At 39.9% G+C, this 288,358-nt stretch overlaps 6 protein-coding genes across 17 annotated transcripts in view; 4 read left to right on the top strand and 2 right to left on the bottom strand.

Annotated features, from left to right (window-relative positions):
• Positions 1-55,877, top strand: part of Sidt1 (SID1 transmembrane family member 1) — a 92,011-nt gene extending 36,134 nt beyond the window's left edge. For 2 of the 4 annotated variants that reach the window (XM_048346630.1, XM_048346627.1), the window contains exons 2-25: positions 3,277-3,398; positions 4,598-4,768; positions 10,534-10,579; positions 16,649-16,750; positions 18,439-18,522; positions 19,004-19,091; positions 20,092-20,163; positions 20,813-20,906; positions 26,650-26,693; positions 30,599-30,667; positions 32,239-32,384; positions 33,102-33,175; positions 34,213-34,279; positions 35,795-35,868; positions 36,791-36,914; positions 37,123-37,240; positions 40,502-40,638; positions 41,534-41,642; positions 43,956-44,032; positions 46,640-46,686; positions 52,270-52,375; positions 52,461-52,571; positions 53,707-53,820; positions 55,610-55,877. In XM_048346630.1, coding sequence (XP_048202587.1) covers positions 4,707-4,768; positions 10,534-10,579; positions 16,649-16,750; positions 18,439-18,522; positions 19,004-19,091; positions 20,092-20,163; positions 20,813-20,906; positions 26,650-26,693; positions 30,599-30,667; positions 32,239-32,384; positions 33,102-33,175; positions 34,213-34,279; positions 35,795-35,868; positions 36,791-36,914; positions 37,123-37,240; positions 40,502-40,638; positions 41,534-41,642; positions 43,956-44,032; positions 46,640-46,686; positions 52,270-52,375; positions 52,461-52,571; positions 53,707-53,820; positions 55,610-55,672 — 2,028 coding nt within the window. In that variant the 5' untranslated portion in view covers positions 3,277-3,398; positions 4,598-4,706 and the 3' untranslated portion in view covers positions 55,673-55,877. The remainder of the gene's footprint in view (positions 1-3,276; positions 3,399-4,597; positions 4,769-10,533; positions 10,580-16,648; positions 16,751-18,438; positions 18,523-19,003; positions 19,092-20,091; positions 20,164-20,812; positions 20,907-26,649; positions 26,694-30,598; positions 30,668-32,238; positions 32,385-33,101; positions 33,176-34,212; positions 34,280-35,794; positions 35,869-36,790; positions 36,915-37,122; positions 37,241-40,501; positions 40,639-41,533; positions 41,643-43,955; positions 44,033-46,639; positions 46,687-52,269; positions 52,376-52,460; positions 52,572-53,706; positions 53,821-55,609) is intronic. The other 2 variants (XM_048346629.1, XR_007210999.1) reach the window with 2 other exon arrangements.
• A 16,927-nt stretch (positions 55,878-72,804) lies between these two features.
• Usf3 (upstream transcription factor family member 3) lies at positions 72,805-108,062 on the bottom strand. 3 transcript variants are annotated; one of them, XM_048346632.1, is made up of 7 exons: positions 107,775-108,062; positions 96,738-96,853; positions 94,104-94,168; positions 90,924-90,952; positions 88,012-88,094; positions 82,726-82,822; positions 72,805-80,880 (listed from the first exon to the last, which is right to left on the bottom strand). In XM_048346632.1, exons 3-7 carry the CDS (start codon positions 94,148-94,150, stop codon positions 74,417-74,419), a joined length of 6,720 nt encoding a protein of 2,239 aa, XP_048202589.1. In that variant the 5' UTR covers positions 94,151-94,168; positions 96,738-96,853; positions 107,775-108,062; the 3' UTR covers positions 72,805-74,416. The 3 variants fall into 3 exon arrangements, with proteins under 3 accessions (XP_048202589.1, XP_048202588.1, XP_048202590.1); XM_048346631.1 differs by having other exon boundaries at positions 72,805-80,895; XM_048346633.1 differs by lacking the exons at positions 82,726-82,822; positions 96,738-96,853; positions 107,775-108,062.
• A 10,334-nt stretch (positions 108,063-118,396) lies between these two features.
• Positions 118,397-138,661, bottom strand: Naa50 (N-alpha-acetyltransferase 50, NatE catalytic subunit). Of its 2 annotated transcripts, none has more exons than XM_048346638.1 (5): positions 138,540-138,661; positions 125,495-125,628; positions 124,794-124,913; positions 123,153-123,219; positions 118,397-121,279 (listed from the first exon to the last, which is right to left on the bottom strand). In XM_048346638.1, exons 1-5 carry the CDS (start codon positions 138,545-138,547, stop codon positions 121,102-121,104), a joined length of 507 nt encoding a protein of 168 aa, XP_048202595.1. In that variant the 5' UTR covers positions 138,548-138,661; the 3' UTR covers positions 118,397-121,101. The 2 variants fall into 2 exon arrangements, with proteins under 2 accessions (XP_048202595.1, XP_048202593.1); XM_048346636.1 differs by having other exon boundaries at positions 125,495-125,631.
• Positions 138,662-139,620: 959 nt separating this feature from the next.
• Positions 139,621-191,320, top strand: Atp6v1a (ATPase H+ transporting V1 subunit A). Of its 2 annotated transcripts, none has more exons than XM_048346634.1 (15): positions 139,621-139,736; positions 158,764-158,858; positions 160,215-160,343; positions 163,443-163,657; positions 163,888-164,025; positions 165,124-165,275; positions 172,806-172,968; positions 173,446-173,554; positions 180,190-180,312; positions 180,404-180,518; positions 181,665-181,728; positions 183,518-183,721; positions 185,056-185,150; positions 186,701-186,872; positions 189,547-191,320. In XM_048346634.1, exons 2-15 carry the CDS (start codon positions 158,774-158,776, stop codon positions 189,637-189,639), a joined length of 1,857 nt encoding a protein of 618 aa, XP_048202591.1. In that variant the 5' UTR covers positions 139,621-139,736; positions 158,764-158,773; the 3' UTR covers positions 189,640-191,320. The 2 variants fall into 2 exon arrangements, with proteins under 2 accessions (XP_048202591.1, XP_048202592.1); XM_048346635.1 differs by having other exon boundaries at positions 139,729-139,750.
• Positions 191,321-199,042: 7,722 nt separating this feature from the next.
• On the top strand, positions 199,043-272,189 carry Gramd1c (GRAM domain containing 1C). 4 transcript variants are annotated; one of them, XM_048346639.1, is made up of 17 exons: positions 199,043-199,090; positions 213,306-213,390; positions 223,797-223,900; positions 224,467-224,562; positions 227,952-228,032; positions 240,075-240,193; positions 243,399-243,531; positions 247,997-248,159; positions 255,385-255,522; positions 257,242-257,360; positions 260,455-260,597; positions 262,765-262,868; positions 264,283-264,459; positions 265,619-265,676; positions 268,710-268,820; positions 269,057-269,162; positions 270,798-272,189. In XM_048346639.1, the coding sequence occupies exons 1-17, from the start codon at positions 199,064-199,066 to the stop codon at positions 270,876-270,878; spliced, it is 1,845 nt and encodes a 614-aa protein (XP_048202596.1). In that variant the 5' UTR covers positions 199,043-199,063; the 3' UTR covers positions 270,879-272,189. The 4 variants fall into 4 exon arrangements, with proteins under 4 accessions (XP_048202596.1, XP_048202599.1, XP_048202598.1 ...); XM_048346642.1 differs by lacking the exon at positions 199,043-199,090 and adding an exon at positions 205,175-205,360; XM_048346641.1 differs by lacking the exons at positions 199,043-199,090; positions 213,306-213,390; positions 223,797-223,900; positions 224,467-224,562; positions 227,952-228,032 and adding an exon at positions 235,617-235,651 and having other exon boundaries at positions 270,798-271,558.
• Positions 272,190-274,079: 1,890 nt separating this feature from the next.
• Positions 274,080-288,358, top strand: part of Zdhhc23 (zinc finger DHHC-type palmitoyltransferase 23) — a 14,905-nt gene continuing 626 nt past the window's right edge. Inside the window, exons 1-5 of one of the 2 annotated variants that reach the window (XM_048346644.1) lie at positions 274,080-274,186; positions 274,717-274,990; positions 279,819-280,529; positions 282,531-282,689; positions 285,313-288,358. The exon at positions 285,313-288,358 is cut by the window's right edge and continues 626 nt beyond it. In XM_048346644.1, the coding sequence (XP_048202601.1) occupies positions 274,848-274,990; positions 279,819-280,529; positions 282,531-282,689; positions 285,313-285,580 (1,281 nt within the window). In that variant the 5' untranslated portion in view covers positions 274,080-274,186; positions 274,717-274,847 and the 3' untranslated portion in view covers positions 285,581-288,358. Of the gene's footprint in view, positions 274,187-274,716; positions 274,991-279,818; positions 280,530-282,521; positions 282,690-285,312 lie in introns of both variants that reach the window. The other variant, XM_048346643.1, reaches the window with a different exon arrangement.

Consider the following 288,358-nt stretch of genomic DNA (forward strand, 5'->3'; position numbering starts at 1 on the left):
GCTGGTGGCTCATACGAGTAGTCATAGCTGCTCAAGAAGCTAAGATCTCAGGATCGCCATTCAAAGCTAGCATGGGCTAGTCCATGAGACTCTTATCTCTAATTAACCATCAGAAAACCAGAAGTGGCACTGTGGCTACAAGTGGCAGAACACTAGCCTTGAGCAAAAAGAGCTCAGGGACAGTGTCCAAGCCCTGAGTTCACGCCCATGACCTACTTTTTTAAAAATTGGACATTATCTTTACCATGTCTCCTGGCAATTCTACTTATGAAAGGAACTGAAGATACATATTTATACAAATTATAACAAATGTTCATAGAAGCATTCTTGTAAAAGCCAAAAAAATGGAAATAGTACAAATGTCATCATCAACTGCAGAATAGATAAGTAAAATGGAAATAAGTAAAAAGAAAATAAACCAAGTAACAAAGTAAACAAAGTAACAAAGACTAGTGAAACTTCTTGATTGTAACTCAAGAATTCATTGAGAAGAGTGAGAAATCGGAATTCTTGAATCTAATCAAGCTTCTAGACCTAATTACCAACTGGCAAGAAACAGGAGATAAAGGGACCTGGTCCCTGTGATCCACGGTGCAGTAAGTAAAATCCAGAATGAGAGTGCTTCACAAAAAGCACTGTTTTGTGAGCTGCTTTCCCTAACAAACCAGTGCCCCACCCACCTTTAAAGTGGGAGAGGAACCTGTTAGATTGGGTTTCAAAAGATAAGTGAGCCGGAACTATTGGCTTACCACTGTAATCCTAGCTGCTTAAGGAGGCTGAGATCTGAGGAGAATAGTTGGAAGCCAGGTGGCCAAGAAAGACTCTCAGAGACTCTTATCTCCAATTAACCACCAAAAGGCCAAAAGTGGAGCTGTGCTTTAGTGGTAGTTGAGTGTTAGCCTTGAGTGAAAAAGCTAAGGGACAGTGCCCAGGCCCTGAGTTCAAGCCCTAGTACCAGCAAAAGAAGGAAGGGAGAGTAAGTGATGCTCTCTCTCTCTTTCAGAGACATAAACTATTTACAGATTAAATGACAGGCTCTTTTATGTGTATGTCGAAATACTTCATGGGAATCACAGGGTGAACCAAGGCAACAGTGGTACTCACTCGACACTGTGTTGGAAACAAACTGTACAACTTGGGAATAGGGGAGCCATGAAGGAGTGGGAGAAAATGAGGGAAGGGGTAACACTGTTCAAAATGAAATGTACTCATTACCTTACTTATGTAACTGTAACCTCTTGGTGCATCACCTTTACGATAAAACTCTAAAAAGCGTACTTCAGGGAAGGGACATTGGGAATAGGAGATGAATGAAATAATGTATTTGCTAATAGTAATGATGGGGAAACCCACACGACTATTCACTATAGTTTTCTTGTTAGTTTGCAGTAAATAGAACATGCAGCCATGGTGCTAGGAAGAAAGCACAGGGCACTGTCAAGGGGAAACATGAATATGAAGGACTGAGCTCTGAGTGGCATTGGGAGATGGAAGGAGGCCCTGGGCAGACAGACAGATAATAGAGTTAGAAGCTGTAGAACTATTGCTTGAGAAAGTTAAAAGTTGTAGGAAATAGAATGACAGTCAGGTTTCAGATTTAGAGGAATGAATGCATGGTGAAAACATTCATCTAGCAAAGGAATTTGAAAGAAATGAAGCTGAGAGTGAAAAGAATCAATAGTAAGTTCCATTTACACACACTGTCTTTGTGACTCTTGTGAAACTCCCAGATCTTAGGAAAGAGATCAGCAGTAAAGATATGGCTTTAGCAACTATCAGCTATAGCATAATATCCCTAGAAACATGTAGAACCGGTCCCTTCATGAGCAAGATCTGCTTATCAAATTAATAAATCACTTTTGAACTGTGCCAACCTTAAGGAAGTGAAGTCATAACTTTATAATACTTTTATAATAACCCAATATTTTAAAAAAGAATTTAGTTACAGAATTTTGTTTTATTTTCTTTCCCCTAATAAAGGAAGCTTTTTAAATCTTATCTTTCTTTTCTTTTTAAAATATTTTCTTTAAGTAGTTGTGCAAAGGAGTTTCAATTAAACATATCAATTTATGAGTACAATGTATCTTAATTAATGTCACTCTTTCCATCATTATCTTCCACCCCACCCATCTTCTCAATTTATCTAGCTCTATTTTCACCTAATTAAGAAGTTTTTAATAAAACACTAAGGTAGAAGCAAAAATAATCTCATGTAGAAGATCAAAATTTACCTTGCTTTTTCTTTTATTCTCTTCCCCATTACCTATGGTATTATAAAAATTGAAGGAAAACACCAAAGCCATCCAGCCCTATGACCAAAGTCCAGTTTTTTAGCTTTTTTTTTTTTTTTTTTTTTTTTGGCAGTCCTGGGCCTTGGACTCAGGGCCTGAGCACTGTCCCTGGCTTCTTTTTGCTCAAGGCTAGCACTCTGCCACTTGAGCCACAGCGCCACTTCTAGCTGTTTTCTGTATATGTGGTGCTGGGGAATGGAACCCAGGGCCTCATGTATACAAGGCAAGCACTCTTGCCACTAGGCCATATCCCCAGCCCCAATTTCTTAGCTTTGAAACAGCTATGACAAGGTTAAATCTTTGGTTGACAAGGGCTCAGAAGGAGCCATGGAGCTGCTGATAGAAAAGATTCTTTCCTGTCAGAGCAAAAGAAAAAAGCTTTACTCCTGACCACCTGATGCTGGAAAGCATCTTGGTTGTCAATAGGAAGAATAAACTACCAATTATGCTATAATAAAACAAGCCATAACATTTTGATTTGAAATACAGAATGGTTTACCAAACCAAAATTACATCTTTTTTGGAGGCTCAGGGTTGTTTAGGGTAATTTGAGGAAAGTAGATTTAGATATTTGTATTTATATTCAAACTATAAGGAAGGCATATCAATATTGTTCTTTTTCTGTTCTGGGCTTCTCAAAACCTTCTATTGACTATTCTCCACCCAAGTTCTTCAACCTGCTATTTGAAAATTCCTTTATTTGGCTTCCCTCAAAAGCAATTGAATCAGAATTTTTGGCAGGTTGGAACCTGGTATCAATTTTTTTCTTTTAGTTTCCTGGGGGACAGTTCCAAAGTGTGGTTGAAAGTGAGGTCCGTGTTTGTTACAATACTAATGAGAAGAAACAACTGGAACATTTGGATTCTCGTTGCAATGTCAGGAATCAGTTTTCCTGAGTGAAGGGTGTGTGTGTGTGTGTGTGTGTGTGTGTGTGTGTGTGTGTGTGTACACTGTGCATTACTTCTCTCTGTCCTCTCACACACAGGTGACCGCCGTACGGGTGCACGTGAACAGTTCCTCGGAGAACCTTGACTACCCAGTCCTAGTTGTGGTTCGCCAGCAGAAAGAGGTGCTTTCCTGGCAGGTTCCTCTGCTCTTCCAAGGACTGTAAGTGGTCTTTCCCAGATACCATCTCTTCATTTGGTTTTCTTCAAATGACATATACTGACCTCCAGTGATTTTTATGAAGTGGAAGGAGAAATCAGACATGCGCATGCTGAGATGTGATGATGCATGCAAAGTGAAGCCACTCAATTCCCATCCCCTCCAACTTTCAGATTACCATTATACTTATACATTATACTGGAAAAGCTTAACCCATTTTACAACCTACCATAACACTCTATTAAAAGAAAAAAAATGGGTCTTGGGAATGTGGCTTAGTGGTAGAGTACTTGCCTAGCATTCATGAAGCCCCTGGATTCGATTCTTCAGCACCACAGAAACAGAAAAAGTGGGAAGTGGTGCCGTGGCTTAAGTGAGTGGTAGAATGCTAGCCTTGAGCAAAAGAATCTCAGGGGCCGTGCCCAGGCCCTGAGGCCAAGCCCCAGGACTGGCAAAAAAAAGAAAAGGGAGGAGAAGAAAAGAACAGAAAAGAAAGAAGTGGGTCATCTTGTAGCCTTTCAGTGGATGAGGCCAACAGTCAACAAGCAACATCAACCTCATTCTTCAGCATACCCACCAAGTATACCTCTTTGCTATTGTTTAGAGAGCACTACTAAGTGGTAGATGATGGGATATTACAATGGAAAAACAAAGTTTCTGACCTCATATTTTTTGCAGACTAGCACTTTCTGAGACATTGTAGCATTAATAAGCAAGTGAAAACTAAAAAGCATATGGAAGTGTGCAGCTTATGTGGTATTACGTCACTCTTAAAGGTTCAGTTGGGGATATAGCTCAGTGGTATTGCACCAGCCTAGCAAGCATGAGCCTTGAGTTCAAACCTCTGGTACACACACACACACACACACACACACGCACAGAGTTCAGGAATCTGAAGACTAAAATACTAATTCTGATAAATTTAACTTGGATCCAGGGTTTTCTTTACCTCTAACAAAAAATTCAAAGGGTAGAAAATAGAATAAACTGGTTGTTTTATCAGGGCAACTTCCCTCTCAAAAGTTCATGGTTTTCCTCATTGAATTAGGAAGGTGGCTGACTGTAATGTGGATCTTGTTAAGTGACCTGATCAAAACATAAGTAACTAGAAAGCAAATTTGGACAGAAGTAAAACGAGCCAGGCTTTCCCCTGTGCTCACTGAGTCTCTCATTCTTGCTGACATGACTCACTGTTGCTTTAGATACCAGAGGAGCTACAACTACCAGGAAGTCAGCCGCACCTTATGTCCCTCCACAGCAACCAATGAAACAGGACCTTTGCATCAACTGATCTTTGTAGATGTTGCATCCATGGCCCCACTTGGTGCCCATTACAAACTGCTGGTCACCAAACTCAAGCACTTCCAGCTCCGGTAAGTAGGAACTGTGGCTTTTCCCTGTATTCTGCCTTCCTTTGTCTGCAGATGCTCACTTGTGCTTCTATCCCTGTAGATTAGCAATCTGCAAGGAAATTAGCCACTTAGCATATTGTTTCAACATATTCTAAAGTTTCCTGCCCAGCAAGGCCTTAATCTATGAAAGAGGGAAGGGGGCAGAAGTCTGGTACAAAAGAAAAGACAAATGACATCATAGGTGTATCTGTTTGGGGGTTTGAGAGAGGACTCATTTTCTATGTACTTGAGATAAGAGTTCCTGCTGAGGAGCTGGGGATATGGCCTAGTGGAAAGAGTGCTTGCCTCGTATACATGAGGCCCTGGGTTCGATTCCCCAGCACCACATATACAGAAAATGGCCGGAAGTGGCGCTGTGGCTCAAGTGGCAGAGTGCTAGCCTTGAGCAAGAAGAAGCCAGGGACAGTGCTCAGGCCCTGAGTCCAAGGCCCAGGACTGGCAAAAAAAAAAAAAAAAAAAAAAAAAGAGTTCCTACTGACTTGATACTTTGTGAAGTGATTATGACTAACCATGACCAGAATCCTGAGGAACTTTTGTTTCAGCTTTAAGGAAAACCGTAAACTAGTTTGATTGTCCTTATCAGTTTGGTCCTTCCAGTTTAGGAATGTAGATAAGAATGTGGTTGGTTTGGTTTTTTTTTTCTTTCTCAGGAACGTTCCTGGTTTTTTGTTTTTTGTTTTTTGTTTTAAACATAAGACGAACTAGCAACCCAACTGAAAGAAAGTAGGCATAATACTTGGACACTTCCCCAAAGAAGCTCTCCCAATGGACAAAGAACACATCTTCCTTAGCTAGCAGGATAATTAAGTTAAATCTAAAATGAGATTCCACTACAACATCAAAGTGTGAGAATGTGAGGGTCCCAATGATACAGTGCCACTTTTAGTTATCCACAAATGATTGTGCATAATGGTGGTATTTAGTAAAAATGAAAAACCTATTGAAATACCTCACTACAAGAATAAATCTTACAAGGCTGAGCAAAAGCAGCTAGACAAAAGAAATGCATGTTATTTGATTCCATATATATAGTGTGTGTATATATATACACACATATATACATACTATATATACACACATGGTCTATTGGAATCAGTATAGTATATATTATATATTTATGGAATCAATACATTATATATGATGTGTGTTATAAACCAGGCAAACTATTCTGTGATATTAGAATTCAATCTTTGGATAAGAAATATTAAGTATATGGCTGTGTTTAGCTGATGATAACTTATTCAGATATATGCTCTAACTTACATACTTACTATATGTTTATTATATTTCAATTAAAAATCAATTCTTTAAAAAATAAGAATATTTTAAAACAGTACATGCTATCTTCTTTTGTAGTTTATTTTCTGATCAGGATATTCTATTCTATTATAAAGACCTAAATTTTTCTAGGGAAGTTTATAAAACAGTCTGTAGCTAGTGGAGTTGTTAATAAGAACTAAATATTTATCTTGCTCTTTTCTATGCCCTTGACATGGAGAAATACTCACCAAGATGGATGAATGACTGCTCAGAAAGCTAAAGCATTCACAGCATTCTGTTCCAAGGTCCTCCATTAATTCTTATGTTGTAATTATCTTAGTAGCAAAGAATACTCTCTTCTCCCCCACTTCCTCAGGAAACCAATTGGAAGCATATTCTCTAGTGGACAAGACCCACCCAGATCAATGAAATCAGAATCTCTAGCAGGAAAGCCTAGACTGTATGTGGGGGGGGGGGGCGGGGGGGTGTAATGTGTGTATATTTTTTTAAGTTCCCCAAGTGATTCTAACATACAGCCAGTGTTGAGAAGCACTATTCAAAAGCAGCTTCTAAGTATGATGATTAAGTTTAACTTAATAATTTAAAAATCATGTAGTAATTCTGTTACATATTGGATGCTGGTAAAAAGTGTACTTCTCTGAACTTTCAGAGATGTGTGGCCCTTACTCATTGGTATCTTTGACCTGTCACTGTCACCCAGTGACAATGTAGAGGCATCTAGGGGTGATTTTTGATGAGATAATTAGACCCTTCGGAGAACCAAATTCTGTGAAACTGAAGTCATAGGGTCACAGTTCTGTGCAAGTGCTAACGAATGACTTGCATTTTGGTGAAACTGCAAATCTATTCTGTCACATTTTTTCCTATTACCACCTTTGATAACATGACTGAGTCTTAGCAGCAGACTCTGAGAGCATTACACAGTGTACATAGTTACTAGGACTTTGAGACTAAGATAAGTCTGAGAAAAGATGATAACTGTGACTTGTGTTTCTTCCTCTGTGGTTCTGGTGACCCCCAAATCCAGAGGAATATGGGAACAACTGGGTTTTATGAAGAAGAGGATGGTACAGAATGTCCTTAGTGGAGGGGGAAACAAGAATAAGGGAGGAATTTTGTTGGAGTGGTTTGTCATTTTTTTTTAATATAGTTGAGACTAGAGTATATTTCTTAGTGAAAGTGTAGCACAGCAGATTAAATGAGTAGAGGAGCTGGATATTTGTGGAAGCAAAGTCTCAGAGAAGAGTGGAAAGGATAGGATTTAATGGTGAGTGCAGAGGTTCACAGACCAGAGATTGAGAGGCCCAAAGGGGGAGTTTGTGTGTGTGTAACAAGTGAATTGGTGAGAAGGTTGAGGTGATGAAGAGAACTTGAGACAGATGGCCCCCAGGAATGAGAGAGAATGATTTCTGGAGTCCTTAGTCCAGAAGTAATAGGATATCATTTCCTTCAACAAACCAAGTGGAGTTTGGAAGATCCATGCCTTGTGCTAGGAGCTTGCTAAGATGTTGTGACTCAATGGCCCTCTGTGGAACTCCCCTCTAAACCACTGAACTTTTATCCTGCCTCTCTTTCCACTCACTCTTTCCAACTCTCCTTTCTTTTTCTTCTATTTTATTACTCTTTTGTTCTTACTTTTTAAGAAGCAAATGAATTGAGAGCTTAATTCTTCTTTCTCCAAAGCTAAAGGTACCTACAAGTTTTAGCTTTGTGATTGTTGGCTAGTGACACTTGATAAAAATAAACCGTCCCCACCCTGACTAGAGGCTATTCAGGAAGAAGCAGAATGCCTTATCCCCAACAGACATAATATTTATTTTTGCACATACTGTTGGCTTCATGAGAAAGAAAACGCTTAGATGCAATAGTTTTAAAGATAATTAATGCACTTTCAAAGTTGTATGCATTGCACTAACAAATAGAACAAGAAAGGAAAAACAGAAAATATATACTAATGTCTGCAGATTCAGTATTACCACTGAAACTCAAATGATAGGGAAGGGCATAAAAAGGATCCAATTTCAAGCCAAAGAACACAGATTGCTTCAGGAAATGTTATGCTGTCTGTGGCCAGCCAAGATATCTGTGTGTGTCTCTCTCCATGTTCCTTGGACCTAGCAGCAAGAGGGTGGGTTGAATGAAGGTCTTGGGTTGCCCTGGTAATAGAAGGTCACATTCCCCAGACTGCTGAAAGAGCTCCCCCCAGATCACACACAGCACTGCAGGTCCCAGGCTGGCTGTGGACTCTCTGAAGCTGACATACAACTGGGTTTGACATTAATGTTGGCTTCTTTAGAAAGCTTAAGATGTAAAGTTTTCAGCTGAGTTTCAGCATAACCAATCCTCCACATGAATGAGGATTTTTGTACAAAGTGAATAGATAAAAAGTGCAACAATTGCTATGAACTCAACTCCGAGCCCAGCTCAAGGACAAACTATATCAGAGCCCTAACTTTGATAAATTGTGTTCAAATTGCACAGTTCCTAAATAACACCTCTAATTTCTACTCATCTTGTTTCTATGCCTCGATTGCCATAAGAGAATGTTTAAGACTGTGTTTATTTCTTTACTTTTGTATGTACGTATGGATGTGTATGGATGTATATATTTTGTCATATGCGGGGCTTGAACTCAGGGCCTGAGAGCTGTCCCTAAGCTCTTTAGTTCAAGACGAGCACTCTACTACTTTGAGCCACAGCACCACTTCCAGTTGTGTGATTGTACATTGGAGATAGGAGTCTCACAGGCTTCCTTCCCTGGGGCTTGCTTTGAACCTCAATCCTCAGATCTCAGCCTCCTGAGTAGCTGGGATTACAGACACCAGACACCTGCACCCTGTGACCACCCTCTGCGACCGGGGACCAGACAGTAAGGTTTGGGGCACCAGGAGCCTAAAGCCTTCTGCTAGCTTCAGGTGCTCTAGGTCCATTTTACAAGGTCTTTTTTGAGTAGGAAAAGGGGCATCTGTGCAGAAAGTGAGGTCACAATATTCTTGAAGTCACAAACACCAATTATACAATACAATCTTAACCAACATCTTTGAAGTCACAAGCACCAGTCATGTGATATAATCTTACTCAAGTGATAACTTCTTTATCTTAAGAAGTAGAGGAAGCAGTAAATGACTTACCATTTGCATAGGCTTATGTCTATCCCCATGCTCCCAGAAAGTGTGGGGTGGAATTTAGCCCCCACCTGGGATAGAAACCTGAGTTCCTATCAAGCCAGGGCTGATTGACCTTTCCAGAAAACTCTCCCCATTGTGAGAGCTCAAGTTGGGAGGAGGCATTCCATCCTCCCAATCCTTTCAGGGGTCACAGCTTGGCTTTGGGGGGATCTCACAGCACCCGGCTGAAAGACTAATTTGTATATAAAGGAAATGTAGGACAGAAGCTCCAGGGAACAAAGATGGTGAGTTATCTCAGAAGTTTGGGCTCCAACTCCCAACAATGCAGGGACAAGTGCCCACTGCTGAGTGATACAGTGTCTCAATTTCCTTGGGAACTGAGGTGCAGTTGACCCTTGTGCATGATCTACAAGGCCAACAAGTGATGTGGCAAAAGTCAGAAAGAGAAAAGCCCAACAGTAGCCCTTACAAAGCTGTAGAGAACTACTCACCCATCTCTTCCAGCCTCTTGGACTATTTCCCAGATATTCCTTCCACTCAGGACTCTGTGCTATAGATTTATGCTTCTTCTGTACTCTTCCCCTTTCCTCAATGACTGGAGCACTGCTGTCTCTAATAATAATATTTCACTATGTGTTTCTATTTGGAGAGCAAGTAACTTCATTCTGCTCTTTTACTAGTGTGCACATTTTTTTTTTAATTGCCAGTCCGGGGCCTTGAACCCAGGGCCTGGACACTGTCCCTGGCTTCTTTTTGCTCAAGGCCAGCACTCTACCTCTTGAGTCACAGCACCACTTCCGGCTTTTTCTGTTTATGTGGTACTGAGGAATCAAACCAGGGCTTCCTGTGTGCTAGGCAAGCCCTCTACCACGAAGCCAAATTCTCAGCCCCATGTACATTTTTAAAAATAGGCTTTACAAGGCCTAAGCCAAGCCAGGCATTAGTGGCTCACACCTGTAATCCTAGATACTCAGGAGGCTGAGATCTGAGGATAATGGTTCAAAGCTCACCTGGACAAGAAAGTCTGTTAGACACTTGTCTCCAATTAACGACCAAAAAATCAGAAGTGCTCTGTGGCTCAAGCTCAGGGACAATTCCCAGGCCCAGAGTTCAAGACCAACTGACCAAAAAAAAAAAAAAAAAGCCTAAGGCTAAGGAGGACAAAATCTTTAAGAAATAAGTGTGATAGGCAATTTGGAAAATCCTTTAGGACAAAAAGACACATTTCTCCCTATGGACAGACAGGTTTATAGAGATCATCTCGTCACCTTATGTGTGCTAACTTATACTTTTATTTTTCCCACTTTCATTTCTCAGGACAAACAATGCCTTTCACTTCACTGCCAGCCCCTCTCAACCTCAGGTAAGTTGTCAAGAGCCCACCTGTTGGTATTACTCACAGAAATTATGCTAATGGGGAGAGTCAGTGTGTGATACAGCCTTTGATCTTACATAATTTGACATATATTTGGATTCTAGATTGTTGCTCATGTTACAGGGATTTTGAACAGGAAATTTAATCTTCATCACCTTAGTTGATGTAAAATGAGAGGCATGATATTTGCTATTTAGTACAACCTTTTATTAAGCAACCATGTTATGCCTACCATGTTCCTGGCAAAGTGTTAAGACTGTCCCAGGAGCTGGGGACACAGAATAAAGAATTAAAGATGCAAATGATGTTCTTTTGGACCTACTAGGGCTGGCAGGTGGAAGAATGAAGAGATGATGGCAAATAGATGTACAAATAATACTTAGGAAAATGCAAGAGAAATAATAAAATAATTTGAAATTTTTACAATATTATTGGTGCAATACATTTAGTTTTCCCTGTGACGAAGAACAGGAACAGTTGGAGAGTGTGGCTCAAAATGGTAGAGTGGTTCTTTAGTAAATACAAGGTCTTAAGTTCATGCCCAGTACTACCAAAGAAAGAAAAAGAAAAGAAAAGAAAAATAGAAAGCAGGAACACTGACACACACAAAAAAAATACCATTAGGAGAATAAGCTATTTTGGATGTGCTCCACATTAAACCATAATCATAAACATAATAAAGACATGAAAATATTGATTACTTCAGGCTGTTTCTCTGGTAAGATTTTTACCTACTTTTCCCTTTTTTGTCTTTTGTGGCTTCTGAAAGAAAAGAATAAACATAATAACAAGTTCAAAACATGTTTATGCATTTCTTGATATTTATTGTAAATTTTCTGTAGGCTCTTTCATGTATCTTTGGTCATAAATGGCTACTTTCATTTTTGGTCTGGCTTGTTGTAAACTTATTACAACTGCTGGAATGTTGCATATTTTAACAACTAGTTCTCAAGGAGAAAGCCCTGATTTATAGTTTCTGCCCATTTCTGGGATGTTCATATATTCTCCACCATGGCTGACTTCACGTTACTAAAATGATGCTATTGAACATAGAATTGGGAAGAAATATTCATGCAAATCAACTCTTCCAGACCTTTATGGACATATTCCTATTTTTGTTTTGCAGTGATAAGCCTTATATGTATTAGGCAAGTGATCTATGAACTGAGCCACATCTCCATCTTCAACACAGCCTTTTTTTTTTGCAAAGGTGATGTACAGAGTGGTTACAGTAACATAAGTAGGGTAATGAATACATTTCTTGTCAAACACTTCCTCCTCCCTTGTTTTTTCTCCCATTTCCCTTCTCCCTAACCCCACCAAGTTATAAAGGTCTTTCCAACGTAGTGTCTTCTCAGTATCACTATTGCATTGGTTCACCCTTTGTCCTTTGTCTCACATTTTGTTATCCCCCTTCTCATCCCCAAATCAGATAAACATAAATATATATATATATATATATATATATGACATAGGGTACTAAAATCAAAATCCGTGACAACAGGAGATAACCCAAAGAAAAAAGAAAACGGAAAGAAAAAGAAATAACTTCACATAATACATTAAAAAACAAAACAGGGGCTGGGGATATGGCCTAGTGGCAAGGGTGCTCACCTCATATACATTAGGTCCTAGGTTCAATTCCCCAGCACCACATATACAGAAAATGGCCAGAAGTGGCGCTGTGGCTCAAGTGGCAGAGTGCTAGCCTTGAGCAAAAAGAAGCCAGGGACAGTGCTCAGGCCCTGTGTCCAAGGCCCAGGACTGGCCAAAAAAACACAAAAAAACAAAAACCTCTTGTTTCCATATCTTGGAGTTCATTTGGATTAGCATCGTTTTATATGGTCATACGTACATAACTACTGAGTTATTACCCAACACAGCTTTTTTTTTTACATAATTACTTATTTATTGTCAAAGTGATGTACAGAAGGGTTACAGTTTCATAGGTTAGGTCATGGGTACATTTCTTGTACTATTTGTTACCTCCTCTCTCATTCCCCCTTCTCCCCTTCCCTTTTCCCTCTCCCCCACCCCCCCATGAGTTGTTTAGTTGGTTTACACCAAATGGTTTTGCAAGTATTGCTTTTGGAGTCATTTGTCTTTTTATCCTTTCTCTCTCGATTTTAATATTCCCTTTCACTTCCCTAGTTCTAATACCAGTATATACAGTATCCAGGGTACTCAGATCAGATACAGTGATAGCGCAGGGACTACCACAGGGAGGGGATACAAGAGGATCATCAACAAAAGAAGCTATGCCAACACAGCTTTTTAAAAAAATATATATATATTATTATCAAACTGAATTACAGAGAGGTTACAGTTTCATACATTAGGCATTGGATACATTTCTTGTACTGTTTGTTACCTCATCCCTCATTCCCCCCTCCCCCCTCCCCCTTTCCCTTCCCTCCCCCCCATGAGTTGTTCAGTTCATTTACACCAAACAGTTTTGCAAGTATTGCTTTTGTAGTTGTTTGTCTTTTTTTACCCTGTGTCTCTTGATTTTGGTATTCCCTTCCAATTTCCTAGTTCTAATACCAGTATACCCGGTTTCCAATATACTCAGATAAGATATAGAGAAAGTGTAGGTACAACCACAGGAAGGTGATACAAGAAGATCATCAATAATAGAGGCTACAGTTACATATGGTATGTTGAAAGTAGTTACAACAATCGTTTCCATAACATGGAGTTCATTTCACTTAGCATCATCTTTTGTGTTCATAAGGGTATAGCTATTGGGCTCTTGTGATCCTCTGCTGTGACTAGCCTAAACCTGTGCTAATTATTCCCTATAAAGGAGAACATAGAGTCCATGTTTCTTTGGGTCTGGCTCACTTAACTTAGTATTACTTTTTCCAGGTCCTTCCATTCCTTACAAATGGGGCAATGTCATTATTTCTAATAGAGGCATAAAATTCCATTGTGCATATGTACCACATTTTCCTGATCCATTCTTCTATTGAAGGGCATCTGGGCCAACAAAGCTTTTTAAGAGTGAACTTTACCCCTTTCAATTAAAGTCTCTTCAGCATATACACTGCCACCCAGTGGCAGAAGAGGGCCACAGGCCATGATCTGTTTTCCTTGACATGCGTAGAGCATTGAAATTCAAGTAATATTTAGAAAGCACTGGTTGTTGCTAGGTGCCATGGAGGTACCTAAAGAAAAAGAGGGGGATGGGGTAAACTTTCACTCTAAATAGAGAAAGAATAAATCATGGGGCTGGGAATATGGCCTAGTGGCAAGAGTGTTTGCCTCGTATACATGAGGCCCTGGGTTCGATTCCTCAGCACCACATATACAGAAAATGGCCAGAAGTGGCGCTGTGGCTCAAGTGGCAGAGTGCTAGCCTTGAGCAAAAAGAAGCCAGGGACAGTGCTCAGGCCCTGAGTTCATGGCCCAGGACTGGCCAAAAAAAAAAAAAGAATAAATCATTGTGCAAAGCTAGAATAAATATGATGTCACTGAAAATCAGCAAGAAAATATATTATGGCCTCTTTTTATTTTAAATAGTCTATAACTATTGAGGTATAAATAATTTGTATACAAACTCCAAACTAGAGTTGAAATAGACTTAGAACAAATTAATAAAACATAATGTTTTTATATGTATGAAAGTCTTTACTCATTTTTATGTTTTAAATTTTATTTAAGTTATTTGAGAACTGCAGTTAGATCACAAACAAAGATGGAACACAATCTTACTTTGTGTTAATTTTCTTCCTATCTTGTATTTCTTTTTTGTTTATTCAATTTAATTTTATTGTCAAAGTGATGTACAGAATGGTTACCGTTGCATACATAAGGTAGTGAGTACATTTCTTGTCAAACTTGTTACCTCTTCCTTCATTTTTCCCTCACATTCCCTCCTTCCCAACCTCCCCTCCCCCTTACTTTACTCTTAACAGTTTACCTCTTGGCCTATATTTTGAAATCTCTGATTGCAGAAATGATTTTCTGTATCTACACACTCACCAAAGCAAGTGAGTTCTCAGGCAACTTACATCAATCTTTGTCTTCCCCTATTTCTCTCTCTCTCTCTCTCTCTCTCTCTCTCTCTCTCTCTCTCTCTCTCTCTCTCTCTCTCTCTCTCTCTCTCTCTTTGATTGGTTGTGGGCGCTGTCCCTGAGCTCTTCAGCTCAAGGCTAGCTCTCTAGCACTTGAGTCACAGTGTCACTTCCAGTTTTCTGGTAGTTAGTTGAAGATAAGAGTCTCACAGACTTTCTTACCAGGGCTGTCTTTGAACCATGATCCTCCGATCTCAGCCTCCAGAGTAGCCAAGAATATAGGTGTGAGCCACCAGTGTCCAGCATTTCTTCCCCTACTTCTATACATAGAAACGGGCAGCAGAACAGACTGGTCACAGAAATTGGGTAGATATTCAGGGCACACATGGTGATTTTTCACCTAAATTCTAGTCATTTCTTTGAATGATTAGCATTTGCTTCTTTGCAATGAAAGTACATTGTCAGGGCAGGGATCAAAAACATTTATTTGGGGCTGGGAATGTGGCTCAATGGTAGAGTGCTTGCCCCACATGCATGAAGCTCTGGGTTCTATTCCTCAGTACCACATACACAGAAAAATCCAGAAGTAGTGCTGTGGCTCAAGTGGTAAAGTGCTAGCCTTGAGCACAGAGAGGCTCAAGGACAGAGCCCAGGCCCTGAGTTCAAGTCCCAGGGCTGGCAAAAAAAATTATTTGGAGTTTTGGTAACTTAGAGATAAATAAGACTGGCAATACCTTGGCATATTGATAAGACTTCAGTAGCTGACAACTGTTTATGCAAAATCAGTGTGTGTGTGTGTGTGTGTGTGTGTGTGTGTGTGTGTGTGTGTAGGAATATACTTGATACTTTTAATTGCAAAAAGTAATCATAGTAATGCCCTTGAATGGCAAAGTAGGGTTTCCTGATGCCTACAGCACCCCTAGGGATTTGGACTCCTCACCTTTTGAAGAGCCCTAAATTATATGTATCAAACTCCCTATTAGTGGTGTTACCATCTTCATTAAGGGACTTCCAGACAGCAGGATAAAAAAATCTTTCCCCACCAGAAACCTTCAGATTATTAAAATACATTCTATTTTTTTATTGCACTGGTTCTTAAGGCAGAATTACTCAAAGGAATGGTGGAATACCAAATTAAATTTTAACATGTTTTACCTCTCTTTGAGTGAGAGATTGATTAAAATCTTCGGATATCAGTCTTGTTTGTGTCAGTTTACTCAAATTTTTAATATAAACCTGACATTGCTCCCCATCCAACTGGCACATTTATAGTGCTTAATCAAAATTCCCCTTTCCTCCTTATTAGCAACATGCTTAAAACTTAAGCATTAATATCCTTTTTCCTGGTGGAGTTAGAATATAGTATAACCTTTCTCTATTAGAAAGTCCTTTCTTGTGATGATATTTGAGAAATCATTTTGGAGGTACCTCCGCTTACTAAAATTTGTGAATGTGTCCCAGAAGCTAGATGTCAGGCTGAGCCTTTGAATCTAATATCTTGTTAGTATATTCTAACTGGGAAATAGTTTAGCCCAAGGCTTAGGGAAAGATTGGTGTAAGGATAATTCTTGCCAATAAGAAGGTAGCCAAAATTCTTGAACAACAGACTGTCTGTTTATCAGAGAGACCTTCATTTTTCACAGTGACCACAGGGAAGTAAATCTCTTGTTACATTCTGGGCATATTCCTAAATCAAAGGCTGTGGAGTGGGAATCGGGGGCACCAGTGGTGCTAGACAACTTCTGGAATGAAGTGTAGTGAAGCTTAATTGGAAAAGAAATGGCCATGCCATGAAATACATGCAATGAAATCGTAACACTGGGTAAAGGGCTGTTGCCTTATGTTTTCCTGAAGTCTGGCATAGAGCCCTATGGAGAGCAGTTAGTTGTTCAATGTGTATGAGAAGAGTGAAGATTTATTGAGATATGAATGTAAATTTCATGCTTAATGATAGAAAAAAATCTGAGGCATGTTAAAACAGTTTGAGTTCATAACTGTACATGATCTTTAACATTAATAAATTGTGTCTCTTTTATTTCAGTATTTTCTGTACAAATTTCCCAAAGAAGTGGACTCAGTTATCATTAAAGTAGTATCTGAAATGGCTTATCCATGTTCTGTGGTCTCAGTCCAGAACATCGTGGTAAGTACTGATGCTTGTCCACCTTTTAATAGATAAGACTATATTATCCCAGAATAAAAGAGAGAGAGAGCATGAAGACTCAGACATCTTCTTATCATGTATCTCCCTGAAAGCTACAAAACAAAAAAGAACAGTGTCTTACGCACATGGGAGGACGGTCTGTGTTTACATAAATTGACTTCAAGAAATAAAGAATAGGGGCTGGGAATATGGCCTAGTGGCAAGAGTGCTTGCCTCGTATACATGAGGCCCTGGGTTCGATTCCTCAGCACCACATATACAGAAAATGGCCAGAAGTGGCGCTGTGGCTCAAGTGGCAAAGTGCTAGCCTTGAGCAAAAAAGGAGCCAGGGACAGTGTTCAGACCCTGAGTTCACGGCCTAGGACTGGCAAAAAAAAAAAAAAAAAGAAAGAAAGAATAATTGCCAGGTATCATGACTCATGTCTATAATCATAGCTAGTTGGGAGATTGAGCTCTGGAAGATCTCAGTTTGAGGCCAGCCTTGGGCAGAGTAGTTAGTAAGACTCTATATCCAAAATAATCAGCCCAAAACAGGACTTGGGTGTTGTTCATATAGTAAAGCACCAGTCTAACAAGAACCATAACATCCCACCCCCATAACAACAAAAATAAAACAAAAAAAGGAGAAATTGATGGAGGCATGACTCAAGCAGAACAAATGACAGAGAGGAGCAAGAAAGCCAAGCAGGGCTGGGGATATAGCCTAGTGGCAAGAGTGCCTGCCTCGGATACACGAGGCCCTAGGTTCGATTCCCCAGCACCACATATACAGAAAACGGCCAGAAGTGGCGCTGTGGCTCAAGTGGCGGAGTGCTAGCCTTGAGCGGGAAGAAGCCAGGGACAGTGCTCAGGCCCGGAGTCCAAGGCCCAGGACTGGCCAAAAAAAAAAAACAAAAAACAAAAAAAAGAAAGCCAAGCAAACTTAAGATGATGAGTTTAAGCCAGAGAGACAGAAGAAAGACAGGGAGAAGACCAGTTAACTTCTCACCAAAATCAAGGAAAGAAGAAAAAAAGGAGAGGTGATGTAACACACATGACAAAGAAGACCAAGTTGTAGATTCCATGAGGAAACGAGAACAGAAACATGTTTGTTCTGTTTTTTAAATCTTTACTGTAATTAAAGGTTCTTTCTGTAATTAAAGGTTCTTTCTATCTTAGAAGGTATTAACAAACAATGGGGGAAATATTGTATATTTTAAGACAATCTTTTCATAGTTTTCTTCACTATAAAAATGGCCTTGACTGGGGCTGGGGATATGGCCTAGTGGCAAGAGTGCTTGCCTCATATACATGAGGCCCTGGGTTCAATTTCCCAGCACCACATATACAGAAAACGGCCAGAAGTGGCGCTGTGGCTCAAGTGGCAGAGTGCTAGCCTTGAGCAAAAAGAAGCCAGGGACAGTGCTCAGGCCCTGAGTCCAAGCCCCAGGACTGGCCAAAAAAAAAAAAAAAAAAAAAAAAATGGCCTTCACTTTAGAGGACAAGACACCAAGTTTTCTTAACCATTTTGCAGGAAACATTCTGGATCCTGATTTAATGAGATTCTCTTGCTCTGTGATCCAGGTGGAAGAGCCCTCATATAATTTAGATCATTGATTTAATTTAATTAACTCATGGATTAAAAACATTAATCATTGTTTACTTTTTATTCCTCGTGCATGCTATAGTGCCCTGTGTATGATCTTGACCACAACGTGGAATTTAATGGTGTCTATCAGTCTATGACCAAGAAAGCTGCCATCACACTACAGGTGAGATCATCGCTTTGTCATTGCTATTGGCAATGGCAACATTGAATTGACAGTGTACACCACGGGACCAGCATCCAAAAGAAATTTCCACTCAGTGTCTACTTTGCACCTCTTTCCTTCCTTACTGGTTTAAAAACCAAGATTACTATGCTTGGTCAAAGCCCAGGTAATTGTGGACAACATTGTTCTACCAGTTGCTCTTCTCCCCAGGGACTTTGGGAGCCCATAAGGAATAGACATATACCTGAGGCATTTCTTATAGTGAAAGGCCCGAAGGTTCCAATCTATTCATTGGAAGGTGGCAATTTAGGGTGAAGGTTAACAGACCCATTCAAAGCAATAAAACACAATGTAATGATTTGTACCAGTTGCAAGCGCGAGAAACATGGTCTCAACTAGGGGCACTGCCTCCTTTGCCCCCATGGGCTTTCTCCCTTCTCACAGTCTTTCCTACCTCACTTATGTTTGCTATTTCTTACAGAAGAAGGATTTTCCAGGGGAGCAGTTCTTTGTGGTATTTGTGATCAAACCCGAAGATTATGCCTGTGGAGGATCATTCTTCATCCAGGGTAAGACATTATGAGGAAAGGAGAGAAAGGGAAGCCAAAGGTTCATCATGTTCCTCTCTAATGGTCCATCAGCAGTTTAAAGGAGATCCTGAGAGACACACTTGAAGGAAAATAAAAGCACTATGAAAAACAATGAACTTAAAGTTGTTATTGGTACTACAAACTCCATCTGGAGCATTTCAATTGTATAGGAAAGTCTTATATTCCCTCAGACTACATACAGTCAATTCACTATACAGCTGAGCATTTACTCAGCAAGTATTTGCCACTATGCAGTAACATCTTACACTATTTCTTAAGACATCATCATTTCCACAAAGATATACAAGTGAAGTTTAAAGATCACCATTCCAGTTGCCAGAATGGTACTTCACAAGACAGTAAAAACATAGCTTTCTCCCAGTGATGAGGGCTACGTAAATTCTTAGGCATCTATAAATAGGTAATTTTATGAATGTCCTGGGCTACTGAAAACATAGATGAGCCACATGTCACCAACTCAGAGGGCATTTAACAGTGAGTGTCACATGGCTTGCTTAGTATTTAGTTGAGATTTCTGTTAGTATACTATATAACTCTAGAATTTGACCAGTGTCTAATATTCCTTGATTAACTACAAGTCCTTTGGTGACTAGATAACTAAAACACAAATTTTCACTGTCTAGAAAAGAATGTAAACTAAAGGAAGAAATAGCTTTCTATTTTTGCACCTTGTCTCTTCATATGCCTATAGATGCCAGAAGGGTCAAACCCCGCTTCAATGGAGAAGGAAAGCACTCCCATTTCCCTCAGTCAAAATGCATCCAAGTGAAGGCCAAATTGCAGGTTGTAACCACTGATGTTATACTGTTTGAAAGTTTGGAACAGGGATTTTCCTCCAGTTCTTGTTCAACAAGCACAGTTGATCATGGACATTCTTGTAGAGTTGTTCAGAAGAGAAGACAAGAACCTAATATCTAACTTACTGTGCCTGTACCTTATTTCTTGTTTTGTTTTCCAGAAAATGAGAATCAGACATGGAATCTACAACGAACAAAGGACTTAAAGGTGACCATCATTCCTTCTGTTAAAGGTAGGTGCTGACTCTACAGTGTGGTAGAGAAAAATCATGTCAGGAAATACCTAAGAACATTCAATACTAATGCCATTCTTTCAGAGGGAATCATCCTAAGAAATACAAAGAAAGTAGCATGCAAAGGGTGTGTCTTAGTGGTAAAATGCTTGTCTAATGAGACCATGGGATCTGTCCTTCTTTGAGGATGTATATAGATTCTACTCTATACATCCATTCTACTGTATATAAGTTCCTTTACAACTCCCAGTAGAAATCATCACTAAGAAGGCCGCTGTTAGTGAATAACGTCTGGGTGACCTCACAGAGCTTTGCTGTTTAAATGAAAGTTTATTGGGCTTTAAGAATGGATTAAGGGAAGGGGTGGAATATATCTATAATCCCAATACTCTGGAGGAAGAAGACAGATGAATTATAAACTGAAGGCTCTGTAGCCTATGCTGTATTGTTGTTTTCTTTCTCAAAAAAAAAGAAAAAGAAAAGAAAAGAAATAAAGAGACCAAGGAGACAGAGACAAGCAGAGAGGGAAACACACTCAGAGAAAGGGTGTATGAGGATGATGGAGGTGTCCTCTTTAAGCTGTCCTGTCCCAAACATAGTCCACCTATTCCTGAGGACCACCTGACCAAGATTGCTTCTCTTTCCTCAGGATCTGTGTATGTGAAATCCAGCCTTTTCAGTGTCTTCATCTTCTTGTCCTTCTACCTAGGATGCCTGCTTGTTGTGTTCATTCATTATGTGAGGTAGGTCAAAAGTTTCAAGAACTATTTACCCTCTTTGCCAGTCTCTGTACGATGCTTAAGACATAAGCATTAGACTCAGTTTGAACTACCTCGGCCACTAACTCCAGGAATTTGGATGAACAATTTATCCTCCTGTTCAGGTTTCACATCTGGAAAAAAATGAGATACTATTAGTATAACATGCAGTGTACATGTACAAAACCAGTGCTAGTAGAATGTCAGCTGTTTCTATTATATGGAAACCTTAACAAAAAGGCAACTCGTCTATTTTTTTAGACTCACTGTAAATGTATTGACTGTAGGAAAAGATTAATTCTTTCTAACATGGAGAATTAGCGCAACCTTTGGCAGTCTATCAAAAAAAATTTATTATGCCAACTAAATCTTGTGATACAATCAAAACCAAGAGTGAAATGCTACTATACCACATTACCAGGTGTTTTTATTCTAGTGTAGCATCTGCTTTCCAGTAAAATCTTCCTTGGGACAAGAAAAGAAGGCACCATGCTGGGATTTGGCCAAGGATATTGCTCTTCAGAAGAACCTGGGGCTCCTCAAAAACAGTCAGGCTTTCTTTGCCTGTCTCAGCAGGGCTGAGCTTTGAGAACTCATTCTTCTTGAGCTCTCTGTGAAGCAACTACAAAAGAATGGCAGGAGGTTTACAATAAACAAATGTCCTTTCTTCTCTTGAACTCTTAAAGAAAACAAGGCAACCCAGAACTTTGAGACCATTAGGCAAGATGAACCAGGTCTGTGGAACAACCTTCCTGCTGCTTCATGATACAACAATCTGAGGGATATGGCCGATCTCCAACTCAAAACTCAGTTTCCTTCTGTGACCTAAAGCTTTCTATGTGAAATTCTACCTTCAAAAGCATAAAGCCGGGCACTGGTGGCTCATGCCTGTCATTATAGCTACTCAAGAGGCTGAGATCTGAGGATGTTGGTTTGAAGCCAGCCCAGCCAGGAAAGCCCATGAGGCTCTTATCTCTAATGAATCACATAAAAGGCCAGAAATGGTGCTGTGATTCAAGTGGTAGACTGCTAGCCTTGAGCAAAAAGTAGCTCAGGGACACTGCTCAAACCCAGAGTTTGAGCCCCAGAACCACAAAAGGAAAGGAAGCTATAAACCCAATGAGTTTAACGAATTTATCAGAACAGTTATTCATTAAGGAAAACTTACCATTTGCAAATACTGATAGTAAAAGGAAGGACGATGGCCTACAGCAGACCAAGAGCTGGCTGGTCAATATGGAGTGAGAGCTAACACTGGAAAAATCACCAATGTGCAAACTTCATAGTGAAGAAGAAGTCAGGTTAATCATTAATAGATACTATACCTGCTCTGTACCAGGCACTGTAAATAAAGTATTTCATCTGAAGAGTGGGATAATTATTATGATCATATGATGGCCAAGGAAATTGAGACACAGAAGTATAAAGGAATTTGACCAAGAATTCACAGTCAGTAAATGCAGGAGCTAGGATTTGAACTCAGGCAACCTGGCTCCTGATCATTAGGTCTTAGGTGGGCTGATCCAGATGGGTCTAGAATGGTAAGGGCATGTGAGGGAAGACAGTTCTGACGAAGGAAGCCTAATCAAAGGCCTCAGCAAGGATACAATTAAAAATGAGCCCCCAACTTTACCTGGGATAAGCTCCAATACCATGGCAAAGAAGTTTTTGTTGCCTTTCTTAAGAACACTATCTCTGCTCCTCTGAGTCAGATTTTAGAAAATAGATTTACTTCTCTTTATTTAACTAACATATACAATCAACACACAAATAGACAAAAAAAATTTGTTAACAGCTAGCTAATTATCAACCTCTCAAAAGTTGCTTTTTAACTGAAGGGAGGGACTGGGAGAGAGTGAGGGAACAGAAGACACTGTACAAAAGGAAATGTACTCATTACCTGACTCATGTCATTGTAATCTCTCTGTACATCACCTCTATAATAACAACAACAAATTAACTTTTTTTTTTAAAGTTACTATGCAGCCAACTGAAGTGAGCACAGTTTTTGAAAGTTGTGCTTTCAGGCTCTGTTGAAACCTCTAACTGCAGATTATTTTGCTACTGTCAAATGTACAAGCAAAGATGCTTTCCAAATATAGACAAACTGAAAATAGAGATCTGGAAACATAAGAATGAGTTGGCATCCTAAACAGGAGAACAGACTGAGAGAAAATGCTAATAGGAGAACTCTTCTTCCATTGAACTTAGTGAACGAAAGTTTCCGACAAAACCATATGAAACCACTCTTTGCAACAGAATGTTTTGTGGTTGGTGAATCTCCTATAGCTTGTTACAAACACATATAGAATATGTAGGGCAAATTGAGGAAATCAAGGTAGAAATGTTTATGAGACATGACCTCTTCTTTCACAGAGCAGAACTTAAAGTGGCTTTATGTTGTATTGACACTTAAACACCATTGCCTTCCCATCTCCCACCCCATTCATTGTATATTTATTGAATCCCTGTAGACCTTGGTTCAAGCACTGAATACAGGTTGTTCTCAATCACCCTGTCACACATCATGTTCAAACTGGTCCATCCTGACTACTCACCCTGAATTTGATTCTTTTATTAACATTCCATCAGGTTGCTTTAGAAAAACAATCAGGAAAACTTAAGTGGCATACAATAATGAATATTTAAGTTTATCGCCAATCGGTGGGTCAACAAGATGGTCCTGCTAGAAATGGTCTGCTGGCAGGTTCTCTAGAAGCTGGTTCACTTAGACTGGTATCAGGGACGTTGGTCTGTCATCCTCCTATAAGCCAGGCTGAGGTGATTGTATCTTAAAGAGAGATAGTAGGAAACTTCCAAGACCTCCTTAAGTTTAAAAGGATTTTCCTTCATACCTCTGAGAGTGGAGTTAAGTTATGAGGCCATCCCCATTTCCACAGACGAAGATGTTCAACAACCTTTTGATTGATGAGATACAGTCATGTTGCAATCAATCTAGAATGGCTCCCATTTTATATTTGTACATTTGTTCACTGTATATTTCTTGTCTCGCTCTAGCTTTATAAATCATTCAACTCCTCTAATGAAGAATTGTCCCATTTCCAAAAGTTAACATACATGTAGGTAAAGCCCATTAATCCAAACCCATCATCTTCTATGAATCCGTATAATTGCTTGCCAGTCAATATCATTAAAATTGCTAACAAGGAAGTTCACCACAACTGAAACAGTTAGAAAAGCTAAAGGACAGCAACTAGTTCCTGAGTTCGGGCCCCAGTATGGGCAAGCACACATTCGTGCAAACACACACACACACACACACACACACACACACACAATTACAAAGCTTGGATAACCAAGACTCCATGACTGATAGAAAGCCATATAGCATGTAGACCAATGGGATAGAATTGACAGTTCAGAAACCAATTGTTAAAATCTTGGTCAATTTTCAGTGCAATACCAAGACAATTAAATGGAGAAAGGGTATATTTTTTTCAACAAATGATGCTAAGACAACTAGATACTCACACTCAAAAAGAATGGGGCTGGGGCTGGGAATATGGCCTAGTGGCAAGAGTGCTTGCCTCCTACACATGAAGCTCTGGGTTCCATTCCCCAGCACCACATATATGGAAAACGGCCAGAAGGGGCGCTGTGGCTCAGGTGGCAGAGTGCTAGCCTTGAGCGGGAAGAAGCCAGGGAAGGTGCTCAGGCCCTGAGTCCAAGGCACAGGACTGGCCAAAAAAAAAAAAAAAAAAAAAAAAAATGGGGCTGGGGCTGGTAATATGGCCTAGTGGTAGAGTGCTTGCCTCGTGTACATGAAGCCCTGGGTTCGATTCCTCAGCACCACATATATAGAAAAGCCAGAAGTGGCACCGGGGCTCAAGAGGTAGAGTGCTAGTCTTGAGCCAAAAGAAGCCAGTGACCGTGATCAGGCCCTGAGTTCAAGCCCCAGGACTGGCAAAAAACAAGCAAAAAAAAATCGTGCTGTGGTCTATCTTCTATCATGGACAAAATTTAACTCCAAATGGATCAAAGATGTAAATGTAAGAATTAAAACTACAAAAACTCCTAGAAGACATAGCTTTCTAATCCTTGTGACTTTGGATTAGGAAACAATTTCTTAGATACCAGAAACACAAGTAATAGGAGAAAATAATAGAGAGACTGTATTTTGCGGAAAGTTTTGAGCTTTAAAAAATATTATCAATGAAAATTTAAGACAACACACAAAATGGGATTAAAAAACTGAAAATCGTATAACTGGTAAGAGTCTAGCATCTAGACTATATTCAAACTCTTAAAACTAGCTGGGCATTGGTATTTCATGCCTGTGATCCCAGCTACTCAGGAGACTGAGATCTGAGGATCAGGGTCTGAAGCCAGTGTAGGCTCCAAAGTCTGTGAGACTCTTATCTCCAATGAAATCACAAAAAAAGCTAGAAGTGGCACTGTGGCTCAAGTGGTAAAGTACTATTCTTGAACAAAAGGAGTTCAGGGCCAGTGTCTAGGCTCAGAGTTACAGCTTCAGGAGCAGAAAAAAAATTCTTACAACTGACAAAAGAACAATTCCATTTAAAAATGGGCAAATGATTTAAATAGTCATGTATGATTCATACATGTGCTATTTGACTATCTTCTCAATATACATATTGTCAGTACATATATGAAACATTATTTAGGAGCTATGGCTCACACCAATACTCAGGAGGTAGAGACTGGGGAGATTGCTATTCAAGACTACTTGGGCAAAAGTTCACAAAATATCTATTTCAACCAATAAAAAAAACTGAGAGCATGGGCTGGGAATATGGCTTAAGTGGTAGAGTGTTTGCCTTACATATATGAAGCTCTGGGTTCGATTCCTCAGTACCACAAAAACAGGAAAAGCTGGAAGTGGCACTGTGTCTCAAGTGGTAGAGTGCTAGCCTTGCGCAAAGGAAGCTCAGGGACAGTGCCCAGGCCCTGAGTTCAAGGCCCAGGACTGGCAAAAGAAAAACAAACAAACTGAACCCAGTGGTACATACCTGTTATCCAGCAACCAGGAAAAATAAATAAGAAGATTTCTGTCCAGACCAGCCCTAGCATAAATGAGAGACTATTCAAAAATTAAGGAAAGGAAAAAGGGCTAGGGATATGATCTGAGTGATAGAGCACCTCAAGGTCCTGAGTTCAAACCCCAGTGCTGTCAAAAGAAGAAAAATATAGAAGAAAAAGAGGAGGAGGAGGAGGACATGGAAGAAATAAAGAAAAGAGAAGAAAAAAAGAGGAGAAGGAGTGGGGGGAAGAGGTGGAGATGTATATTATGACACAGATGAGCCTACTAGGGATGGCTGCTAACAGATAAAGGATTTCCTCTGAGGTGATGAAGTATTTTGAAATTAGATAGTGGCGATACAACTTTGTGAAGGTACTAAAATTAATTGAATTGTATAATTTAAAGAGTAAATGTTATGGCATGTAAGTTATCTGAAATTAATAGGCAATCAGTTAATGATCTGGAATAGTATATGTGCCTGGACTAAAGTTGCTGGGTCACATGATAACTCTATGTTTAACTTTTTGAGGAACTGCCAAGTTGTTTTCCAAAGTGACTCACCATTTTATATTCCTACCCATAATGGGTCAGGGTTCCAATTTCTCCACCTCCAAAACCCATTTCAGACACCTAACAGACAAATTCACAATCAAGTGTATTGAAAACAAATGTAAAATGCTGACATTTTCAGAGTCTTTAGGACCAAATATATATGCTTTTTTGCAGGTTTCAGAGAAAATCCATTGATGGAAGCTTTGGTTCCAATGATGGTAAGAAAAATCCTTTGTCTGAATTCAGAATGATATTGAACAATGAAAGGCAACATCCCCTTTGGTACATCTTTTGCCTCTCTGTCTTGTGCAGTTTAAACTCTGCATTGATCCCTATCCCACAGAGTAGGCTAATTTGCAGTCTTTCTATGAAAGGCAAAGGTAGCAACAACCAGTTTGATAATTGATAATTATGCGAATGGAGCTCATATTTAAAACCTTAAGGTGGAGTGACCCTGGTAGTCATTCACGCCCTACTCTTCAACTTTTCTTGTTTAAGCCTTTCATCTTTTCTAGGATATAACTATTCATGCTTACATTATCCCCAAGCTCATTCCAGAATAATGGTGAGAATTAGTGAGAATTTTCATAAAAGCTTTACTTTTCCTGAATTGAAATAGAAGGTTTTTTTGTTTGCTTTTGGCCAGCCTTGGACTCAGGGCCTGAGCACTGTCCCTGGCTTCTTTTTGCTCAAGGCTAGCACTCTGCCAGTTGAGCCATAGCACCACTTCTGGCCATTTTCTATATATGTGATGCTGGAGCATTGAACCCAGGGCTTTATGTATAGAAGGCAAGCACTCTTGCCACTAGGCCATATTCCTAGCTACAACTAAAAATTTTAACTGTGCTTATTTTTGCAAAGCCTATTTCAGCACAAGTTGCTCAGTCTTCATGAGCTATTTTGCATAGAGTGAGAATTAGGAAAAGGGACTTGATTTGGAAAAGGACTTGATTTTCAAGACCTATGTAGCAGATGTGAACTTCTGTTTTCCACACTTAACTAAATCCACAGAATCTTAGAAAGACACATGAACTCATCCCTGCCCCCACCCAGCAGGACATTTCTCCCTTTGCTGGAAGGTTGCTTTTTTTGTTTTATTTTGGTTTTCATTTGTCTTCCTTAATGTCAGCATGTCTGTTTTCCCAGCCACCCAGGCACTTGGTTTGGATAAACATTCAATTTCAAATATAAGACTGTCAAAGAACACCTGCTCTTGTGACTTGAAAATGCTAGTGTTAATTTCCCTTTTATGTGCAATGTCTCAGGAACTTTATCTACTGGCTAGAACTCATTGTTTGTTCCTACAACACTCCCCAAATTTGCTATTACTTTAGGCCTTGTTGAACGTGAGCATTGGATTCCATTTAGGTGTCCTCTGAATGGATATTTTTCATTGTATAGATGATGACATTCTCGTATTACAATAATAAGTAAAGGAAGTCTATGTTCAGAAGGTCTCCAGAACATCAAAACATACATCCACTGAGCTGAAACACTATGAAAATTAGCTAACAGTTAGAAGTACCCTTTGGATAACATGCAGAAACAAATGAGTGGCTGAAAAATGTAGCCATACCACTGGTATTTATGTAGTTGTAAACAACAATAGCAACCACAAGAAAATATACCTGAAACCTGCTTTCAATAAAGAAGGTCCTATGCCTGGTGAACAGAGGGTAGACCTCAGGATTGAAGGAGTCTGGTCCATGAGGCTCTGGACCCTATTCCTGCCATTCCCTTAGTTCTTTTTCACTGATGGGAAGATAGATTAAGGTCTGTAGCTCACCTGACAATGTTGGAGGGAAATAACTACTCAGACATGTCCAGCATTTCCACTGGTCTAGAGTGGATCGTATACTTTAAGCTAGTTACTGACAGAGTAAGTTTGCCAACACATCATACATTAACCTACTCTGAGAATTAGCATAAGGCCCTACTTCTCTAAGAGCAAGATTTCTCAAACTCGGAATTAGTGACACTACAGGCCAGATTATTCTTTGTTGTTAGGGTTTGTCCTATACACTGTAGGGTGTCATTTACCCCACCTACCAGATTCTAGTACTACACTTCCTCACTGGCACAACTGAAAATGTCTCCCCAAACACTGACAAATGTTCTTTTAGGGCAAAACTGCTTCCATCCTGTCTCCACTTGAAAAAAATCAGTTTATCAGCTGCCAGAGCAGATGATAATTGAACCAAGTACCAGCTCAGTCAGTGAGCAGGAAACCTGTATGTTCACCTTTGTGGTGTTGAAATGAGAAGCCTTTGTAATGCAGAGACTACAGAAAGCTACCCCAGCCTCCCAAGTCTCACAAGCACTAGTGAGATAAGACCTAGCTATTTAGAATAAAAACAGGAGCTGAGGAGCTCTGCTAAAGGAGAAAGGGAAGTAGGGGGGAGAGAGAATCAAATGGGTAGAGAGACAGAGAGACATACACAGAGAGAACCAAATGGCCAATACTGTCCAATGTCAGTGATTCACACATGTAATCCTAGCTACTATCCCTTTGAGGGAAGAGTTCAAACCCAATCTAAACCAGAGCACCAATCAAATCCTTCCCTAGAAAGAGACACCACCAAATCAGTTTCTTAGCAAAGAGTAAGGCCCATGTGAGGAAAAAAAAAAAAAAAGAGAGAAGTACATTGAATTTGGAGGACTCAAGGAACAAAATACTTCATGGGCCTCTCTAATGACTTATAGTCTCAAATTTTCTCAAATTATAATCTTGGCTCTCCACTCTTCTTTTTCTAAATTCCTGCTGACTTTTCTTGTGCCATTTTTTTTCTTGTAGAGGAATTTTATTTTTACATTCTTCTGCAAAGATGAATGATTTTCTTCACTTCCTCCTCAACTTTTGAAAGAAGAAAAATGAGATTCAGTTGGGTTAGGTAACCAGATGGCATGAAAATTAAATTGAATTTCATAGCAGCTAGTTCCCATCATTTCTGACTCCCTCTTCAGCCTCCATCTCCTGTAGCTTCACAGACGGAAGGGGGCAGGACAACCACAAGTATGAAGTTCCTGAAAGGCCCTAACATGCTCAACAGGAAATAAATTTGTTCTCCTTATATGGAGCATTCAGTATAAAAACCAGACATGTAAGTCTATTCTGTTCTGTGAGGGAAGTAGACAGATGGCAAGTGACACTTCCACAGAGAAAACCATAGCAAAACAAGTTTCCTCATTAAGATGAGCTCATTCACAATCCTATGTCTGCTATTCTCAGCCAGAACATCTCGATCTGTCCTATAAACTGTTATTTTGTGTTTAATTCTGCTTTCTAAATATCCTACAGCTAAAACTGTAAACATGATCATACTGGAAGTTTGGAAAGAAATGCTTTGGTTTGGCTTTGTTCATTAAGCCCTTGTGTTAGGGATCAAACTTAGGACTTCACAAATACTAGGCAAACACTTTAACAGAAGTTACATTCTCAGTCTGCTTTTCTTGGGGGGTAGGGGAGTTGTAGGGCTTGAATTGAGGGCCTAGATACTGTCTCTGAGCTTTTTTACTCAAGACTAGCACTCTACCACTTTGAGCCACAGCTCTACTTCTGGTTTTCTGGTAGTTAATTAAAGGTAAGACTCTCATGGAGTTCCCTGCCCAGGCTGGCCTTGAACTTCAGTCCTCATATCTCAGCCTCCTGAGCAGCTAGGATTACAGGCATGAACCACCAGCTCCTGGCTAATTTTTTAAAAATTATTTTTAAAGTGTCAGATAGCAAGTATGTTAGCCATTTTTAGACAATACAGTCTGCGTTTTAATTACTCAACTGTGCCACAGTCATCCAAAAGCAGCCATACCTAAGTGAATGTGGCCACGTTTCAATAGAACTTTAGATATGACTACAGAAATTTGAATTTCATAAAAAAGTTACCTGCCATGAAATAACCCTCTTTTGGTGTTTTTTTAAACTTAAAAACAATTCTTCATTTTAAGACCATACAAAAAATCAGCAGGCTGCCTGTGGATCACAATTTGTTGGCTTCTAGCTTCTACACTACAGTAAAAAGAAAGTCAAATTTTAAATACTATAGTCGAATGTTTTGAGCAAGAGTTGTGGGATTTGATTTTCGCAGCTGAACATAAAGCTTTTGCCTCTGGATTTTTCCCCCCACAGGCTCTGGAAATATGGTGTCACATCCCATCTCTGCCAGCACACCTGAAGGAAGCAATTATGGGGCCATAGGTATTTCCTACATTGAGTCTAATGTTGGAACTGTTTCCTAACTCTCCAGAAATTAGCATACAAAGGGCCCTTGCCCTCTAACCACTCCAAGCATCAGCCAGCCAGTCAGCCTATGAAATTGTCTTTTGTGTATACGATGATTTGATTGGAAATATTGGAAAGTTTCTGCAAGGCTGACTTTCTGCAGTTCTCTTGTCCTTCTTTGGCGACCTGCTAACTGCAATTCTTGACATCAACTACCAAGGCCCGTGGGGACATGTTCATACCCAGCCTGATTTTAGGGCATGAGGAATGCATCACAGCAAGCCTGACAACAATTGACCAGTTGTTTCATTCTCAGGTGTCAGAGGAGTAAGGGCCATCAGAAGACTAAGACAGTGCTGCAGGTGAACCTGGCTGTGGTTAACCGTCCTACATTTGGCTAACTTCACACCTGAGCCTGCTCACTGCCACCCAGTCATTCCCTTGCCAAACCCAGAGTTCATTAAATAGTTGATGGGAACAGAATCCTCATACCTGTCTTGTTAGAGCAAACATACTCTGAGCTGCTTGACCTTCCATGATGCTTCTAGGCCTGCGAATGGTGCTCCTTAAAATATCCATGTGAGCTCAGCACCAGGGGCTCACATCTGTAATCCTAACTACTCAGGAGGCTGAGATCTGAGGATCACAGCTCAAAAAAAAAAAAAAAAAGCCAAACTGAGCAGCAAAGTCCATGAGACCCTTATCTCCAAATAACCATCAAAAGGCCAGAAACAGAGCTGTGGCTCAAATGGTAGAGCACCAGCCTTGATCACAAAAGCTAAGGGACAGTGCCCCAAGCTCTGAATTCAAGCCCCAGGACTATATATATCTCAATGTGAAGAGACTGAGAGTCCTGTATTTCTTCACTGTCATTCTGTAACTGAGCATGTGGGCTCAGTGTAGGCTACTTATTTTTAGTTCTGTAAAAGCAGGCTTTTTTTTAACATCTGAAAAAGAAGAAATAAAGCAGAAGGTAGGCTCTGCTCATGTGCTCAAGCTGCACAAATTCCATCTGCTCTAAGAAACATTCATGGGAACAGAAGATTCCTGCTTCCTGGGAATGTTCTTTCCATTATATAACCATAGACATAGCATGTGGGGGACATCTGTAGATAAATACAATATGTGTGAGAAATGTATAGCTGCTAGATATGTGTATGCATACACATATATGTGATAGATGCTATACATAACACATAACAATGTGCATGTGGATGTTGGTATCTTTGTGTTCATATTTTTTAAATATGAAACATGAAATCTAAGCACAATGTTATTTTGCATCCAAAAAGCTAACAGAGCAGATGCCTTTATACTCTAATATGCATTTGGGTATAGAAATAGACATGTTAATTATGAAGATAGGAGAAAAGAGGATAAACCTGAAAATCATTGCGAAGACAGGAAAGAAAGAGTATATCTCCTGGTTAAGGAATCTTGTGGACCAACACAGAATTTTCTAGTCTTTTGTCAGTCTGCTTTATGCAGAAGAATGGGCTCCATGGGCTGTTCCTGGCTTTTCATGGCAGATGAGTTTTCTGTTTCAGACGAGTCAAGCTCTAGTCCTGGAAGGCAGGTGTCCTCCTCTGAGGGTGGGCAGCCATGCCAGTCAGACACGGACAGTTCTGTGGAAGAGAGTGACTTCGACACCATGCCAGATATTGAGAATGACAAAAACATCATCCGTACCAAGGTACCCCTGCTTGGCTGTACCTTTTGAGAGAGCAGAAAGTTTGGCAATAGAATAAACTTCACCACTGTCTCAATTTCTGTTATTTCCCTTTAGGAGAAGTCACATTTCCCAGGAGGTATAGACAAAACATAGCTATGGACTAAAGGCAGTCCTCTGTTAATTAGCACCTTTTTTTCTTGGGTGTATGTGTAGTGGAGGAGCGAGATGGAATGAACAGAGCATTACATATTGTTAGTATCTGCAGTGTCTGACTATGGACAAGAAAGGATGAAGGAATCCAACTAGATGGAAGAAAAGATTCATCTGAGAGCTGTACCTTGAAAAGCTCCTTGCTTCTGTAAATATCAGAAGTTATGTTCATTTCCTTCTGGCATATATTTATTATACTTTATGGTACCCAGTAAAAGAAATGCACACTTTCAACCACATGTAATTTTTTAAAAATCAAACAATGTCTAGCTCTGAAGGCAGGAAAATCAATACTTAAGATATTGCATTCAGTATTCCCAGTCATTTTCCACATCAGCCGATCCTTAACATTACAAGAAAAGTATTAGGATTTTATTAAAATGTCCCAGGAAAAACAAAATTCAAAGAAAAAGTCCTATTGAGTAATCTTAACATCCAGTAAATGATTAAATCAAAATTTGTAAACTTTATATTGTATACATGCAAAGTCAAGTATAATTTTGCGTTCTCTTTTTATTGGCATCCTAGATGTTTCTTTACCTGTCAGATCTGTCCAGAAAAGACAGAAGAATCGTCAGCAAAAAATATAAGATTTATTTTTGGTAAGTAGATGGCTATGGTTCCCATTTTTAAAAAAAGATGGATTGATTGATTGATTCATTCATTCATTCATTGTAGTGCTAGGGAATCAAAGCCAGGGCCTCACACCTGCTAAGCAAGTACTCTATCACTAAACTATATGCTCAGTCCCTAAATTATTCAAAGTTGAAAGTTTTCTATATAAAAGTCACAAGCAGTTATTCCACAGGGTGTTAACATTTAATGGAAGACCATAATAAGTAATGGTATCACCAGTTAATGATAGAGAGACCACTTGTGATGGTCACATTCATGGATCCAACCTCCCACCCAGCCAAGAGCCTAACCTACCAGATGAGGCCCCTCCTCTAGGCAGACTGTTGTTCTTCTATGACTACATTTCCCACTTTTTCCTGAGGAATGCCCTTTCACCTCAGAAACAGATACTAAAGAAGAAACAGGGACACAGGAATCCTATGAAATTTTAAAACACAGACGACCACTTTGGAACTGAATTATCTGAGAGAGCCACACCCTATTCATATGATCCCTCGCCTATTACTTGTAACTCTGAGCACTTTAATGACATGCTAAAGAGGTAATTTGTCATTAATCACATGGTTTCACCAGAAGCAAAGGTTTTATGAGTGGTTGTACAAACAGGAAGGAAAAAAACACTATTATCTGCTGAATGCGTACCATCAGCCATCAGCTATATCATTTCAGTTAATATTTTCAGTATTTTTCTCTGTTACCAAACTCTATAGTAACCAAGGGGTGTATGTGTTTACTCCCCTCCCCTTTCCTTCCTTTCCCTTCCTTTCTTTTCCCTTTCCTCCCCTTCCCTTCCTTTCCCTCCCCTTCCCTCCAAAATGCTGTGTACCAAATACCCAAATGCAAAGAAAGGGAGAAGACTGGGAAAGAAGAATTGCATCACCTGCTTCTAATTGCTCTTGGAAGCTAACTATGGAGTTATGGGCTAGAGCCATTCCTTGGAAAACACTGAGTGAAGATTCCATTGTTAATTCAGAAGTAACTCCATTTCTTTCTGTCTACCTAGGAACATCATCACCATCGCTGTGTTTTATGCACTGCCTGTGATCCAGCTGGTCATCACCTACCAGACAGTAAGTGCTGTCCTCAATCTGAATCCCAGCCTCCGTCTTGCAGGTAAAATCTCCAGCATGACCTATGGAGAAAGACTTAACTTGGGACCAGTTCAAGAATTAGTTTCCCATTTGGGTTCTAATAGGACTTCTTCATTGCTTCATGTCAAACTGACCTGTCACCTTTTTCCTGATAAAGTTTGAGGCAAGATTTGGCCATGTAGCCCAAGCTAGAATCAAACTCACAATCTTCCTGCATCTACCTCCCAAGTACAGATATGTGCCACTATGTCTGGCTTTTACTGACTTTTCAATCTGGTCTCCAAATTGTTTGGTTATCAGGGACTTGGGACAACTCATATTGTCTACTGACCTGAAATGATTACCTTGCACTCATTTAGTCCTATCTGTCATTTACATCCATTATTTACCAGCCTGAGCTGGTAAACATGATTTTTGATCATCATGGAATAGTGGAAAGGATAAAGTTCCACAAAATCTCTAGAAATGATGATACATTGGTAACCCATTTAGAACAACAGACTAAAGTTGCTTTATGCAATGGTTCTTAACTTGTAGTGTGTATTGAAATCACATGGGACATTTCTAAGGCTTTAAATGTGCAGTCTGTTCCTCACACCAAGTAGACAGGGTTTCTGAGAGTAGATCAAGTATTAGTATTGTTTAAGTCAAAACACACTTCCAGGAAGTGGAAATGTGGTTCAAGTAGTGCCATCCTTGAGCAATAAAGCTAAGCAAGAGCATGAAGCTCTGAGATCAAGCTCCAGTTCTGGCACCAAAAACAGAGAAAGAGAGAGGAGAATAGAGAAAGAGAGAAAGAGGAAGGAAGGAAGGAAGGAAGGAAGGAAGGAAGGAAGGAAGGAAGGAAGATGGAAGGGAGAGAGGGAGGGAGGGAGGAAGGAAGCTGATTCCTATGTACAGCCAGCTTTGAGAGATAATGGTCTGAAAATATTTAGTCCATTCCCTACTTGTTACATAACTAGGATGAGGGCTTCATGGGGTTTGAACACCACTGTTTATAATCTAAATATTCTCTGCATAGTTTGGAGCATGTAAGAACCTACAGCTGTGCTGTGGCTTGAGTACATTCTTGATGGAAAAGGAAATTATTGTGGAAAACTGAGTATAGTTTTTCTAATATACCTGCTCAGTGGTTTTCTTTTCCAACTGAAAAATGGGTCAACTTCCTGTCCCCCAGCTTTAATCTAGAAAATAGGACATATCAAGACAGACTTCAAAGGCAAGTATCCATGCTTCCATCAGTTCTTAGTCCTTTTATTATGATAACAAAGGACCTACACTTAGCTGACTTCCATCTGAGGTCAACTAACAGGGTGCACAGACTTATGCCAACAGGCAGCAATGACCCATCCCAGCCCTGCTGAGAAGGAATACTGGCTACACTGTATATCACTAACAGGACACCCACCAACCTTGTCTACTCTTTGTGACTTTGTGTGAGACTCAGAGGATGGAGAAAAACCACATTTTCTCTTCTCATACTTGATTTTTCAGGTGGTAAATGTCACAGGCAACCAGGACATCTGTTACTACAACTTCCTCTGTGCTCACCCCTTGGGCGTCCTGAGGTAAGCCCAGTCCTCTGGATGGTCGTGAGGCTAATTTAGTTCTATCTAATGTGATGTCAGTTTCTCTTAAAAACACTACAAACAATTGTGGATAACTACTACAATTAGGATAAAGAAGAATTAAGCCCAGAAGTTGAGACCAGGCATGCTTTGTTCATTTCTGGGTGAGTGCCACAGGCAATATTCCTAAAAATAACCTGTTCAGGAATAAGTTTTTAGAACCTGTGAGTCAAGTGTAATACTAGCTGAGATGGCATGTGTTCATGGGCAGCATGTCTTATTTAATCAGTTAGATAGTCTCATGAAACAGATATATATTTCCCTATGATTCCTTGCTTAGGCTTACACAGATAAGGACTGGCTGAAGGCCCTTCTGCTATTAGTAACCTACATCAGGTCTTGTTCCCAAGGCTGTTCTCAAGCCATCTGAATTTGGTGAAATAAAAAGAGCATTTGCCTGGAAGGTGGGAACTTTCTTTCTTGCCCCAGAATTGAACCAACCTTGACTTCCTGCAAAAAGCTGTTGCCTATGATCTGCTAGCATTTATTCTGTATTTAACTACTAGAGACCAGAATACTGATACTCAACAAGGGTTTACCTGGGAGAATTCATTCTCACAGCGCAGTGCCTAAGCAGCTCTGGAGCAACACTCCTCAGAATCATACTTTGCCAGTGCCATTAGGGTCAAAGGAGACTGGGCAGTTGTGAGAGATGCTGACCAAGCATTCCTAAGTGGAGATAGACAGGTTACCAAAAGCTAAGTAAGTATCCTGAAATGAAGGCATTAAAGAGCATTTTTGATAATTTTCCAATCCTGAAATAGTAGGGAAAGGTTAGTGGTAGAAAAAAAAAAGAACTCTGAGTTCTCTCATTTATTCATCAATGCATTGGTTACTCTCCTCATTTTTCACTCCCCTACAGTGCCTTCAACAATATTCTCAGCAACCTGGGCCATGTGCTTCTAGGCTTCCTCTTCCTGCTGATAGTCTTGCGCCGGGACATTCTCCATCGAAGAGCCCTAGAAGCTAAGGACATCTTTGCTATGGTGAGGAGAGAATGGGAAAAATCAAAGGTAGGAGCTGGATGGACCATGATCTCAAATAAGACCTGAAAGGAGGAGGGGCATCTGACTTGACAATGTGGTACCCTATTATGTCTAATGAGCTACATGATACCAGAGCACGGGCTTTCAGATTCTGTGGATATGTTGCTAACTAATGTCTTTCTATTGACCACCCTTTCTCCCATTTCAGGAATATGGGATTCCCAAACACTTTGGTCTCTTCTATGCTATGGGCATCGCCCTGATGATGGAAGGAGTGCTCAGTGCTTGTTACCATGTTTGCCCTAATTACTCCAATTTCCAATTCGGTAATCAAACTTTACATCAACTACACAGATTTGTGTTATAGAAGACTTATCCAGGTTCCTTCCAAAAATGCCAAGTTCAAGTTCACCAGAACTAAAAAGCATTTTGTGTGAGCTGCAGCCATCTGAGAACACCTCACCACACAGCATAGCTACCTGTTGTACGTTTTTTTTTTTTCCTTTTTGATCACCTTTTAGACTAGAAAACATTCAACACTGATGATGACCCTGAGGTGGGTTCCCAAAGGCAGAAAATGAGTCAAGAATCAGGTGGCAAGTCAAGTCAATTAAAATCCACCAACAGACTTCTGGAAAGGCCCTTTGATGTAACCTAGCATAGTTGAGAGATTAGACTGCTCTGGGGTGAAGGTCATAGAAAGACTAATTCTTACTAAGTGGCATAGATAGAGGAATAAAAAGATGCATCAGCTTATAGTCTGAAAGACTCAAATTCTTTGTGTGACCCCTTTGGTTGTCCCCATCTGTATGTTAGTCTCATCCTGAAGCTGACTTCTCTTATGGTGGTCAAAATTAAACATAGGAGATCTTGGCTTCATATCCCCATTCTCTAATTCCGGAGGAGGTTTTGAGCTGGCTTCCGGGAGCTTTCACTTATGTGCAAGGGATTTTTTTTTTCTTAAAACCCCAAGATAATGACTTTTCACCTCAAAAATTTACAGTCATATCTCAATGCCTGAGTCAGTCACTAAATACTACCTAGTTCGGGCTAGGTTGCCAAACCAATCAGAAAAGGGGTAAGATTACCTTTTAGCCAATCAGACCTATCCCTGAGCCAAGGGTGGGACTAGCTTTTCTGAAGCTGAGAAGCTGGGAGGTTACTCATTTCTGAGTTGAAAAGAGGATAGAACCAGGTTTGTATTGAAATGCTGTTAAGGAGGAAGGGTGAGCCTGGGTGGAAGAACGCATTCCTGTAATCCCAGAAGTTAGGAGGCTGAAGCAGGAGATTCAGAGTTTGAGGTCAGTCTGGGCTATATAGTGAGATTCTGACTGCAAAATGAAGAAAACTAAAGAGAAAAAAAGGAAAGAGAAGAGAAGAAGAAGGAGTTGAACTAGTAGTCAATCAATAAAATCATCCTTACTTATAGATAACCTTTTTCTTTTTTTATTTTTGTTTGCCAGTCTTGGCACTTGGGACAGGGCCTGAGCACTGTCCCTTGCTTCATTTTGCTCAAGGATAGCACTGTAGCTCTTAAGCACCACTTCTGGCTTTTTCTATATATGTGGTGCTGGGGAATTGAACCCAGGGCTTCATGTATGCGATGCAAACACTTTACCACTAGGCCACATTCCCAGCCCAAAGATAACCTTTTTTTTTTGGTGCCAATTTGGGGCTTGAACTCAAGGCCTGGGCACTGCCCCTGAGGGTTTTTTGCTCAAAACTAGAGCCCTACCACTTGAACCACAACTCCACTTCCAGCTTGTTAGTAGTTAGTTTGAGAAAGGCATCTCATGTACTTTCCTGCCCAAGTTGCTTCAAACTGTGATTGTCAGATCTCATCCTTCTGAATAGCTAGGATTACAGGTGTGAGCCACTGGTGTCCAGCTAAAATATCATATTTTTGAGTATCTGTTTTAAACCTACTTTTTGAGAAAACAAAAAATAGTGGAAGAAAACAAAGGGGCATGATCTCCCTGATATATGACTGTTAAGAAAGGGAGATGGAGAGACAGTAGAGACCAAGTCTGTGAAACCAAAAACTGCTTGTCAAATAGTATTTCCCACAGGATTGGGGCAGCGACCCAACAGTATGTAACTAAAACCAAACAATTACTCAACACATAAAAGTCAAAAATTGACCTCTCAGTGGAATACAATAGCTCAAAATCTATGTATGTACGTTCATAATGACTACTGTCGACATATTGTCTAATCTCGACATTGCATTTAAAGCCCTAGGTGAATTTTCTTAGGAGCGGCCACGTGGCTACTGTATATGTTCTTGATACATTGTGTATTGTATATATGTCTACCTGACCTAGAGAAGGGAAAGAAAAACAGGGTGTAAGATATCACAAGAAATGTACACACTCCCCTACTATGTAACTGTACCCTTTTTGCACAACACCCTGTCCAAAAAATTTGTGTTCAATTAATAAATAAATTAAATTTAAAAAAAATAGTGGAATAAAGTTGGACCATTTTGATCCTATTTACCAAACTCTCCCTCTCCTTCCCCAAAGGCAACAAATATGATTAATTTGGTATTTATCCTTGGAGTTTGTTTTTTGTGTTTACACTACATTAATATTAATTTGCCACATTGTGTTCTGAAATCTTCATTTTTCATTTAACCATCAGTTTTCATTCAACAATGAGAGACTTGATTAAAACTGAATCAAGAAGGTGGAATTTGTTTATTTTTAAAGGCTGTCATATTTCATTATAAAACATGTCACATTTATCAACTCTGTTGAACAACAGTTAGATGTTGGAAATATTTTTCTTTTATATAGACGAAAATGAACCATTCTCCTATATTTCCTTGTGCACATGTGAGAGAGATTTCTGAGATACCTAGAAGTATAAATTCTGTGCATCAAATCACCTGATTTGTACATCTTGTGTTTTGTCAGAGACTTAACAAATTTCTCTCCAGAGTGTTCATTCCTATTCCACTGTGAGAGTTTCTATTTCTCAGCATTATCATTATCATTTGTTATTTTCAGATGTTTAAGGATTTTTTTGAGTAATATGGAGCAGTGAATTGCTGTTTTACTTTGCATCTCTATAATGCAAATGCAGCTAAGCTACATTTAGTGTCTAGTTATTGCCTATCATTTGACTGTCAAGATATATAACACACAATACACACACACACACACACACACACACGCACACGAACAGTAGTCAATGTGGTTATATTTCAAGGTATTGAGAACAATTTTATACACCCACCTGTGCTCTTATTGTCTCACAGTTTAAATCATTACTGTTCAGGATTCTTTCATTATCATTTTTGAACATCAGCCTTTAAAATACAAATACTCCTGCAAGTGGAAGTAATTGGTTATTTATCCTATCATATAATGGATAAAAACAGCCTTAGAGATGGGTTAAAAATGGAGTATGTGGGATTTTTTTTTTTCAGAGAATACACTAGGGGAAGGGGGCTGACATGTTTGGAGGTGTCAGGAAATGTCCACAGGACTGAAATGAAGGGGGACCCAGAAACTGAAGACAAATGTAGAAAGTGTCATCTGTCACCTCCTGAATCTCCTATCTTGACTTATGTGTGTCCTCAGACACCTCCTTCATGTACATGATCGCAGGCCTTTGCATGCTGAAGCTGTATCAGACTCGCCACCCGGACATCAATGCCAGTGCCTACTCTGCCTATGCCTCCTTTGCCGTGGTCATCACGCTCACCGTCCTTGGAGTGGTATGTCCCTCTCCTCCTGCCTTCTGTGCTCTTGAAAAGTACCCTCTTGAGAGGATTTTTGTTGTTTGTTTGACCTTGGGTGCCTTGGGGTGTTTTCTGTTTTGTTTTGCCAGTCCTGGGGCTCAAACTCTGGGTTTGGGCACTGTCCCTGAGCTCCTTTTTCCTCAAGGATAGCACTCTACCACTCAAGCCATAGTGCTACTTCTAGCTTTTTCTGTGATCAATTGGAGATAAGTGTCTCATGGACTTTCCTGCTTGGTCCAGCTTTGAACTGTGGTCCTCAGATCTCAGTCTCCTAAGAAGCTAGGGTTACAGGCACAAGCCAGTAGCACTCCACTAAGGATGCCGGAGTTCAGCACACACTGTCATCATGGGTCCATTTAGGGTACGCTTACTTGATTAATTACGCTTAAATGATTCTTGCTATAAGAAAATGTAGCAGGTGCTTGTAAACCTAGCTCTGAATAATTTTAATATTAAGCTAGAACTGACTTATATCAGATTGGAAAAGATATATCCAAGCTGATTCGAGAGAACCAAGCTGAATAAACAGGAATTACTTTCTAAATGTTCATGGGCAGCACTGTAGACTGTCTTTGGTTATTTAAAGAGCCTTGTCCCCACCCCCCACCCCCCACTGTAGACTTATGGCTCCTTCATCTGTGTTGTTCAGCTGACTCTCCTATTTTTCTCCTATTTTCCTATTTTCTGTTTTTATCTGGCCAGGTAGCTGTTATTTTTCCCATCTACTGTGCAGTAATATCCTTGTGATTTCTAGGAAGTGAGAGAACATAAAATATACACATATACAGTTAGTTTTTGTCTCCTTAAGATTGCATAAGAGACAATTCTAGTAGAAAATTCAGATCAAAGCAATCTACATTTTTACTCCTAGGTGTTTGGAAAAAATGATGTGTGGTTCTGGGTCATTTTCTCTGCAATCCATATTCTGGCCTCCCTGGCCCTCAGCTCCCAGATCTACTACATGGGTCGTTTCAAGATAGGTAAGTTGCCTTTCTCTGTGGTCAGTACATGGTCTACTTACCCTGATGCCTTCTGTTATCCTAAATCAGAGTGTTACTGATCATCATGAATATGTGTTCTGAAGTCTGTGCTGTGTTTAATTATCTCCAAGAATATATTCCTTACAGGATTTCAATAAGTTGTGACCACTGCTTGTGTTTTCAACTGCGAAACTAAGTGTGCCACTCCTCAGAACTGAGGCACACCTACAGCTCCTACTTGTAAACACATGTCACCAGGATCTCAATGTGTATTAGGAGAAAAGGTTAACTTATTTGAAACCACAGATGTAGGCAAAGGGAATTTCCATTACCATGTTCCTGAATATCAAGGGTGTTGATGATGTTATCCATAATACAACACTAAGTCAGTTTGTCTTTCAAATGAAATAAAGATAACATACTATATGATGGCTATGTAGTAACTTCTGAGAATCCAAACAGGTGAAAGACGTCATCCACAAAGACTGGTGAAAGTTTATTCCATAAACCCAAAAGGACAAAAGAGAAGGAGTTACCAAAATGTATCCTGGAGAGGAATGAGAGGAATTTTCTCCTGGGCAGTTAATCACTCTGAAAGAAGCAGTGACCTTTAGATGACAGACATTGCCAGCCTGAGGCAACCTCATAGGGAAATAACTACTCTAACCTCAGTCTCCTCCCTTGACCATGTAGTGTCCTGATGGGGATCCTCACCGCCTACCCCCAGGGTTCAAACATGTCAACTTCCTTTGTCTGGTACAAAGAGAGAGACATGTTGCAAGTGGGAAGGGCTACTTGGAGTTTAACTGACTGTTCAAATTCTGTGCCCAGGGAGTCTTCCTTAGGTGATGACAGGGGAGCCTGAATCAAAAGGAAAACATGTTGTTTCTTTGTGATAATGAAGGTATTTCAAGTTAGTCCCAAGTCAGGAAGTTGGGTTTATGAACCTTGGAGTTAATGTTCTGCCGACTCCAACCTCTCTATTGATATCATCTGCTGCCTTTGCTTTCTGACTGTATGCTTTCCCAAGGGCCCTCAGACTACAATAGAAAATAAATATAGATCAGGAGAGGCAGCAGTGGTAAGACAGAACGTATCGTATGTAGGACGGCACACAGAGAGCACCTTCACAGATCACTCTGTGAGCCCAGGACAGAGGCCTCACAGATTGCTCAGGAAAGGATAGATTAGAAAAGTGGCAAGATGATGCACCACAATAGATAGAGAGGGAGAGAGAAATCCCACCTGAATATGGAGTCGCAGACTGAAAGACTATGTTCTTTGTGATAACCAAATATTGCTTCTATCATAGGAAATGAAACCATGCACATTGTTTTGAGAAAGCAAAATAAAATGACCTGTAGTTTATCTGTTTGGTTTCTGTCTTACAAATCATTTCTTTCTCTCATTTCTTCTCTGCTTCCCACTGATTCAGATGTGTCTGACACAGGTAATGTCCTGCTATCCTTCCTAGGCTCTAGGTTGTTTCCTGTCTAGGTGCTCTGGGTGAATGTATGCCAGCTCTGTGCCCTGAATACTCCCTTCCAGGTCAGGCAAGCTGTGTTGGAGGGAGGGGATCCAAAGAGAGGGAGAAAGGCCAGGCTGCCCTGGGGCCTGCTGTCTACCTCTTCTGATGTTACAAGGCCAAGGCCTTCCTTCCTGATTCATTCACTAGCTGAGTAGCCTTGAAGAGAAATAGCACCCATAACAGAGTGGGAACCCACACTGTCAGAAATGCTGGCTCTCTGCAGATTGAGTCTGCATCTGATACCAACCATGTGGACAGTTGACATAGAGCCCCATGTTTGACCTTGATTCATTCTTCTTATAATGTGCACACTGATGGCATTTCATGCTTTCCTTTTACATTGCATCATTTAAAGCTTTGCTATCTTTTTCTCTCCATCTTAACTTGCAGCCTTTTGATTTTTCTGACTGGTTGCAATACAGATACGCATACTGAACCTGCTGGGGACAGGCCCAGGACCCTTTGGCTCAATTCTTACTAATTCATAACCACATTGAGAAATAGAGATTGTAAGGGTCACCAGCCACCCATGTTATTTGCGGGATTTGTTATTCATGTCTTTCTTGTTTGTCTTTCTTCTCTGTAATGCATGGACCTCATGCCCTTTGTGACAATGGCATCTTTAGAGAATATATTGATTGTTCACCCATTATATACCGAACATCTTAAAGCAATTTAATGAAGCAAAGATGGCATTATCCTAGCCACAAAAGCTTGGACCCTATCCCCATGTTTGTATTTTCCCTGTCTTAAGCCTTTTCATCATTCAGTTGTGTCATCGGCAGATTTGGGGATTTTCCGGCGGGCCGCTATGGTGTTCTACACAGACTGTGTCCAGCAGTGTAGCCGGCCTCTGTACATGGTACGTGCATGCTCCTCTGTTCTTGGCCTCTTTCCAGAAAGTAGAACAGCAGGAAGGCTAGGCTGGGGGCTGTCACTCAAAGCTACAGAAATCAAAAGGACCAGATGGCCCAGAGTGGCTGGGGTCCAGTTAGTGGGAGAAGAATGTTACTTCCTCTTTTTGAAAAAAGAAAAAAAGACAAGAGACTATTGCCCCATTTTTGTAAACAAAATATTTGTTAGTTTATAGAGATTGAATTGAAAGAACATATATACCAAACATTTGAAGAGTGATCATTGTTGTGGAGAAATATCAAGAGAGAATGTCCCACCGCGAAAGGAAATATCCTGCCCAAGAGCAACATAAAGCTCAAGAAATCACTTGGAATAGCTCACACTTAAAATCTTAGCTCCTCAGGAGGCTGAAATCTGAGGAGGGCAGTTCAAAGCCAGCTCAGGCAAAAAAGCCCCTGTGAGACTCTTATTCCCAATTACCCATTCAAAAATGGGAAGTGGGGGCTGGGAATATGGCCTAGTGGTAGAGTGCTTGCCTCGAATACATGAAGCCCTGGGTTCGATTCCTCAGCACTACATATACAGAAAAAGCCAGAAGTGGCGCTGTGGCTTAAGTGGTAAGAGTGCTAGCCTTAAGCAAAAGAAGCCAGGGACAGTGCTTGGGCCCTGAGTTCAAGCCCCAGGACTGGCAAAAAATAAACAACAAACAAAAACAGGAAGTGGAGCTATGGCTCAAAGCGGTACCCTTTGAGCAAAAGAAGCTACCCTTGGGCAAAAGAAGAACTCAGGAATAGCTCCCCAGCCCTGAGTTCAAGCCTCACAATGGACAACAGCAGCAGCAAAAAAATCATTTGGTACAAGACAGGATAGAGACAGATGTGCCTCATATGCTTGAGCTGTCTATGATTGTGTCACAGGATTGATCATTTTATATGGCCAGCAAAAAAATGCAAATATCCAAATGACCTTGACAGGAAGAAGTGTTCCCTCCTCTGCAGGGGACCTTGTAGGAGTGAAAGGCACACTGCAGGACATCGGGAATAAACCCAGACTGTCCCACAGCAAACTGGCATGTATGGCCTCTTGAATCATTTTCATTACTTACTATTTCCCACAGTATGCATTTTCCTATGGTTTGAGGTTTTACAAAATGAGCTCAATTTTTTTTCAAACTATAGTTACTGCTTGATGATTGAAATCTATTTCTAAAAGTAATCCCTTAACATTTTTTTTTTTTTTTGGCCAGTCCTGGGCCTTGGACTCAGGGCCTGAGCACTGTCCCTGGCTTCCTTTTGTTCAAGGCTAGCACTCTGCCACTTGAGCCACAGCGCCACTTCTGGCCATTTTCTGTATATGTGGTGCTGGGGAATCGAACCCAGGGCCTCATGTATACGAGGCAAGCACTCTTGCCACTAGGCCATATCCCCAGCCCTCCCTTAACATTTTTAACATACTATCTGAATAATGTTTACCCTGAGCTTAGAGCCCTGGGCCAGCCCTGCTGAGTCTTGACTCAGAATGACTTTGGCAAGTGACTGACAGGGAGGCTACTTGCCTCCTCTAAGTGCACCAACCCAGTTTACTCAATTCTGTGGCCTGAGCCACAGAACCTAACACATAGGAATTCAATACAATAAACATCTATTGATCTCTCTCTCTCTCTCTCTCTCTCTCTCTCTCTCTGTGTATTCATGAGTACATATGTATGTCTGTCTGTATCTATATCTGTATCTGTATTGGGGCTTGAATTCAAGGCTTTGGTGCTGTCCCTTAGCTTTTTCATTCAAGGTTAGCTCTCTACCATTGAGCCACAGCTCCACTTTGAGACTGCAGCCACCTTGCTAACTGCTAATCTTTCATGATCAGAAGGGATTTGACATAGAGGAATGTGAAAATTATTTAGCTTCTGGAGCTTAGGCAGAAGCTACTGGCACTTTTTTTTAAAACGAGAGAATGGAGGCTAGAAGGGTTGATTCGGGTGAGAATTAAAAAGCATCCATGACAGAACTATATCTACTAAGAAATCAGCACACCAGCTCTGCGCAGGTGGCTCGTGCCCATAATCCTGGCTACTCAGAAGGCCGAGATCTGAGGATCATGGCTGAAAGCCAGTCCAGGCAAGAAAGTCCGTGAGACTCTTTTCTCCAATTAACCACCAGAAAACTGGAAGCGGTGCTGTGGCTCCAATGATAGAGTGCAAGCCTTGAGCTGAAGAGCTCAGGGACAGCGCCGAGGCCCTGAGTTCAAGCTGCACAACCGACAGCAACAAGAAAAACAAAAAAGAAAGACATCAGCACACCACTAGCCTCCACACTGAGACATGGGCCCAACTGCTCAAATCTAGTGAATTGGGGAGGAAGGTGGGGATATCCAGGTTCTACTTTGCTGATAGTTTCTTTTATGGAGATGAGGTCAGGTTTGTTTGCAGTCTAAGGCCTTACTCTGTGGCCTTGGTAGAGGTTCAGTATTGGATCCCAGGCAAAGCTGTTCTTAGAACCACAGAAACTAATTCTCAGCAAAGCACTGTATTCCCAGAGTTGATGCTTTCAGTATTAGGTTACAAGAAAATATTCTGTGCAGCCTCTTATTTGGTGTTTTCTTTTCTCTTTTGCAGGATAGAATGGTGTTGCTTGTTGTGGGGAATCTGGTTAATTGGTCCTTGTAAGTAGTCTGAGGGAAGTATGCCTTTATTTTTATTAATGTTTGTAACACTGTTGGTTAGCTTTCCTTGACTGTTTTTTCTGCTCTGTTCTTTTCCTCTTTCTTTCCTTCCTTCCTTGTTTGTTTGTTTCTCTTTGTCTGTCTTTTTTTCTTTCTCTCTTTTTTTATTGCTGGTTTCTTAATCCTGTGCTTCGTGACAAGATCTCTACCCCTTTAGCCCCTCCCCCAGCCCAGAGCTTCAGTTATTTTTTCATGTAGCATCTCTCACTTTTGCCAGAGCTGGCCTCTGACACAGATTGTCTTACCTATGCCTCTCATGTAACTGGGACCACAAGTGAGTCTTCACATCCCACTTATTTATCAAGATGAGGTCGTACTTTTCCTCCCAGTCTGCCTTCAAACCGCAACTTTCCCACTTCTACTTCCCAGCAGCCTAGATTACAGGCTGAGTCACCTACGTAGCACTGCTATTTTGCAAGGAAATCTGATACTAAGGAGAGAGAAAGACTCTGCTTTCCTAGAGATTTAGTGAAAAGTTGTTTTTCCTCCTGCAAAGAAAGCACTGGGAAGTTCTGGTCACTTCTTTTAAAGCCTTGATGAGTTGATTGAGTTCATTTGCTCAACATAACAAACATTTGTAGACAAGACAGACAGACAGACAGATGTGATGGATAAATATTATGGCAGTAAGCACAAATCTGCAACACCATTTCAAATTACTTTATAGAACGTTCAATAAAGGCTTCCCAGTAGACATTCTCTACTGAAGAATTTTGCTTTTTTTCCTTCCTTCTTTCTTTTTTCTCTTTTTCCTTGCCTCCCTCCCTTTCTTCCTTCCTGCATTCTTTTTCACTTCCCTTCCTCCCTTCTTCCTTCCATGTCTTTGCTTCTTTTTTTCATTTCACTATTTTATTGGCATTTATTTTATAGTACAAGAGGTTCATCATAATAGAATTTCTCTTCTTGTTGTGTGTATGCATGTGTGTACATGTGTGCAACTCTTTCTTATTTCTTTCTTCCCCTGTAGGTCTCTTCCAGAATAGTCTATATGCTTCCTCTTCACATCCCTCTTCCTTCCTTTGGCCTTATTTCTTTAAATGAACTCCAAATAGAACAGTACAGTGCATTTTTATCTAACTGAAAATTATACAGCCTAGTCTCATTTTGATGATGTGAATTATATTATTGATAACTCAAAAATAACCAACCTTAAGTTGATTTATTTATGGCCCTTAGCTGATATGCTTTTCCGAGTGAATACCCTTGGAGAGAAAATTTCTGGCATATGTTAGGACATACAAGGGAATGAAGGAGGCACACATTCAGGATCAAGTCATGGGAATTGCAATCTTATTTAGGGGAGAGAGCTGATGGAAGAAACTTTTCTTAGTGTCATCCTGGGGAGTCCACCTAGCAGAGGAGCAAATTCCATGCCTTTGAATCCCTCCTGTGCTTGCAGCAAGTCAAGATGAGGCAGGTAGTGGTCCCTTCTAGAGCCACCCCCTTTTAAAAGCTAACTCCACTGTCTTAGTTATACAAAACATGGCACTCATAAGAGGAAAGTGACCTGCTGCTTCATAATAAACAGCTATGACTGTGGTCCCAGGAGCTCAGAATCACCTGGCTTGTCTCTGCTTCTCTACACTCTGCTCACAAGACAAGACAAAGGGCCTCTCTTCTTACACCATTCTGTAGATAGCAAGTCCTCCAAGCATGAGCTGTGATGATACAGAGCAGTGTGATTGCTCAGGAGGTGACCTCCTACTCATTGGCTCCATACAGACATCATGTGATTTAATGTCCAAGGAAAAAAAAGAAAGAAGAAATGTGAGGTGTGTGTGTGTGTGTGTGGTGTCAGAGAAAGAAAGTATTAACATACATATATGTATATGAATGCATGTATACATATCTACATTTTTTGGTCAGTCATGGGGCTTGAACTCAGGGCTTAGGGACAGTCCCTGAGCTTTTCTGCTCAAAGACAGCACTCTACCACTCTGAGCCACAGCTCTACTTCTTATTTTCTGGTGGTTAATTGGAGATAAGAGTCCCAGTGGCTTTCCTTTCCCTGGCTGGCTTTGAACTACAATCCTCAGATCTCAGCCTCCTGAGTAGCTAGGATGACAGGCATAAGCCACCAATGCCTGGCTAATATTTACACAGTTAATTCAAGAGAAAGCAAGTACAACAATAATAATACAAATGTGGCAAGATAAAGTGTGTTTTAGTATACCAACAATTTCAAAATCTGAAAGCGGGGGGGTCAGGGGGAAAAAAACTGAGAGAAAAGAAATGTCCTCATACCTGACTTATGTGACTGTAACCCTTCTGTACATCACTTTTATGATAAAATTAAAGCAAAACAAAAAAAATCTGAAAGAAGAAAGTTTCTTCTATTACATAAAACAAAGTCAGTTGGAATATAAAATGAAAGTCCATTAATAACACCTTTACAAGTGAAGTACTTAGGAATAAATTTGGAAATGTGCTGAATCTTTCAAAAGAAAATGTAATTGCCTTCTTAGGAAACATAAAGGAAAAGTTAACTAAATGAAGAAAGATGTCAAGGCCTGGGTAGGAAGATTAACTATTAGAACGTTATCTCTTCCCAAGTTAGCACATAAATTTAGAAATGGAATTACATTAATATGATTTTATTCTAAAGTTTATTTGCTTGCTTAAGCAAAAATTTCAAAAGTCTCTAAATAACAGAAGAAAAGAGGACCAGAGGGTAATAGAGATTGGCCAGCACTATCCAATAGGATTTTGTATATAAATAAATAGAACGTTTGAGCTCAATGTTATGCACTCTACAACTCCTAATATTATTAAAATGTGAACACAGAACTTGAAATACTGCTAATGTGACTGAAGAACTGGATTTTTAATTAATTACAATTAATTAATTTAAATAGCTATGGGTGGCTAACAAATGTGATAAGATAGCCCAACCAAATAGTTGCATATATTCTAAAATAATAATAAAACAGGAAGATGCTGACCCTAAATTAGTCAATAGATTCTAATAGAGAGGTCAGAAACCCACCAAAATACTGTATAGATGCAGAATTTTATATATTAAAAATATATAATCATGTTAATTGTACACATCAATGGAGATTTGGGGGCTGCTTTAATACATGTATATAGCACGTCCTGATCAACCAGCCTCTATCCATCCACCTTTCCTCCACTTCTCAACTTCTACTTATCTTTAACATCCAGGTCCCCTTTTCTCCGTCCTCTCTTCCTATCTGTCCCTGTCTCTCTCTTTCGCCTCTATTTCTTCTTTTTCTTCTCTACTTTTTCTTTATACATATGAAAGAGCATGCTGCAACACTCGTCTTTCTTTATGTCCATCTGTCTTTCTTGCCAGTTACCAGGGCTTGAACTCAGGCTTCTTGGTCTTACTTAATTTTTTCACTCACAGCTGGTACGCTATCACTTGAGCCAAGCCTCTGGTCCGGCATTTTGCTGATTAATTACAGATAAAGTCTCTTGGATTTTTGTGTCCTGACTGGTCTTAGCCACCTGAGTAGCTAGAACTATTGGCACTTAGCAATATAAATCACATTTTCTGTATTTATTTATTCACTGATAGACCTCGGTTGAATCCGTGTCTTTCTTATTACTAATGCTGCAATAAACATGGGTGTGTGGATATTTCTTTGGTACACTGATTTCATTTCCTTTGGCTATATACCAGTGGTACCAGCAGTAGATCTGGATCATATGGTGAGCCTGATTTTAGTTTTTTGAGAGTTCCCAATACTGTTTTCATTATAGCTGTCCTAATTTGCAGTAAACGTGAAAGACTTCCTTTTTTCCCCACATTCTTTCCAGCATGTTATTTTACTATTTGTTATTGGGGTGAGGGGTGTGAAAGAGAGAGAGAGAGAGAGAGAGAGAGAGAGAGAGAGAGTTGGTAATAGCCATTCTAAACTAGGTAAGATAGAATGCTATTGTGGTTTTAATCTGCATATCCTTGATACATATTTATTGGTCATTTGTAGTCCTTTTGAGAACTGCCTATTCAGGTCATTTGCACATTTTTTACATTGGATTACTTGTCTTTTGAAATCTTCCTGAGTTTGTTCTATGTTCTAGACACCAATCCTTTGTCAGCTAAGTAATCGACAAATCTTTTATCCTATTCTGTAGGCTCTTTTCACTCTATTGACTATTTTTTTTTTTTTTTTGGCCAGTCCTGGGCCTTGAACTCAGGGCCTGAGCGCTGTCCCTGGCTTCCTTTTGCTCAAGGCTAGCACTCTGCCACTAGAGCCACAGCACCACTTCTGGCCGTTTTCTGTACATGTGGTGCTGGGGAATCGAACCCAGTGCCTCATGTATACGAGGCAAGCTCTCTTGCCACTAGGCCATATCCCCAGCCTCTCTATTGACTATTTCTTGTGCTGTGAAGGTTTTTAGTTTGATGCAATCCATTTATCTATGTTTTGCTTTTGTTTTCTGTGTTTTTAGGGCCAAGATAAAGAGCTTCTAAAGTATGTGTGTCAATCTGTATTTATTAAAAACAATTTCAGATAGGAGATGAAGAGTAATGTCACATTTTATTATAACACCAAATAGAAACTTGAAACAAAATTGAAGTCAAATCTCAACCATAGAAAACCAGTATCCATTTACCAAGGGACAGTTAACATGCTTTTGTAATGTTTTTAGCCAATTCTTGAGATCACTCTACTTGTGGTAATCAACCCTATGGGATTTGTCTTATATTTTAAAAATAAACATGATATGTCTGAAGGTATCCATTTATTCACAAGAGTTCAGGAGCCTGGAAAGCTGGATTTCAACCAGAGAAGGACTGCACTCAATGTATTCACTTATGGAGACTTGCCATTACCATAAAAAATAGATGTTCTGAAAATTATTTAAAAAATTGAATGCTAAATTATACAATCATGTACTGATTAGTGATACTTCCATGAACAGAGGACCATATTCACAACAATGATCCCATAAGACAAAATCACCTAGTCCCTCAATAAGCACCCAGGTTGGTGTTAAGTATTCTCTGTGATGTTTGGGTAATGCCACAATCACTCAGTGATGCATCTCTCAGGACATACCCTTGTCATTAACCTACAGGAAGGTAAGTTAAAGTGGGGCTTTTGAGCAGTACTAGGATTTGAACTCAGGGTCTTATGCTTGTTAGGCAAATGCTCAACTACCTGAGCTACACACACCCAGTCCTTTTCATTTATGTTATTTTCTAATAAAGTCTTACATGTATGCCCAGACTGGACTAGGCCATACCCTCCTATTTGTACTTCCTGCATAGGTAAAGTGACAGGCACACACCTCCCCATCCAGTTTTTTATTAGTTGAAATGGAACTTTTTTGCTTAGACTGACCTAGAACCACCATCCTCCTGAGTATCTAGGGTTACAGGCATGAACCACCACACCTGACTTGTAAGTGGGTACTTTAAATAAATTCTTCCCCCTTCCCAACCGCCCCCCGCAAATAGGAATGAGGCAGTGAAAAATCCAACCTTGTTACAAATCCACCTTCTCTCTCCCACAATCTCCTCCCTCTCCTCCCCCGCCCCTATGTCCTTAGTGCCCTCTTTGGACTGATCTACCGGCCCAGGGACTTTGCATCCTACATGCTGGGCATCTTCATCTGCAACCTGCTGCTGTACCTGGCTTTCTATATCATCATGAAGGTAAGGATGCTGGGAAGCCGGGAGTGCCCTGGTCTAGTGGTGGTAATGACTCCATCTTCCCTACCCCTGTGTCTCCTCCCCACAGCTTCGCAGCTCTGAGAAGGTCCTTCCTATGCCTCTTTTCTGCATTGTGGCCACTGCGGTGGTGTGGGCAGCCGCCCTGTATTTCTTCTTCCAGAATCTCAGCAGCTGGGAGGTAAGCGCATGGCCTTTTTGACCTTTCTGCCTCCCTCTCTTAATGGATTTGCTGTTTTCTCCCTACTACTTTCACCAAATAGATTCTGAAGGGATGGGTTTAGTATCCACATGTAAATCTTCAGCAGGTGGCACGTGGTCACCATTTTCAGGCTAACTCATTATAAATGCACCAGTCTCAATAGACACATGCAAATTCTCTCAAGACTCCCATTCCCAATAGATAGTTATCATGTGCAGAAACTGGATTCATGCATCTTCTCCATCTTTCCTATGGCTACATCCATCAACAAATACCATGTGGGGGTTTACTATATCCATTTTACAGATGGGAAAGCTGAGCCCTCCAAAGTCAGTGCTCAAAGACAGGAAGTCTCAGCTTTCCATCCCAACCATTACCAGAGTTAATTATAGGACATTTTCATCACCCCAGAAAGAAAACTGATAACTATGAGAAGCTACTCCCTATTTCTCCCTAACCTGATGGCAATTGTCAACTACTAATCTACCTTTTGTCTGTGTATATTGTTTATTCTGGACATTTTTTTATATAATGGGGTCACATAATCTGTGTACTTTGGGTCAGACTTCTTCATGTTGCCCAGTGGGTCAGTCCCTCATGCTCTGTTATCACGGATTCATATTCCACTGTGACTAGGTGCTAGTGGTTCACAACTGTAATTCTAGTCACTCAGGAGGCTGATGTCTGAGGATTGTGGTTCAAACCCAGCTTGAGCAGGAAAGTCATGAGACTCTTATCTCCAATTAACTATCAAACAGCCAGAAGTGGAAGTGTGGTTCAAGTGGTAGAGCACCAGTGTTGAGTGGGAAAAGCTAAGGGACAGCACTCAGATCCTGAATTCAAGCCCCAGTGCTGGTACATACACAAAACTCCTGGAGGGATCTAGCCCGTGTTGTCTGTGCATTCTTCAGCTGGTAGACATATGGGTTGTTTCTGCATTGGACTATGATCCGTTATGCTGCTGTGAATAACTGTGTACAAATTTGCTTGCTGGTACATTTGCTTGGAATCTAGTTTTCTGAGCCATCTAGAAGCATTTGTAGCTTCCTACATATCAAAGCATGAACCCCTGGGTGGTGGGAATCTTGCCCACATCCTGCCTCCCCTTCCTCAGGGAACGCCAGCTGAGTCCCGGGAGAAGAATCGTGAGTGCATCCTGCTGAACTTCTTCGATGACCATGACATCTGGCATTTCCTCTCTGCCACTGCCCTGTTTTTCTCATTTTTGGTGAGATATGATTATCGTATCTTTTTGTTGCTTTCTTCTCTCTTTACCTTTTTGTTTTCTGCTCTTCCTTATACCTTCCTTTATAGTCTTAATTTACTTTTCCAGTTCTTCATTGTAAGTAAACATAAAGACCTTTTTGCTAGCGTTGTAGCCTTTGGTGAGATGTTAACTTTCATTTTCCTTTTCTTTCGTGTGTGTGTGTGTGTGTGTGTGTGTGTGTGTCTGTATCTGTGTCTGTGTGTCTGTGTTGGTACTGGTGCTTGAACTCAAGGCCTCATGCATTGATTAGCTCAAGTTTTGCTCAAGACTGGCTCTCTACCCCTTGAGCTGCATCTTCTTTTCTGGACTTTTGGTGGTTAATTAGATATAAGAATCCTGTAAAGTTGTGTGCCTGGTCTGGCTTCAAACCTCTTTTTGCAGATCTCAGCCTCCTGAGTAGCTGGGAATACAGATGTGAGCACTTGTACCTGATCTATTTGTCAATATTTTTTGACAGAAAATTATTTTCCCTTAGTTGCATACCACATTGGGACTGAATTGCTTATTAGCCTCATCTGCCCAGAATTCCCATTAAAATTTCCATGATGTTGGGTGGTTTCTTCTTATAGTAGACTTACTTCCCTTTCCCTCCTATAGGCTCACTGAATATAAATTTTACAGATTAAGCCCCTGCTACCTCTTAACCAGTCTGCTCCAAAACTCTCCTGTAGTCTCCTTGGTATTTTGTTGTACCCTTTTCCTAGAACCCAATATGTTTATGTCAGTCTAAGATAATAGCTCTCAAAACCCTCTGATCCTACTTGACATTTCCAAATTTAAAGTCCATGGTGTTGGTACATGAGTTTGATTGACACCACCACCAGGCTCCTGGGCTCCCATTATTGTCCTTTCCAAGCACTCTTGCAACTCAAAAGTGGAGCTGGGCTGTCCCCTTGTGGCCAGTGTGGAAAGTTTAACCAACCCGTACAGACATTTTGTTTGACTTTTCTCTGTGATGACCCCTTTCATGAGACCAGAGTGGAGCTAAGAGTTCCTCATAATAATGGAATGAGAAACAGTCCATATCTTAAATTCCAATATTTTATGCAACAAGATTTTATTTCCTTCAGGTCTTAAATATCACTTTCCAGTGTATGACTCCCAAGGCAAGCCTATCCAAAACCCTACAACCCTACCCCAAACCCCTCCCCAGTTTAAGTCTAATCCTCAGAATACATTACAGCCTACAAAACTACTTTTTTACTGGAGTTTCTTTTTTTGTCTAAATCCTCTCTTGAATGTAAGCCCCCTAGGGGTGTTTGCCTTTTCTACCCTAAGTTGTAACTCCAGCATTTCCAACAGCAAACTGCCAGGTGATAATGGTTCACGCCTATAGTCCTAGCTTACTCAGGAGGCTGAGCTCTAAGGATCACTGTTTGAAACCAGCCTGGGCAGAAAACTCCACAAATGACTCTTATCTCCGGTTAAATAGCAAAAACAAACAAACAACAACAAAAGAAAAGGCCAGAAGTAGAGATGTGGCTCAAGGGGTAGAGTGCCAGCTTTGAGTAAAAAAGCTAAATGATAACACAAAGACCTTAGTTCAATTTATACAGAGAGAGAGAGAGAGAGAGAGAGAGGCACGTAATAAACTCCCCTGAGTGTTTAAGTGATAAATGAGCTGTCTAACTATAATCAGTGCCAATGAAGAGCAAGGCACTGCAGATTACTGCTGAAGCTGTAAAGCAGAAAATCAGGGACTTGGCATGGCCTTGCACATTCCTTCAGGTCTCTCTTCCTCTCCCTTCAGGTTTTGTTGACTCTGGACGACGACCTGGATGTGGTTCGCAGAGACCAGATCCCTGTGTTCTGAGCATTCAGCATTATGAGGGGAGAGGGAGTCGTCCATCTTGGTGCTGTTTCCTGAAAAATGTATGAGCTGCAAGTATGGCTGAAGTGGTAAAGCACTTGCTAGCAAGCAAGAGGCCCCAGTACAAATCCCAGTACTGAATGAAAAAAAGAAAAAACCAATACAGTGACTGCAGGTAACGTGGCCACTGCCCGTGCTCTACTCCCATCTGTGGAGTCAACTCCACCTATGTGTGCACGGGAAGGAGAGCTGCTCCAGTCCATGCAAACCCCAGAAGAGCGGAATGGAAAACAGGTGGACAGACAAGCACTCAACTTCTCTTTGCAACTTAGACATGGGGCGCCTCCACCCTCACCTGAGATGAGGCAGCGTTTTGCCAGCCACTCTTGCCTCCAGCTGCCATCCTGCCCAACAAGGCCAGCCACTTGGATGCCCACTTCCCCAGAAACCTGGATGTGGCCACCTTTGCACCTCTGAGCCACCAAGGCATTGCCTCATTTCTCCACTGTCCCAGAAGTAGTGATTCCTCAGAGTTTGGCACAGGGTGCAGAGAAGACCCCAAATCTTCCCTAGCTGGAACAGATGCTCTAGTAGCACCCACCTGGTAGCCTCCCTAGAAGGATGATGGAATGGTTTCCCCAGGGGGAACCATTTAGACTCCTGATTGGGCTTTGTCAAACACTCCTCTGAACAAATAATCCAAAGTAAGACCAAGGTCACAGGGATCCCCTATTTCTTCGTGTCTCCATCTCACTGCCATGTGCTGACCCTAAATTCTTGGAAAGGTCCTGTTACTCTGTAGACAACTGCTCAGCTCCAGAATGAGAGAGGAAATGGGGGAGGGGAAAGAAGATATACCAAGAGGAGTAACAAGAAAAATAAATGACAGTGCTAAGGGACTGGAAATGCCAGCATCCAGTACACTGGCCTTTGCTGAAGGACTCAGTCCCTCCAGGGCAAATCCCACAAAGGAGCAGTGCCTACTCAGCTTTAACCACACAGTTCCTTGCTATTCACATACTACCTTTGGAGGAGAAATAAATGTTCTTACCATGGTTACTTGAAATTCTCCATGACTGAGCATTGTCTATCATGTAGGTAGCTAAGGGCCCAGGCCTTTCTCTCTGGACTGCTCATAACTCAGGATGGATGCATGTTCCCTTGCCCCTCTGGTTACAAAGAGCAATCAGAGCTAACCTAGTATTACCTCTTGTTGCCCCTGACTCTCATTCTCTCCCCTGTAAGGTGTGGCAAAGCTCAGTGTCCCAGACCCTTCTCATGCTATCTGGCAACCCTGCTCTGAGGAGCAGAACCCTGTTCTGACCCAGATGCCTGGTTGCCTAAGCTATGACATCAGAGAATGGCCAAGGTGTCATTAAAAGATCATCGTGCACATATGTGCACACTTGTGTGTTTGCTAGTGAAACTGAAGTCACTTCTCTTCTTTCCTAATCACTCATTAAAGAAATGGATCGGACCTTCCCTTAAAAAAATAAATTATTATTCTTTCTCCAATATTTGCATAATGTTCAAACATATACTTTGGGAATTTGAACAGTAACATTTTCTTGATTTTAAAAACACAAAAATAGGAAAAAATTGGAAAATTGTGTGTGTGTGTTACTTTAAAACACCTCTAAGTTTATATCTGGCCTTCTGTTATTCTTTATTACTTATATCTATTGGCTCCTATAGGCCTTTTAAAGGCCACCAATTAAATGCTGTGTTAATGTAACCATTAAAAAAAAAAAACAAAAACATTGCCAAATCTTCATAAGAATGGGCTTGACCTACCACCTTCAACACAAAGGATCCACTAAGGATGTATGGACCAATAAGTCCCTAGCCATCTGAACTGGATAAATCAAATGATGCAGTAACAGTGTGTGTGTGTGTGTGTGTGTGTGTGTGTGTGTGTGTGTAGAAATGTGGAGAGCTCAGTGTGTGTGTGTGTGTGTGTGTGTGTGTGTGTGTGTGTAGAAATGTGGAGAGCTCTGTGGAACCACTGTGAGTTGTCCGAAGGTGGCCAGCCACACATTCTGCAGGTTATTTCATTTACTCTGCCTCATCCACATTGCTGTGTTCTCCCTGCTATTGTTATCAGTAGGAGATCAAAGAGCTGAAGAGCCTAAATTCTTGGTGTCTCCAACAATGGAATAAACACACACAGGTTAAAAAAAAAAAGTGGTAAAGCATTGAGTTTAACAGAAAGTACACCTTTAGCAGAAATGGCCCTTGAGCTAGGTGATTCAAGAGTAAGGTTTATTTAAGTAGAGAAAGTGGAGACATTTCCGGTTCCCCATGAAGGAAATGGGGGTTGAAGGCAAAAACAGCAGCTGTTGTCTGCTGCCATTACTCTTTGTGAACTAGTGGAGAACGCACAGTCCTAGCACCTCCAACCTTTAGGCAAAGGTTCTGGGTAGCCAAGACAGCTGTTACTTATTCTAAGATATAGATGTCTCAGGGCCTAACACAAACACAAGGTCAGCTTGAGGGCTTCCTTTCTGAAGTTTCTCATCTTCAGGTCTCTAATTTTTACCATTACAAAGGAGAGATTCTTATCTCCCTAAGGTCTCTGGGGCACCGGCCTTGTACCTTAGCAATTAAATAGAGGGAAGCTTAACTGCTTTGTTTGTTTCAACTTCTGAGTCTGTACCCTTTGTATTTATTAAAAAGAATATACTTTCTCTGTCTCTTCACTGGCCACATTTCCTTGTAAATGACTCTGAATCTTAAAAGGAGGTACAGAGGGAGGAGAGGGAGAATTCCTGGGTGTCTACACCAGGACTAGGGGTTGGTTTCAGCATTCTTTTCCTAAAGCTAGTCTGCTCATTACATAGTCACTGTTGGTGGTCTTTTCTTTTTCTTTTTGTGGTGCTGAAGACTCAGGGTCTGTATTTACTAGGCAAGTGCTCTTCCACTGAGCTAAATCCCCAACTCCTCATGGTTATTTTTGTTGCATCTAACAGGGCTAAAACTCTAGGCTAGGCCAGGCCTGCTTTTATAAAGATCTATTCTAAATGGAGTTCTTGAGGAGTATTTGTACTGCACCAATCTTCTGGTTGGGGGACTTGAATCACTGTAGGAATGAATACTAGTATTCCATAGAGAGGAAAGAGCAACCAGAGCCTTGAGTACCTCCACAGAATATCATGCATCTGAAATGCATATGCTAACTTTTTTTTTGTCTACACTTACACACATTGCTTTGTAAAAGGAAAAGCCTGATTGACTCTGAAGGCCAAGTTCAGTGGGAGGATCACTAAGAAAAGCAATGGCCTTGGAGAAGCTGTCTCAGACCAAGTACAGGGTAATAAGATCAGTCCAGTTGGAGCAGGCCTGAGCAAAAGCAGCCAGGAGGGAAAACTGAGCACATTAAAAAAAAAAAAAAAAAAGACCTCTTCACACCTCTGACCAATGCCTGAGGGCAGCCCCACCTGTTCACACTGGCTGCTGGAGGGGATTAACCCAGTTTTATTTTAGCAGCAAGAGAAACTAATGGAACACCAGAGTGCCTCTTGGGAGGGGACTTTCCATCACTGAAGGAAGGTGATCTCTAAGCCAGCTCCTTAGGGCAAAAGGCAGCGTCAGCTGCTTCCTCAGTATCTAAGCACTGAGCTCAATGTTCTCTGGGGCTGAAAGAATGCACACTTCAGTAAAGCAAGCAATTCTGGGTGATCACCTCTCTATTTAAAACTTTGAGGAAAAAGAGGAACAAAGAGAAACCTTCAGCTGGATGCGGGTGGCTCACACCTGTAATCCTTATTCACTGAGAGGCTGAGATCTGAAGACCACGGTTCAAAGCCAGCCAGTCAAGAAAGTCTGTGAGACTCATCTCCAATTAACCACCAGAAAACCAGTGGTACTGTCGCTCAAAGTGGTAGAGAACTGACCTTGAGCTAAGGAGCTCAGGAACAGCATCCAGGCCCAGAATTCAAGCCCCAGAATGAACAACAACAAAAACACCAAAACACAGAGAGGGAGAAAAACCTTCTTCATAGAAGGAGTAGTAGAGACAAGAAGATTGTGAAGTCAAACTTGAGTATGAATATGTCCACCTACTAGCTGTGTGGCCAAACCAGGAGCAGTGTTAGTATTCCCAGTTTCCCCAGGAAAGCGGAGCAGGAGTGTATTCATCAGCAGGGAAGGGAGTGGGGAGGGAAGACCTGGATCTCTCTTTTAGGAAAGTCTGTTCACTCACTCTGTTCCAGGAGGCCTTGGAGGATTTAAGAGCCCTCTTCAGGGCTGGGGATATGGCCTAGTGGCAAGAGTGCTTGCCTTGTATACATGAAGCCCTGGGTTCAATTCCCCAGCACCACATATATAGAAAACGGCCAGAAGTGGCGCTGTGGCTCAGTGGCAGAGTGCTAGCCTTGAGCAAAAAGAAGCCAGGGACAGTGCTTAGGCCCTGAGTCCAAGGCCCAGGACTGGCCAAACAAACAAACAAACAAACAAAAAAAACTCATTTGGGCTGGGAATATGGCCTAGTGGCAACAGTGCTTGCCTCGTATACATAAAGCCCTGGGTTCGATTCCCCAGCACCACATATATAGAAAACAGCCAGAAGTGGCGCTGTGGCTCAAGTGGCAGAGTGCTAGCCTTGAGCAAAAAGAAGCCAGGGACAGTGCTCAGGCCCTGAGTCCAAGCCCAGGACTGGCAAAAAAAAAAAAGAGGCCTCTTCACCCTCCAATACTCAGCCCAGGTTGCCTCATCTCCAGTCTCCAGCCTCCTCCAGGCAGTTTATCTCAGCATTTCTCTGATTTCAACACAAAGAAAAGAATGTTCCTGAAGCTCAAGTGGGTGGAAAGTGTGGATGTGACTTCATTTCTGTCGTCAAGAAAAGAAAACCTCTATTTTCTCCTCTTGAATAGCTCTGGCCTTCTTGTGAATGCTCTGTGCCCTGTTCCTGACCTGCTCCTGGAGGCTCAGCTTCTGTATGGAGGGGCTCCATGTGAAGATGTTCCAAAAGAAGTAGTTCCCCAAAAAAGCCTGGGGAGTGTCATGCAGGTTTCCAAATAACACCCCCCCTCCACACCTCCTGGGAAAACAAAAAAGAAAGACAAGATACTTATTCTTTCTCTCTCTCTCTCTTTTTCTTTCTTTCCCTCTCTTTCTCTTCCTTTCTCCCCACCCCTACCCCTAATACTAGGGCTTGAACTCATGGCCTGGACACTGTCCCTTAGCTTTTCCCTTTAAGGATGGTGCTCTACCACATCAGCCACAAATCTACTTCCAGTCTTTGGGTGGTTAACTGGAGAGGAGAGTTTCATTGCCTTTTCTACCTGGGATGGCTTTGACGGGTGCCCCTCAGATCTCAGCCTCCGGAGTAATTAGAATTACAAGCATCAGCCACTGGTGCCCAGCTTACAAACCAAACTCTTGATTACTATGCTTCTGTTTGGGGAAATAGACTGGAGGGGGCAGGATACATAGCTGTGGCTACGTTTTAATGTCTCCATTGTGAACAAGGTCAAGTGCCTACTAAGTCTTAGGTCTTCCTCCAACTGAATTCAAAAGACCTTGGAAAGAGCCACAAGTCAGCCTTCCACAGGAGTCTCAAGAACCCCATAACAATTGAGTTTTAGCTTGGACAAGTCACTTCTGCCACCAGAGAGCCTTTCTTGCTGGACTTCACTGGGACCTTTTATACCTTACACTTTTCCTGAAGACCACTGAAAGACAATGAAAATGAGGTGGCTACCATAGCGACTAGAGAGTCGAGTGGAATTCTGCCCTCTTCCTTTCCTACATCAGGAGTGTTTAAATTAAAATAAATTATTAGAACAGCCTCAATGTCATCTTAGCTTCCAAGTGTTAAATACATTTGGGTGTCCTGTTTCTCATTTCAACATTACGTATAGTTGGTTGTTGTTGTTTTTTTAATCAGTGGAAGAGATATTAGTATACAATCCTACCATTGCTAGCTGCTGGGCCCCTTTGTACTTCAAATCTTGACATTCTTTATGAATCAAAACATGATATCTTTTAAAGAAACTATTACCCGGAAGGATTTAAAAGATAAATGTTAAGGGTGCTATTATCACAGAAAGAAGCTAATTTACATTTTTAATTTGTGTTGTATTATTTATCAGAATAATTCTCAAAGCATGAGCTCCTCCCCCACCCCCCACCCCCAGGGAAAATGACAAATTCAGGCCTGAAGTCTACTCTGCTTCTGTCTCAGAGTGGAACAACTCCCAAAGCAATCTGCTTTTTCAGGAAGTTGCTTCCCTTTATTTCCTCCTTCTCACTACTCCTCTACTTTCACAGATCTGAAATGCAGCTTCAGCTGGGCACCAGTAGCTCACACCTGTAATCCTAGGTACTCAGGAGGCTGAGATCTAGGGAGCACAGTTCAAAGCTAGTCTAGATAGAAAAGTTCATGAGGGGGCTGGGGATATGGCCTAGTGGCAAGAGTGCTTGCCTTGTATACATGAGGCCCTGGGTTCGATTCCCCAGCACCACATATATAGAAAACGGCCAGAAGTGGCGCTGTGGCTCAAGTGGCAGAGTGCTAGCCTTGAGCAAAAAGAAGCCAGGGATGGTGCTCAGGCCCTAAGTCCAAGGCCCAGGACTGGCCAAAAAAAAAAAAAAGAAAAGAAAAGAAAAGTTCACGAGACTCCTCCAAAATAATCAGCACAAAACCAAGCTGGAGTTGGAGTTCAAGTTGTAGAACACAAGCTGTAAATAAGTAATCTGAGAGAGTAAGGTCCTGAGCTCAAGCTCAGAACAATTTAAAAATAATAAATGCTGTTTCAGTCAATAGGAAACATTTGGATCTAGCACCGTGAGAAATTAGGGTACCACGGTGTGCAAAATGTACTTCATCTCTCCCAGCACACAATCTCTGGCCCAAGAGGGAAGAGAGACATGAAACAAATCATTATAATTCATTCATGGAAAGCAAGCAAAGAGCCAGAAGAGAATGGTCCTACGTGAATTATTAGGTGCAGAACAGAAAATAATTCAAATAATGATAAGCCATCATTATCATCATAGCAATACTGATAATGATGAGTCATCTTCAATCCCAAGTGTGTATTCCTAATTGCTGGTAAAACATAGTATAAGTGGCAACTGAACCGATGATTTTGCTGTGTCTTGAATCCTTTGATATTTCCTATTCTCTGCAGTAGTCAAGTCTGCAATCACCAAGAAAGACCAGATTCGGTGATAACCACCTCATTTGAAAAGCAAGCTGCTGCCCCAAATAAGAATGTTTTCTTATTATCTTAAATAGCCCCAAAACTCTGGAGAACACCTTGTTCCTGTTCTGTTTCAGCAATAGAGCCAAAAACACCTCTCTGTAATTCCTCCTGGGACAAAGCCCACTGAGCTAATGGCCAACCAGGCTTTAACTCAAAGGGGGAACTGTTGTAATTCTGCAGATCTTTCTCATCCTCTCTCCCTATTGAACTTCAAACCAACTTCTGCACCTCAGAAGATGGCTAAAGATGTACTGAAGTGCAATACTGAAATGCTCCCTTCTCTGCACTTTACCATGTCTTTGTTTGACATATGGGAATGGGTGGCCAGACCTAACTTGAGACTCCTGGATTTGGGGCCTGGGATCTAAGAATCGAGTTTCAGTAGCATCTCTCTACAACCAAATTCCTAGAGAGAATATTTGGCTTTACAGTTCTCCATAGGAGGCCTCTCCAGGGAGGGGCAGGGCTGCTGCTTTCCTGATTCCTAGTCCTATTGCAAAATGAAACAAAGAAATAGAGTCATTGAAATAGTCATCTTGCTAGAACCTAGCATCAGGAAGAAAGGTGCTTAGTCTCCAGAATGAGTAACTTTGAAGCCAGGCACCCGTGGTTCACGCCTGTAATCCTAGCTACTCAGGAGACTGAGATCTAAGGATGTGGTTCAAAACCAGCCTGGGCAAAAAAGACCATGAGACTCATGTTTCCAATTAACCAGCAAAATGCCTGAGCTATGGCTCAAGTGGTTGAGCAAACAAGCTTGAACAAAAAAGCTGAGGGAAAGTATTCCAGCTCTGAGTTCAAGTCCCAGTATGATCACCAAAAAATAGTATATTAAGAAGCTCCAGTTGACTTTCAAGTGCTCGAATAATTTGATAGACCGTTAAATAGAAAGAAAAACTGATACAAAGCAAAAAATAAATAAATGTCAAATCAGAAGATAGATGGAAACTCAGATGAAGGTCAGGTTAACGTTGGATAGTCTTAGGGGCAAGGAAAGATGTAAAATTTCACCCTAATCTATCCTTTAAATCTATAAATGCAGGTGCTTTTCACAAAAGGATAAATGAGATTGGATTGGAAAATGGAGGGGAAAAAAATAGCCACATTCAGTACTAGAGCTTGATCTCAGGGCTTGGGCTCTGTCTCTGAGCAGTTTTCCTCAAGAATACCACTCTACCACTTGGGCCATCACTCCACTTCTGGCTTTTTTGGTGTTTAACTGGAGATAAGAATCTCACAGACTTTTCTTCCCAGTCTGGCTTTTTAAATCATGATCCTTAGTTCTCAGCCTGTGGGTGGCTAGCATTACAGGTTTGAGCCAACAGCACCTGAGCAATTTTCAACACTTATCTGAGCATGTATATTGAATTATCTAATTATTAAATTACTTACAAAAGGAGAATGCTTTCCAAAGTTCAGAAGCTATATGACTGTTATGCAAACCCAAGGAACAATGTAAGCTACAGAAAGCTCAACCAGTAAAACCACAGCTTTGGACAGTGTTGGCTCTCTAAGGCGGAGTAGCTGGGTTCAAGCAGATTGTTGTGTCTGTTTCTAAGCTTGTAAAGAAACAAACTCTTTCTTATAAATTCAATGCTTGCATTTGTCAAAGGGCCATAGTACCCCAAATTCTCTTAAAATTAAATACACTTTCCATAAATTGTTAGGTTACTACTAGAACCACATGGGTTCCAAAACAAAAACTGAAAGGGAAAGGACGCAAAGGAATGCAGTGGTTTTGTTCTTCGTTTCTAACAAATGTTGAGAGACTCAAATGTTGTCAAGAGCCAAAAGGCCCCCAGAGCTGCCTCTGAACCTGATTTGTGCTGGCCCAACCAGTGAGGCAGAACCTGCAACTGCCGGCAATGGTTGAACTGTTGGTGTTCTGCGTGGCTGGGCCCCACCCTCTCCTCTGGAACAGACTGCATAGACTTGGGAAATGACCAGGCATCATTGGCTCACACCTGAAATCCTAGCTACTAAGGAGGCTGAGAGCTAAGGATGGAGGCTTGAAGGCACAAGGATAGAAATGAGATTCTTATCTCCAACTAACCATCAAAAAGCTAGACTGCAAGTATGGCTCAAGTAGTACAGTACCAGTCTTGAGAAGAAAATAGTTAAGTCACAAAGAGCACAAGGTCTTGAATTCAAGTCCTTGTATCCGCATTATATATACATACATATATATATATATATATAGAGAGAGAGAGAGAGAGAGAGAGAGAGAGAGACTTGGGACATACTGTTTCTTCACTTGAGGTATGATAAGAATGGCAATAAAAGCTGGGTGCTGGTGAGTCATGCCTGTAATCCTAGTTACACAGGAGGCTGAGATCTAAGGATCGTAGTTCAAAGCCATCCCATGCAGTAAAATCAATGAGACTCCAATTAACCACCAGAAAACTGGAAGGGGTGCTGTGTCTCAAGTGGTAGAGCGCTGGCCTTGAGCTGAAGAGCTCAGGGACAGTGCCTAGGCCCAGAGGTCAAGCCCCACTACCAACAAAAAAGGGGGGGAAAGTGGCACTGTGGCTCCAAGTGGCAGAGCACTAGCCTTGAGCCAAAGAGCTCACACATAAACAAACACATAAACAGCACCACATAAACAGAAAAAGCTGGAAGTGACTTTGTAGTTCAAGTGGTAGAGTACTAGCCTTGAGAAAAAAAAAAAAAACAGGGACAATGTTCAGGCCCTGAGTTCAAGCTCCTGGACAGGAATACTAAATGTTTTGATTAGGATAATCAGTGCTCCCCTCCCCAGTGGTATAAAGTATAAACTAAGAGGCAGGACCTTGCTAAAGGAAGTGGGCATTGGACTATGCTTCTGAAGATTATCTCTGGTCCTTGTCACTCCCTTCCCTTTTCCCCCATGCTGTTTCCTTGATGCCATGTGGCGAACAGCTCTGCTCCAGTATATCATTCCACCATGATGTGCTGCTTCCCACAGGCACAGAAATCACAGTACTAGCTCACTATGGACTGAAACCTCTGAAACTGTGAGCCAAAATAAAATCCTTCCTTCTTTTTTTTTTTTTTTTGTCATCTCAGGGCCTGGGCACTGTTCCTGAGTTCTTTTGCTCAAGGTTAGTGCTCTACCACTTTGACGCATAGCTCTACTTTTGAGTGGTTAATTGGAAATTCCTGCCTGGGCTGGCTCCAAACCAGTCCTCAGATCTCAGACTTCTGAGTAGTTAGGATTACAGGTATTAGACACTATTGTCTGGCATCATTTCTTTTTATATAGCTCAAAGCAATGTTATAAAATATAGACAACTTTAGAATTTTTAAGAAGTCTTCCTATACAATTGGCTATTATAAAATGTCCCTCTTTACTTGAATTACTTGCCTTAATGTCGGTTTTCTTGTGATGAGAAAATAGTTCCTGAAGTCTTTAGTAGCAAAATTATATTTGGATAAACCATTACATGTGCCAGGATGCACAGAGATGTTTAACTGAGACTTACTCAATTTCAAAAAGCTCAATAGTTCCACCAATCCTTCAGTTCCACCTCAACTAGGATGAGCCAACCAGAAGCAGTCCTTCCCTAGTATCATCAAAATATCCCACCAGCAAATTCCTGTCATACCCAGATCCTGAATATTTTTTGTCCCCTTTATTATACTTAGGTCCTCCTTCCTACTTCTTCTCCCTCTCCAAATGCTAGCGCCTTCTTATAAGGAGCCAGCTCACTGATTCTCCTCACTTGACAAATTTGCATATTCCCTGAATGTGTAATTAACTTTTAAAAATGACTGTGGTCACTGGCTCTCTTGTGCTGTGGCACCCAATGGTTCTGATTCAGATTTGGGGCAGCCGAGCAGCAGGAAACAAAATGTTTGGTTCTAATATTCTGGTTTTGATATAGTGTATCAGTTTTCTTTTGAAAAGTGGTCACATCATTTAAGTGTGATGTTTTAATATGTCTGTGTCTCATAAACATCACATAGCTTGTTCAGCCTTTAGATTTAGTTTGCTTTTTAAATTGTAAGTGAACATTTTAATCTATAATCACTCTAACTTACTGATTTTAAATCTAACCTTTTGCTATTAGCCTATTTACTTTAGAAGTGCGAGGGCAAAGAGACATGGCTCAAATGTTAAGTGTCTGCCAAGTTAAGTTCAAACCCCAGTACCACTAAGATAAAATAATAGGGAAATTGTGAGGCTCAAACTGGATTCTATGCATTAATCAAATATTTCTGTTATTCTTGTTTATCTTCTGTACTAACATTTGGTTTTACCTTACTATATTATTCTTTTTCTAGTTATCCTTAAAATTATGACAACTTTTTTTTTTTTTTGCCAGTCCTGGGGCTTAGACGCAGGGCCTGAGCACTGTCCCTGGCTTCTTTTTGCTCAAGGCTAGCACTCTGCCACCTGAGCCACAGTGCCGCTTCTGGCCGTTTTCCATATATGTGGTGCTGGGGAATCAAACCAAGAGCTTGATGTGTAGGAGGCAAGCACTCTTGCCACTAGGCCATATTCCCAGCCCCCAACAAACAACTTTTGACTATACAATCTACTTCTTAACTATATTCCCAACTTTTCAGGAATGAAATATTGGAGGCAAAATTTATTTACACTTTCACTTTGTGCTATTTACTTGTACCACTTCTACATATTTTCAAACCTTATTAGACATCATTTTTATTTACTTATTTACTTATGATTGTTCTGGGTTTGAGCTCAAGGCCTTAAGCTTGCTAGGTAGATAGATGCTCTACTACTTGAATAGGACCATACTTCTGGTCCTATTCTGGCAAAATTTGAAGGCTGCTTAAAAATAATACTTTAGTAACTAAAGACAAGCAGGATTAAATTAGCACATGCAATGATCAGAAGAAGCAGAATTCACAATGCAAAAATGCAAAGTTTATTTTCTTAAATAAAATACTATATTTATATCTATACAAATAATTATTACAACCATTAAAATGTTACATTTAACAATAAAAATTTCAAAACTTTAAACAAGAGCATGGTTTGGAATATTCACACCCTAATACAATGCATTTGTAAAAAGATGTCAAAATAAACAGGACCTATTCTTATTTACAACTGTAGTACAATCTGATCATAGTATACACATCTGCTCTGTATTTTATTACAAAACAGATTTTTTTTCCATTAGAATTATAAACCAGGTGATTTACAGTAATAGGACAGAGAGACAGCAGACACTGCTGGCTTGGTAATAGATACAAATATTACACTATTGAAGCATTAAAATTATTTTTTTGTTTTCCCGGTGACTGCTCTACAGAAAGCTTCTCACCCAGTTTATCCATAAATAATTTCTGAAGGTAATTATGTTCAGATTTTTCCTTTTTTTTACCAAAATGAAAATAGATATATACATATATAACCTGCTGAAAGTGGAAGAATCTTTCTTCACAGTAACAACTGCAGCATCTTAAGCAACACTGTCTGGTCCCTTTCTTCTGGAAGATCAACAGTTCAACTCCCCATAAAGTTTACCACTATTGTCAAGTCCAGCCTCAGCGACCTCACAGGTGAAGCTGACTTTAAGACCTGAAGGGTGGGAGGGCACAGAGGTCTCACAAAGTGAAGAAAGGATCTCAATAGATCAAATTATGTGTGTAGCTGTGCGACAAAAACAAAATTAAAGAACATCTTTGTAAAAATGTTACATTACAAATGAAGTTTTCTACTTCTCATACAAGCTCTAGTGATAGATTACTCAGTCTCCAAAATAACACCAATTTGCATGTTACACCCAACATTCTCAACCTGTTGACCTTGGTTTATGAAGCATCTGACCACAGTCACATGCCTGGAAGATGACATCAGGATGTAGAATTGACCACCACGCACATGTTGTGTATAAAAGCAATTTGGCTACTAACTAGCAAGTTGTTTTTTGTTTTTTTTGTGTTTGTTTTTTGTTTTTTTTTTTTGCCAATCCTGGGCTTGGACTCAGGGCCTGAGCACTGTCCTGGCTTCTTTTTGCTCAAGGCTAGCACTCTGCCACTTGAGTCACAGCGCCACTTCTGGCTGTTTTCTATATATGTGGTGCTGAGGAATTGAACCCAGGGCTTCACGTATACGAGGCAAGCACTCTTGCCACTAGGCCATATTCCCAGCCCATTTTTTGAAAGATGGCTCCGAGCATGATAAGGCAACAGTGAGAAACACCGGCTATCCTACTTGTCTTCTACAAGGTGTCTGCTGACCCAGCAGGTACCGTCCCAGATGGCCTTTTGCTTTCACAGGGGGGAATGGGTGAGTGATATGTTCCAGTATCTGGCCTAAGGACCAGAGGCACAGTTCCAGGTTAAAGTGCAGTACCAGGGCAGAGGCATAGGGACAGAACTAGAAGCTGGGTGTCCCACAAGGACCTCAATACCTTCTTCCTGTGTATCTAGACTGCCTAAGTATAAATGTGATTCCACACTCTAGTAGAAACTAACACAGAGAGAGTAGAATACAGACAGAGGAAAGTAAAAAAGAGACCATTTTCTATAGAACTTTGGAGAAGGAAAAAAAAACAGTAAAAAAATAAAAAGGCATCTGGAGAAGTTAATTTCTGTCTTGAATTTGCAGACAGGCTATCTGAAAATCATTGCTCAGAAATGGACTCCACACCAGTTCTTCTGGCTGATGCCCTGTGGGTGTACACTGCTATAGGCAAAGCCTGCAATTATCTGGGTAACAGAATCACAATGACTCTCAAGTTCCCAAGGACAATGGCCCTAGGCCATTTCATGTTGTTGACACTTTCTTGTGCCCTTTCTTCAGTGTTCCCTGGGAAAAAATTCAGTTCACCAAACCAAGGAACACAGCCATATGGCACACTAAAATATTAAACCAAGTTTGCTCTAATGTTGTTTGGAAAAACGATTATCACCCCTTAAGAGCCTAGGAGACACATCAGTCCCCAAAACCAAATCACCCTCACACACTGACCTAACAGATGCTTGTCCCAATAAATGCTTGCAGGCCAAGGAGCAATTATCTTGTCCCAATAAATGCTTCCAGGCAAAGGAGCAATTATCTTGCTAAGCACATGCACAGGCTCCCAGTCACCAGTGTGACAAGGAGCAGGTAGGAGCAAATCAGAGCTTAGGTTCTGGTGCATCGAAGGAAAGAGAAAGCTGAGAAGCATGTTAGTAAGTCTTGATCCTTTCTTAAAACTCCCAATTACTTCCATTAAGAGGGATCCACGTTTTTGTTTTTGTTTTAGTATTAGTTTTGACCTCTCCATGAAATGGCTGTTAGAAGCCAAGAGCAAGGCAAATGTAGTAGCTAGTAACTGCTTGAATAATTGTGTGCTTTAAGAAGTCTGATTCTTAGGCCTGGCGCCAGTGTATTAAACCTGTAATTCTAATCACGAGGCTGAGATCTGAGGATTGCAGTTCAAAGCCAGCCCAGTCAGAAAAGTCCATAAGACTCTTATCTCCAATAAACTACTCAGAAAAAGCGTAAGTGGCTCTTAGCCTTGAGCACATAGAGGGTCAAGGACATCGCCCAGGCTCTGAGTTCAAGCCCCATGACTGGCAAAAAAGAAAAAAAAGTCTGCTCCTTAAAAGTTGATCTTCATTGCAGTTCTGCATACCCCTTGTCTGTGACTGGAGACTGCTGCTCCCTTTCCTTTGCACAGTTCAGACATGTCAGATCTCAGCGTGATCACAGTGAGAGTCTGCATGTACTTAGAACAATGATGCTACCCTTGGTATCCCAAGAGATCTTACAATAATAAGACAAAACAAAAGCTCCTAAAGTGATATCAAACACTTCCAAAGCTATCTATATTTTAAAGAAAAAGTTGTATCAAATTTCTTCTATGATCGACTTGTTTAACCAACGCATTGGAAGTTTACACATGAAGACATTTGAAATTATTAAAACTTATTGTTCAATGTTGAATCACCTTTTTCTGTGAGTCTACATGACCAATAATGCTAAAAAAAAAAGAGCAATGATGTAATCAATGACCACTTATGACTCAGATATAACTTTGTGTTATTAAATTAGTCTTAATGATTTTTTAAAAAATAGAATCAAATGTTAGCAATCTTAGAATAACATTACATTTTTTTATAACCAAAATTGACTGCTTTCTTTTTTTTCCTTATTACATCAGCAAAAAATTGAATCTGGATATCGCCAGTTATTATATAACAATGTCCTCTCCCAAATCATGTTGCTTTAATTATTAAATACTTAAAAACAATACTGCTGATAAATACTCATGCTTTTAAATTAAGAGCACTAATGGTGTGAACAATTTCAGACTTGGGCCCATACATGAAATAATCTCTAACTTATATATGAATTATATCTATAAGACATTTAGAACCATAAAAGCCTGATTATTAGCAAATGATCACATCTTTCTTCAACTGGTAAAGTAAGCCTGAGACTCAGTCAACATCAAAGTATAGTATGCTTGTGGACGCACTGAGAAATGCAAACGCTGTCTCCTGAAAGTTACAGACTTTTGAGAACTTTCAGCCTCTCAAATGGAATGGTGCTGAGCACCTGTAGTCAAGTCCCCAGCTCACCAGGATTGAAGGAGGCTGAGGCAAGATGGATGAGTTGGACCCAGGAGTTCAAAATTAGTCTGGCCACCTAGCAAGATTCTAATCACACACACAAAAAGAAAGAGCCAGGTGCCAATGGCTCATACTTGTAATCCTAACTACTCAGGAGGCTGAGATCTGAGGACCTTGGTTTGAAGTCAGCCCAGGCAGAGTAGTCTGTGAGACTCTAAGCAAGCACAAAAAAATCCAGAAGTGGAGCTGTGACTCAAGTGGCAGTGCATTAGCTAGCCTTTGAGCAAACGAAGCTAGAAACAGCTGCTCAGGCACTGTAGTTCAAGTCCCAGGACCAGTGCTCATGCATACGTGCACACACATACATACACACACACACACACACACACACACACACACACACAAAGTGAGTTTCTCCCTAGCCTGTCACTTTAGTTCCAATTATACTTAGCAATCCCTAGTCCTTCAGAACTCTCTGACAAGGGGATGTATGTGTGAGAGACAGAAAAAGAGCAGAGGGAGAATGAATAGTCAAATACTAACTTGCCCATCCAGGAACTGGCACACTAGACCTTTCAACCACAAAGAAAAATCTGGATGTAAAAGCTTAAAGTTCACTTAAGAGATTTAACACACAAGTACTAAATCTCATTTTTTTCTCCAGTCAAAAACTTTAAAATGGGGCTGGGAATATGGCCTAGTGGTAAAGTGCTTGCCCCATATACATGAAGCCCTGGGTTCAATTCCTCAGCACCACATATATAGAAAAAGCCAGAAGGGGCTGGGGATATGGCCTAGCGGCAATAGTGCCTGCCTCGTATACATGAGGCCCTGGTTCAATTCCCCAGCACCACATATACAGAAAACGGCCAGAAGTGGCACTGTGGCTCAAGTGGCAGAGTGGCCTTGAGCAAAAAGAAGCCAGGGACAGTGCTCAAGCCCTGAGTCCAAGCCCCAGGACTGGCCAAAAAAAAAAAAAAAAAATAGTGCCTGCCTCGAAAAAGCCAGAAGTGGTGCTGTGGCTCAAGCGGTAGAGTGCTAGTCTTGAGCAAAAAAAAAAAAAAAAGCCAGGGACAGTGCTCAGGCCCTGAGTTCAAGCCCTAGGACTGGCAAAAAACAAAACCAACAAACAAAAACTTTAAATGCTATGTCTACCTATTGTCTTAGTAATCTATTTATGAAGCTTTCTTCTTCCCCAAGATCATTTTCAAGGGAGAAAAAACAGCTTTCTCCTGTTGATACCACCTTCCCCACCCCCCACCCCCCTCCTGCTTTGTTGGCAGGAAAATGATCCGATGTCACAGCTGAAGAAGCCCAAGTCCCTTTTGTTGAGTTTTCACTGATAACTGCTCTGACCAGTACTTGGGAGGCTTTCTGAGCATGAAGGGGGGTGAGGGGGGGTACGGGGGGGCACGGGGTAGCTGGTCCCTGTGATCACTGCTTTAACAGAGAAACAAACAATATTTATGCATTTCTCCTTCCCATTCCATTTTTACCAGAATATAACAATGAAACCATCATTTTACAGATTTAAAATAAAAACATAGGTTTTTACATGGTTTTTAAAATTGAAAATATGCTTTACATTTTATTATTAGTTTCAGTGGGCCGGAGGATAAAAGAAACCCATCTATCTACCTCAAGGTTGCTGGGTTTTGTTTTTTTTTATGATTCTATAGGTCTCAATTTCCCATTTTCAGATGGCAAGCCTATTATGTTTCAAATTCATTTATTAATTTTAACTGACAGATAAGATTCTATGTATTGTGTACACATTACTTTGAAGTATATACACATTAGGGAATACTAAGGACTAGTTTTACTTTTAAAATGTCTGTTTTCACAAACTCTCACATACACACACATACAAGGATGTATATAAAATTTTTTTCTAAAGCACCATTTCACACCTATCATGAAAAATAATTCATTTTCTTGTACAACTTTTATGAAGATAATAATGCAATATACAATATCATATTTAAAATATAAATATCAGCAAATGAAAACACTGAGAACTTAAAATTCTGTTCAGAAATATTTTTAAAAGCTTACATAAATTTGTAAATTATGAACTCATGATTTATTGAGCAGTCCTAATATTTCAATGAATGGGAAAGAATTTATTTCAGCATAAAATAAATAAAATAAAAAGAGAACACTAAATCAAAATTCAGTTGAAACTCTAATGGTCAAGTGAACCCATGAGACTCTACAATGTGACTTACTCTTATCTCAGAGCCCAATACATAATGCAAAAACAAAATGGAGAATATTTACGTACTTTACCCTTTAGCTTTCTATTTTGAAGACTAATTATATGAGGAAGACTTTGCTTCAGACCATCTTGGCACAATAAAGGATAATGTAGCTCCCTACTTTGAAAAAAAAGTCAAGGAGCTTAGATAATTGATGAATAATTACAATAAAAAAAAAAGACTACTTAAACCAAACCTTAGAAAGCTGATAAATAATTCATTTATTACTGAGTTTTAATATGGGCATTTGATTCAGTATCAATTCAATACCTGCCATGAAAAAGTAACTGTGTTTTAGATTTGGCTATCAGCCAACCTTGAGTAATAAGCCATCATGTTTTATCAACTACTTCAACTGTCTAGTTTACAATTATCAATAACCCAGGTTTAAAACCTTAGTCCCTTCCTACCACGCAGCATATGCCAAGATGATGACCATCAACTTATATTTGGTTAGTATTTAGGGAACGTAAGCCTATATGTCAAACATGTATGTGTAAATATGCCTGAAAGATTAAAAAAATAAAAACACACCATACATTTAAAAATAAATGACTTCTTTTTGGCAACCCAGTATTTGCATTATCTGTGGCTTGGCTTCCCTACAATCCAAAGCTAAGTGAAACAAGATTATACAAACAGATGTACACACACACACACACACACACACACACACACACAACCTCTCTCTCAATGCACATGTGTGTATGCACCCACAAGCACGCTTGTGATCCCATCCAATACCTTTACATCTAGTTTACATGTATTTAAACAGCAGAACTGCAATCATGACCTAAAATATGGCTTATGTTGTGGGCAGGTCTATTTGAGGACTGCTTGGAAGAGTCAGAGGCAGAAGAGTTTGCTATTGTAAGCAAAGGTGACATTGCTGAGCCATCAGGAAGAGCTGTTGCTATTTCTGGAAACAAAGATGTCATATTAAAATTGGATAAGTGTGAGTTGGTCATGTGCATTGGGGGCATATCCGGGAGAAGAGGAAAACTTGGTTGGGCAAAGCCAACAGGTCTAGGAGGAGATAAAATTGATCCGAACCGATTATTTAAACTTCCACTGTTTACTTTCTCTGTGCTAGGATTGGAGAACATTTGATTAGGAAAATAGGGGATTGAAATATCATTGGACAGCGGCGGATGAGCAGGAGAATAGGGAGGATAAAAGGAGGATAAAGTATTTTGGGGATCTACTGGAATGAGGGCTGGAGTTCGAGTGGCACTGGGCTGAGTGACCTGTGGAATGAAAGAAGAGTTAGCATTTATTGGTGGATTCATGCTGCCCTCCGGAATAAAGGGAAAGCCAAAATTTTGTGATAGCGTATGTTGATCAGGACCTGAATTATCATTAGGTACTTGGGGACTGTCAGGCATGAAACGAACAATACTTCCTCTCTTCTCTGTAGAAGGCTGTTGTCGTCCAAGAATCATACTGCCACTAGTAGAGAGAGGAAGATGGGGAAGACTTGGATCAAAGACATTACTGTGCCTTTGGTTTCCAGAACGATTCCTTTCAGGCGGACGGATTTTGGATCCACTACTGTCTTGCAGGGGATGTCTTGATCTCTGGGGAACTGAAGAATTAGCCTGGCGCACAGGAGGCCCTGGCTCAGCACTTCCATGAGACACAGCTGGGTGTGGCAAAGCCGGCCTTGCAACCCCGTGCATGTTGGTGGTGACAGGTGGGTTCATGTGGCCCTTGGTTCCATGACTGTCAGTAATCCTCATGGGATTGGACTTCTGTACAGAGACGTTGGGACTTGTGTTTCGACCTTGAATCTCTCCCGAGGAAGAAGAACTTGAAAAAGGAATACTCAAGGTGCCATTCCTGGTGTTCATAGCACCTAAAGACATGTCACAACTTTCCCTATTCTGACTCTCACTCTCTCTTCTAATATGGACACTTTCATGAGTCGGAGGACAGCTATATTCAATTGCGGAGGATGGTCCACATTGTGTATTTCTTGGATGTTCTGAGAGTGATCTCTGGCTTCCAATGATCTGATCGCCCAGGTGAGGGGCAAGCAAACTCTGCATGAAACTCTGGTGGCATGGGTTTTCACTGTCCCTTGGTGGAAGAGCATTTCCTGGGGGGATGCTCTGCACTGGTGGATAAGGTAATCTCTTTTGCCGGTCAATTGGTGGCGGGCCAGTGTTCTGACTAATTCGAAAAGCTTGGGACTGCATACTCCTCAGTGATGATACAGGGTTACCAATTTCATTGTTTCTTGAAGACTGTACTTCGAAATTACTCTGGGGCTGTTGACTGGCTCCACTTGGTTTAAATGTCTGACATTCAGAAAGGCGGATATCTGAGGCGACAGGGTGGTCCATGCGACCCTGCATATTATGAATAGCTATGCTCTTATTTCTGGGAACATCAAGATAGCTTCTCATTTCAAGCTGATCTGAAACTCTGGAGCCTTGAATTGATATACCCATCCTCTGCTCAGAATTAGAAGATGTCTTTCCAATAAGTGCCTCGGCAGAATAACTTGAAACTCGATTTCTCTCTGGCCTGTGTGGAGTACAGGTCATATCGGAAGGTCTGGTCACAATACTTGGTTGGGACACCATCTGCTGTTCCAAACCCCTTGATGGCAAAAGTCTCTGCATTGGATTGTGTCCAGATACATGGTCAGAAGAGACCCCAGAACCTTGCTGTCTGCTTCCGACATCCTGTTGCTGATGCATAATGTCTTGATTGAGATGGTTCTGGGGATGGCTATGGTGGTTCCGGCTAGTTGAAGGGTTTTCACAGCTCTTCTCTGGCTGGGAATTTCCAAAGTGTTGCTGCATCTGTTGCTGTATCTGCTGGTGGTGGGGATGTGGCTGACCACTCTTGGGTCTGGATTGCTCTGTTCCATGGTGCTTTGGTTGTAAGGAGAGCTGAGAGGCCTGAGTGCCCTGGACAAGATTCCTCTTTTTCTGCATTTGAACTTCCTGCTGCAGAGTTCTCTGTTGGTGCACACTGTGGGGCTGAGAATGGACAGCACTCTCAGCATGAGGTACATGATGCTGTAGTTGATACAAATGATGCCGCTCTCTTAACTGCCCTGCTTGCTGCTGCTGTTTTATGTACAGGTGGTTACTGTGAAGGTGGGAGACCCCTTGAGCAGGAACATGCTGCTGGAGGGCCTGGAGATGCGGATTTGTCTGAGTTTGCTGCTGCTGCTGCTGCTGCTCAGCAACTGAAGGCTGAGAACTACACTGAACTTCACTTTGCCTCAGAGTAGGAGCCACAAAGTTGTTACCAGGTGGAAATAATCTTTTAAGGCCATCTCCATGTGCTGCTGGGTTGCTAACAGGCACGACTGAGTTTGAAGAGTTGGGAGGGATCTGACTAACCATCATTTGCGTCTGATCAGAAATGCTGTCTGGAGTTCGGCTCATCAGGGGCATACTTTCAAGCCTGAGGGGCACTGGCTGGCAATGTTTTTGGCGTTTGGCTGAAGACAGCAAAAGGTCCTCTTGGACAGTGCGCTTTGCAGAATCTTTACGGCTTTCATGACTTGGTTTCAGAAGAGACTCTTGAGTCTGTGAATTTGGGATGGCAGTAGTCATAGTACTCAGCTGTTCCTGGGAATATTCTGTTATCAGAGATGGTCCAGGAGGCTGGCTGCCATAGGAGCTGGATGAAACAGTCGGATTAACTGTCACCGGAACAGGTGCTTGTTCCGAAGTTTGGGCTAAACCTGAACAGCTAACCATAGGATGGCTGATGTTGTTCTGATGGATGAGATTATTCACACTTAAGCTGGTAAGACTTGGTGGCTGGGAAGCTGAAACTTGTAAGGATGCATTTGATGTTTTAATTCCTACAGAACAACTTGGTTTTTCCAGGGGTCTATCCACTGTTACCTCAATTGAATCTTGAGAGTTAAATTCACTTGGTGTTGCTTCTGTCTGGCCTGTGTCATTCTCTCTGGGCATTTGTGATTTGAAAGGCTGGTCTCCCTCCAAAGATGACGTTTCAGAAGGCTTGGAAGTAACTTCCCTTATATCAGCCTGGATACCAACTCTTCCCTTCTCAATGTTCTCCTGGTCAAAAATAGCTCTTGCTGCAAGAGCTACTATATCAGTTTGCTCTGCGAAGGTACAGCTTTCACATGTATTTGTTGTTGCGCTGGTCACATCTTCTCTAGCTGTTTCAGGAAGCATGGATGCGACTGAGAAACTACGACTGCTGCCAGAGCTGGTTGACATGGGAGAGTCAGCCTGCCTGCTGGTGAGCAGAGAACCATTAATAACCTCTTGATCAGGGAGGCAGGGATGATGCTGTGGTGGGTCTCGATCATCACTGTTTATCAGTAGTAGTTCCTGTTTGGACTGTGAATCAACACTGGGATCAACTACCTTAGAATTTTCTGATGAAAAGTCAGAATGATCCATTTGGACTGAAAGAGAGGATTTCTGAGGGTTCTTTTCTTTAGCAAGATCAGACAGCAACGTAGTTAGACCCTGCCCCTTGAAGAGACTTGCCGTTTGCACTGTATCCGGTGACTCCTGTTGGGCTCGGCAAGGTTCTGTGAGGATTTCTACCTCAGAAACACACTCAGTACTTGTAGAGCTTGAGGTGGATGACAAACCGGAAACCTGAGAAACTAAACTCTGGGCATTATTTGGAGATGGGATCGGCACACTGCCTGAAGCGGAGGACTTGGTGGCATCCGACAGTGCAACACTAATTGGTGCTTTATCCTGAGATGTCTCTTGTGGCAAAGCGAGGGTAGAGTCTTTGGATTTTGCTGGGGCCACTGCAAAATGTTCACTAGCTTCAGATTCTTGGGAGGGTAAGCTAGACTCCTCGGCTGACTTCGATTTGGAGACAGACTCAGGAATGACTGATTCAGAATTGAGAATGTTCAAGGAATGTGAAGCAGAAACACTTCCAGTATTTGCCTGGGACATGGTGAGAGATGGCAGGACAACAGGGAGGCTTTCCAGCAGCCCATCACTAGATGATGATTCTCTGGGACCTTCGGTGCTGGGGCAATCTAACTTGCCCACATCTCTGCCTGGATTCGAGGGACATGCCAGCTTGTTAGCTGCTATGTGTTTCTTGGCCCCTGGCTTCTTACTCAATCTCTTTGACTTTGTGGCAGGTGGCGAACACGTGACAGTGTTGTTCATGGAGGAAGCAGTCACAAGACTATAAGTACTAGATAGTGGGGCTGAATTCTCTGTGGTCAAGGGAGGTGCTATAGTTGTTGTTAAAGAAACACAGTTAGCTGGGGTGCTTTGACTATTTGCAGCAGTTTGAAGATTGGCAGGCTGACTAATAGACAGTTGCACACAGCTCTGCCCAGCCATCTGTGATATGCTTTGATTGAGGCTGGCCAAAGCACCAAATGTATTCAGGGCAACATTGGTATTTGGATCTTCGCTGGTGGTGGGCTGAATAATTTGCATAGGGGTTTGGTTTGTGGTTCCTGATGAAGACATCACAGGCTGCAAAGCAAAGAGCTGTCCATTTAAAGAAATGGTTTGAGGCTGTTGCTGGTTTGACACTGTAACAGAAAAAGTCTGTGTTGAATTACATGTGGATAGAGATGAAGGTCTTGGTAGTATGTGAACAAGGTGCTTTCCTCCAAAAGTCTGAGGGGTTGAAACATTTTGCACTGAATTATGAGACCCTATTAGAGTACTGGCTCCATTGACAGGGAGTCGAACAGAAGCAGTAGGGGGAGCAGAGAGCAGTGGCAGTGGATTCTGATTGGCTGCCTGTATGATGACAATCTGTTGACCTACAGTTTGGTTGGGAACTTCTGCTCTCATAACTGTTGGGCATGGCGTTGTGCTGGGTGGCTGAAGAATGATGACGTTTTGGTTTGCTGGAGCTGCATTGACAGCTGACCCAACTGGCTGAGCCATCTGAATCACTTGCATTGCTGAATTCAGTGGAAGGATATTTTTGGGAGGCTGAGATTTCATTTGTGGCTGGGCAACTAGTGGCTGCATAGGTAAAGATGAACAGGAAGGAGAGGTTACTACTACGTGCTCAGCTGGCTGCCCATCTTCTGGAAGGGAATTATTTAAGTTGATGCCTGTAGTCACATGTCTACTGTGGTTGCTTGTGGTAGGGCTGGTACCAAGCTCATTTAATACTGGAGACACAGTAGATGCTGGTGTCTGGCTTAAGGGCTGAATTGTGTTTCCTGCCAATTGTAAAGTAGTCCATGTTGTTTGTGTGTTTCCAGCTGAAGAAATTCGGGTAAGGCTATTACTAATGTTTTTCAAATCAGAAGTGCTAACACTTGAAGAAGGCAAAGAACAAGAAAGAGTCCAACCATTGTCCAAGGAGTTTGCAGAAAGAGTGCTTGCTGGAGTGGCGGTCTTCCCGACTCCAGGGGCAGATGGTGCTACCACGGTGGTGGTATTTGCCGAGTCTGTGCTCTTGCTCATGCTCGCTGAAGAAGCATGGCCTGCAGAACTGGGAGGCTGCGAGCTGACTGTGGAAGTCACTGCAACAACAAAGGTGTTCTGAAAATTGCCTCGGAAGTCCTGGCAGGACTTGGGGCCCTGGTATGCTTGGGCTTTTGTGGCAGCTGCTGAGGAGCTCTGGGGAATGCCTGTAACACAAGGGGCTGTTTTCTTTAGCAATTTGGGGCTCTCTTGCCCATTGTTATTTTCTGCAGTGTTTTTCTCATTGACACATGTTTGCAAGGAACGAAGTTGGTGAGGTTCAGGCCCCACAGACACAGCAATCAGTGAGCCAGTAGTGGCACCAAGCATACTCGATTCACTTTCAGAGGTGGAAAGCTCCAAAATATTTTGAGTGGAAATGGTAGCAGGAAGACAAAGAGGAACAGACTGGTTGGCAGCCAATGAAGAAACCGTCGTCTGATGCCATGGCTTGTTTTCCGAAGGGTAAGCTCCAGAAATAGACACGGGAGTCACAAGATTGCAAGTCCTCTGTACTGGCACCACATTGGCAGTCTGCTTTTGTAAATTATGACCAACATTAAAGGCTATCCCTTGAACAGCTGTTCCCTGGCTGTTTGAACCAGGCTGACTCCCGTTGGAATAAACAATGATATTTTTTTGAAGCTGGTCGGATGGAATAACAACAGACACCTTTGAGTTTTTAAGATTTCCTTTCCAGTGGATTGTGGGGTCATCATATAAGCATATGTCATTTGCTTTCAGCAACTCGATATATCGGCCATTTTCTTTTTGGATTTCTTCCAGTTGTTTTCGTAGCTTTTTTATTTCTTCAGCTATAATATTAGAAACAAAATTTAAAAACACAAGTGAATACCCAACCAAGAAGGAATTATATACTAAGCTACTGAATTTGATTCCTAGTATTTGAAATATCTCAACTGAGATTCTTGAACTTTGTTAATGTAAGTCTTTCTCTTTTTTTTTTTAATCTTTAAAGGCCAATCAACAATAACGAAAAAAATCACTCATAATGGTATAGATTTCAGAATTCTCCATTCCAAGCTTTCTAGTAGTGCAAGTACACAGGGGAAAGAAGGGATGACATACTGATTTCAGAAAATCACACTGAGTAGCTATGTAATATATTCAAATGCTACAACCGCTTGCATGACTTGGGGCTCTTTTTGCAATTGTCTTAGTTTCTATTCTACCCTCTGAAACAATGGAGGCCAACAGGAGTGAGAACCTATCAGAAGTCAGTTATGAACACTGAAGAAAGACAGCATCAACACCGGGACCTATGTTTCCAGTGGTAAGGCCAAGGTACTGTTGAGCAGTGAGGGTGTCTGACATATCCTTCCCCTTTCTAAGGGAGACAGCTTCACCATGGGCAAGTTTGGCTGTTGGCATTTATGTTCGGGAACCCTATAAACATCCCCAACTGCCTTGCCATAGTGATAGGCATTCTTTTCTCTGCCTCACCTAACCCAGCCAATCCTCTTAAGCATATCCCATGAGGTAGCCTGAACTGAAAGCTCCATTTCAATAAGGATGAGTGGAGACTAACAGATCATTTTCTCAATTACTGAAGCTAGGAAATACAGATGCTAGTGTGCCATGGATATTAGAAATTATAAGCCAAATACAAGGCACCAAATAATAAGCATCAATGCTCTCACTTACTGGACTGTAAAGCCTGGCAGTTTTTGCACTAATTTAGTAATAGTAACAACAATGGTAACACCTAACTGTACCAAGCATTTACAGGAAAAGTTTATGTCTCTTTCTGGCATTCCCACACCTTTGTGGAGGACCTCTCAGTGTTTCCCAAACACTACTATATCTAACTGTCTGATAGCATGACAGACAAGGGCCTAGACCATAAAAGGCTGACCCAGTAAAGGGTCAGCTATTATTTAATTAAAAGTGGGGGGAAAAAAGCATTCTGAATGTTGATCTCCTGGACAGGTTTCTCAACATGCTTCCTACACATTACAATAAACTGTCCCTACCTCTGCAAATTCTGCCTTGCTTTTCTCATTCGAATGTGGCCTATTGAGCTGTCATAGGAAACTTTTTTGGTTGTCAGAGCCAGAAATAAAGGCTTATTCAAACTGGCCTATCACTCTGAGTTTTACAGTTGTCTGGGCCATTTTTCTTTTTAGCCTCTCTCCAATGCTTGTAAGAAAATAACTCATTTGACAGCATAAAAAATACAACTAAAAATCAACAATATCCAGTTGTTTTGGTATACACACTGTATCAATCAATGTGAAAACCACTATGAACTGAGCTTTCTGGTCTTTTGAGTTAAGACAGCACAGGTCTATCCTACCTTGTTTTTACATTACACTGAGAAGAACACTCCACATTCTATGCTGGATTTCTCTACCTATAAGATCCAATTGGAATAAAGGAGTTTTAGTACTAGTATCATGGACTAGGCAAAATGAGTCCAAAACCAAATTGATGTGTGTATGCAAGATTACAGTTAATCTAAATGAGGGAGAGACAAGTTAAACTAAAATGATTTTACTTGCAATGAAGGCCTTACTATTTTTTTTGAGGGGAAGGGATGAAGATTTCTATACTCTAAAGTAAGTTTCACTGTGCACAAACACCTAAGAATCTAACAAATAACAACAAAAAAAAAAATCCTGAGAATCTCCAGTCATTACCTTGTTCATTATTTCCTCCATTAAGCAGGAGTTCATCGTTTTGCCTTTTCAATTCTGTTATATATTTAAAGGCTTGGTCCAGGATCATATTCTTGCTCTGCCAAAGAAAATTAACCACTTAAAAGTTTCACTGACAGTTAATGATTTTCTGGGTGAACCTTAAAAGCTTTGACTTTATTACATATATGTGCTACTTAACTTTTCAAAATTTACAGCAGGTACCATGTTCTAAAGCTTTTACTGTTTACCTTTATTAAATATTTATTGAGCATATATTATGTGTTAGGCTCTGCTTCAGGCACCAGAATAGAATAGTGGTACTTGGAGAAGAAAAATAAAACTAAGAAACTGTATGGTCTGGGCACTGATGGCTCATGCCTGTTATCCTAGCTACTTGGGAAATTGTGATCTGAGGGTCATGGTTTGAAGCCAGCCTGAGCAGGAAAGTCTGTGAGACTCTTATTTCCAATTAACTACCAGGCTCCGAGTTCAAGCCTCACGACTGGCGAAATGCGCGTGCGCGCGCACACACACACACACACACAAAGAAAAAAAAAGGTAGTATGGATATATAAGAGAAAGAGGTCCAGGCCATGAGGTCATAAAGCAAAGTCTCTTTGGTGGGGCTGGGCTTGGCAAGCTGAAGGACAGCAAGTAGGTGAGCAGGGTCAGGTTGATCTACGTGAGGAATAGTAGGACAAAAAGGATCTACATGAGGAGTGGTGGGAAAAAAAGTCAGAGAGGATCTTCAAAGTCATGTAAACATAGACTATAATATTATTCTCTATTCTTTTAACCACCAGAACAAATTATACTAAATAATATGTTGAAAAACCACTTTACTTGGCTGGATTTTGCTGTGATATTCCTAGTTTGTTTAGCTTTTCCATAAACTGAATTTTACATCAAAATATTCCTTTGTTCTTTATAATTTTTTTTGGCAGTATCAGGATTTGAACTCAATGTCTTATGCTTGCTGGGCTTCCTTACTCAGCTGGCATTCCCTCCCTGTTCCTTGCTGGTTATTCTGAAGATGGAGGTTCACAGACTTTTTCCCTGGGCAAGCTATGACCGGTAACCTGCCAATCTCAAACTTTGTTGTTGTTGGTGGTGGTGGTAGTCAGGACCTGGGCACTGTCCCTGAGCTTTTCTGCTCAAGGCTAGCACTGGACCACTTTGAGTCACAGCTCCATTTCCAGTTTTCTGGTGATTAACTGGCGATAAGAGCCTCATGGACTTTCCTCCTGAGTAGCCAGGATTACAGGCATGCACCACAAGTGCCTGGCTGGCATCAATGTCAACATTCTGAACAGCTAGGTTACAGTTGTGAATCCTTGGTCTGAAGACACAGGGTAGGGCATGTACAGTTGGGAAGAACAACTGATAAGATTTTATAGTTTTTTTCCCTTGAAAAAAATTAGTAACTACTTCTCCAGTGGAAAAAATATAAACACCAATATACTGATATTATTGAGTTCTACACACCCAAGCAGACAAAAAGCAAAACAAGGGGCTGGGGATATAGCCTAGTGGCAAGAGTGCCTGCCTCGGATACACGAGGCCCTAGGTTCGATTCCCCAGCACCACATATACAGAAAAAACGGGCAGAAGCGGCGCTGTGGCTCAAGTGGCAGAGCGCTAGCCTTGAGCGGGAAGAAGCCAGGGACAGTGCTCAGGCCCTGAGTCCAAGGCCCAGGACTGGCCAAAAAAAAAAAAAAAGCAAAACAAGCCAGGTGCTGGTGGCTCACATCTGTAATCCTAGCTACTCGGGGGCTGAGATGTGAGGATCACAGTTTGAAGCCAGCCCAGGCAGGAAAGTCCATGAGACTCCTATCTCCAATAAACTACTCAGAAAAAGACGTGGCGCTGTGGCTCAAGTGGATGATTGCTAGCCTTGAGCACAAAAAGGTTCAGGGACAGTGCCCAGGCCCCAAGTTCAAGTCCCAGGACCAGAAAAAAAAAAAAAAGAAAAGCAATACAAAACAAAAATCTAGCAAGCTACCTAATCATACAATATCTAGACCTCCAAAAGACAAACTTATTTGATCACATGTTTAATGCCTGATTCTCAAACACTAAACATCTAAGGAAAAACTGCAAAAACAAAGACAAAACATCCAAACAAAAGAGAAAAAAGGGAATCAGAAAGTAAATACAGAAAATTAAAGAAAAAACTATATAACATTCAACTAGGTGCCAGTGGCTCATACCTGTAAGCCTAACTACTCAGGACAGAGATCTAAGGATCACAGTTGGAAGCCAGCCCAGGCGTGAAAGTCAGTGAGATTCTTATCTCCAATTAACCACCAAAAAGCTGGAAGTGGAGTTGTTGCTCAAGTGGTAGAGTGCTAGCTTTAAGCATAAAGCTCAGGAACAGAGGCTAGGTCCTAAGATTAAGCCTCAGAACCAGTACAAAACAACAACAAAACTATATAACACTTAGAGGTGAAATGATATTGAATGCACAGAATAAGCATATGGAATGAAAAGAAACAGAATAAGAAATAAACTCTTGGAAATTAAAAATATGAAAGCAGAAATTAAAAATAGAGCATGAATAGGGAAAAAATGGTTGGTATTGAAAACAGAAGACAGAGTGTTCCAGAAGTAAAGTCTCAAAAGAAAAACAAGGAAAATGGAAAGTATGTAGTACATCTGACTACCTAGAAAACTGTATTAAGGGGGCTGGGAATGTGGCTTAGTGGTAGAGTGCTTGCCTAGCGTGCATGAAGCCCTGTGTTTGATTTCTCAGCACCACATGAACAGAAAAAGCCGAAGTGGTGCTGTTGCTCAAGAGGTAGAGCGCTAGTCTTAAGGGAAAAAAAGAAGAAGAAAAAGAAGGCAGGAACAGTGCTAGGCCCAGGATTGGGGCAGGCAGTGGCGGGGCGGGGGGGCGAGGGGACTCAAACTGTATAAAGCTTGTCAGAAGTGTGGAAAGAATTAAAGATAAGTACACAAGAAATTAAGCAAATGAAAACTTGTAAGGCAATTATTAACTCAAGAATTTCAAAAATTTCATATGAAATAAAACACACAAGTATTCTCCTTTTAATAATCTACTATACTACATAGTCTTTATAACATAAAATTTGAATATTGTCTTAAGGAAAAGTTGTGACAGAATTGTGTCAGGAGGATCAAGAAAGTGAAATCCAGGAACAAAACATAACAGGATTTTGATAAATTACAGCTAACATGGAAAAACTAAGACATAATGTATTTTATTTAAAAATATAACTATCAGAAGAAATAGTTGAGAACGGCTGCCTCTGAAATCTGTGCTACGGTTGGGAAGCAGGTAAATTAATGTCTTTTAAGTTCCTTACTATGTTAAATATTACAAATATTATTGAACATTAATTAACAAAAAAAGTGACTAAGCTAGGTACCAGGGGCTCAGGTAATCCTAGCTACACAAGAGGCTGAGATTTGAGGATCTCGGCTCAAAGCCAGCATGGGCAGAAAAGTGACTATGAAACTCTAATCTCCACCACCAACAACAAAAAGTGACTAGACATGATCATTTCCCATGATAGCTGAACACCACAGAACCATTAAAAAGAAGTGAGATATGTAAGGAACAGTGGAATGTGTGCCACTGAGTCAAAGTGACAAAGCAGATTAGGAATGACACAGGATATATGACAGAAATACTTATGAAGATATGAGTAACAACATTTTATTAGTGGTTATAACTTGGGAGTGGCATGTCATTTTTAAACTAAAAATGTCCAATATATATTCCATATTGTTCCAATAATCTGTTTTATTTCCAATGAATTGGTTTTAATCTCATTGTGCACTAAGCTGAGATTTTTAAGTACTATCAGGAGTTAAGAGGGCTTGGAGATGCTGGATGTAATGGCACACACCTGTAATGCCTGTAACCCATCACTCTGGAGACTAGGATAGGAACAGAGCGGGTTCATAACCCAGACAGGGTTATTTAGTGACAGCTAGGTTCAAAAAACAGGGAGGGCATGAAGAGAATATGAAACAGGAGATCCCTGCAAGATTCTGGTAAAGAATTTTGAAAGAGGGCTGGGAATGTAGCTTAGTGGTAGAGTGCTTGCCTAGCATGCATGAAGCCCTGGGTTTGATCACTTAATACCACATAAACAGAAAAGGCTAGAAGTGGCGCTGTGGCTCAAGTGGTAGAGTACTAGCCTTGAGCAAAAGAAGCTCAGGGCCAGCGTCCAGGCCCTGAGTTCAAGTCCCAAGACTGGCAAACAAAAAACAATTAGAAAGTAAAAAAGCATGAATGGACAACATTAAAAAAATTGCCTAATAAACACACTGGGATATATCTAAAGATAATCATGAGACTAACTTAGTAACTTTTAGGACTTTAGTGACTTTTAGGAACATAACTTAAAAGGGTCTAGAGGGCTGGGGATATAGCCTAGTGGCAAGAGTGCCTGCCTCGGATACACGAGGCCCTAGGTTCGATTCCCCAGCACCACATATACAGAAAACGGCCAGAAGGGGCGCTGTGGCTCAAGTGGCAGAGTGCTAGCCTTGAGCGGGAAGAAGCCAGGGACAGTGCTCAGGCCCTGAGTCCAAGGCCCAGGACTGGCCAAAAAAAAAAAACAAACAAACAAATAAAAGGGTCTAGATTTGATTTGGCTCTGTAGAACACTGTTATAAGAAACTGTTGGAAATATAGGTACATGTAAATGAATTGTGCGTACACATGCAGATTGGGGGTGCTCTGAGGACAAAGCAAGTTCCAATGTGTGGGAAAAGGGTTGGATATTTCTGTTTTCTGAAAGAGTTGTTTTGAATTTTGCTTTCCATTAAAATGTATCTAGTTTCCAAAAAAATTTAAAAAATTAGAAGTAGATAGAAAATTAAACTAATAAAGAATAATTCCATGGGGCTGGGGCTATGGCCTAGTGGCAAGAGTGCTTGCCTCCTCCTACACATGAGGCCCTGGGTTCAATTCCTCAGCACCACATATACAGAAAGCGGCCAGAAGTGGCGCTGTGGCTCAAGTGGCAAAAAGAAGCCAGGGACAGTGCTCAGGCCCTGAGTCTAAGGCCCAGTACTGGCAAAAAAAAAAAAAAGAATAATGCCATTAGTAGCTCCTCAAAACCTTCCATATATGGCAGGAAAAAACAGTAAGATAATCATTCTATACAATGTAAACATGTGTAGAGATGAAACAATGAAATCCTTACCTATCCAACTAATGTAAACTAATAAAAAGCAATCATTCCAAGCACTGAAACAATTTAGAAAGTAGTCTGTACCCAAAACAGGAATGAAAATAAAGTGTATTCTTACCTGCTTCAGAGCAGGGGAACATGGGATGAGCTCTCCTATTCTGTTTATCCCAGCATTGATTTTCTTCTTTCTATGCCTCTCCACTAGATAGGGGGAAAAATCCATTTATCAAACCTTATGCTATTCTGCCAAAATGCTCCATTTTCTCTGGACAAATAAATTTTATGTAAAGACATCTCTATGAAATGTTTTTAATTTACTGTTATCTTTAAACAATTATACAAAGAGGATTCAATTCAACATGCCAACTTATGACTACAATGCATCTTGATCCAAGTCAGAACACATGTCTAGAATACGCAAGGCTCTGAATTTGACTCCCAGCACCATCAAAGCAAACAACAAAACATTACCCACTGAAGACAAATAACTATAATATAAACATTGTAACATTATAAATGTTGTAACATTATAATGTAACACTGTAAATATTATAAAACAGATATACTTTTAGTAGTATTTTTAAGAACATCATCTATAAAATTACATTAAAATTATTAATAAAAAAAAGAGCTGGGCACTAGTGGCTCATGCCTAGAATCCTAGCTACTCTGGAGGCTGAGCTCTGAGGATTGTGTTTCAAAGTCAGACTGGGCAGAAAAGTCCCTATGAGACTCTTATCTCCAATTAAGCACTCAAAGATCAGAAGTAGTGTTGCAGCTCAAGTGGTAGAGCACACACACACACACATTTTTTTTTTATTCAGCACTATTTTGCCATCATTCTCATTCAAATAACTACCAGAGATTTAATGTTCAAAATTTTAAAAGAGGGGGCTGGGAATATGGCCTACTGGCAAGAGCGCTTGCTTCCTACACATGAAGCTCTCAGTTTGATTCCCCAGCACCACATACATATGGAAAACGGCCAGAAGGGGTGCTGTGGCACAGGTGGCAGAGTGCTAGCCTTGAGCAAAAAGAAGCCAGGGACAGTGCTCAGGCCCTGAGTCCAAGGCCCAGGACTGGCCAAAAAAAAAAAAAAAAAAAATTTTTTTTTTAAAGAGGGATGGGAATATGGCCTAGTGGTAGAGTGCTTGCCTAGCATGCATGAAGCCCTGGGCTTGATTCCTCAGCACCACATAAGCAGAAAAGGCTGGAAGTAGCACTGTGGTTCCAGCGGTAGAGTGCTAGCCACTAGCAAAAGGAAGCCAGGGGCAGTGCTCAGGTCCTGAGTTCAAGCCCTAGGACTGGTAAAAAAGATACAGACCCCACTAATAAATTATCAGATAACTGCTTTTTTTTTTTTTTCCAAAATAAGATCTTTCTGTACTTATTAAAGAGCCTTAAAACAGGATGTCGAGAGCTTTTCTGGAATATACACAACTATTAGTTATGTCTTAAAATAGGCAAGAAAAAATGATTTGTATAGTTTTCTTTATGGTTCCTAGTGTATTCACTTTGGCCATGTAGAACCTTTCTTACTAAGAATTGCACAACTGACAACTTTTCAGTTGACAGTGAAATAGTCCAGACTTTCATGCTACTGCTCTAAAAGGAAAAAGGGGACACAAAAATGTATCTAAATGATTTCTGTAAGACACTCAGAGTGAAAACATTACTCTTGGCTACTTTCTGTTAGAAAGTTGTCTAAAATCTTTTTTCTAACAAAGGATTCTATGGATTCTAAGATAATGTTTCAGATGGGAACCTGGGTAGAACTTACATAAAATAGAGACCTTTTTTTTCTTTGAGCTAGCACGAAGGGTATCTTTTCCAATGACATCCAATTATTCTTTCTTAGTAAGTTATGGTAAGGGAATATTTATGGCACCATGAGAAAGTCAATTCTATCAAAAAGATTTAGCTCATACAAATGAAAGATTAAGCTTAATTCATATATCCAAAAGCCACAGGCAATAATGCAGTATAATGTATAATAGCATCATTTGTTGTTATCTAAGCAGAATTTCATGTTTAATGTGTAGAGTTAAAAAAACAAACAAAACCAAGTCAGGTGCAGTGGTACATACCTACAATCCCAGTGCTTGGGAGTCTTAGGCAAGAGGAACATGAATCCAAGGCCAGCCTAGGCTATGCATTGAGACCCTGTACCAAAATACTAATACCCCCTCACCTCAAAGGCAGTAAATTTTTCATTCAGGGAAGAAATACCCCATCAGTATTCAAGACATCTTTCATTTTCCTGTAAATAAAAATTTCCCAAGGTTCTTTCCTTAAAGACTCCATAACTTCTAATTTTTTTTTAGTCTAAATGTAATTTCTGATAAAAAGTATACATACTTCTCTACATAATGCTTACCTGGATTTGGTCTGTAGTTTTGATGGTAGAGGCAAAAATCAGCATTTATTTCCTACATTTCTTTTTATAATCAAAGACTGTACTACTTGGCTTAAGACAGGTCACACACAAGTCAGTCCACAGCTCATTTCTCCTTACATTTCTAGGTTCCCTCTGGAATTTATAGTTAGATGATTTTCATTCTTCTGAGAAGAACTGCATCAGGATTTCTTCAGTTGTTGAAATCCCTTCCAACACTAGCTCCAAGAGAATACTAATCTCTTACCCAACAAAAAATGTAACAAATAATTATTCTAGGCTTATGACATAAAACATAATTGCCAAGTGCTGGTGGCTCGCTCACACCTGTAAACCTAGCTACTTAGGAGGGTGAGATCTGAGGACAGCCTGGGCAGAAAAGTCTGTGAGACTCTTTTCTCCAATAAACCACTCAGAAAAAGCCAGAAGTGGCGCCGTGGCTCAAGTTGTAGAGAGCTAAGCCTGGAGTACAAGAGGCTCACGGACAGCACCCAGGGCCTGAGTTCAAGCCCCAGGACCAGCAAGGAAAAAAAAAAAGGGGGGGGGGGGAAAGAATAATTTTATAATCAATTGTGGTATAATATCATTTTGAAAGCCAAAGTGGTATCAAGGAAATTTTTAGTTATTTTATCTACCTGCATTGTGTGTCTCCCGGTTCTTCTTCCTGAAACAAAAAGAAGAGATATGGTAACATAAAAATAATGGAAAAGGGCTGGGAATGTGGCTTAGTGGTAGAGTGCTTGCCTAGCACTCATTAAGCCCTGGGTTCAATTCTTCAGTACCACATAAACAGAAAAAGCCAGGAGTGGTACTGTGGCTCAAGTGGTAGAGTGCTAGCCTTGAGCAAAAGAAGCTCAGAGATAGTGCCCAGTCCCTGAGTTCAAGCCCCAGGACTGGCAAAAAAAAAAAAGGAAAAGCATTTGCCAGTTTATATTTAAGTACCATGAAAATAACTTTTATAAAATTATGTTTTAATTATGTTTTTGCATTAGAAGAAATCCTCTTAAGAATTTTGGGGGATTTTGGTGCCAGCACTGAAACTTGAACTCAAAATCTCATGGTCTCATTTGTCTTTTCTGCTCAAGGGCAGTGCTTTACCATCTAAGGCACGCCCCCAGTATCAAGTATTTTTTTTTTCTTTTGTTGGTCATGGGGCGTGAAGTCAAGGGCTTGGGCACTGTACCTGAGCTGTTGCACTCAGGGTTAGGTCTCTACCGCTTTAAGCCACAGTGTCACTTCCAGTTTTCTGGCCATTAATTGGAGATAAGAGTCTCATGGACTTTCCTGCCGTACTGGCTTTGAACCTTGATCCTCAGATCTCAGCCTTCTCGGTAGCTGGGATTATAGGAGCCAAGAATTTTTTTTTTTTTTTTTTTTTTTTTTTGGCCAGTCCTGGGCCTTGGACTCAGGGCCTGAGCACTGCCCCTGGCTTCTTTTTGCTCAAGGCTAGCACTCTGCCACTTGAGTCACAGCGCCACTTCTGGCCATTTTCTGTATATGTGGTGCTGGGGAATCGAACCCAAGGCTTCATGTATACGAGGCAAGCGCTCTTGCCACTAGGCTATATCCCCAGCCCCAAGAATTTTTTTCTTAATACATACTATAGTAATAAAGTCTAACCGAAAATACCTTTATATCATTTGAGAAAACATTTTTTTTTCTAACAATAACAGAAATTCTCAATTCTTTGATACCCAGAAATGAAGAGTTGAAAACAGGATCAGTCATTGAAAGACCTTAAGTATTGGAAAACTAATTCTCAGAGTGATAAGCCAGAAAGGTGATTTCGGATGCTTGCCCTAGCACCCAGACAGGAAGGAATGTGGGACAGAAAGCAACAGTATACAGTAATTTAGTCATTTCAGCGAAGTTGGAGATACATGGTAGCAAGAGCACTCTTACGCCCTAACAATTAGCATTTGAGCCATCTTCTGCATTCATATTCTCAGCTTATTCAAATTCTTACATTTTCTTAAAATCTCATCCATTAAAAACTCATTTTCTCTTTCTCCATAAATGTCTAATACATTAGCATTCTCTAAGGACAATAGGTAAGGAAAAAGAGTAGTGATTTTGGTAACAGTAGAAGCATTGTCCAAATTGGGCACCCATGGCTCATGCCTGTAGTTACTCAGAAGGCTGAGATCTGAGGGTCCCAGTTCAAAGCAGTCTGGGAAGGAAAGACTGTGAGACTCTTACCTCCAGTTAACTACCAGAAAACCAGAAGTGGAACTGTGACTCAAAATAGTAGAGTTCTAGCCTTGAGCAAAAGAGCTCAGGGACAGCACCCAGGTCCCAAGTTCAAACCCCACAACAGACAAAAAAGAAAATAAATATAATACACCACAGAGAGAGACATAATGGCATTAATAAAACTGCAAAGTAGGGCTGGGAATATGGCCTAGTGGTAAGAGTGCTTGCCTCGTATACATGAAGCCCTGGGTTCGATTCCTCAGCACCACATATATAGAAAAAAAAAGGCCAGAAGTGGCGCTGTGGCTCAAGTGGCAGAGTGCTAGCCTTGAGCAAAAAGAAGCCAGGGAGGAAAATGTGGTACATTTACACAATGGAATTTTATGCCTCTATCAGAAAGAATGACATTGTTCCATTTGTAAGGAAATGGAAGGACTTGGAAAAAGTTATACTAAGTGAAGTGAGCCAGACCCAAAGAAACATGGACTCTATGGCCTCCCTTATTGGGAATAATTAGTACAGGTTTAGGCAAGCCATAGCAGAGCATCACAAGGCCCAATAGCTATACCCTTAGAAACACATAAGATGATGCTAATTGAAATGAACTCCATGTTATGGAAACAAGTGATATATCACAGTTGTAACTACTTTCAACGTCCTATGTGTATGTGTAGTTTCTATTATTGATAATGTTTTGTATCACCTTCCTATGTTTGTACCTACACTATCTCTGTAATCTTATCTGAGTATATTGGAAACCGTGTTTACTGGTATTGGAAGTAGGAAATTCAAAGGGAATACCAAATTCGAGAGACACAGGGTAAAAAAAGAGAAATAACTACAAAAGAAATACTTGCAAAACTCTTTGGTATACGTGAACTGAACAACTGGGGGGGGGGGAAAGGGGGGGAGGGAGGGGGGCATGAGGGACAAGGCAACAAACAGTACAAGAAATGTATCCAATGCCCAACGTATGATACTGTAACCTCTCTGTACGTCAGTTTGATAATAAAAATTTGAGAAAAATAAATAAATAAATAAAGCTAAAAGTGGGTAGGGGTAGATTTCAAGTGGTAGAGCCCCTTCCCAGAAAGTGCTGAGTTCAAACCCTGGTAATAATGATGGAAGAAAAATACAATAAAAAGATCAGTATTCGAAACTCAAAAAAAAAAAAAAAAAAAAAAAAAAAAGAAGCCAGGGACAGTGCTCAGGCCCTTAGTCCAAGGCCCAGGACTGGCAAAACAACAACAACAACAAAAAAAAAACCACTGCAAAGTAGTTATGCAAATTGACCATGGCCTAAATGCTTCACCTATAAAAACAAGCATTGCATGCTAATAAGACACAGTCATCAGAAACTAAGCATTTAGTATAGATTTAGTAGACTTTTTTAACTACTAATGATTATTATTATTTACACTGCCGGTATATTAAGGACAGGTAAAATTTAACCATATACCATTTTCAGTAAATTATTTATATCACCCACAATATGTTTGGATATTAACTGTTTTCTCGGTATACAGATACAAATTCACTAAGGACTATCTACTAGAAAAACAAGAACAAATTCTGCTTCTTACCCACCCAACTATAATATCTTCTGGGCTGCGCATACACACCTGTGCTGCTTTTTTGTTGGTGTCTCATGCTCTGTCATCTCTGGCATGGTGATAGTGATAGGAACCTAAAGAGTGATGGAAAGATACAATAAAAAGCTCAGTTAAGGACCAGGAGTTTGGCCTAGTGGTAGAGTACTTGCCTAGCATGCACGAAGCCCTGGGTTCGATTCCTCAGTACCCCATACACAGAAAAAACTGGAAGTGGCACAGTGGCACAAGTGGTAGCCTTGAGCAAAAAGAGCTCAAGGACAGTGCCCAGGTCCCAGCAAAAACAAACAAACAAAAACACCACCAACAACAAAAAACCCACTAGATCACAAATTGTAGTTAGAAAAATGGTATATGAAAATAGGGCAGCTGGGCACAGTGGGTCATGCCTATCATCCAGTCTACTCGGGGTAGAGATTGGGGGATTATAGTTTGAGTACAGCCTGGACCAAAAAACCCAAAAAGTTCTGAGAATAAGTCTCAACCAATAGCTGGAGCAGTGGTGTAGGTTTATCATCTCCTGAGACACAAGGAATCCTAAGTATAAGAATGGAAGACCAGGCAAGCCAAGTAAAGAAAAGGACAGGGAGGGAGGAAAAAAGAGAAGGAGAGAAAGGAAGAAGGAAAGCTGATAGAAATGAGAGGGAGGGAAGGAGGCAGGCAGGCAGGGAAAGAGAAACAGCATGAGAAAGAGAAAAAAACAAAAATAAAGAAAAAGCAAGAGAATGAAAGAAAAGCAAGGAGAGAGAAAGAGGAAGGAAGGAAGGAAGGAAGGAAGGAAGGGAGGGAGGGAGGGAGGGAGGGAGGGAGGGAGGGAGGGAGGGAGGGAGGGAGGGAGGGAGGAAGGGAGGGAGGGAGGGAGGAAGGGAGGGAGGGAGGGAGGGAGGAAGGGAGGGAGGGAGAGAAGGAGGGGGAGCAAAAAAAAAACAAACAAGAAAAGATAGAACATAAACATGTATTTGAAGCAAAGACTTGAAGCATAAAGGTCAGCTTGGATTACATAGCAAGTCCCATGGCAGCATGGTTTATATAATGAAATCTTGTCTCAAAGAAAGAAAGAGGGGGCTGGGGATATGGCCTAGTGGCAAGAGCGCTTGCCTCGTATACATGAAGCCCTGGGTTCGATTCCCCAGCACCACATATACAGAAAATGGCCAGAAGTGGCGCTGCAGCTCAAGTGGCAGAGTGCTAGCCTTGAGCAAAAAGAAGCCAGGGACAGTGCTCAGGCCCTGAGTCCAAGGCCCAGACTGGCAAAAAAAAAAAAGAAAGGAGGGAGCAGGCAGGCAAGCAAGTTAGAGGTCCTGAACTGAAAGCTCAAAATAGATAAGTAGGAAGGTAGGTAGATGGCTGAATACATGGATAAGACACACAGAGAGACCAAGAGATGGATAGAAAAAGAACAAAATGCATCTTGAGTAGTGGATATAAAACAGATGGATGTCAAATGTGAGATATAGTCAGAAACTGCTTGAGCAGACTAGAAGGTCAGGATGAGCTTGAAAATCAAGACAAGTTTGAAAAAGAGATGATTTTAAATGAAACCTGGCTAGATAAGTAGAACATACTTGAACTGGCAGCATACAGTGTTTATAATACTGAAATATTGTAAAACAATGGTGTTCTTCAATAAAAACACAGAAAAGAGGAACGAGTGACCAGTACACAAATAAAATATTCCATACACAAGCATTCATTCATTCACCCATTTGCTGCTAGAAGTCTCATGTTGTCATTTAAAAGTCATTAAAATGGGGGCTGGGAATGTGTAGCTTAGTGGTACAGGGATTGCCTAGCATCCATGAAGCCCTGGGTTAGGTTCCTCAGCACCACATAAACAGAAAAGGCCAGGTGGTTCAAGTGATAGAGTGGAAGCCAGGGTCAGTGCTCAGGCCCTGAAAAACACAGTCATTAAAATGTAGGATGAAAATTCTATTAATATTGGAAAATGAGAACATACATATCCGGAGGCAAAAGCCTTAATGCATTAATTGTAGTTATGAAAGGTCAGTAATAGTATGATTGCTTTCTTCTCTGATTAAAAAAATCAAAATGAAAACTTTTATTACTTTCAAATTCCAGGAGCTGACAACCTTCCAGAAGGTGCCTGCCACCCTGGGATGGCTGTTCTGTCACACTGGAGCAGGTACAAGCAAGACTTCCCCTTTTCCCTCTGAGAGAGAAAAGAAGGTAGCAAGCATAGAGGCTGAAGTCAGAAAGCAGGAATTTAAAATCTGTCAGCTTCTAGGTGAGTTATCTAACTTCTCAGGACTTCACATGCTCCATCTACATCAATGCACTGTGTGAAAGGCCAGAAAGAATATGGGGAAAGCATAACACTGTAAGGCCTGTCAGTTACCAATGAGTATTAAGGAGGTTTCTCAGGCTCCGGCTCTAGAACGGAGCAAGAGGGTCCTGAGAAGTCCAAAAAAGGCAAGGGGATGACAGAGAGTACTGACTGAAGCAGCCTACAAAGACATGTGTGGTCAAAAGTAACTTCCAGCAGCTTATTCCTATTCCATGCTCTTCTTACAACTTGTGAAGAGGGTACTGATAGGTACCTATGGGCTATAAGCAATGGACACAAATTAGATAATCACCTAACGATAATGTGGGACAAGTAAATGAATACATAAACACATTTCTCACCCAAGGGCTTGTAGAGTTTCTTCACTTTTGATTCCTGGCTTCCAACACCTCCCGTTTCTTATTCAAAACTATCATCTTCTACTAGAAGATGGTCTATAGGTTATGTTTTCTTCTTACTACAAAATAAGAAAGAAAGAAAGAAAGAAAGAGAGAGAGAGAGAGAGAAAGAGGGAGGAGTGGGAAGAAGGGAGAGAAGGAAGGAGGGACGGAGGGCAGAAGGAAAGGAGGAAGGAAGGAAAGAAGGAAGGAAGGAAAGTCATTGAGTGTTTATGGTCACTAGGTGTCCATAAGCAGTGTATGGATCAGGGGCTGGCAACCCATGGCACACAGAAGGATTTTTGGAGGGTTGAAGGATGATCCTAAATTCTCCCCAATACGCAAAAGCAAAGGAGTGCAGCTGCTCTCCAAAGTCTCTTTCCAATGGGTTTCTCAGGCTCCCCCCATAAAGATAGATCCTACAGGCAGTGGATGGTCCCCAGGGAGAGATTCTCTCATTGTCCATGGGTTACCTAAAGTCCTCCATATATTCCTTACAATAAGATCTGCCCTAAATTCCAAAAGTCTCCTTCCCTTCAACTTCCAATCTTCTCTCTTGTAGGAGCCTAAGAACTTACTCATGGACATGCCATGAAGACAATGACATTAGGAAGATAGCCTAAAACGTGTGCATGGTCTATGCTAAAAAAAAAAAAAAAAGAGAGAGACTATTTTTAGGGCATTCATCTCAGACTTGACAAATAAGGCTTGAGAGGGCCCACAAGAGGTTTTTGTTTGTTTTTGTATTAGCATACTATACCAAGGGATTTTACTGTGATGTGTATATAAAAGTATTTCCTGGTGGGCACTGGTGGCTCATGCCTGTAATCCTAGCTACTCAGGAGATTGAGATCTGAGGATGGTGGTTCAAAGCCAACCCAGGCAGGAAAGTCCAAGAGATTATTATCTCTAATTAACCACCAAAAAAACAAAAAACAAAAACCTGGAAGTAGAACTGTGGTTCAAATCTTGCCTTGTTTTGTTTTGCTGTCCTGACAATAGAATCCAAGGCCTTAAAGCTACAAGGCAAGTACTCTACTACTAAGCTACATTCCTAAGTGTATATTTGTCTGTCTGTTCTGTCTCCCTCTCTCTCCCTCTACCTCTCCCTCCCTCTCCCTCTCTCTCCCTCTCCCTCCTTCTCCCTCCCTCTCTCTCTCTCCTTCTCTCTCCCTCTTCTTCTCCCTCCCTCTCTCTTTGCCTGCCCTGGGGAATGCCTGGGTACTGTCCATGACTTTTTGTGCTCAAGGCTAGCTCTCTACCATTGGAACTTGAATCATAGCTCCACTTCCAGTTTTGGGGTGGTTAATTGTAGATAAAAGTCTCACAGACTTTCCTGCCAGGACTGGGTTAGAACCAAAATCCTCATATCTCAGCCTCCTGAGTAGCTAGAATTATAGGTGTGAGCCATTGGCTCCTGGCTCTAAATCCCTTTTATGTCTCTTCAATCTTGTATTTCCATCATACAATGTGATGATAGTATATATTTTATCTATGAGAGAGCCAGATTGTGTGTTCACCCCCCCACACACCCATTCATATACTGAAGTCCTAACCTTAATTTAGACACAAGGCTAAGCATTGGTGGCTCATGCCTATAATCCTAGCTACTCAGGAAGCTGAGATCTGAGGACTGCAATTCAAAGTCAGCCCAGGCAAGAAAGTCTCTGAGACTCTTATCTCCAATTAACTACCAAGAACCAGAAGGACAGCTGTGGTTCAAGTATACAGTGCTATCTTTAAGCAGAAAAGCTAAGGTACAGTGCTCAGGCTCTGAGTTCAAGCTTCAGTTCTAGCGCAGACACACAAAAAAAGATGTAGCATTTGCATATAACCTAAGTATGTCTTTCTGCATACTTGAAATAATGTCTACAGTGCTTATAGTATCTAGAATAATCTGTTACATAAATACGTGCTGCAATTTGCTTTTCTAAATATTTGCAACAAGTTGTCAAATCTGTGGATACAGAACCTGAAGATACAGAGGGCCAATATATTAAAATTTTAATATGTTTCCCTCCTATGAAAAACTGGGGCTTGAACTTAGGGCTTGAGCATTGTCCCTGAGTGTCTTTTGCTCAAAGATAACATTCTACCATTTGAGCCATTGCTCCCTATCTTTTTCGTGTGTGTGTGTGTGTGTGTGTGTGTATTGTCCCTGAGTGTCTTTTGCTCAAAGATAACATTCTACCATTTGAGCCATTGCTCCCTATCTTTCTTTTTCGTGTGTGTGTGTGTGTGTGTGTGTGTGTGTGTGTGTGTATTGTCCCTGAGTGTCTTTTGCTCAAAGATAACATTCTACCATTTGAGCCATTGCTCCATATCTTTCTTTTTCGTGTGTGTGTGTGTGTGTGTGTGTGTGTGTGTGTGTGTGTGTGTGTGTAACTTTCCTCCCTGGGCAGCTTTGAGCCATGCTCCTCAGATCTCTGAGGATCTGGGATTATAGGTATGAGCCACTGGCACCCACTTTGTTTTGAGACAGGATCTCACTATGTAGCAATCAAGGCCCAGCTTTGAACTCATGATCCTCCTACCTCAGCTTCCTGAGTGTTGGTTTACAAGGGTGTACCACTACCACGTTTGGGTAGAAACTTTTTACAGCTCCTAAAATGGAGCTGCACACATCTGTATTCCAGATATTTGGGAGGCTGAGACAAAAGGGTCTCTTGAATCCAGTATTTCAAAGCCAGTCTGAGTAATACAGAAACTCCACTTCAAAAATAAACAAAATAGAAAGCTTATAAACATGATTCTAAGGCACAAGCATTGCAATAGTTAATAAAACTATTGTCCAGCACAATGTACCCTTCACCCCACACCAACAAGTCAACAGTGTGCAGTTCTATGAGGACAGTCTTTACTGTCAACTCAAGGCTGACATCTACTATTGGGTTATGAAAATTTTATTCTTTAAATTTCAGCATCCTCACATTCAAAACTGGGTAAGTACCACCAGTTTCAGAGAGGACTGCTATGAGTTTATGATAATGCATTTAACGTCTCTAGCAAAGTACTAATTAATACATGGCAGGACTGACTGAGAAGATGAAGATCATCTGGTACGCGTTTCTTAACTGGGACTTATATTTACCCTCAGACACCGCTATCTATGTTTACACACTTGTTCTTTCACCCCTACATAAACCCCTAAAGCTAACTCTTCTGTAAAGAGGTACTTTTATTTCGTCCTTAATTGTCTATCTTTAGCTTCCAAGCTATAAAGATTTCCCTCACATGAAACAAGAATTTACTGCCCTTTTCTGCCTCCCATTCCTTTCTATTTTGCTCTCACTGTGAAATTTCTTCTAATCCCAATCCTTTCTAAACCCAGGCAACCAAAAATGCTTTCTTGGAGGGCAGACACTGTTTTGACCAAATCAAATACCTTTTCTCTGTTATCAATCTACTTCCAGAAGCAGTTTAAGTTGCTGTACTGTCCCTTTCTTCAAATGCTGTATCCCAAATTGTCTTTTTTTTTCTGTCTGCATCCTCTTTCTCTAGTATAAAACCTTCTCTTTTCTTTCTCATTTGAATTCCTAGTTTCAGTACTCTCTCTCATTTGCTGTTTACTTTCTCTGTTAAAAGTTTCCACTTTTTTCTGTGTAGAAGCCATTACATATATTTTCATTTTGATAAGTATTATTTCATATGATCAGAGGCACAGAGGCATTACGCCTTTGTGTTCCTCCCCTAAACCATTATCTTTTTATAAAGGTATGTTCAGCTTTGACTTTGATCTTGCTCCACGTCTTTGGCTAGGCAAAGCTCTCTTCAGAACATGTCAGTTCAAAATAAGTAAACAGGTTGGTGTAGAAAATGATAAATTCCCTCACTTTCAAGAGACTTAAATTCAAAGTCCTTCCTTTTATCAGTGACATCAAACCCATAACCTCACTATAAACCCAAAAATAACCTATAAGGCTTTTCACTAAATTTTATCAACATTCTTCACAACGTTAGTTTCTGTCAGTTCATTACTACTTCCTTAGTTTAGGCCCTGTTACAAGTTGGCAAATCATAGTCTTTTTTGCTCTCTCTTTCCTGTTCTTCAATGATTTCTATGTCCTACTTCCTCATCAATCTTCTCTTCCAATTAATAAAATTCCAACATCCTCCTCTGATTCTCCAGAATCTATGGAATAGCCCTATGTATATAAGGGTTTCACACCCATAACTTGTACTAACCTTGGATTTCAAGTATTTGGGGAAAATTGTACTGAATATGTCTAGACATTTCCTTTGTTGCTAATCTCCAAACAATGCAGTATTAGCTAAGTGTGGCAGTGCACACCGATAATCTTAGCACTTGGGCACTGAGACAGGAAGGCTGCCAAATTTGAGGACAGCCTTGGCTACACAAAATATAGGGTGTGTGTGTGTGTGTGTGTGTGTGTGTGTGTGTGTGTGTGTACATATGTATAGTATTAACAGATACTGCCAGATATTGTTTAACAATGGGTTTTTTGGTTAATGACAGTCCACAAATATGTTTGTGGTCCCCTGAGATTGTAATTGAAATCTATTGCCTAGTGTTTTTTTCTTCTGTATCTCTTCTGTTTAGATATGTTCAGACATAAAAATGCCACTGGGTTACAACAGCCTACAGTATTCATACCAGTAGTAAGTGTACTAGTTTGTAGCTTATAATAGAACAGGCTACACCTTGTCAAAAAAATTGTGTTCAATTAATAAATAAATTAAATTAAAAAAAGAGAACAGGCTATAGCAGATAGCCTGGTCAAGGCTAGCACATTACCACTTAAGCCACAGCTCCACTTCTGGCTTTTTGGTTATAAATTGGAGATAAGAGTCTCGCAGACTTTCCTGTCCCAGTTGTCTCTGGACTGTGTGTGATTTTCAGATCTCAGCCTCCTGAGTAGCTAGGATTACAGGAGTGAGCTACACAGCACCCGACTCCTATTGGTCTTTTTTTCATTAAAATGTATCATTCTTCATTTCTGCACTTAAAAGACTAAAACCATTTTTTCCTGACCCTGATTCCCTCTAGGTGTTTGTTCCCCTTCCTCCTCTCAACCATGACGCTTCCTGAATGACTAGTTTCCATATAACCTATCCCCTCTTCTTCAATGCTATTTTCTCTTCAACCATTGACTTTCATTCAAAAAAACAAATGCTCACAGCACTATAAGATTACACACTGCCAAATCCAATGAATGTGTAGGAAATACTGTGATTTGGGCTGCCTGGAAATAATGTCTTGCTTTTTCTTTGGAGAGCTTCTCTGCTCTATTCCTGAGTTCCAATGGGGCTGCAAATATGGGGCATCTCTGGGGTCAAGGGTTATCTAGTATGACTCTTTCATAACAAGGAAAGCTGGCAGGGCTGAGTTAGCCTCACACTCCCAATTCTTCCCAAGGCTTCAATGGTCTACCTTTTTTTTCCCCCTGTGAGCTTATCCAGTATCTGGCCATAAACATCATTGTCTGTGTAAGGTAGCTAGAGTCCATTGTTATTTTTGGTTTGTTTTGAGATACAGTTTTGTGAAATTGCTCAGACTTGTCTCAAGTAGTTACTGATTCACTTTCTCCTCTTTCCATCTCTAGACTGATGAGACTGCAGGCATGCACCACCGTGCCTGGCAACTTCTGTTGCTTGTAACTGAAAAGAATTGTACCCTACAAGTGGTTTACAGGTCTGGCCTCTCATGATTTCACCATGAATTTCTCTGTTCCTTCTCTGAGGCTTCTGCTGTTTCAGGAAATAGTAGCTAATATGATCATTCTTTCCCCAGCAGACCCAATAATGACTTCATGAATTGGGAAATAATACTGTCTGAGCCGAGTCAGACAAGAAATTATACTGAGTGCTGGTGGCTCCGGTCTATAATCCCATCTACCAGGTAGGCTGAGAATGAGAGGGTTGCAGTTTGAGGCAAGCACAGGCCAAAAAAGAAAAAAGAAAGAAAAATCGAGACCCCCCCTTTCACAACTAATAGCTGGATAAAGTGGTGAGTAGCTATCACCTATGCCATGTAGGAAGCTGAGATTGGGAAGATCCAGGACAGCCAAGACAAAAAAGTCTATAATATTCCATCTCAATGAAAAAATATTGGGCCTGGTTATATGGGCCTGTCATCCTAGCTAGGAAAAGGAGCCTCAAACAGGTAGATCACGGTTCAGGCACAAGGTTTAGGAAGGAATTAAGACCCTATTTCAAAAATAACCAGTGTCCCCCAACCCGAAAAAGGGGGGACTGTAGACATAGCTCAGTGTTGTAAAGTACCTGCCTAGTAAAGGCCGTGAATTCAAACCTGAATACTACAAAGAAAGAGGGAGGGAGGGAGAAAGAAACAGAGAAAGAGAAGAAAGGAAAAAGAGAGAGAAAACAGAAGAGCAAGAAAGAGATTGCAAGGAACATAAAGAGTAAGTGGGGGAATCCTAGAGCAACTCTTTGTATCAAGACTAGCAGAAAAGTTACCAAGAGACTGGTGATATCCTACAGAGACAAGATCGGCAAAGGCTTACACCACTCAGGAATAAAAGTTCGCAAACCACATCTGTATGACTTGAAAGTCGAGGCTCCTTCACACCCACCCTCACATTCTACTCATATCAATCTACTTGCTTTCTCACTTCCACATTTCTGTTGCTGCTATTCAAGATGGAATAGTCACATGGACTTTGCAACTGGGAACTCCTATCATATTCTTTGAAACTCTTCAATTACATAACACATTTAACTAAGTGTCTATTAATGACAAGTCTATAGACTAGACATCGTCACAGTTCCAAACATCATAAAAAATGTTTTAGTATGAAATATACTTTATGAACTTACTAGCTTTTCCATAGACTATAAGCTTCTAAGTAGTAGAAATCAGATCTTTCATACTCTGCTCTCAACAATTAGTACTCAATAAGGAGATAAAAAATATCTTCTGAAAGAGTATCTGGTCTTTCCTAGTTTTTCCTTACTAATCATCATATCATAGATCTTGGGCACTTTTATTTAATTTAGCATCTAATGAATAGTGCATTGAATCCCTTAATTAACCGATATGAGTGATCTCCAATCTTCCCTAAAAGTTCTTATGAGCTGAGTTCACCACTTACTATTTCTGTATTCTCTTTAGCACCTAATGGTTGTACATATGTTAAATACTCAATAAATACTTGATGAACTGAATTAAAAACACAGTATTAGCACATTAATAAGAGTAACATATCATGCCCTACTGATCTAATTAAAAGGTCTGGTCTTCTGAAGTAGTTCAATTGTACCCATATGGAAAGTTTAATAAGAAAAAGAAAAATTACCCAATCGGACAGTTAGCAGTTTTCTCTTGACAAGAGATTCACAAATATTTTATGGATAAAAAGCTCAGAGAAAGGAAGAGATTCAAGGTATATATGACTGTGTATATTAGATAGAAATAACATATTTAAGGGACTAGTCACAACTACAAATCACTTAGGTTCTACTAATCTTCTAAAAGTTCATAAAAAAAACAGGCACCAGTGGCTCATACTTGTAATCCTAGCTAGTCAGGAGGCTGAGATCTGAGGATCACGGTTTGAAGCTAGCCGAGGCAGGAAAGTCCAAGAGACTCTTATCCCCAATTATCTACTAGAAAACCAGAAGTAGCCCTATGGCTCAAGGTGGTGGGGCACTAGCCTCCAGCAAAAAAGCTCAGGGACAGCACCCAGACCCTGATCCTGAGTTCTAGCCAAATGACTGATGACAAAAAAAAAAGTCTGTAATAGAAGTACAAAGCGTGGTATTAAGTAGCAAAGCTAATAAATGCCAAATTTACCTATGTTAGAGATGTTTACAGTTATCTTTGTATAATATTTAGCATAGCAGCCAATTACTCATATAACAATTTATTAAGTGTCTATTAATGACAAATTCAATGTTAGGTCTTAGGACTACAATGATCAAGAGACTACAGTTTCTTTGGTGATGAACTTTCAGCTCTGCCATGTTGCAAGGATACTGAGGAATATATGTAAATAATACCCTTTAACATAGAGGCCCTAGGGGCTGGCAGTCTGGTATGGAAGGAGGATAAACCACATGTCCACATGTGAAGAGTGCTAATATATAAGTAAATGTAAGCTGTTGTGCTAGAGGCAAGGCCTAGCAGTAGAGCACCTGCCTCACAAGCATAAGGCATGAGTTCAAAGAACTGCACCTCCTTCCAAAATAAACAAGCTAGTATAGGCCACACCACAAGAAATAAACAACCTAACAAGAATTAGGCAAAGATATGGGAAAGCTGACATCTATATATGAATTCAGTGCTAGCTGAGGTATGAAAAGCTACTAAGACAGAGACATCAGGACAGAATCAAGCCCACAACTATGGTTGCACGTAGTCAAGAAGGCCCCAAACCAAGGCATTCAATTTAAAGCAAACCATTATAGAAAAAACAACCATTAAAGCCAGAAAATAAAATACATCTTGCCATTATGTTTGGGCATAATGAAACACATATACAAAACATTAAAAAAAATTTTAGGGCTGGGGATATAGCCTAGTGGCAAGAGTGCCTGCCTCGGATACACGAGGCCCTAGGTTCGATTCCCCAGCACCACATATACAGAAAACGGCCAGAAGCGGCGCTGTGGCTCAAGTGGCGGAGTGCTAGCCTTGAGCGGGAAGAAGCCAGGGACAGTGCTCAGGCCCTGAGTCCAAGGCCCAGGACTGGCCAAAAAAAAAAAAAAAAAAATTTTAAACTATCGCATGCTATAACATGAAGGGAATCTTCTAAACAATATGTGGCCATGCACTGGTGACCTCACATCTGTAATCTTAGCTACTCAGGTTGAGATCTGAGAACTGAGGTTCGAAGTCAGCCCAGGCAAGGAAAGTCTGTGAAACTCTTCTCTCCAACTAACCACCATAAAGCCAGAAATGGAGCTGTGGCTCAACTGGTAGTGTTTAACCTTGAGCAAAAAAGTTCAGGGATAGCATTCAGGTCCTGAGTTCAAACTCCAGTACTGGAACAAAATTAAATTATATTAGGAATACATAGTATAAAAGTTGGAGAAACCTTAATAAAAAGGATAATTAAAACTTGTTGGTACTGAGGGGAATTGCAAGAAAAGTCCGTATCCTGAGAGATGCTAATGTTAACAAAAGCAGGGATCTACCAAGCATCTTTGGGATGGGAGGGGGCTCAAAGACTCCCCCGGAGAAGCAGTGGGGTAGGGGAGGGAGTTGGATGTAAGTGAAGACCTGACTTGAAACAGCATGTAACAGTGTGAGACAATCCTAGCAATGTGGACACTGGTCTAGAGGTATGGTAGTTCTTAGTCCTGGCTGCTGAATAGAATACTTGGAGAATATTAAAAGGTATGCCTGGTCACTCTTCCTTCTAGATTAAAATTAATGGGGGGAGGGAAGATGGCCTGGGCATTAAAATTTAGAGGCACAAAAGGTAATCCTAATGAACAGTCACTCTAAGATCCACTGGGCTAGACAACAGACGGTAAAACATATGAGATATGGTTAAGATCTAAGCTTGATTTAAGTCCTAGTTTATGAGCAACAATTCTGAGCTGATTACCTATAGAAGCTTATCTTCTGACCTGAGTTAAACATTCTCAATTTTCTTAATGTTTCTTTTACTTTGCTGATAGGCTAAACTCTGAAAACAATGGAATAATGCATAAACTTCTTGTACATGACTGTCTTACTCTCCGCTGAGTCTACAAGTTCAGAAATTTTACTTCTGTGACATTCCATAGACAACCTGGAAAATAACTATGCCAAAATCTAAGCTGTCTAGCCCTGCAATGCTGTGCTGTGTGTGTGTGTCCTTGGGCTTGAACTCAAGACCTGGGCACTGTCCCCTATGCCTTTTTTGTTCAAGACTTGCACCCTATCACGAGAGCCACAAGTGGTAGTTACTACTTGTAACTGCAGATTAACCAATTATGGTTAAGTAGAGATATGCGTGTCACAGACTTCTTTCTCTGCCTAGGCTGCTTCTGAACCAAAATCATCAGATCTCAGCCTCCTGAGTAGCTAGGATTAATATAGGTATGATCGAGAACGGCGCCAGCTTTGAGCAAGAAAACTAAAGGACAGAGTCCGGGCCCTGAGTTAAAGGACTAGTACTGGCACACACATACAAACACACAAGGAAATAAATAATAAAAATAAATCGGTACATTGTTTATAAGCAAACAACTATCTTCTTTACCTGCAACGTTGAACCCAACTTTCTGGTTTTGTATGTGGTGTTAGGCCACCAAATCTACCTAATGGTAAAACGTGTCATCCGAATTATTATTTACGATTGTGCAGTTAGGTTTGTAGTCTCATGCCCACATGAAGATTATAAGTAAAGTCAGAGATGAAGAAATAAACAAAGGCAAAGGACCCTGTTGCAACGTGAAGGGGGTGAAGTGCGGTGAAGGACCGAGTAGGGCAGGGTTCACCAAGTCGTGAACCCTGCACGAGGGCGGGAGAACTCTTGGGTCACTTGAGGAAATGTGGAAGTAGACTTCACGAGTTGTACCACTCCCATCTCAGGACGCAAAACACGGGCTTGGAGACCAAACCCGCCGGCCTCGGCCACGGGGAGGAAGAGTTACCGTAAAGCCGCCTGACTTCCAAAGAGTGGGTCCGAAGGAAAGTCGGAGGGGCCGGGAGGTGAGCGGGATGGCAAAGGCCATCCGTTGTGGACCTAGGCTGACCCGGCTCTTTATGCACCCAGGACTTCCCGGGGCCACCCCCCATCCCGCGCGCGACCCTCCCCGCCCCCCCCAGCCCCACGGGCCTGGCACCCCAGGATCGCGGGGAGGTCGGGGAGGAGAGGGGTGCGCGCACCGCCGGCACCCACACAGAACCACTACCGTGGGGTCCCGGAAAGGATGCACGCAGGGCTGAGCCCGGGCCGCCCCGAGCACGAAGGGGGTGGGTGGAGCCGAGCCCGGGGCCGCCCCCCGGAGCCGCCCCCGCCGCCCCGGCTGTCAGCGCCCTCACCCCCCCCGACTCCCCCCCCCCTCCCCGCGCCGCACCGCACTCACCCGCTGGCAGTGCGGTCTGGGCCGCCGTGTTGGCGGTGGTGACGGCGGCGGCGGTGGCGGTGGCGGCGGCTCCCGCCTGGGTCATGATCCCAGGCGGGAAAGGCAGGGGTGTTTGATCACCCCGGTGAACCTCTCGGTCCCCAGCCGCCGCCGGCTCCTCCGGGGCTGGGGGAGCGCGGGCCCAAGCCCTCCTCTCCCCCCGCCCCCGCCGCCTCTTCCAGCGGCCACCGCCGCCCCTGCGAGTCCTCAAGGCCGAAGACCCGGCGGCAGCGCGGCCTCAACTTTCCCAGCCCCCCTCCCCCCCCGCCCCTCCCCGCCCCTCCCGCGGCCGCCGCTCGGCAAGCCGACAGCCTACCCTCGGTGCGCCGCCCTCCCGCCCCTACCACTCAGATCACCAGTCCGGTGCTAGGGAAGCTGCGGCGGTAGCCAATCAGAAACCAGAATGCAGTTGGGCTAGGCTAGAGAGGCGGGAGCAGGTGGAGGGGAAAAAAAACCTAGGAGGGAACGGGCCTCAGGCGGCCCAATGAGGAGGGCCGGGGGGCGGAGGTGTGCAAGTTGGGTTGAAGAAACAGGAAATATTCTTAAAGGTAGAGTGACGGGCAGGAAGGAAAGCCAGTCGGTGAATGGGAAAGAGGTTGGCCCGGCTCCTTAAAGGGGACGCCTACGGAACCGAGTCCAGGAGGTGTTCGGGGAAACTTCTTTGTATCCTGCTCGCTCACTCTCCTGCCTTTCCACCTCTTCCGTTGGGAGTTTGGAAGTGGAAGAAGTTAGGAGAAAGAGAGCACGGGAGTCTGGGGGAGTTAAAGAACTTATCCTTGCCCGGAAGGCAGGCGGGTGGATATCTGGGTTTGAAGAGTGATGTGGGAAGGAGTGAAGCCTGTCCTCAGCCACGCACGTCCCTTCCACTGGTTGCCTACACGGTGCCGCTCCGGTTCGTGGGCTGTGATTGCAGCCAAGCCACCCAGCCTGTAGTATCTGCAGTCAGAAGATGGCTGTGCCCAGAAATGGCCTGTAGGGCTCCTAGCTGAGTGAAGGGAATGTGCAGAGGTTGCCAAGTTTGGGTCATGGAATGGAGAACTAAGGGGCGTCCGTGTCCTCGAGCCTTGGCCACGGCTTCTGTTTTTCCTGGTTTGGGTCTGTTTCATAAGCCTTCTACCTAGTGGTGGTGCAAGATGGCCAAGCCCTTCCACAACCCAAATTGGAAAAGTCCCAGATCGTAAATGTCCCTGGGTTATGACGAGAAAGTAGATCTTGCGTTGGTGGGGGGAGGGGGGGAAGTAAAGTTAAACAGTAACTAATCTTCCGTTTGTGCAGCTTTTTGAGAAGCTATGGTGAAATAGAACTTCAATGTTGCTTTAAAACGATGTCACTAATACAGTCTGAAATCTTGCTTTAATTCTTTGCATCTAAGCCAATGAAGTTTTAATTAGCTTTTGGATGAATTTGACACTCCTCAATCCAAGCTTCGGAGAAGACTCTAGAATTTAGAACCTTAATAGTAATGACAATAACACGATCAGGAAATAATATAGCAACAAATAAATGGAAGTACAATATCTCTATGGCCAACTGTAAGTAACTGCGGTAAGAATATAAGGTATTTTGGTTCATATCAATTCTAGGATATACATGACTTCTTAAACAAGGCACAATTAATTATAAATCCAACCAAGTTTTGATGACTTAGAAAACAGGACTTTTAGTACAAGAAATGTATCCAATGCCTAATGTATGAAACTGTAACCTCTCTGCAATTCAGTTTGATAATAAAAATATATATAAAAGAAAACAGACTTTTGTGAACCAGTTAAAAATATCCATGAACCAAGAGCCAGTGGCTCACACCTGTAATCTAATCTAGCTACTTAGCAGTTACAAGCCAGCTGGAGTGGGAAAGTCCAGTGGCACTCTTAATGGCCAATTAACACCCCGCCCTCCAAAAAGCCAGAAGTTCTACAAGTGGTACAAAGTGGGCCTTGAGAAAAACAAAAAAAGCTCATGATCTGAGTTCAAGCCCAGGAAGCCCCTCCATAAACATATTTACACATGTATGTATATGTGTTTATATAAATGTATATATATATATACATTAATACATTGTCATTTAGAAGTGAAAGAACAGTTTATTTTTATAAAGATCAGAATAAAAGTTTTAAAATTTAGTTTTCATATCCCATCTGGACATATGATTAACCTACACTAAACCTACATACGTAAAATGCCGATGATAAATTGGACATATGCCTACCCCTGTGAGACCATTTCTACAATAAGAAAAAGAACATTTACATCTGTCACCTTCACATTTCCCCCATGTTCCTAGTTCATTTTTTCCCTGCTCCCATCCTATCCCCCCATTAACCACTAATCTGCTTTCTATCACAATTAGTTTTCACTTTCTAGAGTGTTACCTAAATGAAATCATTCAATGCATACTCATCTATTTGAACTTCCTAAATATAGTTGTTTGGATTAATAATTAGCTTTAGTTGCTGAGTAGTATTCCATTGCATGACTATTTCATATATATTCATACTTGTTGGACACTGGCGTTTCCAGTTTTTAACTATAACCAATGAATATGTTATGAATATTCATATTCATGTCACATCTTAGTACAGATATTTGCTTTTATTTTCTTTGGGTTACACTTCAATGAATATCTAATACAATGGCTGACTTATAGGGTAGGATATATTTGTCTTTTAAGTGCCAGACTGCTTTTGGAACTTGTGTCCTTCTGTATTCCCTTACAAGTATATGTAAGTTTCAATTGCTCCATTTCCTTTTCAGCCTTGATATGGTGGTTCTTTATAAAGTTCCATCTAAAAGGTACATAGGTATTGTGTTTCTTTATGTATATGCCAGTCCTAGAGCTTGAACTCAGAGCCTGGGTGCTGTCCCAAGCTCTTTTGCTCAAGGCTTGTGTTCTACCGCTTGAGCCACAGCTCCACTTCATGCTTATTTGATACATTTAGCTGATAAATTGGACATATTTAGAGATAGTCTCACTCAGGCTTTGTATTATGATCCACCAATGTCTTCCTCCTGCATAGACACCCAGCTGTTTTAATTGAAATATTATCTTTTGGCAGTACTCGGGTTTAAACTCAGGGTCTTGTGCTTGCTAGGCTGACACACAGAACCATGCTTCCAACCCTGTTTTTTGTGGGTTATTTTTAGGATAGGACATTATTTCCTGTTCAGGAGTATTATACATGAGCCATGATTCACCTGTTTGGGCTTCAGGTTGGGAGATCACAAGTGTGTATCACATCCTGCATGCCTTCCCTGAAGATGGAATCTTGTTGACTTTTTCCAAAGGCTGGCCTGGAACCTGGATCCTACCAGGTCACTTGGGATAAAAGGCGCATACAACTACTGATGCTCTGTATCATTTCATGTACTTATTACCTATTTGATAAGCAGATCTACCATAGTTATGTAGGAATTAGGTAGTTTCTTTAGGAAGTGAAGGTCTCTTTAATCTTTCAATTTTTTTTTTTTTTTTGGCAGTCCTGGGGGTTGAATTCATCAAGATCTTTACTTGCTAGACAGAAGTTCTTTCACTTAAGCATAGCACCAGTCACATATTAACCATTTGAATACTTTCAGTGAAGTGTTATTCAACTTTTTGCCTGTTTTTATTGAATGTAAAGTTCTTTTCTTTTTTTTTTGTCAGTTGTGGGACTTGAACTCAGGGCCTGGGCTGAGCTCTGTCCCTAAGCTCTTTTGCCCACGCTCTTTTGCTCTACCACTTTTAGCCACAGTGCCACTTCTGGGTTTTGAGTGGTTAATTGGAGATAAGATTCGCATGGAAACTTTTCTGCCTGGGCTGGCTTTGAACCATGATACTCAGATCTCTGCCTCTTGAGTAGCTAGGATTACAGGGAGTAAGCCATTGGCTCTCAGCTGCAGGAGTTTTTTTTCTTCTGATTATAAGCCCTTTATCAGATAAGGGCTATACAAATCCTCTGCTCAGCCTCATTAGTGCTAGATTACAAACATACACTATCACATATGTATTCTTTTCATTAAGTGTTCAAATAGTATCACTAAAGTATAACATTTCTTTTTTTTTTTTGGCCAGTCCTGGGCCTTGGATTCAGGGCCTGTGCACTGTCCCTGGCTTCTTCCCGCTCAAGGCTAGCACTCTGCCACCTGAGCCACAGCGCCCCTTCTGGCCGTTTTCCATATATGTGGTGCTGGGGAATCAAACCCAGAGCTTCATGTGTAAGAGGCAAGCACTCTTGCCACTAGGCCATATTCCCAGCCCAACATTTCTTTTCTTTCTTTCTTCTTTTTTTTTTTTTAATGGAGGATCCCCTGTGGTGTCACACCTAAGACCATACAGTCTTCTGCATGTTCTTCAAGGTGTACTTTATTTTTGTTGAGATTAATTCTGTGTTGCTTAAACTAGTCTTGATCTCATGGGTTCAAGCATTCATCCCAGTCCAATGCTCTAGTACTACTACACAGGCCTCTGCCATCATGTCTGGCTATGGTGGATTACAAGTTAATTTTTGTTTATTGTGGAAGTATGGATCAAAATTCATACTTTTCCATTGGGAAAATCGATTTTACCACATTAATTTTTTTTTTTTTTTTTGGCCAGTCCTGAGCCTTGGACTCAGGGCCTGAGCACCATCCCTGGCTTCTTCCCGCTCAAGGCTAGCACTCTGCCACCTGAGCCACAGTGCCCCTTCTGGCCGGTTTCCATATATGTGGTGCTGGGGAATTGAACCGAGAGCTTCATGTGTAGGAGGCAAGTACTCTTGCCAGTAGGCCATATTCCCAGTCCTCCCACATTAATTTTTTTAAGGACATTTTTTTCTCTAGTGAAATGTTTGTACCTTATGTAAAGATCAAGTGGTCATTTAAGTGCAGACATATTTCTATTTAGTGGCCATTATCTGTTTCTGCCAACCACGTTGTCTGTATGCAGCTTCGTGTCTGGAAGCCGTATGAGTCCTTAATTGCATTTCTATATAGAATAAAGTATGATAAATTAAAAAAAATGCTAGTCAATAAAATTTGACAGGGCTGGGAATATGGCCTAGTGGCAAGAGTGCTTGCCTCCTACACATGAAGCTCTCGGTTCGATTCCCCAGCACCACATATATATATATATGGAAAAAGGCCAGAAGGGGCGCTGTGGCTCAGGTGGCAGAGTGCTAGCCTTGAGCAGGAAGAAGCCAGGGACTGTGCTCAGGCCCTGAGTCCAAGGCCCAGGACTGGCCAAAAAATAAAATAAAATTTGACTAGACTCTAATGTGTGTGTGTGTGTGTGTGTGTGTGTGTGTGTGTCAGTACTGGGGCTTGAACTTAGTGCCTGGAACTCTTTTTTTCCATTGAAGGATGAGCAACCTCACTTTCTTGCTGGTTTGTTGGAGACAAGAATCTTATGAACATTCCTGCCCAGGTTGGCTTTAAACCTCAATCCTCCAATCTCAGCCTCATGAGTAGCTAGAATTACTAGGATCTATTTGATGTAGAAGGAAATGAACGTATGTTCATAAGTATTTCATGTTTTTACTTACATTTTGCTGGAGAATCAAACCCAGCCTCCTAATCCTACATGTTATTTGTTTCAATTATTTTTACTAGTAGAAATGCAACTCTTTGTAGCTTATGAGCTTGCTACACTAATTAACTAGAATAGCAAAAGTATCTTAGCATCTTTTGTATCATCTGCAAATAGACTTTTCTTCCCAACCTACATGCCTTCTTTTCCTATTGGACACAATAGGATACACCCTTTTAATATATTACTGGATTTTTGACAAAACTTTTCTTGAGTATATAAAAATTGATATTCTTCTCTGTTCGACAAAATCCACAAAAGCCATCTGGTCTTGCACTTTTCTTTGTGGGAAAGATCTTAACTACAAATTGCTTCACTCACACACATTTATCCCATTTTTCTTTAGGAAACAGCTTTAATGAAATGATTAACTTATAGCTCACCTATTGTAAGGAAATTATATTCTGTTGTATGGACATCATGTATGTTTATCCACTCACTAGTTGATGGGAATTTGGGATGGTCCTACTCTGGTTACTATGGAAACTGCTCCAACAACTTTTATGTACACTTTTGTTTTGCTATTCCTCGGGCTTGAACTGATCCCTGGCTTCTTTTTTGCTTAAGGCTAGCACTCTACCCCTTGAGCCACAGTACCACTTCTGGCTTTTTTCTGGGTATGTGGTGCTGAGGAATCGAACCCAGGGCTTCATGCATGTTAGCCAAGTACTCTACTGCTAAACCACAAGCCTGGCCACAAGTTTTTGTTGCTTTTTTTTGTGTGTGGATGCTTTAATTTTCCTGGCATATGTTCCTCAGTTTAATTGTATTACGAATGATTCAATGATATGTTTTACAATCTACCACTTTTTGAGTCAACTTGGTTCACTTCATCTAAACTTATTAAATGAGTTTATACTGTGTTATAATCATCTTATTGTCATTGCTCTGTGGCAGTGCTTCCTCTTTTTTTTTTTTTTTTACTGATTTTGTCTTCTCTGGTTCTTTGACCAGACTAGGGACTTAGCCTCAGGACCTTAAACTCAACTTTGTTCATTGCTGGAATTACCACTGAAGACACACCACCCCTTTCTAACGTTTTGTTGGCTAACTTGGAAATAAATCTCACAGATTTGTCTGGATGGGCTGGCTTTAATTTGTTGGTTTATTTTAGCTTTTTTTCAGCCTCCATGTTTATTTTTAAGATGTAAACTTGGGAGTCAGGCGCCAGTGGCTCACATCAGTAATTTGAGCTACTCAGGAGGCTGACATCTGAGGATCACAGCTTAAAGTCAGCCAATGCAAGAAAGCTCCTATCTTCAAATAACTACCAAATAAGCTGGAAGTGGAGTTGTGGCTCCTGTTAGAGCATTAGCCTTGAGCAAAAAAGCTCCAGGACTGCTCCAAGGCCTGGAGTTCAAGCCCCAGGACCAGCACCTGAAGCACCCCCCCCCCCCAGAGTAAAATTGGATTTTTTTGTTGTTGTTGTTGGTTGTGGGGCTTGAATTCTGGTCCTGAGCTCTTCAGCTCGACAGCACTCTCCCACTTGAGCCACAGTGCCACTTCCTAAAATTGGATTCTTTATTTCCTTTTTCTTGTAATTCATTATTACAAATTATTATTTAAGCATTTTCTGTATACCATACCATTTTCAGTGTTCGGCTATTTCTACTTTCCTGAGCTCCTAAGAAGTATGTTTAATTTTTAAATATGGACTTTCCAGATATGGTAGCAAGCTTTAAATTTTATTGTGGCTTACTAGGATTTGTTCTATTTTGGTCTTTCTTTACACTGACACTAGAGCCAGGTGCAGGTGGTTCACGCCTATAATCCTAGCTACTCAGAGGCTGAGAGCTGAGGATTGCCATTATCTCCAATTAACCACCAGAAAATCAGAAGTAGCGCTGTGGCTCAACTGGTAAGGAAGTAGCTTTGAGCTTAAGAGCTCAGGGACCAGCGTCCAGGCCCAGAGTTCAAACCCTATGACCAGTTAAAAAAGACAATATGATTAAGGTAATAATTAGCGGTACACACTAATACCTCTTAGGCTCAGAAAAAAGTACATTAACTGTGACTCCATTACCACATCATCATAAAACTTAGATCACTTCCCCCCCCCCCCCCATTGACATTGTCTCTTTTTAACTGTCAGGTTAGCTTAAACTTCCAATTCTCCTGGACTCAGCCTCCAGATACTCAGAATCTTGATTCAAAAGATCAAATAGGAACTTAGAATGTGGCTAGGTGGTAGAGTGCTTGCCTAGCATGCATGAAGTTCTGGGTTCCTCAGCACCACAAAAACAAAAAGCTGGAAATGGCGCTGTGGCTCAAGAGGTAGAGTGCTAGCCTTAGCAAAAAGAAAAAGAAGCCAGGGACAGTGCTCAGGACTTGAGTCCCAAGCCCCAGGACTGGGGTGGTGGTGGTGGAATCAAATAGGGAGGTTATTCCAAATTTGCCTGACAAGCTCCCACTGTCACCAGATTTGAGGTAGCTTAAGCTATCCTTACAAATATTAGAACAGGCTAGCTATACAAACCCAGGAAAACAATTTACATACAATAAATGAGAACCCCTGTAATAGATGCCTTTGACACGTGAATCATGAACGTGTTATGCATTTCCACTTCACCTTCTTCAATGGGAATTGAGACTTATGAATCAGCCAAGGTTAGGGCAAAATCCATCTGTGTGCTCTTATTTTTCTGTCCCTTCCAAGATTGAAGTATAACCTACGTTCTCAGTGGAATTGGCCTTAATATGAAAGCTGACATATCTTTAAGGAGACTAGAGACCATGGTTACTTATATATGCCTAGAACTTAGCTTCTCATTTTGTAGAAACAATTTATGTGTTCCCATTTTATGCTTCAGGGTCAGAGACTGCTAATAACAAGTACAACTCTAGACTGTTTGTTTTTCCCCCCTTGGACCTGTGCTGCGGCTTGAATTCCAGGCCCAGGAGCTATCCCTTACCTTTTTTCTCTCAAGGAAGGTACTCTACCAGTTGAGCCAAGCTCCACTCTTCACTTATTGGTTGTTATCTGAAGAGTCTCACAGATGGCTTTGAACCGCTACAGTCAGATCTCAGCCTTCTGAGTAACTAGGATTGCAGGCACAAGCCATTGGCACCAGGCCATATTGTTCATATCCTTATAGAGGACTTTTGATCTTGCTAACTAGGCTAACTCGGTAAGTGGGGACAAAGAAACAAAGACCTTTTAAAGCTACATTCATTTAACACAAACTTTAATGTACTTACCTCCTTCATTGAACTCAGATGTTTCTGAGGACAGTAAATATCTAAGTCAAAGATTAGAAACTTCATGCCCAGTAGAGAATTCTCCCATGTTGGACTTAAGCTCTCATTATGAATTTAAAGAGGCAGTTATTTTTCAAGATTCAGAAGATAGTTGAAAAAGGGACTGCTAGGGCTGGGGATATAGCCTAGTGGCAAGAGTGCCTGCCTCGGATACACGAGGCCCTAGGTTCGATTCCCCAGCACCACATATACAGAAAACGGCCAGAAGCGGCGCTGTGGCTCAACTGGCAGAGTGCTAGCCTTGAGCGGGAAGAAGCCAGGGACAGTGCTCAGGCCCTGAGTCCAAGGCCCAGGACTGGCCAAAAAAAAAGAAAAAGAAAAAGGGACTGCTAAGGGGCAGTGAGTTCAAGTCCCCCCATCCCAAAAAAGGTTAGGCTATTTGGCAACCACTTCATATTTACTCACTTCCAACTACTAAAACTTTGATCCAAAGGTTGTTATAATGAACTTGGCTCCTGTTTGTTCTCATGGATAACCCATACAGGAAGATGCCAGATAAGAGCTTTTAGGCAGTCCTACAGAGACCCACATAGTAAGAAACTAAAGTTACAAGAATGAGCCCCAGTGGTAGGTCCAGGTCTTGTCAAGCCTTCAAGATCATGCAACATGTAGTGTTTGACTACAAAATTATCTTAATTTAGAAGCACCAGTAAAGCTGCACATAGATCAACCTGTTTCAAACTGTCAAGTTTTGAGTGATGTTATAGATACCAGGCAGATTATTTTTTGAATGAAATAAACCCCTTAAGAGCTTTTTGACTATTAAGCATTAATTTATGCATAATAATGATCAGTAAGGCCTGATAGCTTGTCTTCTACAAATGATTTTTCCTTCCGGCCAGTCCTGGGCTTGAACTCAACTCCTGAGCACTGTACCTGGCTTCCTTTAGCTTACCACTTGAGCCACAGCACCACTTCCGGTGCTGAGGAATCAAACTTAGGGGTTCATGCATGCTAGGCAAGCATTCTACCACTAAGCTACATCCCCAGCCCTACAAATGAATTTTTTGTTTGGTTTTGTTTTTGCCAGACCTGGGGCTTGAACTCAGGGCCTGAGCACTGTCCCTGGATTCTTTCTGCTCAAGGTTAACATTCTGCCACTTGAGCCACAGTGCCACTTCCAGCTTTTTCTATATATATGTGGTGCTGGGGAATCGAACTCAGGGCTTCATGTATACGAGACAAGCACTTTACCATTAGGCCATATTCCCAGCCCACAAATGAATTTTTTGAAAAAAATTTTTCTTCTTTTCTCTTCTTGTTCTGTGGTACTGTGGATCAAACCCAGAAAATTGTACATGATAGGCAAGAATCTATGACTTAGCTACCTTCTATACAGATAAAAAAATTTCAATTCATGTTAGTTATGGGGGAAGGATGGGGAAGAAATGAAATCAGATTCGCCCAGCCTCTGAACCTTCACTACAAAAAACAAAACAAAATGTGAATACATTGCCAATACACACTACTAAAAAGCTTGCAGCCTAATGTGAATGTAACTTTTTAACAATTACACTCATAATACAACAGTATATTTCCTAGGACTTTTCTTTCACTGGGATCATGTGACAATTTGTGCAATTCGTTATTAAGTTCCAATAGATCTGCATTACCATGCCTGTTTTACACAAAGACTGCTTTTCACGAGCTTGTAATTTAGATCTTAGATAACTGAGAATTAGCAAAATGGTAGACAATGACTATATACAGTTGTACACTGCAGGATTCAGCATAATTCAGGGATTTTTTTCCTGACACATTTATATACATCACAGATCACTACCAGAACATCACATAAGTTTATTTCAGATGTAACAGCAATGTTAAAATTGACAAGTTTAATTCGTAACTGCACCAAGTAAACTTAGCCATTTAAGTATTTTTAAAGTTATTCCCTCCAAAAACTGAGGGAGCTTTTCTTTTCCACCACCACACACCATAGTTTCCCAATAGTTCTGTTTGGAGGACTTTCAATTGATGAGTAAAAACTGCTTTAGAGATACTTCAGAACTCCTTTCCTCAAATGAAAATGAATCTGGACAAATTATATATTGCATAGATTTCTCTACAGATTCTTTTCCTTAGAATCTAAATGCAAATACTATACAGTTAAATTTTAACCTATTTGCCCCAGTATAAACTATGTCCTAAAAAATGATATAATCAGTGATCCTCCAGTTAATAGAACTGTTTTACCTCAAAGATTATTATTTACCAAAATAACCAATTCAACAAGGAGCATTACTTTTAGTCTTTACTGATTCACAGGCATATGTAGTGCCCAACTTCTACCTCTTCCACATCTTTGTCTTCTGTAAGTGGATGGAATTATTCAATACAAGTTTGATGTAAGACAACCCATTAGACACACTTAAAATTTAGGTTATGTCATTCACTAGTGTGGAAAAAGAAACTATGTTAGGGAGCCTACACAATCAATTCAAACTTTAATATTTTCCCCTCTTTACATAACATGTATCTAATTTCATGAGGCAGCTATTCGGTTTTCAATAACCACACTTAGGAATACATTCATAGGACTGCTTAGATAGTCCAGGTGAAAGGGTTATAGAAATAGAGGCAGTGTCATCTCAGAAAACTCATTTATATATCAAAATCTATTTTGATATCTGAAGTTTACATACAAAAAGGCTGATTTCTTCAAACTAATTATGTTTTCGGTAACTCACGCACTCTTCTCTTGGCAAGAGCAAGCTGAAGCTTATCCATAAAGGTAAAGGTGCTTAATGCTAAATTGTCTTCTAAGCTCAGATTTAGACTTTTCAAGAAACTAATACCCAAGAAACCAGCATAGTCTTTCTACTTTTTTACTATCTTAAGATTACAACCCTATAAACTCAGCAACTATATTCCTTCCTCTTTTTTTCTTGGCACTCAAGACTGTTGAAGTCTATTTTACTTTGCACTTACACCTTCTCAAATAAAAACAAGGTTAAAAGTGTGCACAAACACTTTGTAAAATAATTTTTTAATCTACTCATAAATGAGTCTTTTATCCCAGAATTTTACATAAGAGGATAAATATGAATCAAACTGCCTTTTAAAGTCAAGTGACAAGCCCTGTGTATTGTTTCAAAGTCTGAGACACTTCTTGAACCATCACTACTTACAATCTAAACTCTTCTAAATATTAGCAATGGAACAATGGGCTGAAAATATGAGTAATTCGGACATCTCTCGTCCTACAAAAAGTTACCAACTTGTCAAAGATACCCTTCACACCAGAAATGATCTGGCACAAACCAGAACTGTCAATACAGGAGATCACAGTGATATTTGCATTACTAACACTTTATACTTCTAACCTCTCCAAGAATAGAAACAATGAGTTTAACCATACCTCTTATTCCAAATTCTTAAATTCAATATTATAGGCACAAGAAAATAAGCAAATCTGGGATGTGCTCCAACAGAAATGCAACAGCATAGCTATGTTATTCTTAAAAATACTGTCTATTCTTTCCTATATAACCAAGCACTCAGTGGCTACACTTTTACAGCCCACCTTAGTTGACAATAAATGGATTTTATTGTGCAACAAACCTATCTAAGCTTTCTTTAGGTATTTTTCACTATGTCCAAGAAAAAACAGGTGCTTATTTAGAGGTACTGACCTACAATGACATCAACTCCATTTTTAAGGTTAGCCTATCATCTGGCCAATTGAAACAAAAATACAAGAAAAATTCAATCACACTGAAATTTCTTCAGGTCAGTTAAAGGCCTAACTCTGGCTGGCATATTAAAAAAATTAATCTCACCAGCCTACACTCCAAATGTTAATGCCTCTAGGAACAATCAAAAGCAAGAAAAATAAACCTAACAACTGGCCTACTATTGAAAAAGCAATTTAACCAAATTCTTAGATAAAAATATAACACTACCTACCGTAAACTGTCCCACCCATTAGAGAGGAAAAAATTGCTTTAAAAACCTAAGTAAGCTTGTAATTTCTCACAAGGATTACACATGGTCCAACTCCTGAGAGAGTGCTCAGAAGGACTAAAGACGGAGTGAAGGCAAATGTCTAGGGATTGGTATCCCCCCAAAGTAAGTCTTTATAAGCCCAAAAGTACCACAAACACACTAAACTTGTCTATGAACTAGAAAATAAGATATTGCTACTGCTTCTTTTTATCTACTGAGATCAACAGTTTTTGTAGGCTCTGACCTTCAATATGAAAGCAGGACATAAAATGAGCTAAAAATTTCCAAGTCATCTGATACTAGGAGTAACTGAAACAAAAGAGATATACCGTCTTCCTTCAATCCAACCACCTCACAAAAATAAGAGAACTCAAACAATTGAAACATGATTTTAAAAAGTCTGTGAAAGTATTAAACTTTTAGAGGAAAGAAAAGCAAGAAAAACGAATGAGGGAGAAAGCTTAAGGAGGGGGGAAAATCAATGGGCCTCTTTTATTTGGCGACAAGCAAGTGCAAGAAAGTTCATATGAAATTTGTTTAGTTGTCTGTCTTGTGCATATCTGCATTCTGAAGAGAGGGAACTTTGAGGTTTTTCTGAAGGACGTGAGCATCTGCAGGCTCTATCCTCTTATAGTAGTTCTTCTTTGTCTCAATAATCTCAAAGCCAAACTTCCTGTAGAAGTCAATTGCTGACTCATTACTGATCTGGACATGCCTGAAATATAAGATGGTAACAAACAATAAATTTTACATTCCATCAGCTTAAAAAAAATAATTTACCTTATTGTTATTAGAAAGGTGATGTATATAGATTCCAATTACATAAGTTGGATAAGTACATTTCCTTTCCTATAGTGTCTTCTGTTTCCACCAGCATTTAAGTCTTCTCCAAAGACAGATTAAAGGAGCCTGGATTATTGCAGACACTCTCTTTACATTACCAGTAGTCAACAAAGATTAGTTAATTCATAAGAGAGATAACCTCTTAATCTATCTTTGTCATTTGCAAAACAGATGATTGTGATTAGGTGGCTCAATAATAGTTGTTCATTTTACAGTTAACAAACAAGTTAACTTTTTACCTGAGAGAAAAGAATTGAAAATAGGCAAAATAACTGTAGAAATGAAGAAATAAAAATATGCTATTAAGGAATTTGAACTTTCTGGGGCTGGGAATATGGATGGCCTAGTGGCAAGAGTACTTGCCTCCTACACATGAAGCCCTGGGTTCCATTCCCCAGCACCACATATATAGAAAATGGCCAGAAGTGGTGCTGTGGCTCAAGTGGTAAAGTGCTAGCCTTGAGCAAAAAGAAGCCAGGGACAGTGCTATAAGGCCCTGAGTCCAAGGCCCAAGACTGGCAAAAAAAAATAAAAATAAAAAATAAATTGAACTTTCTAAGCCAGGAGCTAATGACTTACACCTGGTAATACAAGATGCTAAGAGGCGGAGATCCGAAGACCACAGTTTGAAGCCAGCCCAAGCAGGAAAGTCTGAGAGACTGTCACCAGTTAACCACCAAAAGCTTTAGTCCCACTGTGGCTCAACTGGTAGCACTCCAGACTTGAGCAAAAAGTTAAGGGACATAGCCCAGGCCCTGAGTTCAAGCCCTAAGACTCCCCTAGTCGCACCAGAAAGAAAGAAAAGAAAGAAAGGAAGAAAGAAAGAAAAGCAGGAAGGGAGGGAAAGATGATGGTTGTAGTCTTAAGTTTTTACTCTTAATCCAAATATAATCTTAGGGGTTGAGAATATTGCTAGGCGGTAGAGTGCTTGCCTAGCATACATGAAGGCCTGGGTTCGATTCCTCAGCATCACATAAACAGAAAAAGCCAGAAGTGGTGCTGTGGTTCAAGAGGTAGAGTGCTAGCCTTGAGCAAAAAGAAGCCAGGGACAGCGCTCAGGCCCTGAGTTCCAAGCCCTTAGGACTGGCCAAAAACAAAAAACTAATATAATCCCAGATAGGCCATCTCTGATTTGGGTTATTAATCTCTAATTTCAAATGAAGATGGCAACTGATAGCCTTGAACAAAGACAGAGAATGCAAACATGAGAAAAATGTTATTTGTGACCTTGAATTCTGAACTTGTAAATTGTAATCCTAATTTTATCTCCATGATTTTAAAACTCTTTTCCCAATATAATAAAGTGATGTGTTTTATCTCAGGTTCTTAATCTATTATTAAAACCAAGCAAACCTTTGTAACAACTATAATACACCTTCCATATTGATGAATTTTGACAAAATTCAGCCAAACCCAAATTTCAAATATTCAGAGAAAAATTGTTTATTGAACATGTACATTAACAGCACTTACACCGTATTTAGTACTAAAAGTAACCTAAGTGTCTTTAAAAACATATTGGGAAGATATGCATAGGTCATCTGTAAATAGTATGACATTTTATATATGAATTAGAACATTCTCAGAATTTGGTAACTAGGGGTTAGGATGGGATCTTGGAAGCAACCCCTTACAGATTATCAAAGGACAACTAAACATACTATCATGGTGTTTTCAAATATACAATTAGCAAGGACCAGGACTGGCAAAAAGAAAAAAAAAAGTATCAGTATTCTTGTACTTACAGATAGATGTTGTCAAAAGTGCCATCTTTTTCACAGATGTTTAAGACGTGATTTAACATTTTTGTTCCTGTAAGACAAATAACCTTATAAATCAACGTTTAAATTAGACATTTATTTCTCATCTTAACTACTTAATGTAACCTACCTAGTGTAGAACTTATGAGGTATTTAGACATACTTATTTCCTTAAATTTTGTTCTTTGTAATAGGTTACCTCTTGGGGCTGGGACTCAGGGCCTGAGCACTGTCCCTGACTTCTTCTTGCTCAAGGCTAGCACTCTGCCACTTGAGCCACAGTGCCACTTCTGGCCATTTTCTATATATGTGGTGCTGAGGAATTGAACCCAGGGCATCATTTATGTAAGGCTAGCACTCTTGCCACTAGGTCATATTCCCAGCCCTACCCCCCCCCCCTTTTTTTGGCTCAAGGCTAGTACTCTACCACTTGAGCCACAGCGCCACTTCTGGCCTTTTCTGTTTATGTGGTACTGAGGAATCAAACCCAAGGCTTCATACATGCAGGGCAAGCACTCTACTGCTAAGCCACATTCCCAGCCCCTAGTTTACCTATGTTTAAAACTGTTAGAACAAGGGCTGGGGATATAGCCTAGTGGCAAGAGTGCCTGCCTCGGATACACGAGGCCCTAGGTTCGATTCCCCAGCACCACATATACAGAAAACGGCCAGAAGCGGCGCTGTGGCTCAAGTGGCAGAGTGCTAGCCTTGAGCGGGAAGAAGCCAGGGATAGTGCTCAGGCCCTGAGTCCAAGGCCCAGGACTGGCCAAAAAAAAAAAACAAACAAAAAAACACTGTTAGAACAAATATAATTGCTTTAAAGAAGCTTTCTAAAAACATGTTGGGCTGGAGGTTGGCTTAAGTTATACAAGGCTTAAGTTATACAAGGCTCTCATTTCAAATCCCTGTATTGCTGAGGCCTTAAGCTTTCAAGCCTTAAGCAAGACCATCTCTCAAAAATATAACAACAGGGCTGGAAATGGGGCTTAGTGGTAGAGTGCTTGCCTAGCATGCATGAAGCCCTGGATTCAATTCCTCAGTACCACATAAACAAAAAAGGCAGGAAGTGATGTTGTGGCTCAAGTGGTAGAGCACTAGCCTTGAGCAAAAGAAGCTCAAGGACAGTGCCCAGGCCCTGAGTTCAAGACCAGGACTAGTAAAAAAAAAAAAAAACCCACACAAATATATGTATGTATATATACATATGCGTGTATGTATACACACACACACACACACACACCTCTAGGGCTTCCAATTGAATTACATTTTTTTTTTTTTTTGGCCAGTCCTGGGTCTTGGACTCAGGGCCTGAGCACTGTCCCTGGCTTCTTCCCGCTCAAGGCTAGCACTCTGCCACTTGAGCCACAGCGCCGCTTCTGGCCGTTTTCTGTATATGTGGTGCTGGGGAATCGAACCTAGGGCCTCGTGTATCCGAGGCAGGCACTCTTGCCACTAGGCTATATCCCCAGCCCTGAATTACATTTTAATAAACACAAGTTTTCACATTATATAATAATCCAGTAATGCTTTCCCAGTATTCCTGAAAGAAGTTGATTAATAGATCAAACAGACTAACAAACCATGTACTTATGTATCTCTAAAGAAGTAAAACACAAATAGTTTTACCTATTCCTAGTCTTCGGTAAGGTGCAAGACATCCTAGTGTCATGATGTAAAGTCTCTTCTGATTCTGTGAATGATCCACCCTGCAGCACACTGCACCGACAGCTATATCATTGAAATAGGCTGCCATGGAGAATACAAAGATACAAAGTTCAACAAAAAATAACACAACTTATTTAATTTCCTCCTCCTCTCTAAATGACTAAGTTATTGCTAGCAGCATTAAATTTTATTCAGCTAGGGGCTGGGGATATGGCCTAGTGGCAAGAGTGCTTGTCTCGTATACATGAGGCCCTGGGTTCAATTCCCCAGAACCACATATATAGAAAATGGCCAGAAGTGGCGCTGTGGCTCAAGTGGCAGAGTGCTAGCCTTGAGCACAAAGAAGCCAGGGACAGTGCTCAGGCCCTGAGTCCAAGCCCAGAACTGGCCAAAAAAAAAAAAAAAATTTTATTCAGCTACACTATATTAATATCAATGGCTTCAAGCCTCTTACACTGTCTGTGGAAGGCTAGGCCTTCATATAATAAAGAACATTTAACATTTCCTTTTAAAATTCAAATATTTATCTTGATTTCTGAATTTTTTTCCCTTGAAACCAGGATCACTACAATTTTCTCACTTGTAAAATAAAGGTATTGGTTAATTCTTCCTGCTCTATCTAATACGATTTTTAAAAAGAGAAGAAAAAAAACATATGATACCAAGCTTTGCTAACTCGCCAACCTCCAGCACATCCTTGTAGAACTTGTCATTGTAGCTGACCGGGAAGATGACCTGGTTTAGTCTCTTCAACTGTTTAATATTGTGTGGTGTCACATCTCCCAGCTCGATCCGGCTACTGGAACAAATCAAAATGTACTCAATAAAATATAATTAGCTTTATTTGTTAATAAGATGATCAAAATCATTAAATAGTAACTCATTTTTCTCATGACTGACAAATCCAACCTTGTCATCCTGACTATAAATCTGAAGATTACCACTTAAGCACATTTTGCTACACATTTAATCAATACAAATTCTACCCATAGCCTTTATAAAACTGCACACATTCAGAAACAAACATACTAATATTAAAATGTTACTAAGAAAGCCCCAGTAAGTACCCAGCAATAAATGACAAAACTTTCCTTGTATCTTACAGTTAAAAAGATTTAGATATAATTACTGATGAAAGATCACTATGTAATACTAAAGTGGTAGTCAAATGGTTTTCTATATTTTATAGATGGGAATGTAAATACTCTCTTGAAGACATTCCACCATTATGTACTAAGAAGCTTAAAAAGTACATCTCCTTGGTCCAAACTAATCCTACTTAGAAATTTATTCTAAAAAACAATTAAGGTATGCAATTACTGTACATTCTAATTAGGCCCAGGAACAATCAGAACCACAAAGGTGGTACTTAAAATTCGTATTCCTAGCTGGCTTACACCTGTTATCCTAGCTCCTCAAAGCTGAGACTTGAGGATCACAGCTAAAAGCCAGCCTGCGCAATGAAGCCCATGAGACTTTTATCTCCAAAAAGCAAAAAAAATTTCAGACTGTGAAATATGCAAATTAATTATTTGTCCAGCGTAACCCATCACAGAAGTTCTTAAGAACCCAGAGGAAATGTAAAACAAAAAAAAAGAGGCAGAAACAGAATTTCTTTAATGAATGATGATGTTGAGCATCTTTTCTGTATTTGCTACTAGCTATGTGCATATGTTCTTTGATGAAATGTCTATGCTTTGCTGATGGTGCAGGCCTTAGAATTAACCCAAGATTTTGACAACTGACTATAAGGAAAGAACTACCACTTTTAAAAGCCTGCTTACCTTAGCCGAGTTTAATGTTCTTCATGTAAACTGTATACAAATGCTTTATTACATATATAATTTTGCAGTGACTTGTTTGTTCATATTCTTGCCAGTGCACTGTAACAATGCAAGATACTAATAGACTCAACAGACTTCTCTGTAACATATCAAATAATTTTCCATACAACTAAAAGTTTTTTTGTTGTTTTTTTGGTCAGTCCTGGTGCTTGAACTCAGGGCCTGAGCTTCTTTTGACTCAAGTAGCTAGCACTCTACCAATTGAGCCACAGCACCACTTCTGGCCTTTTCTGTTTTATATGGTACTGAGGAATAGAACCCAGGGCTTCATGAATGCTAGGCAAGTACTCTACCACTAAGCCACATTCCCAGCCCAACTAAAAGTTTTAAGAATTTTTGAGGCAATCTTGCCAAGCTCAATCTGGTCAAACTCAGTATAGCCTAGGCTGTCTGTGATCTTCAGATTCTCCTGCCTTTTTGGCTTCCTGAGTTGTACATATAGGTGTATAATACAACTTTGGTTTTAAGGTAAGTTTACTTATTTTTGTGCTGGTCTTGGGGCTTGAACTCAGGGTCCGGGTGGAGTCCCTAAGTGTTTTTTGCTCAAGGCTAGCATTCTACCATTTGAGCAAGAGCTCCACTTCTAGTTTATCTGGGATGATTAATTGTAGTTAAGAGTCTCATGGACTTTTCTGCCTGGGCTGGCTTTGAACCACAATCCTCAGATCTGTCTCAAGTAGCTATGATTACAGGCATGAGCCACTGGTGCCAGCTAAAGAAAATCTTCATTCATTCATTCATTTTCACCTCTGCCTCTTTCTTTTTTTAGGCCCAAGAACAAGACTTAAGATTGGTACCTGAGGCTTTTGCTCACTGGCAAGCACTTTACCAACTGAGCCATGCCTCTGACCCCAGTAAATTTATTCTTAAAAAAAAAAAAGATGAAGCATTTTAGCCAACAAGCTTGTAGACAGTTTGAAATCTGATGTGAACAGGCATATTTTAAAAGAACGTTAAAAAACACCAGATAGGGCTGGGGATATGGCCTAGTGGCAAGAGTGCTTGCCTCGTATACATGAGGCCATGGGTTCAATTCCCCAGCACCACATATACAGAAAATGGCCAGAAGTGGCGCTGTGGCTCAAGGGGCAGAGTGCTAGCCTTGAGCAAAAAGAAGCCAGGGACAGTGCTCAGGCCCTGAGTCCAAGCCCCAGGACTGGCCAGAAAAAAAAAAAAAAAAAAAGACACCAGATAATTAAATATGAAGATGACCAGCTCATATTGTTTTTTGGTCTTTTGTTTTAGTCAGTTGTAGGGCTTGAATTCAGGGTCGGGGTGCTGACCATGAGCCTTGCTCAAGGCTAGCACTCTTTGAATTCCAGTGCCACTTCCCATACTATGTATTTTACTTAATAATTTTTTTTATATTTTTATTTATTTATTTTTTTGCCAGTCCTGGGCCTTAGCACTGTCCCTGGCTTCTTTTTGCTCAAGGCTAGCACTCTGCCACTTGAGCCACAGCGGCACTTCTGGCCATTTTCTGTATATGTGGTACTGAGGAATTGAACCCAGGGCTTCATGTATACGAGGCAAGCGCTCTTGCCACTAGGCCATATTCCCAGCCCCCCATACTATGTATTTTAATTATTTTTTTAAAAAGCTTTTTCTGTGAAAGATTCATTTTAAGTATGTATAGGCAGAATAATGTGATGTCTACAATTTCCTTTGAAGTGCTCCAGCTAAAAAGGAATAGGGGAAGAATCAAGTAAATATGAAATAACAACAGATTCTACTTAGTAGAACTGGATAATAGGGTTCACTGTACTATTTACTTTCATAAACATTTGGATTTTTCCTTAATGAAAAGAAAAAAAAAATGCCAAGGACTGCTCATTACTTGTCATAAACTGCAGTACTTTGATGTTTTGTGGAAACTTTAAAGGGTGGCAAGAATGTTAGTTTTGGTACTAAAAGTGATAGTTAAAAGCTTTTTGCATATACACAGATGTGCACACACATTTGGACAGTGCTGGGATGGAAATCAAGGCCTATGATATACTGGTTAATTACCACTGAGCTACCACCCCAACCATGTAAACAAACATACATATTTAAAGTGGAGAAAAAAAACCCACAAAATTAATTATGTCCTAAGCCACAAGAGCATTAGGCTCCCTGTTTTTTTCGTTTTGTGCCAGTCCTGAGGCTTGAACCCAGGACTGGAGCTCTGTCCCTGAGCATATTTTTTTTTTTTTTTTTTTTTGCTCAAGGCTAGTACTCTTCCACTTAAGCCATAGCTTAACTTCTAGCTTTTTCTGAGTAGTTTATTGGAGATAAGTCTTAAGGGCTTACCCCCTTCGGCTAGCTTTGAGCTACAATCCACAGATCCCAGCCTCCTGAGTAGCTAGGATTACAGGCGTGAGCCACCAGTGCACATCTCTCTGAGATATATTTTTAAATTACACAGTGGAGTTTAAGTATTATCCAATGTGATAATTGGTAAAAGGAGCTTACAAATGTGTCTGAGAAACAATTTTCAAGAGAATGAAAAGAACTATAAAGATACATTGCAAAATTCATGAATGCATACCACAATCATCTTATCAGTTCAAAACTTAGCAAAAAGCTCTACCATAATTTCTCCAGTAATTATGCATGTTACAGATAATTGTACACACACTATCCAATTTAACAATTACCTTTCCAGAGTTTGTAGCCTACAGCTTAAAAATTCCAGAAATAAGCCAGGTGCCAGTGGTTCATGCCTATAATCCTAGCTACTCAGGAGGTGGCTGAGATCTGAGAACCTAGGTTCAAAGTCAGCCCAGGCAGGAAAGTCAGTGACACCCCCCACCCCCGCATCTGTAGTGGGGCTTAAAGTCCAGGTCTGAGCACCGTCCCTGAGCTCTTTTGTTCAACGGTAGAACTCTTACCATCCCACTCCAATAAACTACTTTAAAAAAGCCAGAAGTGGCATTGTGGCTAAAGCACTAGCCTTGAACAAAAGCAGCTCAGGGACAGCATCCCACCCAGAATTCAAGCCGTAGGCCCAGCAAAATACAAACAAAATTCCAGAAAAAAAAGTAAGTTTTAATTGATCATAAAAAAGTCTTAACTATTACTCAGTTCCATCTGGCCACAAATCACCATTTTTTTTCCCTCCAAGTACATCTGCACATTATGTTAGCTTCCTGTTACTCAGCTGTCTTGGTTATCAATGAATTGCAGTACCTGTGATCAAGTTCAAGTAACCTCACATAGTAGCCTGATAATGGAGTCATTCACTTCACTATATATTACCATCTTCAGCTGGTTTGGAACCCTGAGTAACTCCCTCAGATCACAGCTTCCTGAAAACCTAGGGTTACAGGCATGAGTCACTAAGTGCCAGGCTTTCAATCATACCTTATATGTTGTAATATTTGAGCTCTTAATATGAAAGTAAGAAATCTTTATTCACAGCTTACAAAACAAGCTGTGTCAAGAGACAGTACTTGTATTAGATAAGAAGCACTATCTTTGTCCATTTTCTGCAGCTATAACAGATTAGGCAAAACAGTAAATAACAGAACTTTGGACTCACAGTTCCGGACACAGAGGAGGCCAAGATCAAGGGAAGATATATGCAAAAGAGGAGAGGGAAAAGGAGACTCAAGTCTGTGACAAAAGTCTTAATCTAATCATGAAGGGGAAGTCCCTACACCCAATTACTTCTTAAAGATTCCATCTCTTAGCCCTGTTACAATGGTAATTAAATATCAACAAAGTTTGGAAGGGGATTTACACTACAAAAAGCTCTCAAGTATTTTGGTATATTAAAGTCATAATGGCAATTATGACCATAATTGTAAAAACAAGTTTAGTGGTAGTATTACAAAAGGCCACAAGATGGGGCATGACTCCACAAGTCTTTTACTGTACAAAGTGTGACTTTTAAAGATCTAGAGTAAAAAGTGAAAATCAGGCCAGGTGCTGGTGGCCCACACCTGTAATCTTAGCTACTCAGGAGGCTGAGATCTAAGAATTGCATTTCAAAGCCAGACTGGGCAGGAAAGTACCTATGACTATAATCTCCAATTAACCGCCAAAAAAATCAGAAGTAGTGCTGTGGCTCAACATGGTAGATAGAGCACTATCTAGCCTTGATCTGAAAAGCTCAGGGACAGTGCCCAGGCCCAGAGTTCAAGCCCCACGACTGACAATGACAATAACAACAACAATTGCAAAGTGAGAATCAGGTCTACATCTGTCTTAGGAACTCCCACTACAGATGCAGTATCAGCCATATTATGTTCCTTCAAAAAAAAAAACAAAAAACATCTTTACTCAAAGACCCCTGAGAGTCTGTGTAAGAAGAGGGAGGGGGATATTAATCTCATACGGACTAAAAAAGGTGCATTTGCATAAAACTCAAAGAGCATCTTTTAGGAAGGATCAAAGTATAGCTATAACCTGATTTAAAATTTTTCTTTTTTTTTTGGCCAGTCCTGGGGCTTGGACTCAGGGCCTGAGCACTGTCCCTGGCTTCTTTTTGCTCAAGGCTAGCACTCTACCACTTGAGCCACAGCACCACCTCCGGCCATTTTCTACATATGTGGTGCTGGGGAATGGAACCCAGGGCTTCATGTATACAAGGCAAGCACAATTGCCACTAGGCCATATTCTCAGTCCTTAAAAAAATTTCAAGATGTGGATTTTGTTCTAAAGTCTTTTTTTTTTTTTTTTGGCCAGTCCTGGGCCTTGGACTCAGGGCCTGAGCACTGTCCCTGGCTTCCTTTTGCTCAAGGCTAGCACTCTGCCACTTGAGCCACAGCGCCACTTCTGGCCGTTTTCTGTATATGTGGTGCTGGGGAATCGAACCCAGGGCCTCATGTATACGAGGCAAGCTCTCTTGCCACTAGGCTATATCCCCAGCCCCCTGTTCTAAAGTCTTGCCTTCAATAAATCACACTGAAGAATAATTCCTCTAGAGAATAAACTCCTCCAACCTAAAAGCAAGCCAATTCTGGATTTAATCAAAGCACATCTTAAATACTAACTTTTTAGGAGGGCTTTATCTTCTCCCATCAAGATTTTCACCTCATGTGAAATACACTGTTTTTCTTTCAAGAACATCTCTGCACTGCTACAAGCATTTATTTTTACATTTTATTTTTTCTACTAAACTGTAGGACTTAAGAGTAGTTGCTTTCAAGCAATTACTACATTATCTACACTGAATCCAACAATTTCTAGCCCTTGATATGTAACCGATGGGGCTTTCTCATCTCACCTACATTTTATAGTAGGTTTTCTCAATTACTTTATTACTAATATTTTGGGTTGGAAAATACTTTAAGGGGAAAAAAGGTTCTTGGGAGTGATGGATGTTTATTGGCATCCTTATATCACTGAGAATTGAAATAGGACATTTTCTTTATTACCATTTAAATGTTAATTATTTCCAAATTCCAGAATCGTGGCATGTATTTCTGATACTGGTGTTCTCCATAGGTCTCTGAAATTCAATTTGTCCAAAACAGACCACATAATTTATTCATGATATGGTCATATATTAATAATACCTACCTCTATTCTTCATCTTTCCTCCCTCTCTTCTGCTTTCTGACTACCATGAGGTTTAGTTTACTCTGCCACGTTCCTAATAATATATTCTGCCTTAAAACAGGCCAACAGCAAAGGAGCAAGCCAACCATGTACCTCTGGTATTGAGAAAAAATATATTCACATTTCCCTTTTAAGTTCCTTATGTAAGGAATTCTGTTCTATTTTAATTCGTTAGTTCTGCATCCACAACTATCTCCACAACCTTTTCCTATATTCTTTCCCATAGGATGATGGATCAAGTCCACATTTCAGATGGAATTCTAATAGATTATTGAAGAAAGTTTAGAGCAAAGGAGATCATGTGATCATAATGTAATCAAAATAATCTTTATATAAAAGCCCCTTATCAACTAGCTATCGCCACTGGTCTTGTTTATACTCAAGTAATATTTACCATATGTACTACTTCATAATCTTGGAACCTATTAAGTCCTCATTCTTTCTTGACTTACCTTTGTACTTTCTTTGTTCATTAATAGACTACAAGATATGTTCTACAATTGTTAACTGAGATAGAATGAAGTTTAAATGAGAATGCCCTGCTTGGCTCAGTGCGCATATTAGGTATTTGAAAGAATATTATACATGAAGGGTGAGAGGACAAGCACGATAGCAAACTGAAGAAAGCAGCTTGAAAAGAACAATTTAAGTATGACTCCAGGATTTTGTTTCTTGCCATCACAGAAACGTAGTGCAGACAGAACTAAAAGAGGCAAATTTATGTCACATGTCACCACAAGTTTCATTAAGACTTCTTTGATTATACTAAGTAACCCTGCCATTTGTGGTATGCTGGACTTGACATTTAGAAATATTTGCCTTCTGAAAACAGATTTACTATGTTGTTTTATACATCAGGCATATTAGGTATTTTGTCAAGAATATTATGTCCAACAGAAACTTAATTCAAGTCACATATACAAATAAAATTTTGTAGTATACATTTCCAAACAGGTGAAATAGTTTCAGCCTGTAACCAAGACCAAACAACTACTCTAATGGACAATACTAGTATTTTGCCAGTAAGTCAACATTGAATTAAGTCATTGACAGTAAAGGTGGCAGGTAGTAGGGTAACACCATTATAAAATTTAAAGCACACAACTCGTGCTGGGTCCCAGTGGCTCACATCTGTTATCCTAGCTACTCAGGATCTTAGGGTCCTGGTTCAAAACCAGCTGGAGCAGAAAAGTCTGTGAGACTCTAATTTCTAGATAACTCACCAAAAAGCCATAAAATGGAGGTATGGCTCAAGTGGTAGAGCTCCAGTCTTGAGTAAAAAAAGCTAAACGACAATGGCCAGGCCTTGAGTTCAAGCCCTAGCACAAAACAACCAAGAGAAAATCTATCTCTTCTACAGCTAACACCTGGAAGACAAAATTAGGGTTCTACAGCATGAAATAACAAAGTGAAATTTAATACATGTTTTAATTGGGTCTGGCAAAAGCCTTTGAAAAATAATGTTTTATAAGACCTAGAAAGAGATTTCAGTTGACAAGTTCACATACAATAATGTAAAATTAATCTGGCCACAATCTATAAGAGGAATGCATAATTTCTATACCATTAGTCCCGACACCTCACTTCTCCAATCATGTGCACAGTAATATTCACCAACAGTCAAGGTATTAGAAAGTATGATAAGAGGGAGAATATATCTGTAGCAATGGGTGAGTACTTAGCTCCTGACTGACCTTTCAAAAAAATTCTTTCCAACACAGAAATAGAAATTCTTATTTTTTTTGTTCGGAGCTTTTTTGTCCACAGAAAACAAACACTACTGATAGCAACACAGCTCGCACATACCAGTATGGGTAACAAATGTACTTTCTAAATTATACAGTGAATTCTACTTATAAATACATGCAAACAAAGTATCTTCTAATGCTTTATGGTAGAGTTGTACCTAATCATTACAATCTGGAATAGATTTTAATTTTCAATTTATTTACTTCTTTGGATTAGGATACTACATTGTTTTTAAAAAATGGTATTTAACTATTTTTAAAAATATGTAAGCTTTAATGTACACTTAATAAAGCAAAGGATCCATTACAAAGTAATTGTTAAAAACAGAGTACCTCAATTAACAAACCACAAGTTTTACCCGAGCAAGGAGTATGAACTGCAGGTTTAAAAAGTTGTTGGATGCTGTTTCAGCCCGTTTTTCTTGTTGTTTGGCTAACACAACGTAATTTTAACAAGAAAGTTTTAATTGCCACATAAGGAACATATGGTAACCAAGCACAGTGCTAATTCTAGGTACCTGGGAGGCTAAGGCAGAAGGAGTGAAAGTATAGAAGGAGTGAAAGTATATAGCAACATAGCCAGACATGGTGGTCCTCCAATTAAGAACCCAAACTATGGGATGAATAGGGAGATTGTCTTAATAAACTAAGATAATTTGGAAAACATCACAAAGCTGTTAACAGCTCCCATACCTCAAAAAGCCAACAAAGATACACAATACTTCATGTAATTCAGAAGACCCCGTGTCCCCAATTCGTAAGGCTGTTTTTTGACTGCAGAATCTAGCATTTTTCTTTCTAGTAACATTTAATCAGTGTCTCCTTTTAATGTTTCCATAGCACCCCTTGTTGTTCTATATTTATATTATCCCTACCTAATTTTATATTTTTACATTGGTTAAATGTGTTCACATCTCCTTAGACTTCTAAACTAGAACCAATCTATCTATTATAATTGAAGGACAAATGGATTTGGTTTTACTTGCATTATATCCATGACTACATTGCCACACCAGTCATAGCTGTCTTAAGGTAAGCTTATTTGAATATCATCTTCACTAGAGAGGAATAAAAATTTTAAAAAAAAATCTTACCATCTACAAATTCAAGCCAGTATCTTTAGTTTACAAAAACCAGTGTAAAATGAATAACATCTCCCAACATATCTCAAACTTCCTAATGTGCATATAAACACAGAGGTTAATAACTGGAAATCTACTAAGAAAAATACCAATACAATGGAATATCTTATTACTATCAATCTAAAAAATAATCAGCAAAAACTATTGTTCAAAGTGTGTCCAAAGTGGTAAAGCAGCAGTACAAGTGAAAGGCCCTGCATTCAAACTCCAGTACTGCCATAAAAAAAAAGCCCCTATAGTCTCAAAATGAAATAACAGGCATCAATGCACGACAGCTATATTTATATTTTCTTTTTGTGCCAGTGGTAGGGCTTGAAGTCTAGGCATGGGCGATATCCCTGAAGCTTTTTCATTGTTTTTTTTGTTTTGTTTTGTTTTGTTTTTGCCAGGCCTGGGGCTTAGGATTCAGGCTGGGAGCACTGTTCCTGGCTTCTTTTGAGCCACAGCGCCACTTCCGGCTTTTTCTGTTTATGTGGTGCTGAGGAATTGAACCCAGGGCTTCATAAATGCAACGCAAGCACTCTACCGCTAAGCCACATTCCCAGCCCATCCCTGAGCTTTTTCATTCAAGGCTGATTGTTCCATTCTTTGTGCCACACTTCCATTTCCAGCTTTTTGCTAGTTAACTGGAAAAAAGTTTCAAGGGCTTTCCTGCCAATCCTCAGATCTTAGCCCCCCCCCCCCCCAAGAGCTAGGATTCCAGGTGTGAACCACTAGCACCAGAACCCAATGCACAATATTTAAATATAGGTTTTGCAGTTGGGAGCTTTGCAATTCCCAACTTCAGATCTATCCAACTTTCTGTTCAGTTAGTTCAATATACAATAAAATACCTAGCAAATAAAAATTTATACAAAAAATTGGAATAGGGCTGGGCATATGGCCTAGTGGCAAGAGTGCTTGCCTCCTATACATGAGGCCCTGGGTTCAATTCCCCAGCACCACATATACAGAAAATGGCTAGAAGTGGCGCTGTGGCTCAAGCAGCAGAGCTCTAGCCTTGAGCAAAAAGAAGCCAGGGACAGTGCTCTAGACCCTGAGTCCAAGCCCCAGGACTGGCCCCCCCCCAAAAAAAAATTGGAATAAGACAGTATTTTCTATGGTCAGAAGACTGACCATATTGTACATGGTGATTCTGGAACCCAAAGAATGTACTATATCCTGACTTCATTTGAAAAACAAACTTTGAATTTAATTAATGAAAAGTCCATCTTAATCTGGGAACACAAAGGTCTATTTTTTTTTTTTTTTTTTGGCCAGTCCTGGGGCTTGGACTCAGGGCCTTAGCACTGTCCCTGGCTTCCTTTTGCTCAAGGCTAGCACTCGGCCACTTGAGCCACAGCGCCACTTCTGGCCGTTTTCTGTATATGTGGTGCTGGGGAATTGAACCCAGGGCCTCATGTATGGGAGGCAAGCACTCTTGCCACTAGGCCATATCCCCAGCCCAACAAAGGTCTATTTCTATGAAATAATCTTGAAATTGTTCGGTCAAGAAGGTAATTTTAAGCTCACAATCAGTAGGTCTAAGAATAATGAAAATTCAGTTCCAAATAGATTCATACCGATTCAGTTATCTATAGGTTTCATATAGATTTGATGGATTACTTTTAGGGATCTGCCTCCATAACTTTACATTTACTCGTTCAAAATTAAAATAATTGTTTGATAAGTACACTAATTCAAAGTAGACAGAGCATTATCTCTGGCCCCATTTCTATAGCAAGTTACCAGGAAGAACGTCACATTCTGTGAAAACAGAACTAGGTCAAAGAATTTGCTCTAAACATCCAAAATATTCTTCAGAATTCCTCTTTTTATAAATCCATAGCAGTTTTAACACGGGACTCTTCAGCCTCATTTTTGTTACTTTAATATAACATGGCACATATGAACGGTGTGGCAACGAGAATTAAAAAAAACAACACTCTAAATTAGAGATGGCATTCATACTCAAAGATTACAGTAGTTTACCAGAAAAACTAAACTTCTCAAAATGTTGGATCAGATATAAAATAAAAAGTCAAACTTCCTAGATTATGATGGAAAGTGGAGCAAGATACACAATTCAACACTTAAATGAATATCCAATAAAGCAAAATCAAAGTGAGAAAACGTATTTCAAGCCTAAGACCAAAAGGAACTTTGAGAATTTCTCCCGCGATTTCAAACAGATACGTATTTCCGGCAGTATGAGATTGCCTCGAAGAGAGATTTAACTTTCTTCTCAAAAGACGTACTGAATACTTTGAACAGCTTCGCTAATTTATAACACTATTATTATTACTATTATTTTTTGCCGGTCCTGGGGTTTGAACTCAAGGCCCGGGTGCTGTCCTTGAACCTCTTTGTGCTCAAGGCTGGTGTTCTATCGCTTGAGCCACAGCGCCACTACCATCTTTTTCTGAGTAGTTCATTGGAGATAAAGAATCTCCCGGACTTTCCTGCCTGGGCTGGCTTCGAACTCATATCTGCCTCTGTAGTAGTCAGGATTACAGGTATGAGCCTCCAGAGCCCATCTTCAGTTACAATTTTTATCTGACTTAAAAACTCAGGGATCTCAGAAAGCTCTTTTAATTAGTTTACATTAGTTACGAGGGCGGTGTTTATTGTTAACTATACACACAGGTACTCAATCTCGGAAAGCTTTTAACAGCTAAAACCCTTCCAATTCTTTCTCTGCTGTTCACACATATAAATGGTAAAGAAACAACCTCATTCACACGAAAACTGTTAATTTCCTCCAAGAGGGAAACTGCAAGATCAAAACCATGTCCAATAAAGTGCAGAAAACATGCCAGAATCCCCTCACAAAACTATGGGGCAAAACAAACTCCTGAAGCAATAGCTCCACCTACTGATCCTCAATATTTCCTTAAATATTTTGGCACCCCAACTCCTAACAGGGCTCCAGCTCATTTCCCCCCTCCTCCACTCGCTCTGCCCAACCCTAATCTAGTTGAGTCACTAGCTCTTAATACCCATTCCTGTGCTCTTTATTCCGCTTCCTCATCCCTCCAGAAGGTTCTGCACGCCCCCTCCACCCCTTCGCCAAGTTGGGAACGTCCGTGAAAGGTGTGCAAAGATTGCAGATTCCGAGCCGGGGTCTGGATAGGAGCACAACTAAACTACAGCACTTTGAGCTGGTGGCCCAGGCGGCCGTCCGCTCCAGGGTAAAGCAGCTCCCAGCGCCCCACAATAGCTTCTCCCGGTTGCTCCGCTCAGCACACGGTCGGCCTCGGGGCTCCAATCCCGGGCTCCGTACCCCGCGGGGCCTCCGAGGGCCCGCCAACAGCCTCGCCTCCGCCCCCTCCGGCGGCACAGCGGCCCACGGCGCGGTCGCGGTCCCGCGCCTCTCCTTCGCAGGACTCCCCGCTCCGCCCGGGCCCACGCCCCTCTACCGGGCCCCGCGGGCCCCCCGTTCCTCACCCTTTCATCTTCCCTGCCTGTTGAGGCCGTCGTTAGCACCGCTCTCCACGCCGTCGTCCTCGCCGCCCTCACCTCGGGCCACTCAACCCCACCAGCCGGCCTCCTCGCCTAAGGGAAGGGAGTTGAGGTGACGGAGGCCGCGAAAGCCGAGCACGGCCCCCGAGGTCTCCCGAAGGGGTAAGGGTAGTTCCCGCCGCCGCGCTGGTACCGTCGCTTCTCCACACGTGCACCCGGGGCACTCGGCTCCCGCCTGCTGCCGCCGCCACCGCCGCTGCCACCGCCGCCAGCCAGACCCGCCGCCGCGCTGTGACCTTTCACCCCGCCCCCTCTGCGCGCCGGCGCGTCCGAAGCTTCGCGCGCAGCCGCACTATGGGCCTCGCGGCTCTCCTCTTCTCCCCCTCCCCCTCCCCGCCCGCACCTCCATCTTTCTCGCGGGCCGTGCCTCGCGGTCGTCACGCTCCGCCTCCCACCCCTTACGACACGACTGGTGGGGCTCGCTTGGTAGGCCCGGGCGGTCAAATCCGGATTTTTCCAACCCTTCCTTCTCTTCTCCCACATCCGCAAAAAAAAACAATTCTTTCCCCCACCCCGTCGTTTCTAGTCGGTCGTCTCCCAGAGTGACCTTCAAACGCTCTTGGCTCCTTCACAGGGATTTGTAACACTTGATTTCCCTAAGTGTAAAGAAGTCGGTGGGGACACTCGGGTGTGCTTTGAAAGCGAGCACTTTTATCAACCGGCCAGATGTCTCGGCCGCCCTCCAGCACGCCACAAGTTTTGGCATCACGTGATTAGCTTCACAGCCTGGGATTTTACCGCTGGGGGGGAACGGAACTCCATCGCCGTTTCCGGCCCCTAGCTTGTGGCTTAAACGTCACTTCCTTAGCAATGCACTTCAACCCTTGCCATCCTCGTCTTTTGCCGTATACTCGACCACACAGCTTTTGTAAAAAAAAAAAAAAAAAAAAAAGAAGAGGAGGGAAAATGTTTACTCCTAATTTACGAAAGAACTAACGTCCTGGCGGTCTACGGAGGTGCAAACCCCCGAGATGCACCGCGCTAGGGTGGGGGGGCGGGGCTCGGGGCTCACGTGACTGTCCAGCCCGCCCCGCCCCCCGCTGCTGAAGACTTCCCCTCCCGCGGTGACAGAGCCTCTGGGTCCGGAGGTCGGTGCAGTCCTGACACCTCGCGCCTCTGCAGGTGAGCGGCGGCCGGTAACTGGCGACTTGGGGATGGGTAATAGTTGGGGTGGGTGGAGGTGAAGAAGGGAAAGGGAGAACGGTGGCCTTCGCTGCTTGGGTGTCAGGACCCTTCCCGCTGTCACTCTGCGTCGGTTTGGAGCTCATTTATTCTTCCAGGTCTCTTGATCCCCGGACCCTTCGTTGTAATCGACCCCCTTCTACCTGGGGAGGTGGAGACGTCCACCTTTCTTGGGTTTGAGGGTGAGTGCGGCCATTATGGTTCCGACTTGGACTCTTTGGAGCTTCGTGTAGTAGAATTACTTCGGCCATTCCTCGGGTTGGTCTGCAACAAGCTTCCACGTCCCATTCCCTAATGCTCAGTTTTTTAAGCCAACGTTTTTAGTGGGGTGAGCAGGAAGACAGGCAAAACCTGGGAGGCAGAGCCGTGTCTGGTGAGACTGGCTGAGGAGGGAATGTCACTGATAATGGCCCTCACTGCAGAGTCACTGAAAAGCTTCCTCACGGATCTACTCTCAGTAATCACAAGAGGTTGTATCTGTCTTTTTTTTTTTTTTTTGCCATAGAGGTGCTTTGAGTGAGCCCAGGTATGGGAAGGTTAAAAGCAGGGTATAGAAGAAAAGACATTGAAGAAACAAACATCCACTATGCTCAAAACGGGGGTGTTAATGCGACAGTCTCCATTGAATGAAAAGGCAAGCAAGGAAAGGTGGTGTTGGCCGGATTGGCAAGTGGAAGGCCTAGGCTGGTTTATGGAAAAGTGACTAGATTTTCCTGAAAGGGAAGTAATTCTTGGGAATCTGATTGAACTGAAAATAAATTGAATCACTTTTTCTAAACTGTAACTTAAAGGCGACATATGCATGTTGCTTACTTCTTTTCTGCCTTTGGCATCTTTTGCATTGCTATCATCCCCTAAAAATCGTACTTAATTGCCATTTACAGTCATCCTTGACCAACTTAGTAGTCTCAACTGGTAAGTAATTATGTTCCTCCTTAGCTCTCCCCTTTCATAAAACTCCAGGTGACCTCTTCTGGTATTTTTGGATAGTATTTTGTCAAAATACAAAATTTGTTTAGCCAGGATTTTTGTCCAACCAGTGTATCGCCATTTTATATGTAACCTATTAGCCAATGTTTTGACCCCAAACAATGTGTTTTTGAAAAGAATGTTGTTCAGTTTGAGGCTAAACTCTTTTGTTTGTGCTGCAAACTTAGAAAGTCCTTTGGTTCTTTGTTTTAAGTTGAAAGACCTTACAAAATTACAGCCTTGATTTTTAAAATTTTAGATTACATATTTTCTTAATATGAAAAATCATATTCTCAGTTAAAATTTAGTATCCTTATCAATGTAATGGTACAACCTGTTAAAAAGTCAGCTGAAAATTGAGGAATATGGAATCATCTTTGAGTGATAAATTGAGACACACTTAAAGTCCCAGGACCAGCAAAACTATTATATAATAATTGATAGATTTTTCAATTTTAGTATTTTATACTTATACCCTTACTGGAGAATAACTAATCTATTGATATATTTATATAGACACTGCCTATTATAAATTAAATATAGTATGTTATCCATTACTTTTCTCCAGAATAAGGTTCTTTGGTCCCAGGAGAGAGAGAGAGAGAAAGAGAGAGAGAGTGTGTTTGTTAGTTTAGTGTTGTTTCCTGTCCCCGTGACATTCCATCAAACAAGAATTCCTTAACTCTGCACAAACCAGTTCTGTCCAGGTGCACTTACTTAGGCAAGAGAAAAGGAGCTACCAAGGGTAAGAGACAAACCAATGCAACAGCAATACTTACAAGACAATATTCTGTAAACCAATTAATTGTACACCTGTGGGGGGGGGGTGCAATTGAGAAGGGGGATGGTGGGAGAAAAACAAGGGAGAAGGTAACAAGTTTGATAAGAAATAAACTCACTACCTTACATATGAAACTATAACCCCTCTGTACATTACTTTGACAATAAATAAATTAATTAAAAAATAAATTTAAAATAAAGCACTGAGTACTAGAGAGGGAAAATCGCAGTATAAAAGATGTTGAATGAGTCTGCAGTTTTACTTCACAATTTCTCCAGTTTTAAGGAACTTAGGAAAGCAGTAACAGACTATTGAAAATTTGAAGATGAGTGGCAATGAAGACTGGGATATTCTCATATCCTTTCTCACTTGCTTGCTCTCTCTCATTCACACTCTTATTAAGCTCCATCTCTCTGTCTCACACTTACATAAACAGGATTTATGATTAGAAGTTTGTAAGGCTTTTCTTTTTCTTTCTTTCTTTTTTTTTTTTTTTGTCCTGGACCTTGGACTCAGGGCCTGAGCACTGTCCCTGCCTTCTTTTTGCTCAAGGCTAGCACTCTGCCACTTGAGCTACTTCTGGCCGTTTTCTATATATGTGGTGCTGGGGAATCGAACCCAGGGCTTCATGTATGCGAGGCAAGCACTCTTGCCACTAGGCCATATTCCCAGCCTCTTCATTTATTTATTTATTTATTTATTTATTTTATTTAAATTTATTTATTTTTGGCCAGTCCTGGGCCTTGGACTCAGGGCCTGAGCACCATCCCTGGCTTCTTCCCGCTCAAGGCTAGCACTCCGCCACCTGAGCCACAGCGCCCCTTCTGGCCGTTTTCCATATATGTGGTGCTGGGGAATCGAACCCAGAGCTTCATGTGTAGGAGGCAAGCACTCTTGCCACTAGGCCATATTCCCAGCCCCTTCATTCATTCATTTATTGATTGATTGATTGATTGCCAGTCCTGAGACAGTTCAGAGCCCGAGCACTGTCCCTGAGCTCCTTTTGCTGAAGGCTAGCACTCTATCACTTGACCCACTGTGCCACTTGCAGTTTTTTCTGTTTATGTTGTACTGAGGAATTGAACCTAGGGCTTCATGCGTGCTAGGCAAGCACTCTACCGCTAAGTCACATTCCCAGCCCATTGTGAGACATTTCTGAGACAAGTTTACAACTGTTCTAACATAGGAATCTTAACATTTATTTAGGAAATTGTGCAGTATCCCACCACTAAATAACATGTAAGAACTCCTTTTGTGTTCTTACTCTAAAATCTTTCTTGTTTTCAATTTACAGATTATCATCACTAAGAACTCATTCTTTTACCTTGGGATCAGGTAGCCACTCAGTCCTTAGACTACTACACAGTTTACTACTCTCTTTTTGCTTCTTGGCACATTTTTATTGGCTGAACTATAAAGCTCCTAAGAGTTCAAGGATTACCTCTTCATTGTTGTGTCGTCTTCACAAGAACACCAAACTGCCTGATAGGTTGCTTATTGAATGAATGTTGAACAGTCAGACGAGGAGATTAAACTGCAAACCACCTTAGCTCCATGAGATCATATTTCCTTCTAAGGTTGTATACTAGGTTTTTAGATTTTAAATATAATTTTTTAAATGGCAGAAGTAGCAATTTCCCAAATTATAGTCAGAATGGATATAAACCTCATGAGTTTTATTAGTGCAGTTACCAATGTATTTCCACAGCATGTAAATATACTAATAAGTGCAGTTGTCATCCCAATATAGAAGGAAAGGGGAGAGAGGTGAATATTACTAAATGAAGACAGTATGTACAATACAAGTGGCTCTTCAATTCCAGCTATAACACCCTGGTCCTATGCAAATTTCAAGTGAAGTTCAGGCTAGGGTTTGAAACCTAGAAGCTTTCAGACTTTGATGGGAGAAGCCAGTATGCACCCATAGGAGGGGAGAGGGCTAATGAAGAGGGTGAATGAGGATGAGTATCATCTATGTAGTTTATTTGCCTATATGAAAACAGAACAATGAAACCTGTTGATACTGTTTTAAGAAGCAAAAGCTCAGGAGAGTGAGGATAGTTGAGGGGTAAAGGATACATTGTGTACATGCCACAATGAAACAAATGTATGCTAGTAAAAATAACTGTAAAAAGAAACCTTCAGCTGGACATGTGCGGCTTTTTTTAAGGCTGTAATCTTAGCCACTCAGGAGACTGAGAGTTGAGAATCACAGTTTGAATCCAGCCCAGGCTCCAATTAACAACAGCAACAAAAGCTGGAAGTGGAGTTGTAGCTCAAGTGGTAGAGCACTAATCTTGAGTGAAAAAGCCCAAAGGACAGTGCCCAAGTCTGATTTCAAGTCCCAGGACTAGTGCACACACTGACATAGACAGACAGACAGACACACAGACAGACACACACACACACACACTTTCAAGGGTAGGTTTAAGTAAGATAACCCTATATAACCTATTTTTTAAACTAAATGATGAAAGTAAACTAAGAGAGTGCAGACTTTACATGAAAGAATTTCCAATCATAGAAATCTAGGTATCCATTGTAGCTATACTTCCTAATAGCTGTATGACCTAGGACACTCTATCACTAGGCCATATTCGCCGCCCCGAACTTTTGAGTTTTAACCTTAAGAGTTTTTGCCTTTAAAAATATGTGTCTTGGGGCTGGAGATATGACCTAGTGGCAAGAGTGCTTGCCTCGCATACATGAAGCCCTGGGTTCAATTCCCCAGCACCACATATACAGAAAATGGCCAGAGGTGGCGCTGTGGCTCAAGTGGCAGAGAGCTACCCTTGAGCAAACAGAAGCCAGGGACAGTACTCAGGCCCTGAGTCCAAGCCCCATGACTGGCAAAAAAAAAAAAAAAAAAAAGTGTCTTTATATCTTAATTTTATCCTCATGAAATCATAAAAGGAGCATAGGGAACAATAACAACATGAACTAGGATAAAATTATTTCTTACATAAATTGATAACTCATAAGAATTCATGGGGACTGGGAATACGGCCTAGTGGTAAAGTACTTGCCTCGCATACATGAAGCCCTGGGTTTGATTCCTCAGCGCCACATATATAGATAAAGCCAGAAGTAGTGCTGTGGCTCATGTGGTAGAGTGCTAGCCTTGAGCAAAAGAAGCCAGGGACAGTGCGCAGGACCTGAGTTCAAGCCCCAGGACTGGCAAAAAACAAGAACAAAGACATAATAATTCATGGCTTTGCAGTGAAAAATGTCAGTCAATTAAATAGTTACTGAAGTACAGCTATCAGTATGTTTCATTTTAAGCCTCACAAAAGTATCTTATTGCATTAAGCAGAGTATTTTGTTAAAAGACTGTTGAATATTCTAATGTCAGCTTTATTATCATAAATGTGAAGGAACTTAGTCATTTTTATGCTTTTATTAAGGATAGTGACTAGTAAGTTTTTCTAGTCTCTTTTCGTAGTGTAAAATGCAAGTCTTCTGTTTATATAAATATTCCTTTTATATTTAGTGTATAGAATAATGTATATATGTGTATATAAATAATGTATATATAAAATAAAGTATTGTGTTATCTAGAGGCAACTAAAATGAACATATATATATATACATATATATATATATTTTTTTATCAGTCCTGGGGCTTGGACTCAGGGCCTGAGCACTGTCCCTGGCTTCGTTTTGCTCAAGGCTAGCACTCTGCCACTTGAGCCACAGCGCCACTTCTGGCCATTTTCTGTATATGTGGTGCTGAGGAATCGAACCCAGGGCCTCATGTATACAAGGCAAGCACTCTTGCCACTAGGCCATATTCCCAGCCCCATGAACATATATTTTTGTTGGAACAGATTTTTACTTTTACCTGAAAGTATTAAAAGCAGCTTTAAGATTAGTTGCTACTGCCTGGTGCTGGTGGCTTACTCCTGTAATCCTAGCTACTGAGGAGACTGAGATCTGAGGATGGTGGTTCAAAGCCAGTTGGAGGAGGGAAGTCTGTGAGACTCTCATCTCTAAGCAGTGAAAAAAAAAAAAAAAAGAAGAAGTAGAGCTGTGGCTCATGTGGTAAAGTGCTCGCCTTGAGCCAAAAAGCTCAGGGACTGTAATGCCCAGGCCTTGAGTTCAAGTTGTACTATAAGCACACAAACACAAAAATTAGTTTTTACTACTAATAAAATTATCTAATGCTTTATTTGAAATTCACTTTTTTTTACAGTTATATACATTAAACTTCACACCGTGTGTGTGTGTGTGTGTGTGTATATGGTTACTGGGGTTTGAACACAGGACCCCATGCTTTCTAAGCAGGCATTCTGCCACTTGAGCCATTCTGACAGTTGCTTCTTGCATTATTATTATTTTTTTTTTTTTGGCCAGTTCTGGGGCTTGGACTCACTGTCCCTGGCTTCTTTTTGCTTAAGGCTAGCACCCTGCCACTTGAGCCACAGCGCCACTTCTAGCCATTTCCTGTATATGTGGTGCTGGGGAATTGAACCCAGGGCCTCATGTATAGGAGGCAAGCACTCTTGCCACTAGGCCATATCCCCAGCCCTCTTGTATTATTTTTGACACAGGGTCTTGCTTTATACCCAGGCCAGCCTGGACTTTGATCCTCTATTTGTGGTTCCCTTTTTCGCTGTGGTGACAGTTAAGAACCCTTGTGTCCAGCCATTTTGTTTCCTCAATAGTTTAGGATGACAGGCACATGCCACCACACCCTGCTTCTTTCTTTGAGATGGAGCCTCTTAACTTTGCTGCCCAAGCTGGCATGGAACCTGGTTGTTCCCAGTCTCTGCCTCATGTTTAGTTTGGGATGAGAGTCACACCCTTATTGCACCCACTCGTAAGCTGAGAACAGGATCTTGTGAACATTTCTGTCTGGGCTGGCCTCGACCTTTTATCTTCTAGTTCTCAGCCTCCCAAGTAACTAGGATTACAGGCTTTGACTACCAGCAGCCAGCTTAGAATTGGTAGAATATTATATTATAAACATTTTCAGGTTTGAATTGTATATTTTTAGTGTTTATTGCTTCTAATTTATTATTATTACTATTTCTGGCATCATAAAAATGTAGAAAGTTATAGTTTGTTTTGAGGGACTTTGGAGGGCCCTTTTTGTTTGTTTGTTTTGTTTTTGAGACAAGTTATTGTTATGTAGTCCAGGCTGGCCTTGAACTTGTCTCTGCCTCCTAAATGCAGGAACTAAGCAAAAAGGTAAAGAAAAGAGCGTATCCACACTAACACACGAGTATAAACGTATGTTTGTACATGTCTTATGTGTACAGTGAATAACAGAAAGAATGATTTTGAAAATGTTCAGATTTTTTTTTCCCCCAGTACTACTGAGGGTTGACCTCAGGGCCTTGAAAAGCAATCTGCTATTTGGTCCATGATGCTAGTCCCATAACATTTAGGTATTTTACATACTTGAAAAGGTAACTTGAAATACTCCTTATCTGATTTACATGGAAGTTTTTTTCATTGAGATTCCAGAATTATAAATTTGAGTTAGGCTGATTGACACCAAAGTCTTCAATGTGATCAAAGCAAACACTTTAAAACAATAAAATCAGTTCACATCTCCCACCCAATATACCTATAGTACTTGAATGTGGCTTTATAGTGTTTGCTATTATTCATTGGAGTGTGTGTGTCTTAATATGATCTCATCCTCCCAAAGATAATGTACTGGGAATAGGGATGGTTGGGAGTAGCAGTAAGTAGAGAAAATCAGCCTGTCAACAATTGTTTATTATAAACTAATTCTGCCTCAAATGATAACAGTCTAAAAAGAATTTTACCCTCTATATACGTTTTCCAAATGAGCCACTGAATCTTTAATATCCAAAATATTAGAGTTTGGCCTGGTATGCCTCATACAAGGACATTTCAATCAAGATAGGTTTAAGATTTTCCTGAACTGTCCCTGGCTTCTTTTTGCTCAAGGCTAGCACTCTGCCACTTGAGCCACAGCGCCACTTTTGGCCATTTTCTGTATATGTGGTGCTGGGGAATTGAACCCAGGGCCTCATGTATATGAGGCAGGCATTCTTGCCACTAGGCCATATCCCCAGCCCCTTGTCAGTATTTTCTTTGAGACTGTAACAAAGTCTTTTAAGGAGTAGGAGTTTTAAATTTTCATGGAGTTTAATTCAGTTTATTCCGTGACATTTTCAGGGTATATCCAGTACATCTATCTAGTTCAGGATCTCTGAGGAAGTTTATAGTTACAGGTTTGACAGAATTGAGTAGGAGAAGTACTTCATAAAATGGTTAGCTTATATAATATTATGCTTTATAATATAACGTAATATAATGTTATCAGTTGGAATTTTACCTATCCTATAACTTACCAAGTACAAATATGTTAAGCATAGTTAGGAGATCCTTATCTAAGGAGGTAATTTGTGAATGAAAATAAGGAAATGGAGGTCTAGCATGAAGGGTTCACATCTGTAACTTTAGCATGCATAAGGCTGAGGTAGCAGGGTCATGAGTTAAGGGCCATGAGTTAGATCATGGGCTAGATAGTGAGAACCTGTCTCAAACATTTAAAGAAAAAAAATGGAGATGGAAATATTAACTGTCCTGATTTGATCATTACATACTGTTTATATATATTGACTATCATGTAGTACTCATGAATTTGTGCAGTTAAAAATAATAGAAAATAAATTCCTTGGTACTTGATACTACCTCACAGCTATAATCCTAGCTACTCAGGAGGCTGAGATCTGAGATTTAGAGCACAAAAGTCTTCAGATACTTTATCTCTGGGGAAAACAAAAAGCCAGGGGAGAGGAGATGTGGCTCAAATAGTACATAGAGTTGGAAAAGCCAAGTGAGAGTATGAGGTTTTGAGTTCAGTTTTCAATACCAGCACATGTACACACAAAGGCATTTGATTGTAATGTACTGGATTATTTGTGCTTTGTAAACAACAACAACAAAAAAAACCCCCACTGATTTCTAGCTAGGCATCAGCTATGCAGGAGGGTTCTAGTTCCAGGCCAACCAGACAGAAAAAATCTACATGACTTCATTTCACAGGAAGAAACTATACATTGGTATTGCACACCTGTCATATTAGCCATGATGAGAAGCCTAAACTAGGGAGATCATAGTCCTGGAATGGGCCTGAGAGAGAAGAGAAACAGTGTCTTAAAATAATGAGAGCAGAAAAGAGACATAAGTATACCTCAGTGGTGGAGGCCTAACTAGCAAGTGTGAGGCCCCAATCACCACCACCACCACCAAAACCCACAATGATTTCCTAAAATAGCCGTTAATGAATTAGATAAAATGTAATTTAAAGTGCCACATTAGAGTAATATTTTATTACTCAAGAAGTGATTTAGAATTCTGTACTTAAATACATATTGCTGCTGGGCACTGGTGGCTCATGTCTGTAATCCAAGCTGAGGATCTCAATTCAAGGCCAGACCAGGTAAGAAAATCCATGAGACTCTTCTCTCCAGTTAACCACCAGAAAATCTGAAGTGGTACTGTGGCTCAAGTGGTAGAGCACTAGCCTTGAGGTGATAGAGCTCTGGGACAGGGCCCAGGCCCAGAGTTCAAGTCCCACCCCCCTATCCCCCATACCAAAATATGTATTGCCTTGGAACTTTAGTATTTATCCTTGTTCAGACAGCAGCAGCGTCTAAAACTCCAGTAGTAAAATGAACTATTTCTGGAATAGTGACATTTCTAGGTATGGTACACTAACAATAGCCACTTGGAGTATATGGAGTCTACCTTATAAAGTCGAAGGAAAATAAATGTGGCCTCCTGTTATTTGCCACTGTGTTCCGCAGTGCCTGTGGGAGAGGCTGATGACTCATTAATCAGTTGATTGCCTGTGCTGCCTTCTGGATTTTTCCTGTGCTATAGCAAAATTATGTTATTTTACTTTGGGAGGCTTTTTTGGGAGGGATACTTTTTTGTGCCAGTCCTGGGACTTGAACTCAGGACCTGGGTACTGTCCCTGAGCATTTTTATTTTATTTATTTATTTATTTATTTTTTGGCCAGTCCTGGGCCTTGGACTCAGGGCCTGAGCACTGTCCCTGGCTTCCTTTTGCTCAAGGCTAGCATGTCACTTGAGCCACAGTGCCACTTCTGGCCATTTTCTGTATATGTGGTGCTGGGGAATCGAACCCAGGGCCTCATGTATACGAGGCAAGCTCTCTTGCCACTAGGCCATATCCCCAGCCCCCTGAGCATTTTTAAAAGCTCAAGACTAATGCTCTACCACTTGAGCCACAGCTCTACTTTCATCTTTTTTGGTAATTGTAGATAAGAGTCTCACAGACTTTCTTCTGGGCTGGCTTTGAAATGCTGTCTTAATGTAATTAAACCAATTTTTCTATAAATGAAACTATGTCATACTTTTCATGGAAGTATGTAGTAGATATTTTCCAGTTTTGGGGAGCTGGATTTATTTGTTTGCTTGTTTGTCTCAACTTGTGCTGGTGATTGAACTCAGAGTCTCTAGAATGTTAGTCAAGTGCTCAGCCACTGAACTATACCTCTGATCCCAATATTTATTCATTTACTTTTACATGATGGAGAACAGCAAGAATAGCATTGTATTTGTAGTTAAGCAGTTATTACATAGTCTATAAAATTTTCATGTAGTGTTAAATCATGTTACAGACTTTTTATTGCAGAGATTTTGGATTAAATTAACCCAATTTTGACAGCACTCTACCACATGCTCCAGCAGTTTTTTTACTTTATTTAGTTTCCAAATGTTTGGCTCTTCGCCACATGCATTTCATCCTTTCATTGCTCAGCTTTACACTCCAATTACTTACACCTCCTGAGTACCTTGAATTAATAGGCATGCTCCAAGCCACTTTTGGCTTATTGGTTGAGATTATGTCTCAATAACTTTTTGCCCTTCTGGCTTCTAATTATGATCTTCCTAATCTATGCCTCCTGAGTAGCAGAAGTATAATCTACCGGGCTTGGCTGAGGATTAACTTTGGGATGGGAGAGGTTTGGAGGGGAGGAGTCTATGTGGCTAGGCTCCAGGCCTGGGTTCTGTCCTGAGCTTTTGTCCTCAAGGCTGGAGCTCTATCACTTGAGCCACAACTCTATTTCCTGTCTGTTTTGGTGGCTAATTAGAGATAGGAGTCTCACAGACTTCCCTGCCTAGGGTGGCTTTAACCATGTTCTTCAGATCTTAGCCCCTTGAGTAGCTAGGATTACAGGTGTGAACCACCATGATCATGAACCTTTTTTTTTTTTCCCCCATCCATCATGGGACTTGAGCTCTCTGGACCTGGGTGCTGGCCCTGAGCTCTTCAGCTCAAGGCTAGCGCTCTACCACTTGAGCCACAGCTCCACTTTCCTTTTTCTGGTGGTTAAATTAGAGATAGGATTCTTATGGACTTTCCTGCCTGGGCTGGCTTTGAACTGCGATCCTCAGATCTCAGCCTCCTGAATAGCGAGGATCACAGGTGTGGGCCACTGACATCACCCAGCTTGATAATTAACTTCTAACATAATGTATCTTACAATGTAATTTGTTTACTGAAAGTCAGTTTTTCAGAGAGAAAGTCTGTGCTTTCTTATACAGAGACATAGGCATTTAAAGGTAATGGAGAAGATTTTAGTAGCATATGTTTATTTTGACTTAGGTGGTAAGGAAGGGTTGCTAACAAATTAGTTATACCATATTATCAAACTGGTTATGTGCTTCATCCTGTTCAGTCATCAAGTCACTGTAACATGGGATTTTAATTTTACTTGTGTAAAGGAAGCACTCCTCTTTTTCTTTTTTTTTTTTTTTTTTTTTTTTTTGGCCAGTCCTAGGCCGTGAACTCAGGGCCTGAGCACTGTCCCTGGCTTCTTTTTTGCTCAAGGCTAGCACTCTGCCGCTTGAGCCACAGCGCCACTTCTGGCCATTTTCTGTATATGTGGTGCTGAGGAATCGAACCCAGGGCCTCATGTATACGAGGCAAGCACTCTTGCCACTAGGCCATATTCCCAGCCCCTCTTTTTCTTATTTTTAAAAATTTTTATTTTTTAAAAAATTGTTCTTATAAAGGTGATATACAGAAGAGTTACCGTTATGAAAGTCAGGTAAAGTACATTTCTTTTTGGGCAATGTCATTCCTTCCCTCACTCTCCCACAGTTTTTCCTTCCCATTCCCACCTCCAAGTTATATAATTCATTTTCAACAGTGTCTAGTGAATACTACTGCTGCATTTGTCCACTCTTTGTCCTTCCACTTCTCTGCTTCTCTTGCTCTCCCAAAGACAGATAAAAGGACAAGACAAAAAGAAAAGAAACCAACAACAGCAACAAAGAGAAATCCTTGTTTCCATTTCCTGGAGTTCATTGATAAATATTATTCATTGATAAATATTTATGTATTTTGATAAACATTGATAAATATTATTCACTGATAAATACTTTATATGATCAGATGCACTCCTAAGAGTAGTCTCCTTTGGTCTCATTGTGTGTGAATGCCTAACTTTTCTTTTTTGTGCTGGTCCTAGGACTTGAACTCAAGGTCTGGATGCTGAGCTTTTGTGTTCATGGCTAGAGCTTTACCACTTGAGCCACAACTCTACTTCTGCTTTCCCCTATCCCCATTTAATGGTTAATTAGAGATAATAGTCTAACGGATTTTCCTGCCAGATCTCGCTTTGAATTGTGATCTTCATATCTCAGCCTCCTGTGTAGCTAGGATTATAGGTGTGAATTACCAGTGTGCAGCCAATCTTTTTCTTATAGTGTAGATATTTTACATGATGAATAGAGCAGTAGAGAAGTAGTTGCAAATATATCCTCAAAACAGTTTTCACACCTTTCAAAACATGCATATTAATAGAATTATTGAAAACATGTTTCTTTTTTTGTGTGTGGAGTAATGGGATTTGAACTCAGCACCTATGTTTTCTGGACAAATGCTCTATTATTTGTGCTAGACCATCACCCCAATTTTGCTTTTTATTTTTATTTTTTGGTCTTTTTCTGTTTTGGTACTGGGGATCAAACCCAGGTCGTTGCACTTGCTAGGCAAGTGCTTTGTCACTGAGCTATATCCCAGCCCTTGCTTTTTATTTTTTTTATTTTTATTTTTTTTGCCAGTCCTGGGCCTTGGACTCAGGGCCTGAGCACTGTCCCTGGCTTCTTCCCGCTCAAGGCTAGCACTCTGCCACTTGAGCCACAGCGCCGCTTCTGGCCGTTTTCTGTATATGTGGTGCTGGGGAATCGAACCTAGGGCCTCGTGTATCCGAGGCAGGCACTCTTGCCGCTAGGCTATATCCCCAGCCCCTTGCTTTTTATTTTTTAAGTAGAGTCTTGTGTCTTTGCCCAGGCTCATCATCAGACTGTAATAAAAAAGCTAAATTACTAATGTTATATTTTCTCTTAACTGGTTTTTGAAAAGCTGAGCCATCTTCAACGCCACCAAGAAATAATTTTTTTCCATTTCAGAATATTAATCAGAGGAAAATGTTTTTTTCTTTTGCCTTTTTCTTTTTAAATTTTATTTTTTGTGTGCGACCAAACTCTGTATCTGTCACTGTTGCTCATTGGCTGGCATTTTACCACTGAGTATACCTCTACTCCCATGAAATAGTTTCTGGGTCTAGTAAAAATCATCTCCAGGTAAATTTTTGAATGATCATGAAGACTCTTGATTCTCTTTCTACTTTAATGTCACTGTTCCTAATATTTGCTACTTTTAGCATAAATTAAGTAATATATGCCTAAAAATTGTAAAGTTAAAAACTCTAGGTTCTTCAAAATTTCCATGGTGGCTAGGATTTCTAGCAGCCTGAGAAACGCACAAGACAGCTCAATTGTGAACAGACTTATTTAATTTCTACTAATTATTGCTCTCACATTTGAAGGCCTCACAGTTTGGTTTTAAAGTGAAGGTACATAAATACTTTCAAAAAAAATCAAAGCAGGCACTGTTTTTGCCTCATGAGCTCTTTGGAACACCTTCCTGCACCCAGGAGATTTGAACCATCTGTTGGCTTTGCTACATAATATAATGTCTGAGGAGGCATTTTATCTTTTTAGTTTCAGTTTAACCTCTCAATCACGCTTATCTTGCCCTACTGTAGGTTACTTTGCTTTGCATTATTCTAAACATTACTATACTGTTCTAGAAGAAAATACATGTCACCGGCTGGGGATATGGCCTAGTGGCAAGAGTGCTTGCCTCGTATACACGAGGCCCTGGGTTCGATTCCCCAGCACCACATATACAGAAAATGGCCAGAAGTGGCACTGTGGCTCAGGTGGCAGAGTGCTAGCCTTGAGCGGGAAGAAGCCAGGGACAGTGCTCAGGCCCTGAGTCCAAGGCCCAGGACTGGCAAAAAAACAAAACATGTCACCTAGTTTTAACTTCCTGTCTTTTGTCTACCATGCCAGATAGTAATTGGAGGAAGGACTATATCTTACTCCATTGATTTCCTACCCATATAGCAGCAGGTTCCATTGATGCTTAAAAATCCTTTTGGAGTTAGAAAATAAAAGTATGGTAAATACACATTATGGCTAAGTCACTAGATTTGGCTCAAATAGCTACTTTTTAATTTTTTTAGAAAATACACAGTCATGTATTCATAGAATAAGCATATTATTAGGTGCATCACCACAACACTATCAGGTTTTTCTGATGAAACAGGCTCAAAGAGGTGACAGAATTTGATTTACTCAGGCCACCAATTACAAATTCAAACTCCATCTATCTGACTCAAAACTTTGGTCTCTTTCTCAATGAAAAGCATCCAGAAGAAGTGGTACTTTTCAGTACTTAAACAACTACAGTATTGGATTTTAAAAATTATTTTTATTGCTCCATTAAAGCATAGTGATTTCATGAACTACTGCCAGAAAAGGGAAGCCTAGGGAGTGAGCAGCCTAAAAACATTGTTTTTTAAGGGACAGCAGAGGCACTAAAGGAGAACTTGCTTGGAGAGGGAATGTGCTCTGTGCCTGCTGAAGTAGAAAGAGGGCCAGAGCACAGAGGTTACAGGGAAATGCATTTAGATTGTCTAGAGAGGAAAGAATCTTAAGAGCAAAAATTTTAAAGTAAAATGACTTTTTGAAATTGAGATGCTTTTCAAACAGCATTGCCGATGAAAAATTTTAAAGCATTTTATATTGCGCAAGGAATCTAAAACAACACTTAAATTTACAGATTTGAAGCCAGTGCCAGTGGCTCACACCTGTAATCCTAGCTACTCAGGAGGTTGAGATTGAGGATTGAGAGTCAAAGCTAGCCCAGGCAGGAAAGTACATGAGGCTCTTATCTCTAATTAACCAGAAAACCTGAGGTGGAGCTGGGACTCAAAGTAGTAGAGCACTAGCCTTGAGCTGAAGATCTCAGGGGCAGTGCCCAGGGCCAGAGTTCAAGAGCCGTGACCACCACCAACAAAAAAATTACAGATTTATGATTTAATCACAAATTGAGTGGTGACATTATTCTTGCTTTCTATAAAAACAAAGATATTAAGAAATTTAAGAGACAAGATTTGAGATTTAAGATATATTAAAATAATGAGATTTTGATTTGTCCAAGTTTTCCTGCAGCATGTCATTAATGGAACTAGAGTGTGATCCCAAGTCTGCTGACTCAAGATCTCATGCTGCTTCCACAGATGACTGTGTATCATGAGTGTTGTAGAGGAAAAATTGTCTTTAAGAAGGAAGTTCGTTTGGATGATTGTCAAGTGATTCTTTGATGTCAAAGAAAATCTTTGATTTTTCCTTTTTTTTTTTTTTTTTTTTTTTTGTCAGTCCTGGGTCTTGGGACTCAGGGCCTTAGCACTGTCCCTGGCTTCTCTTTGCTCAAGGCTAGCACTCTACCTCTTGAGCCACAGACCCACTTCCAGCTTTTTCTGTTTTTGTGGTGTTGAGGAATGGAACCCAGGGCTTCATGCATGCTAGGCAAGCACTCTACCTACCACTAATCCACATTCCCAGCCCTGATCTATGATTTTTCTGCAGACTGATTTTTTTTTTTAAGTGGTAGTACTAGTGATTGAACCCAAAGCCTCCTTATAGTAGACCCATGAAGGAATTCTATTTAACTATGAAAAAAGTTAAGAACTTTGAGACATCGGGTGCTGGTGACTCATGCCTATAATCCTACCTAGTCAGGAGGCTGAGATCTTAGAATTGCTGTTCAAAGCCAGCCTGGGCAGAAAAGTCTGTGAGACTCTTATCTCCAATTAACCACCAGGAAACCAGAAGGGGTTCTGTGCCTCAAGTAGTAGAGAGCTAGCCTTGACATCCCAGAATTCAAGCCTCATGATTGACCCCCCTCCCCCTGAAAAAACAAACACCTTTGACGAACTTTTGTAAAAAAGAAACCTGATACTGATCATGAAAATTTAAAATCTACAATACTAATCTACAATCTAAAGAACTTTTCAGTGAACACTCCTACTCTATTGTCTAGATTTTGCCATTAAAATTTTACAATATCTGATCATACTATCTACCCATCTTCTGAAATAGTTTTAAGTGGAAAATAAATAACAAAATATTGCATATTGATACTATCCTTGGGGTGGAGTGACAATGTAGCTGCAGTAATGTAGTTTAAAAGCTAGAACGATCACAACAAAAAGTAACTGAAAAAAGTGGCTGTGGAATCTCCATACCCCTTGCCAGAGTGGCTGAACCAGTTTACATTCCCACTAACAATGAAGTAGGGTTCCCTTTTGGCCATATCCCCTCCAACATTTATAGTTGTTAGTTTTCTTGAGATAGGACATTCTTGCTGGGGTGAGATGGAATCTCAGTGTTGTTTTGATTTGCATTTCTTTTATGGCCAGTGATGTAGAGCACTTTTTCATATGTCTCTTAGCCATTCTCATTTCCTCATCAGAGAAGTCTCTTTTTAAAGTCTTTAGCCCACTTGTGAAACCGTAGCTTCTATTGTAGATGATCCTCTTGTATCCCCTTCCTGTGGTTGTACCTGTACTATCACTGTATCTTATCTGAGTACATTGGAAACTGTATATACTGGTATTAGAACTAGGAAAGTGAAAGGGAATACCAAAATCGAGAGACACAGGATAAAAAGACAAACGACTACAAAAGCAATACTTGGAAAACTGTTTAGTGTAAATCAACTGAACAACTAATGGGGGGAGAGGGAAAGGGGAAGGGGGAGGGGGAAATGAGGGAGGAGGTAACAAACAGCACAAGAAATGTATCCAATGCCTAACTTATGAAACTGTAACCTCTCTGTACATCACTTTGACAATAAATAAAGACAAAAAAAACCTCGAGGGAGGGTGGGGAGGGAACCGGGGAAGGGGAGGGTAGGAGAAAAATTAAAGAGGAGGTAACAAGTTTGATAAGAAATGTACTCACTGCCTTCTGTATGAAACTGTAACCCCTCTGTACATTACTTTGACAATAAAAAAACAAAAACTTATAAAAATGACTGTGTGTGTGTGTGTGTGAGAGAGAGAGAGAGAGAGAGAGAGAAAGAACTGGTCAGAGAAGACAAAGCTAGGGGGAATTGCTGTTATATATGTTTGCATTTATTTCAAATCATGAAAATGATAGCTTAAATATGGGCTAGGGGTGTATCTCAGAGGTAGAGCATGTACTTTAGCCCTGGTTTGTTCGATCAGCAGTACCTCTGAAAACAAAAATAAAAGGTAAGTGCAATAAAGATTAAATAAAAAAAATGAAATGAAGTTACTTGAGTCATTCCTTCAACTCTTTTGCTTTTAGTTTGTTTTTTAGATAGGATTTATTTTTCTCTATAATTTTGTAGTTTCTAGAAAATCTTGTTTTGCATCTTTGTATTTATGTCTTTCTCAGGTCCTTTTACTAAATGACTTCTGCATCTTGAGGAAGCCAAAAGTCCAAATAAGCTAATTTCCCTTTTTCTTTGCTTCTTTTCTTGGCTCTTTCTTACTGAGACATACAGTCTTTGTTTGCTATATTGAGACATTGATGGCTAGTAGATGCCCCCCCCCTTTTTTTTTACTAATTCAGTTTGTTCTTTACAACTACTTGAACCCTCTTTTGCTTTGTGAATAGCAGCCAACTTGCTGATAGTCTCTGTTCACCACCAATACTATCAATAAGTTATTGACATTTTTTTATGTCCCCTCTCATATCTGCCCAGTTACAAGGTTTCCTATTTCTCTGTATGGTTTTAATCTGTGTTTTCACTCAACTGTAACTTTAAAAACAGGCTTTATTTTTAAAGCAGTTTTAGGTTAATAGCAATATTGAGTAGAAGGTATAGAGATTTTCCATCTATCCCTTGCCAAACACAAGGTAGCCTTCTCCTTTACCAGTATTGTCCAACAGAGTAATATGCTTGTTAGAGTTAAAGGCACCTTCTTTACCTCTTATTATCTGAAGTCTTATCATTTATGTTAGAGCTCACTCTTATTTAAATGGTATATATTCACTCATTATAATATAATATGACTCCATTGCCCTGAAATTTCTCTGTACTCTGCCTTTTCAGATTGGTCACTGATTTTGTTGGGTATGGATAGTTCATTGAGTTTTTTCAGGTTGTACATCTATAAGTTTAGAGGTTGAAGAGCATGTTTTAAACTGTCTTGTACTGTGTTGAAAAATGAAAACTACTTCAAGATAAATTTCACATTGATCTTAGCCAAAAGGCCAAGAGAAATTTCAACATAGAATGTGTGTATGTGTGTGTGTATGTGAATGTGTGTGTGTGTATGTGTGTTTATAGTTACATTGTGAAAAATGCAGTGATAAATAAGTCAGGAAAGGACATCGATGTCACAAATTAATTAGATATACAGATCAGACTTACAAAGATAGTGACCCTTGAATAGCAACCTGAATAATTATTGAGCTAGATGCCTGGGAGAACACTTCAGAAAGAGTACAGCCTACACAGCAGTTTGAGGCTATGTGGAATGATTAATAGTTTTTGGAAAGGAAGTTATAGAGACAGAAAACATTGTAGGACTGGAATAAGTCATTGGAAAGATTTCATAATTTCTGCAGCACTTCTTGTCATTTCCTATGGAATAGAAACATGTAGATATAATTTGATTATTAAAAATATATAACCACAGAGCATCGAGGAATGAGGTTATTTTTAACTGAATTGTAACAGTTTTATTTCACATTTTATGTTAAGATGTTAAGTCAAGGAGTATTAACTCAAAAATACCTGAAAGATGGTTAGCCATCTATATTTGTTCTTTTGTTTTAGGGTTTGTAATAATAACTTTTTTTTTGCCTTAGGTAAATCAACATGATGGATTTCTCTAAGCTACCAAAAGTACTTGATGAAGATAATGAAAGCGCATTTGGTTTTGTGCATGGGGTCTCAGGACCTGGTAAGTAATAAATACTCATCTCAGAAGCAAGGATTCATAATTTGATTAATGTTTTTTCTAGGTATTTTAAATAGAAATACATAAATTTCTGTCTTATATAAATTTTTTTCTTAAAAGATTTTATAGTGGGGAGCTGGGGATATGGCCTAGTGGCAAGAGAGCTTGCCTCGTATACATGAGGCCCTGGGTTCAATTCCCCAGCACCACATATACAGAAAACGGCCAGAAGTGGTGCTGTGGATCAAGTGGCAGAGTGCTAGCCTTGAGCAAAAGGAAGCCAGGGACAGTGCTCAGGCCTTGAGTTCAAGGCCCAGGACTGGCCAAAAAAAAAAAAAGATTTTATAGTGGGTATAGGACTGGAATCATACCTCTGTCATAAGAGATCATCTAACATTGAGCATGTCAACTTGATAATTATTCAAATGCTATTTTATGGTGTCCTCTTTATGTTAATATTATTGGTCTTTATTGTTTCCTGTATATCTTGTTTTTTGTTAAAAATGTGAGTGTAAAAAAAATTACCTGAATTATGAAATGTACTCTTTGCCTGACTTATGTAACTATTACATTTGTACAATAACAATAAAACAGTAAATTAACAATAAAATAATAAAACAAATAACAATAAAACATTAAATTTAAAAAGTATTTATAGTACTGTATGTGATTTTGGTACACTGAGTATTGTATATATGCCTATCTGATCTAGGGAAGGGAAAGAAAAATGAGGGTGTAAAATGTCACAAGAAATGTACTCACTGCCTTATTATGTAATTGTACCCCTTTTGCACAACACCTTGTCAACAAAATTTAACTATTAAAAGCATTTATAGATGCATGTTGAAATTTTTCTATGATACCAGAAGCAGTAGTTTATCAAACAGTCCATTTTCCATTTAAGAACCAATGGCTTAAAATATTAGAAAGTGATGATGTTGCTTTTAAATATTACTTCTCAAGGGCAATAGTTATAATGTGGAAAGTGGTTGTGTGTCATTCTAAAACTTTTAAGCAAATTTAATAGTCTTTTTATTGTTCAAAAACCTATTACTGCATGACACCTGAGTTGGTCAGAACGTACCCCAATAATAGCAGGGAAGAGTTTGCATATGGAACTTCAAACATTTGAAAATAGTTTTCTTTATATTAATAACCTTTAGCCTAACAATTTTATTTTATCTCTTTATATCATTAATAAAAATACATCTCTATGCAAAACTATAAGAACATTTTCATCGTAAGAATTTCATCTTATGTGAAAGGGCATATTTTAAATTTATTGGATATTGAAAGTTGTCTGTGATTATTCACCAAGTGGGTGAGTCTTAGGTCAACCAAATTCTTTTTTCTCTCCAGTGGTTACAGCCTGTAACATGGCAGGTGCAGCCATGTATGAGCTGGTGAGAGTGGGCCATTGCGAATTGGTGGGAGAGATTATTCGACTGGAAGGTGACATGGCTACTATTCAAGTGTATGAAGAAACATGTATCCTTTTGTTGTAAATTTCCCTGCCACTTTCTGTATGATAAAATTGACGGATTTTAAGCCAAAATTGAAGCAGCACTAATCAATGGCATTAGGACCTTGAAATATTGATGTCATGGAAGAGATTTATACTGGGATATATTAAAGAGAAGGGGGAGAAACACTTAGAAGTGGCACTCTTATTTTACTAAATTAGGATGGTGCTCTGAACTCTCATTGCCTTTAATGTTCCGGTGCTTCACAAATTTCAGGGTGATCCAATTTATTTTTTTCCCCAGAAAGATGCATATTGTAGAAGAAGACAAATGGAATAACTGTTGATTTGTCTGCTTAAAATTCTACAATCATGATTTCTGCTTAAAATAGTCAAGCTATAGTTAAATCAATCAGTAGTCCTCTTTTCTACTGAGTAGCACCAGATGACCTGCTATAGTGCAGCTTTAGTAGAAGGAAATCCCTATTATTTGCTTACCGTAGTGTTGTGTTTTAAACATAATGCCTATTTCCAATTTTCTGTGAAAAATACAGAGATAAGAGTTAAGCTTTGTGAAGAAGAATCTCTTTTGTACATTGATGTATGATTTTTTTTAGGTTGATTCTCAAGATCAGTATTAATTCTTTGGGTATTTAATCAAGTTTTTTCCACCACCCTTTTTTGGCCATTCTTAAATGTATGCTTGGACTGAGGATACAGCCCAGTGGTACAACACTTGTCTGGCATTCACAGGATCTGGATCCCCAGCACCACAAGAAAACTGGGAAAAAAAAAAAAAAAAGCTAAATTGAAAAAAATTAAAAAGCATAGCTACCGGTAGTTGTTTCCCCTGTATAAATACTGGATGCTAAAATAAAATTGTCTAAATAAATAAAGGCCTGGGACATGCTAGAGCACTCAGCTGAGAGGCTTTGTGTTCAAACCCCAGTACTGCCAATAATTAAGAAACAACAAAGGCATTTAAAAGGACAAAAACAACAGCAGCAGCAAAAACCCAACAACCCAGAATTTGTGTAGGCATGAAACAAGGCTATTCAAAAAGGATTTTTTCTATTATTTAACTTCATTTCATTTACTTTTTATTTAATCTTTATTGCATTTACCTTTTATTTTTGTTTTCAGAGATATTACTGATCGAAGGAACCAGGGCTAAGTACACGTTCTACCCCTGAGATACACCCCTAGCCCATAATTAGGCTATCATTTTCATGATTTGAAATTTGAAATAAATGCAAACATATATAACAGCAATTCCCCCTACCTTTAATGTCTTCTCTGATCATTTCTCTCCTCTCTCTCTCTCTCTCTCTCACACACACACACACAGACAGCCACTTTTTTCAGTTCCTTTTATTGTGATCTTTCTAGCTTTTAAACTACATTACTGCAGCTACATTGTCACTCCCTCATACAAGGTAGTATGGAACATAACAATATTTTGTTATTTTTTTCCACTTAAAGCTATTTCAGCAGATGGGTAGATAATATGATCAAATATTGTAAAATTTTAATGGCAAAATCTAGACAATAGAGTAGGAGTGTTCACTGAAAAGTTCTTTAGATTGTAGATTGGTATAGATTTTAAATTTTCATGATCAGTATCAGGGTTTTTTTCTACAGAAGTTCTTCAAAGATTTGGGTTTATTTTTTGGTTTGCTTTATTTTGGTTTTTTTGGTTAGTCATGAGGCTTGAATTCTGGGATGTGAAGGCTAGCTCTCTACTACTTGAGCCACAGCACCACCCCTGGTTTCCTGGTGGTTAATTGGAGATAAGAGTCTCACAGACTTTTCTGCACAGGCTGGCTTTGAACAGCGATCCTTATATCAGCCTCCTGAGTAGGTAGGATTACAGGTGTGAGTCACTGGCACCTGGCACCTCAAAGTTCTTTTTTCATAGCTAAATAGAATTCCTTCATGGGTCTACTATAATTATAATTAATCTCTTAATGATAGAAATTTTGGTTAATATAATCTTTTGCTGTTATTAACAGTGCTACAGTTTAATTCACAGAAGTTTTATTTCTAGATAAAAATTTATTCATCTTTAATTTTGATAGTTATTAAGTTGCTCTCAATAATAGTTGTATTGAATTTTACTTCAACAAATACTAGATAACATACTGGATTTACCATATTTATTAGAAGGTTATATTTTCCTTTTCAAATGTACTTGCATGGTTCTTAGGATTTTGTTTGTCCAGGGGCTGGGAATATGGCCTAGTGGCAAGAGTGCTTGCCTCATATACATGAAGCTCTGGGTTCAATTCCCCAGCACCACATATATAGAAAATGGCCAGAAGTGGTGCTGTGGGCTCAAGTGGCAGAGTGCTAGCCTTGAGAGGAAAAAAAAAAGAAGCCAGGGACAGTGCTCAGGCCCTGAGTCCAAGCCCCAGGACTGGCCAAAAAAAAAAAAAAAAAGATTTTGTTTGTCCAGATAGTACTTTTGTTTTTTAGGAGTCTTGGAATTCTTTAATAGTATGTTTGAAATGGTGAAATATTGAGAGGTTTGGACCTCTATTTTTAGTTCTGTGGTTCCAAGTATCTGTATAGGCATTCTGGGTAACTATAGCAAACTTATGTGGTGCCTAGAATGCTTGAAATTTTTGAGGTCAACACAGGAATATTAGCTAGCTTGTCAGACACTACGTGAACTTCTAGCTTAAGATAATGAATAGTTTCATTACAGTGGTGTCCTATCTTTGTAAAGCTGTGTTTTTGTGGTTGCTAAAAGGCAAATATGTAAAAATCAGTGTGGAATGGATTACCAATCTGATTGTAAGGTTTGAATGTTATACAGTGACCAATAAGGCATATGCATTTTTCTGTTGATAAGAAATGCAGTTATTTAGAACAGAAATGAATAACTTTTTTCCAGCTTATACATTTTCTGCTTCTGGTTACTCAGTTGTTAGAGTATTTATATTGTTTAGGTGTAACTTTAATAAAATTATTAGTCATGTCGCATCTTAAGACACTGAAAATATTACTAAAATTTAAAAGGTGCTATGAAATGAAAAGGCTTGTAAATTTCTGTTTAAATTCCTTAAATGTCATTTCCTTTTTAAACATATTTTCTGTAAGTTTTCCTCAACTACTGTTTGTAGCTGGTGTGTCTGTTGGTGACCCTGTACTCCGTACTGGCAAACCTCTATCAGTAGAGCTTGGTCCTGGAATTATGGGAGCTATTTTTGATGGTATTCAAAGACCTTTGTCAGATATCAGTAGTCAAACCCAAAGTATTTACATCCCCAGAGGAGTAAACGTGTCTGCTCTTAGCAGAGATATCAAATGGGAATTTACACCCAGCAAGAATCTACGGGTATGTCTATAACCAAGAATTTCTAAAGCTGTTGAAAGAATGTGAAATTAATGTTAAGTGAATGATTTTATACTCTTACTTCAAATAAACTAAACTTCAAAAGCACAATTTAAACTTTTGCTTAAATGCACTACTGTGATTAAAGAACTAACATTTTAAGGACAATGATTTAAGATGTAGAAATGGATTAATCAGCCTGACATTGAACAATAAATGTATTTATTCTCTAGGTTGGTAGTCATATCACTGGTGGAGATATTTATGGATTTGTTGATGAGAACTCACTTATCAAACACAAAATTATGTTACCCCCAAGAAACAGAGGAACTGTAACTTACATTGCTCCACCTGGGCATTATGATGCTTCTGTAAGTATTATTTTTATTTTATCTCCCACAGTTGCCCTGTGCTGGTTTCCCAGTTTCCTAAACAGCTAAAGAATTGATATTTGATATATGACTTTTGAGTAACATTTACCTAAGTACATATGCAATTAAAATTCATATATCAACAAAATTGCAGATTTTTTGTTTGTTTGTTTGTTTTTACCAGTCCTGAGCCTTGGACTCAGGGCCTGAGCACTGTCCCTGGCTTCTTTTTGCTCAAGGCTAGCACTTTGCCACTTGAGCCACAGTGCCACTTCTGGCTACTTTCTATATATGTGGTGCTGGGGAATCGAACCCAGGGCTTTATGTGTATGAGGCAAGCACTCTTGCCACTAGGCCATATTCCCAGCCCCAAATTGCAGATTTTTAAGGAGACTTGAACTTTGCAGTTGTTTGTGAGTAGTTGAAACCATGTCAGTGTTCTCAAATGGTATCATAGTTTTCCCTTTTTTTTTTTTGGCCAGTCCTGGGGCTTGGGCTCAGGGCCTGAGCACTGTCCCTGGCTTCTTTTTTTGCTCAAGGCTAGCACTCTGCCACTTGAGCCACAGCGCCACTTCTGGCCATTTTCTGTATATGTGGTGCTGGGGAATCGAACCCAGGGCAGGCACTCTTGCCACTAGGCCATATCCCCAGCCCCTAGTTTTACCTTTTTGCTGTCGTAAATATTTGATTTAAATATTATAAAATAGCCTACTAATTTTGTGTGTGTATGTGTGTGTGTGCGCGCGCGCGCGCGCTAATACCAGCACTTGAGCTCAGAAGCTTGTGAGCTACTCTTCTAGTTTAGAACTTTGTTAGTTGGAGATTAATTCTCAAGGACTTTTCTACTTTGAATCCCAATCTTTGTATCTCAGCCTTCTGAGTAGCTAGGACTACAGTCATGAGTCCAGCTTACTTGAGCATTTTTTTTTAAGTAGGACCATAATAGTTATATTAAAAGGAGTATGTCTTCATTTTCACTTCTGTGTACCATATTCTGTACACTTGGGGTACCCCAAGAGGAATCTAGGTTACTTAAATTTTGGAGGAAGAAATAATCACAAATTCAGCCACATTTAACATCTTGCTATGATGCTGTAGGATGTTGTCTTGGAGCTTGAATTTGAAGATGTGAAGGAGAAGTTCAGTATGGTCCAAGTGTGGCCTGTCCGTCAGGTTCGGCCAGTCACCGAGAAGCTGCCCGCCAATCATCCTTTGCTGACTGGCCAGAGAGTCCTTGATGCCCTCTTCCCGTAAGTTTGATAGGGTTCTTACAGTTTCTCCCCAGTTATTTTATGTTTATTGTTTCACTATCTGTACAGATAGAGGTTTTATGCATTTAATACTATAATAAATTATATCTGGATAATAATAGTAAATTAGTAAAATGTATTTATTTATTGTTTTAAAAAAAGCCCCTGCCCCACAGAGATAAACAGAAAGCATTATTTCTAAAACTGTCTGAAAATAACATTTCCAGAATGATATCTGTGCCAAAAAAATAGAACTATTCTTCTTAAGTTGTCTTGGAATTAGTAGGTTGGCATTACAACAAATTGGTAATTCCTAAAATCAGCTAGGCTATGTATGCTGCCAGCAGTCTTAATTTATAGTCTGCTGTTCTCCATTTTATTTTTTTAATGCACTTAAAAATTTTTTATATTGTGAAGGTGATGTACAGAAAGGTTACAGTTACATGTCAGATAAAGAGTACATATCTTTTTGAACAACGTTGCCCCTTCCCTCACTTTTATTTTTGACATAGGGTCTACGTGAGTACCACTGCTGCATTTGTTCACCCTTTTTCCCACCATTTCTGTGCCTCCCCCCCACTGCTTACCCTCCCCCAAATAGAGAAATGAACAAACACAACAAAAAGAAAAGAAAACAGCAACAAAGGAAAAATCTTTTGTTTCCATTTCCTGGAGTTCATTTTGATAAATCATACTAAGTTAAGCAAGCCAGACCCAGAGAAACATTTATGGTAGCTACAATGTGCCTGTAAATCTACAAGTAAACACACTGAATGATTAAAAAAGTAATACATTGAGACATGCATTATTCTATAATACATAGGTCTCTAGGCATTCTCACCCAGTGAGACCATAGGAGGATATTCTTAGGAGAGGAACCCAAAGGTGTGATACCTATGTGCATCTGGTTATATAAAGTAATACAATATTTAACAAAATGAACTACATCTTCTTTCCTTCTTTCCTTCCTGCCTTCCTTCCTTTCTTATCTCAGTTGTGGAGCTTGAACTCAAAGCCTGAGTGCTGTCCCTGAGCTCTTTTTGCTCAAGGCTAACTGTGCTCTACCACTTTGACCCACAGCTCCACCACCAGTTTTTGAGTGGTTAATTGGAGATGAATCTCCTGGCGACTTTTCTGCCTAGGCTGGCTTTCAATTGTGATCCTCAGATCTCAGCCTCCTGAGTAGCTAGGATTATAGGCATGAGCCACCAGCTCCTGGTTCCATTTTCTTTATGTAAAAACTTGCCACCAGGTGCTGGTGGCTCATGCCTGTAATCCTAGCTACTCAGGACGCTAAGATCTGAGGATCACAGTTCAAATACAGCGCTGGCAAGAATATCCATGCAACTTTTTTTTGCCAGTCCTGGGGCTTGAACTCAGGGCCCGGGCACTGTCCCTGAGCACTATACCATTTGAACCACAGTGCCTCTTCTGGCTTTTTCTGTTTATGTAGTACCGAGAAATAGGCCCCAGGGCTTCATGCATGCCTGGCAAGCACTCTACCGCTAAGCCACATTTGCAGCTGAGACTCTATCTCCAGTTAACCACCAGAAAACCAGAAGTGGAGCTGTGGCTCAATGTGGTAGAATATTGTTAGTTAGCCTTGAGCAAAAAGACCTCAGGGACAAGAACCAGGCCCCGAGTTCAAGCCCCACAACCGACAAAAAAGAAGAAAAGAAGAAGAAGAAGAAGAAGACACCCAACTTCCCCCTTTCTCTTTAAATTGTAGGCTTTATCATATCTTGCTTTATTTTCAACAAATGACTCAAACATTTAACTCACAGAAAAGATTGAAGCAAGAATTCCCTTAACCTTTGTTCACCATGCTTGTAAACCTTTTTTAAGTTGGTTGCTGTGGATCAAAACTAGGACTTCAGACAGGCCAAGCAAGCACTTATACCCCTGAGCTACATTGCCAGCCTTCCCGTTTATTCTTAACTACCTCTCTTAATCTTCAAATATGCTCTCTGAGTTGTACTCAGTATTATTCTGTCATGAGATCTCTGTTTTTCCTGTTTTTTATTAATCAGAACTGCTATTTCCATATCCTTCACTACTTAATGTAGACTTCATTGTTCTTATGACTATTTCAGTGGTAGATCTGCAAGTTCCTTTGTTCTATCACAGTCAGCTGGCAAATCATAACTCTGAATCAATCCAGGTATCTCCTCCTGACTCTGTACACAGGCTGCTGAGAAAATGAAATAACTGCAGATTGATATCTCACCTTACTACTGTATAGCAGTTCTGTTTTCCTAGTTGTGATCGTCTTCTGTTTTCAGCAACTATTTCCTCCCTGCTCCACTTGTCTCAGGTCTTCAGCTCTACCCTTTTTCTTTCCTTTCCTTAAACTTCAAGTGATGCTGATAGAACTTTCATTGAGAAATTGGAGATGAAGAGATTTAGAACTCCGTCAGTTTGCTATCACTTGACTAAATATTCATTCCTATTTGCATCTTTTCCCTTTTCTGTTTCTGGAGCTTACCTTGTCCCTCAAGAACCTCTGTTGATAAGTAGTCTTCCCTTCCCTCCTATCTAATGAAAAACAATCGCCCCGTGCCCTTTATCTCTGTCCACTTGTCATTTTTGTGGCTTTACTCTTGAAGCGTAAGTGGGTTGTCTCCACTCTTTCTCCCATACTAATTTACTCTACTCCCCTTGGCTTTGCCACTCCCCTAAACTACCCTACCTTATCTCCTTGCAATTTCGAGAAATAAAATTTTTAATGATTTAAAAATACACATAGCTTTGAATATTGCTTTCCCTGAAACAACCTCTTTCTATGTTCTTCTGGATAGTACCTGTCTACATGTTCTTATTCTCTGCTGCAGACTTCTTTAAGTTTTGGTATTTCCTAGTGTTTTCCATCCTCAAAAGCATCTCTGTCCTCCTCCTCTATCTTCTCTTTTTGGACAACTTTAGCACTTTTCCAGATTTAAATATACACAAATGTATGATGATATTGCATCTATATCTTTACCCTAGACCTGAACTCCAGACTCATATATACCCACCTTTTCTTTTTTTCCTTCCTTCCTTCCTTCCTTCCTTCCTTCCTTCCTTCCTCACTCCCACCCTCCCTTCTTCCTTCCCTTCCCCCTCCCTTCCTCCCTCCCTCTCTCTCTCTTTCTCTCTCTCTCTTTCTTTCCCTCTCTCCTTCCTTCCTTCCTTTCTTTTTTCTTTCTTCCTGTGGTGCTGGGATCAAAGTTAAAGCCTTGCACTTTCTAAGCAAGTACTATACCACTGAGCTATGTCCCTAACTCTACTTCTGATTTATACCTTTGCTTATGAATGTCCTGTATGTTCTACAAACACTTCATGTTAGCATGTTTATAACTAAAATCATCCTAATTTTTATTTTTCCTTTTCGTTTATTTTCCATTTTGTTTGTTTCTACAAATGTCAAGTCATCCAGAGCATACCTATTCTAAAGACCAGTGACTTCTCTTGAGAATTGATCTTATCCTTCTGTATGTAATAGTTAAACATTGCTTTTATTTTGCTTTCTAAATGTTTTATCTCCATCTTTAATCACTATACCCTGACCCTAATTAAAGCTTTCTTTCTAATTCCTACAGTAATCACATTTAATCAGACTTCCTATCTTCCCTCTTGGCTTTCTTTCTAGATGGTTATCTGTACTACATAATGGATCATTTAAAAGATAGGTCTGATTTTGCACGGTTTTACTTGAACCTGTAAGGTATTCTTCTTTACTCTTTTTTTTTTCCCCTACAGTACTCTTACACATACACAATCCTTTTCTGCTTATAAAGTCACCCATGATCTGGCTGTTGCCTGCTTTGCAACGTTGGCTCAGCCACCTAACTACCATCTGTTTCCTTAAGAGTCATCTTCCATCTTCCATATGTGTGTATTGAAGGACTTTTAATTCCTCAGGCAATAGTCTCTCTTGCCCCTGGACCTTTGGGTATGCTGTGACTATGCTTATATCCTTTTTTCTCTGACTTGCTACTTTCTAGGAAGAATTGCCTTAACTCCACTTAGATCTCTTCTGTAGTTCACATAGAGAGCATTTTTTCAAATTTGGTTGCTGAATTTCCAAATTGGAGCAGATTCAGTCCCATCCCCACTCCATCTTAAACTGATTTGACAGAAATATGCAGAGATGCAGGAGAAATGTCATATACCTTCTAAGTCTGTCAAATACAACAGTTTTTGAGGTAAAAATATTTTAGTGCATATTCATTTTATATTGAAACAAATATTGTTGTGACTAAGAATGCAGCAGCCTGGGAACGTAGCTTAGCGGTAGAATGCTTGCTTGCATGCATGAAGCCCTGGGTTTGATTCCTCATCACCACATACACAGAAAAGAGCTCCAAGTGGCGCTGTGACTCCAGAGATGGAGTACTAGTCTTGAGCAAAAAGAAGCCAGGGACAGTACTAACACCCTGTGTTCAAGCCCAGGACTGGCAAAAAAAACCCCAAAAAACCAAAAAGAATGCAAAGTTTTTATGGTTTTTAAAATTTAAAAATTACAGATCTTTTGTTTGCACTAAATTCATTTCTCTTACCAAGACTCTCCCTCTCTCACCACAATTGGGTCAGATGTCTACTTTCTTTTTTTTTTAATTTATTAATTGAACACAAATTTTTTTTGACAAGGTGTTGTGCAAAAAGGGTACAGTTACATAGTAGGGCAGTGTGTACATTTCTTGTGATATCTTACGCCCTGTTTTTCTTTCCCTTCTCTAGGTCAGGTAGACATATATACAATATACAATGTATCAAGAACATATATAGTAGCCACGTGGCCAAGCCCAAGAAAATTCGCCTAGGGCTTTAAATGTAATGTCGATATTAGACAATATGTCGACAGTAGTCTTATATGAACGTACATACATAGCTTTTGAGCTATTGTATTCCACTGAGAGGTCGATTTTTGACCTTTATATGTTGAGTAGTTGTTTGGTTTTAGTTACATACTCTTGGGTCGCTGCCCCAATCCTGTGGGAAATACCATTTGACAAGCAGTTTTTGGTTTCACAGACCTGGTCTCTACTGTCTCTCCATCTCCCTTTCTTTTTTTTTTTTGGTCTATCATCATTTTTTTTTCTTTTTTTTATTATTATTAATTGAACATAAATTTTTTTACAAGGTGTTGTGCAAAGAGGGTGCAGTTACATAGTAGGGCAGTGTGTACATTTCTTGTGATATCTTACAACCTGTTTTTCCATCCCTTGTCTAGGTCAGGTAGACACATATGCAATATACAATGTATCAAGCACATATACAGTGTTCACAGACTTGGTCTCTACTGTCTCTCCGTCTCCCTTTGTTAACAGTCATATATCAGGGAGATCATGCCCCTTTGTTTTCTGTGTTCTAGGCTTGTCTCACTCAACATTATTTGTTCAAGTTCTGACCATTTCCCTGCGAATAACAATATTTCACCATTCCTAATCGCTATGTAGTATTCCATTGTGTATAAGTACCATATTTTTTGGATCCATTCGTCTGTGGAGGGGCATCTGGGTTGTTTCCATATTTTGGCTATTGTGAATTGTGCCACGATAAACATGGAAGTACAAATGTCTTTTTGATATCTTGGGACTTGCTATTTAGGATAGATGCCTAGGAGTGGTATGGTTGGGTCATAGGGTAGGTCTATATTGAGCTTTTTGAGAAACCTCCATACTGTTCTCCAAAGTGGTTGTACTAATTTGCACTCCCACCAACAATGGAGAAGGGTTCCTCTTTCCCCGCACCCCCTCCAGCATTTGTTGTTGCCTGAGTTCAGAGTATAGGCCATTCTAACTGGAGTGAGGTGGTATCTCAGGGTTGTTTTTATTTGCATTTCCTTTACTACCAGGGATGTTGAACATTTCCTCATATGTTTCTTTGCCATTTTTATATCTTCTCTTGTGAAGTCTCTCTTTAGCTCTTTTTCCCATTTCCTAATAGGTTTATTGGGCTTGGAGGGGCTTAGTTTTTTGAGTTCTCTGTAGATGACAGATATTAGGCCTTTGTCTGTTGCTGTGCTGGTAAAGATCCTTTCCCATATGGTTGGCTGTCTTTCTGTTTTGGTGGCTATGTCCTTAGCTGTGCAGAAACTTTTTAATTTGTAGTAGTCCCATTTGTCGAGTCTCTTCCCCTATTTGTTGTGCCCCTGGGACTATATTCAGGAAGTTCCTTCCTGTGCCTATAATTTCTAGCATCTTTCCTACTCTGTCCTTCAGTAGTTTCAAGGATTCAGGTCTGATATTGAGGTCCTTGATCCATTTTGAGTTGATCTTGGTGCATGGTGATAGGCTTGGGTCTACTTGGAGTTTTCTGCATATGGCTGCCCAGTTCTCCTAGCACCAGTAGTTGAAGAGGCTCTGTTTATTCCATTGTATGTCTTTAGCTCCTTTGTCGAATATCAGCTGACTGTAAGAGTGCGGTTTTATTTCCGGATCTTCAATTCTAATCCATTGGTCTTCCGGTCTGTTTTTATGCCAATATCAGGCTGTTTTTGTTATGATGGCCTTGTAGTAGAGCTTGAAGTCTGGTATTGTGATACCTCCTGCACTGCTTTTTTTGCCTAGAATTGCTTTGGCTATTCTAGGTCTTTTGCTGTTCCATATGAATTTATGGATTGCTTTCTCTATTTCAGTGAAAAATGTGACTGTGATTTTGATAGGGATTGCATTGAATTTATATAACAATTTGGGCAATATGGCCATTTTCACTATATTGATTCTGCCTACCCATGAGCATGGGAGGTCTTTCCATCTCCTTGTGTCTTCTTTGATTTTCCTCATTAGATTTTTGTAGATTTCATTAAATAGGTCCATCACGTCCTTGGTTAAGTTGATCAGCTGTCTACTTTCCTCTTCCTTAAACACTATTTCATTTTCCACTGCAAAGTAGCTGCTAAATGCTATTATAATCACATTTATCCCATTGGAATTTGATCATTGAGAATATAGAAACAATTTTTAGTCTTAGTAAATAGTTCATCATAACAAAACACTGCTCATTAAGCTTTTATAGATTTTTAGGACTTGATTTAAACAAACAAAGCATAAACTTCATAACAAGGAGACAAGCTTCAAAAATTATTTATATTTAAAAAATTTTTAATTCCTGTGTTGTCTTTTTCTGAACTAATTTATTTAAGCATTCGGAATGTCATTAGAACTATTTTATGTATCTTATTATTTTTCATACCCTCCTACCCCAGTGTCTTATAAGATATAATTTCATATTTTAACTATAATAGATGATAGAGACAATTAGTACTAATAAAAACATATACTGTTATAGCACAAAAAAATGAGGCAGTTATTATATGTCAGTATGTCATGTATGTTTATGTGTATGTATAGATAAAAATATTTATTTAGGGCCAGGGTGCCTGTCTGGTAAGTATGAATTCAAGCCCCAGTAGCAAACAAAGAGACAAAAAAGAAAAGAAGAAAGCGCTTTCTTTCCTTAACTTGGGGGTGTGTGTGTGTGTGTGTGTGTGTGTATCACTTACCTACTTAACATAGTACTTATTAGCACTTTATTGTCTTTGTCCAGGTGTGTACAGGGAGGAACTACTGCAATCCCTGGAGCTTTTGGCTGTGGAAAGACAGTGATATCACAGTCTCTGTCCAAGTATTCCAATAGTGATGTGATCATTTATGTGGGATGTGGTGAAAGAGGAAATGAGATGTCTGAAGTTCTCCGGGACTTCCCAGAGGTCTGTGTAGAGAAAGCTACAAATGAAATTCTGTACTACATAGCAACTTTCACTGGCAATTAAACATTTGTATTGTGTCCAGAGCAAGGCTCTCATTTCTCAAGGTCTTTCTTGAGATAATATTTGTGATCAATTTGTAGATTTTTTTTAGTGTATCTCACCATTTTCATTTACTCGAAGAAAGCTAATACAGACAAAACATTTATGCATGTGAACATCATATAGATTTGTGATCTGCTAGTTTACTACAGTAATATTTTTAATAAACTTAACACATTTCATTCATGATGTGGATATAATACCTACCATCTTGACATAGTGGAGCAGGGAGGAGACGTTCGAGTGATGGGGAATGTTATTTTGTGAATACCAATTAGATGGATTAAATACGACAAGCTGTTAAGAAACCAAAGAGGGGAGAGCTAGAATGCTATATTTAGAAACTGGAGGGTCATTCATGAATTTCTTTACCTTTAGCTCACTATGGAAGTTGATGGGAAGGTAGAGTCCATCATGAAGAGGACAGCATTGGTGGCTAACACTTCCAACATGCCAGTTGCTGCTAGAGAAGCCTCCATTTATACTGGTAAGTTATGAATTAGGATAAAAGCAGGTAAAACCTGTTCTTAGTATTAACGCACCAAATTATCCTTTTTCAAAGAACTTCTTTCTTTCATTTTCATATATTTCCATACAATCACATTCCTAGCTTTTAAGAAATATTTATTGTATCGTTCAAATACAGGAGCATAATGTATTTCTAAAGCTGTCTCAATCTTCTTAATGATCATAAAATGGAATACCTTCTACCTTTTCTTTTGTTTTACCTTTTATTTTATTTTATTTTTTGGTCAGTTGTGGAGCTTGTACTCAGGTCCTGGGCACTGTTCCTAAGCTCTTTCACTCAAGGTTAGCAATCTTCCACTTTGAGTCACAGCTCTACTTCCTGTTCTGTCTTTTAATACGCCTGTACTTCTATAACTTGCTTTTAAATTACTATCTTTTTGGCTGTAGATATAGAAGATATGATAATTAGTGTGCTTATACCTTGCCTTCCATCTTTATTCCTACTCTTATCCCAGATTTTAGTACTTTAATTTTTCTTTTTTCAAGATTTACTGAGTTTATACTCTGTTCTGAAACAATAAACCAGTATTTTACTTAGCTGTAGACCTTTAATAAGATTATTGCAGTTAATGTTTGCCAATAATGCTTTGGCTATAATTTATCCATTTATTTCTTGCTTATCTAAATTTACCTTTTGAAAGTTTCTTCAAGAAAGATCAATGGAAACTGATAGTGATTTTTTAATTTCCTTATAAGTTTGGTCTTTTTCTACTGCCTTTAAAATTTAATTTTAGTTTGACTGAATATAAAATTCTTGAGGGCTGGGAATATGGCCTAGTGGCAAGAGTGCTTGCCTCGTATACATGAAGCCCTGGGTTCAGTTTCTCAGCACAACATATATAGAAAAGGCCGGAAGTGGCGCTGTGGCTCAAGTGGCAGAGTGCAAGCCTTGAGCAAAAAGAAGCCAGGGACAGTGCTCAGGCCCTGAGTCCAAGCCCCAGGAATGGCAATCAATCAATCAGTTAATAAATAATAAATTATTCAATCAGTATTTCTTATAATCTGGTGGCTTTAATTTATTGGGGGAAAAAGATAAAAACATTACATATTTACATATGTGAACTTTCATAGACTTTATTATCTATTAGATTACTATAGTACTAAAATGTTATTTCATTTCTGAAATGAAATGGAAATAATGCCTATCAGATATGTTGCTAAGTACAAAAATTCTTGAATCAACATTTCTTCCCTTGAGAATTCGAATGTTAAATGTTGGGAAAAGATCTGAGACTTTCTTTCCTTGTAGAGGTGATTTTTCTTTTTGTCCAAAGGGATTTCACTAACTGAAGTCTTGATTGGATTATATCCCGGCATCGACAATTTTGATGATTTTTTTCTGTGATAGGTATATTCTTTCAGTCTATGAATATGTTTCTTTTGTTTGTGCCAGTACTAGAGTATGAACTCAGGCCTTGATCTCTTGCTTAGCTTTTTTACTCAAGGTTGACAGCCACACCTTCACTTCCAGCTGTCATATTTATCTGCCTTAGCTGGTTTCAAACTTTGATCTCAAGCCTCAGCCTCTTGAGGTGTTTAGGATTACGGGTGTAAGCCACCAGGACCTGGCTTGTATGTTTTTTTATTTCAAGAGAATTGTATCAGAAACATTTTCTTTTTTCTAGCTGCCTTTCCCCTCCCCATTGCTCCCTTAAGGCTATTCCTTTGCCACTTGAGCCATACATACACTTTCTCTTTTTATTTTTTTTATTTTTTATTGTTGGTTATGGGGCTTGAACTCAGGGCCTGGCTGCTGTCCCTGAGCTTTTCTGCTCAAGGCTAGAGCTCTATCAGTTTGCGCCACAGCTCCACTTCTGGTTTTTCTGGTGGCTAATTGTGGAGATAATAGTCTCAGATTTCTTTGGCCTGGGCTGGCTTCAGGCCATGATCCTCAGATCTCAGCCTCCTGAATAGCTAGGATTATACGTGTGAGCCACAAGCACTCAGCTTCTAGCTGTCTTTTTTAAACAGCCAACTAGGCATACAGGATCTCTTTTGTTTTCCTAATGTATCTTTCCTCTTCAATATTTTTTACTTTTGTACACAGGTTAATGGTGTTTATTCTTTGTATTGCTTCTAATGATGCCTTCATTTTTGTAATAGCTTAATATTTTTTGTGGGGGGGGGGGGTTTTGTTGAATTCCACTTAGAAAAACTCTTCTTATTCTGCTAGCTGTTCTTTGAGATTTTCTCTTATGGTGGGATACACTGTTAAAGGGGTGGTGATTGCTGTTGTTATTGTTGCTGTTGTTGAGATACAGTCTTACTGTGCCTTGAATTTACCTTAGCCTTTTAAGAGGTAGAATTATATGTGCACACCATCACAATCAACTCAAGGTTTTCATTTTTTAATTAATTGTGGCCACAATTTTCATCTGTTTGGAAGAGGTTCTTCCCCATCATTTTAATCCTTTCTTTGTTTTTTCTTATTTAATCTTTGTTTTGATATCCTATAGATTTATTATTCCTTACTCATCCTGTAGAAGATGGGCTGTTTATGACTGTTTATGGTAGCAGGAATTCTTCATGATGTAACCTCTGATGTTTGTTACAACATTCTTTCTTGCTGACAAAAGTCAGTAACCATAAGGCCATTCACAATGGATTCTTTCTCTTTACCTCACCCACATTTTATGTATTAAAAGTAGGGAGTGCCTGTTTGTTTTTTGTTCACCTCCATCTCCCTATTCCCCCAGGTGCCGGATTGTGTCCAGGCAACTCTTACCACTAGCCATCTAGTGCTTTCTAATGTTCCAAACAAAGGATTGTTGATTTTGTTCCTTGGGATGTGTCTCCTAGTTAGCAGATGCCTGATCTGAGTTGTATAACCTCAGATGAATTCTTAGAGTTTCCCCTTATTCTTGCTTGATATTCATCATTTAAGTGGCCTTCCTCATTATTTTGTTGTGAAGCTAAATGTGTTACCCAGGTTTTTTGTTGTTGTTTGTGTTTTTGAGACAGTCTGTCTACAAGAATTCAGAATGTTCCTGCTTCCTCCTGGGATTAACAGCATGTACCAGTTGCACCCAGTTATCTCATAGTTGTTGACAAATGAGCTTATATTACTTTGTTTCTTGTTCTTCTTGTTGGAGAATAGCTTTTATGAAAAGGTGAAAGTGCTTTAGTTATCTACCATTTATGAAGTTTACCTTATTCTTTTAAATGACTGCACAGTGTTCCTTTGTGAGGATATAGCCTCATTTGTTTAACCAAAAATTATTTTGGTGGATTCTTAGATTCTAGGTTTTTGCTGTCACTGACAGTGTATCACTAAAATATCCTCATGCATGTTTTTTACACTGCTTTTTCTGAATTTTGTGTGATTTTTACTTTACACATTTTTATAATTTCCTAAAACTGAAATTCTTGTGAATGTTAATGCAGATTTTCAGTTCTGACAGCCCTTCAAAAGTGATAACTGTGGATATATTTCTCTACGTCGTTTTCAGTGCTAGACCTTTTTTTTGCATATACATTTCTTCTTGATTGAATTACTGTATTAACACAGAGCACTTAGGTACATCCATTCTAAGAAAATGTTTGCATGCAGCTTCACAAATCTACATTCAGACTCCAATGTTAACATGCTTATTGCTACTGGTCTCCATTTTAACACCATACTTATAGCAGCACCACACAGGGACCTTAATGCCAAGAACTAAAGGAAACATCCTGGCTGTGGTACCTGATGTGATTGGGTACTTGTCTTGCACTTTTCTCCATTTGTTTCCCAACTCCTATTTCACTGAAGATATTATAAAATTTATGAGCCTGTAGCTTTCATTGAAGTTCTAGTTTAAGGAAAGAATGAGTAGACATTTTTTAAATTTTTTATTATTTTTTTAATCTTTAAGTAGTTGTCTAAAGGAGTTGCCATTCCACAAAGCAGTTTATGAATACAGTGCATCTTGACGAATGTCCACCTTTCAACATTCTCATCTATCCCTTCCAACCCATCCCTTCCATTATTTTCTTAATTTTGTAGGATATATACTGAATTCTTGATGCATTCCTTCCTCCCCATTTCTTTTCTTCATTTGGAATAGACTTCTTGATAAAGGGAAAATGCTTTCTTGTCCCATTTCTTATATCTTATTACAAGGAGCTATGATTAATGACTGTTTTCACATATTAACAACTGTCGCTGGTTATAAAACTTCCCTTGTTATGGGAATTTGAGTTATGATGATGATATATGCACATTTGTTTAAGTAGCAACTCTGTGTGTGTGCGTGTGTGTTTGTGTATATAGATAATTTTAAGTAAAATTCAAAGAGATAAAGAAGCACTAGGCAACTTATGATTTACTTGAATTAATGACCTTTACTTCTTTAAAATCATACATCTGTACCTGCATTACAAAATATATTTTTAAAAATAGTTTTTCAAAATGTCATTAAACAATTGGGGACAACTAGCTTGAAAATAGGACAATATTCGTAGCTATAGAAATATTTGTTTAAACCACTGTGTTCCAAGAAATATATGTAGAACATTAGTTCTGTAATTACGAAAGGTTGTAGGGTTAAAAAATTTGGAAAACATTGAGCCAAATAGGTGCCTTTGTTATTGTTGGTTGTGAGCTTGACCTCAGGGTCTGGGTACTGCCCCTCAGCTCTTTTTGCTCAAGGCTAGAACTCTACCACTTTGAGCCACAGCACTACTTCTGGCTTTCTGATTGTTAATTAGTGATAAGAGTCTCAAAGATTTTCCCGCCTGGGATGGCATTGAACAGTGATCCTCATATTTCAGTCTCCTGAGTAGCTAGGATTACATACATGAGCCATCAGTGCTAGGCCCAAATTGGGGCTTTATTCTCCTTTACTGACTAGGAACTTTGTGAGAATCTCATGCTATGTTGATTATGACACTAGGAAGGAGCTCCAACTGGACACAATTCCCAGTTTATTTACAGAATATCTTGTGGAACTAAGTGTTCTGTGAGATATGTAAGGGGGAACTAAATTATATACTGGCTAGACAGAATGGACTCAAGGAAGATATGTATGTTGTTTTTTAGTCCGTTGAAATTTAATTAGATTTTACCTGTATAACTTTTACTGTCAATTGATTTTCTGTACATCTGGACCTTAGTTAAAATTAATACTCCATTCTAAGCACTACCACCATCGACTGCCAACTAAGAAGACAGGCAAACATTAAAAAAATTCTTATATACTTTATTTTTTTTCTTCTTTATTGTCAAAGTGAAGTATAGAGGGGTTAGTTTCATATGTAAGGCAGTGAATACATTTCTGATTCAACTTGTTACCTCCTCCCTCATTTTCCCCTTCCACCCCCCATGAGTTGTACAGTTGCTTACATCAAATGGTTTTGTAAGTATTGTACTTTTGGAATGGTTTGTCATTTTATACTTTGTCTCTCAATTTTGGTATTCCCTTTCCCCTCACTAGTTCTAATACATGTATATACAGTATCCAGGGTAGTAAGATCAGATACAGTGATAGCAGGGGTAAAACCATGAGAAGGGAATACAAGAGATAAAAAAGAAAAAAAAGCACACAGTTTCACATGGCATGTTGAAAAATTACAGCAATGATATACTACTTGTTTCAGCTGAATTTTTTTTTAAGTATACATGTACCTATATAGGTAATCAAACTATGCTTGGAAATTAATTTTAATTAATCATTTAAACAAAGACTTGCAAACAAATGTTTCCCTGGTTTTAAAACACATAGTAGGGGGGGCTGGGAATAGGGCCTAGTGGCAAGAGTGCTTGCCTCATATACATGAAGCCCTGGGTTCGATTCCCCAGCACCACATATATAGAAAATGGCCAGAAGTGGCGCTGTGGCTCAAGAGGTAGAGTGCTAGCCTTGAGCAAAAAGAAGCCAGGGACAGTGCTCAGGCTGAGTCCAAGGCCCAGGACTGGCAAAAAAACAAAACAAAACAACAACACACACATAGTAGGGTATTATAGATGATAGCTTCAAATAATTCTACACATGTCATTGTTCACTATAGATGTTTATTTCAGCTGGTCCAGAACTCATCTCTCTCATCCTGAGCTCTTAAGCTTTCAACACATGGCTTCAAGAGCTTTGAGGAATTTTCTCTATCTCAGTATTCCAGAAGAAAGAGTATAGGAGAACATGGTCATGGAATAAATTATTTTTTTACTCACATTTCATTAGCAAGAGTTTAGTTAGGGGCTGGGGATATGGCCTAGTGGCAAGAGTGCTTGCCTCATATACATGAGGCCCTGGGTTCGATTCCCCAGCACCACATATACAGAAAATGGCCAGAAGTGGCGCTGTGGCTCAAGTGGCAGAGTGCTAGCCTTGAGCAAGAAGAAGCCAGGGACAGTGTTCAGGCCCTGAGTCCAAGCCCCAGGACTGGCAAAAAAAAAAAAAAAAGAGTTTAGTTAGATTGCCATATCTAAAAGCAGAGAATGCTACTAGGAAGTAGTGTTAAGCTGTGTGCTCAGAAGAGGAGGAAAAAATAGGTTTGGAAAACGGCTAGCTAGCAGGCTACCTCCTAGAAGTATGCTTTAAAGTTTTCTTGAGGATAAACACTTTAATCTTCCAAGGATTTCTGACACTGTAACTTGTAATATTCTTCCCAATTTAGGAATTACACTATCAGAATATTTCCGTGACATGGGCTACCATGTCAGCATGATGGCTGACTCTACCTCCAGATGGGCTGAGGCCCTTAGAGAAATCTCTGGTCGCCTCGCTGAAATGCCTGCAGGTAAATTTTGGTATTGTTTATCTTATAAGCGACTGATAGTAGTTTAGGGGCTTATTTAGAACTCCCTTAATGTTTTTTTCCCCTCTTTTAGACAGTGGCTATCCTGCATACCTTGGTGCCCGTCTGGCCTCTTTCTATGAGCGAGCAGGCAGAGTGAAGTGTCTTGGAAATCCTGAGAGAGAAGGGAGTGTCAGCATTGTAGGAGCGTAAGTATCGAAACCATTTACTTTCTTAATTTTTTTTTTCTGAAGATAGGAGCTTGCTATGTAGCCCAGATTGAGCTGGGACTTGAAATCCTCCTGCTTCTGCCTCCTGAATGATAGGATTATAGGCTTGCACTGCTTTACCCAGCTCATATAGTTTACTTTTCAAAAGGAAAAAATTATCTAGAGAGAAACTGTTTACCTTCATCTGGGAGCAGTGGTTCTTAGGCTACACTACCGAGTCACCCACAAAGCTTTGGAAAGGATCTCTTTAAAGATGTGTGAATCATCTCTGTGTGTTTAGGTTCCATAGGTAAGACACCACTGCTTAAATTCAAGCTAAAATATTTTAGGAATAACTTACCGAGTTATAGACATGTTAAGGTGAGATTTGTGTCATGGAAAAAAGATTTACTACATAAAGCTCATACTTTGTTCTTAGAGTTTTTTCTTCCTTTATGCTTCATCTACTTGATTAGAATAAAGCTTAGTATTATTAATTTTTTTCTTATTTCTCATATGGGAAGGCATCCAATGGCTTTCCTTCTTGCTGGGTGTGGTGGTGCATACCCTGCTTGGCATGGAGGCACAGGTAGTATGATTGAAGTAAGAGGCTAGCCGCAGGCCAAAGAAAGGAAAAAGAAAAAGGGAGACTATCCAAAAACTAACTACAGCAAAAAAGTCAGGATTTAACTCAAGGGTAGAGTACCTGCCTAACAAACACAAAGCTCTGAATTCAAACCCCAGTATTACCAAAGCAAAATAATATAAAACAAACATTTGGGGTTTTTTCATATTTGTTAGCACAGTATTGGCTTTTAAGATTTTTTCTTTCTAGGAACTGTTTATGTTTAATCATTTATATAAAAAGTTAGGACTAGGGGTATAGTTCATTGACAGCATGCATTGGTAACATGCTTGAAACCCCATGTTCAATCTTGGTACCAAAGATAAGTAAATGTGGGCTGGGAATGTGGCTTAGTGGCAAGAGTGCTTGCCAAAGATAAGTAAATAATCAGTTATTTACATTCATTGACTTTCATATATTGTATTTTTCATGAGCATTTTAGTATCTATTTAAAATCAATTCATACAAGTTTTTTCATGTGTTTTACATGAATATTTATTTATTTATTTATTTTCATGTAGAGTTTCTCCACCTGGTGGAGATTTTTCTGATCCAGTAACATCTGCTACTCTTGGTATTGTTCAGGTATGTCTACCCCTTGTACAGTCATCTTCTGAGCCTTTCTCCCTTTGCCTTCCCAGCTGTTCTACTAGTAGCTAAGTCATCTTGAAATATTTTACATCCAAATAGTAGGCAGTGGCAAAGTGTATTTTTAGAACATCATTAACACTGAGAGCTTTTAATATTGTGTTTTTTCTTTGGTCTTTAACATAAACTTAACATCTATGTAACATGTTAATGTGCTACAAAGCAGGTAACAAATCTTTATTAGTGTTGAGAGTTGTGTTAGTATTTAAGCTAGAATAACCCTAGCTATAGAAGTGAATATGCCTGTTATGGTACAATGGCAAAAAATTCAGAGGTTTATTTCTACTCACAGCGTGGTCCAAGGCAGATGATGTTATCAGGAAGTGAAGTCCAGGGCTCCTTCCATGTTGTGATTGCACTGTCACTTAACCTGGCAGTCTACATCTGGCTGGCAGAAGGGAAACCATGCAAAAGGCACATCCACTCCTTGAACCTTGGGCTCAAAAGTGGCAGTCTACTCATTCTTTTAACTATGCCCAGATGAAAGCAAGTCGAGGAAATGTAGTTTCTACCCATGCTTCCTTGTGACACGGCATTAGTTTAGTGGATAGCTAGCTAATGTGGCCATTAAAAGAAGCTTCAATAAAAGATGTGTGTGAATTAGAGCTATACTTAAAAAAAATATATATATATATGCATTAGTGTATACACACATATGTAATTCATGTAGGACAAAATATTTACCTATGTTTCCAACAGTATCAGAAGTTATGTCAGACAAAGGCTGAATTTACAACTGTTAAAGCTGTTAAAGTTTTTAACATTTGCTAAAATTTTGAGTTTTAAATTGGGGGAAGGTGGAACAAAGTATGCATAAAATATCTGTAAATGTTTGACCTGGGTTGGTCCTTAATGATCAGAGCTGGGTTTAATCAGAACTTTAGAGGTGTTGTTTTATACACTAAGTGTCTGTTTCATCTCAGTAAGCTTTTTCTGATTCTTCTATTTATACTATTTTATAATAATCTTTAAAATAGTCAAGTTTCCTTTTACTATCAAATTTGACAGCCAATAAGAAAATTTGATTTGTAGATGTTACTTACCCTGAAAATTTGATTTGTATTTGTTACTTACCCTGAAAATGAGAGGATTACATTTTTTAAAAAGTAATTGTTATTAAGGTGTTGTATGGAGGGATTATCATTTCATAAGTCAGGTAATGAATACATTTTTTTGACAGTATCACCCCTTCCATTGCTTTCCTTCACTGTCCCCTTCCCATCCCTGCCCACAAGTAACACAGACCATTTCCCACATAGTGTATACTAAATAGCATGGTTGCGTTTGTTCACCATTCTTCCCTCCCTTTCTGCATCCTACCCCTTAAGCCCCCCCAAACAGAAAACAATTCCCAAGCAAAATGAAGCACCACCACCAACAATAACAAAAAACCATGTTTCCACTTCCTGGAGTTTGTTTCGATAAATAGTATCTGATTATTTGTGTGTGAATGCCCAGAGTTCTAATTAAAATTTTCTGCAAGTTGTATTCTATTTAAATCACATAATGGCTTCTACTAAAAAAGACATGATTTGACCAGTAAGTTTCAAGATACATTGTACTCATGAATTGACATGTTGGACTGAAACCCCTCTGTACAACAACTAAAGTTAATTTTTTAAAAAAAAAGGGTAAGTTTAAAATTCCACATGTAGGACCCACAAATATACTGAAATACTTTTAAAAAACTTTTCAAGAAAAACGATTTTGTTTGTTTTTTGATCAGGTGTTCTGGGGCTTAGATAAGAAACTAGCTCAGCGTAAGCATTTCCCCTCTGTCAATTGGCTCATCAGCTACAGCAAGTACATGCGTGCCTTGGACGAGTACTACGACAAACACTTCACAGAATTTGTTCCTCTCAGGACCAAGGCAAAGGAAATTCTGCAGGAAGAAGAAGACCTTGCAGAAATTGTACAGCTAGTGGGAAAGGTAAGTTGTTAAATGCCATGGAGGCTATAGGAATCTGTAGGTTACAGTGGAACATTATAAAAGACAACTAAAACCATGAATGTGCAGATTTTTGCAAACTTACTACTTAATAAGCTTAAGTTTTGAAAACGTAAATATCAGATATTTTTTTTTAAAAAACTAGATACTCTAATTATTCACTCTATTATAAGAGTACAGGTAATTGACTGGCTCTGATATTTTTCGGTACTTCCAGGAAGTCTTTGTTGGTGATTCTAGTAACAGTACTATTATCTCTTGTTTGTTTGTTTTTTACCAGTCCTGGGGCTTGAACTCAGAGCCTGAGCATTGCCTGGCTTCTTTTTGCTCTAGGCTAGCACTCTGCCGCTTGAGCCACAGTGCCACTTCTGGCCATTTTCTATATTGTGGTGCTGGGGAATCAAACCCAGGGCTTCATGTATATGAGTCAAGCATTCTTGCCACTAGACCATATTCCCAGCCCCATCCCTTTCTTTCTTCCTTCCTTTTGCGCTCTCTCTCTCTCTCTCTTTCCTGAACTTGCTTGCTCAAAGCTAGCACTCTACCACTTGAGCCACAGCTTTACTTCCAGCTTTGGATTAGTTAGCTACAAATAAGAGTCTTACAGACTTTCCATCTGGGCTGGCTTTGAACTGCAGTCCTCAAATCTCAGTCTTTTGAGTAGCTAGGGATAAAAATGTGAGCCATCGGTACCCAGCCTTATTTAGCCTTTCCAAGGAAAAAAAATCCTGGCACTGCTACAGTACAGATGAATCTTGAGGACATGAGCATAGAATTTCAGATTTACAGTTGGAAAAGTTCTGAAATGTGTTTAGCAACTGTGTGTCTGTACTTAATACTACTGAGGTGTACTCTTACAAGTTGTTACAATGGTAAATTTTGTTACATACTTTTTACACATTAAAAAGGGAACAATCAATCAAGTGTCCATGACTCATACTTACAGTCCTAGTTACTTGGAGGCAAAGATCTGAGGATCATGGTTTGAATTCAGCATGGGCAGAAAAGTCCATGAGACTCTTATCTCCAATTAGCCTATGGAATAAAGGGTGGAAGCAAAAGTATAACTTGAGGTGGAGTGCCAGTCTTGACCACAAAATCTGAGAGAACCCTAGCCCTGAGGTCAAGTACCAGTTTCAGCACCCCCCCCCCCAGAAAAAGAACAATCAAAAAGAAGTTATAAAGTTATTTTATTGATGATAAGTAACTGTTGATTATGTAAGTTTACTTTGATAAGTAAATAATTGATTGGCTGGTTGTCACCATTGATCTCGTATCATGGAGTATACTTTTAAAAATACATTTTTCTATTCTAGGCTTCCTTAGCAGAAACAGATAAAATCACTTTGGAGGTGGCAAAACTTATCAAAGATGACTTCCTACAACAAAATGGATATACACCCTATGACAGGTAAGCTATACTGATTTCCATTTTTTATTTGAGTTGTTGGTTGTGTTTTAGCAAAGTTGCTGCCTATACATTAAGGACTTTTTCAGACATGCCCTAACTCTGTATTTGCTTATTTTGTATCTAAAATGTCCCCTGGTCTTGATTGGTTTATTATGTTATGACTATCTTCACATATACAACCATCTATAATTAGAGTAAATTATTGCATGGTTTTTAAGAGTCTGGGTAGTGATCGTTGCTTGTCTCAGAAAGCTTTGCTATTTCTTTCCATTGCCCATGTTTTATTCCTTGCATAAGTAATTATGTTCTGCTTTTCTGCCTCATTTCTCAAGAGTCGTGTCTCTTTCTAAACATCCTTGTTGTGCATGCTGTGACTATGTCTTGTTAATAGTTCCCATTTCTTTTAAATGGGAATTTGAGCCTTTCATCAAGTCATTTTTTTTTACATTATCTAAGAACCAAAAAGAAGTGAGAAAATAGACTAGCTAGAAGGTGGGGCAAGCAAACAATATGCCAATATGTCAGTAAGCCTTAGAACTCCTCTATATTGTGAGTGGTACTGAACCTCCCACATAAAGGTAACTCATCAAGGGAGAAATTGTTATATAACAGGGGTATATATAAAATTCAGTGTTTGCTCGTGTGTATTTGTTAAAAGGTATGGATAAATGAAAATGAGTACATTAAACAAAAGGAGGCAGGCGACCAGTGGCTCCTGCCTATAATCTTAGCTACTCAGGAGACTGAGATCTGGGGATCACAGTTTGAAGTCAGCCTGGGCAACAATATCCTTGAGACTCTTTTTTTTTTTGCCAGTTCTGGGCCTTGAACTCAGGGCCTGAGCACTGACCCTGGCTTCTTTTTGCACTCTGCCACTTGAGCCACAGCGCCGCTTCTGGCCATTTTCTATAATGTGGTGCTGAGGAATCGAACTCAGGGCTTCATGTATAAGGCAAGCACTCTTGGCCACTCGGCCATATTCCCAGCCCCTCCTTCATATGCTTATCTCCAAATAAACTCCAGAAAAGTGGGGAATAGAGTTGTGGCTCAAGTGGTAGAGCACTGGCCTTGAGCACAAAAGCTCAGAGGCAGTGCTCAGCCCCTGAGTTAAAGCCTCAGAAATGGCACAAAATAAAATACAAAATGAGCCACTATTAACTTTAACATCCTGCATTTTCTTGCTTTCCTGTTGTTCATTAAGCTTTAACCTATGATCACAGGGATCTTTACGGTTCAGTTATTTTACCACTCATTATTTAACTGCATTGTTAAACACAACAAAAAAACACAAAACAAGCCTTGAGAATCATTAGTAGCCACAGTGTCTCATTGTTCCTCTTGTTCCATGGTTTTAACAGAAGAGAAATAGTCATTACCTTCGAAGTAAATAGTATGTTTCTCCACATATATCAATGTCTGTCCAAAATATTAAGTAGTTTTTTACTGTTCTTTTTCATTCTTTGTGTATTATTCTATACATAAATGAAATTGTCTTTTCTTTGGAGTTGGAGATTATTTTTGCTAATTGATCTGATCTTCATTTATTTTAGGTTCTGCCCATTCTATAAGACAGTAGGGATGCTGTCCAACATGATTGCATTTTATGATATGGCCCGAAGAGCTGTTGAGACCACTGCCCAGAGTGACAATAAAATTACATGGTCCATTATCCGTGAGCACATGGGAGAGATTCTCTATAAACTTTCTTCCATGAAATTCAAGGTAGATTTTTCTGCTACAACTTTTAAAAATTAATCCCTCTTCCCTCCTTCCTCCCTTTTCCTTCTCTTCTCTTTTTTCTTTTTCTTCCTTTCATCTTATTTCCCCTTCTCTTCTCTTCTTTCCTTTCATTTATTATTTATTATTTTATTATTTTCACATGTGCTCAAGTTGAATGAAACCAGCATTGGCCTCAAAATTAATTTCAGTATGGTGTATCAGGGTGGATTTGCATTGTGTAACTCCTTTGAAAACTTAACAGTAACAAAATGAAGCTGAGAGAGCTGGGGGTTAAGAGGAAAAAGGCAAATGAATGGGGAGAGGAGTGGCAGACAAATGTAGTCATAATATTCAATATACATATGTGAAAATGGAACTTGGAAATTTGAAGCAATGGGTAAAGTATTAAATGAAGGCAAAGAATTCTGGAAGTGATGACGTTGCACACATAAACTGACACTGAGTTGAGAAACCTCTTTCTTTAACTAAAGATAATCAAAATTAATTTTTAATGGAAAAAAGCAGGATTTCAATGAAAAAAATATAGTATGTCATGTCTGAAATAAGTGCTGATATATGTTTTTTTCTTTTGTGGTAGCATAGGCAATTTAGAGCTAAGTTCATTGTTGAATAGCAATTAACTTCACCTGCCTATAAGACCTAGTGCCCACATGCTTCTGTAATGATGTCTTCTTTGTTTATTTCTGTTTGTTTTTGTTTTATTTCTGTCTTTTTTTCCCCTAGTCATGGGGCTTGAACTCTGGTCCTGGGCTCTGTCCATGAGCTCTTCAGCTCAAGGCTAGCACTCTACCACTTGAGCCATAGCTCCACTTCCAGTTTTTTGGTGGTTAATTGGAGAAAAGAGTCTCACAGACTTTCCTGCCCAGGCTGGCTTTGAACTGTGATCCTCAGATCTCAGCCTCCTGAGTAGCTAGGATTACAGGCATGAGCCACCAGCACCTGACTGTTTACATCTTTTAAATACCTGATTTATATTTTTAAACATTTATATGCTCTTTCCCTATTTTGTAAATATATAAGAAAAATAAACAAAGTGAAATTACAGTAAAAATCCAAACATAAGACTGTTGAAAAATTGTCTCTTGGGCACTGGTAGCTCATGCTTGATTCTAGTTGCTCAGGAAGCTGAGATTATAGGATTGCAGTTTAAAGCTAGCCCAGGCAAGAAGAATCTAAAGGACATATTTCGTTAAGCTGCAAAATTCTGGACTGGACGCATGGTTCACAAGCTTGAGGCTGGGAGCTCACACCTCAACCCCAGTAGCAACACGAGTGCACGCACACATGCACACGCACACACACACATACACATATTTTTAAGATATGTAATCAGTTTGGTTGCTTTCATTGTTTACAACTTATGACATCAGGCATATTTTTCTATTGAGATTTTTCTATCAAATTTACGTCATGAGAATTTTTGTTGCTTTTTTTGCCAGTCCTGGGGCTTGAACTTAAGGCCTGAGCACTGTCCCTGGCTTCTTTTTGCTCAAGGCTAACACTCTGCCACTTGAGCCACAGCACCACTTCTGGCTTTTTCTGTTTATGTGGTGCTGAGAAATCAAACCCAGGGCTTTATGCATATGAGGCAAGCACTCTTCCTCTAGGACATATTCCCAGCCCCATCAAGAGAATTTTTTAATGTCATTTGATATTCTATAGCATTTTCTTGGGCTAGAAAGAAATAATTTCCATCCTCAGACAGTATGTTTCCAATTTTGGTGTGGATGATTTTGTAGTTCTTTATGTATGATCTTGAGCATTTTCCTACAGTTTAAACATTTTAAAGTCTCTTTTATATATATTACTCAATTAAGTTGCTTTCCATAAGGATTTTTTTTTTTTTTTGCCAGTCCTACAGCTTGAACTCAGGGCCTGGGCACTTTCCCTGAGCCTCTTTTGCTCAAGCCTAGCCCTCTACCACTGATCTACAACGCCACTTCCAGCATTTTTGTTTATGTGGTGCTGAGGAATCGAATCCAGGGCTTCATGCATGCAAGGCAAGCACTCTTCCACTAGGGCACATTCTCAGCCCTCCATAGAGATTTTTTTTTTTTTTTTTTTTTGGCCAGTCCTAGGGCTTGGACTCAGGGCCTGAGCACTGTCCCTGGCTTCTTTTTGCTCAAGGCTAGCACTCTGCCACTTGAGCCACAGCACCACTTCTGGCCATTTTCTGTATATGTGGTACTGGGGAATCGAACCCAGGGCCTCATGTATATGAGGCAGGCACTCTTGCCACTAGGCCATATCCCCAGCCCCTCCATAGAGATTTTAAGTATGGTGCATTCTAGGATTATTTTCCAGATTTTCCTTCTCCATCCACATATAATAATACCAGCTTTGAATTAATTGTGTTGTGACTAAGTGAATTCTGAGTTACCATACACTTAGTCACACTCACCTAGTATGTGGTGCTGCACAGTTGCCTGCACATTTTCGAGGCTTAGTCATTGAACACAGCATGCAAAATATAAAAACGGAATTTTTTTTCTGTATAGTTGGAGTTTAACTCCATTTATACATTTCTACCTGAAGGAGAATGAAGGTACCTTTGACTCCTGCTGGTATGCCTCACTTTATATTAGATATAAATAACTTGCCACACCCTAAAATTCTTTTCCAAAGGTAAATTAAATTTGTAATGTCTTCTTTTCAGGATCCAGTGAAAGATGGTGAGATGAAGATTAAGAGTGACTATGCACAACTTCTTGAAGACATGCAGAATGCATTCCGTAGCCTGGAAGATTAGAACTGTGATTTCTTTCCTCTTCTTCCTCAGCAAGTTCATATGTGGATATTTTCCTAAATTTCTCATCTCAAACTCTTGGCTTCTTTTTTGTGCAGCTTTGAGATTAGTGCCTATGTGCATTACAGTTTGTTTTGCTGTTTATTTGGCAAGTCTTAAACAAACATTCCTTTGTTCCAGTGTTTGAGGGCCTTCCTGATTCCTTATGTGAAGTGGTGAATGTAGTAGATATGATGTACAATAGCTATACTACTGTAAACTTGTTTGTATAGTGGCACCCCTCCTTCTCCTAAGTGTGTCCTTTCTTCATCTCCATTAAATTATAAACAGAACTACTGCATGTCTGTCTCTGCAATGGATTTGGAATGGAAGGCCTTTTGAAAGGGACATTGGGAAATGACTCAGTTTCTATACAAGCAAAGGCATTTGCAGCCTTGTTCAGTCACTGACTTGCAGGAAATACTTCCTTTTAAAAACATGGATGATTAATGTTCCAATTATGCACTACTTCCCCAGTTGAAACTAGAAGTACTTACCAGGAACTGTTGGGAACTATGTTGTTTCTAAAACAGGCTTTTATGAGCCTCTGCCTAATAGGTGAATCCATTCCCTCTAAAAAAAAAAAAAAAAAAAAAAACAGGTAAAAAGGAGCTAGGTAGGCAAACTTAGAGTAACATGATATTCTTAAAGTATATTTCATTTCACCAGGAATAACTCCATATCAAAGATTATTATATATTGCATTACTAGGAAGTTTTTTATATATTACATTTGAAACCATCATCAAAATTTAATGCACATCATATCCTCATTTTTTCCTCAAACATCTTAGGAGCTTCAGCTCCTAAGGTTATATTGCAGTGTGATGAGCAGGAAAATGCCATAGGGACAACAGGAGTAGTAAGTGAGTAAAGGCTGATTGCCTTTTTCTTTCTGAGTGCTGGTCCTGGGATGGTACTCAGGGCCTAGGTGCTGTCCTTGAGCTTTTGTGTTGAGGGCTTGTGCTTTACCACTTCAGCAACACCTTCACTTTTGCCTTTTGTGTAGCTAAATGGAGGTAAGAGTCACAGACTTTCCTGCCTGGGATAGCTTGAAACCATGGTCCTCAGATCTCATGTTTCTGGCTCACAATTGTAAGCCACCAGCACCTAGCCAAGGCTGATTGTCTTTTAAAAGACAGCTGGGCTCTAGTGATTCTTAGGGCCAGAGTGGCATTGTTTTTGTCAAGCAATGACTTGAGTCGCTTTCAAATGTTTTTTTGGCTTGCTGAATTTTTTAACAACCAATTTACCAAATGAAGAAAATATCACTTTCATGTGGTTTTCATTTACTAGCTCAGGTTTCTCAAAATATCGATGGCCATAACAGCATATTAGTTTCCATTCTGTGTAATAGGGATAAATTAATCTTTATGTCTACTGATAATAGAAACTGGGTCATTTGAAAACAAAAGGATGAATTTCATCCTGTTCTTTAAGAATATGCTTAAAAATAGTTTTCTGCATTTGCGTAGAAAGGCACATTGCAGAACAGCTTTGAGAGCAACTCTTTCTCATGAACTCTTCCTGACCAATAGTGTGGCATCATTGCTTCCTGTTAGGGGAGAGGAAAGGATGTGAATGTGTCTGCCAATCTCCAATATGCATAAGTAATAACATAAATAAAATATTTATTTTATGCCTCAGTTTGTTATTGAAGTTTTTAGATCATGCATTTCTTTTGGTCTGTTAAGGGTAGATGAAGTCAGTATACAATTCAGATGGAGTTTTATGTAAATCCATGCAGGAGCCATGATTTAACTCAGTGGCCTACTATTCAGGCAAGATACTTTTCCATATAACTTTTTTTTTTTAACCTTCTACAATGTTGACCAATAAGGATTATGCAATGATTTGTTGAGCTGTGGACTTAATGGTGCTGCCTAATCAGTTAGCTTCCAATGTGGCTTTCTATTCAGAGGCCCTAAGACTAGTAGAAATTAAAAAGGTTCCAAAAATGTTCTATTCTTACATTAACCCTATCAGCAAAATAGGACTTTGATCATAATGAATGATCTGAAGAAACTAGACAACCAGGTTTTGTTTTTTGTTGTCCTGATTTTGAGATGTGAATTCTTACTCCTTTTAAGAATGTTGATGTATGAGTGTGAAGATGCTAGAGAAAAGATTGCTCAGATATTCGCTGTTAAGTTTTCCTTCACCTTTATGTTGTAGAATTTGAGATTGTGCACTGATAGTTTTCTTTTCATAAGAATGTGTTAAAATTATAGCAATCTTTTTAAAAGATTCTGCAGTTCTATATTGATTGTGCTGTGCCTAGTCCTAAGTGCAGCTGGTTAAGTTTCATATGTATTTTTCCAGTGTTAAATCTCATACATTGTATCCTTCGGAAATTTCCTTCTATCCTAAACAGCAAATAGAAGAAATCATATATATATATTGAAGTCCTTACCCTTGAGATTCCACTCTTGTTATGTTAAAAGTTGCATATAATTATTAAAAATCTATGAAAGAATAAAAAAAGTGGATTTAAATTTACATTTTTTTCTTTTTTTAATAATTATTATCAGTGATATATAGAGGGGTTACAGTTTCATATGTATTCTTTTTGGGGGGATTGGGCAAAATCTACTAGAAAATATGACAGTATTTTGTCTTACTATTTCAGCATGTTCTTTCTCACTTTTTTTTTCCTTCTTTATAGATATTACCTAAGAGTATGAACTTGAATTGGGCTCTCACGGTATCCTGTAGATATATTATATATATATAGACATATATGTACATACATATAATTATAATCATGACCTACATGATTTAGAAATATAGACTTATCCTGAATATCAATTTAAATTGATAGTTTCTAAAAACTTTTAAATTAAAAGACATCAATGGGACTCTTTTTTTTTTTTTTTTTTTTTTTTTTTTGCCAGTCCTCGGGCTTGAACTAAGGGCCTGAGCACTGTCCCTGGCTTCTTTTTGCTCAAGGCTAGTATTCTACCACTTTAGCCACAGCGCCACTTCTGGGTTTTTTCAATGTGTGGGGTGCTGAGGAACCGAACCCAGGGCAATGTATGTGAAGCAAGCATTCAATCACTAGGCCATATCCCAGCCCTAAAATACAGGGCCCGTGGTACATGCATGCAATCCTTGGCACTTGGGAACCTGTGGCTAACAAGTTCATAGCCAACCTGAACTCCAACAAAACCACCAACATAAACACAATAATAACAAAGCCCCACATATATTTGATTAAATCATTACATCAGAGGGATTGGGGTTATAGCTGAGGGATAGAACACCAGTTACTAGGTGAGAGGCCCTGGATATCATCTCTAGCACCAAATGTTTTAACATACATATCAGACATTGGGTAACCTCTAAGGACTCTTTCATGAGGAATAAAATAAAGAGAAAAAGGAAGGATGGATATTGGGATATCTCTATTCTGCTGTACTTCTTCATGGAGTCTGTTGTGAAGAGTAGAAAGCCTGAATCCCACCAACCACAGGAGAGAAACCTGTGAAATGCAATGAACATTCAATAGAGATTAGAAAAGAGCCACGCCTTTACAAGCGATTCTAGTAATAGCTTCTCAGAAAAAGTTCACCATACTTTAATGGATTATAACAGAATCCAGTGTTCAAAACTATAAAATTCACGGGGCTGGGGATATGGCCTAGTGGCAAGAGTGCTTGCCTCGTATACATGAGGCCCTGGGTTCAATTCCCCAGCACCACATATACAGGAAATGGCCAGAAGTGGCGCTGTGGCTCAAGTGGCAGAGTGCTAGCCTTGAGCACAAAGAAGCCAGGGACAGTGCTCAGGCCCTGAGTCCAAGCCCCAGGACTGGCAAAAAAAAAAAAAAACCTATAAAATTCAAAGTATGGGACATTGAAAACTAAAACTAGAAGAGAAATTAGAGAAGCAACTCCAGAAATGATAGAGGTTGTAGACAAGACGCCAAAAAGGCTATTATACATATATGTACTTATGGTTAAGAGAGGACATAGTAGAAAAAAATATAGAAGATAAGAAGAACTAAATGGAATTTATAAAAAATTTAAAGTATAAAGAGGAAATTTTCACTAGGAAGCATTGGTAGCAGATTAAATATTTCAAAAGAGTTTCATGAGCTTGAAGATGAAGCAATAGAATTTATCTAAAAATAAAGCACTAAAAGAATAAGGCCTGGGGGCTGGGAATTTGGCCTAGTGGCAAGAGTGCTTGCCTCATATACATGAAGCCCTGGGTTCGATTCCTCAGCACCACATATATAGAAAAGGCCAGAAGTGGTTGTTGTGGCTCAAGTGGCAGAGTGCTAGCCTTAAGCAAAAAAGCCAGGAACAGTGCTCAGGCCTTAGTTCAAGGCCCAGGACTGGCAAAAACAAAAAAAAGAGAAACAACTGATCATTCTTCCAGTTATGTTACACATCATCAGAAGAACATCTTAATCTGAGAAAATGCTTATGAAAAGGAAATCTTCAAATGATATGTTAAGTATTCATTACTGAGGGCCAGGGATGTAGCTCAGTGGTAGAACATTTGTCTAGCATGCACGAGGCTCCGGGTTTGATCCTTAGAAGCACAGGAAAAAGGAAGAGTGTATTGTTTCTTTATTAAAATATCTACCCATGTTGTCCATTATTGTCTAGTTTTTAAAGACAGCTTTTATTTTTGGTTGGTTGTGGGACTTGAACTGAGCACTGTTCCTGAGCTCTTTTTGCTCATGGCTAGCACTCTACCACTTGAGTCACAGCTCCATTTCTGGTTTTTGAGTAGTTAATTGGAGATGTGAGACTCACAGGGACTTCTCTGCCCAGGCTGGCTTCAGACTGCCATCCTCAGATCTCAGCCTCCTGAGTAGCTAGGATTACAGGCATGAGCCCCTAGGGTTGGGCAAAGAAAGCTTTTTTCAATGTGCACTTTTTATTTTTAGGGAATTGAGAATTCAATTCTTTTTTATCTAATGTCTTCTAAGACCTGAATAACAGATATATGCTGCTGTTTTCCAGGGGTTGCATTTCTTTTTAAGTATACCATTGTAAGATCCACAGTAATATTACCATTGATGATTATGTAGTCTAAAAAATACAGCTACATAAAAACACCACATATTTTATACCTTATGTATTTTAGTATGGATTTCCAATCATAGTGAGCACAATCTATTTTTATCTTTAGCAGGCAGAATCAACACTTCCCTCATAAATTATAACCACTAAATTGCTAATGATCTCACTAGAGAATATTATTAAATAGTACTTCTGTGACCTGTTAGATTCAATGAATAGACCTGTTGGGCTATTTCTAGGAAGAGATGTGAATAAAGAAAAAACATTGTCTTAACAGGTTTAGTGGTCTCTGAATTTAATTATATTATCAATACTGTTGGTAAATATTTGTTTCTATCTTTTCTACTTAAAATAGCATTGTTAACATTGAGAGGTCCCTGGACGTGTTTGAGGTGAAGAGATAGGAGAGGAGTAAGGGATGGCAGGTCAACCTGTTTATTTATTTAACACCATAGATCATAGGGCTACATGAGATAACATAAAGTATCCCATTTCAGAAATTGGCTTAAGATGGATTTAAATAATTCATAGTTTAAAGAGACATGACTCTAGAAGCCTAATACTCTTAGTAAAAGGCCTGCTAGCTCTCTCGGCTCTCTTTTTTGCCCTAATGCTAGTTTATACTTCACATGTGTCTTGTTTATCAGTTCTGAAGCTTGTTCTATCCAATGAATATGTCTGTTATACCCCAGGAAATTTTACCCTCTGTCTACCCAACTTTTCAACTTCTTTTTCCCTATTGTGTCCTTCTTTTCACATTGTAAATCTATTCCAGCCACTTTCATCTTGTAGAGACTATTCAAATCATAACAAACATCCATTGATCCAATAAAGAGTATGCAATATTTAAATTGAGGTATTGGTAAGCTAGAAACCTGTGGTTCACTTTTGTAATTCTAGATATTCAGGAGATCAAAAAATCACTGCCAGCCTGGACAAAAAGGTCTGTAAGATCCCATCTCTGATTAAGCAATAAAATACGTCAGACTGGAGGCATGGTTCAAGTGGTAGAGCACCAGCTATGACTGGAAAAAGACAAATGCAAGCACAAAGCCATGAGTTCAAGCTCTGGATCTAGCAAATATAATGACCATTACTTTTGTTAATAGTTTATTTTCTTCAAAATGTCAAGGTATGTACTTTGCATACTGGAAAATATATTACAAATAATTTGTATGCCATGTATGTTATTCAGCTCATAAATTAGAACTGAACCTCTTGGGTTCTTCCTTAATTGCATCCATCTTCTCCCCAAACATAGACATTAGTATGACTTCTTTGATAATCAGTGTATTATTGGAATTCATAGATATATCAATCACATAGACATACCTAAATACATTTTTAATTCAAAAAAGAACAAGAAAAGTAGCACCATTCTTCCTCTGGAAGGCTGACACGCTCACTGTCATATAAAGGATCTCAGAAGAAGAAAAGGAGATGCTCAAAGTCTGCAGGTCCTTATCCAACTTCAGTGTGCCTGAGAGTTTATGAGTGTTTTTCAGGGACATCAGTGGGCAAGGGCCTGAGGTTGTCTTGAAAAGCACAGGGCTCACTATAGTTGGAGCATCTGAGTAGACACTGGATGTTTAGCAAAAAAAAAGCATGGTAAGAGAGAGTGGATTACTCTATGGTTTTTGGTTCTAGATCTGTGGCTACTTCCAAGTGTAAGTCAAAGCTGAAATCCAGGGGTATGAGGCAGCAGAGCAGAGAGGGAGAATGGAAAAGTCACTAGCTGAGCACAAAAAAAAAAAAAAAAAAAAAAGTCTGAGCCTGGCTCCTGGGCAAAGTCTTTCTTCAGCTAGCTTCAGCTAGAATTCTGAAGGGAAAGGACAACAGGAATGCTGAGGAAGAGTGCTTTGCCATTTGGTCGCTTGAGTCTGCTCTGATCTGAGCTAGTTGCTTTATTTTTGCAGTCCACTCCTGTCATTGTGAAACCTACCTCAGCATTCTTTTGGGGATTCCCATGTCCATTTCCTGTTTTCTGTATCATTTTTGTTTTCTCCATAAGCACTTTCTCAATAGCTTGTTTCTAATATGGGGATGGGTGGTTAAAAAAAATGTCTGAGTTACTGTACATCTGACAATTATACTGTTGCCTACCAGCCTAGAGTTGAGGCGATGGAACTACGCACATACCTCTGACTGGAGTCCTCCTTGCTTTAGCTACTCTTTTCTTCCCCTCCTTATTTATCTGCCAATTCTGGAGTTACTCTGATTTTGCTACTTTATATTTGGTTTTGGTTTTGCTCTTTTGGGACAGTATTGGAGTTTGTGTTTGCTATGCAAGTACTTTACGACTTCAGCTACACTCCCCACCCTTTTTGTTTTTGTTATTTTTCTAATCGGGGTCTTCCATCTATCCCTGGACTTCGATCCTCCTGTATGCACTTCCCAACCCAGTTGGGTTGACAAGCACATGCCACCCTGCCCAGCTTTTTATTGATTGAGATGGAGTCTCACTCCTCTCTCCACTCCCAGGCTAGCCTAGAACCTTCATCCTCCTAAACTCTACCATTCACGATATGAGCACTTCATCTGGCTCTCCATGTTGCTGAGAACTCTGTGGAACAAGTCAGTTGGGGTCTCAGTTTTCCAAGGGGTTCGTTGAGAACTTTCTCAATGGCTTTGTCACATATTCCTCAGCTTACAAATGCCCTTGCTCTTATCTTGCCCCTTGGCCTGTCTACCTACAACTCCCATTATACACTGGTAGGTTTCAGGAAGGGACAAAATCAGATGTATGGAGTAACAAGCCTAGAAAATATGGTCAAAGTCATAGTGGCATTTTCTAAGGGTCTGGATGAAAGGCAACCATATTGAACATGTTAACAGCTTGTAAGAATGAAGCTTCTAAAACTCTAAAATACATACTAGGAAGTATGTCTCCCTAGGCTTGTCTGTGGGTCACTGTGGGATAGGTGGCCCCAGAGTAATATGTATCCTGACAGCACCCCAAGTTTCTTCAACTCATATCCTCACTCCTATCCTGTCCTCAATTTCTCAGATCCTTCCTGTATATGCTATAGAATTCAAGTTCAGATGTGAATAAAATCCCGTATATCCTAAGTTCCCTGAAAATTTCCTAAGATCTCTTTTCAGTCTACTCTAACTAAAACCTGGTTTTCCCCAGAGGACACCACTCTTTTGAGCTTTTCACCTCAGTCATAGCATCACTTACATTTCTCTCAGAATGCCTCTGATTTGCTGTGAATCAGAGGGGCCGTGTGGCCCCAACAGAATGCAGGTGACAGTGTTTACCTAGCAAGGTTAGGTCATAAAAGGCATTGTGGCTTTCATCGTGGTCTCCTGGACTACCCATCCTGAGAAAAGCCATTGCTAAACCATACGATTCAATCAGCCCTGTGGAGAAGCCCTATGGGGGAGGAACTGAGGCCCTCAAACACCAGCCAGCATCATGTTGCCAGCCAAGTAAGTGAGATACCTTAGTGTAGACCCTCCAGTGTTGGTTAGCTTTTCTAAAGACTGGAGCCCCATGTCACTACCCAGGGCAACCTCCTGAGAGACTGTAAGCCAAATCTGCCCACCTGAGTTGCTCCTAAATTCCTGACCTGTAGAAACTAAGAATGAATGATTTTCCTTGTTTTCAACCACTCAGGTTTGGGTGATTTGTTATGAAGCGCCCTTGGGCCCAGAGGAAAAACAATTGCCCTTCTTTCTCCTGTTACTTCTATACTTTTCTTTATATTTCCCTAAAACTCTAGGTTTGGAATTCATCTCATAAAATTGTTCCTCTTACTAACTTTCCTTCTTGCAGCCATCTACCAGCTCATGGTTCATGCCCCCTATTTGTATGAAATACTTTTGAATCTCACTCATAGCTTTCGTTTCAGTAGCTACTGCGATTATACTTTCAATTCCTGGCTTCTGCTCTTGACCTCTTCCCCAGTGATCTTAGCTGTCCTACTCCATTGTCAGCTAACCCACTGACACACTACAATGCAATTTACCTATTTTTCTCTCTCCCAGTCATACCTTTGTATATTACTGGGAGTGGGTTAGGCATTTCATGGAAAGCACACGAGTGGAGGTGGGGAGGTAAGTAATCCTCCAGACCCCTAGTGCAGAGTGGCCTCAGGCTGGCAAGGAAACCTGCTTCAGGGGTGAGGTAGGCCGAAGGCATGGGGGCACAGCTGCCGCCAGAGGGCGCAAGCAGCACGGGCAAGACCCGACGTGGTGCTCAGATGGCCTGCGGACGGGAGCGCGCGGTGGAGGTGGGCACGGGACGCGCGCCTCGACTCCTCCCGGAGTGTGTGGAGGCGCAGGGGGCGGAGGGACTGGGGTGGGGAGGCGCGCTCGCCGGGACGCGCGTGCGCAGCAGGGAATCCCGCGATGGCGGGCGCTCTGACTGCCCGCCAGGTAAGCAGTAACCGCGCTGGGGGCAGACACCGAGCCTTCTCTCCTTTCTCTCAATCAATGGTTGTGTGCACCTTCTCAGTCAGATCATGCGAATTATTCCTCCCCTCCCTTTTCTTGGTGCTCTTGGGGGCAGTGTGTGTGTGGTAATTTGGAAAGTTGTTACCAAGGAAACCGTTTCCTGTGCTTCCTGGAAGACTTTCCCCTCCCTCCTCCTCTGCAGGTGTTTGTTGAGTGATTCAGGTGCCTCAGGCCGGATGTCTCGAGCCCCGATCTCACTGAATCGGGCTTCCTCCTCCTTGTGGTTTGGACCCAGTGGCTTGTCCTAGCAGCCTTCTCCTCTTCCTTTCATTGTTTGCCGGGCTTATAAAAGGACACAAGTGGTTTAAAATCTCTGCACAGTCAATGCCAAGTTTGTTTGTTTTTAATTCATCTAGTTTGAACTAGGCATTTGCTTATTGCCGTATTTGATAAAATGGCAACACTTGGCTTCCTGAGCTTGGGGGTGAAAGCCTTTGGTGGTAGAGATGCGTGCACTTCTTAGCGTTGCCTTCATGGGATTTGCCGTGGTTGTGTGCATATAGTTTATATTATTTTGGAGGATTGCAATCAGCGCTATAGCTCTTGAATTGTATTTTAGTTGAACGAAGGTAGAAGCATTCAAATAATTGTTGAATGAATGCACTATTTTTCAAGTGATGCTCAAAGTATTCCATGAGGTAGGAAAGAGAGATATTCCACAGTCAGTCACTTATTCATTCAACTGGTGTGTGTGGTGGGGGGGAGGGGGGAGTCATGTTCAGGATAAGTTGCCAGCAGGGCAACTGATACTATTGTGAGCAGCACAGACAGGACCAATGAGCTTACTGTCTGATCCGAGGGAATTACTATCTCTGCTAGTAGAGTTAAGTTAGACTTAGAGCAATGAAGTGACTTTGCCATGGCCCAACACAGCTATAAGTATGAGAATCCATTACACCCATTGTACAAGTCTACTGTGGCCACCCCAGAAAGCCCAGATTTGACTCAGATGTAGAATCTGATGATATTACACACGGATTCTGAAGGTATGAAATTGTCTCTTGCTTACATAATTGAGGTCTTTGGGGAGAACAGGAAGGGCGTCTGGAGAGGGAAGCAATCATTGGCTCCAGGGTTTTACTGCTATTAGGGATCAGGGACTTCGGTGAGGTTTCTATGCATGGACAGCAGGCGTGCTGGATGTGAATCTCCAATTCACCCAAAGCATAGAACACCCAGTTTGCTTAACAACATGCACAGAAGAGGAAGGAGTGATGTTTGGAACCTGTTTGCAAGCAAACAAATTTTCACTTAGGAGGTAGAGAAAGGAGGACTGAAGTTGATGAGCAGACCAAAAAATAAATAAAGAAAAGAAGAGGAAAAGGAAAGGGAAGGAAGGAAAGAAGGAAGAGCACAAGGAAGGGAAGGAAGAGAAAAAATGATCTTCTAGGCTTTGCAGATGGGGTTCATACTGAGTATACCTTTAACAACTGAACCAAGTATGGAAACTCAATCCCTATCTGGGCATGCTGGTAAAGGCCTGCAATCCCAGCTAGTCGGGAAGCAGGTAGGTGGATCGTGGTTGGAACATGCCCCAGGCAAGCTGGAGACTTCCCAAAAAGCAAACTAAACAAAAAACTGAGAGTATAGCTCAATGGTAGAGCCAAACAGGAAGATAAATTCAATCTCCTGTACTGTCCCCACTTCCAAAACATGAAATTGGTTTCTTTATTATAGAATTCATTCCTGATATGTAACATTCCTGATATATAACAAATGCATCTAATTGGATTTGAACTTGCTCAAGCCCACTGTGCTTGAAACTAGTAAAGAAGGCTCAAAGTTGCATGGAGAACATTGGCTAAGAGCCATAGTTGCATTTTGAGAAATAAACTGGGTGAATCACTCGAGGTAATGTCTGGAAATCTGAGAAGAATAAGGAGTGTCTCTGAGAGGCCTGTTGTATCATAGCTTCAGTGTATTTAGATGCTTGTGTGATCTTGATTTTTATTGGGTATCTGTGAATCAGAGGTGTCTGACAGTTCTTTATACTAAAGGGTAACGCTGCAGCAGTGACACAAGACTGTAAAGCATGTACGCATGACCATTTGTTGGTCTCTTGAAGTTCAGCAGTTGTGCTGACTCCTGGGTCCTGTCCTTTTGGGGGAACATCCTGGGTAAGGGACAAGAAGCAGCCATTCTGTAGGGAGCTGCAACACATGTTAATGCAGATGATTGAGTCTGTCCATTAAGCATACAAATCCCACACTTGTTGACTTGGTTGAACACAAGTTGCTTGTCAGGTAGGCAAAAGGTCCTAAGAGAAATGATTTCTTTCAGCACCATGGCATCTATTTAGGTGATGAGGACAAGGAAGGCACATCCTTCTGTGGTGGCTGTAGTACCAGAACGTCCAATGCGCTCAGTTAAATCTGTTTGTAAATAGAGGAAATGGTTTAGGAATGTAGTGGGTAGCCAGAGTGAGACAAATTATGGCCCTGGTAAAGTAAAGGGAAACTGGCTGAGAGGCTATGAAAAGAGGCACTGAACAGAAAATATGAGCCAGATCTGCAGTAGCAAAATATTTATTGCTTGCTGATTGGATACGCACTGACTTCAGTAAGGCTGGGTGTAGTGTTGATAGGACTGTAGTATTGACTGTAGTATCAACTGTAAGATACTACCATTCATTCTTTCCAAGTTTAACAGGCTACAGTGGACTAATAAATTGAAAAAGTGTAGGGATTTTCACTTTTTTTTTTTTTGCCAGTCCTGGGTCTTGAACTCAGGGCCTGGGCATTGTCCCTGAGCTTTCTTTGCTCAAGGCTAGCACTCTACCACTTGAGCCACAGCACCACCGAATTTTTCTGTTTATGTTGTACTGAGGAATCAAACCTGGGGCTTTAGGCATGCTAAGTAAGCACTCTACCACTAAGCCACATTCCCAGCCCCAATTTTCACTCTTTTACCTTAGTTGATTTTTTTTTTGAAGTGAATTTGACCTCATGGTTTTATTGTCTTCATAACAAAGGTTGGAATGGCCTCATTATACTATCTTCATAAAAAGTTGGAGCTTAGAACTGGATGACTTGCCCCTTCCTCTTTTTATCTCCGCCTAGTTCAAAATGTTTGCATCTCTTAATAGCTAGCATTCTCTTAGATCTGCAGTTGGGCTCAACATATTCAAGCCTCAGCACAATCTTCTTTGTAGTCTTAGCTTTTTTCCGGAAAATCGCTTAGTCTGACCTCCATAGCCACTCTGCTTCCGGTCATAAGGACGCTTTCCTTGGGCATACAGAGAATCCTTGCCCTTTTTTTTTTTTTTTTTTTTGCCAGTCCTGGGCTTTGGACTCAGGGCCTGAGCACTGTCCCTGGCTTCTTCCCGCTCAAGGCTAGCACTCTGCCACTTGAGCCACAGCGCCGCTTCTGGCCGTTTTCTGTATATGTGGTGCTGGGGAATCGAACCTAGGGCCTCGTGTATCCGAGGCAGGCACTCTTGCCACTAGGCTATATCCCCAGCCCAATCCTTGCCCTTTTTGTACTGTGTTACTTTGTGAGGTTGGTGCTTGCCACACTTCTTACAGAAAGTACGGTGGGTTTTAGGAACGTTAACCATGATGACAGGAAGCCTGCAGCAGTGCCAAAAGAAGACTTAGTTGATTTTTTTTAAATGCCGGTACTAGGGCTTGAATTTAGGGCCTGGGAACTATTACTTAGCCTTTTGCTCAAGGCTGATGTTCTATCTCATGACTCAAACCTCCACTTCCAACTGTTTGGCAGGTAATTGGAGATAAGAATCTTATGGGCTTTCTTGCTCAGGATTAGTTTTGAAACTGTTATTCTCAAGATCTCAATCTCCTGGGTATCTAGTCAGTCTCCCTTTTTAAAAAGCCAATTTATAAACTCCAGAGACTTGATTTGAACTTATCCATTGGGTTACACTATGGCCACTAGGGCTACTGTAGGACAATACATGATAGGATCATGAAGAATTTAGGCAAAGCAATAATAGTCCTAATGGCTAAGGTGAAGCATGCCTAGCAATCATTGTTGTCTATTTTATGTTGATTAACTCCCCTAGGATTACAGGTGTTTAAATGCAGTAGGATCTCCAGTTCTCACTGCAATGTTAGCCCCAGTAATGATTAAAAGCCATGAAGATTGCCAGTTGATACACTTTAGCAAATACCAAAATGAATTCAGAAACAATATTGTATAGACACAAAAGTTAATCCTTGATTTTTTTGGTTGTTTAAATTATTTTAATACGTTTGACATGTAAACGTTTAATAAGTATTACATTTAAGCACTTGAACATTTCTTTTAACTTTTTTTTGGGGGGGAGGGGTGGTACTGGGTCTCAGTTTATGTCTTGTGTTCTTGCTCAGCTTTTGTATTGCTCATGGCTGGGCCTTTACCACTTGAGCCACTCCTCCAGTCCTAAATATTGCATTTTTACCAGATACAGTTGTGGACTTTCATTTCAGTTTTGTCTTCTCCTGTATCTCGTGGTATTTTTTTTCTCATTATTTTTCAGTGACTGGATATACTTTATGTAGAGAAAACCCTCTCTACCCTTTTCATGCTTACAAACTTCTTCGTGCCGGAAGGAAGTATCAAGTCGGTATCATCAAGGTTAGGGGCTTTGTCCAACTCTCTGGTCATTTCACAGAGCTTAGTCACTTCACAGGTTTTAAGTGGCCTGAGCTTCACTTGGGTTGACTTATTCTTTTAATGCACCATAGGGGTGCCCTGTGTGCCTTTCTGTATAATCCTGAGGATGAAGGTTCTTGTTAAAAGAGAGGCAAAGAAAGTAGCAACAGGGGCCACAACAGTAGTAGCAGAAGTATTTGCTGGTTCTGAAGAGGGATGTGCTTGTATAATGCCTGCTTCCCATTCTCCCCGACCCTCCTCCTCCCCGACCCTCCTCCTCCCCCTCTTCTTTCCTTCCTCCTCCTCCCCTTTCTCCTCCTCCCCCTCTTCCCCCTCCCCCTCCTCCTCCTCCTCCTCCTGTTCCTGCTCCTGCTCCTCCTCCTCCCCCCCTTCTCCTCTTCCTGTTCCTGCTCCTCCTCCTCCTCCTTCTCTTCCTCCCTCTTCTTTTCAGAGCTGAGGGTTGAACTCAGGGCCTTGCATTTGCTCTTCCACTGAGCTAAATCCCCAATCCCCACTTCTTTTTAAACTCCTTATGAACTCTTCCATGAGTAACCACTTAATGGTTCCTTATCTTGCATAAAGATACACAATTAGGGGTTGGGTAGAGGGAAGGTGGGAGAAAAATGAGGACGGTGATAACAAGTTTGACAAGAAATATACTCACTACCCCTCAGTACAGCTCCTCAACAATAAAATCAAATTATAAAAAGAAACAAAGGTACACCATCATTGTCCTGAACAGTCTTGGGGTTGGAAGCCAATGTCTGTTTGAGACATTAATTTTTAACCCCATTGTTTTTATAAGTTGATATTATTTATTAACTTGTCTGTTGATGGGAAATGAGGTTTCTACTTTATTAGTATTATAATCACCCTTGACGTAAGTGTATTTTAAATTGTTAGCTTGTACCGGACATAGCCAAGTGTTGCCCAAAATGATTGAGCCAACTGGTGCTTCTATTGTATTATATTTTTAGTGTTTTATTCTTGTTCCTGCAGACTGTGAACTTCTGTAGGCTAAGGACTTTGTTTTATTCATCTTTGTACCCATTGTGTCTAATAAATTGTAGAGGTTAGAAATTATCTGATACATGGATAAATAATGAACTGTAGAAGAAAAAACATTAATTCCATCTTCTAAAGTCGACATTTTTTTCTTTATGAAAATTAATATGTTGGGCTGGGAATATGGCTTAGCGGTAGAGTGCTTGCCTTGCATGCATGAAGCCCTGGGTTTGATTCCTCTGCATTACATAAACAGAAAAGGCCAGAAGTGGTGCAGTGGTTCAAGTTGGTAGAGTGCTAGCCTTGAGCAAAAAGATGCCAGGGACAGTGCTCAGACCCTGAGTTCCAAGCAAGGACTGGCAAAAAAAAAAAAAAAAAAAAGTAATATGTCTTAAGTGGGCATTTCTCAATAAGTCATTTAAATTGTTTGATCCTTGTTTTCAGGTAATGCATGAAGAAAATTCAAGCCTGGTCACTGAGTTACAGGAAGAGGTAGAGGAAAATCTTAGTCCAATTGTGGATGAGACTAATGTAGTGTCAGCTAAAAAACAGGGGCCGAGTTCTCATAACTGGAGTGGTGACTGGAGCTTTTGGGTAATATATTTTTCTCTTTTGTGTTTTCATTTTAATCTTGAATGAAAATATTCATTATTTCTAAGACAATCTGTTTAGTATTTATAATACTTTCTTCTTAGCTTCCGGATTTTAAATGTTTTGATTGAAATGTTTGCCTACCCAATTTTGACCACTAGAAGGCGCTGTTGTCCAGTTTGCCAGAGTGGAATTGTCTGCTTCGATTTCCTTTTGAGAACCCTAACACCAGAGAATCGTATTCCACTTTTATTGTTGTTAACTCTACAGGCAAGAAACTAATGTTACATAAATATTACTGAGAAACTAGAAAACTTGCATACTTTTCTTTTAAGGAATTGTTCTTGTACTTAAAAAGAAGTTTAATGATGTTTGACCTGTAGTGTATAATAATAGTAAGAAGGGTTTAAAGTTAGGGGCTTCAGATTCTCTTTGAAGTAGAACCTGGGTATGCTTCAGGTTACCACACAACGCAATTGAACTACTGCTTGTTGATTATGTGCATTGTGATCTTAGAGTAGGATGAGGGTATTTCTATACTGAATGATCAAAGAGCTCTTTGTTAACCTATTAATTCCTAAGAGAATTACAAGCCATTTGATAGATATCTATTATGCTATATCCTATTTATGTAAGATCACAAGGCATATATAGTTCCAATATTAGTTCATAAGCAAGCTGATCTCTTGAGAATTAGCTCTCCTTGATAGTAGATTTTCACATAATTTTATAAGGGACTAATATTAAATGCTTATAAATGTTATTAAAAATACCATCACTTTCTTCATAATTAGCAACTCAATGGGAATGTTGTTGAATCTTAATATGACTAACTTGTTTGGACTTCCTGTTAAAAGCATCATGAATTTTTTAGACATATAACTGAAGGAAAATATTTAATTGCTAAGAAATATACTCAAAATAACAACACATCCTTAACTAATGGCATCTATATTAACTATATTACTTTTGGTCACATTCAGAAAAGGTTTTTGTGACTATTGCAGTGATTTGATTCTTCTTTGTTATGGTTTTATAGCATTTTTTAGCTGATGTTATAAATGAGGGACGCTTTATTAGCTCCAAGATCACAAAAGGAAAAGGGAAAAATCAAAGGAACAAGAGAATTTAGAAATAGACAAAGGCGAAAAGGTATATATAGATATGTGCTAATCAAGGTGTAGTTCAATGGGCCCAGCAGACTTGCCATCTCCTGCTCTTCGATTTGAGAGGCAGACCTACAGGGTTAGAGAGTTGATTTCTGACAAGATTTCTAAATGGTTGGCATGTACAGTAAAGTGAGCAGCACTGGTGTTAGGATGTCAAATGTCTTTGTGCCTCAGTTCAGGTACCTAAGCTGAATACAGTGTGTATATGTGTGTGTATGTGCACGTGCGCGTGTGTGCTGGTACTAGGGCTGAACTCAGGGCCAGGGAACTTTCCCTTACCTTTTTTTCTCAAGGTTGGTGCTTTTACTATTTGAGCCACACCTCCACTTTTGGCTTTTTGCTGGTTAATTGAAGATAAGAGTCTCACAGACTTTTCTTCCCAGGCTGACTTCAAACAGCAATACTCAGATCTCAGCCTCCTGAGTAGCTAAGATTCCAGGCATGAGCCACCCATGCCCAGATAATATGTGCTTCTTAATGTAGAAGCAAAAGACCTTTGTAGCTAAGGTAACTCCATTACAGTGTGGACATACATTCTGAGGAAAGCATTGTTCAGTGATTGCATCATTATGCAAACATCATAATGTGTACTTAAACAGACCTCGATGGTGGTGGCCATTTTATCATTGTCAGGTACTGTGCACTGCGCCTAATTGTGTGTGTGCCATAATTCTCTTTGCCTGACAGTGCTATTGATTTATTTCTATCAACATTATCTCTAACACCTGAGTAATGTGTCTCAATTCAGTCTCAAGACTGCTACAGTAGTAATAGGTAATAGGAATTTTTCAGCTCTGTTACAATCTTATTTTTTTAATGTCCAACCTTGGGCTTGAACTGAGGACCTAGGTGCTATCCTTTAGCTTTTTTGCTCAAGGCTGGTACTTGAGTCACAGTTCTCTACCTTCTGCTTTTTGGTGGTTAATTGGGGATAAGAGTCTCACAGACTTTCCTGCCCAGGCTGGTTTGGAACTACAATCCTCAGATCTCAGCCTCCTGAGTAGCTAGGATCACTGGGATGATCCTGGCTCTGTTGTAATCTAGTGGGATGATCATAGTGTAGACTGACTAAGCTCTGTTTCATGATATGCCTGTACCGTGTGTTTCTACAACTGACTCTACCACATTGCTATTTTATTTCTTCATTGGTTGTCAATAAAGTAGGAATCAGATGAATACAATAAGATTATGAGAGTTCATTGAAGCATCCAAACCAACATAGGATAGACTGGTGAATAACAGGAAAATGTTCAGAAGCCAAATGACAAGTAATTGAGTTTCTTTCATCACTGTCTGGGTGCATTATTTTTCTAATCTTTTTAAGAAACACACACACACACATACACATCTCCAACAGCTTTAGTTATTCTGGTTTTTTTTTTGTGTGATGCTGTGGGGGGGGGGGGGGGGTCAAACACTAGTCCTCAGGTATGCCTGGATTCCCAGCCCCAACAGATTTTGTTTTTAGAAGAATGGAGAGGGAGAGGGAGAGGGAGAGGGAGAGGGAGAGAAAACAAGCCTTGGAACAGAAAAGTATAAGATAGAAAGTAAAATAGCTGAAATGTTTAATAATCACAACAAACTAGTCCCACAAGTCATTATCACTATGAGGCAGGGTGTCTATGAACTGCAATGGGGGCGTGGGGGGGGGCGGCCCTCTCTCAGGCAGGTGGGAGAACTGCTGTGGTTCCCAAGCTGTGGCTCAACTCTAATGAGCTTTCTATTAACAGGATTAAAACTCTTTAAAATCTGGGTACTTAAAAAAGAGTTGAGCTTTAGAGACCAATTCAGTACTGTAGGATAAAACACATGTTTGGCCTGGCTGAATCAGATGTTCCCTATTAGTAAATTTAAAGGATATGTGTATATATATATGGAAATTAGAGACTGGGACTAAAACAACATGTGAAATGGTGAAATAGCGTCTGCTTCGCCCCTGGTGATTTTAAGTTATGGCATGGTGAGCCAACAAACCTGTCTGACCTTGGTTGCATCACCTGTAAAATTAGAGATGGAGTCATAGTCTGAAAGCACTGGTGTGTCTTAAGGCGCACAAAATCTCATGCTGTTAATTAGTGTCTTTCTGACAGCAAGACTTTAAAAGGGTATGATTAAGTCCTCCTAGTGATTGGTAGTGAGATCAGCAGGTTTTCTATGTCACTCCTGTTATATAAGCATATGGGAATGTATTCTGTTTTATTATTTGTTTTAGAAGTTAAATTATTTAATCCTAATTTATGTATATGTTTTAGCATTAACGTTTAAACCCTCAAGAAACAATACAAATTATGTAAAATGGATAAATGAAATTAAGAATAAAGTTAATGAAAAGTAAGTATGTATTCCTTTGTCCTTTAACTGCTAGTTCAAAAAACTAAGAAAAGGAAAAAAAATGTAAAGTCATTAATTTTTTCTTCCCAACTGAAATAATGACATATTCCTGGCGGCTGAAGTCCCAGAGGACAGACAGACAGCGCTGTAGCAGGTGCATTTGTTTAATGTACCTTGTGTTAGTGATGGAGAGCTCATACTCTAGGGAGTACAAAAATGCCTCAGAGACTTTCTGTTGTGTATGTTTAGAAGATGACATACTTAACTGAATTTTCTAATATAAGTAATAGTGCTTTGTGTAAAGGACTTTATTGTACATATCTTTTGTGCTTTGGTATTTCACTAAGTTCCTCTCTAAAAGGATTTGCTATTTGTGTACACTTACTTCCTAAAAAGCTGATTTCGTCCATAATTGTATTTGAAAAGTGATAAAAATTTACAGTTGTCTGAATTATGTAACTAACCTTAAATTTGTTGAGGAGTCTTTTTGTTTTTCCTTGTGTCTTTGAAAATCTTGACAACTATACACAGCATGAAGAAGATACAATCTCAGGTCTTTAATTGAGGGGGGCAAGTGGAAAACAAGATGGAAGGAGAAAATATTAACAGGTTATAATTCAAATAAGAATTTGTTTTTTGCTCTAAAATATTTTAAGAAGATGTAGTCTAGATTTTGAAACATTGTTGGTATATACATCATACTTTGCATATAGATCATGATCAAGTTTCTAAAAATTTGGGTAAACAGAAGATTCAGTACTTAGTCATTAACTTACACATGATCACAGGGTCACATTACTCCTGAGTAGGTCGTTTTTATTTGTAACTGGCAGTTAACCTTCCCATTAACTGACTTATAGGGACATTGTACCGTTACTTAGTGTTCTACTGTAAAGTTTTACTTTTCAAAAGAAGCCCAAGGGGATTAATTAGTGTGTTTATAATACACTGTGGCAACTTTAGAGAAAAAGTTGCTTAGATTTCTGCTCCCCACTGCTCATCTTGGAATTATTCAAGTTTATAAAGACCATGTCCAATTTTCACTCTGATGACTGATGAGAAAGAATGAACTTCACTTCCCAATTTTATATTGGATTACAAAAACACATTTTATCCTACCTTAAAAAGTTTTGGTATATACAAGAAATGTATCCAATGCCTAACGTATGAAACTGTAACCTCTCTGTACATTAGTCTGACAATAAAAATTAAAAAAAAGTTTTGGTATAATAAACCTAGAAATCCTGTAATATTTTTATATTTCATTATGAAGGAATAGGAACAAATACTTCTGGCAATATGAGAAAGAGCTTTTTTTACTTCAGCGCTCTCAAAAGGTCCCTAGAAATGCTGGATAGTGTTATAAACATCTTCCTACCACACTTGCATGGTATTACACAATAGGAAGGGAAAGATATAAGAGCTGAAAAAGAAGAGCAAACTGATGAAGTTGGAAGCGCTTAAGAAAAAAAAATCTTCCTACATCTTCAGATTGAAGGCATCTGCAGATTGTGAAGTTTGTCTAAACCTGGGCTGAATGGAGGTGGGGTTGTTTACTTCAGAGTACATAATTATAGTCCTCTTCTTCCTCCTCCTCCTCCCCCTCCTCCTCCTCCTCCTCCTCCTCCTCCTCCTCCTCCTCCCCCCCTCCTCCTCCCCCTCCTCCCCCTCCTCCTCCCCCTCCTCCTCCCCCTCCCTCCTCCCCCCTCCTCCTCCCCCTCCTCCTCCCCTCCTCCTCCTCCCCCTCCTCCTCCTCCTCCCCCTCCTCCTCCTCCTCCTCCTCCTCCTCCTCCTCCTCCTCCTCCTCCTCCTCCTTTGTTGCTGGTCTTGGGGCTTGAGCTCAGGATCTGGACCTGGGTGCTGTCCCTGAGCTCTTTCAGTTCAAGGCTACCACGTCACCTGTTGAGCCACAGCTTCTCTTCTGGCTTGTTTTGTAGTTTAGTGGAAATAAGAGCATAGACTTTCCTGCCTTTGCTGGCTTCAAATTGCAATCCTCAGATCTCAGCCTCCTGAGTAGCTAGGATCACAAGCGTGAGCACCTGAATCTTCTAATGAATTTTTCCAGCTTGGGTTTCATATTCTATATATGAGCAGGATATTCAATAAGTAGCATATTAGACCCTCCACAGTCGGACATAGTAGTACATCCTTTTAGTCCCTGAACTCAGGAGACTAAGGCATGAGGATGATGTGTCCCAGGCCAGAACAAATAAATCATCAAACATACAGACCAGAAAAAACTCTCTAAAATTTAGATAAAATTACCAAGTAAAGGTATAAAAGTCAGATTCTAGTAAAGAATTAGATATGATCAAACACCAGGAAAATTTGAAACACAATGAAATGTAAGTTCTAGAAATTAAATATGTAGTAATTGAAGTAATAATCATTAAAAAGTATAGTGGGCATGGAAAATGGTAGCTTAAGAAAGAACAGCAAAACAAAAGATAGACATTAGAAGATGACTCACTGTATCAGTGACAGGTAAAGAGAACAGTTCAAGACCCAAGAGGGAGAGAAAGTCTATCACAAATCTAAGAGGAGTTTCAGAAGATGATCACAGAGAATGAGTAACTGACAATATTCACAGAGACTCTGCTTGGACGTGTTTTTACTCTCGACAAAAAGACTTGAGAATCAGAAAGCTCTGTGAATGCCCAGGAGACTTTAAACATTTTCATCCAGAAATTTCTACATGAAAGTCTATAGCAGGTTTATTTATAATAAAAGGTGAGGGCTGGGAATATGGCCTAGTGGCAAGAGTGCTTGCCTCCTACACATGAAGCTCTTGGTTCGATTCCCCAGCACCACATATATGGAAAACGGCCAGAAGGGGCGCTGTGGCTCACGTGGCAGACAGAGTTCTAGCCTTGAGCGGGAAGAAGCCAGGGATGGTCATGCTCAGGCCCTGAATCCAAGGCCCAGGACTGGCCAAAAAAAAAAAAAAAAAAAAGGTGGGACAACTCAAATATTAATCAACTGACGAATGCATAGCTAAGATTTGATATGTTAATTCAGTGGACTATTATTCATTGATAATCTGGATTGAGGTAATGATTCATGCTACAATATGGGCAAATCTTTCATATATAATTCTAACTGAATTATGAATTATTAACAGACAGAAAGGGTCACAGTAGGAGACTGTTCTTTTTTAAATGAATTTTCAAAATAAGCAAATCTGTGGAGACAGAAAAATCAGTGATTGGGTCTGGGTGGAGTGGGAGATGGAAAAGAATTGTTTATTGGAATAGGGGTGTTTTTTTGACATGGTAAATGTTTTCTGAAATAACATAGTATTGGTGGTTACATACCCTTGTAAGGGGCTGGGGATATAGCCTAGTGGCAAGAGTGCCTGCCTCGGATACACGAGGCCCTAGGTTCGATTCCCCAGCACCACATATACAGAAAACGGCCAGAAGCGGCGCTGTGGCAGAGTGCTAGCTTTGAGCGGGAAGAAGCCAGGGACAGTGCTCAGGCCCTGAGTCCAAGGCCCAGGACTGGCCAAAAAAATAAATAAATAAAAAATAAAAACATACCCTTGTAAGTATACTCAGTCCACTGAATTTGTACATTGCCAAAGGGTAAATTTTGTGGTATATGAATTGCATCTCAGATTTTAAAAGCTATTGCCTTGTTAGCATGGAACTCTTAAGTAAATGTTTTCTTCTGTGTTGAAGGGTATTCTTTTGGAGAAAGGGACTCTCTAGACAGATTATCTGCTCAGTTACGTAAAAATGTATTCCATATAAAATTTATTCCGTGAGAAATATGCTCAAACTTCAGGTCATGTTCAAGTTTGTGCAAGCATCCATGTTTTTCTAGGATCTCTTATGTCTTCTAGCTAAGACCGTGTGGCTAGCATGGATGGCTTCTGAACTCTGCTAGACTTGTCTGAGGACTGTGAAGGTAATATGGAGCCCCATACTTCGGATTTCTCTAAGTCTTCTTGCTGATCTGCTAGGTCTGCATGCTCCTGTTGAGACTTTATCCTCAGATTTGTTCATGGCCTGCTCTACCTTTATGGAACTGTCACTTCAGGGAGCTTGACTGAACTGTGGAGGAGGAAAGGTTCCAGGACCAGGCCAAAGGAAGAGGGCCAGAGGTGTCTGCCATCCTTAGCCCAGATCAGTACATTTTTGTGAACCAAGTCTTCTCAGTTTATTGTATGTCTTTAGCCAATTTACAGCTTCTGGAAATTATTGTTTTTAGCAAGATTTTTTTTCCAGCTACATAATTACTTTGCAGACAAGATTGCCAAACTTGCTATTTGTTGGAAGTAATTTCCTGTGGGGTTTTTAAAAAATGTTTTTTGAGATGTTTATGTGGTTTTTCATATAAGGACACACAAAATATGGCATAAAAAGCATATTATTTCAAATCCCATTTGAAATACATTTTCTAAGACATGGCGATGGTAATTAAATTTATTCTTTTTACTGTTTTAGATTTCAAGTTCTACGTATAAAGACAGGAATGAAGAATATAAAAAGCAGTTCACACATCTACCTGATACAGAGAAGCTGGTAGCAGGTAAAAACATACAATTTACATAAAATATTTAAATCTCTTTATTGAAATAGAAGGGGTAAAATGACAATATATATAGAAAATTTAAGCCTTAGCTGGGCACCAGTGGCTCATGCCTTTAATCCTAGCTACTCAGGGAGTGCTGATGATTGTGGTTCAAAGCCAGCCTGGACAGGACAGGCCATGAGTCTCTTATGTCCAATTAACCACCAGAAAACCCGAAGTGGTGCTGTGGCTCAAGGTGGTAGAGTGCTAGCCTTAAGTTAAGCTAAAGAGCTCAGGTACAGCGCCCAGGCCCAGAGCTCAAGCCCCACCACCGACAAAAATAAAATAAATTTAAGCCTTATGTTAGAGGGGAAATAGTCTTTAAGGTCAGCATTGTCTTACCATTTATAACGACAATGCAAAATTAAGTTGTAATTTGAGGAGTAGCAATTGCTGATTTTTATAAAACTATTAAGTACTAAGAAAATGGAACTAAGAAGAAATGATTTGTCACACTTTTTTTCTCCAGTACTTGCATTATGTATTTTTGGTGGGAAAATGTAAACTTGACACTTAATATATATTAACTTTCTCCAGAAAACTTTCCTCTTTAACGAATGTGCTCATAGAGCAATTTGAAAGAAAGTTTTAGGGCTAAGTAATTATTCATGCTGTTGTTCACAGACTTTTTTTTTTTTGAGGATTGAAGAGGAAAAATTTAGTTTTCTTATAAAGATACTTTTTTATATAAACTTATAGAGTCAGGACAATTAAAAATATTACTAGATTTGGTTGTTGGTAGTTATTTCATTCAAAATACTTATTTATAGGCATTTTTCAGATTTTAGAACTGTTGAAAAATGTCAAATTTTATGTAACTGAAATTGTAGATAATCAGGTTAATAAATGCCTTATTAACAAATTAAAATAACATTTGAAACATTGTTGATTACAAATAATATCTTCTCCAGATAAAATTTTCAAATGAAAAATTAAGAGTGTACAGTAAATAAGTAGTGGCCCTTCCAATCAAGATCATTTCTGTAAATACTTGTAATGTGTTTATACACAAATTCAAATTCATATGAATTTCAATAGGAGTACACAGTGACTATTGTTTGAAATCTTGTCTAGAGTTCTTTTTATTAGCACTACTTGTGGCTCCAGACTATTTTTAATGGCTTTTCATATTCAATTGGGTAATTGTATTAATGTTACATTGAACTTGCTCGTGTGTGTATGTTTATAATATATGCATTTGTCAAAATTTTTCAAAATAATGTTGGTCTAGTTGTACTAATCACATAGTTATGTACATATATACATATACATGTGAAGATATTATACATAGTACATATATAGACAAATCCTAATTTGCAATAAGTCTTTTTCTGTTGATATTTGGGCTTGAATACAGAGTATCATACTTGCTCAGCTAGTGCTCTACCATTTGAGCCATACCTTTATCCCTGCTTTTTTGCTGGTTGTTTTGGAGATGAAGTCTAGTGAACTTTTCTGCTGAAGTTGGCCTAGAACTGAGATTCTCCAGATCTTAGCTTCCTGGATAGCTAAGATTACAGGCATGAGCCATTGGTACTTGGCAGTTTTATTAAACTCTAAAGGAACAGATGGTCCTAAATTATGCAATAGAAAAAAAAGAGTAAAAATTTTCCTAATTTGTTTTTGGAGTTATTTTTAATCTTGAAATGAATTGGATCTGGATGGTAAGGAGGAGAGGAGAAGAATGTGTACCAAAAATACGAATTATATAGCTTTATGGTTGCCATTTCATATTATGAATGAAGGACTAGCCTAATTGGACCATATGAGTGAGTTGCCTCTGCAAGCATACACCTTTGTTTAACCCAAGAGAACGCTCCTGTGTTTGTGTGGAGAGGTAGAAGGGAGGAATGCTGGTTGACAATCTTTATTTCGTGCTGAGAAGGAAGCAGGTTGAAATTGCCACCCTATGTTAGTCAGATTTCTATCACAGGGACATATCATAAGGAGGGAAAGATTTATTTTGACTCATAGTTTCAGAGCTTGCAATCAGTTGGCTCCATTGCTTTTGGTCCTGTGACAGGGCAGTATCGATGATAGTACCTGTGATGCTGGAGAGGATGGAGGTCATAGGGAGAGGGGCGAGGGAAGGGGGGAGAAAGGGAAGGAGGAAGCAAGGGAAGAAGAAAGAGAGGGAGAGGGAGCAGGAAGAGAAGAGAAAGAGGAAGAGGAAAGAAGAAGAAAAAAAGAAAATGAAGAAGGAAGAGGAGAGGAGGGGAGGGGATAGTAGAGGATGGGAAGAGAAAGGGACCGAGGTCTCAATATCCCCTTTAAAGGTACACCCTCTCGTAACCCACCTTTTAAAGGTTCCACCACCTTACCACCTCCTAAAACTGCCATAGAATAGGACAAAACCTTCATCTAGCTGAAGATTTCAGCTCTAGTATACCTCTGACCTTATGTGCCAGAAGCAGACTTCCATTCTGGGACACTCATCAACACTACCTGAGCTCAAGTGTGCAGTTGGAGGAAGAATGACATTGTCTCTTTCCTCTGTACCTTTTCTGAGTTGCAAATTTCTTTTCCCTAGAGTTTAATCATTGGTATCCATTTCCTATCTTCAAAAACTTATCAGAACTTTCAGCCTGTGAACAAACCCATTCTTTTACCCACCAATAGGCCCTGTAACAAATTTAATCTCTTCTATGTCTCCTCTGTCACACTGAAAGAATTTTGAAGGAAAAGGAAATAAACACATGCCTAGTATCCCTTCCAACTTGGACCATAAGTTGTATATACTGGTTTTTTTTTCAACTAAAATAATTTACATAACGCTAAATTTGTTTATCCCTTGTAAGGCATTCAGCTTGAAAGACCATATTATTATTTTTTTCTGGAAACATCATTGCTCAAAATGGTTTTTTTTTCCTGGTTCTCACATTCAGTGAGTATGCAAGGTAAATAGTATTTTGGGAGATAGGATGAAACATAAAATCTAAGACTATTCAGAACACCTTTCTACATAGTAGAAGAGTAGAAAGAAAACAGTTTGGTCACGGGTTAACTATTAAACCAGACTGTGAACTAGGTTTGGTGTCATATATATGTAACCCAGCACTCAGGATGCTGAGGCAGGAAGACTGTGAATTCAAGGCCAGCGTGAGCTACCTTGTGAGAACTTGTCACACAACAAATAAGCAAACAAACACCAGGCAATCCATAAGAGATCACCAAGACAGAAATCTCTACTCCTGGGATACAAGCAAGTGGATACAACTCTCTTCAAAGAGGTTCTAAAGTCATGATAACAAAGCCAAGCTACCCTGTGGCTCAGACCTGTAATCCTAGCTCCTTAGGAGGCTGAGATCTAAGGACTGAGGTTCCAAGCCTGCCCAGACAAGGGTCTGTGAGACTCTTATCTCTAGCTAACTAAAAACAAAACAAAACAAACAAAAAAAAAAAACTGGAAGTGGAGCCATAGCTCAAGTGGTAGACTGCTAGCTTCGAGTGAACAAGTTCAGAAACAGTACCCACCAGGTCCTGAGTTTAAGCCCCAGAATCAGAACATACACCCCCCACCAAATAACTAGGCCTCAATTTAAAAGATTGGCATCATCTTATGTCACATTTATTCCAAATTTACCTAGTGACTAGAGGAGCCTTTAGAGATGGCTAGTTGGTCTAGTCCAAAGGCCAAAAGAACTGTGTTATCTTCATGAGAGGAGAGAGTTTTACAACTTGGAGAAGATCTCACTGGAATTAGTTCCTATCTTCTTACAGAAAATTGGAGATAGAGCTCTCTCTTAAATGTATACATTCCAAAGAGATGGCTGCCAGTTCCTCCAGGAAATATTTGTGGGTTGTGAAACTGGCAAGAAGCCTATTGAGCTTTTCAAAGATTCACATCCATCTACAAAGGAGCAGAAAAAGAATTCATAGGTTATCTAAAGAAAATCAGGGCCTATTTTTCCTTTTCTGCACCAGGAAAATTAGGTCTTACCTTTTTTTCCCAGTAAATATTTGTTCTTACAGGTAAAAAGCAAGATATGTGGGTAGATAGATACATAAATAGAACAATTATAACAATACTAAGTCTGAAAGCATTCCTAAAAACAATCTTCCAAAAGTTTTTTTGTTCAAAAAGCAATGTTAACATTATTGGACTCTCCAAGAATATGTATTTCCTATCATTGGTGGGTTTTTAAAATTATTTTTTTATTTTTTATTTATTTATTTTTTTGGCCGTCCTGGGCCTTGGACTCAGGGCCTGAGCACTGTCCCTGGCTTCTTCCCGCTCAAGGCTAGCACTCTGCCACTTGAGCCACAGCGCCGCTTCTGGCCGTTTTCTGTATATGTGGTGCTGGGGAATCGAACCTAGGGCCTCGTGTATCCGAGGCAGGCACTCTTGCCACTAGGCTATATCCCCAGCCCCTAAAATTACTTTTTAAACTTAATTTTATTGTCAAGGTGATATACAGAGGGGTTATAGTTACATGTATAAGGTAATAAGTATATTTCTTGCCCAGCATTGTTACTCCCTCCCTCATTTTTTGCCTACTTTTCCTCTCCCCCCACTGCTCCCATCCAAGTGTTATAGTTCATTTCCAACACAGTGTCTGTGAGTATCACTGTTGTATTAGTTCACCTTTGTCCTTTGTCTCACCATTTTATTGTTCAACTTCCCTTCCCCAAATCATATAAACATATATACAAGACACAGGGCACCAAAATGAAATACAGTGACAACAGGGAATAAAACAAAGGAAAAAACAAAAAAAGAAAGAAAGAACTTCACACAATACATTAAAACAACAACAAAGAAAAACCTCTTGCTTTCATATCTTAGAGTTCATTTTGATTAGCATCATTTTATATGGTCGTATGTACATAGCTATTGAACAATTGTGATTCTCTGCTTAGAATATCCTAGACATATACTAATTATTACAGAGGGAAACCATGGAGCTTATTTTTCTTTGGGTCAGGCTCACTTCACTTAATATGATTTTTTTCCAAGTCTTTCCATTTCCTTACATATGGGGTGATGGAAGCATAGCTAGAACACATTTTCTTAGTTAATTGTCACTTTCTTTGTGGACAGTATGTCCACAAGTTCTTTGGTTAGACAATAGCACAGCCTGTCTATTTTTGTATGCCCTTAATACTATCTGTAGAAGCTTACTGGTGTGTGGTTTTGCCTCCTTCTGTATTTCCATAGCACTGTCTTCCAGTCTTTGTTTTTATTATAATTATTGAAGCAAGTCTTCAGAACTTGGGGCTGTTCAGTTGTGCCAAAATTGATCAGGTAATAAGAGATAGTAAGTTGGTGTAAATGTATGCATCGAAGTGACCAAATCTACTTGGTTCATTAATTTTTACTATAACTTCCCAGAAATCAATTTTAAAGTTATAAAACCTATAAATAATTTTGACAGGTAGCTATTATTTTGTAAGTGAATCTGTCAGTGTGACTCAAAGTAGGTAGAGTATTGCCTCCTGAAATAATGATTGTGATTGGTACATATGCTCTTCTATCAGGGAAATTAGGAGGAAAAAAAAATAAAATCTCTTTGCTTTTTAAAGAAAATGTTCTGAACTAAAATTATCATGCTAAGCAGGAGAAGCCAACCTCAGAAAGCCAAGTATAGTATGTGTTCGTTCATGGGTGTGACCTAGACCTAAAGTGATGATGACGATTATGGTGGGATATGAATCTGAAAGTTGATCAGGAGTGAGGAGAGGGAAAAGGTGGAGTATGAAAAGGGTAAAGAGGATCAAAGTATAGTTCTCTCTCATATGTATATATTATGTATGATCTATATATATGAATGAAGTTAATGCAATATATATATATATTATGAAGATAGCACAATGAAACCCATCAAACATTATCTGAAAAAGCTGAGGAAAGGACAGAGTTAAGATAATATAACAAAGAGGTGATCCTTTTTAAAGTACCTGTATACCTCTATGGCATTATCACAATGAAACCCCCTTGTGGTATTGATACATGCTAATAAAAATGTGCCATTTCTTCTTAGGATATACTGTCTCTACCATTAAAAGATCAATTTTACTGAGGCGTACAGTGATTACAACACATATTCTTCCTGAATTTATTTTTTTTAATCACTGAAAAAGTCGGTGAGGTCTACTAAATTGTCTTTAGTTAAAATATTCTAGGTGGGTACTCTGGCTTTTCACATAGTTACTCTAAACACATGCAGTGTCATCTACACATGGGCCTCACCAGACAGCCTGTTAGACAGGCAGATTGTTAACCTTGCCTCAGACCTGCTGGATGAGAACTGGGCCATAGCTCTCCTCTTTCTGTTTCAAAGTCTCAGAAGCACTGGAATGAGAAAACATTTTAGTGGCTTAGATAAAAATTTCATGACACCACAAGGTAGCCTTTAATCTCTATTTGGAGATTCATATTCATATAAATGAGTAACTTAATCTGCTTAATCTTTTATTCTAGGAATTTGTTGTTTGGTGACATTTCAGTTTTGTTTTACTGAAGGAAGCATTGTGAATGATGATTTTGCTCAATTTTTAGTATTTAGAAATGTTGTAAATGAAGTTCTCATGTTTCAAGATGTATGTTAGTTGTTTTTTTTCTAACATTTCAAATTACTTTATAGAGTTTTTAAATTTAGCGACTTAAATTGCTTAGAGTAGCTCTTCATATTCGATCACTAATTTAGTAGTTTGTGTTTCCATTAGCCACTGAGCCAAATCTTAATCTTAGAGACATGGTATCCACTTGTTGGTAGGCAGTGACATGTACAGGAGACTACTTTTTATTTTATTTTTATTTATTTATTTTTCCTTCATTTAGCCCATTTTATTTAAAAACCATTTTCTGAATATTTAAAAAACTTGAAATAAGAATAGAGATTTGGAAAATGATAGTTTAGGGCTGGGGATATAGCCTAGTGGCAAGAGTGCCTGCCTCGGATACACGAGGCCCTAGGTTCGATTCCCCAGCACCACATATACAGAAAACGGCCAGAAGCGGCGCTGTGGCTCAAGTGGCAGAGTGCTAGCCTTGAGCTGGGAAGAAGCCAGGGACAGTGCTCAGGCCCTGAGTCCAAGGCCCAGGACTGGCCAAAAAAAAAAAAAAAAGAAAATGATAGTTTAGACAAAAGTGAATTTCCTAGTTCTGTTAGTCCTCCAAAAATTCCTTTGTCTCATATGTGTACTATTCCCATGTGTGTATTCCCATTATTCTGCATTTATTTTTATAGATCCTTATAAGTTGTTGGAAAATTTGTTACTTTATTTCTTTTTTTTTATCTTTTTTTTTTTACGTTTTTATTATAAAACTGATGTACAGATAGGTTACAGTTTCATACGTTGGCATTGGATACATTTCTTGTACTGTTTGTTACCTTGTCCCTCATACCCCCCTCCCTCCTCCCCCTTACCCTTTCCCCCCATGAGGTGTTCAGTTCACTTACACCAAACAGTTTTGTAAGTATTGCTTTTGTAGTTGTTTGTCTTTTTTTACCCTGTGTCTCTCAATTTTGGTATTCCCTTTCAATTTCCTAGTTCTAATACCAGTATACACGGTTTCCAATATACTCAGATAAGATTACAGAGATAGTGTAGATACAATCACAAGAAGGTGATACAAGAACATCATCAATAGTAGAAGCTACAGATACACATGGGATGTTGAAAGTAGTTACAACTGTGATATAACAATCATTTCCATAAAATGGAGTTCATTTCACTTAGCATCATTTTATGTGATCTTAAGGGTATAGCTTTTGGGCTCTTGTGATCCTCTGCTGTGACTTGCCTAAACCTGTGCTAATTATTCCCAATAAGGGAGACCATAGAGTCCATGTTTCTTTGGGTCTGGCTCACTTCACTTAGTATAATTTTTTCCAAGTCCTTCCATTTCCTTACAAATGGGGCAATGTCATTCTTTCTGATAGAGGCATAAAATTCCATTGTGTATATGTACCACATTTTCCTGATCCATTCGTCTACGGAGGGGCATCTGGGTTGGTTCCATATTCTCGCTATAACAAATTGCGCTGCAATGAACATTGTTGTGCTGGTGGCATTACTGTGATTTTGTTTGTGGTTTTTTGGATAGATACCCAAAAGTGGTGTTGCTGGGTCATAGTGGAGTTCTACATTTAGCCTTCTGAGGAATCTCCATACTGTTTGCCAGAGTGCCTGAACCAGTTTACATTCCCACCAACAATGAAGTAGGGTTCCCTTTTGGCCACATCCCCTCCAACAACTGTTATTGTTAGTTTTCTTGATATATGACATTCTTACTGGGGTGAGATGGAATCTCAATGTTGTTTTGATTTGCATTTCTTTTATGGCCAGTGATGTAGAGCACTTTTTCATATGTCTCTTGGCCATTCTCATTTCCTCATCAGAGAAGTCTCTTTGTAAGTCTTTAGCCCACTTGATGAGGGGGCTATTGGTTCTTTGCGGTTTTGTTTTGGAGGAAGGTAATTTTTTTAGTTCTGCATATATTTTAGATATGAGGCCTTTGTCCGTTGAATGGCCGGTAAAGATCTTCTCCCAGTCTGTGGGCTTTCTGTTTATCTTGCGAGCTATGTCCTTTGCCGTGCAGAAGCTCTGCAGTTTGATGCAGTCCCATTTGTCCAACCTTTCTTTGATTTGTAGCCTTTCTGGGTCTTTGTTAAGGAAGTTCCATCCTGTGCCAAGGAGCCCAAGTGTTTCTCCTACTCCTTCCTTTAGTGTTTTCAGGGTGTCTGTTTTGATTTCGAGGTCTTTAATCCATTTGGAATTGATTTTGGTGCAGGGTGATATATAAGGATCTAGTTTTAGTTTGTTGCATGTGTTGAGCCAGTTTTTCCAGCACAATTTGTTAAAGAGGCTATCTTTCTTCCAAACTATTGTTTTAGCCCCTTTATCAAAGATTAAGTAGGCGTAGTTCTGTGGGTTCATTCCCGGGTCTTCAATTCTGTTCCATTGGTCTTCAGGCCTGTTCCGGTGCCAATACCAAGCTGTTTTTATTATTATAGCTTTATAATACAACTTGAAGTTGGGTATTGTAATTCCTCCAGCACTGTTCTTTCTGCTTAGGATTGTTTTTGCTATTCTAGGTCTTTTATTATTCCATATGAATTTCTGGATTGCTTCCTCTATTTCATCAAAAAATGGTGTTGGGATATTAATGGGTATTGCATTGAATTTGTAGATAGCCTTTGGCAATATTGCCATTTTGATTATATTAATCCTCCCAATCCAGGAGCATGGGAGGTTTTTCCATTTCCTTAGTTCTGACTTAATTTCGTTTTTCAAGGTTTTAAAGTTCTCCTCAAAGAGGTCTTTCACTTCTTTGGTTAAGGTTATTCCTAGGTATTTTATGGTTTTGGGGGCTATTGCAAAGGGAGTTGCTTTCCTGATATCAGCCTCGGTCTTCGGGTCATTAGCATAGAGAAAGGGCGTTGATTTTTGAAGGTTTATTTTATATCCTGCAACTTTGCCAAAGTTTTGGATCAGCTCTAGTAGTTCTTTTTTAAACTGAAGACTGGATTTTGTTAGATTTTGATGCTGAGATGGGGAGGATCCATTTTGAGACTGAGTTAAATGTATACAATTTTCCCAGGCATCTTTGAGCAAGGTCTAATCCTTGTCCAGTATCTCATCAATCACCAATGCCCTATCAGCCCCACCTCATAAATATCTCTGAATCTCATTACCTTTGTCTTCTAATATTGTCTACTTCTGTTCTGAGCTACCATCAATTTTCCCCTGGACTTCCAACTAACTTACGGAAAGTCCATTTTAAGTGTGAGTAAATTAGTGTTCAATAATATACATGAGACCATATTTTTTCTATCGAAAGCTCATCTTTGTGTTCTCATAGACTCTATTCTATCATGGCCTGTGAAACTTTATAGGAACCAGTTTCTATAGCACCTGCAATCCAAAGGTCCATCTGTTATCACTTAAATTGCTCAAGAGTTTGATGTTTCCTTCTACCATAGGGCCTTTGCATGTATTGTTCCCTGATGATACTGACTTTTATTGATCTCTAGACTTTAAGGAATACTTTTTTTCAGGACAATCATTCTTGATAATGCTCTCTGCACTTTCCCCTCACCCACTTATCTATCTAGCTCTCTTTACAAACTTCCATAGCTTTCTCTATCTATCTTTGTCTGTAATCATGCTTATCTTTGTATTTATTCTTATTATTTTTGCTAGTCTTCCCTGTACATGATTCCATAACATGCAGATAATTCCTGAGAATCCTAGCTCACGAGAAAATTATCTACCGCATATTGTATCCAAAGTATGAATGAATGAATGAACAAGTGAGCTAATGAACAAACAATGGTGACTTTCCAAGTGTTGAGATAGCATTAAGTTTATTCAGCTGCTGTGATTTGGAATGAGCTGCTCTTTCTTTGTGTGTGTAGATTATGCATGTGCTCTTCAGAGGGACATTTTGCTTCAGGGACGACTGTACCTTTCAGAAAACTGGCTGTGTTTCTATAGCAACATCTTTACATGGGAAACTACGGTAAGATTTATTTTTGCATTTGTCTTGTTGCTTCAAATAATTGCATAGGTAGAAATAAGCATAGATGATTCCAAAGTAAATTCGTATACATATATGTGTGCATCTGTACTTTTATGTACGTAAATGCATTTACGTGTTGTTTGTAGAATTATGTAATAAGATTTTTCTAACAATACATTGAGCTCCATTGGTACTTCTTTAGTACACTAAGAGAAAGGTTTCAGGTTGAAAAAGGATTGAATGTATATCTGTTTTATACCAAACCCATGCCTTATTTGAAAGACTGAATGTGTTAGTGTGTTTCCGTGTGAATTTAGAACCTGAACACAGAGCATGTCTCTTCATACCATCTCCTAATGTTGGATACAGGAGTTGAGGGGGAAGAATTCTAAAGGGAAGAAATTCTGACTGCTGACCTTTGTTCGTCAGAAGAAAACAGCATGCATTTATTAAGCCCTGAAGATTTTTCAACTGAATGTTCTTTAGATTGTTGTAATACTTGGTATTTTGTATTGTTTATACTTCTGGAAGTATCCTTTATAACATTTGTTCTTTTGTGTGTTTAGATTTCTATTGCTTTAAAGAATATAACCTTTATGACCAAGGAGAAGACGGCTCGACTCATCCCAAATGCTATCCAGATCATTACAGAGGGTGAAAAGGTAAGAAATGTTGCTGACCTTTGCCATCTCACATAATGTGAAGAAACTCTGCTCCATGCAGATAGTTAGAACCAGAATTATAGGCAGCTCATCTTTGAATTAGGAATATTTTGTGGAGACACACTGTATTGGATATAAGATTTCTGTATATTTAGTTTTTGGTGGTTAAATCTAAATGATTGCTGACTCCTTTTTGTACCTTAATAGTTTTTTTTAAAAAACCATTTACCCACATTTTCCCTTTCTTTATGAGCTCAGTACTTTTTTTTTTTTTTTTTTTTGCTAGTCATGGGGATTGAACTCAGGGCCTGGGCACTGTCCCTGAGGTTCTTTTTGCTCAAGTCTAACCCTATACCAGTTAGTCACAGTGCTACTTCCAGCTATTTCTGTTTATGTGGTACTGAGGAATCGAACCCAGGACTTCATGCATGCTAAGTTTCCCTTTCTTTATGCAAGAGACAGGTAGTGTAAGCATTGGCAATGAGTTATTCCCTCTTGGTTTTACAAAGCTGTCTCAGTTCAATCTGTTAGTTTATGGGTATAATTCATCTTGATCAATTTCACCTCCTCCACCATTCTTTCCCTACTCTCCTGACACTACCCATCCCCTCAAATTACCTGGTTCCATTTCCACATGTGTATATTGAGCATTATGACTATTTTCCCACCCTTCCTCTCTCCATTCATCTGTCTCCCCCGTACCCCTCCCACACATGTTTCTGCTTAAACCTGTAAGTTAGTTGTTCAAAGGAGTTACACAACTGGAATTCTCCCCTGGGTATGCCACATGTTAGGCAATTTGTGTATATTACCCTGTCTATGTTTTCAGATATGTTTATAATTAAGATCTAACTTCCACATGTTAAAGAAAATATGCATCCTTTATCTCTATGACTCTAACTTACTTTACTTAACATAATTGTTTTCCAGATCCACCATTTCCCTGCATGTGACATAATATTCTTCTTCTTGATAGATGAGTAAAGTTCCACTGTGTGTTTATGTATAAATATATTATATATGCATTTTAAATTTTTTATTGTTATTATAAAGGTGATGTACAAAGGGATTAAAGTTGCATATATTGGGTACTGAGTACATTTCTTTTTGGTCAATGTCAGTGTCACCCCTTCCCCTTCTCATTCTCTCCCTATCTATCTATCTATCTATCTCTATCCTCTTGATACACACACACACACACACACACACACACACACACACATACACATTCTTGATCCACTTATCCACTATAGGGCATCTGGGCTGTTTTCATAACTTAGCTATGACGAATTGTGCAACAGTGAACATAGGTATGAAAGTATCTTTACTGTATCCTGATATGTAGTCTTTTGGATAAATGTCCAAGAGTGGTAATGCTGGATAATGGGGTAGTTCCCTGAGCTATTTGAGAGTAAGTTGTCACCCTACAGCCTCATTACTCTAAATATTTTAGCATATGACTTCCAATAAAGAATTACATAGTTGCAATATAATTATCAAAATCAAGAAATTAGTTTCTATCCACTCCCATCATGCAATCTTAAAACATACTTTACTTTCTACATTTATCCCAATAATGTCTTTTCTAGCAAATAGACCCAGTTCAGAATTACACATCACACATAGTTATCATTCTTTTTATTTCCTGGAGGAGTCCCTTAGTTTTTCATTTGCTTTTATACCCTTGACACTTTTAAAGATTATATATCAGTTATTTTGAAGGATATCCCCTACTCTGTATCTGTCCAGTGTCTTCTTGTAGTCAAATTTCAGGTATATAGTTTTGAAGGAAATATATGGAAATAACTATTCATAGTTTTCTGTTGCATCATATTAGATGTCATATGGTTTTAATTTGTACCATTGATAATCATAGTTCCATTGATTGATTTTGTTTTTTCTTTTGCCAGTCCTGGGCTTTGGACTCAGGGCCTGAGCACTGTCCCTGGCTTCTTTTTGCTCAAGGCTGACACTCTGCCACTTGAGCCACAGTGCCACTTCTGGCCGTTTTCTGTATATGTGGTGCTGGGGAATTGATCCCAGGGCTTCATGTATATGAGGCAAGAACTTTTGCCACTAGGCCATATCCCTAGCCCTAGTTCCATTGATTGATTAAGGTGATATTTACCATACTTTGCTATAAGGGATATTTTCCTTTGTAATAATGAACATTTTGTTGTAAGATTTATTTATTTTTATTTATTTATTTTTTTTGCCAGTCCTGGGCCTTGGACTCAAGGCCTGAGCACCATCCCTGGCTTCTTCCTGCTCAAGGCCAGCACTCTGCCACCTGAGCCACAGCGCCCCTTCTGGCCGTTTTCCATTTATGTGGTGCTGGGGAATCGAACGAGAGCTTCTTGTGTAGGAGGCAAGCACTCTTGCCACTAGGCCATATTCCCAGCCCTGTTGTAAGATGTTTTGAAGCTATGTAAACATGCCGTTTTCATGAAACTTTACATTTAATTTACTTATAGTACTGTGAAGTTATGGTTTATTTTTAGTCAGTGAGTTAAAATTCCTTTACTATTACTGTTTATTTTAATGCTCAAATTTTCCAGATTTGGTGAGTGGTAGTGCTCTCAAGCTGGTGACTGTATCTTTGGGATAATTCTCAGCAGTTTGAACATTTCTTGTGCTCTGACATACCCTGTTTGAGCTCTGACTCTGCTTACTATGTGACTACCATGTTGCTCTGATTCTGATATTCCAGCACAAGACCCTCCTCAGGGGCTAGATCACTCACTAGGGGGTGGGAAGAGATGAAAAGGGCTCCTTTTATTATATTTTCTCATGAACGTCTAGTTTAACATATGCTTTTGCAATAACTAGTTAATGCATGAGAATATTTGGAGTGAAAGTAAGCATAGAATTATATATTGTAACATGTGACGTGTGTGTGTGTGTGTGTGTGTGTGTGTGTGTGTGTGTGTCAGTATTGCAGCTTAAACTCAGGCACTCTTCCTTGAAAAAACCCACTTGCATTTTTTTGTTCTTTGTAGATATGTGACTCAAGTGGTGAGAAATTTATATACCATTGCCAAGTTCAAGATAAATGAAAATGTTTCTCTTGTTCATAAAATTTAGATGTATTTGAACATACTGTGATGAACATAAGTAGCTGACTATTTCTAATCCCTTTCTTCAATAAATACTGACAAAATTGTATGTTATTATAATATATATGAATTGTTATGAGATGATAGGATTTACAAAAACACCTTGTTCATGTAACAGCTTACCTCATTTCCTATTAAAATAACATGTAAAGTAGATAGAGAGTGGGGCCACTAGTATTTTTTGGCCATAGCAGGTCCCTTGGTCCTCCATAGGCCTGATAGGTCCTTTCCATTCACTTGATGCTGAACTTTTCCTATCATTTTTCTTTGCAGTTTTTCTTCACATCTTTTGGTGCCAGGGATAGAAGTTACCTCAGTATATTTAGGTTGTGGCAGAATGTTTTACTGGATAAGGTAAGACCTTCCTCATGTCTTCCTAAGTAACAGTTGTGAAGTTGCTATTTTTTCTGAATACAATTTTAACTAGACTTTGATTTTCAAGCAGAAACTTCAAGCAAAAGATGATCCATAGTTAGAAATTGTTTTTGTTTTTATTGTTGTTTTGTTCTGGTTTGCTTTTTGGTACTTGGGATTTGAACCTTGAACCTTGTGATTGCCTTTAATACTGTACATGAACCTGTTTCAAGTGAACATTATACTTGTTTTAATAAGCTGAATGATGACCGAATGATGATTAAACACGGTTTAATGATCCACATGGATTAAATACTAAACTATCCTATTTGGAATCTTAAAGATTGTAGAATTCATCTGGAGAAGGAAGCAACTATTCTGAGAGCACTGGTATATACAAGCTCCTGGTTTTATCCAGAGAGAAATGATGGGGGAGAGAGGAGAAGATGGAGGGAAGAATGGAGGAGGAAAGGGAGATGAGAGAGAAAGAGAGAGGAGAGGAGAAAGAGAAGTGAGGGAGAGAGAAGCAAAGTGAAGAGAGAGAGAAAAGAGAAGTGAGTAGAAGAGAATAGAAAACCCACTGTAAGGAGAGGCACAGAAACGAAGGGACAAAGGGTGAACAAATGCAGCAATGGTACTCACTGGACACTATGTTGAAAATGAGCTATACAACTTGTGGGTGGGGATGGGAGGGAAAACTGGGAGAGAGTGAGGGAAGGGATGACTGACTTGTATAACCATTACCCTTCTGTTTAATAAATTTTAATTAAAAATTATGAAAACAAAAGAATACGCATTGTAGAAGGGTGGAAAACTACCTCTGTTGAATTTTTCTAGTGATCTTCAAAGAACTGTGGTATAGAACAGACCAATATGTCTAACAGTGATGGAAACTCCTGGTTATGACCTTACAGATGGCAGGCATGATGCTAAGGTGCTTGTTTTAATGATGATATTGTCTATAATTTTACAAACCTCATTTTATTTCTAGTTGTTTTAAAATGATAAAACCACATTGCTTAGATTTCTTGACTTTGTAGAATTTTGTAATTACACAAGGTCAAGCAAACTATGTCATTTCAACAATACACTAGTTATCTTAAATACCTACAAACTGTTTTGGGGAATTTAAGTTCAGAATAGGCTAAGTTCATGTTTACTTGCAATTAGGGAATCTGCGAGTAAAAATACATATGTGTAACGTCTGTTTACTTCTTGCATGAGGGCCTTAAATACAATGCACTAATTTAGAAGAAGGATTTTTTGATTAAATACTACAAATGATTTCGCAAGAATCACTGTGTGTCTGAGTGTTTATTTCCCTATTAAAATCCACAGGGAACAAGCTGGACCCATGGTAATGCCTTTGACAAATAATGTTTTTAAAAGAACCATCTTTTTTTTTTTTTCCATTTGTAAAACTCTTGATGTACTGCTTCAGAAAGGATGATGTATCTTATTTTCAATATGTGACTTGGTGTAACATAAGTCTTGTCTTCAACATCTAGACATGTGTTTAGCTGTCAGCATGATCACTTGGGAAGTAATTTATAGCTCTTCAGCTTAGTTGACAGTCTTTGCACTTTTCAGTCTTTGCGGAACACTTATACCCAGCACATTGAGTTATCAGGAATTTATGGGCCTAAAGGACAGGGAAGGCATCAGTTTTTGATACAACCTATGCTTTCCCAGTCTTATAATGCATTGGTTTGAGAGAAGGCCAACGTCCTTTCCCAACATGTCATCAGCTCTTTTGCTTAGTTTAAGCCAGCACAGCAACCCTACCAGAGCCAACCAGACAGGCCTGCCTCTTGTGTATGTATGGTCTGCACATGAGAATGATTTTACATTTTTAAATGACTAAAAAAAACCCCACACATCAAAAAGAATAGCATTTCATGACATTTTTCAATTATATGAAATTCTAATTTGGGTGCCCATAAATAAAGTTTTATTGGAATACAGCCATGCTCATTTGTTTGTTTTCACACTATAGCAGCCGAGTTGAGTATCTGCAACAGAAAACCATATGGCTCACAAAGCCTATATTTACTATATGGTCCTTTGCAGAAACAGTTTGTCTAACCTTGAACAATTCTACAGCCAAAGTCATGATTTTTTAAAAAATGACTGAGATCTATTTTTGTTATTCTTTATTTTAACTTTTCTATGGTGCCAGGGGGACTTATTTTAGCTTTCTGTTTAATATCTATTGTCTTTGAAATTAAAATACAAAACTATATAGGGAATAACATAATATTGGCCCAGTCTACCACTTCAGCCATGAATCAGATGTTTCAATATCTTATCTTCTTAAAGGCTGTGTGTGTGTGTGTGTGTGTGTGTGTGTGTGTGTGTGTGTGTGCATGTGTTTATGTATCTTCAAACATGTTCTTTCCGCCTGGAACTTGACTTTCATTCCCATCTCTTGTTCTAGCTGAAATTCCTTAATGATTCTGAAGTTAGGCTCGGTCCTTTATCAGCCTCTACACTGTGCATTTCTCCTTTATAACATTCATTACAATTACATTTCTTAAAAGCTCAGTGTTGGATACATTTCCAACGTATGATACTGTAACCTCTCTGTACGTCAGTTTGATAATAAAAATTTGAGAAAAAAAAAGAAAAAAGAAAAAACTACTAATAGTAAGCATGATAAGGCACAAGAGAGTATTCTGGAAGATACCACTTGTTCCAGTACTTTTATCTATCTAGTAAGTAACTTGAGATCTACAGTAGCCATATTCCTTTGTGACAGCAAACTCCTGGATTCCTAAATGATTTTAGTTATTTTTGAAAATGCAGTAGAGTAGTATACAAAATTGGAAAAATAGAAATAAACTACAAACAAATGAATAAAAAAAAAAGCTCAGTGTTTACCATATAGCATGCTTGTCATCTCTGTTTACTCATTATAGGCTGGGAATGTCTGGATCTATGCCTCCATCAAAGTAAATATTAACTATGCCCCTTTATTCGCCAAAGTATGCCACTTGGGTCATAAATGATACATTACGTGCTACAGATGCTCAATAAATCATTTCTCTTCCCTAGTACTGGAGTTTGAACTCAAGGCCTTGTGCTTGCTAGGCAGGCACTCTGCCACTTGAGTCACACTCTAGCCCTTTGCTTTAGTTGTTTCAGACAAGGTCTCATGTTTATGCCTAGGCTGGCCTCTAATTAGGAATCTCCCAATCTAGTGTTTCCCTCATAGCTGGGATGATATGTGTAAGCCATCATGCCAGGATTGAATAAACATTTTTTGAATACTCAAGTTTAACAGAATTACAATGATTTAGATTTTAAATAATTAGTACCTTTAAAAGATTTACAATTTTCTTTTCTAGAGAAACAGTCTATGGGAGAAAACATAGGTTTTCTTTTTCAGAATCATTCAGGGTTTACCCTAAATTCAATAGATATTTAACTCTCAATTTCTTTAATCACCTGTCTGTACAGAGAATTGAATTACTATCTTGAAACAGTATACAATAAAATACCAAATAAATATTTTCCATGTACTTGAATTACTAAGAAAAATATTACTATTAGTGGTATCAAGAGTTAAAAATTATGTTTTTTTTGTTGTTGTTAAAACTCAGTTAAAGCAGGGTGCTGCTGGTGGTTCATGCCTGTAATCCTAGTACTCAGGTGGCTGAAATCTTAGGATCATGGTTCGAAGCCAGCCCGGGCAGAAAGGTCATGAAACTCCTTATCTTTAATAAACTATTCAGAAAAAGGCAGAAGAGGTGTAGTGGTTCAAGTGGTAGAGTGCTAGCCTGAGTACAAAGAGGCTTAGGGACAGCACCCAGGCTTAGAGTTCAGGCCCCAGGATTGGCAAAAAACAAACCAACAAATGAACAAACAAAGCCCAGTTAAGCCTTTTACATTCCTACTTACATAACTGTCATTATGTTTAAGATTACTGATATAGATATAGGCAAAATGTGCACAGAATTAGAGTACTTTTGTACCGTGTTTCTCTAAATTAGATAATAGTGGTTTCTTGCCAGTTCATGTGGGTTCAAGGAAGTAAGTTTATTCTGAGAACGCATAGTTAAGTCTGTGGCCTAAAAGTGCAGCAGTCTATACCCATTTACAATGTGGAGGCCTTAAGACACAGGCTGGCTTTCAGGCTTATTTCCACAGGACAGAGGCAAAAGCATGTCTTGTTAGATCCAGCAATGAGGTGACCAGAGGACCTTTTTAAATATACAGGGACTACCATCTCCAAATTACAATATGTCATTTCAGCATCTGTTTTGAGAATCACTGAATGGAAGGTTGCAACAGAGAGCCCTGCTCATCAAATGTGTTAAAAAATGTTTAAAACATGATTGTTTATATTTTTGTATATTATACCAAAAGAGAACATGTTGATCTGAAGGCGATGTGGTCAGACTTAGGACAGAAAGGGAGTGTAAGGGAGGCAGATTCTGATGAGTAAAGAATGTACAGAGATGGGACAGAGGTGAATCCGGCTCCAGCTAGCTATTTCTGAAAGCTGTCTTCCTTTGCTCAGACCCCATGCTTAGCACACAGTTTTCTGACCAATAATCAATTTCTGGGTGGTAAAATGGAAGATTAATGAAAGATATAACTTGCTACTGTACATTATCATTTTTCTAGGTTCATGAGTCTATGGCGTGTGTGTGTGTGTGTGTGTGTGTGTGTGTGTGTGTGTCTTGGTTAGGTTAGTCTCTGAGCCTAAATCTCAGACACTGTCAGCAGTGCTGGCTTTTGTCCAAATATTGTTCAGTTTGTAACACGAAAGTCACCTCCCGAGGACTGTACCTAGTCTTCTCATATAGACAGCTTGGCTTAATTAAGCTTTGTTCTTTCGTATGACACTGGGCAATGATCATTATTTTTGGAGTTACTTGGTATTCTACAAGTGTTCTCAAAGTAATGCAATATTCAAATGTAGTAGGAATAAAAACCCCTCCAAAACAACAACAAAGAAAAAAACCAAACTGCTGTTTCAGTCATATTTATCATATGATAGCCTGGCAGGGTCAAAGTATTTGCATTCCTGTATTCCTTCTTTCTTTTTCACTATTTTGGGATTGCAAAATTGCTCTACCTATTCTCCTGGATTAGTGAACCATACCAACTTCAACCCAGTCATCCAGGCCAGAAGCCTGGCATACTCTTGATGGTTACCTCTTCTTTGCTAGCTATGTCTACTTTATCTTCATTCCTAGCTTGAGTCATCACAACAGTCTCAACAGTCTAGTCTTGAAATTGTGGCCATGTGGTAGTTTTATTTTTATTTATTTATTTATTTATTTTTATTTTTTTGGCCAGTCCTGGGCCATGAACTCAGGGCCTGAGCACTGTCCCTGGATCCTGTGTTCAAGCCCCCGGGACTGGCACACACACACACACACACACAAATAGTGTTTGAAAATACAATGAGAAAGTGTTACTTTTTTTTTTCTTTTCTGTTTTGTGCTGGTCTTGGGGCCTGGGGGCTATCTCTGAGCCTCTTTTTTTTTTTTTTTTTTGCCAGTCCTGGGCCTTGGACTCAGGGCCTGAGCACTGTCCCTGGCTTCTCTTTGCTCAAGGCTAGCACTCTGCCACTTGAGCCACAGCGCCGCTTCTGGCCGTTTTCTGTATATGTGGTGCTGGGGAATCGAACCTAGGGCCTCGAGTATCCGAGGCAGGCACTCTTGCCACTAGGCTATATCCCCAGCCCCTCGAGCCTCTTTTAGCAATCTACCACTTGAGTCTCACAGCACCTCTTCTGCATTTTTCTGAGTAGTTCATTGGAGATAAGAGTCTCATGGACTTTTCTGCCCCAGCTGGCTTTGAACTGTGAGCCTCATATCTCAACCTCCTGAGTACTAGGTGTAAACAACCAGTGCCTGGCAAGTTTTTACTTTTTTGTATGATTGTTTTTTGTGCCTGTAGGGGGTCTTAACTCAGGGCCCAGGATCTGTCACTTAGCTATTTTGTTCTAGGCTGGTGCTCCTATCACTTAAGCCACAGCTTGACTTCTAGCTCTTTTTTTTTTTTTTTTTTTAATTGGTGGTTAATTGGAGGTAAGAGTCTCAAATTTTCTTGCTTGGGCTGGCTTCTAACTGTGATCTTCAGATCTCAGCCACTGAGAAGCCAGGATGACAATGTGAGCCACTGAGACACAACTTATATGAAACTTGTGAATGACCCTGTATTTCCACAGTGTAATGGCCCTATTATTCAGTATGGCCTTCATGACCTGGATGCTCCTCTTTTCCCATTGACTTGCTCCTCCCATCCCCCATAGCACACATACTCAAGTCATGATGAGCTGTCTTGCCAGGCTGCCTCACTCCTCTCCATGCTGGCGTTTGCTATATGTGCTCATCACATGTTCATGTCACCTGACCTTTCAGCCATATTTGACAGGTGTCCTATACTTCCTTGCCTTACTTTCCATCGCATCATTCTTTCTGGCCTTTCCTCTCACCTGTCTGGTATTTCCCTCCATCTCTTTGGCTAGTAACTCTTTTACTTGCCGTTTGTTTCAGGCTTTTATAAGGTTCCATTTGAGATGTCTAGCTTCCCTATTAATAGGCCTATTCAATTTAGCTTCACTCTATATAGCCGTAGTTTGCTTAGCCATAGGATTTTTTATAGTTTGCATAAGAGGTAGGTGAGTATCAATTACAGTATATGTGTAATATATATATATATATATATACATAATAGTTAGTTGGTCAGCACCATAAAATAAGTATATAGATATGTAGTTTGAATTCATGAAGATTTAGTAAAATACGATAAAAACACTAGACTTTTTGCACATACTGGAGGCTGGCATCCATAGTATGTTTTCTTCATTCAGGAAGTGGAATTTTCCAGTGTCATTCTTGTCTCTCTCATCATGTCACCATATAAGTAATTACATTTTAACAACTCTCCTAAAAGGTGGTTGCCTGCAGTTCATCAAATCGTATTTGACCTGTCTATACACACTTTACTAAAATTAGTGGAGTGAGTTTTCATTTAGAAGGAAACACTTCATTCTTCTTTAGAATAAATTGGAATTGGGAGATAAAATTCTCTGTACTGTTTATTATATTTCAAGTCTTTACCAGGTAATTATTTTGAATGAACTCAAGTCACCTTAGACTTTGGAATTGCTCTACCTGAATAGCTGGCTCTTCCTGCTATTTCCTAACATTCCATTTTCAATACTCACAAGGTAGATTCCATGATTGTCACATAGGCTAGAGTCTAATAGGAATGCTATATCAGTAGTGAAGCAGTATATGAAACCTTGCCAGAACTGAATTAAGAGTACTCTTATTATAGGGAAGTTTAAACTCTAATATAGCTCATTTTCCAACAGGGAAGTTTAAACTCTAATATAGCTCATTTTCCAACAGATTAAAATAATATTGCAGTAGCTGTCTTACATTATTTTAAGTATAAGAAAGGTATTTTCATTTGCATCTTGTTCATAATCCGTGTGCACTACGAAACAAATTAGGAACTGTCCCTTTAATAAAACCCTGTTTACCTACCCTCCTTAGTGGGCGTGGCCTAGGAACCTGTAGAGTGAGGTATAACTTCCAATTCTGTGTTCTGACTGAAGCCTTGGAAAGAGTGCTGCTGGTACTGCAAACCAGGAAGTAAGAAATGAGGTGCTCTACACTGAAAGAGAAATTGGCTTTTACATAGAAACACGTCTCCTCACAAAACTAGGAAATTGAGGCAGTGATTTTGTATCGTTGTCATTTCGTGTTTGTGGCTCAGCTGTGGAGGGAGACTGAAGCATACTTAGAATACAAAGCTTTCTGGGACAGAAATTGATCTGCCGACTTTTAAGCCTTATCTGATTACTGCTTGGTTCATCTTTATTTTGCTAAACTACTCTGTAGGCTGAACCCAGGAGAGTTTCCTTTGTGTTCAGGTACGTGATCAGCTTTTCTTTAAATATAGGTCTTTCTTTTTGTTTTTTGTTTTTTTTTTAAGGATACTCTGGGTGGTTCTGCTGATTATTAGAAAAAAATGTGAAACAGGCTGGGCATGTTTTAATGTTCCAACGTGCAGCATTATATAAATAAGTACATTTTTATGACAACTCTTCAGTTGTGTAGAAAAATGTCCTTTTTAACAAGCAAATTTACTATGTAGCAAATTAAAGCATTTTACTTTGTTCTCCATTCAATTTGTTGTATGTTTATACTTAATTAATGGGTGAAAAAGTATATTGAAGTTACCCTGTTCTTAACTAAATACTAATAGTATTTAGTAAAATAAAACAAGGCAAAAAAACTTAAACCATATATTTATGGAGTTAAATAAGGTAGTAGTTTGCTGATGGTATTTTTCTTATAGCTTAATTTCTTTCCCTGTTAGGAAGCTAGGTGTGTGTTGCCATTGATTTGGTTTAGTTTGTCTTCAGAAATATCTATCATTTCACAAAAGTTTTATGAAAACTTAATTTTAAACAAATATATTGAAGTAATGTCTGCTTTTCTTTATAAAGCTAGTGATCCTCTTATGGCATTAAAATATTTGAAAGAGAGCTGAGAATGTGGCTTAGTGATAGAGTGTTTGCATAGTATGCCTGAAGCCCTGGGTTCGATTTCTTACTACTAATTAGCAGAAAAGACAGGAAGTGGCGCTGTGGCTCAAGTGGTAGAGTGCTAACCTTGAACAAAAGAAGCCCAGGGATAGTTCCCAGACCTTGAGTTCAAGCCCCAGGACTGGCAAAAATCAAACAAACCTATACTTATATCTATAAATCTGTCTATATATTTCAAAAATATTGTTGACCAGCTAATTAGTTTTAAAAATTATTGTGGAAAAATAATTCAGAAATGATCCTTAAGAGTGGAAATCTGTTGTGGTTTCCCCAGGGTCCAAAAGTATGGTCTTTTTGTTTTCTTCCTTGGGTGCTATGCTTCAAATCACTTTGCCCACAAAAAAGAGGCTATTTTAAAATACTAAATATTAGAACATTACTATTTATTAGGCATATAATACCTCCCATGAGAATTGATTAACCTGAGGTTGTTACTCTAGGTAAATGTAACTCAGCTCAAAGCAAACAGCCTTGCCTTGTTTACATAACCTGAATGAATAGCTTCATTGCAGGTAACTGTTTGGGTATTTTTGATGTTCTGAAATATAATAGTGTCTGAATTTTCATCAGCTCTTCTTGCAGTGAACTGATGGCCTAAAGTGAAGATATTTTCTTCACAAGCTCTTTGAGGTTCCATTGAAATATCATGAAACTCATCTACTATAATATAACAAAGATATCATAGCTGCTAGACAGAGAAAAGACCAAAAAAGGAAAAGGAAGTGGTGTCAATTAAAGGAGGTAGTATTTGTCATAAGGAATATTAGGGATGAATTTTTATCTCATTAAATCTATATTTATGCCTACTATTAACAAACTAAAATTTTGTTAACTTCAGTTGGGCTGATAAACTATTAACTCCTTTACAAACATTGCTGTATATTTCTCTATTGGTTTTTCTCCTTTCCCTGTCTTTTCTCAATTCTCCTTGCTCTCCAACATCTTTCTTTCATTTCAGCTGAAAAATTTCAGTCTGAACTTTATCTGATTGTATTAATCCACAGTAAATTTTCCTCTCTCTAGACTTTGATAGACGTTGAGCCTTCCAACACTTTACTATGTAAAAACAGCTTGTCATGTTTGTTTGTTTGTTTTGTCATTGTGGGACCAACCTGGCCTAGGGGCTGTCTTGGAGCTTTTCTGCTCAAGGCTAGTGCTCTATCACTTTGAGCCACAGTATCACTTCCAGTTTCCTGAGGATTAATTGGAGGTAAGAGTCTCAGGGGCTTTACTGCCTGGCTGGCTTCCCACCAGATCCTCAGATCTCAACCTCCAGAGTACCTAGGATTACAGGCATGAGCCACCAGCGTCTGGCTTAACTTGTCATGTTTAACTGGAGTGCCCTATTTGGGTTGGGAATATGGCCTAGTGGCAAGAGTGCTTGTCTCGTGCATATGAAGCTCTGGGTTCGATACCTCAATACCACATATGTAGAAAATGGCCTAGTGGCAAGAGTGCTTATCTCGTGCATATGAAGCCCTGGGTTCGATTCCTCAATACCACATATGTAGAAAACGGCCAGGAGTGGTGCTGTGGCTCAAGTGGTAGAGTGCTAGCCTTGAGCAAAAAGAAGCCAGGGACAGTGCTCAGGCCCTGAGTCGAAGGCCCAGGACTGGACAAAAAAAAAAAAAAAAAAAAAAAAAGAGTGCCCTATGTGTCTTCAAATATACAAAAAGAACTTGGTCATCATTTTTATACCCCTTAGTGTCTAATGCAGCAGCACTTACACAGAGGCACTTATTTGATACTGTCAGCAGCACATATCTGATACTCTGTATCTGAATGAATACTGAACATCTGAATGAATGAAAGAGGTGAATCTTGTCTATAATTACTTCAAGTGTCTTGGTTCCTCCCTGTACTTTGCTTGATCATGCATTTGACGAAGGTGCTTTTTTTTACAAATCAGGTTGTTGATTATCATAGTATGATTATTTTAAATTTGTTTGGCTATGTAATGTATGACTTTGTTGTGGCAGTTTAACACTGATATGCTACCTACAAAGGAAGAACAAGCTGGACTTCCTTAAAAGTAGTCAAAGGAACCAGGTGCCAGTGGCTCACTCCTGTAATCATAGCTAGTCAGGAGGCTGAGACCTGGAGGACTGCAGTTGGAAGTCAGCTCAGACAGGAAAAAAAAATTGAGAGACTCTGTCTTTAATTAGCCATTAAAAACAAAAATAAATAAATAAGACTGGTAGAGTGCCAACCCAGAAAGCCCTAAGCAACCTCAAGGCCTTGAATTCAGACCATAATAAAGGCAAAAAAAAAAAAAAAAAAGGAAATCCAAATAAATATTCTGACAGCCAGGCTCTATTTTTGTAATATATTTTAAGATAATATAATTATTTTTTTTTTGCCAGTCCTGGGGCTTGAACTCAGGGCTTGACCACTATCCTTGGTTTCATTTTGCTCAAGGCTAGCATTCTACCACTTGAGCCACACCACCACTCCCAGCATTTTCTGTTTATGTGGTGCTGAGGAATTGAACCCAGGGCTTCATGCATATATAGGCAAGCACTCTACCACTAGGCCACATTCCCAGCCCCGGCTTCTTTCTCTCTTTTAAAGAAGAAATTCTCTCTCTCTCTCTCTCTCTCTCTCTCTCTCTCTCTCTCTCTCTCTCTCTCTCTCTCTCTCTCTCTCTCTGTCTCTCTGCCAGCCCTGGGGCTTGAGTTCAGGGCCTGGGCACTGTACCTGAGCTTCTTTTGCTCAACACTAGTACTCTACCACTACAGTCACAATGCCACTTCTGGCTTTTTCTGTTTATGTGGTACTGAGGAATCGAACCCAGGGCTTCATACATGCTAGGCAAGCACTCTACCACTAAGCCACATTCTCAGCCCAAGATAATAAATTTAAAATTTACTTGTATGTGAAGCTTTTAAAGTGGTTAAAATATTTAGATACACTGAATTAAAAGGATGAATTTGGAGCTGACATTTAGAAATCTGAATGTCAATAACAGTGGTCATGGTAAGCTGGTTAGACTTCAGATCAGTAATTGCTAGAAACGATGAATAAATCATTTTATAAAAGGAAAATGTGTTTACTTTCTGCTAATGGTAGTGAGTTATACAATTTAAAAAGAGCATCATCACTTGCCAGGTGGCTTGCACCTGTAATCCTAGCTACTCAGGAGGCTGAGGGAGGAGGAGAAGGATTTGAGGCTGGGAATTCAAGAACAGCTTGGGGAACATGGTGAGAACTACCAACAATAGCAATGATGACAATAACAACAAATGTCATTTTGTCAGTTTCTCCTGTCAAGTGGAGCCCATTTTGTAGCTACAGAAAACAGAGTTCTGAAAAGGTCAACAAAACTATCAGTGTCTACCACTCAGATCTGTGCCATGGGCCATTCTCTGACTACTTCAGCATTCATCACGAGAATCACCACGTTGTATTATCTTCCCCATCTTCCAATACGTGGTATCATGTGGTATCATGTTGTGTCTTTTTAGAGCCTGACCAGACAGGAGTTCTGGCAGCTGCTTCAGCAGAACTATGGCACTGAGCTGGGCTTAAATGCGGAAGAGATGGAAAACTTGTCATTATCCATCGAAGATGACATGCGGCCCAGGTACAATGAAATGTTTTCAGATGTCAAGATGGATGGATGGATTGAAGTACTGATGTTTGAATTTGAGATTGCAGGCTTCCTCTGCAGGCACTCGGCCTCTGAGCCAGACCACCAAGCCCTTCTTAACTTCAGTTAATTTTTGGATAGAGTTTTGTATTTATGCTTCAGAGCAGGTGGGATTACAGGCATCGGCCACTGTAGGGTGCCCAGCACTAAAATGTCAAGGACGTAGTAACCACTACAGTGACATCATTTTAGATTCTAAGACTGAATTTCCATGTATTTTTTGTTGAGTGCAATTTGCCTGTTGTCGGTGATGAAATGGGGTGAAAGGTCACGATAGTGATTTACTAAATAGCTAAGCAAATATAGGACATTACAAAATGCTATGTCACTTACACTTCAGTGAGCTTTTGTGCTCAACACTAGTGTTCTACTACTTTGAGCCACAGCTCCACTTCTGGTTTTCTGGTGATTCACTGGAGGTAAGAGTCTCATGGCCTTTCTTGCCTGGGCTGGCTTTGAACCTCCATCCTCAGCTCTCAGCCTCCTGAATAGCTAGCGTTACAGTTGGTTTTAGAAAGCCTTTTTAATAAAAGATCTGGAGAAGTACCTGGTGACATCTCAAGAGATTTTAGATGACAGTAAAGCAATAGTTGGTGCTTTTGAGGAATACAATAATCCTCAAGGATCCTCCAGCATAATGCTAAGAATATGGTTGGCACTTAGGCTGGGGAAGTAGCTCAGGGGTTCACTTTCTAGCACCACCAATACAAGTGAGGCTGACACCCAACTGTTTTCATTCACCTATACAAGTTAAAAGTACACTTTGTCCATTAGTAATTGAGGCCTTAGAAATAAAACCATCTAAAGGTGATACATTAAAATTTCATAGTAAATGGTATGCTAAGTGAAAGCAGCCAGTAACAAAATACCATAGATTGTATGCTGCCATGTATGTGTAATGGAGTCCAGAACCAGTAAATCCATAAAGTCCATTAGTGGTTGTCAGGAGCTGAGAGGAAAGGAGAATGGCAATGACTGCTAATGGGTACAGGTGGGGTTCTTTTTGGTGAGTGGGGGAAGGGTGGCGGTGATGAAAATGTTCTAAAATTTAAAAAGGTCCAAACTAGTAGTGATAGTTGGACAACCTCTATGATAAACAACTAAATTATTTTATACTTCAAGTGAGGTAAATTTTATAGTATGTAAATTATATACTATTGAAACTATGGTTTTAAGGTATATAGTGAATACATCTTACAGCAGAAGTATTTTGAGAGTCAATGTGTATACAGAAGTTTTATTCAGCTAGGTAATTTTCTTTCTTTCTTTTTTTGCCAGTCCCGGGGCTTGGACTCAGGGCCTGAGCACGGTCCCTGGCTTCTTTTTGCTCAAGGCTAGCACTCTGCCACTTGAGCCACAGCGCCACTTCTGGCCATTTTCTATATATGTGGTGCTGAGGAATCGAACCTAGGGCTCTATGTATGGGAGGCAAGCACTCTTGCCACTAGGCCATATTCCCAGCCCCAGCTAGGTAATTTTCTAGTTCTGCTGATCTTATTTATATTTTTTTTCAGCTTACCATCAATATTTTATAATCTGTTTCACATGATCACACATACATATTTTATTAGTTTTCTGTCATGTTAAATTTTTCCACTGTCCTCTCTATGCACAGTTTATTAATCTCAGGTACAGTGCTGGGAAGCAAAGCAGCTGACCCAATACAAAAGAGCCTTGAGTTGTGATAAACCAGAGTGGATTGTACTCTGAGCTATCTTGTGAGTTGAGGAGCCTCAGGCAAATCTTCTAACCTTGGGCACTCTCAGTCTACTCATCTGTGAGATGTCACAGTTGGATTACATGACCTTCAAGGTCCCTGGCAACTTAAAAATCTTCTAGTCTTTAAAGCAGGAAGAAATAAATATTTTTGACAAAGCACTCCATGCCCTCTTGTGGTCATCAGAAGTCCCTTTCAAGGTCGTCAGCAACACTGTTATTGTCTTCTTCTGGTAATAGAGAGTTATCTAAAGAAACAAAGCAGGAAGACCCACATTCCCAATTCTGCTCCATGTCTCATTCTACCAATGTCCTCAAGAACAATGTCTGTTTTAAACATATATTTCCTCAGCTTTTCATATTCCTTTTTTCATTCTCAGTCTCTCCCTCTCTCTCCTCTTTTCCTCTCTGTCTGTCTGTCTGTCTGTCTCTTTCCATTTCACCTCCATCCTTAAAATCCTAAAGTATTGACAGTCAGTTGGTAGGTAAGTCCCAAGGATTCATTTTTCTTGTTTAGCTCTTTCAAATACCCTGCCATTCTGCCCAGTCAAGAGTGCCTTAGAGACTTAACTATCATTTAGGCAGAGTAAAATAAGGTTGACATACTGTTTAGCTTTATTTTCCTCCCTTGGGATAATATTACATAAGACTCCAGGCTGCATCTTTATTTTAGAAGAGCTTTAAGTACTCATAGCAATAGTTGGGAATAGGAGTGGGAATGGGAATGGGAATGGGAAATGCCTATAAAGTAGATCCCAGGGAATCAGATCAGCTGTGCTCATTTATATTGAATAGTTCTCCTTTTCTTTTTGCTTCCTGATAAAAAGGAAGTAGAGGCTAGAACATTTCTTGTAGCATTGGCACTGTAGTTGTTTGAAAGCTGTTTCCTGTACCTGCTCTTAGAGCTGGGGAGAGTGAGCAGGAGGCAGGACTGATGGATGGGTTCAGTGCTCAGACAGTAGGCTGCATCCCCTCTGGGAGGCACTAGGCCCTCTGCTAAAGAAAGTCTAAAGAAAAGAGATATAAAACTGCCTTGTGGTGCCCAGTGGTGTCAACACAAACATCCCCCCTCACACCTTGGAAGCTTCATGTTTGTCTACAACCAAAACTCACCCAGTATTCATGTGATTAGCTATTGTGACCAGTTGTACTGTTAATTTTTAATGGTTCGTGAAGTTTATAGAATATCGTCCAAGCCTATCAGTTTTGTTTTCAGCAATGATGTCATGTGATTTAAATGAATAACCTTATTGTAAGTAGATGTTTATTTGTTGCATTATAATAATCTGTTGGTCGTCAAGGTGATTTGTAATAGAAAAGGTCTTTGAAAATAGAAATATTTGAAATAGAAAAGGTCTAATAGAAAAGCCACTTCTTTGTGTGAAAACCACCTTATAGCTTGACAACGATCTGTTTCTTACAGAAGCCCAGCAAGAAGCAATGTGGATGACTCTGGGGAAAGAGAAGAAAAATTACCCAAAGCGATCAGTTTTACACGGGAATCTATTAGTCGAGTTTCAGAAACAGAGTCGCTAGATGGAAATTCATCAAAAGGAGTTAGTATATGTTATCCCTTTAAAAGTACATCTGATGCTGTCATGTGTTAATCGTAATATAAGCTAAAGTAATAATATGATCTACAAAATATTCTAAAACTCAGGATGTTAGGTTGCTACTTTATCTTACAAGAGTTTTAAGGCTGTAAGCAGCAGAGGTTTGGTGTGGCATGGGGAAAAACCTTGGTTTATTCAAAATTGGAGGTGGTAAAGAATTAGCCAGTCTTTCTCTGAATATCATGCATAAGGAGGGCAAGAATCATTTAAACAATATGACAAGATGTGAAAATGTGTACTTAGAAGAATTTTCTCCTGGGTGAGTAGTGCAGGTAGTGGGAAGAATCTGTTTTCAACGGGATGTGGAACCAGTGAGCAGCAGGCCCAGTTATAATCAATCTCCTGCTATAGGAGGTGGGTCCCACTAAGTACTGGACTTTTTAGCTAGGTAGCCAGTTTCTTCATTTTTTTTCAAGTGCATTGGTTTTTAAACTTCAATTGATTTCAGTCACTTTTGGAATTATTATTCTTTTCTTTTTTGGGGGGAGGAGGGTAGTTGAGACCCAGACTCAATTATATAGCTCCAGCTGGCCTTGAACCACCCTCTCTCTCTCTCTCTCTCTCTCTCTCTCTCTCTCTCTCTCTCTCTCTCATTACTCATGGGGCTTGAACTCAGGGCCTGGGTGTGCTATCCTTGAGCTTTTTTGTTCAAAGCTAGCACTCTACCATTTACAGCTACAGTTCCACTTCTGGTTCTCTGGTGGTTAATCTGAGATAAGTGATCCTCAGATCTCAGCCTCCTGAGTAGCTAGGATTACAGGTGTGAGCCACCGGCACCCAGCATGGTTCTTGAAATCTCTTTGATGACCTTGAACACTTTTTGGGTCTTGCCCAGCACATAAGCTTGAGGATCTTCAGCCTCCACTTCAGTTGTGCTAGAAACCCAGATGACTCATATTTATTATTAGTATTATTAGCTCCATTTGTCCCCTCTGCTATTGGGAGTGTCTACATGATCTTTTTTAAATAACCAGTAATCTTTGATGGCTTCTTTTCTCTCTGGCAGATCACTATCCTAAGAGCCTACATTTTGTGCATGTTCTGTTCATACTGACTTTCTTGATGGGCCATTGTCTTAGTAAGGACTCTTTGAGAGCTAAGAGTGCTTCCACTACAGAGCTTTTACCCTGGGACTGCAAGTTTGGGGTTGTAGCTAAACTTAAACATTAAGAGTAGTACTTGAACTTCAAATCTTTATTTACCTCTGCTGTTTGTTTACTGTAGGACCTTAAATAACTTAATTAGTTCAACTTTGCCTTTGTTTTCTCAACTATAAAGTGAAGGTACTAGATAGTAGGGTTTCTAAAGTAAAAACTGAGTATTACATATGAAAATACTTAGAACCATCTGTAGCACACATTCAGTTCGGAAAGTCTACCTGTTGTCACTGAAAGTGATATGTAGTAAGTGCATGTAGTGAGCAGTGGTCCTTTCCTCCCCTCCCCAGAGGGCTTCCAGCATCTCTCTGAGTAAATGTGGGGGACACAATGAATAAGAATAGATCTATATGAAAGCCACTCATCTTAGACAGCCATCATCCATCATGCATCTGTGTAGGTCTGGTTTTGTGGGTGTGGATTTCTTGCAAAATGTATACATCTAGAGATACTTAAAGATTTATTACTGGTGCAAGGAACATGTTTCTGGGTATTAGTCCCTATATTTTCATTGAGATGATGAAACCATTCAGTTGGATGTAGGTAACAAGATAGGAGATTTATTACAGCCAACTTACCCTTTTACAAAAGTCCAGTTTTTGAGGACTGGGTTCACAGAACTGCTAACCTCTACCTTCTCCCAATCTCTAATCTCTTTCTCAATACCTTCTCTTGGAATAGTTAACATGTTAGTTCTTGCCTCTAGTTTTGTCCTTAAAGGAAGCCACATTTTCTCTCAGTAAAAAATGTGATATAACTCAGGCACCAGTGACGCATGCCTGTAATCTAGCTACTCGGAGGCTGGGATCTGAGGGTTGTGGCTTGAAAGTCAGTGAGACTTTTATCTCCACTAAACTACAACAACAACAACAACAAAAAGTTGGAGCTGTGGCTCAAGAGGTAGAGTGCTAGCCTTGAGCAAAATGATGGTCAAGGACAAAACCTAGGCACTGAGTTCAAGACCCAGGTCAGCAACCCCCCTCCCCCAAAGAATGGAATGGATAAAACTGACAAGTGTTGTGGGCTGGGGCTATAGCCTAGTGGCAAGAGTACTTGCCTCATATACATGAGGCCCTGGGTTCAATTCCCCAGCACCACATATATAGAAAAAAACGGCCAGAAGTGGCACTGTGGCTCAAGTGGCAGAGTGCTAGCCTTGAGCAAAAAGAAGCCAGGGACAGTGCTCAGGCCCTGAGTCCAAGCCCCAGGACTGGCCAAAACAAAACAAAACAAAAAAAGAAAAACTGACAGTGTTTCACAAAAAGATCAATCATATTTATTGTTCAGTATAGATGTTAGGATATAGAATGTAAGTTCTAGGAAAGTTTTTTTTTTTCCTGCTTTCAAGAGTTGTAAAGTTCTAAGATTCTTTTGGCCACCTATTATAGGAGGCAGTTCCAGTTAACTACTAGACTTTTTGGCTAGTTGGCCAATTTATTCCTTCATTTTTCCTAGCATATTATATTTGTCAGTCTGTTTCATTTTCACTTCCAACAAGATTGGAAATGATTTTAATCTTTTTTTTTTTTTTTTTTTTTGGCCAGTCCTGGGCCTTGGACTCAGGGCCTGAGCACCTTCCCTGGCTTCTTCCCGCTCAAGGCTAGCACTCCGCCACTTGAGCCACAGCGCCGCTTCTGGCCGTTTTCTGTATATGTGGTGCTGGGGAATCGAACCTAGGGCCTCGTGTATCCGAGGCAGGCACTCTTGCCACTAGGCTATATCCCCAGCCCCTGGAAATGATTTTAAAAAGTTAGGAATAACTATTTCCCAAGATGAAAATGATAATATCAATGCCTTTTGTAAAAATACAGAAGAATATCCAAAGAAATGGAAGTCATCTAAATTCCATGGGTATCTATGTGTATTCTTTATAATTTGAACTATAAAAGTTTTCAATAAGAGGAGAAACGTAAGTGTGGAGTACAGAGAAGTTACAGAGCCTGACATCTGTTAGGACTGAGGTTCAAAACCAACTCAGGGGGCTGGGGATATGGCAGAGTGCTAGCCTTGAGCAAAGAGAAGCCAGGGACAGTGCTTAGGCCCTGAGTCCAAGGCCCAGGACTGGCCAAAAAAAAAAAAAAACCAACTCAGGCAGAAACTCTTATTCCAAAGAATAACCAGCCAAAAGCTTGGCTGGAAACATGGCTCAACTGGTAGAGTGCCAGCTGAGCAAGCCTGAAGGCCCTGAGTTCAAACTCTAGTACCAGATAAAGCCCCAAGATTGCTGAGTATAAAGCATGCGCTTTATAGTGTGGTATTCCCAAATGGACTAACCCCTGATTTATTTTTTTTCCTGCAATTTGTACTTTAAACATCAGCCTGCTGATGAGGCTAGTCCAATCCTTTAATAAATTGTTCACTGGGTCCCAATTGTTGTTGTCCTTCGTGAGTACCCAAGGGAAACCTGTATCCTCTCTGGACCGTCTTCTCTGTTCAGTGCTGCTCACAATCTCCTGGGGCAGGAAGTAGGAGGAGGGTTGTGTGTATGCTTTTTGCTGTTTCCAGCGAACACACAGACAGTGCTTTATTGTGCACTTTTTTTTATAGATTTTTCTGCATTGCTGTACTAAGCCTGGTTATAATCCTAGTCTGCTTGAATACTGACCTAGCAATAGCATTCATACTCCAAAGGATAACACTTGATTTACTGTAGAAATGACACATCTTTATTACAGTTTCTGGGAAACTATAGATGGCATCGCATGTTGAATATATTTTTATGCTTACTCTCTGAATCTCTTGACAGCAAAGTCAATTAATTGTGTTATGAATTTACAGTATTAGTTTCCCTTTGAATCTTCACTCTACCCTAATATAACTTTTATCTCTCTATTTTGTTTCCCTTTCTGCTTTAGTTACTGGTTTTGAGAGATGGGTGAGTTTTCTTCCAAGAGATGATAGGACAGCCATTGGCTTGAAAAACTAACTGGGTTTGACTGCTCTCCCTTGCACACCCCAAAGATCTGATTGTTTTTTCCTCTGTTCCCCTTCCCTTCTGCTTACATTGGCCATGTGATGTTAATTATTTGCTACCATTCTAATGCAAGAAGATGAGTTCAGGATTGCATTGTTTCATGGGTTCACTTGGCAACAGTGGAAATAGATTAATCTTTACAAACACAATGCTATAAGGATTTTCACAAAGAGCAGTATTTGAAAGAAATTTATTTTGATATAAAAGTCTCATTGTAATATTTAAGCTTCAAGTCTGTTTTTTGTTAAGTTTTGAACTGTATTTTTTTTCCTTTTAGGGATTAGGCAAAGAGGAGCCCCAAGATGAGAAACATATTAAAAGGAGTCCTTTATTAACTTCAGAAAGGAGGTTAAATAGAATGCCATCAAAATCACTGGACTTGAATAAAAATGAATATCTTTCTCTGGACAAAAGCACCACTTCAGATTCTCTGGACGAAGGTAAAGAGCTTATTATAAATTTAAATAGAAAGTCAGATATATTTTAATATTTGTCTTTGTATTGGGTGTGGGCAGCTTGAGAATTTAGTTGTGTTAGATATGGTCTCACCCTATAAGGAATTAGAAACAGAATGGAAGAATAGAAAACAGAAGAAAAACAGCTAAATCTAACCTATCTCTACTCCTAGAGCCTGGAATTTGAATATTCCCATCACATTTAGCTTTTATAAATGAAAGCATTAGGTCAATTCAGGTTGAGCAGTATTCATGGAAAAGCAAATCTCAGAATTCTGCCTGCCTGTAAAACACTTCTGTTCTGTAGGTAGAATGACCTATTTGCTGATCTGAGCTACCCCTTATTTTGCTGTTAGGAAGAATAAGAACTAGTTAACTATACAAACTGAAATTGATTCTAGACAAGATCTCTTAGCTCCGTGTCACTTTAATGCAAATACTCCTCCAGTTCTTCCTTCTTTTCTTCCATTTTTTTTTTTTTGCCAGTCCTGGGCTTGAACTTGGAGCCTCAGTTACTACCCCTGAGCTTCTTTTGCTCAAGGCTAACACTCTACCACTTGAGCCACAGCACCACTTCTGGCTTTTTCTGTTTATGTGGTGCTGAGGAGTTGAACCCAGGGCTTCATGCATGCTAAGCAAACACTCTACCACTAAGCCAAATTCCCAGCCACCTCCATTAATTTTTTTTAAAGACACCTGAGCAAAGATTAAAGTCTATGTTTTATTTTGGTATAGTAATGAATGCAAAAACAGTAGTCATGATAGGAGTGTGTTCTGAGATGAATATTAAATGATCAGATTGCTTCCAAAAAGCAATAAAGATTCCCACCATTTCCAGAAGGAAAATATTTTTGTTTCTTAATCACTCACCGATATTACCCTAAAGAGGACTCAGCGCTGTGTGCAGATAGAACTGTGGTTATGTTGTAGAATAATGGGATTAGTTTTTGAAAGCAGGAACAGGGACAGTTCATCATAATTACTTCTGGATTTAAAATTTAAAACAATAGTCAATTCTCATTTAATTAAAAAGCATTCCATTTGATTTGAACTCACCTTCAGAAGGACAGTTCTAGTGGAAATTTATTACAGAGACAAAGGATAATATTCCACTTGGCATTAAAAATGACATCGATAAAGGTTTTGCTTAATTCTTATATTGGAGTTAGAGGCCATGTATGTGTTTGTTAAAGGTGCATGGACTGCTGCACTGAAGGCTTTCCATCAGTCACAGAAGGTATTCACTTTTCTCTCCAATGGAAGGGAAGATGGGTCCTGGAAGAGCATCAGCTTCTGTAGGCATCTAGATCTAGGAAGAAGAGCAGGTGTGCTCGTGCCTGTTTCTAATCCTAGCCCTTAGGAGGCTGAGGCAAGAAGATCATGAGTTCAAGGCCAGGCCTGGGCTATTATGTGATTATGGGCTGCATTATCAGAATACTCAACTGACTGTGTGGCTTCAACAACAGAAATGTATGGTCTAATTGTGGAAAACAGAAGTCCTGGATTGGGATCCGCAAAGTATGTTTCTGGTGAAGACTCTCTTTCTGGCTAAAAATAAAAATAAATGCCAGTTGTTTAAAGGAATCCCTATACCAGATTATATTCTGTCATTTCTATACATTCCAATAAACTCAGGCTTATAGTTATGCTGAGACTTGAATGAATTTTCATTTTTAAATTGCAAGATTATTGGCATTGAAGTCAGTATAGGAGGGATCAAGGGCAGTTACTAAATAATTATTTAGGGTTGTTAACATTCCAGCAGGGCAGGAATTAGTTATACCCTGCCTGAACACACTTAGGACTTTAGGAAGATCTCCTCTGGCACCCAGTGGCCAAATAGATAAGTGACACCAAATGAGGGTTTGTTTTTTTTGTTGTTGTTTTGGGTTTTTTTCCTTTCTCACCTGTTATTTTGCAAGAATGGGCCTAAAAAGATAGTTTCATTAGTGAGTTCCCATAAAAGTAAGAACAGTGAGAAGCTGTGTAAGGAACAATGTTAAAACTCACAAAAGCTTTGTAGAAATAATGAAATAACTGTCTAGAAATAAAGAGTAGTAGCATTGGAGTCTCCCCATTGCATGTGAGCACTGATCAGTTTACTCTTTGTTGGTGCCCTTGAAAGCCCTAGGTATTTATCTGCTCTATGTGGTCCTCTGCCTTCTAGTTTCCTTAAGGTGTGTGGGATAATGATTTTTTTCTATTAAATTATCATTAGGAAACAATTCAACTATTTCTGTTTTCCTTGAGAGTGTTCCAAATACAAGCTTGTCAGAGCTATCAAGTGGACATGAAAAGGAATCTATTAAAAAAATTCCTTAAAGTTGTAAAATTACAAAGATACTTAATGGAAGTGTACCAGGGAGAAAATGGGAAACATCAAAGGTAAACTGTCCCAGGGGATTTGGAGATAGGTGAGGGAGTATAGAGAGAGCCGGATGAATGGCAGATCACTTTAAGCTAAACATCATCATCTTATTTAAAACAGTAGCATTTCAATTTTTTTTTTGTGGGCAGATCTCTGTTTTCCCTTTTCTACCCTTCATGTGCTATAACTTTGGGAGACTCAGGTATCCCTAACAGAACTTAACAGAGTACTGTAAAATGTCTTATGGAAGGAACTGAAATGGCCTCCAATTTGGTCTCCTTGCTATGCTGTTTAGCTGAAGCCCAGATAAGAGAACATTAGATAAGGATCTGCCTGGTCAGGCATCATTTTTAATGATCTTCATAATCCTCCTTTGATGATCCACTGATAGGCAACTTAGAACCCACCATGATTGAAAAGTTCTTTTTATAGATATTTCTATGCTTGGGCTGGGAATATGGCCTAGTGGTAAAGTGCTTGCCTCGTATACATGAAGTCCAGGGTTTGATTCCTCAGCACCACATATTTAGAAAAAGCCAGAGGGGCACTGTGGCTCAAGTGGTAGAGTGTTAGCCTTGAGCAAAAAGAAGCCAAGGACAGTGCTCAGGCCCCAAGTTCAAGCCCCAGAACTGGCAAAAACAAACAAACAAAAGATATTTCTATGCTTCAAAAAATGAGTTCTGTGAAATCAGGGATAAAACCATAGGGAGAAAGACAAAAGAAAAAGGCATAATTTCACATGGTATATTGAAAATAATAACAACAATGATAAACCACTTATTTCCAGAACTTGGAGTTCATTTCGCTTAGCATCATCTTATGTGTTCGTATGTACATAGCTATTGAGCTACTGTGTGATCTTCTGCTAGGACTATCCTAGACATGTACTAATTATTACCAATGAGGGAAACCATAGAGTCTATGTTTCTTTGGGTCTGGTTCACTTCACTTCATATGATTTTTCCCCAAGTCTTTCCATTTCCTTATGAATGGGGCATGGTTTTACTCCTGATGTCTCTGTAACTGATTTGGGTACCCTGGGTATTGTATATATGTTTATTGAAACTAGGGAAGGGAAGGGGAACATCAAAATGGAGAGACAAAAGTTATAAGGGGAACCAATGCAACACCAATACTTAGAAGACAATATGCTGTAAACCAACTGTACAACTGGGGTAAGGGGCTTAGGGAGGGGGAAAGTGGGAGAAAAGTGAGGGAGGGGGTAACAAGTTTGATAAGAAATGTACTCACTGTTACATATGAAACTGTAACCCCTCTGTACATCACTTTGGCAATAAATTAATTAATTAAAAAGTGAGTTCTGGGCAAACTGATGCTAAATAAATATATTTTAAATGTTGACTACTTTTACCCATTATACAAATGCAAATAAAACAACATTGATACTCCCATCTCACTCCAGACACAATGGCCATTATCAAGAAAATAAACACTAAGTGCTGGTGAGAATGTGGTAGGGAAAAGGATGGAAGTCGGTATGGAGTTTCCTCAAAAAAACTAAAAAATAGGACTGCCATATGGTTCAGTTGTACCATTTATGAGTGTACACCCAAAAGAATCAAAGTCAGCTCACTGTAGAGATGCCGGCATACTCATGATTATTTCAGAACTATTTACAATAAGTGAGTTATGGAATCAGCCTAGGGTGCCCATTAACTGATGAATGGATAAGGAAAACATGTTATATATGGAGATTTAGCAATGATGAAGACTGAAATTATTTCCTTTGCAGAAAAATGAGAACTGGAAATTTTCATTATATATATGTATATATACACACATATACATAATATATTATACATAATAACTTATTACAATGCAATATTTTGTATTGGCTCCTTGTATAGAAACAAGACAAGGATCCTTAGGATTGTCCTAAAATTGAAAAAAAAAAAAAAGAAAAGAAAAAAAGCAAATTAGAAATCCTATAAAAAATATATATATATATATATTTTTTTTTTTGCCAGTCCTGGGGCTTGGACTCAGGGCCTGAGCACTGTCCCTGGCTTTTTCTTGCTCAAGGCTAGCACTCTGCCACTTGAGCCACAGCGCCACTTCTGGCCATTTTCTGTATATGTGGTGCTGGGGAATCGAACCCAGGGCCTCATGTATACGAGGCAAGCACTCTTGCCACTAGGCCATATCCCCAGCCCCTAAAAATAGATTTTTTTTCAGCACTTTCACTAGTAATTTATTCATACAAAAGTAAACATTCCTTATATGCCAGGCCCTGGTGTTACATAGGTGTTTAAAATTAACATGTTCCCTTGTCACATAGAACTTGGTCAGGTGCAGGAAAGAAATAATAAACAAGTGGGTAAATCACCAATATAATTACAAATCAGGACAGCTTCCATGAAGAAAAGAGCAGGATCCATAGAATCACCTATCGTTGTTTGCTTCTCTGTGAATACTGGAATGATTTATTACAGTGAACAAACATTACTTCTAAGTTTGTAAAAGCAGTTTCCCAAACCTAACTGAGAACTAACCCCACAAACCCTTAGCAAACTGCCTAATTTCACTTCCACATTCCTATACCAGAAGGGCTGTTATTGGAAATTGCAGCAAATTGTTTTTGTCTACATATGTAGTATTGTTGTAAGGAAATGGTAAATCAATATCTACCTAGTATCTGTAAGTTCTTTGTCCTAGTGGCAAAAGAGAAACAGAATCATGTAATGAGATAGAAATAGCAATCATTGGAGATGAAGCCAGAGCTGAAATGGTTTTTCTGATTTGTATATCATTGTCCTTGTATTTAACTAGACTGCATCCCATAGATGAATACTGACAGATGACTTACGCAGACAATTCTTAGAGCTTTATTTCTGAAATTTGAGGGGATTTTGTTACCTTTTTTATTCTGTATTGATGGAGCTAATTCTAGAAATCATGAGTAATCCCTGTCTGTAAGTCATTACAATTTCATGCTAGATTTCTTTTCGACATTTTGTTTTAGCAGCCTCAAATTTCTATGTGTCTTTTTTTTTTTCATTTTGATTGTCTTCTAAATTAAACTCATTATGTCAGTATAAAAGAAAGGTTATGTAGGTGAGATGGAAATAGGAGGTTTTGCAGTTCAAGGACAGCCTGGACAAAAAGTTAGTGATACTATTAGAAATGGTTCAAGATGTTTGGGGAATCATGTAGAAATAAGGTTACCACCTGAAAGGAACTCAGCAAGGCACACTGCAGAAGGGTTCACCATCAACCAAAAATTTGGCAAACACGGTACACACAGAACAGGAAGACTGATCCCTTTTTATCCTTAACCCACCAAGCCCCGTTCCTCTGCCTGCATTGGCTGAGCTCAGGTCCACAGTCTACAAAAGGATGGATGTAACTAAAATTCAAGGAGAAACGCAGAAGGAAAAGATATTAACAAAGGCCAAGCCACTAGGCCAAAGCAGGAACTTTTTAGAAAAGCAATTCAAGATTAACAGAAGGGAAGCAAACCACTTTGATAGAGAAGAGCTTTTCTCACAGATTCAATTAAAAAAAAAAAAAAAGCCAGACATCTGGCTTTACATCTGAAATCCTAGTGACATGGGAGGTGGAGGTCGGAAGATCATGGTTTAAGACCAGGTAAGCATGGGACCCTATCTGTAAAGCAAACAGAAAACAAAACTAAAAATAAATGAAAGACCAAAAGGACTGAGGTGTGGCTTAATATATAAGAGTTTAAGGCCCTGAGTTTAAACCCCAATACTACAAAAAATAAAATATGAAAAGAGGTTATGTTTATGCACTGTGGCACTGGAATTTCAGGCTAGTCACTCATGGTGAACTGTTGGTAATTCTGAGAATTGACCAGACAGGTTAATGCGCGTGCAGTATTTAGCACAGTGCCTCACCTATAGTCAGTTATGTATAAGTATGAGCTACTCTAGCTAATGTTTCCAAGGATGTGAGAGAGGTGATCAGGTACTGCTTTATTTGTGGCCAGTAGCTTACAACATCACTATTGTAAATGTAGCATTTCATTGGGCATTGTTTACCTTTGAAAAATACTTTTCTGGAGGGTTGCCTTTTTTTTTTTTTTCTTTTTGCCAGTCTTGGGGCTTAGACTCAGGTCCTGAGCACTGTCCCTAGCTTCTTTTCCTCAAGACTAGCACTCTACCTCTTGAGCCACAGCACCACTTCCAGCTTTTTCTGTTTACATGGTGCTGAGGAGTCGAACCCAGGGCTTTGAGCATGCTAGGCAAGCACTCTACCGCTAAGCCACATTCCCAGCCCTGCCTATTCTTTTAATGTGTGGTGTTGGGAATAGGTTGTAAATACAGAAATCTTGGTCCTTCAGAAGTAGGCATTAACTAACACATCCAGGGAGCACAGTAGTGACCACTGCAGAAATGGACCCCTTGCTGATGTGCTATTTACTACTGATTTGAGCTTTCTAAGACAGGACCTACTAATTGCCATGGTAGGTATCATCCTGCATATCTCAATGTTGCTTTTGTTATTTATGAAATATTTTTGAGCATCATTCTGTAGAAGTTTGATATCATTCCAGTTACATATTTTTGTGTCTTTGGGGTTGTAACAATTGAAAATGATCAAGCATATGTAACCATATGTACTTATCTATAATTATATATGGTAAACATGTATATAATCTCTGTAATTATACATGGTACATATGTATATAATTCCACTTTGGGGGTTTTAATAGCATCTTGGAATATGTTGGTCATTCTAATCACATTTAAAAAATCATTTTGTGCCAAACAAAAATAAAACACACAAAAAAATCCCAAACCTTAAAATTGCCTTTCATTAATTTCTGTTCTCATTTGGTTTGTATTTCTGCTTGTCCAGAAAATGTTCCTGAGAAAGACCTTCAAGGAAGACTTTATATCAACCGTGTTTTCCGGATCAGTGCTGAGAGAATGTTTGAGCTACTCTTCACTAATTCCTGCTTTATGCAGAGATTTGTCAATTCTAGAAATATAATAGGTTGGTCCTTTTGTTCTTACCTAAAGATGAAAAGATTTCTATTATTATTACAGGGTTGAGCCTATCTATATAAATAGACTTACATGGTTGCGGCAAAAATTAGACATGATTTTATTTTATTTTGTTAATCTATAAATGCTTGGTCAAATTCACACGTGAAATTAGGTAGATACTACTTACAGTTCAGTTCAGACCTTGTAAAAATTAAAACTATCTTTATCCAAAATGTACATAATCCAGATGGATTGAACCTAATTCAAAAGGTTTTGTGGAACAACCAGGTACTGGTGGAATATAAACAGGAACAACCACTGGGCCACATTCTCACCAGCATTTGTTATTGTTCGTATTCTTATCAACCATTCTGGCTGGAGTGAGATGGAACCTCAATGCTGTTTTGATTTGCATTTCCTTCATGACCAGGGATGTTGAGCATTTCTTCATATATTTATTGATCATATGTACTTCTTTTGAGAAGTGCCTGTTTGACTCCTTTGCCCATTAATTAATTGGGTTATTGATTCTTTGGAGGTTTAGCTTTATGAGCTCCTTGCACATTGTGATTATTAGGCTCTTGTTAAATATATAGCTGACAACCCTCCTATTGTTTTGGCTATCTTTTCAGCTGAGAAACTAACATCCTTTGCTGTGCAGAAACTTTTAAGCTTGAGGCAATTCATTTGCTAATTCTATTTGCTAAGCTCCTGGAATTTCATTCCAGGGAGTTCCTGCCTATGTTACTGAGATCTAGTGTTTCTCCTACTCTTTGTCATACTGCCATTTTTGCTTTTTTGCAATAAAACTGCATTTGTTGTCTGATTCGTATTTGGCTTCAACATGGATGATTATATCCACTATTTGATATCACAAAATAGTTTTGGTAACAGTTTCTGACTAAGTCCAAGACTAAACCATTATAGACACATTGCAAGGTGTATAGGCCCAGAATTAGTCAGAAGCTTTTCCCTTAATCTACTTGTAACTCTAAGCCATATTGCTGTCCTTGGGACCTTTACCTGATCATTAAACTTATGTATCATTTTTGAAAAAGAAAATGGTGATACTGGGATTTGAACTCAGGACTTTGTGCATGTTAGTAAGGAACTCTACCACCCAAGTCACACTCCTGATCCCCAGAGTTGTATTTCTTTTCTTTTGTCAGTCCTGGGCCTTGGACTCAGGGCCCGAACATTGTCCCTGGCTTCTTTTTGCTCAAGACTAGCACTCTGCCACTTGAGCCACAGCACCACTTCTGGCCATTTTCTGTATATGTGGTGCTGGGGAATCTAACCCAGGGCCTCATGTATACGAGGTAAGCACTCTTGCCACTAGGCCATATCCCCAGCCCTGGCCTTTTGTATATATGTGGTGCTGGGGAATTGAACCCAGGGCTTCATGTATACGAGGCAAGCACTCTTGCCACTAGGCTATATTCCTAGCCCCTCTTTTTTTTTTTTTTTTGCCAGTTCTGGGACTTGAACTCAGGGCCTGGGCAGTGTCCCTGATCTTCTTTTGTTCAAGGCTAGCACTCTACCACTTGAGCCACAGTGCTACTTTGGCTTTTTCTTTTTATGTGGTACTAAGGGATCGAACCCAGGGCTTCATGCATGCTCGGCAAGCACTCTACCAGGAAGCCACTTTCCCAGCCCTCTTGAATTCCATTAAAAGACCCGACTTCAAATTTCTACAATTCATTTGTTTTCTGTTGGCTCTGATTAGATGTAGTATCTACCCCTTGGACTGTAGAATCTTCAGGAGATCAGCTGAGAACGATGACCTACACTATTGTCCTTAATAATCCACTTACTGGGAAGTGTACGGCTGCCACGGAAAAGCAGGTATGTCACCTTTGTCAGTATTCCAAAAGGCTCAGGCATGTGCAAGAGAAAGGATGCCAGTTTATAAGACAGTTTCAACAAATCAGGACCATAACTGATAAAAAAGAGAAGTGGAGGAAAGGCATTTATAGGATGAAAGAGATGAAAAGAAACTTACAAGACCTATAAATCATAATATGCTTTATCCTAATTGAACAAACCACCTGTTTAAGAAAAAAATTTGTGAGTTTTGGGGAATATTCTGAAGTGCAACAATAACATTACAATATCATTAACTATTTTGTTTTATGGCAGGGATTGAATTTAGGGCCTCCTGCATATTAGGCAAGCACTTACTGAGCTACATCTTAAGCCCTATATCTATATATGCAAGCATATGTTAGGTATTATATTTTTTGTATTTTTAGTACTGGGGTTTGAACTCAGAGTCTGGACACTGTCTTTTTTTTTTTTTTTTGAAGGTTCATAAGGAGGTTTATTAGTGGGGCCATAGTTCCCACGGGAGAGGGAGCTACATGGCATCTGCACCTTATCCAGGTGGCAGCTTCTCTCTCTCTCTCTGGGGGTGAAGGGGGAAGAAGTTAGGTAGTGAGTAGGAGTGGCTCATTAGGTATGGATGAATCTGGGGGCTAGTGGGAGGAGCTGAGGACCTGAGGCTAGGGAAATGCTAACATTCCCCCATTTGTTGTTTATTAATAACAGAGGAGAGCTACCAGGTCGGGAATATGGGCGGAGGTTGTCTCTTCTGGAACTACTTCCTGCTGAAAAGGGGCGAAGTAGTCAGGGGTCCCTGATTTGTTATTTGGCCTGGTACCGCCTAAGAACTATTTGACAGTTTGGTTGGTAAAAGTCCTCATCATTTCCACAATATGGTTATCAAGGCTAATGGGTGTCTGGTGTCCTCTGGCTACCTCCTGCAGCTTGGGCACATCAAGGAGTCCCTGGGGCTGGGGTCTTCAGGGTCCAGATCTACGATGGGCACAGCAGTGTAGTAAGAGGATGGCCTTGAACTGCAAGTTCCCAGGTGGCGACCTCGGTGAGGGATATTATCCCTGGGTGTGAGGGCAAATTTTTAGATTGTTGTGGTGGATGGAAGTAGAGTGCTCAGTCAAGAGAAGTTACTTCGGTGGTCATCTGGGTGGGCTTAGGACAGCAGAATAGGTCCCAGAGGCAGCTTGGACCCCCCAGAAATGGGGAGCAAATCCACCGGGGGGCCTATCCCGGGTTTGGCACCAATGAAAGCATAGGTATTGGCCATCCCAGAGGACCATGCGGAGATAATCACAGGCAGGAGAAGAAGGTTCATAAGGAGGTTTATTAGTGGGGCCATAGTTCCCACGGGAGAGGGAGCTACATGGCATCTGCACCTTATTCAGGTGGCAGCTTCTCTCTCCGACACTGTCTTTTAGCTTTGTTTTTTTACTCAAGGCTAGTGCTCTACCACTTGAGCCACACATTCACTTCTGGCCTTTTTCTGGTTAATTGGAAATAAGTTTCATAGACTTTTCCTGCCTGGGCTGGCTTTGAACCACGATCCTCAGATCTCAGCTTCCTGAGTAGCTAGGATTCAGCACTGGCACTCAGCTCATGTTAATTATTTTTAAAAGTGATAAAGTGAAAAATCAATAGATATGTAAAGGTTTTATGAGGAAAGTTAAATTGGTGCCTAGGCTGAAACAAGACCAGCAGTAGTTATTGAAGGTAATGATGAGCTCATGATGGTTATGTTCATTTCTACTCTTATGTATACTTACACTTTTTCATAGTAGAAGATTTAATAAGGAACACTTATAAAATCTGATTGACAGGATTTTGTCAATGGTGAGGACCAAATTACTGGATGTCTGGTGTGACAGCAAAGACGATGAGGTCTTAAAACTTAAACATAGCTATGGAATGCTTCTCTGGCTTGCCCAGTGGGGTACTGTCTTAGAGTGCTGTGTGTTTGGCTAATTTGTGTTGAAGAATAATTTGAAGTATAATCCAAATTCCTATTAGCATCTGTACTGTTTCAGTTTTGTTCATCAATGATAAAAAGGATGGCATTCTTTACCTTTTACCTTTCTTTTTTTAAGATTGTCAGAGATAGGAGAGAAGTTAGGTATTTTTGATATAGGAAACTCTGATAACCATGTGAATCTTTATGGAAAAGGAGTAGTTAACATGAGAAAGGTTTAGGTGTTAGCTATGTAGGTTCTGTTTACAGAAAGTCATGTAGTGTCTTGTTACCCCCTCCTCCCACATACTTATTTGTTTTGAGGGGCAGTACTGGTGTTTGAATTCAAGACCTTGTGCTTGATTGGCAAGTGCTCTGCCATTTTTTTTTATATACATTACTTTTTAGACAGTCTTGCTTCTGGCTGAGGCTGTTTGTGCATGGACTTCAATCTGCCTATTTTAAGCTTTTCATCATAGCCAGTATAACAGGTATGCACTCCCATGCCCAGCTCTCAGCTGAGAAGGGATCTTGTGAATTTTTCTGCCTGGCCTGTCCCAGAACTGTGAACCTCACTTTCTCAGTCACCTAAGTAGTTGTGATTATAGGTGCAAACCTCTGACACCTGGCAACTTTTTGCTCTTTTTGGTGAAAGTTGGTTTTGTGAAACTGCAATGAATTTTGGGTAAAGTGCTTAATATTATTGATTTTTGAATTTTTTAAAACAGTTTTTATGGTGCTGAGGAATCAAACCCAGGATTACCCATGCTAGGCAAATATTCTACCACTGAGCTATACCCCTAGCCCTCTGAGTTTTGAATGGTCAGCTTTTTTAAAATTTGCAACTTTTATAAGCTAATAAAATATGACATAAATGAATATGTATTGTGATTCTTTTCCCCTCTTTATGCTTAAGTGAATATTTACTTGTATAATGAAATGGCAAGCGGCAGCATATCTGTTTCTGTAGATCTCTACTTTTTCAATTCATGGACAGACAGCACAGCCTATCTGGATGGTCTTTCCTCTAGCTTGGTAATAGACTTCTCATATGTTTTGTAATTTCTTAGAAGCCATTGTAGTATATAGATTTAACTTGCCAAGAAACTTATAAAATATTTAAAATGTACATGTGACTTTTAAATCTTGTTTTGCCAGACACTCTATAAAGAAAGCCGGGAAGCACAATTTTACATCGTAGATGCGGAGGTTCTGACACATGATGTCCCCTACCATGATTACTTCTATACCCTAAACAGATACTGCATCATTCAATCTGCAAGACAGAAATGCAGGCTGAGGTAAGCTGTGGAAAATTAGTGTGTTCGAGTAGGTTGAGTTATGCACTTGTAACATTATTCCTGAATTCTTAGCCTTTACCCAACCAAGCTTTTGTATGTATATGCATGTGTGTGCCTGTACTGGGACTTGAACTCATGACTTGGGCGCTGTCCCTTAGTTTATTCTTTCTACCACTTAAGGTAGCTCCACTTATTTTTTTTTTTTTTTTTTTTGGTGGATAGGTGGGGATAAGAGTCTCACTGACTTTCCTGCCTAGACTGGCTTCGAACAGCAGTCATCAGATCTCAGCTTCCTGAGTAGCTAGGATTATAGGAGTGAGCCAACAGCAACAAAGCTTTATTTCCTGTTTTAGTTACATCTCAGTAGTGGTTAGAAGATGGGTAGGATGCCAGTTGATTGGAGTCTTTGCCATCCTGGAGCTACATAATTCAGAACAAGTATGGCTCACTGCCATAGGAAGAGAAAGCTATGGAAGTGAGCTCACAGTTCCACTGGCCAGAACTAGTCAGGTGGACTTCTTTAAAAGTGGAGGTGGTCAGAAGGCTAAACATAGAGCTCCCCTATGACCCAGCAGTCCCACTTTTAGGCATCTACTCAAAAGATTACAAACAAGAGCACATATAAAGCCACCAGCACAACAATGTTCATCGCAGCACAATTTATCATTGCTAGAATATGGAACCAACCCAGATACCCCTCAGTAGATGAGTGCAGGAAAATAGGGTACATATACACATGGAATTTTGTGCCTCTATCAGAAAGAATGACATTGTCCCATTCATAAAGAAATGGAAGGACTTGGAAAAAATTATACTAAGTGAAGTGAGCCAGACCCAAAGAAACATGGACTCTATGGTTTTTCTCATAGGGAATAATTAGCACAGATTTAGGCTAGTCACAGCAGAGGATCACAAGAGCCCAATAGCTATGCCCTTATGAACACATAGATGATGGTAAGTGAAATGAACTCCATGTTATGGAAATGAGTGTTATATCACTGTTGTAATTACTTTCAACATGCCATGTGAAACCATAGCTTTTTTTGTTGATGATCCTCTTGTATTCCCTTCCTGTTGTTGTCCCCTCCTATCACTGTATCTCATCTGAGTACCCTGGATACTGTATATACTGGTATTAGAACTAGGGAAGTGAAAGGAAATATCAGAATCGAGAGACAACAGATAAAAAGACAAATGACTCCAAAAGCAAAACCATTTGATGTAAACCAACTGAACAACTCATGAGGGGAGAGGGACAGGGGGAGGGGGTAGAGGGGAATGAGGGAGGAGGTAACAAATAGTACAAGAAATGTACCCATGGCCTTACATATGAAACTGTAACCCCTCTGTACATCACTTTGACAATAAATAAGTAATTATTTTTTTTTAAAGTGGAGGTGGCTCACTTTACTTAGACAAACCATTGCAAAAGCAATACTTACAGAACCATTTGGTGTAAACCAACTGTACAACTCATGGGGGCGAAGAGGGAAAGTGGGAGGCTGGGGAAAAATGAGGGAGGAGGCAACAAGTTGGATAAGAAATGTACTCACTGCCTTGCATATGAAACTGTAACCCCTCTGTACTTCACTTTGACAATAAAGAAAAAAAAGTGGAGGTGTCTGTGATTTTGGAGGAGTATATGGTGAGCAGTAGCTGACTCAGCAGCAGTGGGAAATAAGGCATGTTGATTTTTTAAAGAGTAATGGCCATTGTATGTTTGGCCTGTTCTTAGTTAATTCGCTTAATTTCAATTAATGGGTGACCAGTATTTTTATACTGAAGTGTTTTTAATTTTTACTTTTATTTATTTATTATTATTATTTTATTATTTATTATTTATATTTTTACACTGAAGAATTTTTATACTGAACATTTAAGACATTTAGCATTTATTTGGGTTCTAATGGTTATTTAAGAAAGAATGTTTAGAGCTAGGAAAAGGAAATTAAAGGAGTACTTAAAAGGAAAATTTGAAGAAATTGCTAACAGCTCATAGTAGCTTTATTTTTTAAGGAGTCATTTTCAGTGCACAAACTTTTATGACCTTAATAAATTGGAATCCTTTTGGCCTTCCATGGAATGTTATCTTACATTTAGTTGCAATATTAATATAACTGAAGTATATCTTTAAATAAATATTCTTCTTCCTTTCTCATCCTTTTAGAGTTTCCACAGATGTGAAATACAGAAAACAGCCATGGGGCCTTGTCAAATCTTTAATTGAGAAAAATTCCTGGGGTTCATTGGAGAACTATTTCAAACAGCTTGGTTTGTAAAGTTTTTGATGCATCTATTTTAATCAAGATTGCACTTATTAACAAAATGGATTGATTCTCCATTTGGATTCATAGTAGGAGCCAGTAGATAGTATTGGAATGACTCACTGAAATGGTTTCAACTTCCTGTCTTGACCTATAGATTGAGCGATTTCAAAACTTTTAATTTTGTCTAACAAACACTTATATGGTGCTTTATTATATCCAAACTTATGTACTTTCTTAATATCAGCTCATTTCTTCATATTCATGACAATTGTGTGAAGTAGTTTTTCCATATTAGTACAGAGGAAATGGAAACACAACATAGCTAAGTGACTTTTCTAAGTTCACACAGTTAAGAGCTGCCGTACTCCGTTTCTCTGCAGTAAGGTATTACATAGCATCTTTGTGACGGCTAGGATCTGGATGTACCTTTCCCGGGCATATGCAGTCCACGGAGCAACAATAGCATCCACAAGTACAGATGCAGATATATCCGTGGGGAAGTGATAAAGATGTTTTCTTTAGTTAGTTCTTCATATATACACTTGAGGAAATGAGTTACATACATGAACATAGTTCATAGGTGAGGAAGAGCTGCAGGTCAGTCAGTTTAGGATAGATTAAGGAATTACATTAACTTGTTGATTTATTTTCTTAATCTTTCTTCCTTTGGCAATGTCCTTATTCATGGCTGTTTCTTTGGGCAAGTACAAAGAAAATGAAACTCAAGAGTTAGTCTGGCCACTGGAAAAATAAGCTTTTCTGGGTGATAGCAAGCATGAAATCTAGAGTTCAATCTCCAATGCCCACAAAAATAAAATAAAATAAAACTAGGTGATAAAGTGGTTGAAATAAATGACAAAATGAGGATATTTCTTTACTCATGCTTCCTTTCTTTCTAATCCTAATTGACAGAACTTTTGTACTCCACTCCTTCCTTTGAGTTAGACAAGGATCACCACCTAGCTTAACTGTATTTTTTTGTGTTTTCTTTTTTGGTACTGGGGATCGAACCCAGGACGTTGCACTTGCTAGGCAAGCGCTTTGCCACTGAGCTGCATCCCAGCCCACCACCCAGCTTAGAAATCTTTCTAATGATTCCTCCCATGTAAGTAGGCAGACTGTAGACTGTTGTTTCCATAAATGAAAGCATTACATTAATATTTGATAAAGCACATGGCAAATTTGCCCTGGTGATCCCATCATTTATTAATATACATTCTTCCTAAAATAATAAACCTTATTTCAGGGTCATTGTACTCTCTCAAGCTTTTCATTAAGAGTAAAGTTTGAATTATGGCCATAAGAACCTAAGGAATAATTAAAGTTATCGTAGCTTAAACAATTAAAAAACATGTTTGTATCATATCATTGAGATGATTATCCTATATCTTAATTAAGAAAAAACTTTTCCTTCTTAGAGTCAGATTTGTTACTGGAAGAATCTGTCTTAAATCAGTCCGTTGAGGAGCCTGGAAAACTTAGTGGGCTGAGAAGGAGAAGGAGGACATTCAACCGAACAGCAGAAGCAGTCCCTAGGCTTTCTTCTCAGCATTCGTCTGGAGATATGGGCTTGGAGGCAAAAGGCGATAATATAGGTAGCTTTTACTGCCTGTACTCTCTGTTACTACCTGTATCATGAACAGATATAATATTTTAGCTTAGTTCTAGGAAGCAGAAGATGCCTTCTGTTTATAAGATAGGTTGAAAAGGTCTGCCTCTTTCCCTCCCACCTTTTTTTGGTTATCTTTATCATGCCCTGAGTTCCTTAAATACTACTACTACTACTGAAAAATAAAGAGGAGATTGAAACTGGCAGGCATATAACTGGCAGGTTAATAACAGTGTTTTAATTGGCTTATACAGCATTTTAAAAATGGAATGTTTTCAATAAAGTCTCACAGCCAACAGCCCTGTTACCCAGATCCCTTCATATAGCATTGGTTGGAACTTCCTTGCAACTGCCCCTTAGACTGTCTTTCCCAGCTGGCCTCTGCCCTGACACACACCTTTCTCCCTGTACTGCCTCACTCATTTACTTTCCTGCCTAGCATCTACAGTCAGTGTTACTCTTACTGTCTGGGCCAGCTAAGGAAAACTGCAAAAATGGAAGTTGGCTTTTATTATCCCAACTTTCAATTTCGAAGACATCTTGCCTTTTAAACTAACTGTAATTCCCTCTTTCTGCTGTCACACCTTCTGTATACTATCAAAACTTCTTTAGGTTATGTCTTAGCTTAAATATGTTGACTTACTGTTTAAGATTAATGGCTCTTTAATTTTGGAATTTAAAGCTTAGGCAATAGTGACTGGTGAGGATAATTTTTGTTTATTTGTTTTTGTTGCCAGTCGTGGGGTTTGGACTCAGGCCATGAGCACTGTCCCTGGCTTATTTTTGCTCATGGCTAGTACTGTATGGTGAGGATAATTTTTAAAGGAGAGGCACTGTACATAAACCAGCTCAAGTACGATTTGCAGAGATAGTACTTGGTTATCTGTCATACATGATGCATAGAATCTTTTATCAAGAGTAAATGAACTTGTAATATACTCCAATTTGAGGGATTGCTATATGTTTTCTCACTGTGTATTTGTTTCATACTATGCTAGGATATTAGAAATCCAAAAAGAGGTAAAGAGAGAGTGTTACCCTAAGTCATTATGTCTTTACAAATAATTTTCCCAGTTATTTCCAAGTAAATATTAAATTATTAGTGTTATTTACAGTCTTACAATTCAGTCTTTTGTGATCTTCAGGAAAGAAAAAAGAAGTGGAAAGCTGTAACATGGCTCTTATTGTGATGATGAGTTTTTTGTAAGTATTTTTGTTTGAATGCCTCTTTTGCTTTTGTCTTCATTTACCTTTGACCAGCTCCCAAAAGAATTCAGATGCATTTGGGTAGAAATATAACCAATGTTGGACTACAAAATAAGCAGTTTTATAGGTTTCAGTCTGATAGATTTTTATAAGGTTGTATGTACATCAATAACTAAATATATAAAAATCCATCATTTTTTACACAAATCCATCATTGTACTGTATATGAACTATAAATAAATGGATTTGATGTTTCAAATACAATAGCATTTACATATTAGAGTCCCTGAGCAAGGGATCAGGAAGGGAGATTTCACATTACATGAAAGACCTCAAAAGAAAGATGTTCAGTTCAGATAATCAGTGAAAAAATACAATTAACCAGGTATCACTATTCATATAGGAACGTTGTTTAACTCTAGAGCAGATATAAAATTAACTTGTTCATTCCAAGTATTGGTAAATGACACAATAAATAACATACAAGTCTTATGTAAGATTTCTGATTTTCAGAATTTTAGAATACATACTGAACCAATGTTTTTATTTTTAATAAATTTTGCGGTACTATCATAGGTTTTTTTTTTTTTTTTTTTTTTTTTTTGCCAGTTTTGGGGCTTGGACTCAGGGCCTGAGCACTGTCCCTGGCTTTTTTGCTCAAGGCTAGCACTTTGCCACCTGAGCCACAGCGCCACCTCTGGCTGCTTTCTATATATGTGGTGCTGAGGAATCGAACCACGGGCTTCATGTATATAAGGCAAGCACTCTTGCCACTAGACCATATTCCCAGCCCATTATCATAGGTTTTAATGAAATATTCCATAAACATATTCATATATGTGTGTTTAATAATATATACACACAGTATGGTTCAGTAAGTCTTGACTTAGGATCCAGGCACCAATATTTTAAAGCACACACCCCAGATCATTCTGATGCAAGTGTTCTGAGTATCACATGGTGAGAAACACTAGGGCAATTATTCTAAATCTTAGGGAACATTATGGGAATCTACAGAGCCAGTTATAGTTAGAGCGCTTATATCTACGTGGCCCTATATGAAATTTGAGATAGTTCCAGTCAAAATGGTCTGACTCGGGCTGGGGATATAGCCTAGTGGCAAGAGTGCCTGCCTCGGATACACGAGGCCCTAGGTTCGATTCCCCAGCACCACATATACAGAAAACGGCCAGAAGCGGCGCTGTGGCTCAAGTGGCAGAGTGCTAGCCTTGAGCGGGAAGAAGCCAGGGACAGTGCTCAGGCCCTGAGTCCAAGGCCCAGGACTGGCCAAAAAAAAAAAAAAAAAAAAAAAAAAAAATGGTCTGACTCGATGTGATACATTATGTGTAGTAATATTGCATAAAATTATTATATGCACTACTTTTTTCTTACAGATTTCAGGATATAGAAAATATTTGTTATTCCTTTGAGTTTTATTTTAAAAAAAACTTTGTTGTTCTCTTTAAATCAGTTTGCTATGACAATTTTGATCTTCAAAAACCAGGGTTGTTTTTTGTTTTTTGTTTTTGCATTACTTGGCAGAAATTTATGCTCAAATATTGAAATGTGATCATTATACCATATACCATTATACCATTTCAGTACCATAGCTTCACAGATTTGATGTTTTTGTTACCCTTAAATTGTTTTCTTTTTTTTTTTTTTGGCCAGTCCTGGGCCTTGGACTCAGGGCCTGAGCACTGTCCCTGGCTTCTTCCCGCTCAAGGCTAGCACTCTGCCACTTGAGCCACAGCGCCGCTTCTGGCCGTTTTCTGTATATGTGGTGCTGGGGAATCGAACCTAGGGCCTCGTGTATCCGAGGCAGGCACTCTTGCCACTAGGCTATATCCTCAGCCCTAAATTGTTTTCTTAAATCTTTTTCTTGATGGGTAAAGGTGAAATATACATATATACATACATATATATGTACACAATACATAAATACATATACAGTGTATGTATGTGTATGTTCCTGGGGATTGAATACAGGGTCTTGAATATGGTAGGCAGTTACTCTACCACTGAGCTACACCTTTAGCCCCAATATATGTGTATATTTAAAGGCAAGTAAATAGTGTTTTGAAGTACTGGATTTTTTTTTTTGCTTTTTTATTGTCATTATAAAGGTGATGTACACAGAGGTTACAGTTACATAATTCAGGTGCGGAGTTTATTTCTTTTTGGATAATGTCACTTCTTCATTTACTCTCCTAGTTTTTCCCTCCCTCCACACTCATAGGGAAGAAAATATTTTAACAGAAAAAATTAAATAGCAAGATATTACCCTTCTTACATATTTATTTACATGTGGGTATATCTACTTTTTCAGTTGAAAAGCTGCTGTGAAAACCAATACTGTACTTTAGCATAAAATTTTGTATTTGACATCATTAGTGTATATTTAGGATTGATATTTTGTCCAAAATGAGCAAGAAAAAAAAACATATTGCTGAATACTTAAAAAGTTTTTTTGTTTCTAGTGGGAATAAGATCTTCCTAAGATCAGCTTCATATCGATCTTCATTTCCTTTCTGAAATGCAGCATTATGGGTGTGTAATTGCTTGAGCCAAAGTACCCAAAATAGATTCTGAAAGCTTACCTGGTATATTTCTAAGCTGGGGGTCACACAGCAACACTGGCTTTGATTCCAGCAGACAGAAAGATGTAGGCAACAAGCCCAATCCATTCAAGGATGTACACAAATAGACTTTCTATCCTTTTCTTTAACATGCACACAATACAATAAAATAGGGTGAACTGAACAACATTTTAGATAATGTACAGTTTTGAAACTTTTTTGTGTTTATACATATATTTTGTTCTCTTTTTTGGTGGGGGGAGAGAGGTGTGTTGAGACAAAGTCTAGCCCTTGCTGGCCCCAGAGTTGTTATCTTCCTCTTCCTACCACCTCTGGAGTGCTGAGATTACAGTCATATATTCCCCCACCTGGCTTGCATGTGTATTCCGCGTTAGCAATGTCTGAAGTCTGGATATGTATGGATTAACTTGGTATCATTTGCTCTGTCTAGTTTGCTGTTTTTAGTTTTGTTGAATGTGACATTGTTTATGAAGTTGTCAAAGATAGAATATGCTGCTCAGTCCTTTTACCGTCTCCATCTACAAGAAGAGAAATCATTAAAGTAAGTAGCTCCTCTCCACTGTCTTCACCACATAACTTCAATAATTTTTCAGTTACAGAAAATCAAATTCCAGTTTCAGAAATTCTGGTCAGCTAACAACAGTCACAATAGCTTTTTCTTTCTTTCTTTTTTGTTTAAGTCAATGTTTTGTTTGCAATTTGGGGTGCTCAAGAAGTTCTGTAAGTGAAGACCAGAAGCTGTTCTTGATTTTGAAGATATTATTATTTTTCTTCCAGTTTGGCCTCTGATAGGACCTCAAGAACAGAACATATTCAAAAGAGCAAAGATCAAGCCCATCGTTTAAAAGGAGTGCTTCAAGATTCCATACTGATGCTGGAACAGGTATACCAACCTTCGCCTTGCAGGATCTGGCACTGTTGGGTACTAGTGCATTGGTTCCTCTGGTTATGAGAGAATATTTACCACATTATTTGCAGAATGTAGACCCCTCAACCCATCTGCTTTTTAGTTTTATTTTTTTTAATGAAAACCACTTCATCGCATGAAGGATTAAGTTGTTGCACAGGTCTGTTCAGAAAAATGGTGATCCTAAAACCTTCTTGCAATTCCTTTCCCAATGATAATATGTAAGGCTTAGTTTATTGTTTTGTCCTTTTCAATTTGTGTAAACAAGCATGTGTTTGATTCTTCATGGTTTTCCACTTTCAGACTTTATCTTTTGTCTTCTATTATAGAAAAGGATGTGGTTTTCTTTCTCACTTCCACTCTTAGACATTTCAGATTCCTACCATCTTCCCAATGAAGTTTAACATAATTTTGGTTCCAATAATACCCATGTTTACTTTGTTTTGACCAAGTTAGCTATTCCAGTCACTAAGATGACCTTGTCTATGCTTTTGGCTGTCCTTTAAATTACCTATCACTGTATTAATTTTGTCAGTATTATTTATAAATTTTTTTATCTCCTAATTGTGTTTTAAAATCCCATCAGAAACATTAGTCACTGGTAGAGCCTTTTGACCAACTCATCAGGTCCTGCCTGAGGTTCTCTATGCCAGCTCCACAGATATCATGCTGGTGTTCCTGTTGTCTTCTCCTCTGCTTCTCATGTTTCCCTTTCTTAGTTTCTTTTCCCCTTTTTCTTTCTCCTATTTGCTATGTTGGGAATGGAACTCAGGGCCTCAGGCATGCTAGGCAAGTGCTCTACCACTGAGCCACATGCAAACCCTTACCTTCTTTTAATGAAGCACACTTATTAAGTAGCTTATGTTTGGAAGAGTTCAAGTATCTGAAGAAGATAAAAAAAGAAAAATGACTGCCTTCTACCTAGCTTAATGGTTTGGTGGCAGATCAAGTTCTAGATGAGAAAATGTTTCTTCAGGATTTGAAGGCATTTCTCATTGTTTTTGGTGCTCAGGGTTGATATCAGAATTCTGTTATCAGGGTTCTGAGTATGATTCTAAAATGCTCTGTAATTCTGAGAACTTTCTTCAGTTATGTAGTTGGTGATTTCTGCCCTCTATGTTCTCTTCTGACTTCTTACCATTTTTATTATTTAGATGTCAGCGGTCATAATATGACAAAATACTGAGAATAACAAAGGATGAAAGACTTATTTGGGCTCACAGTTTGGATTTCAGGCTCTGGTCATTTGGTCCTTGGCCCCGTTCCTCTGGGGCTGGGATAAAGTTGAGTAATGGGGTACAGAGTATGCAGGGGATGGGAGCAAAGCTGGGAGGCAAAGTGGGAAGGAAAAAAACCTGAGAGCCTGAAAAATATACTAAAGCCCTATATCTTGGGGCATGGCTCAAGTGGTAGCATGCTTGTTTACCAAGTACAATTCCTTGATTTCAAACCCCAGGACCACCAAATAAAGAGGAAAAAAGAAAAGAATTTGGTGTTCTATATTGTTCCATGTAGGCATTGGTATAAACACAAATTTATAATCAAACACAGTTTTAGCATAAAACCAGAAAATTGTAAAAATCTGATTTTGAAATTTAATTTTCTTTGCAGCTCAAGAGCTCTCTTATTATGCTTCAGAAAACCTTCGATCTACTCAATAAGAACAAGACTGGCATGGCTGTTGAAAGCTAGTGATCTTAAGACTGAAACATTAGAGATACCAGGAACTAAAACAAAACAAGATGAAGGATTTTAATCATCATAGGAATATTGCCACTTTTTCTTCTTGGAATTTCTAATTCAAGCATTCTTTTAAATAACATTTACTTGATAATTATTCTCTGATAGCTTCCTGAATCTATTCTTCTACTTCCTATAGATATTTTTAAACTGTGAATTTCTCCAGTGAACCATGAAATACATTCTGGAGTTGAAAATCTGTGATACAAAAAGAAAAGGAGACTGAATTGAGCTTCTTTTCTGTGGTGAGGCTTGAAGTTTGATGCTTTAAATGTATCTGTCAGTGCTGAATGAATGTTTTTCATACACTGTTATGGTAGATAAAAGAAGCCTCTTAATCACTACTAATTCCAAAGGATTGGTTTTTACAACATTACTACATTTGTACCTTGTAAATATTGTGTGTTTTATTTATTTAGCATGCAAATTCAATAGTTAACCCTTTTGAATCTGCATGTTGATCATTTTTATCAGAAAGGTTCTTTAGCCAGTATCTTTATGAGAGAAATGGTTCTTTTTTATTTAGGCAGCAGAAATGAGATGATCTATTTCATTTATCAAAAAAATAGAAGAGGGGGGCTTGGAATATGACCTAGTGGTAGATTGCTTGCCTCGCATACATGAAGCCCTGGGTTCAATTCCCCAGCATCACATATATAGAAGAAGCCAGAAGTAACACTGTGGCTCAAGTGGTAGAGTGCTAGCCTTAAGCAAAAAGAGCCAGGGACAGTGCTCATGCCTTGAGTCCAAGCCCCAGGACTGGCAGAAAAAGAAAAAAGAAAAAAAAGAGGCAGTTTAGGAAAAACAATGTGTGGGACACTAAGGCTCAAAATGATGAGCCATCTTCTGATACAAAACCAAAGTATGTTAAAATTGAGCACTTAATGACAGATCACATACATCTTTGAATTAAGCTCGAATTCATCTTAGCAATCTTTCATAATGGAAATGATTTATCTGGTTGAAAAGAGTTTGTGTGTTACTTTTAGTCATTATGAATTGATTTCATTCTTTTTATATGCATGTATAATGTGTGTATTGTATGTTCTTAGTAAGTTATAAGTCAGACATAAACCTTAGCTCTTAAAATACTTTTGGTAAATGCATATCCCAAGTAAGTTTACTGACTGAAGGTGTGAGACATAAGCCCAGGCTTTTTGTTGTTGTTGTTGTTCTGCTTTGTGCTAGAACTGGAGCTTAAACTCAAGGCCTGGACATTGCCCCATAGCTTTTTCTGTTCAGGGCTGGCATTCTACCACTTGAGCCACGGTTCCACTCATGACATTTTGTTGGTTAATTGGTGATAAGAGTCTCACAGACTTTCCTGCCTGGACTGACTTTGAACCATGATCCTTAGATGTCAGCCTCCTGAGTAGCTAGTGGCTAGATGGTGCCCAGCTAGTGGTCTGTTTTTATTTTTATGTATTTATTAATTATTATTATTATTATTATTATTATTATTATTATTATTGTCAGTCCTGGGGCTTGGACTCAGGGCCTGAGCACTGTCCCTGGCTTCTTTTTGCTCAAGGCTAGCACTCTGCCATTTGAGCCACAAAGCCACTTTTGGCCTTTTCTGTATATGTGGTGCTGAGGAATTGAACCCAGGGCTTCATGTATGCGAGGTAAGCACTCTTGCCACTAGGCCATATTCCCAGCCTTATTTTTATTTTTAAAAGGCTTTTGTATTTATGGCTTGTGAAAATCAGGACTTTGTGAACTGACTTGAAATCAGACATTTTCTGAAGACAGACTTTTTCAAGAGTTAGGAAAAGTTTAGTGTTTATTGTTTTGTCCTCTTCGGTTTTTCTCTGGAACACACACATATATTGTATTATATAGTTTTAACAACTATTAGCTTTAAATTTTCCCCTTTTCCAATCACCAAAGCCCTGCATCACTGAAGTCATTTTTGAGATGTCTGTTGGGAATGAAATATTGACTTTGTCTGAAGGAAAATGGGTTTCTCTGAATTCTCACCTAAGGACACTATTTATTTTATCTCCCTGAAGTTTGGAGGATTGGAGGCATTGGCAATTTTATGAAACAAAAGGCTGTAAAAGTGACTATTATAATCTTGAAACACTGTTAATTTCACAAAAATAATCACTCACAGTGATTATTTTTGTGGTTGCTCTAAAAAAATTGCACTTTGTGTCATACCTCAAACACTATCCAAGTTGCCTTAGAACTTAAAAATAAAAATATGTAAGCAGAAAGCAAGTAACAAAATTTGAACCTGTTATGTAAACGATGCCAATAAAACCCAAAATGTCTGAGTTATACCTTCCCTTTTTTTCTTCTGCTGAAAAACCTGACTCCTCTGTACACCACCTTTATAACAACAACAACAAAAACCCTAAAATGCCTACACAGGCCTATATATTCTTTAAGATTTTCTGTAAAAACACAAAATCCAAGACTCTAAGGGCAATTTCATATCCGCACATGCAGAGTACTGGCAAAGCAGCCCTGGAGAGGCCGAGTGGAGAATTCATAGAATCCATGGGAATGAGCAAGTTGGATAAATGCACGGAAGTGGGTGCGGCGAGGCCAAGGGAAGGTCAGCGCGTGTGGGGGGAGCGAGGGAACCAGGTGGCATTGCGCAAGGGAGACCTCACCCCACCCTACCCCACCCCGCAAAGCCTGTTGCAGGTGCCCGGACTAGGTTGGCCGGCCCATGGTCTCCCCTAGTTGGGAATCTTCGGGATCCCTGTATTTCTGGCTCCGCAGCTGCACCTCGGGTCCCCCGAAGGCGTCGGCGGCTGCGGGGCGGCGGGGCGGCGGCGGGGGGGGGGGCGGAGGGGCTGGCGGGCAGCGGTGCGGCGTGCACCCCAGCGCCCCGCCGCCCGGACGGCAGGCAGCACCGGAGGGAGGGCGGGGCCTGGCCGGCGAGCTCGGCCGCGCGGAGGGCGGCGCACGTGCGGGCGGCGGGGCGGGCGGGGATCCCCGGCGCCGGGGGCGGGGCACCCGGAAGCGCGCGCCGACCTGCCACGCCGAGCTGGGCGAGCCCCGGGCGGGGAGGCGGCGGGGAGCGCCGCGGGAGGCGCGCGTGGCGCCCGGCCCGCCGTGGTCACAGGTGGGCGGCTGTGGCGAGGGCGTGGCCACACAGATCGAAGGAAGGCGAGGAGGTGGGGAGGGGGTCCCCGAGATTCCAGCTGTCCCTCCCGGCGGTGCAGCGGAGATCGGGGAACGTTCCTGCGCCTCGGGAGGAGCCGGTCCTTCCCGACTCCCTGGCCGCGCCTCCGTCGGGAGGGCAGGTAACTTCCAAGGTCATTCTCGGGGTGCGGTGGCGCTCGAGGCCCGCCCACATTCTCCGGTTTGGTGGGGGCCGGACGGGCGCGCCCCACGCGGAGCGGTGGCCGCCGGCTGGACGGCGACCTCGGGGCAGCCCGGGAGCTGCAGGCATCCCATCACCACCACCACCACGGGCTAGTGGGGCGCGTCTTCCGGTGCGGTGCCAGGGGAACCCACGCTTCCTCTCTCTCCGCACCACGAGGGCGAGTTTTCATAGCCCCGGGCCTCGGAGCGGGGACCGCGGCGGCCCCTCCCAGCCCGGCTCCCGCCGGTGAACGCCACCGCCCCGCTCCGGGCTGTCGGGGACCGCGTGCGCTTGTCTCCATGGGAACGGCTAGTGCCCAGACGGCATCTGTCCGGGATGGGAAGGGGTGGTGAAGACCGGCAGGTTGGAGGTTCCAGAGCCCCCACCCCCTCACAATGTGGCCATGAAACAGCCTGATGAAAACTGGCCCCTTTCCTCCCTTCCCCCTTTCCTTCTCACTTGTGATAGCTAAGGTGTTGGCGTTCATCGGAAGCGTGGGGTGTTTACAAGATGTGAGCTGGTTCTCTCCACCTTTACCTACTTGAGGGCTACTTACACCTGATGGTGACGGGTGCAAGTGCAGACACAGAAGGGCAGGTATGAAGCCAGTGAAGAAGAAGAAAACTGAAGAGCCGGAATTGGAGCCCCTGTGCTGCTGCGAGTACATAGATCAAAATGGGGAAAAGAACCACATGGCTGCTTGTTTGTGTGATTGCCAAGATCTGGACGAAGGGTGTGATAGGTAAGAACCCCGTATGCCTTGGTGACGCCCACCCCCACTGGTCCTTTTGACGACTACCATTATAATACTTTCAGCTCTGCCGTTCGGAACGCATCGGAATCACAGCATTTGCTCTGGGTTCCATTTCCAAGGATCTAAAATTGAGTAGTTGTGTGTTTGTTTTTTTTTAATGTCAAGTGTGATGATTTTATAAAGAATTACGCAGTAATGCGCAAATGGTCTGTCTGGCTCAGTTTACTTGAATATTATCTTTCATTTAAAGGGAGAAAGGGATGGTGAAAACAGATAAAGGAATAGTAGGCGAGAAACATTTAAAAAATAGAAGCAATCAGAATCTGCATTTAAAATGAATTTACTAGTTCTAGAAAGTTCCTGCTTTCTCAGTGGTCTTTCATTAGTCTAATATTTGGGCCTGGTTGACAGTGAGTCTTGGTGGTGGTGGGGTGATGAATGGGATGATTTTCCTTCTGTTGGTTCACTCCTTGTTTCTGATGAGGACATCCAGACAGAGGCATGCACCTCCTCCTTATTGTTTGCAGTGTGAACAGAAGCAGGGTTGTGGTCCATCATATACTGTATTTGGTCTTTACTTTCACCATCTCCTTGATAGAAATTTCTGCTCATGAAGAAAAAATTTAACATCAATGAAAACAATGTTTCATCAAGCAGTAGTCACTGTTTTTTTTTTTTTAGCTATTTTCTAAATAATTATATACTAAAAAAGGTTGTCCTATGGAAAGCAAATGTGGAAAGAATAGGGATATAGGAAACCTCCTCCCCACTAACAATTTCTTCTTTTTTTTTCCAAGTCATTACAGCAATTGCAAATCATTGATTTAAAGCCCCATGCATTAATCTAGCCATGAAAGTATTCCTTGGGGGCCACTGTAGTCTTGACTTCTAAAAATTGCGACCCTTTTGCAATTCTTCAATGACAATATCCGTAGTCTTTTTCTTTTACAGGTAGCTGTAAATATAGGTCTTTAGACCTGGTCTAAAATCCATACTGGGAAAACGGAGCACTTTGTGCTAATGAATGAAGGAAAGAAAGGATGCTGCTTGTATCATTACTGCAGCTTTTCCATTAACTCTGTTCTCTTCTTTGTCTTAGCCCTTGAGACCTGGTCTGCCCGATGAGTTCTGCTCTGCTTTCTCTATACCTGTTCCTCTGGAGATAGGCTTCTACTATTTCACTGCCCCTGCTGCTGGGAATGGTCACCTCCCACTCACTTCCAAGTTCTAGTCCTACTTTAAGAAGTTATCCAACATCAAAGTTATTTTTCTTACACTTTTCCTCTCTACTCTGATTTGATCCACTCAGGATACTATAAACAAAATATAGAAATGTATTGCTCACAATTCTGGAAGTACATAAATTAATGATCAAAGTGCTGACGGCAGATTCACTATATGGTGGGGGCGTTTTCCTCAAAGATGGCACCTTCTTTATATTTGCCATGGTGAAAGGGATGATTGACCTCCTCTGGGCTTGTTTTATGAGGATACTAGCAGCAGCATCCTGACTGAAATCAGCTCCTAAAATCCCTTCTTTAATGCTATTGCATTGAGGATTAGATTTCAGCATCTATCTTGGTGGGACACGAATAGGCCATAATATTCCATTCCTACCTCCCCTTCCCCATTCATTTCCTTGTGTTACAAAATACATTTATTCCATCCTACCATCCTTACAAGTCTTTACTTGTTCCAGCACGAACACAAACATTTTAAGTCCATACTCTGAACTTAAAATCAGCTCTAAATCAGATATAGATAAGACTCAAGTACTATTTATAAGGTACTTGAGACAAGTACTTAGGAGGCAAGTTCTCCCCCAGCTGTGAATCTGAATAACAAGTTGCATGCTTCCAAAATACAGTGATGGACTATGCATAGAATTGATGTTCCATTCCAAAAGTGAGACATAGGAAAGGAAGTATCATTTGTCCTTCTCAGCAAGGACAAATCACCAAGTTTTGTGGCTGGAGGATAATATTTGACTGACCTTCCAGACACAGATGGTTGGGCCTAAAGACTGAGTGTTCCCACCCCCACAACTTGGCTAGGCTGTGGCCCACACTCCAGCTCTTCTGTTATGCCTGGCTCTATTTGCATGCTGGTGGCTCTGCCTTTCTGGAGTCCTTGTGTCCCCTTGGCTGTGCTACACAGTCTGGTGGGGGTTCTCTATGTTGCCCCCACCTTAGTGGCTACACCAGGCAATGCCCTAGTGAGTGCTCTCTGCAGTGGCTTTGCCTCTGGAAGTTCTTCACCTCAGCCTTGTGGTTCTCTGGGACATCCTTTGAGATTTAGATGGAGGCAGCTCTGCCCCCAAAGCTCTGCCTGCTGCATGCCCACTGTGTGGATGGTCTTAGTGTACCACTCATTTCCTTTGGAGGAATGGCTAAAGGCCCCTGCAGCCTTCATTGCAGCTAGGCTACTAGAGCCACACCTGGGGCTACTGTGTAAAGACTGACCCAAAACATAGAGCAGAGACTTGAGGTGGTGCTAGGGAGAGCCCTGAAGTCTCATAGATGCTGGTAGGCCTTTTCTATCAAAACATTTGCCATCAAGGGCCTGATGTTTGGGCCTATGATGGGAAAAGCCCTGATGTCTGAAGTGCCTTCAAGCCAACCTTCCATTGTCTAAATGCATAGCACAGGGCCCATATCCTTACTAATCTCATTCATGCATTGATATTCTCTCCCCAAAATACTTCCTCATTTGTTATCCTAGACAGGCCAAGAAAGTTCCAAATATCTGGGTTTCTTTTCTTTCTTTCTTTCTTTTTTTTTTTTTGGCCAGTCCTGGGCCTTAGACTCAGGGCCTGAGCACTGTTCCTGGCTTCTTTTTGCTCAAGGCTAGCACTCTGCCACTTGAGCCACAGCGCCGCTTCTGGCCGTTTTCTGTATATGTGGTGCTGGGGAATCGAACCTAGGGCCTCGTGTATCCGAGGCAGGCACTCTTGCCACTAGGCTATATCCCCAGCCCCTGGGTTTCTTTTCTGTGTGTGTCCTGTAGTTTGAACTCAGGGCATGAGTGCTGTCCTTGAGCTTTTTTTCTACTCAAGGCTAGCTCACTACCACTTGAGCCACAACTCCTCTTTTGGCTTTTCGATGGCTAATTGGAGATAAGAGTCTCACAAACGTTCCTGCCTTGGGCTGGCTTCAAATCACCATCCTCAGATCTCAGCCTCCTGAGTAGCTAGCATGACAGGCATGAGCCACTGGCACCTGGCTCTATATTCTATCTTTAAAGCTATTACTCACCTCACATTTTACCATAAGCATTCAAGAGAAGTCATTTGGTGGTGCGGACACTTTGCTTAGAGATTTCTCCCATCAAATATGTAGTCCTGTAGCTCGAGTTCCACTTTCTACAAAAACACTGAGACTCAGCTGTGTGCTTCATAGTTGGTACTTTCTTACTGCATTCGTCCATGGTGGGAAGAGTGAACTCACAAGGGTACTAATTCCATTTGTGAGGATTCTGTTCCCATGCGTGAATTAATGACTTCTTAAAGGTTCCATGTGTCTGTCTGTCTATCTGTCTGTCTGTCTCTCTTTCATAGGGTCTCACTGTGTTGCACTGGTTGGTTTTGAAACTGCTGGGCTCAATGAATCCATTTGCTTCAGCCTACAAAATAGCTAGGATTACAGGGGTGTACCACCATGTGTGACAGCCCATCTCTTCAAACTAATGTGTTGGGGATTTGGTGTTCACAGGAGCTTTGAAGGAAATAAACAGTCCATAACATAATCTAAGTTTGCAAAAGTGTCAGTAGACATCATCTGTTTACCACTGTTTGTCATTGGATTCATTCTAGTTTGGTCTCCAACTTTGGACCGTGATTCTTAGATCTCAGCCTCATGAGTGGCTAGGATTATGGGAGTGAGTCACTGGTGCTTGACTGGTAGTCTTATACAGACTCATGCTCCTGTTAGACTGGTTTATTCCTTGGGCTCAAGACAGGTTTACACCAATTTTCCTTCACTGTTGAGACCTTTTTCCCTTTCTTAACCTCTCATGTAAATAAATGCATTAGCATTTATTAGTTATAATCACTGTGGTAAAACTCAGATATCACTTTTCCACTAAACTCCTGATGACTTCACCCAAAAATAGTCACCCTCTTCTGAGTTCTCCTTGTAACTTTTGTTCATATGAGTTCATTGAGCTGGGCACCACTGACTCATGCCTGTAATCCTAGTTACTCCAGAGTCTGAGATCTGAGGATGGTGGTTTGAAGCCAGCCCAGGTAGGAAAGTCTGTGAAACTCTTATCTCCAATTAACCACCAAAAAGCTAGAAGTGGAGCTATCTCTCAAATTGTAGAGCACTAACCTTGAGCAAAAAAGCTCAGGGACAGCACCCAGGCCCTAAATTCAAGCCCAAGGACCAGCACAAGAAAAAGAGAAAGAGGGGAAAAAGTTTATTGATTTTTGTTGCCTTGTCATTTATTTATTTATTTAGAATGTTCTGAATTCCCATGTTGTCACATGACTAGGTTGTGATTTTCTTGATTATTTGGACCATACACCCATTCAGATCTAAACATTATTTGTATGGAGTATGTTTGTATACTTATTACATGCTTATGCTTTTGTTCAAAGACTAATCCTGACTGTTAACTTCCTAAATATTATCTTCTTGTCCCTATTCTTAAAAATGACACACGAATCTGAAAAAGCTCATGTTTAGTAGTATGGAAATAAATGCTTGGCTTTTGGTTCCTTTTATCATTTACTCTTCTGTTTAGTGTTCAGTGCTCTGCAGGTTTTAGTTCAACAAATCCATATGAAGTGCCTTTTCTTTGTGCTCTTTCTGAATAGATGGCTTACTTGTAAATCAGTGCAGCCCGAGACTTGTGAAAGAATCATGGATACAATTTCTGATCGCCTCCGAATTCCTTGGCTTCGAGGAGCCAAAAAAGTTAACATTAGCATCATTCCTCCACTTGTCCTTCTGCCTGTCTTCCTTCACGTGGCTTCCTGGCATTTCCTGCTGGGGGTAGTGGTGTTGACCTCCCTGCCTGTGCTGGCACTGTGGTATTACTACCTCACTCACAGAAGGAAAGAACAGACTCTGTTTTTCCTGAGCCTTGGACTGTTCTCACTGGGCTACATGTACTATGTGTTTCTGAGGGAGGTGGTCCCCAAAGGGCACGTGGGGCCCACTCAGCTGGCTGTTCTTACCTGCGGGTTATTCCTGATACTCTTCGCCTTGTACAGAGCCAAGAAGAATCCAGGCTACCTCAACAATTCCGCAAGCAATGACAAATCCATAAGCAGTAGCCAAATCGAATGCCTGAACAAAAAAGGGCAGGAGCAGACCAAAGGGTTCCCTGGAGCAGATGCATCCAGAAGTCTCAACAATCGCATGCCAAAGGATGAGCTTGCCGGCTCCTCCCGCATGGTGGCTGGAAGCCCCACCAAGGCAAAGGAGGACTGGTGTGCTAAGTGTCAGCTGGTGAGACCTGCTCGGGCTTGGCATTGCCGCATCTGTGGCATCTGTGTGAGGAGAATGGATCATCATTGTGTCTGGTATGTTGGAAAAGTGTAGAAGCCTTGGAAAGTGTCAACTCACATATAGTTCTGTAGCCATATTTGATCTTCCTCCATGCTATCCTAACATTTCTCTCCTTCCCAGCTTCCCACCTTGTAGATATTTGGAGGCTGCTAGGATATTCCCATGTAGTCTTGAGTTTCTTGAATTTCACAAGCAGTACTTCCTTCAGTCATTTCCTGAAGGAGAAAAGCAGAAACGCATGGATGGGTTTTTTTTGTTGTTTTCCAATTTTCTTTTGAATTTTTTTATCTTTTCCTTTAATTAAAAAACATATTGTAAAGGTGATGTACAGAGGGGTTACAGTTACACAAGTCAGGTAATGAGTACATTTCCTTTTGAACAGTGTCACCTCCTCCCTCATTTTCTCCCAGTATTTTTTCCCCTCCCAGTCTCTCTCCCCGCAAGTTGTATAGTTCATTTCCAACATAGTTTTTAGTGAGTATCACTGCTGAATTAGATCACCCTTTGTCCCACTGTTTCTGTGTCCTTTAATTTTTCCAGTCCTGGGGCTTGAACTCATGGCCTGAGCACTGTTGCTGGCTTCTTTTTGCTCAAGGCTAGCACTTTACCACTTGAGCCACAGCACTACTACTGGCTTTTTCTGTATATGTGGTGCTGAGGAATCAAACCCAGGGCTTCATGTGTGCAAGGCAAGTACTCTACCCCTCGGCCATATTTCCAGCCCTGTGTCCTTTAATTTTTTAAAAAGTTATCTTTAAGAAGTTGTGCAAATGGGTTTCAATTCAACATGTCAGTTTATGAGTATAATTTGTGGTGGCAAGGAGGAGGCAGGAGAAAACAGGTGTTTTAATTTTCAGATATTTTACTTCTTTGCCTTCATCACTTATTCCTATGGCATGTGTGTACATGTGTATGAGAGTTGGTCCATTTCCCAAACCTTGGTTTGCACAGGGCCTGACAGCCTCCTCGATGGAGCCTTGGCCAACAGAGCATCCTGGAGTGCAGAGCAAGCAGGAGAAACACAGCCTGTACACCTGCTGTGTACATGTCTACATCACAGAACTATATTTGCCTGACAAATAGCATATATATCATGTTGTCTTCTATAGTTTGAATATTTGTGGCTCTCATATAGCTACCATGTCTTTTTTTTTTTTTGCCAGTCCTGGATCTTGAACTCAGGGCCTGAGCACTGTCCCTGGCTTCTTTTTGCTCAAGACTAGCACTCTACCTCTTGAGCCCCAGTGCCACTTCTGGATTTTTCTATATATGTGGTGCTGAGGAATCGAACCCAGGGCTTCATGTATGCGAGGCAAGCACTCTACCACTTAGGCCATATTCCCAGCCTCTACCATGTATTTTCTTATACTGTAACAATACTTCTTGACTTTCAAAAGTTTTCACAACTCTGCTGTAATTCTTCAGCAGTGATGACAATGTTAACTCCCTTCTGGGCCTGGTAGTAGACTTTATTAATATTTAGGAATATTTCTAGTTCTGAGAACTAGGAAAAAAGAACTAACACTTTTGGGGTTGGAAGTGTTGCTCAGTTGGTTGAGTGCCAGCCAATGAGTGAGTTAGGTACCAAGTTTTGAGTTCTAGTCTCAGCCAAAAAAGAAAGAAAAAAAGGAAGAGGTGTTGTGGATGTAGATCAGCATTAGAGCACATAGAGTTCTTGCCTAACTCTTGCAAGGCCCTGGGTTCAATGCCTAACACTAAAAAAACACGTGAAATCTATCTAGTCTAATCTGAGTTTTAGCAAGGTTCTGCTTTTGACCTAGTATGTCCTTAAACTAAATGGTAATGATTCCCACTTTGAAAAGAGCAGAGACGTATTCCGAGAAGCATTTGAGAAGTATGCCTCAGTACCTTTAATTCCCTAAAATTGACCTTTTAAATAATTAAAATTCACACCATCCCAGTTTTAAAGCTTTCTTATTTATTTTGTGAGTTATATAAAGAACTTTTTAAAATGTTTGATTTTCTTTCCTTTATGCTGTTTTGAGGATAAATAGCTGCGTTGGAGAATCGAATCATCAAGCATTTATACTTGCCCTTTTGATCTTCCTGCTCACTTCTGTTTACGGGATAATGCTGACCTTGGACACCATTTGTAGAGATAGAAGTGTCTTCATAGCTCTCTTCTATTGTCCTGGAGTTTATGCAAATCACAGGTGAGATGTGGATCCCATAGTCCAGAGGCTTGGCAAAGTGGTAATTAATACTGCCATTATCAAGTTGTTATTTGAGGCTAGGTTGGGAGTCAGTCAAAACATAGGACATGGGGGCTGGGGATATAGCCTAGTGGCAAGAGTGCCTGCCTCGGATACACGAGGCCCTAGGTTCGATTCCCCAGCACCACATATACAGAAAACAGCCAGAAGCGGCGCTGTGGCTCAAGTGGCAGAGTGCTAGCCTTGAGCGGGAAGAAGCCAGGGACAGTGCTCAGGCCCTGAGTCCAAGGCCCAGGACTGGCCAAAAAAAAAAAAAAAAAGTAGGACATGGAATGAGAATTGCTGCATATCCCAAACAACGCCAACAACATTGTGTATGTGTATTTTTGTAGGGACATATCAAAGGATAGTTGGCCCTTAGAAAGTGAGGTACCAATATACACAATGGAATTTTATGCCTCTATCAGAAAGAATGACATTGCCCCATTCATAAGGAAATGGAAGGACTTGGAAAAACGTATACTAAAGTGAAGTGAGCCAGACCCAAAGAAACATGGACTCTGTGGTCTCCCTCATAGGGAATAATTAGCACAAGTTTAGGCAAGTCACAGCAGAGGATCACAAGAGCCTAAGAGCTATGCCCTTATGAATGCATAAGATGATGCTAAGTGAAATGAACTCCATGTTATGGAGTTCTATCACTGTTATATCACTGTTATTGTTATATCAGTTATATCACTGTTGTAATTACTTTCAACATGCCATGTGAAACTATAGCTTCTATTGTTGATGATCCTCTCAAATCCTCTTCCTGTGGTTGTCGCCTCGCTATTACTGTATCTCATCTGAGTACCCTGGATACTGTATATACTGGTATTAGAACGAGGGAAGTGAAAGGGAATATCAAAATTGAGAGACAAAGGATAAAAAGACAACTCCAAAAGCAATACTTGCAAAACCATTTGGTGTAAACCAACTGAACAACTCTTGGGGGGAGAGGGAAAGGGGGAGGGGGAATGAAGGAGGAGGTAACAAACAGTACAAGAAATGTACCCAAGGCCTAACGTATGAAACTGTAACCTCTCTGTACATCACTGAAAAGCTGGAAGTGGAGTTGTGGCTTATGTGGTAAAGCACTAGCCTTAAGTGAAAGGGACAGCTCCCAGGCCCTGAATTCAAGCCCCAGGATCAGCGCATGCACACATACACACATCCTCACACACACAGACACAAGTGCTGAACCAGTGTTTTACAAACAGGTGAGGCTTAGTCAGGGACTTCTAGAGTCAAGTGATCACTTTCCTACCCAGGGAGCAACAGGACCTTTTCAAGAATGTCTTACCATCTCTATAAGCTTTCTTTCCAGTTTAACCTCCCAAGGATTTTCTTAAATTGAGATTAGTGATTATTGCCCTACTTAGAGAGGTCAAAGCTTCCTTAGAAACTATTAGATGGGGACCCATTTGTATAGAGATTTCCATGTAGTGGCAGAAACAGATTCTTCAGGATGGTCCCATCACCCTCTCCCTGGGCACCTCCAGGCGGTGTCCTCTGTTCCCGCTCCTCGGCCGTGCTCCCTACTCTCTGTGGTTCAGTCCTGTGCTTTCTGCTCACTCTTCATTTTCAGAACCATTACTGCTTTCTCTCCCTACTACCTTGGTGTGAAATTTGTTTTTACTAGTCTGGGAACAGAGCTCCATATTAGCATAGTTGGTGACATTTATGGGCATGATCAAAATAGTCTCTCTCAGGGTGATTTTCTTTTCTAGACACATGGAGCGCATTAGTTGTGAAACTCTTGATCAACACTGTGGGTGATAAGTGTCCTAAAAGCAGAGGTGTCTGTGTGCTCCATGAGGTGTGATTCATGTCACTTCATCTTTATGGTGAGGATTAGAGGTTTAATCATCTTTGAGGTCCTTTCAGCTTTACAGGTTCTGTGCAAATGTTTCCAGTTAACTTGAACACAGTCCATGGGCCCTGATTGTGCTTGTCTGCATCCCCTCCTGAGTCTCATTATGATGAGCCTGAAAAGGAGCTTTCTTGCCCTCTGTCATTCCATTTGTCTTTATAGGAATCCAGGTTTGAAATGTTGTGGCTCCTCTATTTCTTTCAGGGTTAGGAGTCTTGGCAGTTTTCTTTTTGTGCTCATTCAACATTAGGCTGAGAAAGAATGGAGATGGATAACTTTAAGCCTTGTTCCTGGGTTCCCATCTGCAGCTTCTTAGAAGACATTTATAGCAACCTCCTGGCACCTTTGTTTTCTCATACATTAGATATAATTTAGGAATTACCCATTTATTCAACAAACAGATGTTAAGCATCATTATGCCAGGCACTGTACTGGTTGCGTAGTAGATAAAAAATTATATGTGTATATCTATGTGTATATATATAACAAGTGCCATTCTACTATCACATAATATAAAAAGGTGGACCAATAATTAAAAAATAAAACAGAACATGTTCTTGTAAGTTAAGCTGGTTACTGACATTCTGAAGAGAGTAGGGTATATTCCAGTTAGGAAGTCCTTAGTAGGTTAAAAAAATGTATAAAATGTACAGTGATTTTTGCACGTGACACAGGTGACAGCATGCCTGACTGGCCCTTCTCTCCTCCCAGTTCAGCTCTGTCCTTCACCTGCGTGTGGTACTGTGTGATCATCACAGCAGGCATGGCCTACATCTTCCTGATCCAACTGATCAACATCAGCTACAACGTGACCGAGAGGGAAGTCCAGCAGGCCCTCCGGCAGAAGACCGGGCGTCGCCTTCTTTGTGGGCTCATTGTGGACACAGGCCAGTACAACAGGGGCTTCCTGCGGAACTGGCACCAGTTCTCCACCCTGGGTACACACTCTTGCCCCCACCCTGCTGAGGACATTGTCTGAAGTGCCTTCCGTGGCTCCGGTGGATAGCTCTTCCCTCTGTTCCTATCCATTGTACACTTCAGTGTCTACGCAGGGCGTGTGTTCATCCTCCCCCCACCCCTTTTCGTATAGGCATTATTGGGCCATGCTCAGGTTTGGAGACCAGACTGGAGAGAAATTCAATTTTTCTGACTTCATAACTTCCACAAGATTTTTATATTGAAGCAGTAAAATGAGAGCCATTCCTTTTCCAGGCACTTTATTGACTCAGCCACTGGAAGTTGAAAAGGATGTGGATTGCTAATGCACAAATTGATAGAAGCAATTCCTGTCCATTCATATGGGGGAAAGAGTTTTGGATTAGGATAGTTTCTAGTCCCTCTTTCAATTCTTAATAGCCATGTGACCCTCGGTGGTGTCACTTTCCCGAGTCTCAGGTTCATCTGTCATGTGGATACGGCTGCCTTCCCTGGCTACCTCATAGAGCCGTGGGAAGGGTTGCACGATGGTCACATGAGCGTCAAATGAAGGATGTGGGAAGTACCATAAGGCAACTCAAGTACCCACAGGCACCAGAGGCAAGTATTATTAGGAAAATCCTAGACTGAAGAAAAAGGTTGTAGGTCAGAATATTCCAGCCTATATCGTTGATAATCAGTTTTCAGCATACACCATGTTGTACAGCTATGGGACTTTGTCCTTTAGTATTGGACATTAATACTCACACAAAGGGAGGTGACAACTAGATGGTTTGATGCTAATCATCTGATCTTCAAAGGACAATTATAGTAGTGATAAAAATGACCAGTGTAATACATAGTAGTTGGGAGTTTAGATAAGGGGTTCTTACATTTATTACTTTTGTATGTGTTTCTGTTTTTCCTGTGCCTAACTCAAGCAAGCACTGATTTTTTTTCTTCTCTTTCCATGTTTCACCTGGTAAGGTGCTAGCACACTTGTGGCAGTGGCTGGAAGAGGAATAGACATTTCGTATGAGAACACTTTACTTTCTTTTCTGGGTGGGGATGTTAATATCAAGGGCTTGATTTTTTTATTATTCCTATAAGTATTTCAAATTATGTCAGTTTTGCAAAACTCAGTGTGTGGCATTCACATTATTCTGGCATGAACTTTCTCTAAGGAATTGATACCTTCCCATTTTCCTTGCACATTTCTTCTCATTCACCCTTCCTACATACATGTGTGTCACTAGGAGAGAAAAAAACAGGGTATCCCTCATTCCCAGTAATCATTGTTCTCCCTTTGCTCTTCCCCCAAATACAACGTTGCTTCCTTAAATACATATCAAAACTGAACAATGTGAAAGACTAAGTACTTCTATAGAATGGGTCAGGTTCAGACAGGGAAGACATCTTGAAATGTTTGGTGTTCTACACATACTCTAATGTAATCCCAAAGATAATTCATGAGTCCTTAAATTTGCCTTGGCCTGCTGTTAAATACAGGGGAAATATTGGTAGCTTTTTCCATCATTCTGTGCATATTCTATTTATAAATGCTGAGGAAATACTAATACTTAGTGCATTTCTGCCTTTGGCAGCTACTGTCACTCTCAGTCTCTCCATCAATGCTCTCTGTCCTTAAGACAGTTGCCATGTTTTCATTCAGGCTTGTCATTGCTCTCCCCGGAGGGGGATTGTTTAATAAGTGATAGGCTTCATATTCTACTGGGATGAGCCCAAGAACAAGCCTGGGGATGTGGGCAGATGCTGTGGTTTCTGCAGTGATGCCCTCTCTCCCTGGACCAAAGTCAGATATTCATTAGAATTAAAGTTGGCTCCGCTAGTACTAATTTCTGCTGCTGTAGGTTTTAGATAAGAATGATAGCAACGATGTCAAGGATAGTGTATGTGGGCAGAAATTGGTAGTGTTCATGTCTCTAAAATGCCAGCTATAGAACAAACTCTTGTCTAGCAATTGATCATAAAATTCATAGAAACACTAGTCAGCAATTACAGCTTGTCAAATCTTTAATAACAATCCAAGTGTGATGTGAGGATGACTAGTACAGAGGCCGAGAGTCACTGGTGAGCACTGGGAATGATGTCAGCAGTCACCTGGATGGGGCACTTCAAGTTTCCCTCACTTGGGAGGGGACATACAGTGGCATGGCTCATTGAGAACTTGTCACAGAAGGAAGCTCAAACCTGTAGAAGTGTTGGTGTTCAGCCTGCTGAAGTGTGTGTACCTAAGAGAGCAGCAGAAACAGGGCTGTCCGTGAGCAGTGCTCCTGTAAGGCATCCTTGTTGTATCCTACCCTTCTCATGATCGGGAATTACTTGCTACAGACCTTGGTTCTCTCCAGAGGACAAGACATGACTTGGGAGACATTGAAGGGATTAGGCCTCTGTGAATGGGTTGTCCTTGAGAAACATAGGTGGTAGAAGTGTAAACTGCACTGAGGTTTAGAAACAAGGTACCCCTTCCCCATGTGATTTCAAACAAGCAGGTCCCTGTCTCTCACTCCACATCTTCAGCCTCTGTGTTAGGAAGCACACTGGAAATGGAGCTTAACGAAGGAGCCATTATATCCTGACATTATGGCTACCCATTGTGTACTTTGCTGGGGAAGTCGGAGAAGAGAAAGATGAAGGATCAGGGTTGCATGAAAAGGGAACATTTCAATATCAGGAGTTTCTCTAAGGATACTTTTTAAGTTCTCTGTGGTTCTGGCTAGGTGCTCCTGACATGAGCAGACTTGACCACACCTCTGATAGGTTACTCTGCTGCCAAAGCAAAGCCTTTTTATGTGCTTTTGTGACAACATGCTGCTTGTTT

This window comes from Perognathus longimembris, chromosome 5, assembly GCF_023159225.1.
Source record: "Perognathus longimembris pacificus isolate PPM17 chromosome 5, ASM2315922v1, whole genome shotgun sequence".
NCBI lineage: Eukaryota > Metazoa > Chordata > Mammalia > Rodentia > Heteromyidae > Perognathus > Perognathus longimembris.

Bases quoted from the DNA above. Each gene is read 5' to 3' on its own strand.
- Usf3 (XM_048346631.1), bottom strand. From the start codon at position 94,150: ATGCCAGAGATGACAGAGCATGAGACACCAACAAAAAAGCAGCACAG. The intron at 90,953-94,103 runs GTGTGTATGCGC...TTTTTGTTTCAG, and splicing joins CCAACAAAAAAGCAGCACAG to GAAGAAGAACCGGGAGACAC. The intron at 82,823-88,011 runs GTAAGAATACAC...TTTCTTTGGCAG, and splicing joins GTTCCCCTGCTCTGAAGCAG to AGCAAGAATATGATCCTGGA.
- Naa50 (XM_048346636.1), bottom strand. The intron at 123,220-124,793 runs GTAAAACTATTT...TTTGTCTTACAG, and splicing joins TTACCGAAGACTAGGAATAG to GAACAAAAATGTTAAATCAC. The intron at 121,280-123,152 runs GTAAGTACAAGA...CTTATATTTCAG, and splicing joins ACTTTTGACAACATCTATCT to GCATGTCCAGATCAGTAATG.
- Atp6v1a (XM_048346634.1), top strand. From the start codon at position 158,774: ATGATGGATTTCTCTAAGCTACCAAAAGTACTTGATGAAGATAATGAA. The intron at 180,313-180,403 runs GTAAATTTTGGT...CCCCTCTTTTAG, and splicing joins CCTCGCTGAAATGCCTGCAG to ACAGTGGCTATCCTGCATAC. The intron at 183,722-185,055 runs GTAAGTTGTTAA...TTTCTATTCTAG, and splicing joins TTGTACAGCTAGTGGGAAAG to GCTTCCTTAGCAGAAACAGA.
- Gramd1c (XM_048346642.1), top strand. From the start codon at position 205,214: ATGCATGAAGAAAATTCAAGCCTGGTCACTGAGTTACAGGAAGAGGTA. The intron at 223,901-224,466 runs GTAAGATTTATT...TTGTGTGTTTAG, and splicing joins TCTTTACATGGGAAACTACG to ATTTCTATTGCTTTAAAGAA. The intron at 262,869-264,282 runs GTTTGTAAAGTT...TTTCCTTCTTAG, and splicing joins GAACTATTTCAAACAGCTTG to AGTCAGATTTGTTACTGGAA.